The sequence below is a fragment of the Malaya genurostris genome, chromosome 3 (assembly GCF_030247185.1).
Source record: "Malaya genurostris strain Urasoe2022 chromosome 3, Malgen_1.1, whole genome shotgun sequence".
In the NCBI taxonomy this organism is placed as follows: domain Eukaryota; kingdom Metazoa; phylum Arthropoda; class Insecta; order Diptera; family Culicidae; genus Malaya; species Malaya genurostris.
In genome coordinates this window covers 249,018,347-249,262,139 of record NC_080572.1, presented here as the reverse complement: position 1 = coordinate 249,262,139, position 243,793 = coordinate 249,018,347, and the positions used below count along the sequence as shown (strand labels likewise).

At 37.0% G+C, this 243,793-nt stretch overlaps 5 protein-coding genes and 1 long non-coding RNA gene across 11 annotated transcripts; 3 read left to right on the top strand and 3 right to left on the bottom strand.

Moving 5' to 3' along the window:
* Nucleotides 1-1,015: 1,015 nt before the first annotated feature.
* Nucleotides 1,016-65,483, bottom strand: LOC131439095 (uncharacterized). 2 transcript variants are annotated; one of them, XM_058609707.1, is made up of 12 exons: nt 64,850-65,483; nt 25,019-25,505; nt 24,825-24,952; nt 9,462-10,152; nt 9,121-9,387; nt 8,657-8,779; nt 7,776-8,074; nt 5,915-7,582; nt 5,612-5,855; nt 3,417-5,548; nt 3,099-3,358; nt 1,016-3,036 (listed from the first exon to the last, which is right to left on the bottom strand). In XM_058609707.1, the coding sequence occupies exons 2-12, from the start codon at nt 25,244-25,246 to the stop codon at nt 2,810-2,812; spliced, it is 6,267 nt and encodes a 2,088-aa protein (XP_058465690.1). In that variant the 5' UTR covers nt 25,247-25,505; nt 64,850-65,483; the 3' UTR covers nt 1,016-2,809. The 2 variants fall into 2 exon arrangements, with proteins under 2 accessions (XP_058465690.1, XP_058465691.1); XM_058609708.1 differs by lacking the exon at nt 64,850-65,483 and adding an exon at nt 33,629-33,928.
* A 6,780-nt stretch (nt 65,484-72,263) lies between these two features.
* On the top strand, nt 72,264-73,748 carry LOC131438295 (uncharacterized). Of its 2 annotated transcripts, none has more exons than XR_009230900.1 (3): nt 72,264-72,469; nt 72,567-72,795; nt 73,620-73,748. It is a non-coding gene; the product is annotated as an uncharacterized LOC131438295 (long non-coding RNA). The 2 variants fall into 2 exon arrangements; XR_009230901.1 differs by having other exon boundaries at nt 72,567-72,806; nt 73,620-73,713.
* Nucleotides 72,465-75,186, bottom strand: LOC131438294 (tetratricopeptide repeat protein 27). The gene is made up of 3 exons (XM_058608195.1): nt 75,057-75,186; nt 74,017-74,869; nt 72,465-73,959 (listed from the first exon to the last, which is right to left on the bottom strand). Exons 1-3 carry the CDS (start codon nt 75,103-75,105, stop codon nt 72,510-72,512), a joined length of 2,352 nt encoding a protein of 783 aa, XP_058464178.1. The 5' UTR covers nt 75,106-75,186; the 3' UTR covers nt 72,465-72,509.
* A 366-nt stretch (nt 75,187-75,552) lies between these two features.
* LOC131438567 (dynein axonemal assembly factor 10) lies at nt 75,553-76,929 on the top strand. The gene is made up of 2 exons (XM_058608669.1): nt 75,553-76,576; nt 76,646-76,929. The coding sequence occupies exons 1-2, from the start codon at nt 75,675-75,677 to the stop codon at nt 76,851-76,853; spliced, it is 1,110 nt and encodes a 369-aa protein (XP_058464652.1). The 5' UTR covers nt 75,553-75,674; the 3' UTR covers nt 76,854-76,929.
* A 1,461-nt stretch (nt 76,930-78,390) lies between these two features.
* On the top strand, nt 78,391-79,997 carry LOC131437833 (nuclear migration protein nudC). The gene is made up of 4 exons (XM_058607444.1): nt 78,391-78,605; nt 78,683-78,996; nt 79,143-79,685; nt 79,744-79,997. Exons 1-4 carry the CDS (start codon nt 78,531-78,533, stop codon nt 79,793-79,795), a joined length of 984 nt encoding a protein of 327 aa, XP_058463427.1. The 5' UTR covers nt 78,391-78,530; the 3' UTR covers nt 79,796-79,997.
* A 4,836-nt stretch (nt 79,998-84,833) lies between these two features.
* On the bottom strand, nt 84,834-243,051 carry LOC131435868 (uncharacterized). 4 transcript variants are annotated; one of them, XM_058604118.1, is made up of 5 exons: nt 194,784-196,043; nt 143,543-143,629; nt 92,676-93,395; nt 91,939-92,482; nt 84,834-85,336 (listed from the first exon to the last, which is right to left on the bottom strand). In XM_058604118.1, the coding sequence occupies exons 3-5, from the start codon at nt 93,393-93,395 to the stop codon at nt 85,311-85,313; spliced, it is 1,290 nt and encodes a 429-aa protein (XP_058460101.1). In that variant the 5' UTR covers nt 143,543-143,629; nt 194,784-196,043; the 3' UTR covers nt 84,834-85,310. The 4 variants fall into 4 exon arrangements, with proteins under 4 accessions (XP_058460101.1, XP_058460100.1, XP_058460098.1 ...); XM_058604117.1 differs by lacking the exon at nt 143,543-143,629 and having other exon boundaries at nt 194,784-195,287; nt 195,347-196,043; XM_058604115.1 differs by lacking the exons at nt 143,543-143,629; nt 194,784-196,043 and adding an exon at nt 242,833-243,051.
* Nucleotides 243,052-243,793: the final 742 nt, after the last annotated feature.

Here is a 243,793-nt window from a genome sequence, read left to right as displayed (position 1 = left end):
CCTCTCGGGGGTTGGAGGTTTTATTAACAGCAGACTGTTCGGGACCTCGTAGAGGTTCAGAATTTACTTCTGCTTCCACTAAATGTGATCCTCAGCAGATTGTTCGGCATCCCTTAGGGGTGCAGAATTTACTTCTGCTTTTATGTGTTTTTGTGTCGTCAATTTTTCCCATCCTCCTAGTCCAACCCTTACCATTTCCTTTCAATCCTTCCCTCTTATATATCGGGAAAATTATGCTAAAAACAAATTGATGGCAAGGCACAAATCTCCAAATATCAAGGGGAACGTGCCATTTGAGCCAATTTGTTCTGATTCCTGATTCCAGTTCTATTGCGATGAAACTAGGTCCGAAACCGCTAAACAAACGGTTCGACAGCGGTTAGGTTGAAAGCTGAGTTAGGTTCGGCATGAAGTAAAAACTACATAACAGTGCCTTTGACTTTTCTGACAGCTCACTTACAACCACAAATGCACATTCGCCATTTTGAGATTAGTTTGTTTTCATCACGAAACACTTTCTATCAGACAGTTTTAAGTACAACAGTCAACTTCCGTCAACGTTAACTAGACTTTGTCTAAAGTTTAGATTAGTTTAAGGCTTACATTATTGAAACGAATACACGTTTCGGACGAAAAAACGTTCCGTGCGGTTGACATAGCGTCTTAATAAGTGATATGGTGTTTGTTTTCATCACGAAATATCCCAGCGATTTTTAGTTTCTAGACAGAGACTCTTAGTGTCAATTATTTTCCACAAGGGTATGAAAAGTTTTATACTTACGACTTATCGTTACTGAGTTTCAACAAACTAGGATTGTTTAGTGCTTACCATACTTAATGTAGAATAAACTCAATAACAGTTTCAATTGCAATATAATCGCTTAGATTCATTGGAACATTTTTTTTTACTTAGCATACTTACATGCGGTTTCTCATTTGCAGTTGTTTTCATTGAGTTTGAAAGTTGCAACTCGAAAGCAATTAATTGCCAAATTGTTATAGAGAAAGTCAAGCCTAATTGTATATTACATTTATTGAACAACTTTAAGCAGATATTTATATGTTTTGATGTAAACAATATACATGACAATGCTTTTCATTGAAATTCAAATTTGGTGTGAATAAACAGCTTAACGAGTATCACTTTTAACTCCTGGATGACTTCAGAATGCTTCAAACAGTCTTATGACTTTGAGCATATGACCTTTGCGTTTGTTTGTTTTAAACTTTGTGTGTAACACTTGGGAACAGGCATAACGCAATATTTTGCGTGAAACAATTGTGTGTTATTTGCCATTTTGCTATTCGTTATATGCTGATAGTAATTGATACTGTAAATATTTAGTAAGTACATATTTTGCACACTTTAACAGCATCGAACTGTATAGAATATATATTCACTAAAATTCATGCGATAGCCATATTTTCGATAACAGATATTCGTCAAACATTTAACTTAACATGACGTTCGAGTACAGATGAGCTACGGAGGAACTAGTGCGGATTGTTACAATCAACTTACTCTATGTTTTGTTGTTTGAGGGACATTTTCTTTTTACTAGTTCTTTTCTAAAATACTGCAATACCATGCGAGCTACATCTTGGTATAGATTTGTTGTATATATATAATTGTGTGAACTCACAAATATTAGCTTTCTAGTTATTGTCGATACACATAAATAATACAGCCATTGGGTTTTTTGGAACTTATTTTGGTAAAACAAGTCTTGCCATAGTGCATGTCATCGTTTAATTGACTTTCTACTTTCTCTGCTTACATGGTAGGTTTGAACTCAGAGGGATTTTCAAACAGTTGCACTATTTGATGGTTTAGTGAATCTTGACTCGGACATGCTTCCGGTGGTTAAGCACGAGGTATTATTTATGAAGATAGTTGTACTGTTACATCATATTTACGGAGTCGGATGGAATGTTGGTTAGAATGTAGTGTGAAAACGCGTTTTTCACTCATTACGAATTTTCAGATTGTTCGACCACGATGATAATGACCACACGATGACGACGATGAGTCAAAAACGATATGATTTTTAGTTGAAATATGGAACCAACAGGATCAAAAATAAATTAAAATACAAGAAGCAGCAGAAAAGCGAAATTGTATTTCGAACAGAATATCCAAGCTAGCGACTAATCAACATGATTAAAAAAATTTCTTTTGTCTTGTAAAATGACAATAATAACACAGATATGTTGCGTCTTTTGGTTCACGGTAGTCACTTTATAATTGGCAACAAAGTTGTTCTTTTTTTTACAGAAAGTGACAAAACAGTGTAAATAAGTTCTTTGCAAGCTTTCCCGTATTACTAATACAGAAAAATATTTGATTAAATATATGTAAATGATAATTACAAGTATTTAGTGGATGTTTATACAAATAGTGAAATAAACATTTATTCATCATTACTAAGCAGTGTTAGCGTCTAATGATAATACAATGAAGTGTTGAAGTAAAGTAAAACAAATTTTTAAACTAATGATGAGTTGTAGTAAATAATCGTTTATGCTTGATTATATATAATATAATGGTAAAAAAAAGCAACTTCTACCGAACTAACAGAAACGTATGAGAATCACTAGATCTATAGAACTTCCATCTACTTTTGATTCGCATCGAACCACCTGGACGTATCGAACGTTCTGTACCGTATTTATAGTTGTAAACCTGTGATTAGTTTCTTCTGTTGAATGTTGGAGAATCTCATTGGTGAATAACACTAACACAGCTTACCATCTAAGCTAGTTCAGTGTTATCTCATGAGTTAATGTTATGCTGTGCATTTAATAAGATTTATGGAGATCGTGTTGGATCTACAACACCTCCAGGACCCGGGAGTGAGCTTGGTTTACCTATCAAGTAGGAATCAATTTGACGAGCTGCTTGTCGCCCTTCGGTGATCGCCCAAACAACGAGCGATTGCCCTCGGCGACAGTCACCGGCGGCAAATACCTTCGGATTAGCAGTTCCGTATGTGCTCACCGATGTTTTGATGTTACCTCTGCCATCCAATTCAAGCTCTGGGAATGATAAGAAATTATTGAGCATTTTGAACTTAAAGTTGGTATAAATATTTGCTTACTCATTTCTGTAGGAGCAACCCTCTCCGGACCGAGGAATCCCATTGCTAGCAAAATTAGATCAGCCGGGAAATATTTTTCAGTTCCCGGAACTTCTGCCATTTTCCATTGTCCAGTCGCACTTTGAGTCCATTCAACTTGTATCGTATTTACTCCCTTAATATTCCCATTTCCGTCACTAACAAATTCCTTTGTTGTGGTGCTGTATTGGCGTGGATCTTTACCCCACTTTACTCGAACCTCTTCATGACCGTAGTCGACTCTGAAAAGGTTAAATTTCGATTAGTTTGTACTTTCTTTGTTAGGAACAGATTTTTTACCGGAATATCTTCGGCCACTGTGGCCATGGATTATCCTGGGCTCGTTTTTCTGGGGGTGTTGGTAAAATTTCAAACGTAGTAATAGTTTTGGCACCCTGTCGCAATGACGTGGCAATACAATCGCATCCCGTATCTCCTCCACCGATTACAATAACATGCTTCCCTTCCGCAGAAATCCAAGACTGATTTGTTCCAAGGAGTTTTTTCTGACTAGCCTCCAAAAACTCCATTGCAAAATGAATGCCTTTAAGATCCCGATTTGGCAAGTTCAGATCGCGAGGCCAAGTTGCTCCCGTAGTGAACAGAACAGCGTCATAATCCTTTTCCAACTGAGAAGCCATTAAATCTTTTCCAATGTGAACATTGCATTTAAATTCAATTCCTTCGTCAATCATCAAATTAATACGTCGTTTGACGACGTCTTTGGAAAGTTTCATTGTTGGAATGCCATATTGCAGAAGACCTCCCGGGCGATCATTTCGTTCATATACGGTAACCAGATGGCCTGCTTTATTGAGCTGTTCGGCTGCGGCCAGACCAGCTGGACCAGAACCAATAACGGCAACACGTTTACCCGTTCTAACAGCTGGAACTTGGGGGGTAATCCAACCCTGCTCAAATGCATGATCAATGATGGCACACTCTATATTTTTGATCGTGACTGCTGGCTCAGAAATGCCTAAAACACAAGCCCCTTCGCAAGGCGCTGGGCAAACACGTCCTGTAAACTCAGGGAAGTTATTGGTTTGCAGCAACTGATTAATAGCTTCCTTCCAGCTACCGTTGAATACAAGATCGTTCCATTTGGGAATGATGTTGCCCAGGGGACATCCGTGTGAATTGGATTGACAGAATGGAACGCCACACTCCATACAACGAGCAGCCTGCATTTTCAGATTTTTGCGAACGTGAGAGAAATTATACACCTCTTTCCAGTCCTTCTGGCGTTCGCCTGCATTGCGATAGATTGAGGTCTCCCTCTTGTACTTGATGAAACCGCGAGTTTTATCCAGAATTTGATCTAGTTTTTTCTTGGCTAACGTCGCATCTTCAATCGATTCCTCAATATCTTTAACCTTCGGTTCGTGTTTCGGAGTACCGTTAGTAAGAGCATTGAGTTCCTTTTGCAAAACGAGTTCCTCTTTCTGGGCCTTCAATGCTTTTTGATACTCATAGGGGAAAACTTTAACAAATTGTTGGCATGGCTCTGGCCAAATTGACAGTAAGTCTTTAGCAATGACTGAGTCAGTCTTCTCCACAAATTCTTCCAGCAAATTTTTAACAATTAGACGATCATCATCCAAATCCAGCCCCAACAGCTCAACCATTCCCGGGTTAACCTTTGAGCGGAATGTACCATCAACATCCAGAACGTAGGCTATGCCTCCCGACATACCAGCGGCAAAGTTCCGTCCGGTCAACCCCAGGATCAGTACCATACCTCCCGTCATATATTCGCAACCATGGTCTCCAACACCTTCAACTACTGCGACGGCTCCAGAATTACGTACGCAGAATCTTTCTGCAGCAATGCCTCTGAAGTATGCTCGTCCAGAAGTAGCACCATAAAGACATACATTGCCGACAATAACATTGAGGTGAGATTCGAAGGGTGATTCCTCGGGCGGTCGAATAATGATACTGCCACCTGACAAGCTTTTACCAACGTAGTCATTGGCATCTCCTACCAAGTGAAGATTAACTCCTTTGGCCAAGAAGGCACCGAAACTTTGACCCGCCGATCCAGTCAAATTGATATTGATGGTACGACCTTCTGGTAGACCCGAATCGCCATACTTACGAGCGATCTCATAGCTTAGGGTGCTTGTGAAAGCACGTTCCTCATTCCTTATTTTCATGTCCAATGTAATTGAGTCTTCCGTTCCGGCAAGAACACCTTGGGACTTTTCGATCAAGTAATTATCGGCGCGCTCCACCAGAGTGAAGTCTTGCTTAAGTGATCCTCCAATAATGTTGGTTCCAGGACGGAGATCCAATGCGTTTTTCAACAGCATCTGAAGATCCAGCAGATTTGCCTTGTTTGAAAGATCGCTACGAACTTGCAGTAGATCGGTGCGTCCAATCAATTCTTGGAATTTACGCAAGCCCAAACTTGCCATTATTTCACGAATCTGAATTAATATTTGAACGAATTAGAAAAGTATGTGGAAAATATTTGCTATCAGTGCAATTACCTCTTCAGCCAACATAAAGAAATAGTTGACAACATGTTCCGGTTTTCCGGCAAATTTGGCCCGCAGTATTGGGTCTTGGGTAGCAATCCCGACGGGGCAAGTATTCAGATGACACTTGCGCATCATAGTACAACCCATGACAATTAGAGGAGCCGTACTAAATCCGAACTCATCAGCACCCAATATAGCAGCAACTACAACGTCGAAGCCTGTACGCAACTGACCATCGGCTTGAACAACAACTCTGTAGAGAAGAAATAATAGTTTAGAGTTTTAGAACTTAACTTTGTTCATCTTAATCACCTGGATCGCAAATCATTTAGAACCAACACTTGATGTGTCTCGGCAATACCTAGTTCCCAAGGTAAACCAGCCGATTTGATGCCAGTCCATGAGCTAGCTCCAGTACCACCATCATGTCCTGATATTACAATATGTTCCGCTTTGCCTTTGGCCACTCCGGAAGCAACAACTCCGACTCCTACTTCTGATACTAGTTTAACGCTTATACGTGCTCTTGGGTTAGCACACTTCAAGTCGTAAATCAGTTCAGCTAAATCCTCGATCGAATAAATGTCATGATGAGGTGGAGGCGAAATCAGACCTACTCCCGCAACTGAGTGACGTGTCTTGGCAATATCCGTAGTTACCTTATAGCCGGGAAGTTCACCGCCTTCACCAGGTTTGGCACCTTGAGCCATCTTAATTTGCAAATCATCGGCGTTGGCAATGTAAGCAGCTGTAACACCAAACCGACCCGAAGCAACCTGTTTGATAGCCGAACGTTTGTTATGGTTGGGATCTTGATTTAGATACCGATCTGCATTTTCACCGCCCTCACCAGTGTTACTCTTGCCACCAATACGGTTCATAGTTATGGCAAGTGTTGTGTGCGCTTCGAGTGAAATACTTCCGAAACTCATGGCACCGGTAGCAAATCTTTTAACAATCTCACTGGCTGGTTCTACTTCGGAGATGTCCACTTTTGGGCGACCTCTAACGAACTCCAGCTGGCCTCGTAGAGCGCATTTCTCTACACTTTTCATCGTTGTATCTCGAAACTGTGCATAAGCTCCCTTATTCTCATTTACTGCGGCTTCTTGGAGAGCAGCTATGGCGGCAGGTTCGTTGATGTGCCCTTCGCCACCAGCTCTCCAGTGGAATTGACCTGGATTACGCAGAATTTTAATGTCGGCATTGTTAGTCCCGTACACCATATTGTGACGTTGCAGGCCCTCTGCAGCTAATACTTGAAGGTTCACACCTCCAATTCGGGACTGAGTTCCACGGAAGCAACAGTCGATCACATCCGCACCGATTCCAACAGCTTCGAAAATCTGGGCACCTTTATAAGATTGTAGTGTTGAAATACCCATCTTTGCCATAACCTTCAGAATTCCGGTCTCAACAGCTTGGGCGTAGGCTTTGTATATTGCATCATTGGTCAACGTGGGGTCGATAACGGTTTCATCGCGGAGGGCTTCAGCCAATTCGAAAACTAAGTACGGACAAATGGCATCGGCACCGTATCCTAGTAGAACGCAGAAGTGATGCACTTCTCGTGCCTCGGCCGTCTCAACTATCAAGCCGACTTTCATGCGCTGGCGTGCCTCAATCAGATGATGATGTACGGAGCCTAGTGCTAGCAAGGCTGAGATTGGTGCCCTGTTCGGACCTCCAGCTCGATCCGAGAGAACTAGAAGCTGGTAGCCACTTTTGGCGGCGTTCAAAGCTTCGGCGCTTACGCGACGTAATCCTGTGACGTGTCCCTCGGCGCCTTCAGCAGCTGGGAATGTAATGTCAATAACTTTAGTCTTCCATCCACGATGCTGATTCCGTTTGAGGATTTCAACATCTGGAATGCTCAGGATAGGATTATCTAGCCAGATGCGATGTACCTGCGATGGGGATGCTGCCAGCAGGTTAGCCTCTGGACCAACCGGGCATTGCAGTGACATGATAATTTTTTCACTGAAAGAAATAAGTTTATAATCAATATTAAACTAATATCAACAACTACGGCACATTATCAACATTGAAGAATAAAATCACTACACAAATGTGTAGCTGAAGTATAACGCGGCTCCATTGAAGTTATTACTGTGGAGATGCAACATTTTATGATGATGATTATGATGTTAGAAATGATTAATGCCTAACTTACCGGAAAGGATCAATCGGTGGGTTCGTGACCTGTGCAAACAGTTGCTTAAAGTACTCGTACGGCAAGGGTTGGAATGCAGAAAGGCACGCTAGTGGTGCATCGTTGCCCATGGAACCGAGAGCCTCCTTCTTGTTCTTGATCATCGGAAGCAACAGCATGTGGATCGTTTCCGTTGTATAACCATATAATTGCAGCCGAGGATCCATGATACCACGGTGGTTCTCGTCAGGTAGATAGTTGCTCAGATCGGTACAGCCGTTACTCTCAGCAGCCGCTTCTCGAATCGACTCCATTGTGATCTACAATAAACCAGCACGGATATATGTAATTTTTTCCGTGTATCAAATCGAGACATCTTTCGCAACTCAAATCAACGCAATTTTCACACGGAAAATTTAGTAACATGGTGGTCAATGAGGAACATGCAATGGATATAACAAAGCCAAAAACAAATCTACAGGTCAGTGTTTTCTCGGGTGAAACAATACGCAAATTAAGCCACATCAATCTGTCTTACTAGAGAAAGATGTAAAATCACGCGATTCATACAAAGTTTTAAATTTGGGGAACTTACCATCTTTGAGGGTTAGATTGAGCCAAAGAGATTTGCATATATATATTTTTGGATTTTGATGATTGTGAGAAATGAAACAAAGAAAGAATACATAAATGATTAATAAGTTTGCAAGCTCGATGGAACGTGATTGTATTCGAAGGTGTGATATTCGTTAACTGATGATACGTCTGATCGGATCATGAGATGGTGATAGGTGAAGACAGTTGTTAGTTCCGTTTTCAACATAGAGACATACACATTTCCACTAAGAGCAGCTGAAATTTGAGATTACAATTCGTTATTGTCGTAGTAATTTTACACTTACTTGTTCCTGAAGCCACTCGGAGTGCGGGCGTGACCTTGCTATTTGGGACTTGAGCTCAATGTCCTGAATCAGTGACTTTTGTTCGGTGTCCACCAACAGCATACGACCTGGCTTGAGACGGCTCTATTTTTTTTTGTAAATTTCGCAATCAAACCAAAACGATTCGATTCCACCAAAAGAGAATTGAAATGTACATATTAGAATCGTTTTTGCGTTTGTTTTGGTGGGAACAGTACGAAACAGCAAGTGTGTATTAGGGAGATCCTTAACAAAAAAAGAGCAGAAATGAAAATTCACTTAACTCTGCCAGAGTTAAAAATTACCGCTTAATCTTTGACTCTGATCGGCTTAGTTTCACGAAACGCGCCTTTCGGGCCTACCAAATGTGATGATACGAATTGTGTGTATGAGTTTTAAGATCTACAAAAAATAAAACCGTTTAAGTTGAATACTAATAATTCTACCTTGAGCGTAACGTCTTTAGGATCAACGTCATAAACACCAACTTCCGAAGCCATGATCAGTATGTTGTCGCGGGTTACATAAAACCGGGAAGGACGCAAGCCGTTACGATCCAGGATGGCACCGATATAGCGTCCATCGGTGAAGGAGATCAGCGCCGGTCCATCCCAGGGTTCCATTACACATGCCGACCAATGGTAGAAATCACGTTTCTCCTGGGACATGGTACGATCGTTTTGCCACGCCTCTGGAACCATAGTCATAACGGCCTAGGTACAAAATAACACAAGAAATTTAGTAATTTATCAGGCTCTCACACAAAATCGTTCGGATCAAAACTCACCTCTGGCAAAGATCGGTCACCGACTTGCATTAAAAATTCAAGAACACAGTCGCATGATCCTGAATCGGACAAGTTCGGCTCGACTACGGGATACAATTTCTTCAGTTCATCGCCGTAGAGCTCACTCTTCATAACACCCTCGCGAGCCTTCATGAAGTTAACATTGCCCCGAAGTGTATTAATTTCACCATTATGGGCCAAAACGCGCAACGGATGAGCTCGCTCCCAAGATGGGAACGTGTTGGTACTGAAACGGGTGTGAACCAGTGCCAAATAGGTAGTAAACTCGGGATTCTTCAAATCGAGATAGTAGTCCCAAATTTGGTCCGACGTGAACAGACCCTTGTAAACGATAGTTTTCGTCGACAGGGAACAGATGTAAAACCGGCGACCTGGACGCTGCAGCTCGTGGGTGGCACGCTTGCGCAAAACAAACACCTGTCGCTTGAACGTGTCATTGTCGACATCAGCCGTAACGAACACCTGCTGCGACAACGGCTCACTCTTGCGAGCAACGGCACCGACCGCTTCCTGGTTAGTCGGCACATCACGCCAACCAATCACCTGTATTCCGAGGCTTTCGGCCAGCGAATTAAAGTCCTTTTTGGCTTCCAGGTGAGAATGTTTGTCAAGATAAAAGATACCGGTTGCATAACGACCCAATTCGGGTAACTGGATGCCACGAGATGCACTGAAATTGGGAAAGAATAAAAAAAATAGAAATTATTTTCAGCGATGATTCCCGAAGTGAAACGATATTTTTTCCCTTCTGAATAGCGTTGAATTTTTGTTACATATGCTGTCTTTAAGGTTATCACCAGTGAAATTACGGGAATTTTGCTTATCAGTAATTAGATTGACACGATATGATCAAAAGCAGTCAACTGTGCAGTGAAAAAATAATAACACTCTGACCTACAACAAACGAACCAAATCGGCATAGTCACCGCTACCCATGTACCTGATATTCGTTATCTGATAACAGCAAAAAATTTACACGAATCAGTCTGCGTCTTTATTCATGCTCGGCGATAATTGCCTACGACGCGACCTATCAGGATACACACAGATGAACCAAAATAGCGACGACCTACGTAGTATTTTCTTATCTCTTGCCCGCACCGGGGTGCGAAATTCTCATGAATGATGCCCGTCTACGGTTTTGTTTTGAAGTGTCGCGATATGCCAAATTAGCCGTAATCTTTTGCACTTTTGACTTTACAGTCGGAAAAATCCGGTTGCGAATGCCAATCTAATTTGTGGCCCTACTCATGGTTCATCCGTGATAACTGAAAGTAGCACGATGTTCGAACGTGAACATTCAATGTTAATCGACTGGTTTCGGTGTGGGTTGTTTAGTCATAGATTTTCGTGGATGGAAAAATATCAGAAAAAACGTTTTTTTCATGGTACTAAATGATTATGGTTTCTCAAAATCTACTATTGAAAAAACTTGTCATTTCCCCTTGTTGAAAAAAAATTTAATCAATTAACTTTGTTATGCAAACGTACTATCTGATTAAGTGAACAAACTAGTAGTTGTTATTGGAAAAATATACGAAACTGAATTTATCGCAACCCATCCGCCTACAAATATTTTAATCTTAAGATCAACAACTAAACAACATCCATTCATTGCCGTTTCAACCTTCCGAGCGAACAGACGTGATTTGGATTTACTGCGAAAGCATTGAAAACCAGTTGTGTGTGTGATAAAGTGGTCGGACGATATTGCGTGATAGACAATAGTGCTTTTTCCTCTGAGAGGTTTTTTTTCGCGTTATATAATAGAACAGTGCCTTATTGTGAGCGGTCGATCGAAACGGTACCGTTAGCCGGTTATTGTTCCGCCGATCAAGGCCAAGTGTGCGGATTATAAACAAGCGGCCATTGTTCCCTGTGTCGATTGTGATCGAACACCTTCGCACCGAACCGTTAGCTGGTGCTTTGTGCTTTTCCTCGTAGAGGTTTTTTGGCATCAATTGAAGTGGCAATCGACCAAGAGCAGGTCTTGGCGACCGTTCCTTGCATTTGTACAACAAGCTAAGTATTGCCTTTTTCTTTATTCTTATTACTTATTACAGTTTATTGTTGCATCCCTCTTATAATTTACCACTTGCCTAAATATAACCTCGTGCTACAGTAAGCACAATGAGTCCTCCCCCTCCAGACGAAGAAATGAAGACAGATCCTAATCCGCCTGTTGTTGACAGTAATAAAACCCCCCGGATTAAGGAATATTCCGATGAACCCTCGCTATCGACCGGTCCATATGTGGTGTACTTCCGGACCAAATCTAAAGATAAAGCATTGAATTTATTGACATTAAATAAGAACCTGACGTCACATTACCCGACTATCACACAAATAGTAAAAATGCGCTCCGACAAACTCAGGGTCTCGTTGACCAGCTTAAAGCAGGCTAATGAGATCGTTCGAAATGAGCTCTTTACGCGGGATTATCGCGTATATGTACCAGCCCGCGAAGTCGAAATAGACGGCGTGGTCACAGATGCAGGTTTGACTTGCGCAGATATTCTTGAGCACGGGGTTGGCGGTTTCAAAAACCCCTTACTCAAGAATCTGAAGATACTGGATTGCAAACGCTTGCATTCAGTATCGATCGCCGAGGATGGGTCAAAATCTTATCCTCAATCGAACTCGTATCGTGTGACCTTCGCTGGTTCGGCTTTGCCAAATTATGTCCTTCTGGACAGGGTTCGTCTACCCGTACGTCTCTTCGTGCCGCGGGTTATGAACTGTACTAATTGCCAGCAATTAGGACACACAGCCTCCCATTGTGCGAATCGGCCCCGTTGTTCGAAGTGTGGAGAGCGTCATGCGGATGGCTCTTGCGGAAGAGACATTGAAAAGTGTCTCTACTGCAGTGAGGGTCCGCATGATCTCTCAGCATGTCCCACCTACAAATTGCGTGGAGATAAGCTAAAGCACTCTTTGAGGGAACGCTCCAAGCGCACATTTGCAGAAATGCTAAAGAGTGCTACACCACCAAGCCCATCTGCAAATCCCTATGCTTGCTTGTCAACAGACGAGTGCGATTCAGACGACCCTCTCGAAGGTACATCTTCGGCCATCCCTCGTAGCAACAGGAAAAGGAGAAATATTTCCTCTCATAAGCTACCTAGTAAGGGTTCGAAGGTGGCCCTTGAGGGGCCTCCAAAAGTAACAGCTAATGGTAGTGTTAGTAAAACACCGAAGCAAAGAATAGCTCCTGATCTAGAAAAACTGAGATCTGATAAGGAGTTTCCAACACTTCCTAAGACAAACAAAAACTCAATTGCCCCTAAAGACCAGTCAAAGAATCAACCAAATGCTGGATTTATTAAATTCTCTGATATAGTGGACTGGATTTTTAAAACTTTCAATATCTCTGACCCCTTGAAAGGTATTTTGATGACCTTTGTACCCGTAGCTGAGACGTTTTTGAAACAGTTGACTGTAAAATGGCCCCTTCTTTCAGCGATTGTATCCTTCGATGGCTAATTTATCCAATGAGGTCAAGGATTTGATCACTGTTTTACAATGGAATTGCAGAAGTATCATCCCAAAAATTGATTCCTTCAAACATCTATTATATACCACGAATTGCGATGCATTTGCATTGTGCGAAACTTGGTTAACTTCTGAAATATCTCTCAACTTCCACAATTTTAATATTATTCGTTTGGATCGAGAAACCCCCTATGGAGGAGTACTTTTGGGAATCAAAAAGTGCTATTCCTTTTATCGAATTAACCTCCTCTCGATACCAGGTATTGAAGTTGTCGCATGTCATGTTACAATCAAAGGTAAGGACCTTTGTATTGCTTCCATCTACATTCCCCCTAGAGCCTCGGTTGGGCATCAGCGGCTCAGTGATATCATAGAACTCCTTCCCGCACCAACGTTGGTTTTAGGAGACTTTAACTCACACGGTACGGGATGGGGTTGTCTTCATGACGATAACAGATCAGCTATGATCCATGATATTTGTGACAACTTCAATATGACAATATTGAATACGGGAGAAATGACACGGATTCCTGCACCACCAGCAAGACCAAGTGCGCTGGATTTATCCCTTTGCTCAACATCGCTACGGTTGGATTGCAAGTGGAAGGTAATCCCCGATCCTCACGGTAGCGATCATCTACCTATCGTAATTTCAATCGCCAACGGATTAAGACCATCGGAGACAATCAATGTTTCGTATGACCTCACACGAAATATTGATTGGAAATATTACGCAAATGCGATATCTGAGAAACTGGAAACAACACAAGAACTTCCTCCGGAGGAAGAGTACACGCTTTTGGCTGGCTTGATTCTCGACTCCGCGATTCAAGCTCAGACGAAACGTGTACCCGGCGCGAAAACTAACATCCTTCCTCCCAATCCGTGGTGGGACAAAGAGTGCTCATCACTGAACGCGGAAAGATCTTTAGCATTCAAAAAGTTCAGAAAATATGGAACACCTGATAATTATAGAAATTACGCAGCGCTAGATAAGCAAATGAAGAACTTAGTTAAAGCAAAGAAACTAGGTTACTGGCGACGGTTTGTTGACGGATTAACAAAAGAAACATCGATGAGCACTCTTTGGAACACAGCCCGACGAATGCGAAACCAAAACACCACGAACGAAAGCGACGAATATTCCAACCGTTGGATATTCGATTTCGCTAAAAAAGTATGTCCAGACTCTGTTCCGGAACAGAAGATCTCCCGCGCCGCGACATCAAATACAAACGAAACACCGTTTTCGATGGTAGAGTTCTCACTTGCGCTCTTGTCATGTAACAATAAGGCCCCGTGGTTAGACAGAATCAAATTCAACTTGTTGAAGAATCTGCCTGACACCGCCAAAAGACGCTTGCTGAATTTATTCAACAAGTTCCTCGAGGGTAATATTGTCCCACACGACTGGAGACAAGTGAGAGTTATCGCCATTCAAAAACCTGGGAAACCAGCCTCCGATCACAATTCGTATCGGCCGATTGCTATGCTTTCCTGTATCCGGAAGTTGTTCGAAAAAATGATTCTCTTCCGTCTAGACAATTGGGTCGAAACTAATGGCTTTCTTTCAGATACACAATTTGGTTTCCGCAGGGGTAAAGGAACGAACGATTGTCTTGCGTTGCTCTCAACAGAAATTCAAATGGCATTTGCTCGTAAAGAACAAATGGCATCAGTATTTCTAGACATCAAGGGGGCTTTTGATTCAGTTTCTATAAATATCCTATCTAAGAAGCTGCACCAGCATGGTCTTTTGCCGGTTTTGAACACCTTTTTATATAATCTATTGTCCGAGAAACACATGTATTTCGCACATGGTGATTTGTCGACAATAAGATTTAGCTACATGGGTCTTCCTCAGGGCTCATGCTTAAGCCCCCTTTTATACAATTTTTACGTAAAAGATATCGATGAATATATCAACACATCTTGCACGCTAAGACAACTTGCCGACGACAGCGTTGTGTCCATTATAGGATCCAAAACTGCCGATCTGCAAGGACCATTACAAGATACACTCCACAACTTGTCCACGTGGGCTCTTCAACTTGGTATCGACTTCTCTACGGAGAAAACTGAGCTGGTTGTATTTTCAAGGAAGCGAGAACCAGCACAACTACAGCTTCAACTAAGGGGTGAAACCATAGCTCAGGTCTTCACATTCAAATATCTCGGGGTCTGGTTCGACTCCAAAGGCACCTGGGGATGTCATATTAGGTATCTGAAACAAAAATGCCAACAGAGAATTAACTTTCTTCGTACAATAACCGGATCATGGTGGGGTGCCCACCCAGGAGACCTGATCAGGCTGTACCAAACAACGATATTGTCCGTAATGGAATACGGATGCTTCTGCTTCCGATCCGCGGCGAACACCCATTTCATTAAACTGGAAAGAGTTCAGTATCGTTGTTTGCGTATTGCCTTAGGCTGCATGCAGTCGACTCATACGATGAGTCTCGAAGTGCTTGCGGGCGTCTTACCGTTGAAAAATCGATTCTGGGATCTCTCATATCGATTGCTAATCCGATGCGACATCCTGAATCCGATGGTGATTGAAAACTTCGAAAGGCTTGTCGAGCTCAATTCTCAAACCCGTTTTATGTCCTTGTATTTTGATTACCTGGCTCAGAATATTAATCCTTCTTCGTTTGTTTCCAACCGTGCTCATTTGTTGGATACTTCTGATTCTACTGTTGGATATTCTACACATCCATGAGAGAAGAGATTCGTGGAATTCCGGATCACGTGCGCCCTCAAGTGGCCCCAAATATTTTTTATAATAAATTTAGAACAGTCAACTGTGAAAAGATGTTTTACACTGACGGATCAAACATCAACGAGTCCACAGGCTTCGGCATCTTCAATCAGAACATCACCGCTTCGTACAAACTCAGTGATCCGGCTTCAGTTTACGTCGCAGAATTAGCTGCTATTCAGTACACCCTCGAGATCATTGAAACGTTGCCCAAAGACCATTACTTCATTGTCACGGACAGTCTAAGCTCAATAGAAGCTCTCCGGGCAATGAAGCCAGGAAAGTATCCCCCATATTTCCTGGGGAAAATACGGGAACACTTGCAAACTTTATCTGAACGGTCTTATTCAATATCGTTAGTCTGGGTCCCTTCACATTGTTCCATTCCGGGAAATGAAAAGGCAGACTCATTGGCTAAAGTGGGCGCATTAGAAGGTGATATTTATGAAAGACCAATCTGCTTCAATGAATTTTTCAGTATTTCTCGTCGAAGAGCACTTGAAAGTTGGCAAACTTCATGGAGTAATGACGAAAAGGGACGATGGCTACATTCCATTATCCCTAGGGTATCGACGAAACCTTGGTTCAGGAGGATGAACGTGAGTCGCGATTTCATTCGTGTTATGTCTCGGCTCATGTCTAATCACTACACATTCAACGCACATCTTCGGCGTATTGGGGTCATGGAGAGCGGTCTCTGCACCTGTGGCAACGGTTATCAGGACATCGAGCATGTCGTATGGTCATGTGTGGGGTATTGTGACGCCAGGTCTGTTTTAAAGGACTCCCTCAGGGCCCGAGGTAGACCACCTGATGTTCCGGTTCGAGATGTGTTGGCGAGTCGGGATATATCATATATGTTACTCATATATAAATTCCTTAAACACATTAATATACAAGTGTAATCTGCGTTAGTTACCCCTGTTCCTCGACTGATGCGAAGAAGAAACTCCACCCACAGGTTCGACACTAACATCCGCCCGAATCTCCCCATCCCTCGTCTGTCCACCATCTTCATTGGAACTAACAAGATCTTTCTGCTGTCACTAAATTTTCTGCTTCCCCCTCCCACGTTTTTTCACCATCTCGATGTCAACTAATTAGATCTTTGTCGTTCTTAATCATTTTGTTCCCATATCCCCTTTTTACTCTGTTCTCCGTAATATTTACTTCTCTGTATATTTTTTTTTCATTTTCCTCCGTAACATCATCATCATTGCCCACGGACGGCCGCTGTAGTCTATGAGATGAATATGGGCCACCCGCCTGGTATTCGTAGCCTGGGGGTGTCCCCCGCGAACCCACACGGACAGAAAAAAGCGGCTAATACCAAGATACTTACCAACGTGTTACATTCAGTACGCCGGCCGGTGCCGATTGCCAGCTGAAGGCGGGATCTGCCAAAGTCATTACATTATCTTAATATACTATCCTAGTTTTAAGTTATTTGTTAATTAAAATTAGAAAAAGCCCTTGGCATCTTAGAGCTTAAGCAGTGTGCCTTAATAAATTATATGATTGAAAAAAAAAAAAACTAAACAACATTGTTACATGATAAGCATATTTTGGGAACCCAAGCATAATCGTAAATCGTGTCATTGATAGACTCCAGCCATTCTTAGAGACGTTTTTTTTTTTCATTTCCGAATGTTTAGGCTTGCCGACCAACCAACAATAAGCAGCACGTTTTTCGCTTCCTCATTCATCCCCAACGAACGATGATCCGTGACGCCTAATGGTGTTGGGTTACAAATGTGATTGAATTATAATTTGATATTTTTGTTGTGGCTATCGATTGAACATTTGTTGGTGGATTGATCCGGTGGCGTGAAGCAATTTCCGGGGAAATGTTGCACAATGATTTTTTGTCCTCATCGAAAGTTGTATATTGAACAACTTCCTTTCAAATTGGAACATTGAGCTTTGGGTTTTAAATCAATATTCGACAAGTCTCTGGTTTTTAAAAATGGTTTATCTGTTTTGGTTAAAGAAAATTTTTTTGAATTGCTTCATCAAATTCTACATTATGTACACCTAACATTCCAAAATTCTCATGAAATGTTGAGTTGAGTAATTTGTTGTTACTAATGCATTTGAAAGCGCTCCACATTAACAAATTGCTTGCCAGATCATTGCTTTTTCTAACGAATTCTCTCGTAAAAATGGACTTGCCGGCATCACATCGCTGGAATTGGTCACCCAAAAGCGCCTGATATTTCATTTTTCACGTATTCCTCATCATCCATAATAACGCAAGCCGGATTGCCAGCCATAATAACAAACTGTTATTATAAACCGTCTTTTCCTTTCTCAAAGTTCTTAGTCCATTTCGTGTCATTTCTTTGTCTGTATCCTTTGGACAAATGAAATTTTGACAGATTTCGCAATACAGGATCAGTTTTTGGAAGCACTCCATCCTAATCTTAAATCGCGTTACGCAATACTCCCATTCTACAATTTCCTCAACTGATTTAGATCAAAGTTTATCTGATCGTGTCAGACAAGTTCTAGTTTTCATCAAGCTATGGAAAAAGACGGCGCATTAATGCATAAAAGCAACGGTGAAATTGAATGATTTGCGGTACGGATTTGTCCACCATCCCCCGTATTCTCCAGACCAGACCCCCAGGGATTATTATCTATTTCCAAACCTGAAAAGGCTTCTCCAGAGAAAGAAATTTTTGTCGAATACTGAGGTCATTGCGGAAACGGAAGCCTGTTTTGAAGACCTTTGCAAATCTTTTTTTTTAAAGGGTATCAAAATGTTGGAGGACCGCTGGGCCAAGTATATCGCTTTAGATGGAGATTATATTGAAGAATAAGAAAGTTTTCACGGTAAAAAATCGACTTTTTCTTTGTTAGGCCTGGGACTTCTCATTCTATGTAGTAATGACCTGCTATTCAAGTGTGGTTCCAGAAATGAAATTGTAAGATTTTAGGAAGCAAATTTGTGAATGAAATTTAACGGCAATCTGTATTGTTTTGACTCAAGATTCTTAGAACACTAATTCCGGTACTTCTGGATCCGGGTAAAACGAATTGGCTAGCCTATCAACTCTACTCTGAAATTTAAACTTTTCACGAACACAAATAATCTCCTTATCTAATCATCGTTTTTTTCTGTCAGCTCTTGGAAGGTAAATGAACTAAATACCTTCCAAGAATTACAAAGTCAAATTCTCGGATGATGATAAAAGAAAGCTAAGACTGATAATAGTTTCTGATAAATTTTCCATGGAAGGTAATTATTTAAGATTACTTACAAAAACTACAACGATCAGTTATTGATCTGGAACAAGGCGACCAAAATTTCTAATAATCGATATTTTCAATCAAATAGACAATCGGAATACTTTTGAATGAACAATTGCACGAGAGTCTCCTTAGATTGATCTATATTAGGAACCAATATCGAACACACGAACCCAGAACATACACTCTGTTTGCCTGGATTTGTATTTGTCTTGTATCCGACGAAATTATATCAATAGCCCAAATATATGCCCTTACATCTACGTGCTTACTAGTGTAACGGATTTTGATGTTTAAGGACTATTCACACATTTCAGTTCCGTGACGGTTCAGTAAAAGTGCCTTCAGTGCGCTGTCAGTGTTCTTTTTCTGTCTGAACCCTTCCGTTCCGTTTCCGTTCCGGCACAGGAAATACAGTGATATAAAGACTTCAGGGAAATTAAAAAAATATCGGTAACGACCAGAGCTTAAAATTGTCACGCATTCTCAATGAAAGAAACCATTCCAACAGTCTCATTTTCAATGTTTTACTGTTTCATTCGTAAATGACCGACAACAGAAAAAACGAAGAGAGACGAAGCATTTTCGTTTCTCATCGAAAAAATGAGCGAGTATAATTGCCAACATCACTCTTTCCTCTATGACGAAACCAAACTAACGTCTTCAGGGAGCATCAGCAAAATTTCAATTCTCATTCTTTCATCGATGTATTGAAAATCTGTGACGCTTGGCTATAAAAAGTGACTAAAATATGGCAAATCGAAGTAGTTACATCCCAGAACCTCTTTGGAAACCAAAACTACTACAAATTCGAGCACCAACTGGTAAAAGTTATTGTGAAACCTTTTTCTGTCATTTTCAATTCTCACAGCTTCGGTTGAATATCGACACTGCATACTATGGGATTTTCACTGAAAACTGCAAATGACTGAAAGAGCAAATGAAAGAAAAAACACAATTTTGAAACTACTGTCCCGCTTGACTGTACATGGATTTCGTTCTCATAATTTGCAAGCGAATCTGAGAGTGACAGTAATTTCTTGACATCTTCGTCGATTTTTAGTCAATGAAAATGACTTTTATTAGCTCTGATGACGTCGAATTTGAGTTTGCCGGACGAACGCTACACTGACGGCGAGCTGCACTGAAACGGCACGGTGCCGGATAGGTGTAAATGCGCGCATAGAAAACAAATGAAATAATATCAGTATCCGTGCACGGTGTCGTGGCGGCACTGAACCGAACCGGATATGTGTGAATAGTCCTTTAAGATTCTTTTCGGCAAGCTTGTGTTCAAATTTTGCCTGCATGCAGTTAGTTTTATAGCATTAAGTTTCTTTTGTGAATGTGTAACATAGATATTTATGGTCACTCTATGGTACTACCATTCTGCGATTTCTGATGAAACGATAAAGTTTTTCTCATTATTAATCGAGTTAATCTTATTCTAATTCTAAATAATCTTATATAAATTTAATTTAAAATTAATTTTTAACACTCAAAATTTACTATAAGGTAGTTGCCGATTTCTCAGACGAAAACAAAATAACATATGATTTCATTCAAACTCGTATGACACTTGAGATCAAAGAAAACCAGTTAAACGCCCTTATTCTGAATAACGACGTATTGGTTTTTGCTAGCGTTATTAGCAATACGAATGAAATATGATCGAAAAAACGATACGTCGTTATTCAGAATAAGGGTGAAAGCTTCAAAACGTTTTGTAGCTGCCATCTTCCACAGTTTCGCTTTTGCATTGACTGACCAATCAGAGCTATGCTTTCCAGCTGATAAATCGCTTACTCCTTCAAAACCATCGTCTCCGTTAGGGAAATCCAGTAAGCCAGCATAGTGTCTTAGATTTTTAGCAGACAAAATAAAACGCTGCCTGCTATTAATCAAAATTTTAATCGTATATAATGGAAAATACGTGGCTTGATAAATTCAAATTGAAACTATAAAATATTTTCAATCAAAATGTGAAATAATATTAAAAATTGATACAAAATTGACTGATCTGTAAGTGTCAAAGGAAATCAAAGATGTGTTCCACATCAAAAAATTCAACGCCCTCACGAGCGGGCAGTTAACCGGAACATTCGTCATGGCGGACCTAACCATGCGAACAGGCATGTTTATTAGTTATTTCTTCGTTTTTCGTGACAAAATTGTTGGAGTAGATCTTACGTTTCATGGTGGTCCAGAACTTCTCGATAGGACGACTTGGGTACCACATCGATATTTATCCACTCCATCTCCTCCAACGATTGGTTCGAATAGTGGGCCGACACCAGATCCGACCAGAACACCGTATTTTCGCGCTTATGGTATTTCTAGATGAACTTCCGGCAGGCATTTCGTACTATAAATTTCCTCATTCACGGCCAATCCGGGGTGAAAGAACAGCGGCTTTGACCCTTCTCGCTGATTGTCACCAACAGCAGCATCTCCTTGAGGTACTTGGTGTGTAAAATTAACTTCACCTCGAAGCTCACTTCCTTCGTAGGGAAAGTAAAATTCGAAGTGCTCTGTAAGTCGTTGGTATCCAGGGTGAGATACCCGCGATGTAGCCACATTTGGGAGCGGGTCATTTCGCCGAAGGTCGTTTCGCAGAAAGGGTCATTTCACCGAAAGAGTAATTTCGCCGAAAGGGTCATGTCTCCTGTATGTTATGTCTTCTGTATAACTAATGTGGCGCAGCCAATTAACCGAAGCCAAGATGGCTCGGCGGCACAAAGCCGCCGAGCCGACGCCAGCTGAGTCGGCCGCCGACCCGCCGTCGGAAGCGGCGGCCTCTTGCATACAAACTCATACAGCCTTGTTTACTCGGTCTACTCAAAGCTAGGTTTCTTTGTTTCAGTTAGGTCCTAACGAGCGGTAGCGAGGTCGGGCAGCACATGAACCAAAACGATGTGGCGTAGCCGCATTAGAGATTTTCATTTAACAAACGGAAAGTACCACATACATTTGCCTTGTAGTTACACCTATGCAATTGCCTTGATGCTTAGTAGCTAATAGTCAACAAGTTTTCTTGGGAACTCCCTTCTGAGGTTTATGAATAAATTTTTATACAAGAGTACAAGAATCAATCAAGAAGTACAATTGTAGGTCAACAAAACGGGCGTTAACGCAATCATCTTTCATTTGTCTTTATTTTAAATCAATTCTAATAACGATTTTTGTATCCGTCGAAATGACCCTTTCGAAGAAATGGCTTTCGGCGAAATGGCATTCGGCGAAATGACCCCGATCCGCCACATTTCCCTCGGTCTTCCGCTTCAGTTTCCTTTAGAGCTTCTTGTCGCTCAGGGTCGTCTGCCGTCCGGAACCGGGCTTTCTTTCGATGCTCTGATTGTTGTCTAATAGTGCCAAGATGTTGTAGATGCCGGAGCGGGCGTATCCAGAGTCCACAAAGTTTCGCAAGATGTCCGTTTTCGACGCGGCGGGGTGCCGTTCTGCGCGTTCAAGGAACTTCTAAACGGAATTGCTTCACTGTTTTTGCCATCACGGATAGAGTTCGACTAATAGAGCTGTTAAATTTTGTCTGCTGACTCATGGGTTACTATGATTGCTGCTGCATGGGTAGTTTCGTCAGTGCGGGAGAAGGTAAACCCATGAAAAATCGGCAATCCATTGTCCATTTTTACGAATGCAAACGTTATTTGTTCCCATGTAATGATATCCTATCATTATCTTGAAACGGAAGCTTATTCGCGTTCCGGCATGTCTGTTTGCGATAAATGATCGATGAGTAAGACAGAACCGATCGGATAAACTGTACAAGTGCGGCGCTTTGTTTGAGTAAGGTCGTTCTTTGGAACGTGTTTCATTGAAACTCCAGGTTATTTTGATTGACAGAATAAATGTAGAATGAATTTCAGATAGTTTGTAAGCTCGAATGTTTTCTTTTCTTCTGTTGGATATTAACAAATTAATAGATTAAATTGATGACAGATATTTCGTTAAAACAGACAAATTGAACTAAATTACTCAAGATGAATTGACTAGATTTGAAATTTGCTTTGTAGTGTTGCGATTTGTATATATTTCTAACACTCATTTACTAATCTTTTCAAAACCGGATGTTTGTTTGACCATATTTTGTCAAGACCAGGAAACTAACATTATTTGTTGATCTGATTCCAAAATTTCGCACCTTAGTTTGTCATCAATTATCCGGATACGGTTACAGTCGCGGATTATACGCTCAGGAAAAATGTTCTGCGAATGTCATAAAAATCAATTATGACTTTCAGATATTAGGATTATAAATGTATTCCATAAGTTAGATTTCTGGAACATTGTGAAAATTGGTTCAGCCAACTCTGAGAAAAATATGTGCAAATCATAGTCAGAAATAGCACTACGACCAGCATAAGAGACAAGAAAATATAGAACATATACAACATATTACGCAGCCTAACGGAATTCAATTAATTTTTTTCAGGTTGAGTAAAAAAGAGCACATGTGACGTGGATGTATTTTTTAATATATTCCCTTATAGCTAACGGTAAGGTTGCTTTGTAGTTTCTCTACATAACCTGGATGGTAAGGCAATACGACAAGTTATAGAAGGATTGTATTTTTGAGTTTTTCTGCTCGAAAATATTTTTCAAAATCGCTCTTTCATTAATTTATCGTTTCCAATTTCATTCCATAGTTAACTTTCGCGCTTCGTTCGAGCAGACGTATGCTGCTACGGTTCATGCGATAAAAATAAAGAACATTTGCGGTTGTGCGGAGAGGGAAAGATGTGTAAATTCACGTCTTTCGAAATCGATATTTTCGAACGTCGAAAATTACTCATTTTTACAACTGATTTAACCCATGTTTCATGCATTCTGATATGTTTCTAGTGCAAAAATATGAATATCGAGTTACTTTTACAGACTCTGATGATGATTTCATATCGTAATCAGGTTCATAAATCAATTTGTTGAGTCGGTGAATCAATAAAGTACAAGCGTCGCGCACCCACTTCAGCAATGACTGAAGTGTGCCTGTGTGATAGTGTTAGTTCGGTGTGAGAACTGATGGAAAAATTTCCTTATCTTTCGTCACTTTTACCCAACGTGAACAGTTCTCTTTACCGTAAATCGTGCAGTATGTTATATGCGGCGTCTTTGCCAGGATTTAAAAAAAAATCAATTACTTTTGCCAGCACACCACAATGGTCAGCTAATTTTAACACTTTCGGGATGAGCTTATATTGCTCATTAACATAAGCTGAGTGTTCTTGTTACGAAATACCATATGAATTTCGAGTGATTTTCAGTTAGATTTCGACTTAACTGTTCGTAATGAAGTTAAACTATGTCAAAACAAATTGAATAATGGATGAAAATTCTGTTGGGCTCATATTTTTAATGAACTTAGAGATCAAATCACTCAATAGCTTTTATGGACAAATCATCTATCGTAGAGAAGCTTGAATTATTTTCTATTTTAAACCGCAAACGTGAACGCGTGTTGACGATCACGCTTTCGCATCGTGATTAATGGCCAAAAAAATAGCGGTTTGTTCAATACACAAACGTGATTGTAAATTTTTTTTCGGTTCGTACTGTAAATACACATTTGTTGTGACGGATATTTACAATCTGACTAGAACAGGATTCACGTTTTTCACTTTCCACTTTATGGATGGGAATGTATGTGTTAGGTCGACACAGTGGACGATTGTTGACAAAATAAATTCATCCTATTCACAACGGGTTGATTCAGTTAGAGATGAGATTTTTTCGTTTTCATTTTACAGGTATCAAATTTAATTTTTTAATGTCAACGCAAGAATCATTTTAAATATTTCGCCGGTATCATCGAATATACTTACAGATCCTTGGCATACATGTCGTGCGGAATCGACACACAGACACCGGCACCGTCACCGGTATCGTTATCACAGGCACAAGCTCCGCGGTGGTTCATACGGATCGCAAGCGTTTGGGCATCCCGTAAGATCTGAAAACAACAAGAAATAAAATGTATTGCACGGCAAACTCTTGGCGTACCAATTCCCCTTAATACCTTATGGCTGGCTTTTCCCTCGATCGATACGATGAAACCAACGCCGCAGGCCTCGTGCTCGTTTTGTGGATCATAAAGACCTTGTGCTGCTGGTGTTTCCCAATCCATAGCCGGTTTTGTTGATTGTTGCTGTTGAAGAACCTCATCCTGCTGTTCCTGCTGTCGCTGGATCGTTTCACGAAGTGGCACAATCACTTGCGATGTAAGCTCATTGTTAGGTGGAGCCATTCTACTCGCAGTGCGAGACTGTTATTCTCCGGTTCAAACGTAAAGGATGCGTATAGTTTTTCGAAGATTACTCAAACACAGAACTCGACTGCTTTGATGCACTGATACTCGGTTAGCTTGCACTGACAAATGTAAAATCTCACGATCAAATTTTTCACTAGACTTTTCAGTTCTAAGAAACACTCTGTTCTGACTTTTAGCCACTTGTTTACTTATTTGAGGAATACGAACTCAGAGGAAGACAACAGTTGAAGATCACCTGTAACGAAAATGAAAATAGATATTCTATGATATAAATAATTTCTTGGTTGATCATTCAAATCGAGCAATAGCTGGTGTTGGTTCATTGTTCAAACTTGTTCGAGTACACCTTAAACGTTCCATTTTGCAATATATTTGATAAAGAGGCTAATTACTGCCGTTATAACTGAGGACACAAGCCCAACGAACACGTCTATCGGGTAATTTTCATAAATGGATGTTAAAATGACCAATTAAAATTATGTCATTTAACCCATATTATATAACTGATCCAGAATAAATGATCAATAAAACGGATTCAAAGACCGTGAAATAATGCTTTTTTTAAATCACCTCTCGGATTAATTGGACGCGACTTGCATGATTTGTATTTATAAAGCCAATTAATTAAGCTGTCCGACCAGACAGATTTAATGCACTAACTATTATTTACTCAGTTACACTCAGTAGCCGGCCTAGAATAGCACCCAACGAAGTAATTGTTTGAACCTTTCTTTTGATCAATGAGTCCGCGTTCTACCGCAGTCGGAATGGGACAGTGCGCCTCAATCTTCCGTGTGCTATCTGATGATCGAGACTCGGGTTGTTGACCATTCCCGACTAGCGAATGAATCGAGAGGGTTTCGCGTGTTTGTGATACTAGAAAGGTTTAGATCTCATCGCACCCGCTACTCGGTTAGTAAATATACACAGTTACAAATAGCACAACACAGCGGGTGAAGTGTGGTGATAATGTTCCTAATTTGTTATCGAACTTAGAATAAACGGAGCCGAGTATTTGAAAAGAAAATAAAAACAGAATTTGAACTGATGCCGCAACCGTGATAACTGCGACCAATTTCATCGAATGTTTTAAGTAAAATAAAACTCAGGTTGACGAAATACAAGATTCATTTAGTTTACTTCACCAATGTAAAGTCAAGTTGGTTTTAGTATTTACTCAGTCAACAGTTATTACTATAATTCTTATGGAAAACTGTTTACAAGAGGTTTTTTTAGTGATGAAATTATGACGTTGACGTAGTGATGAAATTATGCGTGTTCTGTGCTAGAACAGCAAACGGCCTTACAGACAGCGATCGTCAGCACTGGTGCGGCATACGATTTCTCGCAATAGCCTTTATTGATCGAACCATAAAACAAAAACAAATCATTTTTTAGCGCAAAGAAGCAAACATTCCGGTGCTCGTTTTCACTGTTTCCAATAAATTGATTTTCTGTATGCTCGGTATTTGAATTAGAAGAAATATTGTAAAAGAGGTAGAGACATCAAATTAATTTATGTATATATCGCCAATGATATCGTACCTTATGATCAAAAAAGAACCGGAATTTTCATTTTAAAATTCCCGCACTTGTCCAATCGGTAAACTTTTATTCTCTCAACGTTGGCAACACTTTTATACACATTCCGTCAAATTTTGACGATTAGTTTTTGTTTGGCGTCTATACAAAGAAGTTGAAAAATTTTCGTGTGGCGATTTTTATAATGGATGAAAATTTAGAACAACGTGCGTGCATCAAATTTGGTGTTGCAAATGGATTTAATTGTTTCGAAACGTTGAAAATGTTAGAAAAAGCCTTTGGTGAATCGTGTCTAGGAAAAACACAGGCATACGAGTGGTATAAACGCTTCAAAGGTGGTCGTACAAGCTTCGATCATGATGAGATCCCTGGCCGCCCAACAACATCTGTTACTGAAGAAAACATTGAATTGGCGAAGCAAATCGTGTTGCAAAATCTTTTATGGATCTGCCGAACACATTTTAACTGATGTTTTGGGTTTGAAACGCGTCGCTTCTCGGCTGGTGCCAAAAAAGCTGAATTTCATTAAAAAACAGCGTCGTGTTGATGTGGCCAAAGAGATGATTTCAAACGCAGATAGTGACCCCATATTCATCGAATGCATCATAACTGGTGATGAGGTGTGGATCTATGAATATGACGTCGAAACCGCACAACAATCGACCGAAAGGCGCTTCGAAGGCGAGCCGTTGTTCTAAATTTTCATCCATTATAAAAATCGCCACACGAAAATTTTTCAACTTCTTTGTATAGATGCCAAACAAGAACTAATCGTACGATATGTGTCAAAATTTGACAGAATGTGTATCAAAGTGTTGTCAACGTTGAGAGAATAAAAATTTACCGATTGGACAAGCGCGGGAATTTTAAAATGAAAATTCCGGTTCTTTTTTGATCATAAAGTATTACTACTTTGGAATTTCATTAAAGTGTGCTATTTTAGTACCAACTCCCTAAACCAAGAGTGATTTTATCATGCATATTATTATATCTTATTTGAAAATAGGTACGACCAAATTATGTTGTTTTGAATCAAAGATGGCTTTGTTGGTCAAATGTCTTTTTGTCAAAACATTTATTTTGCGTTAACGTCCAACGTTTCGAAGCTAACACTTTCATCTTCAGGGCAAAACCACTACAAACATTTTTCGGGTACAACATTTGAAATACTTGTTTAATGGTAAACGACTATTCTACAACAAACACTTCACACACATATCGACTTAGATTGAGTATTGCTGTAGAAAAACCGTATACCAGTTACCAATTATTTAAAAAAAATATAAGCCATACTTGACGAAAAAAAACATAGTCGTTTTGTCTTTAATGCAAAATAAATGTCTTGACAAGTTATATCTCGTAAATCGTATTCTAGAATATGTCCTAAAAATTACCGATCCATGGATATGGAGTCATCTCAGATTTAAGATGGTCATTCTAGATATTTGTATTTTTATGCGAAATCGTTTGATTCAACAAATAACATGAAAATCCGAAGCAATCTCAGAGAAAAGCCAGAAAACATTCCTGAAAAGGAGCACTTTAACTCTGCCTAAACACTTTAGGAAATCCATTTTTCAGAAATGTGAAACGAGATTTCTTTCGTAAAAAATTTACTGATTGTACAAAAATAAAACGCGAACACGAAGTTATTGCATCCTTCACAACTGGCGGAAATTTTTGTCCCTCTGAACAAGAATCTTTCAATGACACGTATGAGAATAGTGTCAAAATTATCATTGAAATGTTTCATTTGCCATAGTCCCATAGTATATGACATTTTCATATCTGTAGACACAATGCTGGAATTTATAAAACTGACCGACCGTCTCTTGCCGGTTTTAGTGCATCACAGTAAAAAATCACCATTTTGTTGCTATTTAGCTTCATATCTCTATTCTTCGAGTTCTATCGGAGAATGAATGAGTGCCCATTTAGACATACTCTAAGCTCGATATTTTGATTGTGATTTAATCGTTGTTTGGTAAATGTATTCTACGAATTTATATAATTTATCGCCGTGGGTTTAGAATTAGAGTCGAAATTAGATGACAATTCAAATGAAAATGTTTGATTTAACCTCCATCCATTTAAAAGAATTCAAAGCAGTGTTAGAACTTGAGCTTGATCGAGTATTGGTAGCACATGAATTTGTAGCTCCGTTACTGATCGGGATCAGCTGAAATATATTGATAGTCCAACAATTGTTGCTACTAGAGGTCGTCTATACTACTGCGCAGTCTTTAGTTGCGACATAGTATGTTTCGCGTTGAGGATGCTTATTTATTAGAACTGAATTAACAGGTACTAAATGTAAGCTAAAAGGTAATTGTTTCATGCTATCATAGAATGAGCAAGGACTACTAAAAACTTTTCTAATTGAAAATAGTTTCTTCAGAAGGAACGATTCAATATGATTTATGCAAATTAGAGCCTTGAAAGACGAGAAATAGCATAAGGTGAAAAAAAAAGAATTTTGTAAGATCGAACAATAGATAAGAAAGAATTTTACCTAAAAATTAGGAATAAATATTAAAACGAATATTGTGGGTTGAACAAAGTGTTAGTTTAGTAAAAAGAGTCTCCAGATTTGAAACATTGATTCAATCTGGATACCCTCGGCATCTTGGAGCTAAGGCAGTGTGTCTTATTAAATAAATAAAATAAATGATTGAAACTGGTAATCGAAAGTAGGAAAAAAGAAACTCTCGCCATTGTCATCTTTTACGACATGGAAGAACTATTTCGGCTGGTCCTATCCGGAGTTAGATAATAGGTACTGTCAAGCTCCTAGTGAATCCCAGTCCATAAAAAATTCATTGCAGTGTTAGAGCTTGAGCTGGAGCGACCACCCCTGGTTGCTACTCCATGACTGATCGGGATTAGCTAAAATTGTACAGGTAATTTCTAGATGATCCGACCTGGGACTGGCAAATCATCCTTCAATGTATATCTTCTGGTAACCACAGAATTCATTGATAAGTACCGTCGCCGACCACGCCCGAACGAAGATCGTCTAAGGAATAGGAAGGGATGTTAGTCCAACACTAGTTGTTACTAGAAGCCGTATATACTACAAGTGTAGCGGGATAAGGATATTTGTTAGTTCAAATTTCAGTAATGGTAGTATTTAAACAAGTATCTATGTTATCTTTGTTATTAACTTTGTAATATTAACGGATCTTTGCCATAGTTGATTTTATAATCTTAAAAGACAAGCAATAACATGGAAGAAGAAAAAATATCAAATAAAACTTTTCCCATAATCTAGCCGGAAACTAATAAGTTGAATGATGTTTAATGAAGAGATAATTTAGTAAAATAGAGTAATCAGATATGAAAAGTTGAAAAAATCTGATAATTGAATAGAAAAAGGCACTCCTGCAATTGACGCCTTTTACGACATGGAAGCAGGAACCCTGTGGATTTTTTCTGGATCAATTTTTTTTTCGCCGGATCTAGGCTGGTACTGACCGGAGGAAGACAATAGGTACTCCTCTATCTCCCAGTGGACCCCAGTCCCTCCATAAAAAAATTCGAAGTATTGTTAGAATTCAAAAACGGTGTAAGAGTTACTGCTTTAGTGTTATAAACAGCTAGTTTAAATCGATTTTAATTAATATCGGATTGTTTTTATTAAAAAACAAAACATGCTTCAAGGAAACACTTGGTGTTGTAAATGAAGAAATCATCGAAATCTTTGAAGAAAATAAAACCATTAACAATTTGAAATCTTAAACACAGCCATTTAATATCGGAACCGAAATCCGGATCCAGATAGAATTCAATAGCTACCTATGGGACCATCAGATCTTTCATTTGAATTTAGGTTTGTGACAATGAGCCATCTTTGGAAAATCGAAGTGAGTTTTGTTTTGCAGGTTTCTGGAATACACATTAGAACAGTTTTGGGACTAGTTTCGAATTTTTCTTACGTTTACATGGAGGCATGTAATTATTAATGCTCTTCACCCTGCAATTTCGGAACAGGAATCGGGACTGGGACTTTGACGTTTCATTTGAATTCTAAGACATTTGACATAAAAAAAATTTCCGAAGCCTCAGAGAATCAATTTATCTTAGAAAAATATTTTTTTCGAGATGACACTACACACCTAGAAAAAATCGAGTAAATTTAAGTCTTCTGTGACCGACATATTCGAGCGTTAAAATTAACTCATTTATACAGGTGATCTAACACATATTTAATGCATTCTGATATATTTTTAAGTGCTGAAACATGTAAATTTACACTCCTGCTTTAAAAGCTGGCTGTGTTTGATACATATTTAAATCATTACTGCATAATTCAGTTATTTTACGAATTACGTTATTATGAATTGTGTCATATGTGGATTTCTGTCAGTTGTAAGTTTCATAATTTTTTGCTGTGTAGATCTCGACGTTTTATGACATTTGGTATCAAAATAAAATTTTTGATTTTGGAAATTTTATGTACACACCCCCACCCCGCCACAACCCTAACACTTATCCATATTCGATATATTTTTTTTCACAGGGACGTTTTTTTAGGTGTTCACACTTTTGAGCACTACCGCCTTACGAATTTTTTCTTTGTTTCGATTATAGAGGTTTTAACCTTAAGGTCATTCGCCTCTTCGGGCCAGAAAAACTTTCTGACCCTATGTGCGGGGTTGGGAATCGAACCCAGGCGGGCTGCGTGAAAGGCATCGACTTACCCATCACACTATACTCGTCCCCCGCCTTGCGAAATTGGACATTACCTCAAAATGCTAGCTCTCTAGTATAGAATCATTACATGGCTAATACTACGATCCTATTGTTACTAAGAATCCTTCCAGATCGGGGCTCGAGTGTACGACAATTGGCTTTTAAGACCAGAGCCCTATGCATTGAACCGCCAACCCGAAACTAATTGAAGTCAGTTCCATTTTAGTGCATTTCAATCGTTACTTCGAAGCCGGGTATCAATGAAGACAATGGGGGGTTAATTTGACCATGCATGAGATTTACAAATTTTTAACAATTAAATATTTGATTCCTTTCGCGATTCAAATGATCACATTCCACATTGGTTTGCAAAAATCGGATTAGCTTCGAGGGAACATTTTGCGATCTCGACTATCTGAATCGTATAGTAGATAACAATTGGTCCTCCAAGCCTCGGGTGAAATGTCGGTTTTGAGAAAGGCGAAAAAGGGGGTATATTTGCGGAGACATATATGAAAGGCACAGGGATTATATCGAAAGTGCCCAATTTCTGTCTACGTGGTTTATGAACTGTACCATAATCTGAATCATAATATATCCACTATCTAAAATACAGTTCAACTTGTACGATTAACATAACTAGCAAAAGCTAATTGTATAAAAGCTACTTGTAATTCCGCACTCGATTCTGATTTAATTCATTAGAATTCATTTAACCTGGAATCCATGAATGAACCATTATTTTTTTCAAGCCTTTTCTAAAATTGTTGCACAACAACTGTCAATAACATGAGCGTCTCTGATAAGATTTCAAATCTGTTAGAAATAAATTAAATTGTCATTTTCTTCATGCAATATACTGCCCATACTTGCATATCAGTCCCATATGGAAATTCGGCATGTCGAGAAAAACACGATCGAAATTTTATTTCCAATTTTTTTTATATTTATTTTGCTACCTAATGCTAAATCATGGTATTATTACATGGAATATCAGTAATACACCTTTGCTATTCCAATATGGCAACAAATGAAATTATTGAAATTTGCACTGAATTGGAATGACATGCGGGTACTTTGCTTATGGAATATTTTTTCACATTCAAAACTTTAATTGCAATTTCTGAGAGTATATTGAGCATAGATTTCATTCCTCAGGCTAACTCAAAATTGGCGAAAATCGATATGGGACTGATATGCGAGTATGGGCAGTATAGTTGCGTTAAATAATGAACAGTCTAAGACACAAATCTGCACATAACCAGGGGAACGCCTACTCTCAGCCAGTCTGTACTGAATTCTATAGTTTCTAATTATCAACGTTCTATAGTAATCGGTCCAGGAGCCGGAGTTGTTCAACCGATTTCAAGAGTAGAATTAACTGAATAATTGAGATTCTGGTGCGGGCGGAACTTGATCTCATCGTTCAAAAGCTTAAAAGTCAAGCCCAGTGGCTGAAAAACTTTTCATGCATTTTCGATTTTAAGTTAAACATCACTCTGTACGTATACTTTCTATCATAATACAAACATGATGGAATTCAAACTTCATTTGAAATTCTGAAAAAATATCTTTAAAGCGTTCCGACCTTTCTTTCGATTTACTGACCGACTGAGCACGCACACTTGACATGCCGGTCGATAGCACGTGTTTTTCGGGCCGGTCGCTTAACCGTCGCGAAAAAAAAATTCCATGACTAGCAGGCGATTTCACACATACACTGCGAAAAAGCCAATTTGAGGTAAATCAAACCATCGCTATATGACGAATTCGTCTGTTCAAAGTCCGAATGCTTCGCGGTCCAGTGTGATGAAAAACGTGACGCAGCAGGGAGAATAATTTTTCGACCTGCATGCGTTTATTTGCTTTCCGTTTTAGTGCCTTTGAGAAACGGTTGATCACGGTGTCATCATTCGAAACTGAGGTAGTAGGTTCAATTTTCAACCATTCATGTCCGAATTTCAAACAAAATGTATTTTTGTATTTTATCCCCTCATACTAGCGATACCACACACTAAGATTAAATCAGACTGACTTCTGAATAAGCGATCAAGTTCACCGCATTTATCGTTAACTACGCAGCGATTCGTCTGTTTATTCACATTCTCGTGACATTCTTCTTACCAAGAGTCTAGCCAATGTGTGCGTCAAATGCAAATTTCGCACCGTCGCGTGACCACCGCCACCGAATGTAATTGGTATGCAGTTTGCACTTGCACTTCTCCGTCGGAATGACGTTCTAAGACACGATTTGATTAAGATACGGCGCAGTTTCTTGGTACAAAACCGGTGAGAGATTTCTCCTATGTACTCGTATTTGAACTTCGATACTATTTACTGAATAGAATAAGTTTGCTAAGTGTCAATTGGTTTTAGTTTCACGACTTCAGAGCACAACCACTTTCAACGACAGTCCGGTATAAACTGAAACCACTAGTCGAGATGCGCCGTTTTACAAGAAGCGCGAAGAATTTTGTCGTATCAGTCACAAAAAAATATGTAAATACAGTTGGCTACTCAGCAGTATGGTAACGTGTGTCTTGATCGATTTTGTAGAAAAGTATTGTCAGTGTAACTTCAGAAAAAATAATTCCCTATAAGTCTGATCACGAGCAATTTTGAAATCTTATCTGTTTTCTAATTAAAATTAAAATCGTGAACGTACTACCAAACACTGGACTGTACCTTCATACAATACGCGGAAAGGTACTGAACTGTTGTTCTACCGTTCATTGCAAGGGGGAATTATCTGAAGAGTGCCTTAACTCGTACTCCTCTGCGGACCCTTGCGCCTTTTGGCTCTAGAAGCGCGAATGTACATAAGTATATAGATATAGAACGATAAATGTGCCAACAAATGGAGCACAGTTAGGGGCCTACAGGAACTTGAGCGACGATTCGCAAAACGATGCACTCTGTATGAGAATTGCGAAGAAAATAACAAAAATTGAAATTCGGCTAGAAATTGTCTAATTCCAGCTAATTAAAGTGTAGTAGATAAGCTAATTTACTCGCTTGATTGGAATCGGTTATGAACTATGGATAAATCGTCACCCAATTTTTTTTTAAATTACTTCAGATCGTATCGCATCGTTCTGCAATCATTGTAATTGAGTACGTCAATAACACTGCATGCTCAGCCCATGGTAAACAGGAGCTAAAGTGATACAGTGAATCTAGAACTGTACAGTCGACAGTTTTTCTTCCATTCATTCTTTTCAATTAACCGGCAGGGCTAAAAATAGCATTCTACATTTCTCTGCGGAACGATTTAGACGTACCTTTTAGCACTCGCTTAATATATGTATATATACTTGCTGATAGTGGGGTCGGTTTGTTGTCGCAGTTAGCCGTCACAGTTTACACTTACCGGGTCCACTCATACTATACTAGTTTTATGTAAGATAAACGAAATGATTTACACTCGAACCTTGACAATGATTCTTGATACTGATTGGTATAATAAGGTAAAGGAATGAGTGATGATCGTCGTAGACGTGGACAAGTAATTATCAACATGGTGAGAACTCGTATCCGATGTTCTTTTTATAAAAAACCTAAACCGTACCACAGGGTGTCTGTTAGATAGAGCAACGGAAAGGATGCAAACATTCACTATACATGAAACTAAACGTACCATTCTTTATTCATCATCTAATAACTAGCTATCAATACATTCATCACTCTTCTACTCGTAAGCTGTGTACGACCATCAACGAAAAAGTATTAACAAGTTCCTATCTTGAACTTTTCCATAAGTCTACGATTTGATCAATATCGCGTTATATGTTAGTAGCTAAATGAGAGTGTGCAAACAGGCTTGCACTCAACAGCTCATGGGACGAATTGAATCGATAGAAAGTTCTTCAAGTAGTACCAGTTAGCATTGAAATGTTAAAGAATATTTAACAGTTGTTGCGTTATCGCGATGATTAGCGTTGTTGTTTTATTTTCCAAATTGATTATAATTTTTTGAAACTATTTAACTAAGTTGTTGACCCTGCTTATGTCGGAAATTGATATCTATTAACATTCTTGTTTTAACAAATTTTATCCGATGTAAGGTAATTAAGGTAGTTTCTAAGCCAACTGCAGTTGAAACCATACTTTTCGAATCGGAACTGGGTTGAGTTCAGCTTCAAATTTCGCATATAAAATTATTACATATTCCTGTCTGTGTCAAATATCTATTACTAGAAGCTATAACAGGATCTATTATGAATTACAAGGATTGCTAATTAATACGTTTGAGGTAAATTGGAGTGTCGGTAACAGGTAAACATACATTTAATATATATAATTTAATACATTCAAACGGATACATATAAATTTATGACGAAGGTGGACTGAAAACATGCTCTAGCTGCGGACGCAAATTGTGTTTTGCCTTTCTCTATAAAAAGAATTGCTAGATATTAGAATTGCTGGAAAAAACAACTTTCATACGAAGCCTCGGAGACCCAGAGTATTATTTACCTTTCGATGAGATCGGATCTGCATTTTTAAAAGATTCTAAGAGATGACTGAACTGATTTCAACAAACTTAGGCTCGTTTAAAAGCCACTATTGAATTGTGAATCGAAAATCAAGTGGCTGTGATTTCTGGTTCCGGAGATATAATCTTATACGAGGCGTAACTGACAAAACGCGTTGTTTTTTACCGTTCAAGATGACAGAACCGATTTTAACAAGCTTAGGCTCGTTTGAAAACTATTATAAAATTGTGGATTAAGTTTGAAAATCAAATAGCTGTCACTTCCAGTTACGGAGATATAATGGTATAAGTGACGTACCTTCCTTAAAGGCACAACCGATTACAATCAATGCTTATGTTGATTTAAAAAAAATTTAAAAATTTTCGAAGTATATCATCTAATTAGAAGTAACCATGCAGTATTCCGAAGTTACTTTAATTGTTAATTTTAGATACTCCCCGGCAATGATGTCTAGTAATAAAAAGCAATTCAAATCCTGATTCAAACTTTCTCAAATTATAAGTTACACGAAGAATATTGAACCAAATAATCACAAATAACGCCAATTCACAAACCATCTTTTTAAATCTATTGCAAAGGTTATAAATATTATGAGTTTTTTAAGAACATCGATAAATCGGAAGCCACTATGTCGAAACTTTCAATATTATTTATTAATCTTATTCATTTATTGCAAGCGTGGATTAAAAATAAACTATGGATTTTTTAATGTTATTACTCTTCATCAGATACTGCAACATTGTAAATTTTATGTAAAAATATTCGTCATTTATGTTTTGGTACCACGTGGGTACCGGTTTGTGCAGAAGTGCACATGACTGTTTTGATTGTTTTACGTTTCTCATTCAGCTCATCAGTTCATTAGCAGATTATGTTGACTGCTAATGCCACCTCGCAGATCAACATAATCCGCTAAGCAGACGTAAAGTCATTGCTGTTTACAATGCACTTATTTACACCAAAGTGCTACGTCTATCCTGACGTCTCTGGCGAAAACGAATTTACGACTTTATGGCCACAAACATATTTTAGTCATTTAGGTTTTGGTACCTCGTGGGTTGTTGATCCGCGATGTGGCATTAGCAGTCAACATAATCGGCTAATGCACTGATGAGCTGAATGCGAAACGTAAAACAATAAAAAAAAATCCGGTTGTTTCTGAGATACGGTTGCTCTAGGTGAGACATTTTATTTTCGCAGAGGTAAACGGTGTGCATTGTAAGTTGTTCTTGAACAAAAAATATTATAGATTTTTTGTTTGTTATTTTGAGTTCTCTATGGGACGTCGTTGTTGTTTTTTAAAGATTTTTACAAAAACTAATTTGTTTAAAAAGTGGGATAATTTTTTTTTGTTACAGTTTTCGAAACGGTGTTCTATTCAAAATTTAACACGCTTAATTTCATATAAAGGGTTATTGTACAAACAGTCATCTCATTGGTGGATCTTTGTTTCGGCTCTAAGAAGCAATTGCACTGAAAAGAGTAGATCGAAAATTATTCAATACCTTATGATAAAAAAGAACCGGAATTTTCATTTTCTCTCAACGTTGGCAACACTTTTATACACATTCTGTCAAATTTTGACGCATATCGTACGATTAGTTTTTGTTTGGCGTCTATACAAAGAAGTTGAAAAATTTTCGTGTTACGATTTTTATAATGGATGAAAATTTAGAACAACGGCTCGCCTTCGAAGCGCCATTCGGTCGATTGTTGTGCGGTTTCGACGTCATATTCATAGATCCACACCTCATCACCAGTTATGATGCATTCGATGAATGTGGGATCACTATCTGCGTTGGAAATCACCTCTTTGGCCACATCAACACGACGCTGTTTTTGAATGAAATACAGCTTTTTTGGCACCAGCCGAGAAGCGACGCATTTCAAACCCAAAACATCAGTTTAAATGTGTTCGGCTGACCCATAAGAGATGTCCAATAACACAGCAATCTCTCTAATCGGTACAGAACGATTTTGCAACACGATTTGCTTCGTTGATTCAATGTTTTCTTCAGTAACAGATGTTGTTGGGCGGCCAGGGATCTCATCATGATCCAAGCTTGTACGACCACCTTTGAAGCGTTTATACCACTCGTATGCCTGTGTTTTTCCTAGACACGATTCACCAAAGGCCTTCAACATTTTCAACGTTAACGGAACACTTAAATTCATTTGCAACACAAAATTTGATACACGCACGTTGTTCTAAATTTTCATCCATTATAAAAATCGTAACACGAAAATTTTTCAACTTCTTTGTATAGACGCCAAACAAAAACTAATCGTACGATATGCGTCAAAATTTGACAGAATGTGTATAAAAGTGTTGCCAACGTTGAGAGAAGAAAAGTTTACCGATTGGACAAGCGCGAGAATTTTAAAATGAAAATTCCGGTTCTTTTTTTATCATAAGTTACATATTCAAACTAAACGTTCAGGAATCAAACTAATCGTTTCGTTTTTGACTCATCAGTGCATTACCGAATTGTGTTGAACTGTTAATGCAACCTCTGCATTCAACATAAACCGCTAAATAGACGCGAAGTAAATGCTTTATGCATCTCGCTTATTCTGCACCAAAGCGCTACGTCTAATAATGTTTATGTTGAACCGTGAAGTGACATAAGATGTGCACCATAAACTGCTCATGCACTGATGAGTCGATGACTAATAAAATTTGTCGTGTGCACTCTGCCCAAACCGGCTCCCGTACTTCGTAAAGTATTTTATTTCTTTATAATTATGTGAGTAATGAATAGCAAATAGTAAACTAGTGAGCTTCGGCTTTTTTAGAAAGAACATTTTCAAAATTCATAGTTTTTCATACTCAACTTGACGTCAACGAGACTATTACTGAGTACGATCGGTTAGAGATTTCTGCTAAACTACAGGAAAATGTTTTATCTATGTAGATCAATCTAATTGAAAACAAACCCTTTATAATTGATGCAATTTCAGGTTTGTTTTTTTTTCTTTACAAAAGTATTGTAGACATTTTTCAATTATATTGGCTGTTGATCACTATCACCGCATTACACGGTACCGAAATATTTATAGCTTCCATTCATGCCTGTCGATAGAAAGTTCGAATCAACAACACATTTGCGTGCTAAGTACAAATTAAACAGAGTTTTTAATCTATTTGTTTTCTAAATCGATTTACTCGCGAGTCTCAGGCCTAAATCTGAAATTCATGAGGTTGTAGCAATGGATACCGAAGTGATCCGTATCGCCAATAAGAGGGCGGAAGAGAGACTTGAAACTCATCCCTTCGCTACTGTTTTCTGCCAGAAACGTTTGGGAACTGACATATCATAATAGTTATGTTATCATCATATCATAACAAGTTCAAAATTCGTTAATTGATCGACAAAAAATTTTTTAACACTGCAATCCGGTATATATAACTTCCACGGTATCAGTGGGCGTGAAAAGCAAAACAGTAAAACCGCACGCAATACTGTGAATTTATAGCACGAGGCGATATCGTGCAAGTGAAAGTGTCACGCTCGTGGTTCCACTGTGAACTTTTTGGGATGGGAAGAAATAATTTGATTTACGTTCGTTTGGTACGTTTGTTGACCTACTTCAAGAAAAAAGAATCGGGTAACAGAAAATTGACAGCGTTCAATCTACAGTCTGGGCTGAATATTGTGAATCTTGTTATGAGCTTTTTAAGATATTTGGGGTTAGAGCGAATGCTTTTTTGAATTATACCAAAAAATGTGTAATGTAATTTACAAACATAAGAAGACTTATTGACTTTCATTGCGCACGTAAAGCGAAATTTAAGAATCGTATGAAAACATAGAATTTTTCCTAGCTGAAGTGATAGTTAAATGAAATAATGCAAAAAATTCAAAAAATATATTTAAAAAATCTCATAATGCAACTATAAATAACCTCTAGCTGGGAGAAGAGATGTGTCTGAAGAAATTGGCGTCAAATCCAAATAATTGTTGAATCAATAACATTATTTCCCATTCTTTATCCGGTCGGTGTCTCCAACATTCGTTATGATCAATCTATTCGATCACTTCCATCATCTGTGAGTTCAGGGCACGCGTGTACCTGTTTTGAGCTTGCAAAAATTGAAACTGCCAGGAGCACACATTTGCTGTTGAGTTAACAACGATGAATGGAAGTTTCCATCCAGTGTTGTTTCGTATTCCAATTATGCCGCTGATTATAGGGTGGATGTATCAGTCTTTTCGGTTTAGTTTAGAATTTCGAAAGATATTGAATTCCTTTTTCATAAAAATTTTGATACCTAATTTAAGTAAAGCTTGACGTCTGTTTAGCAGTTCAAGTTGAAATGACGAATTAGTTTAATTAATCAATACTATTTAACAAATTTTTAATCACTGAAAATTTTAATTCACTGATGGTTCAGTTCACCCGCATACATTCTGGTGTGATTGATTCTAAGCATTAAATAAAACGGATCGATTAAATACGTTTCGATTTCGAATCATACTTATATTTAACAAGACATTGGTTTTAAATGAAGAGCTTAGAAGCAGCAATTGCAAAAAATGCAGTTATTGGCTCGAGTTCCATTTTGTTTAAATTTGCATCCATATAAAGTTCAGGAGATGCATTGGATAGAATGATATCTGTGAATAAAATTCTCTGATTATACCTGGTTTTCTAGATTGATTGAAAATAATTCCAAAGATCTGATTCTAAGAAAAACAAACTGAAAGGATCAGCCATATTAGATTGCTCGAGCTCTTGATTTGGAACAATATTACCAAAAATTTGAATGACTGATCATTTCTATAAGTCAGTTCAATCAGTCGTCATAATACTCAATTATCGATAAATGTATACTTATGTAATTTGGTTTATTAAAGTAAAGTTCGTCCATAACTGTATATCGATTCGTACGAGCGTCACAACGAAAATCTTTCAGTTTTTGTGTAAAATTTCGAAAAACACTAGACACGCGGATCAAGAAAATACACTGTTGGTCATTATTTGTATTTGTTTTGTATACGACGAACTAAGCAGCCAAAATTTATGCATTCAGCAGCCAAAATTTATGCATTTATATTTATATATAGTGCTTGCAATCCCGTGCACTTAGATTTGGGTATTTAACCGTGTTCCTTCAATAAAAATTTGAAATTAATCTTGAGCATTCACGAGCTATTTTTAATTCTTCCAATTCCCAAGCTTATCAAACACAGTTCGACAAAATCTTGGGATTTCACATCTTATAAGATGCACACAAATGGAGCGTTGTATTTCATACAAATTTATATTCAAAAACATGAAAAATTGTGTTATTTGAAAATTAACATGTCTTGAATTCGAATGAAATAAAAAACAAAAGATCGATAGCAGCAGCGTGACTTGAGCCGAGAAACACCAGATCACAAGCACTTCGGTTACTCGACTGGACCGCTGAGCTCATACCTGTTCATTGAATCATTGATAAATATAAATCCATACAGCGGCACTTGGTAGCCGGGTGCAAATTACACTCGGAGCATGTAAAATTCTGTGCGAATGGAACATTGCGTCATTTTAAAAATTTAGTAGCTGTGAATTGTATCGTTTGTAGAATTCTGTCACCCGTAAAATCCATTATTTTTTTCTGTGAAGGCACACAGTTCCAAAAACATAACATATAAGATGCACTTAAATGGAGCGTTGTGTTTCACACAAATTTATATGCAAGAACATGTAAAATTGTGTGATTTAAAAATTACACGACTTGAAAACGAATGGAATAAAAACCAAACGTCAACAGCAACTGCGCGACTTGAACAAAGAACCATCAGATCACTAAGCACTCCAGTCAATCGACTGAGCCACAGAAGCACATAGCTGCTTAATGAATAATTGATACATATAAACGCAAACAGCGTCACTTCGTAGCCAACACACCTAGAAAATATCGTGTAAATTTACCTCTTCTAAGACCGATATATATGAGCGTCAAAAATGACTCATTTTTACAGTAGATCTAACACATATTTAATGCATTCTGACATATCTTTAAGTGTTAAGGCATGTAAATTTACTCGTCTGCTTTGAAAGTAGTGTATGTTCGACACATACGTAAATCATTCTTGTAAAATTCAGCGAGTTTTCGAATTACGTTCTTATGATTTGAGTCATATGCGGATTTACGTAACCGGTAAATTTCACTATTTTTTTATTGTGAAGTGCAAATTACACTAGGAGCCAGTAAATTTCTGCACGAATGGAATATTGCGTTATTTGACAAGTTAAGTTATTATGAATCGTATCGTTTGTAGGATTTTGTCACCTGTAAAACTCACCATTTTTTTCTGTGAAACAAACGAATGTTTCGCGTGAGTGAAGCATTAGCAATAAATTCGCTGATATTGATATTGATATTTAGCTGGCAAAATAAGACACTGTTCGTTATTGTTAAAAATTCATCCAAATGTACAAGAAAATAAGTGGTTTTATCCATTCAAATCGATGCGTAGAACTATTTCCAAACAGTTGGTGAAATAATATTACAAATCGAAATAAAATTGACTGAGCTATAAATGTTCGAAGCCTGACCATTTTTCTGTACGTTTACTTCCTTGAGTTTCTAATCTGCACAACAATTCATTAATTCTCTGTTCAATTACAATCTGTTCAACGAAATCATGTTTTCTCCCAACATTATCGTTTCTGTTTTGGTATCCCGCAACGAAAGTTTGTATGCCCTCGGCATCTTAGAGCTAAGGTTGTGTACCTTAGTAAATATATTGTTAAATAAAAAAAAATCAATGTCGAATGGTGGCCAATGCCTGCAATGCCATAAATTTTATCTGTGTAGTTTTACTCGCTTTTTCGATTTACCCATAACTAGTTTCTATGATTTTGTAAAATCCGAAGAAATTGTTCAGTTAATCAAATTTCTGCAATGATCTATGATTTGATAAAAAAGCTTTGGTGGAACGGCTTTTGGTGGAATGAGCTTGACTTTCCTCCTACACTTTTTATCGTTTGCGTTACAATTCTCTTATCTCAGCTTTTCGCTTGAGGTTTGATACCGATTGTAAATAGACAAGGTCTGTGCCTTTCTTATGGCAATCTTAGTGAAGGAGAGTAAAGACATTTCTTGGACCCATTAGACATTTCGGAACAACGCTCGACGGTTACGTTCCTATGCTATTGACAATATATTAGTTTTATTACTAGAGATTTAGGCCTGCTGTGATGATTGGAGTCGTATTTTTTTTTCAAAAGTAATGCATAGTTTTTGCGTAAAAAGAATATATCTTTGTTTTTCAGGTAGAATAAAATTCCCTGCAATTTATTGATTTTTCAGGGTTTTTTTTAATCATCGAGACTCTGATCATAGCAGATTGGATCAGAATGATTCTGACTGTGCTTGAGTAGTTTTTTATTCGATCATAACTCGAACAGTTAGGGACAGGCGACGCGGAATTAGTCGCAAGTGAAGGTAGTGGATATGTCCTATGTACAAATTACGAACTATCTACTATGGATGTTGTTTGCATTTGTAATATTTGACTTAAGTAAATATTTTTCACATTCCGTTTCTAACATTCAATTATTTCATTGAATATTTTGATATATGTATTCTGGTTATATAATGATTCCTCTAAAACTTTTCTATAAAAGCCGCCAGGTCACGCTAGCAGTTCAACATAAACTGCTACGCACTGAAGAGTCAAAGACAAAAAATAAAATCAATTACTTCTATAAATTTAAGTTAAAGCCGGGTAGAAATAAACGATATAAATAAATAAATATAAAGTTAGTTCCGGCAGTTGGCATTTGTGCTACAGGCAAAAACTGCCATTTATATAGAATTGTATAACCTATTTACGGAGTAATTAAGATGTAATACAGCTCAAATATTGATCCGAAACAGCACGTATAAAAAGGATATAAAAATGTTGTGCATTGGCTTATGCAGATTCATCTACGACTTTCGTTAGGTGGAAACAAAACGTTCGTGCATGAGCTTTTATATTTTGGGATCGTGAGTCAGTGACCCGCTTTAAAGCATTACAAAAAAAAACTTAAATTGAGCGCATTAAGCCCATTTTTAGTCACTTTCTGGTGTAGAGATTATATCTTTTAAACGATGTGAATTGATAAAATTCCGATTTACGTAATAAAATTCTACGCAACTGATACTGTAGCAGTCTGATTAAAGGGTTTACTCTGAAATAAACCTGACTAATCAACCTAATACAATCCGAATACGTGAAACACAAAAATGCTGGAATAGTAGACATGCGAGAAGCGCATGTTCTGACATGGGTGCAAGAAACCAGTAAATCCAATTGACCCATAGTAAGATAATGATATTATCTGCAAGCAGCATACATCTGCTATTTCAGTCATAGGATTGGGTTAGTTAAGTGACGAAAGAAAGCTATAGTTGGCGACGGTACCAATTAGTGAAAATTGATTAAATTACCCTTGGTAATTATATTGTTATAGACTGTTTTTGATATTGTGATACTAGAACGTGTTTGGTTGAAATGAATATTTTTCAATATAGAAATATAGAAATGAATGATTAGCCAACGTGTAATGACATTGTAATATTTTTGTTATATACAAACGACTATTTCTTTATATTTCTTGAGTTTCTATTCGAATGAAAACAAAGATTAAATTTCCGCTGGTTTCAGAATGTCCATAAAAATAACTAAACTATATGACTAACCCAGTGAAATGATCACTGTGTTCAGTTCAAAATAAGAGAAATAAATATAAAATATCGTTTTTATATAGGCGAAAGTAAAATTCTAATTCTGAACTATTTATTTCCATCTGCATGCACGATCAATTAATATTTTCCTGCTGGTAGTTATCGCTTTCACATGCCACAATTCGCAGTATATGCGTGATCTCACTACTCAATTGATATTTGACAGTTTTAACCTAATTTATTCCAACGACTTGCTAAAACTGCTCTAGCGTGCAGAACAACCAAATTACACGACAGACCAATTTCAATTATTTCGTAATAAAGCCTATCAAGATACCGAACCCTCTAATTTGCTGCTCGTGGATGCGATATCTCATCTAAACCAGAAAATATCTGGTGCAAATCATCCACCAGTCGTACGCTAACTGTCATCATCACTATTGCCGAAAATTGCATGTCAAAAACTTGGCCGTTCACGATGGTAGCGGTTGTTGATTGCATTGATCAAGCGCTCGCTACACGCTCGTACAACAAGGGGACAAACTCTGAATGGCAAAGTAATAATTCTAATAAAATTTCCAGATAGGGTAGAGTGAGAAAAAAACTCGTTCGGCATACCTGATGCCCTTGATTACCCTTGGCAGTGGCAAACGGATTGGAACGTCCTCAACTCAGTGCTGTGTTATGTATCGCAGTTCAACAGTTACATGTCAATGTCAGTGAAAAATTCGGCTTGCGAGAATTTTATCAAATTTAACTTATCGCTTAAAGGTTCATGCTTTCAGAACAGCTGAATTAAGGAAGAGCTTTCAAATAATATTTTTTTAATGAATTCATTCATAAAAGTATAATTACGCGAAATACGAAAATACACTGATGTCGTATATTGCGCGTAATCGAATTTTTTTTGGCATACACTAAGGACAATGGAATTCACATTGACATTGAATTTTGAACAAAAGAGAAATGTAGATCAATATTACTATTTTAAAAATTGTCACGTTCACGGAAAATGTAAATCACCCTTTCTGAACAAACAAAGTTGAGTCTCGCATCAATGAACATGTAAATATCTTAGCACGCCCGTTTTCCTGTGGAATGAAGCGTTGTGTATATAACTTTGTCAGAAGCTACTTGAAATAAGTCGCAAAACATGGCGTCGTATTACATCCGTTACGTAAACAAAATGCAAGATTCACGATCTGCCATGTAGGAATGTATTATAACTGGAATAGTTCGGTTTATTGTGTTGTTCTTACAGCACTACCTACAATAATTTTATCAAATTAATTATATATCATAATTATCATTCAGGTTTCAGCAAATAAGCCTAACTTGCTGGTAAACTATGACGAATAGAGTATAAATTTTCACACCGAAAGTGCTATTTTTCCTTTTATCGTTATGAACTAGCATTTACAGTCAGCTCTGCGTTCGTGGGAATTCCACTTTAAGGATCAAATGTAAACCAAGTTGTGTTGGTAATTTGTGTAGTACGCACATTGTATTTGGTACGTATGTCATAGATCTATGGATTTATATATGCAGTGCGACCAGTTTATCAAAGTGGTTTGAACGATTGAGTTTGAAACTATCTTTTATAGCAACAATTTATTCATTAATGAATGTTAAGCCTGACTTTGTGGATGAAATATCAATTTTGATAAATTTTTACTAATGTTTGATGGAAAATTGCTCACATTTTATGAATGTAGATTTCAATTCCCTAATAAAAAAGTTGGCTACACTGCTTCAATGCATTTGTATAAGATCGCGCCACACAAAATAAACAAAACTAAATATTCTCTGTTAAAAAAGTAGTTTTCCGGAAAAATAAGTAGTTATACGCCAACCTTCCATATCCATTGCTTTTCGCGTGTTAAATTGAAGGTTCCTATTCTGCGAGATTACTAATAGAAGGTACGTAAATCTTTATTTCGCAATAATTTCTGCAAGGGAAAATCCGTATAGGAATGTGTTCGTTGCTAATCAAATGTGTTAGTGGTAGTAAATTGAAACTGAAATAATATTTCTCGAGCAGTTTTCAGAAAAACGGAAGAGTTTTACACTCAAATTTTCGCTTTTCTGGAACTTCAATTCTAAGCAGAATGAACTGATTTGTTTTTTTTGCGACCATATGGAAGATTTATTGATTAGAATCAGGAAAATAAGTGCAAGATTGTTTTTACGCACCCATTGTTGACATTACTCATACGCTCTTTAAAGTGAACGTTGACAGTTGGTTTATTGACAGTTTTTTAAAAAAAAACGCGAGATATGCTCATACTTTTAAAGCAGCTGATTTAGGCAAGAGCTTTCAAGCGTGTGCCTAATAATGTTTTAAACTACTTCTTCAACTTCACTTCGTTTTTTAACTCCTTAGAGGTACTGCGAGGTTTTGTCTTCTTCATGGACCTAAAATTTCCGATTGGACCAGGATAAACTCTTGAGGTACGTAAACTACAGGTTGGACGTCTGGCTTCTAAGACATTAAGGATATTATTATTGTTTCTGGAGTCGATTATTATTGTCAATTTGCTCATTGATTAATTTCAGGAGTCGATTATTCATGTCAATTTGCTCATTGATTAATTTCAAATGTAACAAAGATCTGATCAGTTGCAACTCATCAACAGATCGCTGTCCTGAAAAAGAATTTGTCAGCAAATCTGATCAGTGGGAAACCATCCAGACGGTCTCAGAAGTTGCAAATCTGGATTTAGCGAGATAGAACTTCTTCCTCGGCATCTATTTGCTGTTGGCGTCGATGTACAACTCGTCATCTACAACGAACCGTGAACCACTGCCGCAATCAGTTTCTAAGACTCAATACAAGTTAAATACAGTCAGGAATGTTTGAAAACTATGTACGTTTTCGTTTAAGAAAACTAAAACTGACCGAGGGAAGTCTCGTCAAATACTTTTCCCGAAACTGTGTTGGGTTCGCACTTAGCAACGGAAATGTGAGTTAACCCGATATATAAATCAGGTTTGAAACTTACTCGAATTTCACTTCAATGACATTGGAACATTGAAACTGAGTTCAAACAAATGGTTTGACAGCAGTCAGGATGAAAACTGTGTTAGGCTTAACATCAAGCTAAAACGACACATCATAATTTAAGCATGGTATTTTCTTTCTCTTTCTACCAGGAAATAACTCTAAGATATTTTGAAAAATTAACAGATTTAAAAATGTTGAATTTGTTTGAATTCTGTCCATTTACTGTGGTGAAAAAATAATCTTTTACTTTGCTTCAAATTTTAACACGAATTCTAGAACTATTCTTGTTTTCACAAAAACCCAATATTATCATCGACGAAATCGTGCGAAAGTTTGAAGAACACTCTGTTTCGATCCAACTATTGGTGTAATAATTACTCATAAGTAATAAAAACTCAGTTTATTGGCACTTCAACCAACAAAACTAAAAAAATAAAGGGTGATTTTTTTGCTGGTATGTTTTTGGAAACACTGTTTTTGACAGATAACGCGTGAATCGTGTCTTGTGTCATTGTAAAACTTGTGTCATTGTAAAACTTTTTAGTTTGGTATATTATTTAATCATGAATCGACTTACGAACGAATAACGTTGGTGAATGGACGCTGGCAAAGATGAAGGAAGATTCACTTTTTTATCGAAAAATTGTGTTTAACGACGAAGCTCATTTCTGGAAAAAATACGTCAAAAAGCAAAATTATCGCATCTGGAGTGAGGACCAGCTAAAAACATTGCAAGAGCTACTAATAGATCACAAAAAAGTCACTGTTTGGTGTGGATTATGGGCCGGTGGCATCATCGGGCCGTACTTCTTCAAAGGCGACAATGAGTCGAACGTTACTGTGAATGCCGAGCGCTACCGTGTGATGATTGATGATTTCATTCCCAGAATGGAAGAATTGGACATGCCTGACTTGTAGTTTCAACAAGACGGTACCACATCCCACACGCCACGCGAAACAATGACCAAATTGAAAGCCGCCTTCGGTGAACAGTTCATCTCACGTTTTGGGCCCGTTAATTGGCCGCCTAGATCGTGTGATTAATCGCCTTTGGACTATTTCTTGTGAAGCCATGTTAAGGCTCATGTCTACAAGGATAAACTAGCATTCGTGAAATACCGACCGATATGTTGGAGTGAGTGTGCCAAAATTGGACTTGGATTTAATCTAAAGCGTAGCCGTGTGCTTAAAATCGTCTTCAAACATTAAATTGTATAGATCTTTCTATCGATTCCAATAATGATTGAAAATCAAATCCTATACCTCTTAAAAAATCACTGTTTAGAATTTGAAAACCATTTTTGAAGATTTCGTGCGTATTTTTGGTAACAATATACCGATAGACACGACGGATAATTCTGTATAAAATGTTCGAAACGACGAATGTAACAATGAGAGATTATCTTTGTTTACTTTCTCTTTCGATTATTGCGAAATATTCCTGCTTTTTCGGTAATTTCTTCAGTGTAGATTGAAAGATGATAGCTTTAGTTATTATTATCGGTAAGTAATTGGAAAGAAGGATTGCTAAGAGTACCGTAATAATCTAAAGAGATAGTAAACAAAAAGAATCTCTCATTGTTACATTCGTCGTTTTGAAAATTTAATACAGAATTTTGCAGCATGACAATGCTCGCTCACATGTAGCACAGTCGGTAAAATATACTTAAAAACGCACAAATAGGAAATCCTCCCCCACCCGCTGTAAGTCCAGACATTGCTCCTTTCGATTACTAATTGTTTAAGCTTGGCCTGGTTGACCAGCACTCCTCTTATTATGATTACGTCAAAAAATAGATTGATTCGTGGATGGCGGCCAAACCGGTCGAATTTATGAAAAGGGTATTTGTGAGCTACCAGAAAGATGGGAACTACTGGTGGCGATGAACAATACTTTGAATATTGAATTTGAAACCCTATTTGTCAAATTTTAAAATTTCGATAAAAACACTATTTCAAACTTCCACAAAAAAACACCGCACGAGCAAATTCACATCTGTAAAAAATAAACGGAAGAGACTGTAAGTTTGTTATTATTATCACGTTTATCACGTAAACGTGATTCAAACAGTGCAAAACTTTTTATTAATTTTTGGTTGGCTTGATGTAAGGTCGCCATAATTAAGTTTAGTTTTTTGCAATGACTGAGTTAAAACATATATTGGAGAAGCTAAATGAATGAAAAATATTCAGAAAAGATGATTTTTTGGAAAAAGATACCCTCAGAGACAGGACTCGAACCTGCGTTTGAATGAATAAGAATGCAGGTTCGAGACCTGTTTCTCAGCGTATATTTTTCCAAAAAATCATATTTTCTGTTAAGTTTTTCATTTATTTGGCTTCTCCAATATATGTTTCCTCTCAGTCATTGAAAAAACTGAGTGTAAAACTTGTTGCGAGATGACAGTTCAATGCGTAGTGCGCTGATCTTCGTAATTTTGCCTTTCTCTTCAGCAAGGTTAAATAATTGCTGAAAACCCCGACTTTTGAACGGACTCCAGGATACATATCAGTAGTTTCAGCTGTCAAATTGTTGTCATTTCCGGTTATGTTATATTGGTATAAGTGGTGTAACTGACAAAACTTTTTTTTTATGTGGAACACATTTTTTTTCTATATAGGGGTGTAAATAAGAGCCTCAAGGAAAAATACTTCTGACGATCTTTGTAATATTGCCTTTCTCTTTAGCAAGGTTAAAGAATTGCTGAAAAACCCGACTTTTGATCGGACCCCAGGATACATATCAGTAGTTTCAGCTGTCAAATTGTTGTTATTTTCGGCTCCGGAGATATATTGATATAAGTGGTGTAACTGACAAAACGTTTGTTTGATGTGGAACACATCTTTATTTTCTATATAGAGGTGCAAATCAGAAACTCAAGGAAAAATACAAGTAGAAATGTGATCAGGTTTTAAACAATTACAGTTCAGTCTATTTTGTATCAATTATTAATATTATTTCATCATTTAAATATTTCTAAGTTTCGATTTGAATGTATCAAGCCACGTATTTTCAATTATATATGATTGAAATTTTGATTAGTAGCGAGCAGCGACGGTTTAGCGATATATCAAAGGGAAAGCATCGCTCTGATTGGCCAATCGATGCAAAAGCGAAGCTGTTGGAAGCCTGCGAATCTATAAATATAAACAAAATTATAGCTAACGTTTCAGTCCAACGCGTAGCATGCTAGAGGTAGGTTGTTGCTAGACAGCAAGACAAAAAGTGCCGAATTGAAGATTTGAAGCTTTAATTGGTATGCTCTGATCTTGAGTCATGCAAGATCGGATGAAATTCCATGTTATGTCGTTTTGCCTGAGAAATTGACAATTACCCCAGGGTAAATTTTGAGTGCATAAGATTTATTTCTAATTTATATAAGATAAAGTCGATTGATAATGAGAAAAAATTTATCGCTTCAACCGAAAGCGCAGAATGGTAGAGAAACTTATCGCTATAAAAATAAATGCTTGTATACAAAACTTGAACACAAGCTTGGCGAAGAGAATCTTAAATATCGAAATCCGTATCGCAAGTATGCACAAAGATATAATTGCATACATTTGGGATATTTGTGTAATTTCGTGGGCTATAAAACAAATACAAATCAAGACAAACGATGTTCGGTGTTGGTTCTTAATCAAGATCAATCTAAGTAGATTCTCGTGCAATTGCGGATTCAAAAGTGTGACGGTTGATTGAACTGTTTGATAGTAGATCATTTGAAATTTTGGTTGCCTTGTTCCACATCAATGGCTCGAACAACTCCATGGGGCTAAGTCGCATATAAAGTACGATTCAGACCATTCCGTTACCGTCACCAGAATGCCAGCATCCGACAAATTTAGTTTAAAAATGTCTTCACTGGAACGGCCACATTGACGCTTGGAGAACCGCACAGGCTTGACAGAACGTGTGAATCGCTTTTTAATTTTTTTTTCAATCCTTCTTATATAATCAACAGGAAAATTTTTTCAGGTGTATGCTTCTAAAAGCATCCTACAAAATTATTTCCGTTGTATTGGAAATTTATTTTACAAAAAAAAACTAAATTTTCTTAACTTCACAGTCACAGCACTGTGATCAGTCTATGATCATACTGTCATATGAATGGCACCTAACATTTCCAAGTTCTTAAAATATATGACGTCAACTATTCATTGTTGTCTTTTAAAAAGTACACAACAATATGATGGCCGTTTAGTTTAGTTGTTGACGTTGTTTGCATTCATTGGTGCAAGTAACAGTTTACATACTGATGCTTATCAATTCGCGGTTTACAAAATAATAGCAAGTAGGAGATAATGGATTGTGAAATGCCTATGTAGATGGATGTTATAACAGTGTCTTTAATACGATGGTGAGAAAATCATATATCACGTAAACTCGAAAAATAGCACGAGCATGTTCTGTGAATGCATCGGTATTCCAAATGGTTTGGTAGCAATTAGTACTATCAAATAGATATTTCGCAGCTTTCTTCTAAGCCGTCAATTGCAGTTACACTGTTATTCATTTTCTTGTGTTACTAAATTCCGCCATATTAGCAAACTCAATTAAAAATGGGTACTTGGGAAAAGATAAATTGGCGAATGTACGACAAATTTCATTGATGCTCCTTACTTGTATTTCAGAGAAGTGACAAATCGACACCAGTGTGCTAATTACCGGCTATGCACTGAACTGGAACTAATCGAAGCAAATATAAATAAAGGAGCTAACACGAAAGTGACTGCGATTACCCTGTTCGTGTGAGCGCTAAACCACTAAGCATGCTAACTATACGGTTTACAGTTTCAAACGCTGATGTTGCAGAATTATGACTGATAGATCCTTGTTGACAGTACAAAGGTACTGTTTGTTTTTATTTAACTTCAATGTTTTGTATATGAATGAACGATTGCACATCGTTATTCAGAATCTTTGAAATCAGTTACTTATTCTTCGCTATTCCGTACACGTCAAAACACACATGCAGATTCAAAGGGGACTTTCTTCGATCACGGAAACAAAAGGCTCGTTGGAAAATGTGTAAAAATATTGTTTATAAAATCGTAAACAATAAACTGTCAGAACTTCATAACTTGTAAACTATTTGCTGAGGACGGTACATCGTTAAGGATGATTTTCTTGTGAAATTTGAAAAGAAAGTTAAAAGAAAAATAGAAAGAAATTCGTGGTCAGAGCTATATCAATATTATGGTGAACGTAGGCTAATATAGTTTGTGATTTCATTTTGAAAATTACTATAATTTTCGTCATGTCTTCAATTCAGATAATCGTTATTTACGATGTCATTGCTTTGTATGTCGTGGAAATGCCCTCGTTTTTTATTCTATGTAAAATAATGTCTATTAAACAGCGTACGTTGAGTTTATATTTCGGATGATGTTTAAGGCTTTGTATGATACATTTTTTTCTTAATGTTTATGGATTTTTTTATTCATATCAACGATATTGTAAAATATGATATTCAGATTTTCCAAGCTCGGATTGTTCCTGTGGCAAAGCGTGCGATATTATGTAAGTATTGTTAAATAATGTTTCTTTCGTGACTTACTTTCAATATACTAAAAGGGTGATTTTTTTCTGGTATATCTTTGGGAACACTGTTTCTGACAGATCACACATGAATCGTGTATTGTGTCATTGTAAAACTTGCTCAGTTTGGTCTATAATTCAATCATGAATCGAACAACTTACGAACAAACAACATTGGTGAATGAGCACTGGCAAAATTGGAGGAAGATCCACTTTTTTATCGAAGCAACGAAGCTCATTTCTGGTTGAATAGCTACGTCAACAAGCAAAATTACCGCATTTGAAGTGAACACCGGCCAGAAACATTGCAAGAGCTACCAATGCATCCCAAAAAATCCCATTATTTGGTGTGGATTATGGGCCGGTGGCATTATTCGATATGTTAGAGAGAGTGTACCAAAATTGAACATTAAATTATATTGATCGATATATCGATTCCAATAAAGATTTCATCAATTATCTCAATTTTTTTGTATTTTTTTTTTGAAAATCCCCCACGTCCTTCCGGGTCCATGGTCCGAGGGGCCCTTAACGGGACCCACTAATAAAAAAGGTCATTCTGTTAGTTATGGATACACAAATAAATCTTGCCCTAGTTGGGGAACGAGTATAGCGTGATGGGTAACTCGATGCTTTTCACGCTGCCCACCTGGGTTCGTTTCCCAACCCCGCCCATAGGGTCAGAAAACTTTTCTGGCCCGAAGAGGTGAATAGCCACAATGTTAAAACCTCTGTAATCAAAAAAGAAAGAAATCCTACCCTCGGGCCCATTAATTCGTACAAGCGGTACTGTCACCTAATAACTTAAATTTCATTAAAAGGATTCCAAGTTATACTCAATTCAAATACCGTTAAACGATTAATGGAAGTACTTTTTTCTCCTTGACATTGCTGCTCATCGATGGCAAATCAATATTAATAGTCAAATTAACGGTTGTACAGGGACACAAAGCTTGAACTATATTCATATTGAATGCAAGAAAATTTCAACAGTTTTGGATAATACTAACACTGTAAAATCAGTTCCACTGCAACTATCGGGCTGATCGGACGCAAGTTCGTGTTTCTCCAGTGGTGCGGTAAATTGTTTTATTCCGCTTTCAAGGTCATTTCGTATTCTATTGTCTGAATCAGTGCGGTCGAGTGATAGTTCGAATTAATCCGTCTTCAAGGTCAATTGTGAGTTGTGTAAAGAAGCACTGTGTGGTACCGTTAGCCAGCGCCCAGCTGGGCGCTGCTGCTATATTGTTAACAAATACATTGGACAGTGTATAGTGAAAAAACGTATAAGATTCCATTGTACAGTGCAGAAAGAGACTGCAAAAAAGTGCTTTTTCCTCTAGGAGGTTTTTTGCACTTTATTGATCAGGAATATCCACCGATTGCCTAGGACCGGGCCTTGTCTGCCGTTCACCCTTTGAGAGCTAAAGCTAAGTATTTTTGCCTTTTTTTTTTCCCCCTGTTCTTCAATACCACTACATTTGTCCTCCAATATTTACCCGCACGGACACATTTCCGTGCCATGACAGAAGGCACAGAATTGCCTGACCTCCCTCCAGATGACAAAATGGAATCATCTTATAGCCAAATATCTCGTGTAAAAAATTATCCCGATGGACTTGCACTCCCGGCCGGACCGTATGCGGTTTACATCCGGACCAAAGCCAACGGTAAAAAATTGAATCTTCTAAGACTTTCTGAAGACCTGTCCTCGCGATACAATACCGTACAAAAAAAAGGCGGGTGGGTAATGTCAGAGACATAACTGGATGTCGTGAATACGAAAACAACTGACATGTTCCTTAACACTTCCGAATATCAATTAGTTGATCAATTGTATGAATTATGCAAGCATTCCCCTTTGCACATTTTTCGCAAAAACAAAGAAGGCTTCACTTTTTGTTGAGAGGCTTGTTTCTACCTGATTTCGTTTGTAGCTTTTTCACTAATGGGCGGTCCTAACGGCTATAAAAATAGCCGCATTCAGAATTTTAATGTTGATTATTTCATATCAGATTTGCATAATTTATTGAAACAAACTATCAATATGCTGAAGGGACTCGTTTCTAGCATTCAGAAAGGTCAAATTGCGTAATTATCTACGACATTAAACTCTGGAACATTTTTCGCAAAAACAAAGAAGGCTTCACTTGATCTCGTTTACTGTGAGTTTCACACAGCGAAATGTGCACAAATCTAACCAAACTGTTCTAGATTTGCAGTAAACTGAGGATATTTCCCTACGATTTGCGAACAACAAATCCTAATAGTTCTTTTGAAAACTTTTAGAGCCATTAGAACGGCTGATTTTGTGCAATGCTCTCCACCGTTGTTTTTTCACCAATGCTAATGACTGGCAGCTGTGACGTAATCGCTCTTGTCGAAAGCGAAACTAATTGTCCAGACGACACAAAACACATCTGCTCGCAGTGGCGATACAATCCAAACTAATTCAAGTTTTGTTGAGAGGCTTGTTTCTACCTGTTTTCGTTTGTAGCCTTTTCACTAATGGGCGGTCCTAACGGCTATAAAAATAGCCGCATACAGAATTTTAATGTCGATTATATCATTTCGGATTTGCATAATTTATTGAAAGAAACTATCAATATGCTGTAGGGATTCGTTTCCAGCATTCAGAAGAGTCAAATTGCGTAATTCTCTACGACATTAAACTCTGGAACATTTTTCGCGAAAAAAGGCTTCACTTGATCTCGATTACTGTGAATTTCACACAGCGAAAAGTGCACAAATTTAAGCAAACTGTTCTTGATTTGCAGTAAACTGAGGATATTTCCCTACGATTTGCGAACAACAAATCCTAATAGTTCTTTAGAAAACTTTTAGAGTCATTAGAACGGCTGATTTTATGCAATGCTCTCCACCGGCAGCTGTGACGTAATCGCTCTTGTCGAAAGCGAAACTAGCTGTGCAGACGACACAAAACACATCTGCTCGCAGTGGCGATAGAATCCAAACTGATTGAATTTTTGTTAAGAGATTCCCTTTTATGTGATTTCGTTTGTAGCTTTTTCACTAATGGGCGGTCCTAACGGCTATAAAAATAGCCGCATACAGAATTTTAATGTCGATTATTTCATTTCGGATTTGCATAATTCATTGAAAGAAACTATCAATATGTTGTAGGGATTCGTTTCTAGCATTCACAAGGACCAAATTGAGGAACTCACTGCGATATTCACCACTTTTCGGAACATTTTTCCCGGACGATTTGTTGTACAGCATCAGATATTTTGTTCTCTTCCTTAGAACGCGTTCTGATTGGCTGGTGTTGACATGGATCAAATGAGACAGGTTTTTCAATAGTGTACTATTGAAATACTTCAATGCTTTTGCTATACACGTTTAAATTGAAAAAATTCGATTCTATTGGTAGTTAGATTATATAAATCTTTTCACAGATCACTGAGCTATGAGCTTTAAAAATACGAGAAAGGCAAACGCGCCTTATGAATTATCCTCTTTGATACTCGTTTATACCAAACATTTCAGAAAAGTTTAATTTTGAATTATTTGAGACTATGTCACAAAACTGAAAATTTTATCATAAAATTGTGATCATATTTCCGATGGCATGTCGCAAGAATTATGTTGATTCATTAGATACAACAATAGATATTCACGATCAAAAACTTATCACTCTCTCAGAGGGTAAATTTTGAAAAGGCACCCCATAGTAAAGTAAGTCGTATTCACGACAAAATTGAAAAAGTACGCCCGGACAAGCTTAGGGTCTTGTTAGCCAGTGCAAAACAGGCTAATGAGATCGTTCAAAATGAGCATTTCACGCGGGAGTATCGCGTATACGTACCAGCTCGCGAAGTCGAGATAGACGGCGTGATCACCGATCCGAGTCTGACTTGCGAGGACGTTCTTAAGCATGGGGCAGGCGGTTTTAAAAACCCCTTACTCAAGAACGTTAAGATACTGGACTGCAAGCAATTGCGTTCAGTATCGACCGCTGAGGATGGCACTAAGTCCTATATCCCATCAGACTCGTATCGGGTGACTTTCGTTGGCTCGGCTTTGCCTAACTACGTCCTCCTGGACCGAATTCGTTTACCTGTTCGCCTTTTTGTGCCGCGGGTCATGAACTGCACTAATTGCAAACAATTGGGACATACAGCATCCCATTGTTGCAATAAATCCCGGTGTATAAAGTGTGGAGGGAGTCATGCGGATAACTCCTGCAGTGGAGACAATGAAAAGTGTCTCTACTGTAAGGAGGGGCCGCATGACCTCTCTGATTGTCCCGCGTACAAATTGCGCCAGGATAAGATGAGGCGTTCACTTAAGCAACATTCAAAGCGTTCTTTTGCTGAAATGTTGAAGAGTGCTACGCCTCCAGTAAACCTGTACGCTTGTTTGGCAACTGACGAGAGCGAATATGATGACCCCCTCGAAGGTACATCTTCGGCTGTCCCTCTTAGCTCATCATACAGAAAGAGAAGAAATAAATCTTTTCAAAAGCTCCCTAGTAAGGGTTCGAAGATGTCCTCTGATGGGTCTCGAAAAATTACAACAACTGGTAGTGATGGCAAAAAACCAGAGAGAAAAGCTCCAGGCCTTGGAAAATTAAATTCCGAGCAAGAATTTCCATCACTTCCTGGGACTTCAAAACCCCCGAAAGTCCCTAAAGATCAGTCAGAAAATTTACCAAATACTGGGTTTGTTAAATTCTCTGATATTGTGGACTGGATCATGTCCACTTTCAATATTTCTGAACCTCTTAAAAGCCTGATAATGGCTTTTATTCCTACAGTTAAAACATTCTTGAAGCAGTTGACTGCAAAATGGCCCCTTCTTTCAGCGATCGTATCCTTCGATGGCTAAGACACCCACCGAGGTCACGGATACAATCACTGTTATACAGTGGAATTGTAGAAGTATCATCCCAAAAATAGATCCTTTCAAATTTCTAGTAAATAATCTGAAATGTGACGCATTTGCATTGTGCGAAACTTGGCTAACTTCTGAAATACCCTTAAACCTCCACGATTTTAACATTATTCGTCTGGATCGAGATGATTCCTATGGAGGAGTACTTTTGGGGATCAAAAAGTGCTATTCTTTCTATCGCATTAACCTCCCCTCGATACCAGGTATTGAAGTTGTCGCATGTCATGTTACAATCAAAGGCAAGGACCTTTGCATTGCTTCCATCTACATTCCCCCAAGAGCCTCGGTTGGGCATCGGCGGCTCAATGATATCATAGAGCTTCTTCCCGCACCGACGTTGGTTTTAGGAGACTTTAACTCACACGGTACGGGATGGGGCTGTCTTCACGACGATAACAGATCAACTATGATCCATGATATCTGCGACAACTTCAATATGACAATCTTGAATACGGGAGAAATGACACGAATTCCTGCACCACCAGCAAGACCAAGTGCGCTAGACTTATCCCTTTGCTCGACATCGCTACGGTTGGATTGCACGTGGAAGGTAATCCCTGATCCCCACGGTAGCGATCATCTGCCTATCGTAATTTCAATCGCCACCGGATTAAGACCATCGGAAACAATCAATGTTTCGTATGACCTCACACGAAACATTGATTGGAAATGCTACGCAAATTTGATATCTGAGAATCTAGAAACAACACAAGAACTTCCTCCGGAGGAAGAGTACACGTTTTTGGCTGGCTTGATTCTCGACACCGCGACTCAAGCTCAGACGAAACGTGTACCCGGCGCGAAAACTAACATCCGTCCCCCCAACCCGTGGTGGGACAAAGAGTGCTCAGAATTAAACGCGGAGAGAACTTTATCATTTGTCGAGTTTAGGAAAAACGGAACACCTGATAATTTTAGAAACTACGCGGCATTAGACGCTAAAATGAAAAGCTTGATTAAAGCGAAGAAAAGCGGTTATTGGCGTCGATTCGTAGACGGATTATCGAGAGAAACATCAATGAGCACTCTTTGGAATACAGCCCGACGAATGCGCAACAAAAACACCACAAACGAAAGCGAGGAATATTCTAACCGCTGGATATTCGATTTCGCTAAAAAAGTATGTCCTGACTCTGTTCCGGAACAGGCAATCATGCGCGTCGCTTCATCAAACAGAAACGAAACACCTTTTTCGATGGTCGAGTTCTCACTTGCGCTTTTATCGTGTAACAATAAATCTCCGGGGTTAGACAAAATCAAATTCAACTTGTTGAAAAATTTGCCTGACTCTGCCAAAAGGCGCTTATTGAATTTATTCAATAGGCTTCTTGAGGATAATATTGTCCCACATGACTGGAGACAAGTAAGAGTTATTGCCATTCAAAAACCAGGGAAACCAGCCTCCGATCACAATTCGTATCGGCCGATTGCTATGCTTTCCTGTATCCGGAAATTGTTCGAAAAAATGATTCTGTTTCGTCTAGACAATTGGGTCGAGACTAATGGCTTACTTTCAGATACACAATTCGGCTTCCGCAGGGGCAAAGGAACGAACGATTGTCTTGCGTTGCTCTCAACCGAAATTCAAATGGCATTTGCTCGTAAAGAACAAATGGCGTCAGTTTTCCTAGACATCAAGGGGGCTTTTGATTCAGTTTCCATAAACATCCTATCTGAGAAGTTGCATCAGCATGGTCTTTCACCAATTTTGAATAACTTTTTGTATAATCTGTTGTCCGAGAAATACATGTATTTCGCGCATGGTGATTTGTCGACAATACGATTCAGTTACATGGGTCTTCCTCAGGGCTCATGCTTAAGCCCCCTTTTATACAATTTTTACGTAAGTAATATCGATGAATGTATCAACACATCTTGCACGCTAAGACAACTTGCCGACGACAGCGTTGTGTCTATTATAGGACCCAAAGCTGCCGATCTCCAAGGACCATTGCAAGATACCCTCGACAACTTGTCGACATGGGCTCTTCAAATGGGTATCGAGTTCTCCACGGAGAAAACTGAGCTGGTTGTATTTTCAAGGAAGCGAGAACCAGCACAATTACAGCTTCAACTAGGGGGTGAAACCATAGCTCAGGTCTTCACATTTAAATATCTCGGGGTCTGGTTCGACTCCAAAGGCACCTGGGGATGTCACATTAGGTATCTGAAACAAAAATGCCAACAGAGAATCAATTTTCTTCGTACAATAACCGGATCATGGTGGGGTGCCCACCCAGGAGACCTGATCAGGTTATACCAAACAACGATATTGTCCGTGATGGAATACGGATGCTTTTGCTTCCGATCCGCGGCGAACACTCATTTCATCAAGCTGGAAAGAATTCAGTATCGTTGTTTGCGTATTGCCTTAGGTTGCATGCAGTCGACTCATACGATGAGTCTCGAAGTGCTCGCGGGCGTCTTACCGTTGAAAAACCGATTCTGGGATCTCTCATATCGATTGCTAATCCGATGCGACATCTTGAATCCGATGGTGATTGAAAACTTCGAAAGGCTTGTCGAGCTCAATTCTCAGACCCGTTTTATGTCCTTGTATTTTGATTACCTGGCTCAGAATATTAATCCTTCTTCGTTTGTTTCCAATCGTGCTCATTTCTTGGATACTTCTGATTCTACTGTGTTTTTCGACACATCCATGAGAGAAGAAATTCGTGGAATCCCGGATCACGTGCGCCCTCAAGTGGCCCCAAATATTTTTTATAATAAATTTAGAACAGTCAACTGTGAAAAGGTGTTTTACACTGACGGTTCAAACATCAACAGGTCCACAGGCTTCGGCATCTTCAATCAAAACATCACCGCTTCTCACAAACTCAATGATCCGGCTTCAGTTTACGTCGCAGAATTAGCTGCTATTCAGTACACCCTTGAGATCATTGAAACCTTGCCCAAAGACCATTACTACATTGTCACGGACAGTCTAAGCTCAATAGAAGCTCTCCGGGCAATGAAGCCAGGAAAGTATCCCCCATATTTCCTGGGGAAAATACGGGAACACTTGCGAACTTTATCTGAACGGTCTTATTTAATATCGTTAGTCTGGGTCCCTTCGCATTGTTCCATTCCAGGCAATGAAAAGGCAGACTCATTGGCTAAGGTGGGCGCATTAGAAGGTGATATTTATGAAAGACCAATCTGCTTCAATGAATTTTTCAGTATCTCTCGTCAGAAAACTCTCGAAAGTTGGCAAACTTCATGGAGCAATGGCGAACTGGGACGATGGCTACATTCCATTATCCCTAGGGTATCGACGAAACCTTGGTTCAGGGGGATGAACGTGAGTCGCGATTTCATTCGTGTTATGTCGCGGCTCATGTCAAATCACTACACTTTCAACGCACATCTCCGGCGTGTTGGGTTTGCGGAGAGCGGTCTCTGCACCTGTGGCGACGGTTATCAGGACATCGAGCATGTCGTGTGGTCGTGCGTAGAGTATCGTGACGCCAGGTCGAAGCTACTGGAATCCCTTAGGGCCCGAGGTAGACCGCCTGAGGTTCCGGTTCGGGATGTGTTGGCGAGTCGGGATAGTTTATATATGCTTCTCATATACCAGTACCTTAAACACATTGATATACAAGTGTAATGTGTTATCCCTCGCTCAGAAAGTATAAACTCCACCTACAGGTTCGACACTAACATCCGCCCGATTCTCTCGATCCCCGTCCCTGTCCACCATCTTCATTGGAACTAACAAGATCTTTTTTTGTCACTAACTTTTTCGTTACCCCTTCCCTGTCTCTTCACCATCTCGATGGCAACTAATTAGATCTTTATCGTTTTCAAACATTTTGTTCCCACATCCCCTTTTTACCCCGTTTCCACAATATTTACTTTTTTTTTCATTCTCTTCCGTAACATCACCATCATCGTCCACGGAAGGCCGCCCCAGTCGAAAACCAGCACGCGGGCCACCCGCCGGGCCTTCGTAGCCTGGGGGTGTTTCCCGCAGACCCACACGGACCGAATGATGCGGCCAACATGGATCTTCGCCAACGGCATATGGAAGACCCTCATGCAATATTCAATTCATCGGCCACTACCGATCGCTTCTCGAGAATCCGCTACCGCTACATTACATAATGATACTATTCTAGTTTTAAGTTAGTCGTAATTAAGATTAGTAAATACCCTTGGCATCTTAGAGCTTAAGCAGTGTGCCTTAAAATTATATTATAATATTGAATAAAAAAAAAACACTGTAAAATAATTTAAAAATTCTTTGACGTATGAATTCTCGGTTGTGGATTTAGAAATTTATGATTTTCAATATCAGACAAATCAGACACTTATTTTTTTTTTCGCTGAATCTCGGCGATATAATTACCGAGATTTGCACCGCCGAGTACCCGGTAATCATCTCGACAAAAGATAAAAGCCTCGGTAATCTCAAATTTGACAAATATCAGTTATCACCATAATTGTCTGCAAAAAGTTGACTGACTGTTCGGCAAAATCAAAGTAGTGAAATATATGAATTACTGAGCCTTCAGCAATTAAAGGAAATAAATAATTTGTTTATTTTTATTGCAAAACATTCAATTGGGGATAAAGATATACACTAGAATTCTCATGTTCCGAGGACGTACAATTGTAAAATATGTACTTCGGACTATAGGCCGATTGTCGAAGATGTTGGTTGACATGCTGAAATTCTTCAACATATCTTATAATGACTTCCCGACAGTGAAAGTAGAATTCGAAATTTCCTTTCTATAAATAATCAACAATAATTTGTAGCTATTATACTTACAGGATGACAGTTGTTTAACCGAATTTCGGTAAAAGCTAACACATATTTAGAAATTTCAGTAAACGCATTTACTGATTTCAGGATAATTGTTAGTCACCTTTGAGATCAGTACAACATTTTGCCAAATCTCGATGAAAACAAGCACTTTGCTGAAAAATCAGTAAATCTAAACGAATCTCGGATAACATAATATTGATTACTGAGTAATTAGCAAAATTGTCTGTTGCCGATCTATCTCAGCATTTTACTTGCCGAGCTTGACAACTCGGTTTAAGTGTGTACTGTGCGCATCAAAATGGTATGAACGTAGCTTAACATATTGTTGACAACAACGCGATCACAACAATAAGCGTTGGCTTCAGGAACCACCACTCATGCGAGTTTTCTTTTTTCTTTATTTTAACCAATATGCAAATAAGGTGGTCATTCCCAACTTTTTTGAGTCCTGTGGTATCAGTTTCGCATTGCGACCAATATCTTTGATGTTACTTTTCCGACCACTAGCAGCGCTAGTCTCGTTTGCAAGTATTTATTAAAACAAGTACTGTTCGCCACTAACGCAACTGACATAAGCAAATAAAACTATTTTTATTCTTAAATCGAACGTTATTTTGTAACAACGTCACACTCGTGAAAAAAATGATTGATCCTTAGTAAACTATATCTGGAGATAATTTTTCCAATCGTTATACAGCTTTTTCCTTCGGTACGTCATACATATCACATCGAATGAGCATCACGTGACGAAAATTACTGTTTTCCTACAGGATTTTATTATTTTTCCAAACAAGCATCTTGCTTTGTCAAACGCTATGCTAAGTAAAATCGTGTTAAACCGATATTGCTTTCTCCGTGATTCACTACTTTCGCAACCGAAAATATTAACATAAAACCGAATCCTCGCTGAAGTGAGTAAAATAGCTGAACAATGTATACATTCTCCATGTTCTAATTCCCCTTGCCAGATCGCAGCTCCCGGTCATGCCCTTACACCACCTTTCACCCACGTGATTTTTGCACACACAAACAACGTAAGTATCGATCGGTTGGTTACCAGTACTAAGACGAACCCAAACACTGGGACTGTTGTCGTTGGACAGGACACTATCAGGAAGCGTAGTTTTGTTTTCTATCTATATTTGAGCCGACAGCTGGGAGTGAGAGTGACGGCGTGTACGCAATGGAAGGGAAAACAAATTATCTCGCGTGTCACTAGCAAAATCAGACACCCGTCCTGGGTGGTCAGTGACACAAATCACACGTTGAAGCGATCGAATCAACCGAGAACGGTGAAAACTGAAGCTATATTTTTAAAATATTATGTGTGCAATACGAAACAGTTTCCTAACGTTGAAAATACACACTATTTTCGAACGCATGTGGACACTAACGGAAGATTATATAATAGACGACGTGGGATGCACTGATATTTTTTTACGGTGTACAACATTATAGCCTAGATGATTATGATGATAACCAAGAAGGTGTGGTAATTTTTTAAGCGACTAGTAACTGACCACCGTTTTTTTTTCAAACTGAATTTGGTAATGGATTTTATCTATTTACACTACAAATCACTGAAAACAAAATCGATTTTGACAGATACAAGTAAATTTTTGGTTTTTTTTCTCTGCTATCATATTTTCTATTCCTAAAAATGCAATAAAACATAACATAAGAATGAGAAATTCGTTTCCTCTATTGCAATCTACACGACAAAAATAAGTGATCCAAATTATCGTTTGTCGCATCGAATCAGGTTAGAATCACTAACATCGTAGCTACTACGCTTCATTGACCTTCTCATCCCAACGCACGACTTATGTAACCAAAAGGTCTGTTTCATGAGATGCAATTCACTCGATCTCTCAACACTCAGTAGCTCGTTTAATTGTGTCCTTTCCATTTCTTTTCTCATGAAAACTAGTCTGATTTATCACTTACTTTTGTAAGAAAATGAAAATAATGGTGGTTATCCTTGCCTTTTGTCTGGTTTATAACCTTTCCGTGGATTATGTTTTATGTGCACAATAAGAACTTTCACAGTAAAATATGTAAATCGTTTGTAGAATCAATCGTTACTTTACTGTCTCGAAAATAATAGTCTTTATTAAATAACAGAAACAACTTGAAAACTAATTTATTTCGCAAAACGAAAACTGAACAATCACCGGATAGTTTGCACTCTTTCTTTTCTTCCTCACACCGGTATGATGTTCAAGGATGGTTCTCGAACAACCTAATTAGAATGCAAAAAAATGCTTCTGCAAGAAAGTTTCACAACTGGTGCCTGTTAACTTAACTTCGGAATCGAACAACTTTGGAAACAACCGTTCAACGAGCACACCGCACCGCTACTGGCGGGGATCTATTCCAAATATAACTTTTCCCTTTTTCCTCACAGAGTGAACTAGCGTTAAACGGTACAGATTTTCACTTTGTCTCCCTGTGGATCAGTGTCACTATAAAAACACTTGCACAAAAGCAAATTGGTTCAATAAAGCGCACAAACGGATCGTCCTGGAAACTAGAGGATAAGTCTGAACTCTTCCGATGACCGAATGAAACTGGACGCTCCGACCGGTCGGGAGCTCTCTTTTTCTGTAGATGCCAGGAAGATGAATCGTCATTTCAGCGTCTCTCCCATTCCCACATGGTTTATATTCACTTTGCACAATCGGCGCATGTGTTTTGCGGTCGTAGCAGCAACTTCATGACAAATGCCGAAAAAACTAACTTCGCATCAAGAAATAAACGGATTGTACGGAGAAAATACTAAAAGAAACCGTGTTTGAATGAACTGTGAGAACCTGTGACATCTCAGTTCAGTGACGTAAATGGTCATACTCAAATGTATTCTTAACCAACGCATTGACAAATGAACCATCATTTGAATGTATTGGTGAAAGGCTAGAACTTTTTGTATTAAGAATTTTTTAGGTGTATAGGCTATCTGAGAGAAATATAATTATGTTCATCGTTTGCTTCTTTTCTAATCCTGATTCTTGAATGTTCTACTAACGTTCTGCCATATCAGACTATTTTTGTGATTGTGTAAAGAGAACATTTATCGTTTAGTTTTCATTACAATTATGTCGAAATTGTGGTCTGATTCGTATTGAAATATTTAAATAACTGTCATCTGTCTTGTGTTTCTTGGACAAACACGATTCAAATTTTGTATTTTTCATCGAATGACTTTCCGTGTTTTGAAGCATCGGGCAGTCGGCCAACATTGAGGTTACTGTTTGAATGTAACTCTAATCGTTCTCGACCCTAAGTATATAAACGTTATAAATACTTCTAACAATAAGATGAAAGATGTTTAATGTCGTTTAGTTTTTGAACTTGTTTATTAACTTTAAAGTTCTAAAGTTCTTTACACTTAAGTAGAAAAAACTAAAAATTAAATGTATCATTAATACTATGAAAAAGACATCAGTTGAATCGAAAATTTGATCTAAAACCATAGTCGATATGAAATTAAATTGGAATGCATTGATTTTTCAATGAACAAGACTGCATATTTAAAAAAAACGCTTAGTTTTGTGTGCATGAAAATTGATGTATATTAACCAAAAAATTGTTGATATTGAGTCTACCAATACTTTATATACAGTGTCGTTAATTGCTAATACTTGAGTTATTTTGGTGTAAGTATTTCACTGGAAGTATCACAATGTTAGTTTGCCGATTAATCGACTTTCAATCAACGAAATTGTGATTAAATCGGATACAATATCTTTGCTTCGGCTCTGAGAAGTAATACCACAGAAAAAATAGATCAAAATATGTTCAATACCGCTGTTATAACGAACCTAAAACTCGAATACGTCTATTTCTATCTTACCCTTAAAGCAAAGACATCATATTAACAAGATATCCAGCTCTCACATTTCCCGAACAAATCATTGGCAACATCCTTTTTTGCTAGCATGTCGCCATCAGGTGAGTTTGCATCGAATCTCATACATAGAAGAAGGGGAGAGAAATGTCAAATTCATGCGCGCCAAAATAGCAGGGCTGCGCACCCATACAATTGACATGATATGTTGAATGTGATACCGTGCGATGGCGTTGTTGAACTGAAGATTGATTTCGCTCCAAGCTGACAGGGTCTGCTTAAAGTCAATCTATCGAACAGATACAGCAGATCTCATTCTAACTAATGGTTACCCTAGTTAATAATTCATCGACGGGAGATTGTAAAGTCGATTCTCGAGTTGCTTCTTACTGATCGTTCGAAATCTATTTTTCATTTGAATAATTCGATATTGTAACAGAAAATATACATTTATATATCAATTATTATGTGACCCAATTTGTGTAATCTTTTCGCTCTTTTCAGGAAAGTAAATAACTCTGGAAAAGATTCCAGCATAAAAAGATGATGTGAAAATTGTGGAACGTACAGTAATTCTTCAGGTGACATGCACAGAAACAATTTTATTGCATGATTTTCTAAGGAATAATGTACAATCAAGCGATTCACCGAGAATCCAGCATTTGGTGTGTCGGATGCGGAAAACTTCGATTAAGCAAATTAAGATTATGCAAAATAAAATGCAGTTCCTGACAAATAAAAAAAACTTTTTCGCAGCTTACATAGACGCTTGGAACTTCCGGTTACTTGAATGTACAGAACAAGATACCAAGCGAACTTTCCTAAAAACTGTGTTACAGAAGCTTCTCAGATGTTAGTTTAGTTGTGTCGTATGTACTTTCAACACAGAGAACAGACATCCAAGTAGAGATTTCGGTGTGTGTAAGAAATTTAACGGTTGTTTTAAAAAGCAATAACCAAGTAGCAATTCTCCTGTAGAGGCACTTCGAGCAGCCCAGCAATTGCTTGTGGGCTTTTGCGTTCGAGCTTCCATACAATGGTAAAAAACGCGTGCAAAGTCGTACGCAAAGGTGATTTTTAACGGATTTTCACTTGTATGCTTCAGTTTTTTTGAAAAAATTTCTACTAGCTTGGATGTCTGTTCTATGTGTGGGGGAAGTGGGGGTAAGCCCGTCACTCTAAGCATTTGGATTTTTTTTTATATTAGAGATCTGGAATTACAATTTCCTGCTCCAAATATGTGCATTAAAATAAATGTAAATTCACAAAATATTTTTATCTGTAAAACTTGCTTCAACCAATGTGAGTAAAACCGCCAACCACCTGGTATAAGACCGACATCCTTCAAAGTTAAACTGGCATTCAACCCAACAGCCTCAGAGTTTCTGTAGAATTCAAATTTAAGGCCAAAAAAATGATATTATTAATTTCTGCTTCCTAAAGCTGGTATATTTCGAGTTTTTTGGTTTACAATTAAAAGTAAAACATTTATATGCCTCGGAAACACATTGTACGGACTGCTGCATTATTGTCAACGATTAACATTGTTAATTCCAACTTACACACTTTAATTTTTTTGCTGAATCTGTGTGCTCGGTAATCGTATCGGCAAAATGTATAATTACTGAGAATCACGGCAATCCAAAATTCTTTCTTTGCTATTGTATGAAATTAATATCACAAACGCTAATGTTGGCGATCAGCAATTGATGTTTATTTCAATTCAGCAAACAAAAAAGCGCAAACGAAAAGAAAACATCACGGTTAAAGATAATTGTTTCTAGTACTCCTTAACGCCTCTACCTGGAAATAAGCGGATATTTATAAACATATATGCAAAGTAGATAGTTTTTGATTTCACTTATCTTTTCATAAAATATACAAATCTTTTCCCTTCATCCAATTTACATGTTTTCCAGTTCCACGAGCAATGGCGACGTGATGCTTTGCAAAATCAAAAAGATACATTAGATGATAAGTATCTCACCGAGTTTCAGTGAAAGCTAACTCACTGTTCGAAATCTCGGAAAACGGTTTTGCTGATCTCGGTATATTTGTTGTTTACTGACAAGTTCAGTATAATATAATGCCAAACTTCGGCAAAAAAACGCGCTTTACCGAGATATCAGCATATTACTTTAACGATTTTCGGAAAGAGCCTGTGGATTACTGAATGATCAGTAAAATGTTGTGTTGCCGATCTAATTCGGAATTTCATTATACCGAGCTCGAGAAACGGTTTTAAGTGTGTACACGGCTAGTTTGTCGGCTTTCTTAGTTCCGTGGCATCTGTTGAAAGGCTCCAGTCTTAATCAGAACCATCAAATAAAGAGAGGGGCGGACTAACCCTAATAATGCACGTATTAACCAACCGGGTAACAACCTGAAAGCTCCTATTGTTTTTAAGCGCAACCAAAGTTTTGGTTCTCTCATTCTGTCGAAACGATTCATTTCATTCCAAAAGGGCGTTATTATTATTGAAATGAGAATATATTTTGAGTGTTCAAACACATTCTCAAAATGTATTCATTTAGGAAAAAATCAATTTCACTATGCGTTGAGAAAATTCAGTCAAACTCTACTATTATTGAAGATATGCAGTAAAAACTAATTTTTACGGATGTCGGTAAAATTTTTACTGACTTTTAAACAGCTGAAGCTTCGGCTATCAGTTCAGTAAAAGTTTCATTTGCTGAATTTTAGGTTGAGTTTCACTGAACAACTTCTTGTCATAATTTTACTGACTTGTTCATCATTTATTACCGACGTTCGGCTTACAAATAAACCGTCATCGGTAAACTTCTCTGAAACCCGCGAATTTAAGGGAGCACATATAATATAACTACGACACATATCATTTATCATCGTTGATGGTAGTATGAAGTGCGTGATCACCTGCCATTTGATAAAAGCTAAAACATCAAGTTTAAAATAGAAATTAATAATATGAATAATGAAAAACTTGCTTACCATCAGGAAATGATAGGAATTACAAGAAATTGAGCGTTTCGCGTACAATTTTCTCAACGCAAGACTAAATTTTTACTTAATCCCTTCCGAAAATTAATCAATTTGACAGATATGAATCTCACCGAAGAAGTCAGTAATGCTTACAGAAGTTCTTTATTATAATTAATAGATTCACTTAAAAATTGGCAAATCTTTTTTTGAATTGGGAAATGTCAGTACTTTCAAGTTGCTAAAAGTACCACGTGCACTCTTAAGCAGCGAGAAAGTTCACGCGGAACTTGTTCTGTACTTCGAACTGTCAAAAATTGCCACGTGTTTTCTTAAGCAGCTAGAAAGTTCACGCGGAACTTGATCTGTACTTTCAAGTTCTCAAAAGTTCCGCGTGTACTCTTAAGCAGCAAGGAAGTGGACTTTTTAAGCAATTGTGGAACTTCTGGTTGCTTGGGTACTGTATAGTATGTGAAAACACTTCTTCAGATAGAAAAAGTCGTAAAGACTCTAAGGTTTAGATAATTAAACTGTCGATTATTTGAAAACAAACAAAAATTACTGGGTTGTGTACGCGACACGACCGATCATGATGACATTTAAAATGCAATTTCCAAACTCTCTCACCGACAGATATAAATTTAAAAAATAGGTAAATAATTGTGAAATACTATCTATGACTCTAAAGCTAAGAAGTTAGAACCAAATACAAATAAATAAATATTTGTATTTGCTTCCAACAAATTTATAGCATTGAACTGACAAAAAATTATCATCTTAACAATAAATCTGCATATGCCGTTGAACAATCAGAACCATAGTTGTTAACCATATGTTATTTCTTTGAATGAACATTGTCTTTTCTACGTGTACAATACCGGGTATACAAACCAGATTTAGGGCTCTTTTGTACTTTATTCAGGGTAATTGAAAAAAATGTTTCTTCAAATTCTACAACGTTTCTAATTCAGACGATGGATATATAATATTTGTCTCTGGGGAAATCGTTCCGGATTGGCTATTCAATGCATATGGTACTGGTGTTATAGGCCAGTAGTCGTACGTTCGAGTCCTGATCTGGAAGGATCGTTGAATCGCAACACTAGCCATACAACGATTCTGTTAAAAAAGAATCGTGTGCACAGTCTGTTGAAACAGAAGGTCAAATTCTACAACAGGAATGTGTAACAGCAATGTTTTGCTTTTGCTTTGGGGAAATACAAGAACTGTGGTATCGGATTGTTCAGAAGAAATCCTATATTAGTATTGTCATCTTCTGTCAGCGAGAGTGCCATCCTGTTTTAAGTGTTTTATCCGCAGCTTCAAATTGCTTACAAATAAAAAAAAACTTACAGCGAAGCTAACCGTTTTGTTGTTTCGAACAATTAATCGTGTAATCGAAGAAAAATTTCAATAGGTTTCAAAAACACTGCAGAATTCTGTTGTATAATTTATTAGGGGTTTTCGAAGTAAACCCACAAAAAATTATCACATCCAGTGTAACTCTCAATGTGTTGGTGCGATGAAAATTCGAGTATTTTGTGAGAAACCTCGAGTTAAAAAGTCGGCTTCATCCTAAGTGAGGTATTGCCAACCAGAAGCAAGAAGTACAAAATAATCGATTGTATTTGCGACAATAATTAGAAGATGGCATCTTGGATGACATTGTGAAACGAAAATTTAGCCATAACCGGAGCGGATGCTCAGGCAATCCTAAATTTTCATTTTTACAATATTATACTCCGATTTATTCAGTTTTTGTTCCAGTAAATGTGTTACAAAATTGTCCCATTTTGTCCCAAAACAGAGGCCATTGGAGAGCGATTTATTTTTGGATTTTGTGTATAATTGTATCAAAAGAATGTATATACACCGAACTATTAGCTGTGTTCAATTGGATTACGTCCATTTTCTTTACGTCTAAGTGCATCTGACAGAGTCAATGAATGCCATTTTCAATGACTCAAAATAGACGAAAATGACGAGAAATAAATGTCACTTTCAGCTCCGCTTAAAAATTATGAGAACGAGATCCATGGTCAGTCAACGGTATAAGCTGAACAGTAGTATGAATATTCTGGTCTTTCTTTCATTTAGTCTTTCAGTAATTTTCGGTTGCAAATCGTATTATACTGCGCAGTGTCGATATTAAACCGAAGCTTCGAAAATCGATAATGACAGAAAACGACCCACAATGATTTCTACCTGTTGTTGCTCGTATCTATAGTAGTTATGGTCTCCAAGGTGGTTCTGTGGAGTAATAACTTCGATTTATCATATTTTAAGCGCTCCTTATAGACAAATGTCAGATTTTTATTATATCGATGAAAGAATGAGAAGTGAAAATTGACTGATTCTACAAGCAGACGTTGTTTTGGTTTTGTCTTGTCGTACGGGAACAAGTGACGTTTGCATTGATACTCTCTTTTTTCGCAATGAGAGACAAAAATGCTTCGTCTCTCTTCGAATGAGACGATAAAAGAACGGATATTTTTTGTATCAATGCTCTTTATAGACAAATGTCAGATTTTTATTATATCGATGAAAGAATGAGAAGTGAAAATTGACTGATTCTACAAGCAGACGTTGTTTTGGTTTTGTCTTGTCGTACGGAAACAAGTGACGTTTGAATTGATACTCTCTTTTTTCGCAATGAGAGACAAAAATGCTTCGTCTCTCTTCGAATGAGACGGTAAAAGAACGGATATGAGGCTGTAGGATGGGATTCTTTCATTGAGAATGCGTGACAATTTCAAGTTCTGGTACCTGACCTTTTAGTAAAATTTCAATTTTATTCACCATTTACTGATTCATAACATTCGTTAACTCATCGGTCAATTTTTGTACAATTTCTTTCAGGGAATCTATCAGACCAGCGTTTTGTTCCCAGTTTTCGGTGTTCGCCGCTTTCCAGCATCCCTGTCCAGTTAGTCTAGCAGAAGATAACTGAGATTTAAGAGACGGGAGTTTCCCAGCGTCTTCCTTTCCGTCTAGGAACGCTCGTAAGCTACTTTCGCACAATTGAATACACAATTTTACTATTTTTTCACAACTGTCGGGAGCCTTCGACCATTGACTGTTGGATAAGGTAAATCCCCGGTAGGCGTTTTGAAGTTTTTGTGCCTTCTTCAAGTAATCATCTTTCTCTAACAGAGAGGATAGTTCATACAAATAGCCATTGTTGGAATTTTTTGCGCATGCATGACCTAGTAATTTAACCATTTTCTTTGTTAGGCGACTTGATGAGACTCCATTGGCATCGGGAGCTCCTTCCGAAATAACTTTAACTAGAATCTCCAGCACTTCTGGATCATGAAATTTATCACTTAGTTCAACAAGCCTTTCGTATGCATTTAGAGCATCTTCATAATTTTTTGTATCAATGCTTACGACTAAATAGTTGTCCCACACTTTCCAATTGTTGAAATTACATTTCAATGCTTCTTGGAGAATTTTGTGTGCTCGTTTTTTATCACCTAGTTTGATGTAGGCTTTTGCTAAATTGTTCCATGATTCAAACCCATACGGTTCTAGAGATGTGTACAGCCGATAAGCTTTGGCAGCTTCTTCCCATTGTTCAAGTTGCAGAGCAGCATATCCCAGTCGCAGTAGCGTGTTCTCCTGAAGGCAATTGATTTCGATAGATTTTTGCAAATGTAAAATCGATTCCTGGTATTGTCTTTTAGCGAAATAAAAATTACCCCAGTGACGCTGTGCTCTGGCACTAGTTTCCTTTGACAGCTCCCATGCCTTCTGATAATATTGAATATCATCGGTGGCATCACCAAGTAGACAGTACAGAGTCACCGTAGGTTTTTTACTGATTTCTTGTTGAATGATTTCTGCTGCTTTGTGTTTCAGTTCTAAATGATTGTAACAAGCGATAACCTCTTCCCACTGTTGTAATTGAAGGTACAGATCGAGAGCACTTTTGATCATCCCAAGACTGATCATAAGATCTCCCAGTTTGGATTTGATAGTCCATCGAGGAATTAGCGTAGCAGAGAAAACGTAAGACAATCGATGAGACATCGGTACTGCATTTGAATCTAGTAGATGTATCAGTTCTTCGCATTGCTTCAACGAGCGATCGACCGTTCGTTTATGGTTTGCTTCCTGACATATGTTAAGAAATAAACTGGCTACTCGGGTGGCCCATGGACCGTGATGTTGATACAGTAAAGACTTTATATACGGCTCAAGTTCCTCATCCGCTAGTTTGTCTTTGGGTTGTGAATATTTTAGAAAAACACTGTAAAAAATATACATAATAATTTTGTAAAAAAACACTTATGAAATTAAAGCTTACATCTTTGTTAGTACCATTTGTTGCACTATACTAGGCAGTTGTGCATCCGAATTTTCTTGTTCGTCTGTGAACTTGATCTTATCCAGTCGCACATCGTCATCTAGTTTCAGGATCGTCGGCAACGAAACACGACCATGCGTTTCGAATGATGATGGCAAAGAAAGCGTTTCTAAACCTTTTGCTCTCAACGTTAGTTGCGGCAATGCATTTTGCTGATATTTTGTTCGTACACCGAGAGCACCTTCAACATTCAATTCAATACCAGTTAAATCCTGTAACAAAGCTATCCATCGTTCTGATTTTGTGATTCTTCTGAATAACACAAAGCCTTGAACAATCTCATTGTATGCTTGGAATTTTAAGTTTCGGTCATCTACATTATCAAATTCTTTAGCTATTTGGTCTACATTCCGGTCAAATCTGTAGTATAAACTATGTGTCAAATGTTCTAAGCATCGTTGATAAATCACCAAATAACGCAGATACCAAAATCTTTCAATAAAACTTGCATTCTCTTCAGCTTCGTCAATCAATTTTTCGAATATACATTTACAAATGTACAGTAATTCAGGAGAATGAGTGTTAACATTCAACTCTTCACCATCCAAAGTGATTTGTTCGGCAATAGTGACGTCCTTGGGAAAATTTATTACATCCGTATAGGAAATCTGAGGACCCAAGAAATTGTTCTGAACAAAAGCGAGCAGTGCAGCAATGGCCGTTGAAAGTAACTCAGATCGATCCACTGACGCTACATTGCCTAATATAATCGATTGAATGATTGGCGCTTTGAAATATTCGGCCCAATTGCAATCTTTGATCAAACTTTGTAAGTCTGAAAGCACCGATACATCTGTGGAAAATCGAATTTGATAGTTTTATTAGAATGACTATTACTGTGGGTTTATTGTTTCTAAAAATCATTTTTAAGTCATTTTAAATTTGCTCTCTTAGAAACATTAAAAATAAAAATGTAGTTTTTGTCAATTTGAATTGGTAATTGATAATTTATTTCTAGACATAAACTGAAACATACTTACCTTCGCAATGTACAAAATTAAGTATTTGTGTGAAGTTATACACGTTCATGTTTAATAGTAATGATTAAAAAATAACAGATTTCCAAAACGTTTTACGCTAATTCTGAAAGCATGTGTTTGTTATTGTATTTTGTTTTGATAAATACCGGTTTTGTCGGTTTTGTCAGTTTTTGATCTTACCAGTGATGCCAGAACAAATTATGTGAAATGAAATTGCAAGATTTAAAAAGCCTACTACTTAAAGGAAAAACGAAGGCAGTAATTTCAATTGATTTCGAGTGCAGAATAGGATCCAACTAAATCGTACCAGTTTTAACAAATGTCTGAATATACAATCATCTACTTAAAACTCAAATGTCTACAATAAAATTACGAAAATTACACATGACCTAACAGTTGTGGAAATCTTATATTCACCTTACTTATATTATGTCTTGCCTTAATATGGTTGTCAAACATATCGAAACAGGGACAAATGGAAAAGGAACGACGGTCTCAAAATAGCTGCATGGGTTTGTTTACATTCCCTAGCAACGGTCCGGACGATTCCGGGTTGTTCCCCACGAGTTTTCCAAAGTTAGTAGTAATGCTATATCGGGGAAAAATTGCGCCGCGATTATGGATTCGGTTCAGATGATAGCACACATCGAAAAGTCCCTAGACTATTCGGTATTCGACGTAAAATGGATTCCTTGTTCAGCCAAGTTTGTGGTGATTGGATCGAAACCGAAGGGTACCGGTATTCTACAGATATATCAATTGAATCTCGGTGAGTTAGATAAGCTCGAAGAAGTCGAAAAACCAAAGTCTTTCAAATGCTGTTCATTTGGAGCTTCTCGCTTTCGAGAAACGCAGCTTGCAGTAGGAGATTTTGTTGGGAAGTTGGCTATCTACGACATGGAACGATTAGGAGATCCGGTTTATGAGGCAGAAGCTCATTCTGGCATCATCAATGCAATCGACGCAATTGGTGGTACAACAATTAATTGTGGAGCACCAGAAATTGTTACAGGAGGAAGAGACGGGTCAGTAAAAGTCTGGGATCCACGACAAAAGAACCAGCCGGTTGCTCACATAAGTTCAGCGAAAGATGGTCCCGCCGAAAATCGTGACTGCTGGGCAGTTGGATTCGGTGATTCTCATAATCAAGTTGAACGTTCAGTCGTATCTGGGTATGATAACGGTGATGTCAAATTGATTGATCTACGCATGATGGCAGAACGATGGGGAACCAATGTTAAAAACGGTGTATGCGGACTAGAGTTCGATCGCAAAGATATCAAAATGAATAAATTGGTCGTTAGCACACTCGAAGGTGGATTGCACGTTTTCGATATGAGAACTCAACATGCTGAAAAGGGATTCGCTCAGCTGACTGAAAAGACTGCTGGACAATCCTTAGGAACAAATGGAGTTATAGAAGGAAAAAAGTCCACGGTTTGGACGGTGAAACATTTACCTCAAAATCGAGACATATTTGCATCATGTGGAGGTTCCGGAAATGTGCGCTTGTGGTTGTAGTAAGTATAATTAATGTCGACATTTTAATCTTTCAATGAAGTTCTACAGTTAAAGAGTATTTTTTACAGCCACTATCCTGAAAAACGAGTCAAAACCCTGGCCAGTGGGGAAGATCAGGGTGTCGTCGGAACGTTGGAAATGCTTAATGCTACAACATTATCTTCTCAACCCGTTCATGCTTTTGATTGGAGTCCGGACCGTCAAGGACTTGCTGTTTGTGGCTCTTTTGATCAAACAGTACGTGTCCTTGTGACGACCAATTTGCATATCCATTGAATTGCAATTTGATCAAAGCTATCTTATTGTTTGATTAGTCAATTAAATGAAATAAACAAATAAGTTCAATCTTCAACGATGTATTCAATTATGTTTAATAAATAATCTGCCGTTCCAAGCTCAATTGTCGCGTATATATAGGAAATCCCAGAACGTATTTGTAATTTTTCTCAAAGGATTAATTTGTTTTAATCAATATTTTGATAAAAACAACATATATTTTACTTGTGCGTTATTGTTTATTTATTGACTAATAATTTCACAGTAAATCCAATTTGAAAAATTTGTTTTCAATGAACGAACGCTAGTTAAATGTAATAATTGAAACACTTTAAATTTACAAACTTCTTAGTTGGAATAAATGGACTTAAATTAAGCTTTTTGAACTAACGCTTTTGATTGTTATAACCATACATTTTTGTTGGCTTTAACAAATAAAATGATTACTTTTGAACTAATTAGCAAGGTATTTTTTAATACTATTTTTTCAATTTATATTCATTTTGAAAGTCTTGAAAACCTAGTTTTTGATTGATATTGCCAATTTCCATATGCTATTCAAGAAATGTAGTATTTTCGTCGCGAGACGATCGAACTATTTATATGTTTGAATTGTGAACCATATGCTCTATATCACTGCACATTTACAACTCTATTTTTACATTGTTAATGTATAATTATACTAATCCTACAAACTTTAAAGCACTGTGCATTGAATTGTAACTGAGAGTTATTTTACAACAACCTGCTGCCGTGCTGTATATCGACATTCGATGCTATATTTTGGAGCAACGAAACTTTAAAAATAACTATAAAAGTAATAATCCTATAAGAGTATAATAATCGCCCTTTTCAGCTTTATAATAGCATTGTAAAAACATGTGTAACTCCGCTGCATTTAATCAAATTTTACATGAATTTTTAAACTGAATTAATGTAAAGTTATAATGCGTCGTGGTTACTTGGGTAATTTTGTCAGATATAAGACAAATATAAATTATAACAAACAAAGTATATGTTTTTTCTTCGAGTGCTCGATGATCTTTGAATTTATTTACGAAAACGAAAAGCTGTGCATTATTAATAAGGAACGATCAAATGTGGCGCTCGTATGAACTGGTTGAACTGTTTATTAGGAAATATCGTACTCTTAGCAATCCTTCTCTCTGACTATTCGCAGTTAATAATAACTGTAACTATCATCTTTTAATGTGCATTTTAATATCGAAAAAAACAGCAGTATTACTTAATAATTGAAAGATAAAGTAACAAAGAGCAACTGTCATTTGCACTTAGACACTTAGACACTTAGACATGTTAGTTCCCTTGTTAAACATCAATAGCTACAAGGAACGTCCCCAAGGACTGATCCATTAAGTTTTCTAAGGATTATTAGTTTTTTGATTCAGTCTTCACTTGAAATTGTTTTAATGTGGTATTGTTGAACAAAATTATTCATGCAATATACAGTTACGTTGTTTTCAAAGTTCGCTACAGAAATGTTGGCCAGGAAACTTTTGTCGATATTTTTGACATAATGAGTTTGTTTTTCTAGAAGTATCGAAACAATTCGCGATTCGTAAAACACAAGTCTGAAATCGACTGAAAAAGTTTGTAAAGGAAAATAATCTTTGAATTTTCAAGCGATAAGCCGGTATTTTATCATAAATTGGAAAAATGTCTATCGATGAAGGAAAATTCGATCCGGTTCTGTTTTCGTTAGCTGAACAACATCGGGGTGGTGTTCCAGAGGTAAGATTATTGATTGGATTACTCGCAATCTAACCTCAACTTTTGTGAAATCTGATTCTCATTCTCTGCTTCCATAGTTGTTAGCTACGATTGCTGGATTTTTGAATCGGAAAACGGATTTCTTTGTTGGTGGCGAGGAAGGTGAGTGGGAAAAATTAGTGTTGAAAATTTTTCGCAAAGAAGCAGAGCTCGCGCAAGATGTTGCCCGGAAGAAACGCGAAGAACGTGAAGCTGCTGAGCGAAGACGAGCCGAAGCCCGACGGAAGAAAGAGGAGGAAATTCAACAGGAACAAGTAAAACAGGAATCGGCAGCTATTACGGAGTTGACCGATGCGGAAGCTGAAACCATGATGAAAGAAATTAATGACGAAAAGAAAGACCATGTAGAAAGGTTAGTGACCATTGTTTGTATTGTACAACGTTTCCCTGGATACCTAACTGCTTGTTTCCACTCTTGAAAGGCCCTGCCTTCTGAGTGTCAAGGCAGTATGATACATAATTGCTATAATCTGTAGTCTGATATTCTTTATTTTCCAGAACCGAAGAAAATAATGAACAATCAAACAATACTGAAGAGGTAGATGACGATGACTCGCCCGAAGATAAAGGTAAGCTTAAACCGAATCGAGGTAATGGGTGTGATTTGGAAAATTACAAATGGATCCAAACGCTGAATGAACTCGAACTGCGTGTGCCATTCAATGTTACATTTACGCTAAAGGCGAAAGATGTACTGGTCTCAATTCAGCGTAAATCGTTGAAAGTAGGCCTTAAAGGGCATCCTCCTGTTATTGATGGTGAGCTACATGGCGAGGTTAAGGTTGAAGAATCATTGTGGCATTTGGACAAGAACACCATTGTTGTTACACTTGATAAAGTTAACCAAATGGGATGGTGGGAAAAGCTGGTCAAAACGGATCCTCCGATTAATACCAGAAAGATTAATCCAGAATCGTCAAAGCTCTCGGATCTGGATGATTCAACACGTGGCATGGTGGAGAAGATGATGTTTGATCAGCAACAAAAACAGAGAGGACTACCCACTAGCGATGAGCAGAAGAAGCAAGATATGCTGCAAAAGTAAGTGTGGCTATAAGCAAACTTTCGGAGTATGGATTGTATTTTGTTTGTTTTTCAGGTTTATGCAGCAACATCCAGAAATGGACTTCTCCAAATGTAAATTCACCTAGATTCGTAGGGAGTCAATCGTGTTCTAGTTTTAACATATACGCACTAGTACTAAGATCTGCATGAGTCATTCTGCTAACCTGTTCATTAGAATGAAGTATTTGCAGCGAAGAGATTTGGCGTAGATGTAATATTCCTTTGTCTCTTGCTGAAATTTATTTCGAAGTACGATCAATATGTATCAATAAACCACGGAAAACTTAAGTAACAAGAACATTTATTTATCTGTGAAACTCTTGGTTGCAAAGGAATTCATAGTATTTTCAAACATTGTTTTGTTTAATCGAAGAAAATTCTTGTAAAACTTACTATTCATCAGAATAGTAATTTGAAAAACAGCGTTGTTAACGAATCTACCAGAAAATTATTTTCAGTGTACCTTTTATTAAAAGCTCTATTGGCTATTGATTGTATCCCCGAATCAGAATTGTGGTTTCGTAGTTAAGGATTACTGAATTAAAAGGATAATGAAGTGTGTGTAATTTTGACGAGGGATGACTGAATTTCCATTGGACATTAATTTTTTATACTTGGCGATACTAATTCGTTTGGTTGAAATTTGATACAATCTAATGAGTGTCTAAATAAACAATTTTGTTTTCGAAGCACCCAGGACTGATAGTCAAAACGAAACAATCTAGTTGAATTTTCTATACTGGTAGTGAAACAGGGATATAACCCAAGTAGCAAAATATCAGTCTTGTATTGTATTTCTTATCTCTTCCAGCAAGTTTCTGTTTTATTTGTTTCACAGCAGCAAAATTTGTTTTGAGGAAACTAGGTATGAAGCTGCTTAAATGAACATATTGTACAAACAGTTAAATAAACCGTTTTGGAACATAATCCTTCCAGAAATTTGAGTTGTTTCCATAAGGAGCAATATGATAGATTCTCACATTTGTTACAAAAACTCGTGAAATCATTTGTCAAACATACCTAACAACAAGTAGCAGTAGTTCAGTAGCAATTATGGAACATGCAATTCATCGACTTTTAAATACTCTGTTCCGTATCAAGACATTTATGATTGTCAGTCTCAGGCAGAAATTAATTTTTATAATCATATACTATGCGCATCGAAATGGTATAAACGTAGCTTAACATATTGTTGACATAAACGCCACCACAACAAAAAGCGTCGGATTCAGGAACCACACCACTTTGATACACGCTCGTTCAATTTTACTCTAAAGTGAGTACAATTTCACTCACTTTCGTTAAAAGTGAAAATACTCTATAGTGAGTAAGGCTTGTTTACTCACTTTTGAGTAAATATGGTATTTGTCAAATTCTGAGTAACATTTACTCAGTGCTACAAATGGTAAAATTAGCTCGAGTGAGTAAATATTACTCAATAGTATTCGAATTGAGTAAGGGATTCGAATAAACTGCTCGAATGCTTTAAACAAATACTGACTTACTTCTATTAAACGAATGAAGGAAGCCGCTACCTGTTCATCGGTCATTGGAAAGGATCCGTCTGTCTTCCTCCGTTCCGCCTCCGACAAAGGAAAAAGTTCCGCCTCCGACAAAGGGAAAAGTTCAGTGAACGTAAATTTTCACACAACGTTTTCAAAGCTCTGTGAGTTAAACCTGTCAATTTAGAAACTGAGTCTAAGTTACCCATTTTTCTAAATCAATATTACTCACTTTTTGACATTTGAACTAAATAGGCAAAAGTGAGTACAAATTACTCACTTTAGAGTAACATTGAACGAGCGTGTAATGTGGAGAGAAAATAACTAATATACACTGAAATGAAAATCTTATTTATATTCATTAGATTTGTCATATGAATCATATGCATAATATAATTCATAGAAATTATATGGAAACTTATAATCTTTATTTAATGTGTACGTCAAATCTAAATGGACGTTATCATAATGAAAGTTAAAAAAATATCCCATATAATTTATATGGAAATCCGATGAAAGTCGTGAATAGTTGTGTCCTCGATAGTCATCAACTGCTCCAGATCATTTTTTTCAGGAAGTTTCGCATCTCAATGTAATTTTAAATCGCTGACAAGACAGCTCATCCAACTTCGCTCAAGGATATGCGTTAACGGACCATGAAATATATATCCGGTACATTTCATTACTCTATCTGTCTAGTAAGATTCATTGTTTTATTTTCAGTCTCGGGATCTCACTTCTCTTTCGCAAATATCTTGAGGTGCTCCCTTACCGAATGGAATACTAGTATAGCTTGAATCCTCAAAGAAAAGTAGTAGTTGGCAATTATCTGCTATTCGTATGACCTATATTGAAAGTTATATATATATATATATATATATATATATATATATATATATATATATATATATATATATATATATATATATATATATATATATATATAAATTTTATAAAACTAGTCATATGGTATATATGAACCTATATAAATACATTCGAAGTGAATATAATATGCGCTTCATAAATTGTTCCAATGTATGTTGTGCGGATATCTAGTAATGGTTATAAGACGCGCCAATAAATTTGACTCAGACTGGAAATTTCATTCGTTATATGGAAATCCTGTAAAAATAACGTTAAGAAGAGTTTTATGTTTCATAAGATTATCTCATATATTTGACATGATGTTGAACACATCTTGTAACTATGATTGGAAATGCTAATAGTGCAAAATCATTAGAATATCATATCAGCTGTTTTTCAAAGAACGGCGAATCTAACATTGACAGCAAATGGAGAAAATCATCGATGAATGTTTCGACTTCGGTTTCAAATCGTGTTTAGAAATTATCGTATATTCTCTGATCAATTTATGATTAGTCGATGAATTGTTAGTTTATTTTCAAAAGGCACGCAAATGTTACCACTTTCCTTCTATATCCATTGAATAAATCAACATAAAAAGAGTTTCGCCCTTTTTCGATTTGTTTACTTTCATACTTCCTGTGTGAATTATAAAGATACGCCCTTGCGCATTTTTTACGAAATTGACTGGTTTTCGCTACTAAGACAAATCTGTGAGTAGTTTTATTGTCTCTTTTACTATTTCCAGTAATAAAAGGTTCGGTAACTATCTAAAATAAAGAAAATAAATAGTTTCGCCCTTCCTTACCAGCAATTGAAGTATCGCCCTGTTTGTTGGCATGGAACACGGAGGGCGAAACTTGCGTAAACAAATGGAATGACAGTTTCGCCTTTTATAGTTCTTGGTATTACCAAGATTGAGATTTTTGTAGAATACGAATTTTTAGACAAAATTGTAGGATTTTGAAGCATTTATTGGTAGGAGAGAGAACCTCGATTTGTTTACTTTTGTAAGATACGTCCTTCTTTGAAAAACAGCTGATATAATGTGAAAAAGAAAATTTAGCTCAGTGTAGGGTAACAGAGATATTTTGGTCACTTCATATATTTTGGCCCACCTAACAAACTTTCTGGATTTAATCGATGTTAAGTAACCCATGTTGAATCAATTTGAAGCAAAGTCTTGGCATTACATTCCTTCCGTGGAATTTGGCCTTTCAGTTTCAACAGACTTCGCAACCGATTCTTAGAGTACAGAATCATTGCATGGCTAGTACTATGGATCCTACTGACACTAAGAATCCCTCCAGGTCGGGGCTCGAACATACGACAGCTGGCTTGTAAGACCAGCGTCCTATGCATTGAACTAGTGATGGGCAGAACCGTTCATTTAAAAAAACCGTTCAGCCACTGTAGCACTTCTCCTATGTAGTGACTGAATGCCAAACAGGTCACAACTTGACAGGACCATTGTAAGGATTAATGTAGTGATGGGCAAAACCGTTCATTTTGAAAGAACCGTTCAGAACTAAGCAGTTAAATGAAAAGAACTAGTTCTTTCGTTCTTTCGCTAGTTCTTTTGATTTAACTGTTTAGTTCTGAACGGTTCTTTCAAAATGAACGGCTTTACCCATCACTACATTAATCCTTACAATGGTCCTGTCAAGTTGTGACCTGTTTGGCATTCAGTCACTACATAGGAGAAGTGCTACAGTGGCTGAACGGTTTTTTTAAATGAACGGTTCTGCCCATCACTACATTGAACCGTCAACCAGGGTTGCCACATTTAAATCTGCATTTTTCAGAAGAAAAATCTGTAAATCTGTATCGGGAGCTCAAAAACCTGTATTGAAAATCTGTTTATAGAAGTGATAAGAAATCGAAGCACAACGGAATGAAAAAGTCTTTAGAACCCAAATTTAAAGAAACCAAAACTTTTCTTAGTCTGAATTTTATGATTTTGTAGTTGAAAAAACGCTGGAAGTTGTTTTTGCGTTGGAGCCTTTCCAAATAATGATTTGACGAAAAACTTTCAAAATCCAATCTGAAAGTGAAACTTAATCTGATCTCTTTTTAGAATTAACACACAATCAGGATAATGTTTTCGCTTCGAAATAATAATCAATACCATCATTTAATATATTTTAACTTGATCTTTATTCAATTTTTAATCCACGCTATCAAAAATCTGTATTTTTTGCCAAAAATCTGTAATCTGCATATACAGAATCTTGGTCACAAATTTATCTGAAAAATCTTTAAAATGCAGATTAATCTGTATATGTGGCAACCCTGCCGTCAACCCGGGCATGAATCAATTTGAAGCTAATCACATTAAATTACCTATTGCGGAAGGGTTTTTCAAAGATATTATAACATTTGGTGGATATTTTACAAAGTTGGTCAAAATAAAATAAATCCTGAAGTGGTCCAAAATACTTCTGTTACCCAATTTATATTACAAAGTACATGTCTTGGATTGGCTGTTCTATGCATAAGGCAAGAATCCAGTTTTTGTATGTTCGTGAGTCCCAACCTGGAAGGATTCTTAGTGTCAGTAGAATCGTAGTACCAGCCAGAAACAGAAGGTAAAATTCCACAAGAAGATTGTAACATCAAGAATTTGCTTTATTTTACATGCCTCCGTTGAAATTCATTACCTGTATTATTAAATTAATAAATATAAAATTCAGAGCCACGCTATTCAGGCGAAGTTTCTTTCGTTTTAGTAAAAGGTTTGTATTTATTTCTTCCATAATGTATTTTTTCACATATTGTGTCATAATTTAAATAAGTTAATAAATATCACAGAAAACAATGTGTAGTAGGGTTTGTTTGAGGAAGATTCATGTTTACAGGGTAGAAAATTTATGAATATTTGTATGGAATAGTAAGTGGCATTTTAAATGCTTCTTAACTGACTTATTTCTCTTTTACATGCGGTAGAAAAATGTGTTTCTGAAATCGTTATTGCATTATTAATTTTTCACCAGCTTCCACCAGATTTTGGTAGCTTGTGTATAGAAAGAAGTTATCCTAAATAACGGTAAATCAAGCACGGCCACGTGCTCTCGAAGCTTATGCAGATACAGTTCACTATAGCTATCATGTATGTACTGTGTAACGTTGAATTGGAAAATTGGATATGGCTATGCGTAGTTGTTTGTTATTTGTTCGTTGAGATGGTTGCGTTATGTTCCGGACTCGAATATTCTGTCCTGTGCTAGTTTTTATTTCATCTAGGCATTTCTCTGGCACGCACTGAAATTGAAAAAGAAAGGAATTCAGATGTTATTAATATTTTGTGACATCGATACATATATTTTTGTTAGTCTCAGATCTTCACTCAAACGAGTTTCAAAAATGTATGCAAAACCTAATATTGTAATATTTAAACTGTAACAACAAGACGTTGCCACATACTTCACTACACGTAAGACCATGCCAATTGAGAGGTAAATTTGGAGAGCAATCAATATCACGTTCTGGTACAGTTTCCCGCTTGGAGTAAATTCTGGCAACTGGAAAGATTTCGGTAATTTCTTTAATTTTATCTCTAATATATTTTTAGTCATGGAATTTTCATCACATAAACGAATGACACTTTTGAGAACTTGAAAGTACAGAGCAAGTGAATTTTCTCACTGCTTAAGAAAACATTGACTGTTGGGAAGTTATTTTTGACAGTTGGGAAGTACAGAACAAATTCCGCGTATACTTTCTCGCTGCTTAAGAGTGCGCGTGGAACTTTTGGAAACTTTAACGAACAAAATAATTCCGCGTGAACTTTCTCGCTGCATAGAAGTCGGAAAATCTATTCAAGAAAATGCTTTAAAGTTCATTCGGTTGTGTCGCACGAACTTCCAAGTGTGGATAATTACTCAAAAACGAGCCGCTTAGAATGCCGGTAATTAACTTCGTAAACTGCTTAAGCCTAATCAATCCCTTTAATCCGATATTTTGTTTGGTTGACAATGTAACAGGCTGGATTACATGTTTACAAGGTACTAATGACTGCCCCAGAAAGTATGGACGCAACCAAAAACCGCTGCAATTTCGCAATGGTTCAGAATCTGTCAATTTTTATGGCTGCGTCCTGTTGTTTACACTCTTTTCTAACAACTTGTGCAGTTGTTGATTCTTTTTCATTAGTTTGTCTCGAAATGCGTGGACTTTCAGTAGAACAACGTCGAAAAATTGTGTACAAATCACGCGTTTTTTTTAGAACGGCCAATAAGCCACCTGTCAACTTCCACTTTCGAAAGAAATTGCAGACGAGCTTTGAAAGATAGAGTATTAAATTTAACACCAGAAGAAAGAGAAAACTTTACTCTGCCGTTTACTATTATGACATACTCTCAGCGAGTGCCGAGTCATTCGAAATTACTCTTCAAAGTGAATGTTGATGGATGGCTTATTGGCCGTTCTAAAAAAAGGCGCGAAATGGTTCACAGAACGCGGACTGTCACTGAGAAAGATAGCAAAAATGGAAGGAGTAAGTGAAAAAGCTGTGCGAAATGCAATCAGGAAGTTCAGTGAGGATAACACCTTTGAGGATAAACCGAAAACGGGTCGATTAAAAGGTCCTGCTAACCCTCAGTTGGATAAACGTATACTGAAGGCGTTCGTGCAAAAGAAGGAGGTTTCAGTTCGGGTTGTGGCCAAAAATGTGGGCACTTCGAAGTCAAATGTTCTTCGTGTTAAAGAACGTTTGAATCTTCGAGCCTATAAGAAGCAGAAACAACCAAAACGTAGTCCGAAACAAGAAGCATCGATCAGGCCGAGGGTTCGAAAGCTGTAAAATACGAGCAAGTGTTAAATCAGTCCAAGACATCGATTGAAGTCGAAAAATTTGGTAAGAAAGCTATGGTCTGGCAAGCAATATGTAGCTGCGGTAAGATTTGGAAACCCTTCATCACCACTGCTTCAATGAACAGCGAAATCTACATCAAGGAATGTTTACAAAAACGACTTCTACCCATGATTCGAAGCCACAAGGATCCTGTTGTCTTCTGACCAGATATTGCTTCTTGCCACTACTCGAAATCAACGGTAGAATGGTGTACTACCAAAAATGTCACTTTCGTCCAAAAAGACATGAATCCACCAAATTGACCACAATTTCGGCCAATTGAGAAATTTTGGGCATTAACAAAGGCACATCTTTGGAAACATGTCTCGGCAGCCGAAACCATCCAACAGTTCGAAAAAGATTGGAAAAAATTGTCAAAACTTGTCGTCAAGAAGTCTGTACGGAATTTGATGAGGAACGTTCGCAAGAAGGTGCGCCAGCTAGTCTACAATGCCTAAGTAGCAAATGTTGAGAATAATATTCTGTTGTTGTAGTCTAATATTATCATTATATCGAATAAAATTTGAATATCTAACACTTGTGAATTATTTACAGCGAAATCAAAGTGCGTCCATATTTTCTGGGACAGTCTTTAAAAGGCCAAAGCGGAATGGAGAGCAAAACATCACTGTGGAAACTCTAACCTGAAAATTTTACATTAGTTGTTCACAAAACCATGACGGATGACGAAACTTATATCAAAACTGATATCTGTCAATTTCATGGACAAGTATATTTCATTGCTAAGTCTTTGTTCGATGTTCCGGCGAATGTTCGAAAGAAAAATTTAACGAATTTTAAGATTACTGATTGGGCAGGCGATTTACGGTTGTGGTGAAATAAACACTCCCTTCATCACTTCTGGACGAATCAACGGTGTGATTTACAAGAAAAAATACATTAAGAAGCTATTCATAGGGGAACTCAGTACATCCTAGTTTTGGCCGGAATTAGCATCCTGACACTACGCTCAAAACGAGTGGGAATGGTACCGAGCCAACGGAGTCAACTATATGCCAAAAATATGAACACACTAAATTCACCGGAACCACGCCTAATTGAAAAATGCTGGATAATTATTGAGAGGGAGCTTCTCAAATTTCGTAACACCATTATAATAGCTCGAACTGAATAAAATTTGGGTAAAAGCTACAGAAACATTGGGAAAATCGCTTGTACATTGTAAATGTACAAATTTTGTAAATTTTGTGAATCTTAACTCATTAGTGGTTTTTCATTCCCTGAAAAATTCAAGGAAAACAGCAATCGGCTTAATTTTGATGAGTTAATATTTATGTGTGTACCATTTTTATCGAATGCACCTTTTATCATAATTTAAATTCGTTTCCAATAGTAGGATTCGGATGAAATTCAAAAACGTTCTATGGGGCCGTGGAACCTTTTGTTTAAATCTAATTTTATGGTTGAGATTATTTTTATATTTTATCACATAACTTTGTAACTGTGAAACCGAAAGTAAGATCTGATATATTTCAGGAATCTCGAATGGGATTATGAGGCATTTCAGTTCAATCCAAAATCATGAAACGTGGCTCAGCCGTTCCCAAGAAAAAAAAATGACTTTATTTGTCACATGCACAAAAATCTGATTTGAAATTTCGTTGAAACTCGGCAATAATAATTTAGTGTGTACACCCACATACTGGTTTCAGAGATTGGCATCTCACAGAATAGTCTGTGTTTCACAGATTGCTGCACAAATCTTAAAAATATAACAGATTTTCACTAATTTCAGAAATCGATCCTAGACTGAGAATGTCTTAGAAGTCTTCAAATTGTCAAGGAAAACATAGTGAAAATGTATTTCCTGTTCCGGTATAGTGTTTGAAAGTAGCGAGACCTTTTTTGATTGTGCTCGCCAAAATCATTTCGATCTGTAATGATGTAATGAGAAGTGTGCACAAATTTTGCACAGACTAGTTTTTGGGCCTATCACAGATTTAAAAACAAATGACCAGGCATCATTGACTGCACAGCAAAAAAAAAAAAGAATTGTGACAATCTCAGTGGAATTATTGTTGTGGTTTTCAGCGGGGCATAGAATGCGGCGAAAGCACAGCAGAATAGCGAAATAATGAGCGTTAGAATCACAGGTGTCAGGTTGCAGATTTGCATGAAAATTTACCAATTTCTTTTGTTAGCAAACCCTGCAATTTTGCTGACTATTTACAGGTTTTTAAAACTTTTATATACAATCGGCTTCTTGTTTGATTTTTCTCGTCATACTTATAAAATTCAGCACTTGCATTGAAGGATTCCTAGTTTGCAGAGTTGAAAATTTTACCTGTCATCTCTGCCAGGAGTTGGACAGTTGTTTTAATCCCTTCGCTGTCTGTTGTAGTGAAGTTTGCGTTTTTATATCAACCATTAGAGCGTAGATAAATAAATCGTCTGGTGGATTGAAGGCAACTACAGATTTAAAAGGTAATATTCTCTAACGACAAGAATTATTTGTTTGTACACTAAAAGCATCTGTATCTGTCAAAGACGACTGAATGTTTAGAGAAGACGATTTACATTTTTTTATAGTAGTTCATTTTTATAGTTAATAATGATAATGTTTCGAATAAAGCACGAGGTTTTGAAGACAGAGACGTCGATTAGTACCAAGTATCATTGTATAATTATTATGGTTATAAAAACATTATCATTTAACGGTCAATTAAAAAAAGCGGGTGAGTAATGTCACAGTCATAACTGGAGGACGTGAATACGAATAAAAATGATAATTGTTTGTATTAGTTGATTGCATGAATTTCATAACTTTAACTGCTTCGCTTCCAGAATTGTGACGGAGTATTTAAACTAATGATTGACTTATTGGCGACAAATATTTTCTACCACAATAGCAGCATACAGAATTGTGGAATTATCTACGATATTGAACACTGTTCGGAGCGTTTTTCTCGAACGACAAACAGCACTCGTTTGTGTGCGAATTTCACATTGCGAAAAGTTCAAAAGGCTCTTCAAGTTATTCTGGATTTGCCCTAAATTACAGATCTGTATCTTCGATTTGCAAAGGAGCAATCTTTGAAGTACTTTAGATAATATTTGTAGCCATTAGAAGGGCTGATTTTGCATAATGTTCCCCATCGTTGTTCACTTGGTGTTGTATTTTACTCCAATGCAAACGACCAACAGCAGGATGAACCAACGATCTTCTTTGTAGAGTGATATTGGAACTGAAACTGAGCTCTGGACCTGAACCAACCGGAATTTGCTTTACTTCCTGCTCAGTAAACTGCGCAGGCTAGAATTGATTTAATTTTGAATTTTTTGTGATTATCTCATACAACTGATCTCATACAACTGATCTAACATTTATCATAAATTGATGATCATATTTCCGATGGTATGTATCAAAAATTATATTGATACGTTAGATACAATAAGAGATATTCGCGATCAAAAACTTATCACTCTCTCAGAGAGTAAATTTTGAAAAGCGCCCCATAGTAAAGTACTGAAAATCAAATACAATAATTTTCTGTTTTCGAGAAATATTGCGAAAAAATCACACGTTATTACATCGAAATAACGTATTTAATAGATTAAATCAGCTTGACTGAATACTTAGACGATTCTGATAGGAAATTATGCATCTTTTCGTGTAATATTACAACTTTTAGAACGAAATCAACACATTTGTGATATTACATAAAAATTGCTACAAATCACTACTCACTACTGATGTGCAACGATTGCGATATAATATCACAACAATCTTGGTGTCGTTCCAAAGATTGTCATATTACACGAAAAGATGCATGATTTCATATCAGAATCATATACAGTATTCAGTTGAGGTGATGTAATGTACTCAATACGTTGTTTCGATGTGTGATTTATCTGCAATATTTCTAGAAAACAGAAAATTATTGCATTTGATGTTCAGTACGTCTAAATTTTTTTCACATCAATTGATAATCACATCAGTTCCCAAGCAACCAGAAGTTCCACAATTACTTAAAAAGTCCACTTTCTTGCTGCTTAAAAGTACACGCGGAACTTTTGAGAACTTGAAAGTACAGATCAAGTTCCGCGTGAACTTTCTAGCTGCTTAAGAAAACACGTGGCAATTTTTGACAGTTCGGAGTACAGAACAAGTTCCGCGTGAACTTTCTCGCTGCTTAAGAGTGCATGTGGTACTTTTAGCAACTTGAAAGTACAGAACAAGTTCCGCGTGAACTTTTTCGCTGCATAGAAGCTGAACAATGTATTCTAGAAGCAGCTTAGAAGTTCGTTCCGCTGCGTCGCGCGAACTTTCAAGTGTGGATAATTACTTTAAAAATGGGCTGTTTAGAATGCTATTGATTAACTTTGAGAGCTGCTTAAGCCAAATCAGTCCCTTTTATCCGAACTTCTGGTTAGTTGGGTTGGTTCTTGCAGTGCTTCGATTAAATGAGGTTTCAACCTTTCGTCTTTTGGATAAGAAAAACTTTCCGAACCTATGTGTGAGGTTGGGAATCGAACTCAGGCAGCCTGTCACACTATACCTGCCCGCAGTCTTTCTATTCGAATTCCTATTGAAAACCTCTCAACATTTTTTAATTAAAGTACTTTATTATATTCTATGGCAGCCTTCGATTTTAGTCCGAACCTAGTCCAAGTTTCCAACCAAGCTGCGGTAAAACCGTTAATTTAAAGCTTCAAAGCCAGTGCTGGTTCTGAGTTAAACTACATTGAACTGTAAATCGGTTTGTTTTTTGAACCTGATTCTTATAACAAGTTGGCTCTCATCACTGCATTTTAACGTGAACACAGGTCAATTTAATCAAAACTAATCTTGGATTCGTTCAAGGTTTTTCAAGAAAAACGATATCAATTTTGAGCATTTTGTTCATTTCAGGCAGTCAATTCAAGCTTGTTTCATGGTTTTCACACGAAATAGACCACTGATCATTACACTGTATTACTTCGTTTGGTTTTAAAAATAATATTGTTTTCACACGTGCATTTTTGAAACACTTTTAACATTCATACTCACTTTCTAGAAAGAACACAGCCGCGCAGATCCCGACCATGAAGACTATGCTCATTGTCACGATCAGCACCGTGATCTGGTGCCCTCGGGAACAGATGCCGCCTTTGGGCAGCCGCTGGGGACCGCCCACACCGTTGATCATGGTGAAATGCGTTGAACTGGCCATTGATACCGAATCCGGATCTTTGGTTTTCGTTGTTCTACTCTGTTGGTCCTGCAGCTGTCGCTGCTGCTGCAGGTCCGAGGCGATTTCCTCGATGGAAATGATGGCCGACTCAGTCGGCAGATTGTTGCTGTCACCTTTGTGATAGTCAATTTCGGTTTGATCTGTTGACGAACTTGTGTCCGTTTGTTTGAATGTGATATTGCCGTTGAACTTGGTTCCGATAGCGTCCAATATTGCTGCTGTTGGAACCACTCCGGTTGTCGAGGATAGGTACTCTTCCATCGTCTTGCTGGTGCCGTAACTGGGTTCGTGGTTTTTGTGGATCTTTGCAAAGTTCTCCAAATTCGCTACCGTCAACAGTAACGAGCCGGACGAGGCACTCTGAAAGAATCAGAAAAAGGTAGCGCTAATCGTTTGCTTTGTGTGATCTATGCTAGGTATAAAGTACAATCTACTTTCACGAAAACTCTTGCTAGGGTTGTTAAAGTATTGTAAAAGTTTCCTAACCGAATAGTTTGACGCGGAAAACTCGAACAACCCCAGCTCGTTCCATTCTCCCACACCCCATACTTACATGTGAGCTGTGACTACTGTCTGTGGATCCTTGCGACGACCTTGAGCCACGTTTTGGCGTTTTCGCACTGCTGCCTTTGTGTCCGCCTTCGGCCCGCGTTGCTCGGTGCGGTTTAGGCTCATAAACATCCAAACTTCTGCTACCGCTGTAGCCAAGATTCAGTCTACCACCGTCAGCAGTAAATTGATTGCCGCTACTCTGCCGGCTCGGACGTCGACTTCCGCCTCCACCCCCTAAATGTTGACCTCTGCCAACCGCGACCGATGAGCTGTATTCATCGAACCGATGTTTCAAATCATCCATTTTGGACGCACTCAACTGAGCAATGTGGTGCAGGCTATGGCGGCGACGATCATATTTACGATCGGAATGATCGATTCCATAGTGCGACGATTCAAATGTAAACCCGACAGCCCGATGCGGCACGTACTGGTGCTGTTCATGGTGCATGAAACTGCGATTGGTGTAGGCGGCTCGTTCCATCACCCGGTGGCGATAGTTCCTGACGTCATTGGTGGCACTAAGTTTTCTGTTGTTCGGGTTGTTCCGGCTCGCAACCGGATAGTGCAGATAGTGCTGCTGGTCGGCGCTATCGAAATAGTCATAGGCTGGGATGTGCTGATGGCTGGAATGTGGAGAACTTGCAATGCTGCTGCTGCTGCCGCCACCGGATAGGCAGTTCGATGTTTTACGGGACGGTGTTTCCCATTCGTTGTCCATCTGGCATGAAAAGATACGGAACGGAAGAACAAATTAGTATACAAGGTGGATCAATTTTGACTGAAATTGAAAGTCAATGTCGAGCACGATTTTTACAATCTAGTGCCAAAAGAATGACTAAAATACGATAGCGACCAATTGTTACACTAATCAAAGAATCTTCTTGCCCACTGCTATGAGTCTTCTTATTTGCGAAATGATCTGTTTCGGAATTACTATCGATTAATCTGAAACAACGCAAACGTTATCAAATAACGAAAAAATTTTGGCTATACTTTTATCTCTCTCTTAGAAACGAAATAGTAGCAAATAGTAGCAATCAAATGAAAACTGTTACCGTTTATATTGCCATTGATTACAATTTCATTGAGTTTGATTCGAAATTCTGGTTCCAGAGTTACGAGTTGATAATTTTCTATTTCGTATTGAATTCACATGAAACAGCTGAGCAGAGAGTTGCTCTCTCTCTCTCTCTCTCTCTCTCTCTCTCTCTCTCCCCCTGTGTGTGTGTGTGTTTTTATGTGTGTTTGTTTCATTCTGTATGTTATACTGGTTAATGCACAAGTAATTACATGGTTGTTTTCAAAAATCGAAGAGAAAAATTTTGAATAGAATAGCACAATATTATACATGAGAAAGGCATCATTACACCACTAGGTGGATTAAAACAGGTTTTTTCTTGCAATGCTTCTGGGTGATCTTCACTCCAGATGCGGTAATTTTGATTGTTCACATATCGATTCAGCCAGAAATAAGCTTCGTCGCTGAACAGAAGACACGATTTACGCGTGATTTTTCAAAAACAGTGTTGCCAAAAAGATACCAGCAAAGAAATCACCCTTTAGTACATCGAGCCCTTGTTCACGAAATCTGTATTACTAACGATTCGATTCACGTAACTCTTTTCTCTAATGTCGGTTTCGCTTGATGCCAAACCTAACCCAGTTTTCACCCTAACTGCTGTCAAACCGTTTGTTTGAAGCTGGTTTTGAACCTAGTTTACACGTTGTTGAACTGAAAATCGAGTCAGTTTCGAACCTGGTTTCAATATCAGGTTTGCTGAAACCCCCGTTGTTAAGTGCGAACCCAACACAGGTTCGTGGAAAGTGTTTGTTTAATTAAACTACCCAGGATCAGTTTCAGTTTTCTTAAGCGAAAACGAAATAATCAAATTCCAAACGTACACATCTTTTACAAACCTACAAGGTTGTGAGTAAAACCTTAATATCGTTAAAAACCAAGTACAGCAAAATATCCTTACTATATCCTTACCAAAAGTCAATAATAAAATATTAAATAAAATATGAAAATTAATAATAAAATTATAAATAAAATATAAAATAAAATGAAATGAAATTGTTTAATTTATTATATTCAACAAAAAATAATAAATGGCGAGTCGACGGTTTTGTGACACTTTCAAACTTGCATAACTTTTTCTCATAGTTGACCAACAATTACCAAAGCTGGTTGATTACACTACACTTTTTAAAAGAAAGCGCTATTTAGCATGAATTGGATTTATAGAAGTAACAGGAGCGCAACATTTTAAATGTCGCGAACACACAGTAGGCGCAGCGGCTGAATGATGCGTTTGATTCGGCGTAGTGATAGCCTGCGCTCCTGTTATTTCTGTGTATGATATTCAAGCTAAATTGGGTAATTTTTGTTAATCAGCTGCATAACATGCTTTGTGATTGGTTTTTATTAACTATCAATCACAGCTGCTTTTATTGATGATATCACTTTACTAGATATTGTTGAATAGTATAAAAAATTCAGTATTTTTTTTTTCATTTCAACCATCATACACTCATTGATCATTTTCATAAAGGTTCAATTTTTGTTCATCGGTGAATTTATTCATCCCGCATTCGGCAAAGGGTTGAGGTATAACGACTTTGAAAATTCATTTCCCAAAAAACTTCTGTTCGAAAATCATATCAGATATATTCAACGTGTGAACTGTTTTCTTCAATATCATCGAGGAGAATGTTCGCTTTTCACAACTGATTTATTGCCATGTGAGATCAGTTTCAGTGAGAATCGCGTAGTGAAGTTTTCCTCGGTGAGTATTCTGATTGATGATTTTTTTTTGTCTGAAGATTACTTGCGAAAAATTTCAGTCACGATTTTCGAAATTTTGATTTTTTCCCAACACCGTTATCCCCGTTTGATTTTAAGGTTATAAAAATCGGCGAGGCCATCTTTTAGAAAAGTAAGCATATTATACCTTATTAAACACATATCACCATGCAATTTCGGAACCAAAATTTTGTATGGGATCTTTCATTTGAATTTAAGTTCGTGAAAATCGGTTCAGAAATCTCGGTGAAAATTGAGTACATCTTTTTACACACAAAGATTTTTTGAAATCTAGACGAACTGAAATAAAAGGTATCCATTCTCGACTCAAAAGACGATTTTTGAGGTGATTGTATAGCCTTCTATTTGTGAAAGACAAAACATGATGCTTTACAGCGAATTCAAAATGTATATGATGAAACACAAAAATAAAAATGACCTTTCATTTAACTTCTTCTTACTTCATTTTGAGTTGTTGTTCCTATCGGAAGTAAATATCATTAGGACTTCCTAAATTTGGTCGAATGAAACTATGTAAACGTCTATTAACAGTCATTGCAACTGTATTGCGAATACATTTGCCAAAATATCGGGAATACATTTTCCAATACCAGAAATCAACATTTATTACCCTAATGGTAACTGATAAAACACAAAACGGAAAAAATGGCTTCCGAACAACGTGGTGAATTTGATGTTACATTGATACTTGGTCCAGTTTTATCAACCCATCTAAGCTTAGTTTTACGATCTATATTGGTTCATGTCAAGAGCTGTTTCCGAACTAAAATTGTTTGCCGAATCCTTTCACGTTGTATAGGTTTTATATAGCTACAACTATACTTGTCAATTCACTTTCATCTACGGTTGGACACACTACTGAAGGTCATTTATTTAGCAAAACAAAAAAGCAAAGAAACACGTTAGACTGTGTACGATTCAGTTCGTTCGTACATCAGATCGAAACAAGGTTACAAGGTTATAAGAAATAAGAGAACAAATTTCAAATAACCTAATCGTTCTAACTAAAATAGAATTAAGTTGGTTCAGACCAGGTTTTCGTGCCTACCCATCTATCATGATGTGATTAATATGCGAAAAACTAAATGGCATAAATCATTGTAAAATAAACATGATTAACATTCAGATCGGAATATTATATGCGATATTCAACGCATTTTTATTTATAGCTTAATCAACGCAAAGGCAAGTTTTTTAAATAAATTCACAGCTGTTTTACAAAACCAAACAGTTTTTTGTACACTTGGACTGAGTACTGCTGAAAAGCCATCGAACCATCACGGAGCCAAAGAACTTCTTACACCGAACCATGTAGCTATCTTTAGCCATCCGGTAGCTAATCGGTTGGCAACAAGGATACTGGATAGAAGTGGATTTCGTCTTACCAAAGTACCAGTAGTGGGACAGCAAAAAAAAATCCGCCACATTCAATTGCTATTACGCTTGAAGAGTAACATGTGTTAGATCGCAAAAAAAATGTGACCATCAGTCGGAGGGTGGAGCACTGATTCGACCTTAACTTATCTACAGCAGCAGAGTCCGTCGATTAAGTGACTGGGATTTAAAAGTTTTATCATTCTGTGGTTCCAGAACCAGACAGTTGGATTACGCAATGACATGACTGGAAACAATCAGGTGATTGCTTGATCCGTTCCGGTACGCAGCCTGTGGAGGCTCGTTTCATTTGATCAAGCGAGCAATTTTTTTTTGTTGCAAACAAATTGTAATATTATTGCCGTTCACTTTTATCGGTAGTTTTTGTGGTGTACTTATCTGATGGATTTTTTTTTGTAGGTAAGCAACATATACTTCGGCATAACTGGGAAATAATGCCTGGTGGAAAATTTACCAGTGGTGTTTTCATGGAAAGCAGACCAAAGTATTTAAATAATAATCATAAAATGATTATATAAAAGAATAGCCAACAATTTGAGTATTTCCGAAACAGTTCAAAGTTTGTTTTTTTTATTGCCTAATTGTGAACTTATGAAAAAGACTAGAGCAGCGCTGTTGCTGAAAACATCTTTTACTACAAATATATTTGAAAGTTACCCAGATTTGAACGTTCGTTCTCTGTGTTCTTCATATGTTCTTTTGGCAGTATATCTAATTAGGCAGTCTATGTAATCCGTTTTGAATGTCATTCTTGGGTGGTTTTTGTTTGATATCTAATTTTGCCTGTGGTAATTGAGGACTGGTTTATTTTATGAATGTTGAGCTCTTTGGAATATTGCGTTTTTTCTTCGTCGATTTTCCGTGGAAACAATGTAACTAAAAATAATTACTCGTGTATTTTTTCTTAGTGCACAGCTTGAATTTTGACACATGGTAAAATGAGCACCCTTAGGGCATGTTCTGGTGTGTTCTAGTTATAGATGCATAATTCATGTTCATTTTTTATTTTAATCTGTAATTTATAACAAAAATAATTTGCAGCCCTAGCAGCGTTTTACTTGTGTTTCAAATAGATAAAATATAGAACGGCAGAGAGCTTTACGTTTGACAGTAGAACTGTTCTAATAATACAGATACAGAAATTTAATACAGATACAGAAATTCAATGCAGATTTGTACAGGTTCATAAAAAGTGAGAAGTAAAAATTAGACTTTCCTCTCTGAGTATCTATTAGTATTTGATTTCAGTGATTCTTTAAAAGTTTATTATTCAACGGACAAATCACATGTTAAAGTGGAAATAAAGAACTATCTCTTAACATCATTTTATTAGTGAAAAAAAGTGTAGCAGGTATAGACTTTTTATGCAGTAATACATATTTTCTATGAAAACGCCTGGCATCCCTGTGCACAGCCGATGAAACACACCCACTTAACAGCGTTATGTTGACGTATAGCGGAATGAAACCAGTGCTACTAGATTTGCCACAATGGTTATTTGATTAATATTTAACACGCTCTTTCTGGTGATATTCGCAGCCGAAACAGTTTTATTGAAATATTAATATCAATAATATAATAAAACTAATGTCACGGATAACAAAAACATACTTCTTGATGATAATTTGAAGAAGAAAAACAATTTTTGTTTTGTAACATTATGAGATAAATTGGCAACTTTGCGAAACCAAATGAGATGAAAACAAAGCGCAATCAAGTGAACTAAGTGAAAAACTTTCATCTCATATGTTTGAAGACTTGTCGGGTAATTTTTGAAGTTTTTAATCGGTTATTAAACAAGTGGCAGGTGAACATTACTAATTATGGAGTCATCCAGCATTCAATAGTAGTGTAATTGTGCGAAATCGATTAGTAGATATTTAGAAACATGACGAACTGGCAATCTTACGACGAAAATGTGTCCTAAATTGAAAAGTGAGTTTATTTTAAATAAAAAAAAACGATCACCGAAGAATTTAAAACCATATCTTTCAATGGAAAAGTGTGACAATAGCTTTTATAACCATTTTAAAACATTTCACAGTTTGGTTCAGGTAGGTTGTAGAATATTATTCATGTTCAAAGTAATGAGGTGAAGGGATGAGATGTAAATAGGAGCTCAGATAAAATAGGGAGCCGTTACCCTAGATTTCCTTAATTTAATACACATTTATATAGATTTCACTAAGCTGGAGGCAACAGAATCACTCGACACAGGAAACAGGTATACACGCTGCCAAAAAAAACCCCAACGGTTGACTTAAAATCACCTAACATGAAGTAATCAAGCATGTTTTTTATTGTTGGGTGAAAAGTACTGTATCGATTGAGTAGTTTTCACTCAACAGTGTAGTTTACTTCAATAAGTTGTTGTTGGGTGAAAAAAATTTTGTGTTTTGCATCGCAGAAACTATCGGTCAGATTTAAAGTGAGTGAAATTATTTTGTAAAATTGCCGATTTTGGGAGAATAATTAAATGATTGTCATCAATCGTAGTGTGAGTAGCTTTGTATAATTTCTATTTAAAACAATAATTACACCGCAATATTATTTCAGGCGATGGAAAATATTGAGATGCGTTCGATCGCTCAACGGTGCAGTTCCAGCAGCTCAATAGAGCAGCCTTGACAGTTCAATGATATAGTCTGTAGATTTAATACTGTGGCAGCTCTAATTGTAAAGTACAATGAATATGAATTCCCATAAAGGTGCGAAGAGATTTAATTTTATTACTCATTCTGAATTTTGTAAATGTAACGGTAATAAACCATGTGAACATAATTACATTGTTGAAATATGTAAAAAGATAAATATTAAATAAATAAAGTAATCATAGTTGACTTTATTTTTTGCGTTTTATTTTTCAAACCATCGAACGAAAACTGAAATTAAATTACCCAAATTGATTGTTATATCTCTTGCGTAGTTTCTACCTAATCAGTACTTGTGATGCTTTTACTCAAAAATAAGTAAAACCCATTTTACCCAAAATTGGCTTCCTGCACACAACCCCTCTATTGAGTGAAAAGTACTTAAAATTAGGTAATTTTGTGGCAGCGTGTACGCTTTGCCCAATACCAAGTCATTTTATCAAAAATCTGTTTTTGAACCAAAAATGTGTAAAATTTGTGTACACTTCCTTTAAAAAAAAGTTTCGCCACTCTTATTTCTGTGAGCAAAAAAACATGTTTAACCACTTTCAAACGCTCTGTCGGAAATGGATTTTCATTGTGTATAGATGAATGTTAGTATATATCTGCAATCTTTTAGGATATTTTCTCCTTCAATTATTACTATCAGTAATCCCTTCCTTTAAGCATTTGAACAGTATAATGAGCTTTGCGCAAAATTCTTTGAGTTATTGAGTCGACATGGCATTTCAGTGCCTAATCTGCGAATTCAAGTCAGGTCATAGTTTTTCAGTTTGGTAATGAGGTTTCATTCAATAATTGCATCGATTTGCAGTTCAAATCTAAGTTCCACATCTTCATATGCCAGATGTGTAAGTTCAAAGTGTCGTTTTGTTGTCAACATATAGCGGATAAAATCTGTTCGTTTTTTTGCTTGGACCAAATGCGTGTTTGTTTTACGCGATTTTAAGGAAAAACTTGCTTTTATTTTGTGTTAACCATGTCGAATTTCGAGCAAAATTAAAGCATTTGTGTGACAAGATATGATTGATTGTTCAATTCAGTGAAAAAGTTCTTGTTAAGACTTATGGGGATCTTGTTGCAACTGTCAAAACTTATGAGCTCTGGTTTCAACGTTTCAAAACAGATTATTTTTTATATTATTGACATAGAACTTTAAAATCGACCACAAATATATGTAGATTGACGAGCTACAATTATTATTGGACTAAAATGATACAAAAATTAAAAAAAAATTATGGCCGAGCATTTAAATTTCATCCTGCAAGCTATTTTTGATAGTCTAAGAGCCTTGGGAAAACTTTAAAATGGTTTGTAAATAGGTTCCACACAATCAGAATGAACATGCAATAAACCAGAGCGAAATGCTTCTTTCACGCTTTGAAAGAAAACTGCATCGGATTGTAACTGTCGACGAAAAATAAGTATATTTGGGAAACCGAAACGCAGAAATCATGGATAACGCCAGGGCAATCATTAACTTCGAGTTAACGATCGAAAAGTTTTGAGAAAAAGACAATGTGAAGTGTCTGATGGGTTTAGGAGTAGTGAATTACGAACTTCTTGAACCTAGCGAAACAATTAATACCGTCCGCTACAGGTAAAATGCCAAAACTTCGAATAAAAAAACAATTTGCCATCGTTTTTGAAAAACTCGATTATTTCTTGAAGAAAGAGACATTTTCAATTTCCGCAACTTAGTAATTAAATAAAATTTCGTTCTTTGGTCACGAAACTTTTATCTTATCTGAAAAAATAAAAAAATCATACTCTTTATGAAATCTGTATAAATCTGTATTAAACATACGAAATCTGTACAAAATCTGTATTCTTTATAAAATCTATATGTGTAAGTAAAAATCTGTATAATACAGATAAATCTGTATAAATGGCTTCTTTGAAAATCTGTGAAACACAGGTTAATCTGTGAACCTGACAACTAGAGGGAACAACTTCGTCAATGCAGTGCTTCCAGAATTGTTGACTGCTATTAATACGAGGGGTAACATGATGATGCTTGCATGCTATTATTAATAGATATATTCGACCAGTCAATTGTTTACTGTTTGTACAAATTTAGTTGCAAATAAATTATTTAAATTTTTCTACAATTGTTACTTAAATATTCTCAACATGTTCGGAACAATCCAGTATGGCATAGCATCGATATGGAGCACGATCACCTGCAAGATTGCACTCTTTGAGTCAGATAAGATGGCTGGTATTAACACTCACCGTTGTTTGGGTTATGGAGATATCTAGGAAAAATGTACCGAACTGACATTGCTCTCCCACACAAATAATAAACAATTGTCGGTTGATTTTTCATTAGGGCGTATAAGAATTCTGATGAAAAATTGATCAGCAGACAAGGATAAAGGCAGCTGACAAAAAAGAGAAAAATTGTTGTTACTATCAAGTAAAAAATATTAAATCGCTTTCTTCATTGGTTCTGATCAATAACGGAGTTTTTAGACATTGTGGTTATTCCAAACAACTGCAAAATTATTCCGAAGAACCCTATTACAATAGAAGTAAAAATAGCGATGTTATAGAACTGTTATGCTTTGTTAGGGTTATGTGTTTATTTGTATAACGGGAATCAATAATTCGAACATGAATTTATTGAGTGAACATATTGAAAATAACATTGATCCAAGTATCTCTGTAGCTAGACTATTGTAAACATAATCGCGAAATGATCCCAGTGTCAAATAAACTAATTTAAGCACAAACCTCCGATGCGATTCGTTTCCACTCATTCCTTTTTCAACAATGTATTGTGCCGCCATCGTTCAGTTTGTTTATGTTGCCAATTCGCAAACCGACCGTAAACTGCTAAAGCAAAATGACAACACTGTAAACAAATGTGGCCACTTCTCGCGAATCGAAGGCAGAAAGGAAAAAAAACAGCAACGACCTTCCTCATTCTTGTGGTAGCCAAATTTGCAGCAGGGAAAATAGCTTAATAGTTTCTTGCGCCAACAAACAAAACGATTTCATGATCCGCCAGACAGGTTTCAATAGTTTCAGCTATGTTTTGGTGGGCCGATGTCGTCGATAAGGTGGGAAATGACACGCAGAAAAATCCACGCCATAAAAAGTAGTTACTTAGCATGACTTTTCTTTTGTCAAACCAGGATACTAAAATATCAAGTCGGCATTGGTGAAACAGCCCAATATTGAAAATCCAAGCTATAAACTGGAGTATGATTTTTTCAAACAATCGTTGGTTATATAAAACGCAAGATGCTAAAGTGACTATATAACCAAACAAATCATTGCACCAGAATTTTTTCATAACGACAAAATTATTGTCGGCGTGTGCATAGTTTGTACACTGATGAAAATAGGATCGATTCATATGTAAATAGAACTTTAATTTCACATGTTTTTTCGTTTCAATCCTCAAACAAAGCGATTTGTTTTAAAATTTCATGTGTAAATTCACTAAGATCCAAGTTTAGTTTATTTTTCACTTATTCTATATGTGTTTTTCCTTTTTGTGTCCCTTGCTAATGAATCGAACTAAATGTGTTAAACACTTCATCTTCCAGTAGATATGAGAACAGTACGAATGTATCTGAAAAACATTTGATTCGGTCAAGTAATGTGATATACATATGAAATTCATACAGACTTCGGCGGTAACGATATATCTTATCATTTTGATGTGCCTTTCAAGTAAATTTAGCATGATTTCCACTAAAACAATTAACATATTAACAGTTCTAAATTTAACGTGTAAATTTTTATCGGTGTAGTGTTTTCTTCATTCATTTGTACCCGTTGTATTAGTAACTGGAATGTATCGACGAGCCAAACAAAAAACAAGAACAAAAATAGTCACTGTCCTCTTTCTTTTGTATACAAAAGAATGTATGCAGACCTCAACTGTAGAATTTTGCGTCATACGCCTCCACAACTCAGACAGACAATCAGTTCCATTGAACTTTTTAGCGTCACCTCCAATGATTTTATTTTAGTAATAGGGGAGAATGGAGATTTTCGTTTCTTTGGTACGACAAGAACATTACAGTTTTGAGGTTCAGGGTTGACTAATAATTTTGTTGATGTGGAGTTGGAGAAAATATATACTCAACAAATAGAAGGGTAGTAGGATCTTTCATAATACTGGTTTATTAATCGCCATAAATGAAATAAGCCATAGAAACTTTGAAGGAAGTAGGCCAGGTTTTCCTCCGTATTGTCGATCGTGACTAAACTTGATTTTATTTTAGCATTTATTACACTCTTACCAATCGCTACCTAATTTTGGGTCAAAACCTACCTAAAATCAACTAAAGTGCATCTCCCCAATTTTGGGTAACGAGTGATGACCTCAAAATTTAGGTAAATGTAAGTTTAGTACAAGTGTTATGCCATAACAAAGCACTCTACCCATTTTTACCGATCAACTCAAAGTTTGAGTAGATAACGACCTAATTTTGGGTAGCCTACCCGTAAAAAAATAAACCATTGATTTTACAGCATAAACAATTGATTTGCAATTAGATATATGGGTTACAATACATTTTATTGTATCTTGACAAGATTTTTTTTCATTTCCAACAATTCAATGTATTGTTCCTACGATTCTACAATTGAATTTATTGTACACGTGATGTTTTAAACAATATGCAAAGTGTACATTTTATTGTTTTCCAAGAAAACATGTATGAGAAAACTTCATGATTTGAATTGTTACGATACTTAACAACCTATACATTCTATTGTAAAAAGCATTTCCACAATTGATTGAATAGTGTATAACAATACATTAAAATATTTTTCAATGGTCAAAGCAAAATTGTGGCAGGTTTTGTAACAGCAAATCGTATTGTTTTTCAACAATATTTTTTATTCGGGTATAGAAGAGCTCGACAATGAGTGGTTTCTCCTAAAAAAAAAGTAGAAATGATTTTCAGTGTAGATCATGTTCAGATATATACACTCAAAAAATAATCACATTATAGTTACGTGAGAAGTTATGTGAACATTTGCCACCCTACTTTTCACGTATTTTTCAATAGGACTACCCTTTAGAAGCTAAACAATATATAATCCAATAAGAGTAACGTGTTTCATAGATAAAAAGTAGTGGTTGGTCATATCAAATTCAGCTATTAGATGAACAATTGTTATTTTATATATTGCTAAAAGCTACATGGAATTAAAATATATTTTCCTTAACATTGTGGTAACATTTATCTTTTATGATAATTTGAAGAAATTTGCATGAAAGCTTGTCTCCAACAACCTATAGGACTAATGGAGATTTTCTCTCGTTTTCGTATAAACAAAATAAATCATACCACAAAAAAGAAATATTTCAGAAAACTTGACACATGAAATTATTATGGCGTGTTTATGATCAAGTAACAAGGACTTGAAGCTCTTGAAGACACGTTACTGTGCATCAGATGCCGAATTCGGATAAAATTCAATTGCATTCGTTAAGATGTGTGAGTGGCACTGACAAAATCTGCAAAGTTTAGAAATTTAGTTGAAAGAAAATCACAGTTTCCAAACTACTTACACTGCTTTTCGCTTTGTTGAATTTGGAAGGATATTTTAGAAAATTTATAAACTACTTACACTTTAAGAATTCACTACACATAATTTAAAAAAGAGCTTTTCACATTGGAAATTCACGTAGATTGTTTGACGATTCCTCAGTATGTGAGGATCCTATTAGTTTTAGACGATGTTCGCATAACATTCGTTTTCGTCACGTAAAACATTCACTTTGACGTTTGAAATTATGTCACGTGATTTGTCAAGTAATTTGAACATGAATTTTTATTTGAGTGTGATATAACTGAAGTAATCATACACTCAAGTAAAAATTATAGTGAATTTTATTATGATATCATATGGGTTTTAGCCACTAGAATTCTTCGTTTGCGAATCATAAGGCCGCATTATGAAGTTACGAACTTATTGGAACCTTGTGCGAAATTTCCATGACAAACATAAGATATTCGTAATAAAACTATAATAGTGATAAAAGAAATACATATTTTAAAGTCATAAACTTCATAGTACACTCTTACTCAAAGTTTGAGTAGATAACGACCTAATTTTGGGTAGCTCATAGAAGAGCTCTACAATGAGTGATTTCACCTCAAAAACTAGAAAGAAATGATTTTCAGTGTACATAGAGGTATGTGTTCCATATTAATCTTCTGAAATGGTTTTTGATGATTTTCGATGTTTCACCTTTTATTTTGATGGAGTGAACTCCTTGCATGCCGTTTCAGTTTTTTTCATTCAAGTAGTTGTAAATGTAAAACTGGTCTTTACTGTCGTTCTTTCGTATTTGAATCACGAGTAAAAAGCTGTTGCGATTGCCTGTTTTTTTGTAACTCTTATTAATATATAATTGTTGTAACTCTTATTAATATTTTGTTGTAACTCTTATTAATATACTGCTTGAATGAATAAAACTAAAGCGGCATGCAAGGAGTTCACTCCATCAAAATAAAAATCTTGTAATTTAACATCTTATAAGATGCACGTAATAGGAGGCTCGTATTTCACACAAATTTATATTCACAAACATGTAAAATTGTGTGATTTGAAAATTACATGGCTGGAATTGAAAAAAAAAACAAAAAAATTGATAACAATAGCGCGACTTGAACCGACAAACATTAAATCACAGAGCACGTCAATTGATTGACTGAACCACAGAAGCACAAATCTGCTAATGAATAATTGAATTACACTCGGAGCCTGTAAAATTCTGCACTATTGGAATATTGCGTCATTAGACAAGTTAAGTTGGTATGAATTGTATCGTTTGTAGAATTATGTCACCAGTGAAACTCATAATTTTTCAAAGTAATTATTTGATATTTGTCGAACGGATAGCTGTAGGTGTTGATTTATCGACAAAATATTGTCAAAATGATGCTAAGAATGACTGTTTGTACTTTTATCACCACTAAGCTTAAAAAGAGATAAGTAAGAGATTGATAGAATTGAAAATTTGAGGAAAAAAATGAGAACCCAAAGCCAATTTCACAATCGGGGTTGGCAAAACGATTTTGAACAATCTTTGAATCAATACAAAATTATGATTGTCGCTCTATTAATAACAATGTACCTACAAATGCAGCTTTGTCAGCTTCCACTTTGTGTTCACTTGAAAAAGAGAATAGGCTATCAATAAGGCATAGTAATAAGTGATTGTACTCTGATATTGTTGCGTATTCTGAGAGTACATCTTGTTCGGAATATTGGTTTCATGATATCTCCTTAAGCTGTGTAATACTGGAGAGCCTAAATCTGTTCCACCAAAAGCTATTTCACCGAATTGATTATTTTGTCGAAAGCCCGCGGCGGCCTCTTGGATACAAACTTGTTACCGCTTCGTTTGACTGACGTATTCAAAGTTAGGTCTTTATATATTTTTTTCTTGTTCTGAGGGTTATGAATCAATCTGGGAAGAGAAATCAAGAATGTATCTTTCGGAGAAAAGTATGGGAAATGGGGTCCAAAATCATTATCCGTTATTTCAAAAAAATTCAGATGTAATATTTTGGGTCGACAAATTGGGTTCGAACACCAGTATCTTAAATCTTTTTCAATTTAGAATACATTTAAATTTAATTAAATTAAATTACAATTTAAATTCCATTCGGTGAAATGTCGAGATGTCGCCGAGATGGTATTTGTTCAATTACCCTTTCGACTAAATGGTATTCGACCAAAAACCATTCGGAGAAACGACCCTTTTGGCGAAACGGCATTTGATAAAACAAACCTACTGTATCATATTTATTACATTGTGACATATTTTTAAGTGCTGAAACACCTTATGGGGTTATGGTTTATACACATTTAAATCATTCATCTAATTCTTAAAGATGTGAACAACAACCGAACGAGAAGTCATTCTCTCCTAATGATATCAGAATCAAGATTACAAAAAAAAAAACAAACCCATCAGAAGGCGCCATCATTGTAAAAAAGAGAGCTTACAGAAGAAGTCCCATTCACTACGGAAGAGAAGCGGTTTTCGAAAGCGAGTCGTCTCATACGGGCAACTGGTTGAAGAAAAAAAATTTTTTTCCTGCTTTGCGAAACCTACACGATCTTGCCAAACCGGATCTTACAGGTTGATCTTGCTCCGTTTTAAGATCTACGCTACTCGGGAGGCTATGAACCGTTCTGAGTCGAAAGGTAAATTTAACCCTCGATCGGTCATCCTTATAATTTCAACTATAGCAAATTTTGCAATATTGTAAAAATTCTATCCAATGTTGCAAACAGCCTTGAATCGCGTAGCTCAAGGGAACTCCAAATTAAAAAAAAGGGAATGAAGATCTATAGCATATTTTCAGATGATTTAAAATTCATATAAGAAAGAAACAGTAACCATAATTCAATTCACCTTAATTGGTGATAAAATCAACTTGTTTGTGTCAAATTAAATAAACATACACGTTGGACCAACGTGTTCATGGCTATAAATTATTAGTTGGTGATGGTATTCTAGATTAATAGGATGCTTGTTTTAGTTTTGAACTAGAATCAGTTTTCACGAGCCTTCATCCTCAACGACACGTGCCGTCTAGTCCAGTTGCTCTGTTCTGTGGTGTTCTTTATTTCCATTGCAGAACGGTACATTAATTACTGTGAGAATCCGGGTTCGTCGTTTAATTTTTGCTCGCAGCGCATGCCCGGGGTAGAATCATTGAGGGCTTTTTTTTTCTTCTGTGAATCACACATTAAGGAAGTAAAGGAGACAGAGAAAATGTACTTAATGTGCTTCGCGTGAAGCATTATAAGAACTTATTTCCTGGAGTGTGTCTGAATAATTTGTGCTTAGTACAGAATACGGATAAATTATTCGATTTAACCATAAAAACAAGCAGAAAATATTTGATTTGGCTCCAAATAATTGAATCATGGTTTAAGTAGTTTTCTATATTTGATAATTTAGAACGAATCGAGCTTAATTGTTGAATATATTGCGAAAGTTTTTAGCCTTGCCTATAAGGGATGTTATTTTCGAATGTTTCATATTCACTGTTTCATTCGGGGTAAGGAATATTGGTGTTGTGATAGATCTTTTTTTAGAATATAGTGTTAAATATGATCTAGTTTGTTTTGTGTTAAATTTAATAGAAGAAACTTTAGTTTAGGATTTAGAGTACATAAACCTTTGATGTACTTGCTTTTACTTGTTTATCAGGACGTTGACGAGGGTCATAAGTAGTGGTCAAAATAAACATATGTGTTCATAGATTTTTGCTACTATCGTTGAAATATAGTAAACAGTCCGAGTAATGCAATGAGATTAAAAGGAAGCAAATTGTTAGTAGGTGTATTATAAAATCGGAAGAATTTTCTGGGATATACTTTACATACGTTACATTGATTGTTGTCAGAAATGGGTTTTTGTTGCTATTTGAGAAATTTCCCGCAGCCTATTTTGGTTCATTTCACAACCCCGCACATTGAGTTGGGAAGTTTTCTGAGACGAGTTTAAAATTTCTATAATATAAATAAAAAAAAAGCTTCTTTGTCAGTAAACTGTCTTTCGCGTCGTCTTGAGATTCCGCCTAACGATGGGCTAATATTCATGTATTGGCCTGAAATCTGGCGAGTTGGACGTTGTCTTTCACTCCATGACCTTTTTTCCTTTATGGCAAGATACCAAATCCACTAAAATAGAATGGAACCATTATGTTGCTTAAGGGAAGCTAACATACGTTTCCTTTGTTCTGGTTGATGGTCCCGATCGTGACGAAAATGTGGCTCCCAAAACCACAGTAACAAATGTTCCACCACACAAGATGTTTCTTTGCGAATTACGACAGCTCTGAAAATCGTTGCCACTTTTTCTCTTTCAGTTGCTGTATAATATTCCTGTCTAGCAAGCTGAATAAAGACTGTTTCGAGGTAGGTTTCATCATCTTGAACCACACAAAACTTCGTTTGCATCTTCATGTACATCCTTCGTAATCGACTTGATTTACTGATTGTCTCGATGTAGGGTCACCACTTTCTTGTCTGGTGCGTAGCAAAGAGATTGAGGTGAAATGCAGTCCCAAAAAAAGCGCGCAAAATTTTAACCGCTTGAGTTGAACGAATAATCGCACAAAGCATGACAGGCGAAACTGACACATAGAAACAAGGAATATTTTCAATGATAAAGTGCAGTGGGCCTACCACATGTTCTATTGACTTGTAAGAAAGAGACTCCTATTGATTCGTAATGGATTTGTGAATATTTCACAATTTGAATAAATCCTAACTCAATCTTTATGATTATTAATTACTGTTACACTAGAACTATGAACCATTTGTATTTATAATTGTATAACATGATTTTATATGTATATGTATTTAGTAACAAGTTAACAATGCATATACCGGGGCTTAGTATCAAATAGTAATTCACTGCATGAGAGAGCGCGAACGAATTTCATTATCGGTTAATAAACTGTTGAAAAATGAAATTATTGGACATTCACTAGACAACGAAAACGTACTAAATTAATATATTTTCCATGAAATAATAAATATTAATATAACTAATACTTGACTTGTATTTATTTCATTAGTAGTCTGTCTAGTGTAAATTTTTAGTTTTACTACAATCTGAAGTAATATCTATTATACGATATTACATCACAAAGTAACATCAATGTATTGAGCTAAATAAAGTTGGACATTACTAGCATGAGAACGTCAGCTACCTTAGAAAATGAACGATTTTTTTTATAATATCCACTTCATTGCATTCAACTCGTTGTTTTTTCAACAAGGAACTCAATGTTGCATAAATTCATTTAATTATTTTATTTGTAATTTTTGCCCACCGTGCATTTTTCACATAACCATTATACGGAACAGCAGCGCGAGCATTGTAGAAAATGATGAATTCGCTTAAATCGGCTAAAGTTTTATAACTTGGGTTGCGTATCCAGATTCTTTGTGAAATTTTGCTTCAAATGTTCTTGTTTAGTTCTGAAATCATCCTCGTGGAACGGAACCTTATCTGTTTATACATTTCAAAAATTTGTTTTAATCCACCTAGTGGTGAAATGATATCTTTCTCATATCAATCATACTCTAATATATAATACTGTGGTATTCTTCAAAATAATAAAAGAATAACCGAAATCGATTTGTTCGGCCGTCTACTTATAAAAACCATCAATTGAAGAAGATTTGAGATCGATTTAGAACTTTTTTTACGGTTTTTCGACCTTTCCAGTGATTGTATAAAATTTTTAACACACTTTATTCTATATTTCCGGGTCCGAAAGTCGAATCTGAATAAAATTCAGGAATTACGTATGAGACCTTTCATTTGAACCTAAGTTTGTGAAAATATTTTCATTTTTTGCACATTTTACCATATAACTCCGAAACCGGAAGTCGGTTCCAAATAATATTCAGGAATTTTGTATGGGACCACAAGACCTTTCATTTTAATCTAAATTTATGAAAACCGGTTCAGCCATCTCCGAGAAAAGTTAGTGCAAATAAACGTTACATACACACATACGCACATACACACACAGGTATGTTGCGTACTCGACGAACTGAGTCGAATGGTATATGACACTCGGCCCCCCGGGCCTCGGTTTAAAAGTCGGTTTTCACAGTGATTGCATAGCCTTTCTATATGAGAAAGGCAAAACCAATTACGGCTCGACAAAGCAAAGTTATAAAATTATAAGAAGTATTCTAAGTTGTGATAAATAAGTTTAATTGCAAAAACCTGTGTTTTTGGGGTTTTGAAATTATGTTTAGTTTTTGAATAATTGATCAAAAACTCGACGCCCGCATTCGGCTACACTTCACCTTGAGGCTTTGGTCACTCTATCAGAAGTTTTTACGAACTCAGGTTTTCGATCTCGCCTCCGATCCAGCCTTTCCGGCTGTCGACAAGCATTTTTGAAAAACTTAAATTACTTGGTGACAATTGAACTACATTGAACAATTTCACGTATTGGGTGTGCTAGTAGGTCGGATTTTCATGAAGCGCGAGCAAAATTTTACTAAGTTGCTTCCTTCGCATCGATGATATTTTTATAACTGTCAACTGAAAAGCAAATGTTCAATTCAAATAGTGGACATAATGTCACACACACATACACATCTGTTAAATAAGGGGGTACAAATTTTTCAATACAAGATCAGAGAAAAAAATGAGTCAAGTTTAGGTTGACATTTTTGCATTTCTCATATAGAAAGGTTATGGAATCATTGTAAAAACCGACTTTAGAACCGAGGCCCAGAGGGCATAGTTTCATATACCATTCGACTCAGTTCGTCGAGTACGCAATATGTCTGTCTGTGGGTGTATGTGTATGTATGTATTTATATATGTAATATATTTGTGCACTCAATCTTCTCAGAGATGGGTGGATCGATTGCAACAAACTTAGATCCAAAGTCATGCAATCTCATACAAAGTGAATTTCATTTAATTTATTTATTCACTTTCCTCAGAGATAATGAAACGTTTTTGATCCCATAACAAATTTAAATTTCATCTGGATCCGACTTCCGGCTTTGGAATTAGAGGGTGAAGAGTATGAAAAAGTGTCGCTCACAGCGGTGAAGCAAAATATGTAAAATAAATTCTAATCAAATCTAAAAATTATTTCTATCGATAGTCAATTTCAGTAGAAGGCCAAACAAAGCGAGTCCGACTATCCTGGTTTTCGATTCTAGAAGTACCGGAAATAGTGGTGCTGTTTCATTTTGTAGGTGTACTAGAGGATGCAAAACAAACATTTTTGTTTTCTTTCAAGAAGCGAATTGTTTCGAAGAATACCATATTACTTTGAGGTTATACTTGATTTCGACTGGGGTGATAATCGTTGAAAACAGGAAAATGGAAATCTCGGTCTTATAATACAAACGAATGTTGGGACAGTAAACAACATTCGTTTGTATTATAAGACTAAGACAGCCGTTTTCCTGTTTTCCACAATACCACATTACTATATGTAAGAATGTGAGTTATATGAGAAAGGCATCATCACACCACTAGATGGATTAGAACAGGTTTCTTATCGTAACATCCTATACACAGGTTGCGATGAAAAACAATTCGGTTGCATGAAAGAAACAAAACAGATCTCACATATTATGTTAGTATCCAGTGGGAGATTAAAGATAAATTAGATTGGTGATTGCGTATGTGGAGTTTTATTGTGAAATGATATCTTGAGACTGGAACCACGCTTTGAGTTGCTTGCTGAGTAGAGGGCAGTATGATTTCCCCCGAAAGAAGGGAGTTGCAGATTAAAATCCAGTCACTGGAGTACTTTTTCGCAAATTCTTATTTCTGCTTTCTCATTCTTCAGTCAGTTTCCGGTCTGTTTCTAGTTTGATACTGGCAAAATTGAAACCAGGTTCATGACGACTTTTACGTCATAACGAACATAATAAACAAATCGTTAGTAATGAAAATACTACCCAAATTCCGAAAAGTTTGTCGTTCAAAGCAGTTCGCTTATCCATTAATTGGACAACATTTTTCTTAGATGAAGCACTCTTGCACTTTTGCAACACATCAAGCCAACTTTTTATTTGCGTTTTTAACCAACACAAGGTTTTGTCCTACTCGTAGCTTGATGAGATGCACTGTTCAATTTATCAAAAATCATAATTACCTTGACGCCAAATAATCAAAACACACAAACTAATCAAATGACAGAGGTTTGCTTTTATCAACAAACATCAAATAGTATTGCTTCTACTCTCACTCACTCGTACGGTTGGCTACTGATGTGGACATCGGCGATGGCATCATATTTTATTAAAATTCAGCCAATTCTTTGCATCGGCTGTGAGTAAGAATGTTTGTTTACGTTGGCCGAGAAATTCCAAACCATTGAAGCGCAGCACCATTGGTCAGAACTGATTCATAAACGAGATCACGAGATGAGAATTGGAAAATTCCCACAAGCTAAGATGCACCATCTATCCAACAACCTCGCGACCGTCTGATGCTGAATGAAGACCGTTTCGGGTAAAGAATATTGGATTCGTTTTGGGTATGGCTTGGTAAGAATTGATATGACTTTTATTAGATTCGAAGAAACATTCATTCCACTCAATTGCGTCGGAAGTATTAACCTGGTTTGCACGTCTTTATTTTTCTGTGAGTAAAGAATCAGGCATGTAGGCATTGTTTCGTAAAAAATGTTGAAGTTTAATATGATAAGCTGTGAATAATTTTTATTCCAGGGCTCAGTATCATTCAGATATCGATGTCAGTTATTTCACCACATAGGAATTTCTGGAAAACATATTTGTGATTCAGAATGATGTACCGCTAGTACAGTGAAGAAGGTCATTTGGTGGCATTGCACAGTGGCTCAAAGTTTTAAGGTGAGCTGTCAGGTAAAAATAATTCGATTACAGAGATATTGTGAACCTGATAGTCACTCGTCTCTCGGGTCAAAAAGCTGCGGAATTAGGATTCGAGCCCAGGTTGATTGCGTGAAAGACGATGGTTCTATCCATCATGACACGGCCGTCCTCAGAATCTATTTCCAATGAATTTTGTGTCGCTCAGTTCAGAAAACTATGTAATATAATCTTCGATAAGTTACTGTACGAAAAATATGAAAATACGATATAGAATGATAGCAACACGAAATATATATAATATTTAAATGAATTATTTCGTTTCTGCTAATTCTCTTGATTCTCTTGATGACCAGTGAAGGATCCACTATGCACTGGTTCGTATGCTGCAGCGGAGGAAACGCTAGTATGTCAATTATGTGCGAAATGTCTACCGACTGCAGAGGAATGACCTTAGCTGAACCTGCCGGTGGAGTAGGTGAATAATCAATTTCTATTCAGTACGTGCCTAAGTTACAACGACTGGAGTCAAAGATCAGAATGTTCTGCTATTTTGAAATGGGGATAGACTCGTGGTAAACAATTTATGCAGTGCATAAGATCACGTAATGGTTTTCGTTGATTCTAATCCGATTTATTTTCACGACAGCAGAAATTAATATTGTTTCCATTGTTTCAATATTATTTCCTTTTATTTTAATTCTTTTCTAGTTTCAAAACTGAACAAAAGTCGAAAAGTTATGGATAATATTGTTGTTTCGCTTTACTATGAAATTCCAGCGAAATCAGAATATATCTATACTGCCTTGATAAATTAACGTAGGTCCAATTATCTAAAATAAGCTTCATTTGTCAATTTCGATAGAAGGCAGTTCGTGCTCGCATCTCACCCGACACAGTCGAAAATCGTTTACGGTCGAAACAACAGAAACAAAGACAATACGTCAGTGAACAATAGAGTGTACGAAATGGGCAAATACGATTTAACAAAGCCTGAAACTTGGCCTACAAGAACACTTTCAATTTGTATTGATTTCAAGCGCTGAAAAGTTAGACCAGCAGCAAATGAAATTGAAATCTTACTTAAAGAGCGAATGCATCCAGACGCTAATAATGTAAGTAAGATTCAATTCAACAAGGCGTCTGACTGTGTGTACATTATGTTTAAACGTGAAAGCGATGAACTTTCATTCGCTTCGGTTAACAACGAGGTGCACAGCGTTGAGTGTGACAACATTAAATACAAAATCCCTGTGCACATGGTGGACAATGCCATAGAAGTACGCGTGCATGATCTTTCCCCGCAGGCCACCGATAAGTTCGTTCGGGAGAATGTGGCGCAGTACGGTGAAATCCTTTCCATCGAAAGGGAAGTATGGTGGAGTTTTTCCCCGGCATCCGGAATGGCGTGCGAGTTGTGCGTATGCAACTACGTAAGGCAATTCAATCTTACATCATTTGTGGTCAAGGTGGGGCACGTCCGTGTAAAACGTTGATTACCTATGAAAATCAGCTGATTACATGTCAGTTTTATGAAAAACCTGCACACTATGGTAAACCTTGCACTGAAACTGCGAAAAAGACCTTGTCTTCAACCAAAGACAAGGTCAACCGTTCAACAACGAGAACTAGTAAGCGCAGTAGTCATGTTCCACCATCAAACCAACCAGCAACTGCAACCAATGTACAATAAGGCACATCTAAAGCAACTAGCAACGAGCTCAAGACTACGAACAACAAGGAAAACGAAACGAAGACGGACACCAACAACAATACAACCGATGAGGCAATGGATGACGAAACGAGCCACGAACAAAGTGCCCCTCAACCCTCGCAAGAGGGAAATGGAAGCTCTTCTCCTCCTAGAAAAAGAGTGACAACGAGATCCACTTTAAAAAATTCTTTATTTAAAAAATCGGCTAATTCGGCCACGTAAAGCTTGTACGCAAATAGGCCTGAATAAAAATATCTTTAAAAAAAATACGATAGAAAAAAAAACTTGGAGTAGGTAATGCCGGATACATAACCGTGACATTGACGTAGGACTGCATTCGAGATGTGTATAGATATTAATTGATTTAATATCGTTCGACCGTTTAAGATTTTGTAGTAATGAAAAGAATGATTAGGTTTAAAAGATTGCGTTTGTTTTCTAGGAAGATATTTAAGGAAAGATTTAATATAGTAAGTAGGGAAGTAGGGCGCCATTTAAAGTCATTTGTAAGTTTGAGCCTTGACCTAAAACAAATCATTACATGAATACAATCGTATCATAAGTCGTACAATCGCTCATGTATTACAATGTTTCATACATCTCAATATTTGAGTGAAAGAAACTACCAAAATGCTATACTGGTCTCATTTTCGTTTTTCGGAAGGGCCGAATTGTGGAATTCTATACGATATTAAACACTGTTCGGAACATTTTTCTCGAACGAATTCCGCACAGCTGCGCTAAACTGATGATATTTACCTTGGATTTACAAAGAAGTAATCTTACTAGTTCTTTAAATAACGTTTGGGGACGGGTATAGCGTGATGGGTAAGTCGATGCCTTTCACGCAGCCCGCCTGGGTTCGATTCCCAACCCCGCACATAGGGTCAGAAAGTTTTTCTGGCCCGAAGAGGCGAATGACATTAATGTTAAAGCCTCTATAATTGAAACAAAAAAAAAAAATAAAAAATAACGTTAAGAGTCTTGTCATTTAGAGAATGGCTGATGTTATATAATGTTCCCCATCGTTGCCTACTTTTCGTTTTCCTTTTCGCTCTTGTTTGAAGCGAAACACACACTGCGAATGTCCAACAGCAGATATGCTCACAGAAAGTTATTGTTTTTCTGCGTTTAGGTTTAAGGACCGGAACCTGTTATTCGCCATTCACTGAGCCATTGGCTGGGTGTAATTCCACTGTCTTGACGTTTTGGCGGTCTGTGCACTAATTGTGTCTCCGTTTATGGATTATCATAGACTGTAGCTAGCAACAGGGTCGATGTGCAACAGAGTCTATTGATAAATTCGGTTGATTTGGATGCGTCGTGTTTGGAACTATTTTTTTAATGTTTTCGTAATAAACGGTATTAACAAAAATCGTTTATATCGTTTACATTATTAACAAAAATCTTACACTTCTTCTATTCGTTTCGTGAAAGAATTAGAGAAAATAAGTTATTAAGAAATCCAACCTGGAGTAATTTCGTTACACTTTCGTGTTGTGAAATTTTGTAAAATGCACCCTGGCGAGCATAGCAAAGAAAGACGTAGTCCTACGTCAAAAACCTGTTTTTATCCACCTAGTGATGTAATGATGCCTTTCTCATATTACTTGTATTGTCCTAAATATTACTAAAGGATTAAAAAATCATTGAATCTTGAATGGAAGCAAGAAAGAAACTCAGAATTTAGGTTAATTATTGAGATACTTTTCAACCAGATATGGGTAGAAGAGACTAACAAAAACATTATTTGCTCTTATTTTCTTGTGAACTTCACCAAATTCTAGATAATTTTTCTTTTAATTTTCTAAGTACTACAGAAGTGCTTATTTTTAGGTTCATCTAGATTTCCGTATACTTCCGAGTATTTGGGACGCTTTCGAGTCCCTTCGAATCTCAGAGAGGGCAACGGCAAGGTGATGGACTCTTTTGCCCTTTGTGCAATATTACTTTGGAAGACGTGCTTAAAAGAGCGACGAACGATACGAGTGGGACGATGTTTTGAAGCTTCGTACAGCTTTTTGGCCTCGCTGACGACGTTGATATTGTGACATGTAACCTTTCGAAGATGATGGAAACATACATCAGACTGAAGACCAAGGTAGATGTATTGGACTAGCTATAAATGCATCGAAAACAAAAGACATGAGAGGAAGAAGCTATAAAGAAGAAACACTACGCCTTCCACAACGAACATTGATACCATCGATTATGATACCAGCAGAGAGAGAGGCGTATTTAAGTAGGAAATCGTGCGTCCTTTGGACTCAGAAAAACCCCTTCGATCAAGTAGAGTACGCCACCGCACGAAATTGCCCATCTATAAAACGCTAATCAAACCGGTTGTTCTCGTTGTTACAAGACCTGGACTAAAGTTCTTATTATTCACAGAAAGTGAGCGTTACAAGAATTATTTTACACCGGTTTATTAACCTAGGCGCTCATTTTCCGCGGTATAAATTTCGTGCAGTGAGTCAAAAGTTATTCCAGATAGAAACCGAGAGAAGAGAAAAAAATCTGCACTCCCACTTTGATAATCCAACGTGGTCTAAAATAGCAAAAACGATGAAATCAACCGTATATGATGTGCTCAAACGTTTCAGGGAGGCAAGCCTCAAGGTAAGTGGTGTAGTGGGACATATGACCACTAGTAGAACCAGAAGGTGTTGAGAACCATCAGAGCAAACCCTGAACTATCAGATAATAAAATCGCACAGTACCGTTCGAAGAATTCGTTTGTGAGCAGGATATGGTTCTTATGAATCTAGCAAGCAACCAAACAGAACACTGAAGCAAAGTCTCGTCACCAAACTGGAAAACTGGAAATTGTATCAGCAGGACTAAGTACCAAGCATACCCGCTCATCGACGATGAAACCTACGTCAAAAAAAAACTTGGACAGCTTTTATATGGCGACGGTACGAGGACATGTTCCTGTGAAGTTTAAGATTGCTTTTATGGGCAAATTTGCCGAAAAACTGATGATTTGGCAAGGGATATGCAGCTGCGGAGCAAAGACTGAAGTGTTCGTGACGGATAACACGATGGACTCGAAGCTGCACAAAGAAGAATGCCTCAAAAACCGCACAATACCTTTCATTAAAACCCATACAGGTCCCGTGAAGTTTTGGCTAGATTTTTTTTTTGTTTTCAATTATAGAGGCTTTAACATCTTAGGTCATTCGCCTCTTCGGACCAGAAAATCTTTCTGACCCTATGTGCGGGGTTGGGAATCGAACCCAGGCGGGCTGCAGGCTAGATTTGGTGAGTTACCACTACAACCGGGAAGTCATCCAGTGGTACTGCGGTAATAACGTAGATTTAATCGATTAAAACATAAATTCACCCAACTGCTCACAGTTCAGGCCCATCGAGAGATTGTGGGCAATAATGAAGAGGAAGCTTAAGAAAAGTGGAAAAACGGCTCGGGATGCGACTCAGATGACCAGATGGAACAAATTCGCCAATTTTTCATTTTAGAAACGGGGAGAAATAATTTGTGTTGATTTTTTTCTTTTTTTTTTTGTTTCGATTATAGAGGATTTAACATCTTAGGTCATCCGCCTCTTCGGACCAGAAAATCTTTCTGACCCTATGTGCGGGGTTGGGAATCGAACCCAGGCGGGCTGCGTGAAAGGCATCGACTATCCCATCACGCTATACCCGTCCCCTTTTTTTTCTTAAATTACAGTGAATTACCGTTATTTTGATGCATTATCCTTATAAAAGAACACCACAGGACTAGGCTGATAGGTAAAGTAAGTAACAACTGAAGCCGGCTCGTTTAGTCAGCAATTAACATAACCTCCAAAATGAAACACTTTTGAACCAAATTCAAAAGGCAGTTTCAAATATTTCATTCACTCTTTAATTCCGGAAGCGAAGTCGATTGCGGATGAAATTTAAGTGCAGTTCATAGGAGCATAAGACCTTTAGTTTGAGGCTATGTTTGTTAAAATAGGTTCAGCCATCTTTGAGAGAATTTGGTGAGTTCCGTGAAAATTTTGAACACTATTTCCGGAACATCCGGAGCGGAAAATCGTTTTTGATCATCAAAAACACAAAACATGCTCAATATAAGAATTATATGCCTAGTTCAAAGGATATTGTTCGTGTTTACTTTGCCATGTATAGAAACATGCTCTGAAAATTGATCTTGACGTCAATACGTCTTACTTTACTATGTACAATGAGGTTTTTTAATATGTTTTTTATGCGGTTTTTACGCGGCGTTTTACGCGGATTTCTAAAGTTACACGATTTTTCACGCGGATTTTCGAAGTTCCGCGTGGATTTTTGAAGTTACGCGGATTTTCGAAGTTATCTAATTTTCTTGTTTTGTTTTAGAAATACATGAAACGTCGAGTTATGGTGTTATCCCGAAATTTTAGACATTTAAAGAAAAAATTTCTGGATTACAACAGATCTGAATGTTTCATGCATTTCTAAGATATTTTGCAAAAATAAATATGTTTTCTTTAGGTTTGCGGTTTTACCTATTTTTATATATATAAAAAATAGGTATAGAATTCGCTCAAACTTTCGAAAATTTTTTCGAGGCCCGGAGGGCCGAATGACATATACCAATCGATTCAGCTCGACGAACTGAGCAAATGTCTGTGTGTGTGTGTGTGTGTGTGTGTGTGTGTGTGTGTGTGTGTGTGTGTATGTGTGTGTGTCCGTATGTGTGTTGTCAACTAAGAGGTCGAGATCTCAGAGATGGCTGGACCGATTTTCATCAAACTAGTCGCAAATGAAAGGTCTCCCCGTCACCCAAAACGCTTTTGAATGGTTTTGAGATCGGATGTTTACTTTTTGAGTTATACAAAGTTTTATGTCAAAATTTTCAGTTTTTTGACAGTATCTGTCACAATTGACCTTGAAAACCGAATATGTTTTCAGACTTAGATTCTGCACGGCAATACCTATCCAACAAGCCATAGATTGTTAAAATCCGTCCATTTTTAACGGAGATATCGAAATTTTTCTGTAAGCGACTTTTCCCCCTATTCCAGCAGTAGGAGTTTTGAGCGCTGTATGACAAAGAAATGCTTGGGAGCAACGGAAAACACGATTTTTTATACTGTTACATACAATTGTTTCTAAGAACCAAAAGGATTGTGTACAGCATTCTTTTTCATGACATTTAGCCTCGGACCGATTTTGGCACGGCTCGTTTTTGGCAACATAATCGTTCGAATATGACATATATAAACCAGATGATGGCAGAATTTTTTTTAATTATTTTGTTTTAAACTACTTACAGCAATAAATGCTGGAACAACATAACATCCATATACCATTCGAATCAGTTCGTCGAGATCAGCAAATGCGTGTGTGACAAATAACTTCAATTAATTTTCTCGGAAAATTTCTTTCCTACAAATTCAGATTCATACGAAAAGTCGTATGCTCCCAAACAAAGTTCCTGCATTATGTTTGGTTCCGACCTCTGGTTTCGGAACTACAGGATGATATGTGAAACGAAATCAAAATTGTGTAACTCATTTTTCTTGAAGATGGCTGAACCGATCTAAGATGCAAATGAAATCTAAGAATCATCTAAGATTCAAATGAAAAGTTTCAAAGTTCTATAAAACATCTTGCTTTTCAGTCAGATCCAACTTCCGGTTTCGGGGATTGTATAAAAATGTCTATTCCACATAATTTAATCAGGTTTATCGGGTTAGCAGATTTGGATAGTCGATAAAAAAATTAACTTTTTTCAGTTTTAGTGGTATTCAGTTGTCGATCAGAAGGCACCTAAAAATTTAATTCGTGCTATGATCTCTCAAAGATGTCTTAACTGATTTTCAAATGTTTTGAAACAAATGTAAAGTGTACAGCTACTCAGGTGAATTTATCTGACTTCGGCCATACCGCTTTTAGAATTCCGGTTCCAGTATAAAATCGTTTCTCAAAGCTCAATCGTTTTCTCAAAAAAAGCCTAATCAAATTTCAGAAACAAAAATTTTAATTAAAACAAACTTATATACAAAAATTAATTATTTTATCCAATTATGACTTCCGGTTCTCGAATTACATGATGATGAATTTTTAAAATTCAAACCGATATAGAAGATGATGGTTCCTGAATACCGGCTCTGGAAGTACCTTAAATTACCGTAAACTCTAGAGTGGAACTTACATATCATGGCATGTTTAATCGATTATCACACTTCTAGATTCAAATTCGATCCGATTTGCAGTTTCGACATTACAGAGTAATGAGTGATTAAAATCTCAAATTGTCGCTTAAAACGAGGGTCATTAAAATAATGTCATGAAAACTTAAACACCGAAGAATATTCATGCAAAAAACACATGCGGATTGATAAAAATAGGTATCATCTCACTGCTAGGTGGATTAAACACGTTTTTTACTCGGATTTACGGAGCGAGTTACGTAGTTTTTCACGCGAATTTCCGAACTAATGCGTTTTTTACACAGATTTCCGAAGTTACGCATTTTTTTCATCTCCCGCGTTAAAAGAGACCTCAGTGTAGCACCTTCTTGAAATCCGCCATGCGAAAGAATGGGTAGAACTTAATCGTGAATATCTCGAGTTGTACTAAATGCAACAACGTAATTTTTTCTCCATGCCGGCAGAAATATGATCAGCAATTTTTAATGAAATTTTCAACAGTGTAAACAGTGTAACTTTTGGAAACAACTGGAAACTCGCATCTGAATTCTGAGCTTGTCCCAGTTTTTGAGTTTAGTTCTTGAATTCCGTTCTAGAATTCAATTCTGGCCCAAAATTTTAGTTTTTGTGTAGATAAATAAATGATGGCACAAAAAACTCAGCAGTAGTAAACATATTGGATAAATTCCGCAAATATGTTCTTTTCAGAACCATTAAAATATACTCAATGGATTATGAAAGCTTACACCTAGTGAATAGCTAATTCTACAGCAAAAAAAAAACTGTAATTGTTCCGTGTTATTTAATTGAATGGTAGAATATGTTTTTCGTCAATAAATTGTACTTTAGTATAGATGCACCGTTACAATTTTGGGAGCGAAGCAATAAATTTTTTTCTGCTTATCACTCTGTAATTCCGGAAACGGAAGTCATATCTAGATAACATTTAGAAACGTTCTATAGAACTGAAAGACCTTTCATTTGAATTCAAGTTTGTGAACATCAGTTTAGGCATCTTTGAGGAAATTATATGGATAATTAAAAAATTTGGCTCACATCACCCTGTAACTCCGGAACCGAAGGTCGCATTCGGGAAAAATTCAATATCGTTCTATGGGAAAGTAAGGCCTTCCAATTGGTTCAGCCATATCTGAGAACATCGAGTACAGTTTTCACAGTGACTACATATTCTTTGTATATTGGAAAGGTAAAAATATATTAACGAAACTCAAATAGTGCACGTATGCATATAATAAACATTTTAATATTGCATAGTAGAGAGGATGGTGACGTTTGGGATACCGAAGCGCCACACGTCGGTTGTTTGCTTTGCTTGTTTGGTGGTGCGAATCTTGGTTATATGTTTTTTTCCATAACGGGGTTGTTTAAGATATGCAAGTCATAGTTTCATTTTGCATTTTTATTTTCGAAGAAACTGGCATGGACAGAACTCGACTGCTTGATTCTTTGAATAAACAAGCCGTCTGCAAAACCGGAGGAACCTTCAATGCCGTTCGATAACTTCATGATTCAGAGTTATCGCCAGAAAGTGAAACTTCGTTATCGAACACGTTGGTGGTTGAAGGATACATGAAAAAAAATGTTTCGATAAATTTGGGTATCCAAAAATAGTTACCCTGTCACGTATGCCATTCTTAGCTTTGTGAATCGTATCGCTTATTTATGTAAATCAGACCATCATCAATCATTGGTTCTCAATAAGTTGTTCCTTTACTTTCTATATACATCGAAAAACGGATGGATTGTTTTGGTAATTAAGGTAGCTACCGGTTTCCGAAGGTAGATTAAAACCTCAAGTTCACGGTGAAACCCTTTTCCTAAGCATTCTCAATTAACTTATGCAACATCTTCGTTTGAATCGCGTTTGTTACTATTAATACTGCTAACCTAGCCCTTGAAATGGATCCGAACGGTCAGTTCTACGAGTGTGGGTTTGACCAGATCAACACTTCAACTCGGCTCAACGTTGACAATCGTATGCATATCATGTTCACGCGAGTGATCAATTTGCATATTAAATGTGTGCAGATCGATAAATGGGTTTCCGTTGGTACCGAGGCGGACCTGCTGCGGTGGTCAATGGATTGCTTGGAATGTCGGTTCCTAGAGCTAGCCGGCAGTGATAGAGGTTTGATTCGTGCAGATAGTTTGATTCAATCGGCGCCTCATTAACCGTAACTATACCATAAAATATTGTGCACTTGACATTGAATGCCTCTCGGTAATCGTGTTTCGGTATGTTGTTTGCCACCCCGTGTGCTGGCCATGACCGCGGACTTGTGTGCTAGGGGAGGGCATTGCACGAGACAACTCCGGTTGACTGTTTCGTCGCTTGGGTAAAACATTTAAAAGTGTCAGTAGTTTAGCATGTTATTAGTTTTCCATTCAATGAGTCGTGTTAAGGTGCCACTAGGTAGTGACACTATTGCAAATATGAAAAACTTGCAACTATTTCAAATATGAAAAACTACTTTTTCCTATCAATCGCTTGCAATATTTGTGCGATATGCTCAACTATTCCAAACATTTCAATCCACAATTTTAATGTTTGGACTTTTGCGATATATATTCTCTCAAGGTTTATATGAATTATATTTTTGAATGTACTGTAATCTCTTTAACAGTTCAATGATACTGTTTTTTTTACAATTAGGTGAACATGACATAACCTAACAAAATGAACTGAATGACAGTGATCAGTAGTTTGTGAACATGCTAATTCTCGTTTAAAAAGCAATTTACATTTTTAGAAAACAGTCATTATTGAAAAACGCGAAATCAGTTGTTTTTTCAAACCACTAAAAAATTTCGTGACGAAAACAGTGTTGTTCTAAACCACTCTACGAGTAAAGATGTTTTCTGGCCTATCTTTCTCTCGGTAGAGACGTTTCAGATGGCAAGATACTGAAAGTCCCTAGAGTTAAATCAGATTTTAGAATGCAAAACGCAGTCCGAACCAAGAAGCATCGATCAGTCCAAGAATTCGGATATTGTACGTTGTGATGCTTACTAAGAATTCGAACTGTATAACCATGGATGACGAAACCTACGTGAAGCTCAATTACAAATCCTTGACGGGCCACAATACATTGCGGTGCAAGAAGAGCAAGTATTCAATCAGTTCGAGATATTGATTGGATAAAATTTGGTAAGAAAGCAATGGTTTTGAAAGCAACTGCTTCGATGGACAGTAAAGTATACATCAAGAAATGTTTACAAAAATGAGTTCTACCCATGTTTCGAAGTCACAAGGATCCGACTGACTTCTGGACAGATCTTGCGTCTTGCTATCACGCGAAATCAATGGTGCCAAATCACGCGAAATCAATGGTGCCAAAAATGTAACTTTCGTTGCAAAAGACATGGACCCACCAAATTGCTAGCAAACTTGACCATTGACGACATTCAACAGTTTGAAAAGTGTCGACACTTGTTGCCAATAACTTCCTTCCGAATCCAGTGAAGAACGTTCGTAAGAAGATTCATTAGCTGCACTACAAACGCTAGATAGCAAATGCTGATAATAGCAATCAGTATATCTAGTCTAATATTAATTGTATATCTAATGAAAATTAAATATTACTTTCAAAACTTTTCATTTATTTCTAGTAAAATTACGTACTTCCATACATTCCGAGGTAGTCCTCACATCGAATCAGAATTACGGCTCGATTAGACTGTGGCATCTAAGCTACAGTTCATGTACCAAAGCTCTAAGATGTATCTTTGCCTTGAGATGTGAGCATATATGTCTGGTTTTATTGATTAAACCAATGTCATGGCGGCTTCATATGTTATAACGAACCAAATTAAAAATTAATCGTTCTTAACCAAGCTTTCGGCATTTCTAATAGGTCAATATATAGGTGAATGACCAGACGTTGTCCTGATGGAATACGACACATCTTCTGTTGACGCAATTTTGAAAGATTATGAACAATCGCTAGCTTTGATAGTTTCAGTTATTGACAATGGAAATAATTCATAATAAACTGTATTTATTCGGATTCAACAAACCCATAGCAGCACGTATCATGAATTTCATATGAGCCATAGGTGCACGTATCATAAATTCTACGAAACACATAAATTAATATCAATGTTGTACGAAGTTTCTGAAACCATTTAGTGGGTTTCTGAGATTCCAAGTGTTTTGATTTTCTTAAAACTAGCAAGTAAATTTTATCTAAAACAAGTAGGTAAATATTAGCAAATCATTGTATGTGAATACCATTTACACTTTGCGCGGAATTTTCAAACAATTTAATTTTTTTCGGTAATTTATCGTCGAATCGACGCATTACGTTGTAAAACATTATTGATTGGAAACTGCGCCTATATTAACACACATGAATTCTAAGAATTTTGCTAAGACTTGTTCGCGACAAAATCTGCACAGATTAAATTTGGAATAAAACAAATTCTACATTATTTGTCATCTTAAAAGTAATATCAGTTACTTAATTGTTAACCACTGCTGCATATTGTCTGCCAAACCAAATATTTTTAGGAGATGGATTTTTTCGTTTTGAAATGCTTCTCTTTGCTGTCCCGTTACATGGCAGCATACAAAGACCCGGTCACTTATGCAATATTTGAATTTTAGATCTGGTCACTTCTGCAATATTTGCTTCATCTTCGCGTCCTTCTGGTGGTTCCTGAGATCCATTTTTGTTCCGTTTCTTGCTTTCCTGGCTGTTGTCAAAAGTGTATCGAAAGATTTAGGAATGTTTTGAACAGTGCTGGAAATGGAAACCAAGCCTTTTTTGATGTTTTCTTACTAACAGATCCGGATTTTCATTGCGACCGCACCGCTCTTCTTTGGACGCCTTCTACGATCTAAAAGTTTGTAGTATCACCAAAAAATGATTTTGCACAATGAACAGACATACGTTCTTCAGTCTGTGAGTTGCTCACTGTAGCATGATATGCTATCTATCGCGTAGAACGCAAATTCTAAAATAGCGTCTTGAATATATTAGAAATACCTATTGCTCTTCTTCAAAGAAGAAAACATTGCTTGTGCAGGTTCGAGAACGCCACAAGAGAGTAGCCGAAGTCAATCAAACGACAACAAGAGAGGCAAGAGAAGAAAAAAATAGAATGATTCGAAAGAAACATAATGTCATTTTGCTTAAATCCATTTCACTGTACCCATTTCCAGTGTTGGTGATTGTCGATAATTTGACAGAAGCTGCGCGATATTTTTCTATATTGTATACAACATTTTCTCATACTTCTCATAGTAGGTTTCTCATACTAGGTTGCAATATTTCAAAATATTTTTTGTGTGGAGCATTCACATACATTTTCAAAGACACAACTTATACAAACGTTATATGCACATAGTTAGAATAAGCGGCAATAGTAAAATGATTCTATCGCAATTATCAACTGCCCGTATAGAATCGGATCGCGAAACGAGAATAAGCGAGCGTTTGTTGCTTCAGAGAAAATCCCCTCAGCAGCGTGCTAACTCGTGATTCTCAGACAGGTCATCGAGAGAAATTCGCTCTCGCACTGGTTTATTTGTTTATTTTGTTTATTTTGGGAGAAGAGAAAAGCCCGATGGAGATGAAATTCAGTAATCTCTCTCCAGCAGGCATAAAACCTTCTCATCTTTCGTATCAACAGATTACAATGATCCAAAAGATACAATAAGGCTTAACACTAACAATAAAAACTAATAATTAAAACTAAACATATAACCCTATATGGATAGGTAAATGGATGATGAAGGTAGGTGGAGGGGGTGGAAAGTAAGCGTGGGCAAACAACGGGGTTAGAATCGGAATGTAGATCTAATTAGTGATCGAAAAGATGGTGGAAGACGGAGAAAAGAAAGAAGTGCGAGCTGGTGTCTATTATATGTTAAATGAACCATGCCGGCTTTTTGTTACTACGATGATATCCGCCTCTCTTTGATGGCACTGATTGAATCGTGTGAAGATTTGCTAGTGAGCGTTCTTTGATACGATAAAAGCCATCCTTGTTTATTTCACTGAATCGTGCATGAGTCTTAAATTTTGTTTTGGTTGCTAATCCAAGAATTTTTGGCATTCAAAATGTCTTACTCTTCACTGTACGTTGCCGCGTTAGATTTTGTGTCATAATTTTGAACGCTGATAACTCAGTAATTCGTGAATGGATTTATAAAATTTAACTACCAATCTATTCGGCAACATTTAACTTAAACATTTATGGCAACGTCGTTTATGTATTTCAATAGCATACCATTGGAAAACTGGTTAGAATCGACCTATGTTTTCGCTAACCAATCACAGCGGGGCAAATGATGTCATCCTATTGATTATTCGTGCACGGCCGACGGTTCCGATTGTCGGTCTGCATTTAGAATTGTTGAATGCCATTAGATTAGGTTGCGGTTGCGATGGTTGTGAACAGATATCTTTGTTTACGAACGAAAGCCGAAGTTCGCAAAAAAACAAAAAAACATTTATAAAATTATTTCTTGAACGCAGTTGACGATGATTTATTAGTAATATTAGTTAGTGTGTCACAATTATTTGTCTATTTTTTTCAAATTTAACTCTGTTGATGAGAGAGTTTCAAAATTGCATTTTTAATGTAATTATGATCGGTCGTGTCTCGTACGCAACCTTGTAATTTTCTCCGTATCTCATCTTGCTGTCACTTGTTCGAATTTCACAAAGTTACCAAATCTAGCTGTTGGAAATCCAATCCAGAATCAAGCCAATCTATTAGTTGTAAGAACGATGTAATTATTTAATCATTGAAATAGTTTAAATGTTTCATTAGAAATTCAAATCATGTCTTTTTTTTCACCCCCCTGCTATGGAAGCTGGTTCCTGAAACCGAAGCATTTTGTTTTGGTGGCGTTGTTGTCAACAATATTTTAAGCTACGTTCATATCATACAATCCAACCACACTGGTGTCAAAAGTTAATTTCTTCAAACCCAATATAAATATAACTCTTGTCTAGTATTCTCTGCAAAACAAGTAATTTGACCCCTTTTAGAATAAGAAACAAGTGGTTTGCTATAGTTTGATTATATTCCATCGAAATCATTTCCTTATGTTGGTGCAACCGCATGAAGAAAGATGTGAACACTGTTTAAACACAGCATTTGACAGCGAACTAGAACCAGAAGAACCAAAAATTTCGGCTTCAAGCCAATTGTATGCAGATGACAATCGCACAACCGGGGTGTTTTTTTTAAATTTAATCCATACAAAATACAGAAAGGAAATTTAAGTACAGGTTCAGAATTCAGAATTACAATCCAGGTTCACATTTAAGATTAACTTGTAAGCCTCGGATCTCTGTTGAATTTTCAGAATTCGAGCCTAAAATCTTGTTCAAATCCAGAATTAGGGTCAAGAACTCTGCTTCCCGGATCAGAATTTAGGTTAGATCATAAATTTCTCCAGGAAATCAGATCCAGAATCCAAATCTGAGATAATAATTAATTTTCAAAACTGAAGTCCAGGTCCACGTTTAGAATTCAGGTCACGGAAATCTATGAATCCCTGTCAGGAGTTCAAGTTTAGAACCCAGGTATAAAAGTCAGGCCCAGAATTCGGATCCTGATTTCCGCTCAGGAATCGAGGTCCATGTTCTGAAACTAGGTCCAGAATTCAGGTGAAGAGTCAAGGTTCAGGTTCAGGATCTAGTTTAAGGTTCGAAAACTTTGTCGGGAGTTCCGGTCCTGAATCCAAATCCGGGATCAAGATTCTGGCCCAGAAACAAAGTCCAAGCCCAGGTTGAGAGTTAAATTTTAGAATCCAGGTTCAGGTAAATACTCCATCAAGAACTTCGGTCCAGAATCTGGGGCTAAGTTCAGAATTCATATCCATAGGTCAAAAGTTGACGTCCAGCATCTCGTTCCAGAATCCAGGTCCAGACTAAGAATTTTGGTCCAGAATCTAAGTCCCGAATTTAGGTTCAGAATTCAGATTCGGCACTCAGATCTCAAATTCATATTCAGAGGTGGTCATGTTACTCCATTCAGGTCCAGGTTCTGAATCCAAGCAGAAAATACTGGTCCAGGGCCAGAATACAGATTTAGAGCCAGAATCTTTATCCCGAACGCAGGTACAGAACTCCGGTCCAGAATTAAGGTTCTTAATCAGGCTACAAAGTTTGGACCTAGAATCCAAGCCTAGAGTTCTGTTCCTGAATCCAGGTTCAGGTTTGGAATCCAAAATCAGGATCAAGTTAGGATTCTGGTACATGCCAAATTATCAGAGTAAAAAATCTTGCTTAGAATCCTGAATCCAGGGCTAAAACCCTGCTCAAAATATACGTCAGTAGTCAAGAAACTAGGTCCAGGTTTTCAATCCGAATCCGTGTTTAGAATCCAAGTGCAGATTTCTGCATCAGCTTCGGAATTTTTCGATCAAAATCTATGTTCAGGTTCAGTATTAAGATCCAGACAACTCGTCGGGCCCAGGGGTTCAGAATCCTGTTCTAAGTTTAGAATCTCTGTCAATAAGTCAGGTTCAAGTGTAGAATCAAAGAATCGTAGAGAACACAGGTCCAGAATCCAGTTCAAATTCACAGTCCAAGGGCGAAATACTGGTCAAGAATCCAGGCACAGAATTCACGTCCACAGTCTAGGTTCAAAGTTTGGTTTCAGAAACTCTGTCAAAAGTTCCAAGATCCAAGTCCAAGCTCGTGTTTCGAATTTAGGTTCAGGTTCAGCATCTAGGTTAAGGTCTCTGTCAGGAGTTCAGGTTCACAATCTCGGTCCAGGTTTTGAGACCACTGCAATAAACAGAGAACAACAAAGGTGTTTGTTTATTGTGAAATGACACATTGACAATGAGCATCAATCTGAAATCTTAGATCACTACTTTACGAAATATTGATCCTTCGTAAGTAGGAGAAGTGTAGGAAGACTGCAGAACCGTCTAAGGTCGCTTGATCCGAATATCTCCGATTCGTTCGGTCTTGCACCGAAGGTGGGTTTTCACCAAAGGAAATCTTTTAAATATGTCACCTCGGAATACCGTAGATGTCAGATTAATCAAAAGAAATTGCATACACCCACATCTCGTCCATGTGCCGTTAAACGTATGCCTTATTAGTATTCTACCACGAAGACTGTTCTGCTGAATGATGTGGAAATTACACATCTCACGTGCGCACGCCATTCTAGATGTCCATTTGAAGCGATACCCGTGCCAATGTTGTCAATGAGTGTTGCAAAACAACGCTCCTATTTGGCTTTGTCCTTTGCCGTCACTGTCGTGCTTGCTATACTCGGGCGGCATTGAAATCTTTCCCCACGTTACATCATCGCAGCTCGGTAGGCAAAAGTTGCCAGCCGGGGCCAATAAACTGTCTGTAAATATAGGTGGTCGCCGAACGGCACAAATATGTGTCAATGCACCCTGCGTGACAGGCCAAAACAAGCACAGCCGCCAGAGCCGCCGGCTACGATGACCATCGAAAATCGAATCCCAGCCGAGGTAAAAGTGTTACAGTTTGTAGATTTGCAATTTACATAACCAACGGGTTTGACTCTCCTCGAAATCGCAACTTACCTTCGAGTGGTCATTGCTTGCTTAGTCCTGTCGTCATCATCATCATCATCATCGCCGCCATAGTAGGCTTCTCGAGTCGATTGACCGCGGCCAAAATGGTCATGAGAAAATAAAAATAAAAAATACGATGTCAGGTTTTATCGTTCCGACGATACGCAGGCAATTGGCATGCAAGAACGACTTTCCGACCGATTGCAACGATGTTTCTCGACTGGGAAAGAAATGACATTGAAAGATGATTAACGCTACTGCACCAATTGACAGCGGAGTTTGTGGAATGATCAAGGGGTTTTCAGGGCGCTTGCAGTTCAGCCGGCCTCCGGTTATGGTAAAGTGTTCTGTTTAACTGCACGCTCATTGCACAAACGGTGCAGTGGAAATCCTAAGGATAACGTGAGCGAGTTTGTTCACCCAATGTGTGCTAATGGGTGGCTCACGTTCTGATATAGGTGCAACATTCGATATTAAGCGTTTATGAATATTTTGAGAACTTGTGAAATTGTTTGCTCAGAATATCTGTGCAATGGAGATTTGAAAAAAAACAGGGGTAGAATTAAACAACAATAATTTTGAACTCGATCAGCAATTAAAACCTGTAAAATGATGTCTCTGGCAGAAACTTCACGGGTTTTTACCAGGTATGTTAATCAGATTTCGGAATTGTATATAAACTTAATTGCATCGAATTTATATCCTCAAGTGCACTTCATTCATTCTGCTAGCAAATGTTTACTCAACCGATATTCAGAACGAACGAAGAACTTTGATCGCCGATAGTGCCACAGTGCCACCCCCACCTGACGGCTGCAAGGTGCACGAATATATAGCGCGATTACAGTCCGCTGACGCCCCCAATGGCTGCTGCTGCCGCTTCTGGAAAGCTACTATTTTATTATTGCCTACTCCTCTCTTAACATTGAATAATTATTACTATTATTACGAGCGAAGGCTGCTGCTGCTGACGACGACGACTACCACAGGCAGTAACTGTTCGCTATGGACGTTTGCCACTTGTACCCGCTTCTTGGCAGACTGTGGCTGATGCCAGTGATCATAGCCAGTAACTTGTCGGCCTATCAATGTAGATACATAAAATAATAGGGGTTAATGGTGGCTCGGTAGCCGAACCTGTAACCAAACCCACCCGGAGCCGGGCTGTTCTACCCCGACGGTGGTGGTAGTAGTATTTGTTACCTAGGTATGCAACGCTCGTGCTCCGTTTCACGTGCGCTCTGCGCGCTCGCAAAGCTTCAAGCGTTATTATCGACGGAAGGAAGAACTTGAAATCGCTGTGATGACGGCATAAATTTGGCATCCATGTTTGGCGGACTTCTTCGTTAATGGATTTATTGTTGGTCGCCGGTCATCGTGACTCAATGTTGCAAAATTTTGAGTGGTGAACTTGATCGAGCTCGTTAATTAGTGTGTTGTCACGCGAAAAATCGAACATCACTCTGACGACACATTTATTTTTAGTAAAGGAATTCTGAGCATTTTTAATATAATTCAAGGATAACCATCGATCTACCATCGAACAGAAACGTGCGTGTAGTTCATGAAAAGATTCGTTTCTGTTAAATTCTGATAATTGAACGACGTAGATTTTTAATTACTACATGCGCATAGCTACATTAAAATTATACAACAAGAACAAATTTTTGATCCCAAATTTCTTAATTCGAACAATTTGGTAACTCTATTCTGTGTATTTTGTATTTTTGTTGAATCACAGTGTTTTAAGCGGGGTTCTACGCTCCATAACTGCTAGCGGAGATTAAAAATAGCAATGGGTGAGTTTTACAAAAACGACCAAATAATTTGCAAATTTATAGGAGCAAACAAAAAATAGGTTACATTGTTTGTTCCAGAATCAACTCTACAATGCATGCCATTTACCTCTGCAAAAATACAGGGTGCTCCATCTTTTATGTCGGTATGTAAACATTGAATAACTTTGAGAAAAAACAATCAATTTCTATAAGTGATGTATTTTAATTCAGCTTGGCTCCTTTAAATCTTTTTATACAATATCAATTATTAGCAATTCAAAATGAGTCCTTTTTTTCTGCGTTTGCCATTACCTTTTAGAGTATCTTGGGTGCTATAGCGTCGATTTCAGCACGAAAATGTTTGCCTTGAGCTCGTCAATAGTTTGAGGCTGGTTGGTGCAAACCTTGCTTTTCAGTTAACCTCACGAAAAGAAGTCCGGGGGGTTACCTCAGGTGATCTGGGTTATATGCACGTTGTGTTAACACAATGGAACGACTATTTTTAATGTATAGTGTCACTATATCAGTGTGTTGTTTCGGTGTGAAGCGATCCATGGCAAAAATTGTACTGAATTGACGTTTCCAAAAAATATCCGATGCAATCGTTTGATTGGTAAATGTGAAAATTATTCAGCGTTTACATACCGACATAAAAGATGGAACACCCTGTCTCTGGAATTACTCGATATTTCAACTATAACTTTAACATTGTGGCAGTCTCCAAAAAAGGATTATAACTACATAGAGTTCCAAGATTAGGCAATTCCTAGTTTTTTTTATTTCACGCTCGAAATTAAGGAGCTAAACCACGTTTACAGAAAAAGATCCCCTCAAGATGAAATATAGAGGAATGCGCGCGTGGCGGTTTTGATCAATTATTCAGAAACTAGACCGATTTTCGAAAAACCAAAAACACTGAATTTTTTACAATTAAATTTATCACATTCCTAGAGGTTTGAAATTTTGCTATGTCGAACCGTAATTGATTTTTAAAAATAGTGTTTGTTGTAAAACTTTACAAAGAATTTTAAAATGTAACTCAAAATTATAAAACTTTGTCCAAACTAACCGAAATTTGATGAAATTTACATAAACTTTTCAGCATTGTCTGTATTTCTTGCGCGTTTCAATGAAGTCGTAATCAATAACAATACAGATTGGAATGGGATTGTGTATTCAAAGTGTGAAATATATCATTTACGAATCAACAGAGTCTGTTTTACAAGCCAACAAAACTTGTGGTAATCCCACTGCGCTTAATCGCTGAAAATATTTCTGGTTTCTATGTGTCGGTTTTGCTTCTTATGCTTTGTGCGACGATTCGTCTAATTCCAGCGGTTGAAATTTTGAGCGTATTTTTTGGAACTACATTTTACCTTCAAGCGCGAGAAACAACAAACATCGAATAGTACATACTTTGTTATGTTTGGGGAAAAATGTCATTATGATATTTGGAAAACACTAGATTGTACGGTCCACGCCAATGATTTCACAAAAACCAATTCTGCATAAAATGCTCATTACGACCTAAGTAACAAAAGTAAAAAAATGAGTTTTTTATTGCAATTTGTTAGGACTGTTCTAATACAAGCACTACCCGAACACCGTTTCTCAATTTAATATAAATTCTCTAAAAAATCTGACAACAAATTTGACGTATTTCGAAAATCAATGAAAAATAGTCATCAATGTTTTGACCAATGTACCAAAGCATAAACAAAAGTGTATGCGCGGACTTACGACAAAATAGTTTTTGATGAAAAAGCAGATCTATTGTGATATTTTGAAAGTGGGACTAGCTGTAAGGTTGGAGATATTTAATGGACTCGGCGAAAGCAAAAGTTTTTATACCACATTTAAAACGAATCGACTGTCAAGTTTTGCCACTTGATATGCAAAACTAGCTTTCACTAATGTTTTCGAGTAAAACTGGATTTCGCAAAAGTGCGAGAAACAAAACGACGAATGTAACTGCGACTTTCGCAAAACGACTTAGCGAACAGAAGAAAAACGACTTATGTTTCAAGTCAATCATAAAAAAACGACCTATCACACTGTCCAATGTACACGATCAAATTAAAAAACGATGTAAGTGTCGTTTTTGTCTAAAAGTTATTTTTGTGGTTAAAAATCGTGAATAAGTCACTATTATACGTTGCGCGCATACAAAATGGAAAATTTGGTGAAGAGATGAAGTTGTTTCAACTACTCATTTTTAAAAAGGATTTGAAATTGTGCGATAATATTGCAACAACGCTTTTCTTGGTTAAACCGAAATGTTATATTTGTCGTTTTGAAAATTGTATGCAGCATTGATCGAAGAATTCAAAATATTAGGGCGAGATTCATCACGGTATTAAGGTGAGATTGGAATGAGTTTGTTTAGCCATGAAATAAGAATTTTTTCGGAGATGGTTGAACCTATTTTCAAAAACTTATATTCAAATAAAAAGTGTTATGACCCCATACAAAGTTCCTGAATCTGAATTCTGGAATTACAGGTTGATATGCACCATAGAAGTGTGATGTAATGTGACTAACTTATAAGTAATGTGACTGAATCGATGTTCACAAACTTAAATTCAAATGGATGCTATTATAGCCTCAGACAAAGTTCTCGAATTTCATCTGCATCCGGATTCCAGTTCTGGAATTACGCAATTACGGGGTGATGTGTGCAAAAAAAAATTAAAACAATGTCACTCACTTTTCACGACTGAACGGTCTTAAGATGCCACAAGAATATTCCGATTTTTATTGTGGATCTAACTTTCGGTCCCGGAGGTAGGGTACTTAGAGTACAAATGATAATTTTAGGCGTATTTTTAATAAGTAACCATGTAATGAGTAGCGAATTCTTACATTATACTAATAAATCTCTCTAGTTTGCCTATAAAAAACTCATATAAGATTTTCAAAAATTCAAATTTAAACACAAAGTCCGGCGACCAATTCTAAAATTATAAGGTGAAAAGTTTTTCCAATTTCAAATCATCATAGAAAATCGTAAATACTCTTCTTAGTTGGTCTCAAAATTGTTCCAATTTCTAGATCATGTTAGTTTATGTACATACGAATTGTTTTTGTTCTACTAGCTACGTCATTTTTTTCAAACCACCATTTAAGGTGGAATGTAGCGTCATAATTTCATCCGCTTCAGTTGAACGAGCTGTCGCACAAAGCATAACAAGAAAAACCGAAACATAGAAACCAGAACTTTTTTCAGTGATTGAGCGCAGTGGGCTTACCGATATGTTGGCTTGTAAAAAAGACTCTCATAATGGATTTTTGAATCCTTCACCCTTTGAATATCTGCTAATTCAATCGTTATTGTTAGTGATTACTCTTACACTAGAGCTAGAGTGAATCATGAGTAATTATGAATGTCTAACATGAGGCTATATGTATTGACTAACTTGCTAACCATGTATATGCCTGAGTCTAAAAGCAAGCATGGATTTTTCTCCAAAAGAACGATTGAAGACAAAAGAATATTCAAGTATTTTCGATATATTTGCCAGTAGTTCACTAGGACACATTGTTTGTATCACAGGTTATATAAAAGTTATATTTTCGAATATTCTACATGAACGATAATACTTGGCTTGTATAATTTTAATCAGTAGTCTGTCAAGGGTGAAGTTTTATTTTTGCTATAAAAATTGCTACAATCTAAAATTATACCTATTATATGATATTACACAGCCAAGCATTATTGCTTCAGAAACATCAATGCATTAAGCTCAAAAGAGTTGGACATTTTTAGCATTATGAATGACAGTTACTATGAAAATAAACGATTTCTTACAATACCCATTTTATTGTATTCAACTCGTTATAATGCCACAGAGTCAACCTGCATTTCTCACACCACCTTAGTACGAAACAGCAGCGCGCAAGCGGAAGTTTATGTAAACTTTTCTAAATTTCGGATGTTTTGGCGAAAATTTTATAATTTTAAGTTGCATTTTCAGATTCTTTGTGAAATTCTGCTACAAACACTACTTTTCAGTTCTAAAACCATCCCCGTGGAACGGAACAGTAACCGTTTAAACATTTCAAAAACCAATTACGGCTCGGCAAAGCATTTTGTGATGAATTTGATTTCGGAAACTTAAGTGTTTTTAGTTTTTCGAAAATCGGTCTAGTTTTTGAATAATTGATCAAAAACGCGATTCGCGCATTCCGCTACATTTCACCTTAAATCCAAGGCGCAGAAAATGGTGCTGATCAATGAATTCTGGGATTACCAGAAGAAGTACATTGAAGGATGATTTACAAGTCCCAGGATGGATCATCTAGAAGCTCCCTGTACAATTTCAGCTAATCCCGATCAGTAACGGAGTAGCAACCAGGGGTGGTCGCTTAAGCTCATATTAGTTGATGATTACCTATACCGGTATTCAGTCTTCGGTTCCGGAAGTACGGGAAATAGTAGTAAAAATCTTTAAAAAGAGGTAGCTTTGTTTTCTCATAAATGATTTTCTCTCTCCATTTTCACTAACAAAAATTCAAATGTAGTAATAATATTCAGTATAAATCCTCAAAACTGTTTTCTAAAGCATTTTAATTTGTAGTATTTTGACGAATGCTGCTGCAATATAGAGGAGACAATGAATAATATGATAAACGCATCATTACACCACGAGGTGGCTTAGAACAGATTTCATTACCCAATTCTGATGTATCCGATTCATTTAGCATGATCGTTTATAAAAAAAACCTGTTTTTATCCACCTAGTGGAGTAATGGTACCATTTCACGAGAAATCGATCCAAGTTTCATATTGGACCTTTCGAAAAACTGTTTCTGGAACTGGAATCGGGAGATTGTCGAAGTTTTTAGGGTCATTAAATAGCCAGGTCTACAGATTCGAAAATTTTTACAATCTGTTTCGAAACTTTTCGTACTTTTTTGTGTCGTCAACTCAATTTCCTCGGAAACTTCTTAGCCGATTTCCACAAACTAAGATGCAAACAAAAATTCTTGAAATTCTTTTAAAAGTCTCTGAGAAGTCTATCCGGATCCGATTTCCGGTTTCGGAAATGGCGAAATGAGGCGCAAATTTGTATAAAACTTACTTATAAATTCATCTAGTTGGCAGATCTTGTTAGTTAGTGGATATATAAACCTGCTTTGGGACTACTACTCCCCGGTTTCTGGTTCCGAGTGCACCGATAACAGTGAGAAAAAATCTCAAAAAACGGAACTCACTTCGATTTCATCGGTTAGATCGATTATTACCAATCTTGATTCAAATTGAAGCTCCCGTTGTCTTAAAGCAGGGGTTCCCAAAGTGGTCGATATAGACCCCTTGGGGTGGATATCTCTTTTGCGGGGGTCGACGTAAACGAAAACTGACTATGGGGGTCGACGAGGTCTAGAGACCCCCCCTTGTTTGATACGATGTATTATTTGAAATATTTACTCTAAAAAAGTTGTGTTTATTTAACAATCCGCAGAAATTCGTAAGTATTTCACATTAATATTAAAAAAGCAAACAATTGAATTTTCAAAGGAATTTGTTGATGGCGGTCTGAGGCCTAAGTTAATTTTAGTAAAGGGGTCCATGACCCAAAATAGTTTGGGAACCCCTGTCTTAAAGGATACTGTGCAATTTAATCCAGATCTGGTTCCGAAATTATGGGACGCAACCGGTCCGCATCGGTACGTGCTGGTACGGAAAAAGAAAACACCACTGCCTTTGCGAACGGAGCACACCGCATGCTTTGTTCAATTTCGTATAGCGTGCAGCGTTGCTACATTTAAATCTAAATTTTTCAGGAGAAAAATCTGTATCGGGAGATCGAAATGCTGTATTGAAAATCTGTAGATGGAAATGGTAAGAATTAAAGCGTAACGAAATGAAAAAGTCATTAAATCGAATCTGAAAATGACGGCTACTTTTTGTTTAGAGGTAACGTTTATTGTAATGTAATTGGCAAACTTTTCTTTTTAGTATTAAAAAAGATTCTTTTATGCGAATCTCGCAAGTTGTGCAGATTTTTTATGCAGTTTTTCGATGTTTGATTCAGTGTTGGTGATTGCCGAAAATTTGACAGAAGCTGCTATATTGCTATCTTTATTGTATACAACATTTTCAATGCTATCTTTATTGTATACAACATTTTCAATTTGCTACAAGAACTCGAGTCTCTCAATGCATGGACCGCGAGAGAATTTTTCTACATTCCTTCGCTCCACTTCATACTCTGAGTATTTCACGGCCCTTAAAAAAATTACAGTCTGATAATGATCGTTGCTGTGTGGAATTTCCCAAGAGAGAATCGCAAGTTGACAATTATCGCAGAAAATCGAGTCGATGATTCAACTTGATGATTCTCATACTAGGTTGCAATATTTCAAAACCCTTGTGTGGAGCATTCACATACATTTTCATAGACACAACTTATACAAAGATTATATGCACAGAGTTAGAATAAGCGGTAATAGTAAAATGATTCTATCGCAATTATCAACTGCCTGTATAGAATCGGATCGCGAAACGAGAATAATCGACCGTTTGTTGCTTCAGAGAAGATCTCCACAGCAGCGTGCTAACCTTTGATTCTCAGAAATGTCATCGAGAGAAATTTGCTCTCGCACTGGTGTCGATTCTATGTTAAATGAGCCATGCCGGGTTTTTGTTGCGATGATTTCCAACTCTCTTTGATGGCACTGATTCAATCGTTGAAGAGTTGCCAGTGAACGTTCTTTGATACGATAAAAGCCATCCTTGGTTTGATTTGCTTCGTTTTAGAAATGCACGAAATGTCGGGATCTAGCGATATTCAAAAAAAAAAGTCGACTTGCGACATATAAAAATGGAAAAATGGACATCATTGAAGAGACCAAAATGGACCCAAACTTTGGTAGCACGTATTCGTCGTATTCGGCCGGAATATCGTACCGCAGTTCAACAATTACATTAGTGATTCTCGGATCATTCAAAGCAAAAGTGTTGCTTGATGGTGTAGTTGTTTTATTACACTTATTTCATGGTTTGATGGATCTACTTTAAACGCAACAATGATTACATCATCAGATATGGCTACTAGACAAATCGACCTTTAAGATCATCTTTATGCCACAAACTATATTTAAATTTTTATTTCAAACTCGTTAAGTTCTAACAACAAAAAATACAAATATTTTTTTTCTAGCGAGACAAAAACAGCATTTCAATTGATGTGATGCGATGAGTGACCTTTCAAATTCTCCAGCATCCATCCGTTAAGCTTCAGCGTTTACTGCGGACTACGGTGCCATTCTGTTGTAGGAATTCAGAACTATTCTGACATATTGACATATGGTGATGTATTTACATTGGCGTCTAAACCTACTGCTGAAGATTTTTGTCATTCTAATTGCGGTACTGAATGCCAACTTGAAGTATCGGTAAATATCGGCCGAGCAAATATTTACTACAAAGCATACAGTTACTCACAAAGAACGGGGCGGTTTTCGGACAAGAATGTCCAAGGTGCTCCCGGCGCAATGTAGTTCAAGTCACCTTACATTCCACAGCGCCACTCAGCACATGCTTCCTAGTTACACCTTCCGTGAACGCCTTCTCGTTATCAAGTTTCCGCCATCTACCGGCTCACCTCATCGAAGGGTCGTGATATATTACGGTATGCACCTTTATACAACTGAGCAATGCACGACTTATGCTTGTTTGCATTGCACAGAAGACCACCGTCGCCGCATGAAACGTCATCAATGCCGCGACAGTCGCCGGTGGTGGCCGACACCAGTTCCAAGCAATCGTCACAGTCAGTAAACTGGCTGCTGTCGGCTTTGATGGACTACGACGACGATCCCGCGTTGACTGATGGGGATGCACATGACATTCGACAGACAGCGGTGCTGCGGACACGGCTAATAAGACAGTCGACAGAGCAGTACAGCACTAGTTCGGGGCAGACTGCACGATCAGGTGACATTGGCATTGGCCTTCATGGTTCTGATTGTGCTTTATTGGTTGGCTTTTTGTCGCGATACGGATTTGCATAGCTATGGATAAATGTATGTCTAGCAGTGGGCACTGGAAGAGCGGAAGAGACGCAAATGGCATATCAATTCTGAATGCTATTATTAATCTGGAAGTAGGGTAAATGTGCCCATTCAAATATTCTCTTCCGAAGATTACTGTCTTCAGTAGTGAGAAAGAATGAATCTGAGCATTACGATTTCTGTTCTCATTAAATTTTTGCAACAATTTAATTTTGATAATGTTTTCTCCATTGAAACCAAAGCATTTTGTATTTATCTACAGTGTTATCCAACTGTTGTCAACATAAGATCATGATTCTTGAATAATAGGATGAATATTGGCACAATTGCCCTAAATAGACCACACGGATATCCTTGCGAAATTGGAATCGAATGTGGGTTTTAATGCATTGCAAATATTTCTATTTTGATTCATGGAAATGTACACCAAAATAGCGAACCGAGTATAGATTGGACATCATCAGTAGAGTCGAAAGTTCTGAAAAATCGAAGTCTGCTGCTTTTTCTTTGTCCTAAACAATGATTTATTTATTCATCTATTTCTTCATACATATTTATTCACAATATGACTGCATACCATAGTTTCAAATATGTGCTAAATCATATTTCGACAGTGTATGCTCTATTGCCTCACAACTTTGATTATAGAAACACGTCAATGACCCTTTTAAAAACCATAATCTTACCATCCTGGCGTTTTTTTCAGAGTTTGAATATCGATAAGCAAAACACGTGTCTCGATGAAGGTGAGCTCAATTCGACCGCGTCCCATATCGCCTCTTTTAAAGTGGCAATTCATCGGTAACGCAATCATCGATAATGTGGCACTAAATTAATGTTTGCAGATTCTTTCATCGCATACGCTTTTCTAGCTAACCAAAATAGAATTATTATTTTGGTTTTCTGATACATATTAGAAGTCACTTGCAAAAAAAACAATGATAACATTCTAAAAGAACACGTATGTAACGGGTGACGGTAATCGACTCTACAAAACTTCTGACAAAAAAAAACAGTTTTGATTCTTTGCTTAGTGTGTGTATGATCATCTAAGGACTTGGAAATCGAAATGCTGCGGGAAAATACAAATTATTTTGTCTGAGTGAATCTATACATAACGTCGTGAAATGAATTCTCTACCCAGAGTTATTACTCATGCGATTATTATCGCATGCTTATGGGAATGTAGGGGATTCATCGGATTTTTGTAGCACCATGTATCGAACAATTAATTCTTCCCTTTCCAAGTAGATCTTGATTAGCGTCCCTTACACGAGACAATGCTATTGTGAATACAAGGAACATTGACAATACTTTTGATCGTGTAGTGGAAACTTTATCGGATTGACGGAATTATTGTCCAAAAATAAAAACCGCTCATCAATCCAACAATACTTTTTCTCCAGAGATAAAACTGTTTCACATGTGCAATGAACTCTTCTCACAATGTTTCAAAAATCAGTTGTAATATTAGTAGCTCTAAACACGAGATTTTTAGGAAAAAAAAAGCGGAAACAAAGTTACCAAGCCGATTAGATTGACGATATTGGCAATACTTTGGATTGACAATAATATTGTCACATCTGACAGCCGCTGTTCGGGCGTACCCGGCGTCGGTATTGATCAACATGCATGGATTTTTCACAATGTGATTCAACGTGTTATTCACAGCAATTTCAAAAATTTGGTAACAAGTCATCCTATTTCACGTATTTTGATTAGGGTGAAACTTTGCACATGTCTGCCATAAAGCAAACCATCTGTTATGCATGGATTAAAACTTGCAAATGCCTCCAAATTATTTTAATTGACTCAAGATTGATTTGAAGAAAGTGCGTGAAAAACAATATTCATAGCAAGCAACTATCTTCACGAGGCTGGATAGTGCTGAAGAGTAAATATTCAGTTTTCGAAAATAGACTGATAACTCGCTCTTAATCGTCGAATGTTTCCGATCGCTAACTGCTGTTAATGATGACTTTATACCACGAAAATTGCATATCACTTATTGAATTCGGGCCAAGTTAATGGAAGGTAAGAATTCTTAGTTTTACTTGCATATTAAAAACAGAAATAGCAGGAGCGCATGATTAGCAATGGTGATCTAACGATATCAACATTAACTGCGAAGAAACTAGCTCTTCGTCTGCTGGCTGCTAGAGAGAAACTAACTCCTGCTCTCCTGTTACTTGTATTTATCAATTCCTGCTAAATACTTTTAATTGGGTTTAATCTATATAGTGCATGAGAGTGAATGAACCAACAAAATTGCGAAAACTGAATATTTAATCTTCAGCTTTATCTAGTCCAGTGAAGATAGTTGCTAACAAAATAACAAAATCTAACAAATCTAAATCTAACAAAATCAGTAATTTAAAGATGAATGTCAAATCGTGCTCCAACAATACGTATGAAAATAGATGTAAAATTACAACATATTTTTACCTGGGAATATAATTAGAGAAGAATGTTGATTATATGAATATGCACATACAATACCGTTTCACTTTTCACTTCAGAGTGTAGCCATACCTGAAAATAAAAAACATAAAGAATGTTAAAGCATTGCCAAAAAGTAAATCATAGGTACAAAACAATACAATTTATTTCATTTAATTCGTCATAATTGCTACGGCACGTCACTGCTAACCTCAATCGGACGAACACATTTTGACAATTCAGCGGTACTGTTTGTAAACATATTTTTTTGTTCGTTTGTCTGTTGACAAACGGATGGGAACGTTCACAGTCCATATCGCCTAAATAGAGTTTCGAAACATTTGTTAACGATTCGTTTCAGAGATTTATTGAATAAAAGTGGCTAGTTGTGAAGTGTAAAGATGATCGTTTGAGATGTGTTTCTCGATTTTGTTTAAACTTGTTTGTAAACAGTACCACTGAACCATCGAGGATGAATTCTTGTTCATTTATGACGTCACGATAAAAAATCTAATATTTTGCTACAGTAAATACTCCGAAGTGAATGGTCTTTACTGACGTGCCGAACGAAAGCATCTTTCGGTTCACTAGTCAACTCGGTTTATGTTGAACTGCTAAGTGGCAAAGTAGTTCAGTATAAGCTGTTATCCACTGACCAGCCGAAAACAAAATAAAAAAGAAACTTGAAAACAGATATATCAATTAAAAAATAATGGTGAAACTTGTGATAAAACATCCTGGACAAATATGTCTCAAATCTGCGAATCTTTTATAATCCATGAAACTGTTTTGTAAATTTAATGATCTTGAAGATGTGGTGAAACCACATCTCAGTAGCAACCCGAAATGTCTACGGAAATTAGTTCCTGATTCTAAGGTTAAAAATAGCCACAAACTTTATTTTCCATATTTTTACGTTAATTGCTCTAGTATAGGGTGTCTTGTGACCGAATTGGTAAAATTTTGTCGTGAATACCGCATGCTGTAATGAAGGTAACAACATAATTATTCCGATTTCTTGAAGTATCACATAAATTGTGTGAGCTTTGTGTCTGCTTTGCGGTTCAAATTGAACTGTTAGGCGAAGATGCCGGTTTAATTTGAACTGTTGTAAGTACTAATGAGCCGAAGGCGAAACGTAGAGAAATCGAAATGAAATATGTACTTTTTGTAAAAACCAAAAACTTCTAAATGTTCAAATTCTACGGCGACCAGTAGTCGGTCGTCACACGTTTTCGCCCGAGACGTCAGATAGGATATGGCACCTAGTGAAATATCCTTAAAGTGTCACATAAATAGGGCTGTCGGATTTTCCGAATTACTTCCGAATTACACTGCCCATACTAGCATATCAGTCCATTATGGAAAATCGGCACGTCGAGAAATAGACGATTAAAATTTTATTTCCGATTTTTTTGATTTATTGTGCTACCTAATGTTAAATCATGGTATTATTACTTGAAATATCGATAATACATTTTTACTATTCCAATATTGTCCAGTGTAATTCAATTTGTGTGTAGATTTGTAGGGTTTACTAACTGCTAGTTTCCTGATAGATTCAAAAAGTATCAGTAATGAATAGTAACATTACTCATATTCTTATTTTGTAACAAAATTTCATCAAAAATGGGATTATTTTGCAAATCGACCTTAAATTTTCAAAATAGATTTTTTTCAGCGTAGGAATTGATTTGGATTTTTTTCAATATTTTTATTCAAATAGTTTGCTTATTTTGTCAAACGTTTTTGTAGGATTTGTCATTTTTCGACTACAGCCATTTGAAGAAAATTGGTAAAAATGTTTCGCCCTTTCCAAAAGACAGTCTAGATAATGTTTGGAAAAACAAGGTATGCAAAGTGATTTTTTGTGACAAAGTCTTCATGTACAGCAGTTTCATTAAAATCTGAGGAAGTGCTGCTAACTATGAATACGATTTAGCGAGAAATTCGTCAAAATAGTCTCATTCAAACATTTGTAAGATTTTATCTTTGTCCAATAATATTGTGAGCTTTTAAATAACCTAAGCTTCCAAATGAGTCTTAGTCTTTCGAAATTCTTTCTCGAACCGGAAATGTTCGCCATAGCCCTTACAAATACTATTGACACTCTTAACGTTCAAATAAGCTTATGTTTATCGAAATTCTATGAGTAAGAAAATTCAACCGATGAAAAAAGGCGGGTGGGTAATGTCAGATCCATAACTGGAGGACGTGAATACAAATAAAATTTACATGCTTTTTGCCTTTCTCTATCGAAACGTATTAGAATTGCTGGAAAAACCGACTTTCGAACGGAGCCTCGGAGACCCATAGTGTTATATACCATTCGACTCAGTTCGTCGAGATCGGAAAATGTCTGTGTGTGTATGTGTGTGTATGTATGTGTGTGCACTTTTCGAAGATATTTGAACGCGCTCAATTTTCTCAGAGATGGCTGAGCCGATTTTAACAAACTTGGGCTCGTTTGAAAGCTACTGTCGGGCCATTGATCAAGTTCGAAGATCAAATGGCTGTGACTTTTGGTTCCGGAGATATGATTGTATAAGTGACGTAACCGACAAAAAGCGTTGTATTTGAACGCGCTCAATTTTCTCAGAGATGGCTGAACCGATTTTAACAAACTTGGGCTCGTTTGAAAGCTACTGTCGGACCATTGATCAAGTTCGAAGATCAAATGGTTGTGACTTTTGGTTCCGGAGATATGATTGTATAAGTGACGTAACCGACAAAAAGCGTTGTATTTGAACGCGCTCAATTTTCTCAGAGATGGCTGAACCGATTTTAACAAACTTGGGCTCGTTTGAAAGCTACTGTCGGACCATTAATCAAGTTCGAAGATCAAATGGTTGTGACTTTTGGTTCCGGAGATATGATTGTATAAGTGACGTAACCGACAAAAAGCGTTGTATTTGAACGCGCTCAATTTTCTCAGAGATGGCTGAACCGATTTTAACAAACTTGGGCTCGTTTGAAAGCTACTGTCGGACCATTGATCAAGTTCGAAGATCAAATGGTTGTGACTTTTGGTTCCAGATATATGATGGTATAAGTGACGTAACCGACAAAACACGTTGATTTTTACCGCTCTTATATATATAAGGGTGCCAAAATTTTGGGATCAACTCTATTTTCGTAAAGTTCTAGTGCTCAAAAGTTTAAGCACCTCGAAAAAAGCCTTCATGCAAAATTTGACCTAAATCGGACATGCGTAAGGGGTGCTGCCCGGTGGTAAAGGTTTGACAATTTTCGATCTTGAAAAAGCACCATAGGGGGGAGTACATGAAATTTCCAAAATCGAAAATTTTTTTTTGATGCCAAAACTCTTAAAACTGCATAAAACATCGAAATTTAGTGTCATCTCAAAAAAAAATTTTTTTGAAAAAAGTCCCAAAAAGTCGATTTTTTCAAAAAAATTTTTTTTCGAGATGACACTAAATCTCGACGTTTCATGCAATTCTAAGCCTTTTGGCATCAAAAATTTATTTTCGATTTCGAAAATTTCATGTACTCCCCCCTATGGTGATTTTTCAAGATATATGAAAATTTCACTAAGTGGACTAAGAAGGCTTTTTTTTTTAGATTAGCATCACTGTTCTCATACAAATAGGCAACGCAAATGTCAAGCACTAGTTTGGAAAAATGATGCTGACTGTGTGACATAAACACTGAAGCATGCTTTTGTGAACTACTCGAATCAATCTGAATCAATTGGCGTCTAAAATTATTTAATAAATGTATGAAACATATTTTAATGAGACTGTTATGAAAGAAGAGAAAGGCATTATCACACCACTAGGTGGATTAAGAAGGGTTTTTAAGATTAGCATCACTGATTACAAATAGGCAACGCAAATGTCAAGCACTAGTTTGGAAAAATGATGCTGACTGTGTGACATAAACACTGAAGCATGCTTTTGTGAACTACTTGAATCAATCTGAATGAATTTGTGTAAAAATTGGTATCCGAAATTATTTAATAAAAGTATGAAATATATTTTCATGAGACTGTTATGAAAGAAGAGAAAGGCATTATAACACCACTAGGTGGATTAATCGTTCGAATTCGTTTCTAGAACTCCAATGATGAGTACGACTTATTGGTGACAAAAATATTCTACCATACAAATAAATAGTACGGAACAAATGAGAGTACAAAAACAACAACAACAATGTTATACTAATTTTGTAATGCATTCACTTACTCAATAGAGGAAAACTTCACATAATCTATTGGGATATCGGGACATGAGCATGATGAGTTTTCCTCTTTGTTTCCAAAAATTTGAGAAAACCTAATTTTTGGGTTGTTTATGGTAATCCCGAACTGTTATAAATTTATTCATACATTGCTAGTCATATTTCTGATGGCATGCAGAAAGAATTACGTTGTTGCGTTTAGTACAACTCGAGCTATTAACGATTAAGTTCTACCCATTCTTGCACAGGGCGAATTTCGTAAAGACGTAAGTAAGACGTATTCACGTCAAAATGTGTCGTTAGTCGACTACGTCACTAACACTGTTATATCTTCAGAAGCGAAAGTGACAAACATTTGCTTTTCGAGCTTCAATAGTAGCTTCTAAACGAGCCTGAACATGTAGAACTCGGCTAAGCCATTTCTGAAAAAATGAGCGGTTTAAAACAACACCATTTGTCGCTTACATTGTCGATCAACTGTTATTCAAACACTAGTGGATAGATTGTCATGAAATTTGGTATTGTGCCATCTAGAGTCAGGGGTTCCCGAAGTGGTCGATATAGACCCCTGGGGTCGATATCCTTTTTGCGGGGGTCGACGTAAACGAAAACGAAAAGCAATGAAATGAAATTTGTTTAGCTCTCTCTGAGAAAATGGAGCGGTAAATTTTTTTTTACGAAGTGCCCACAAGTTTCTGATCTCATCGAGCTTAGTCGAATTATATATAACTTTAAAGGGTCTCCAAGGTTCCGTTCAAAAGTCGGGGTTTTCAGCAATTCTATTACCTTTCATTAGACAAAAGCAAAAGGGTTCGTTAATCAAGGTACCTAAAAATTGTCATCAACTGAAAAAGAGAAAGCTACATTCAGATTTGTTCAACAGTTCAGTTTCGAATCAACTAAACGATTTTGGGGATTGTCTATAAGGAAAATGTACTCGACATCGAATAAATTCAACCATTAAGTCCTTTTAAGGGGTCAAAAACGACCCCTAAGCTCTATTTGATATATTATTCAATTAAAATAACCGAATCGCATCAGAATGATAATAATCAACGAAGTAATTCTACTTGGTGCATTTTTGCTCTTGTTAGCTTCGCCTTTTTTATATGAACATATAATGAAGCGAATATTTAAAAAGACTTCTTTAACGCGGGCAGTTTTACTGTCGTGCGTTCGTTTATCGATATTCAGCAGCACACACTTATTTTCGGATTTTCAGTTCGGTAATGTTTTTGCGGAAAAAATTATCACTTTGATTTAAATAACCGAATTGTCCGCTATTCTTATAAAAATTGACGAATTCCGCATAATTTTGTACCGAACAGTTTGCATTTTAAAATTATTCGGTAAATACGACAGAAATAGTACGGAACGATCAGCAGTTTATCAACTTTTAACGATTCGTTCGGTAAAAATTGCCGAATCCAATTGTTAGACGCAAACACCTAGCACGCCATTTTGTATTTTAGTTGAATTTAAGCAAAGCGAGTAAATTAGAGTCAATTTTGAACAAAGTTCAATGTCTGGATGCTTCGTTATTCGAACTATTCAGTATGTAATATAATTCTTTCTACAACATTTCATCTTATAAATAGATGGATGCAATCACTTGTTTTTTTTTGTCGGAAGTTTTAATTTAATTTTATAGAAAAATATTTACCTATATATTAAATAAATAACAAATTGCATTTGAATTTCAATTGTTTTGGTGTGTGTTTTCCGAAATTTCAAACATTAAAGTAAATATTTAATATTGATTTCATGCTATACTGAACTGTACGAATAACTGAACTAATTGGTTGTTTTTTTTTGAGAATACGTTCGGTTATCTTCCCATGCTGACTAAACAGTATAATATCACCGAACCCTCATCACGAATTACTGATCAGTATAGTGAAAATTGACAGCTCGAACAAACTTCAGTTTTACGGAACGTTCGTCAAAAAATAAATTACTGAACTGATTGCGGTACGTTCAGATGAGTGAAAGTCGGTCAAAATATTACTGAGTTCGGTAAAAAAAATTAAGTGTGCAGGCGCTTCGCATTCGAGGAAAATGCACTCAATAGTGTTTCTTATGGAGGAAATTCAGTAAATAGTCTCTTCTTAAGGCCAACGAATCGATTTCAAAGAACTGTTCACTATATTTTATTCCAATGAAATTTTGAAATAAACTAATCAACAATTCTTATTAATGTTAATCCTCTGGTGTTCCTGACACTAGCCACCCTCCTTTTTCAATCAGATTCTCTCAATCAGATTCTCTTTGAGTATTGATCATATAGACGAAACTTTTGGATATTAATTAAATTAAACTGCTCCCCGAGTACTTCTTTCTCTTTACCTACTGCGTACTCAGCTACGTTTACAGCTTTCAGGCTGATAGTGTGGTAGCAGAGATGAAGTCGACGATGACGGTGTAAATTTACTGCCCCGTCGAGTCGAGAGGGAAAGTACCGAGTCATTAGACGGAGAGAGAGAGAGAGTTTGTTTGACTACCGGCGCAGTGGTGTTGCGGTGCATCAGAGAGAGTCCCCGCTTCGGAGGGGCTTTAGCAGGCTGCACACAGCAAACGAAAAAATAAATAATATAAACGAAACCATGTTAGGCTGTTTGCTACGACGACGACGACGACCGCCCGACCGCCCGACCGACGACGGTAGCTGACTTCGATTGCATAATGGTGCCAAGGTCATGGAACATGATCATCGTGAATGCTGTGTACTGAGACGGGGTGGCGCGCGAGCGCCGGCAGAAGGTTGTTTTACTTTACGGTTTCGTACGGTTTGTGTGCGGAAATTGTTTTTTATGGTCGCCGTGGAAGCCCCAAGTGTTGGGGCATGGTAATAATCGCCAACCCACACACCGTTGGTCGGTTGGTCTGCGGTTGCTACTGCTTAAATCTGTGTGTACACATAGACAAACACAATTAACTTAATCGACCCCAAATCACTGCGGCGATGCCTGTGCAAACATGCACAGAAATTTACATCTAAATTGAATTCTTAAAGCGATTCATCTCCAACTAATCAACCCATAAAACGGACAGACTTGTCCAGCAAGCTAGCTAGCCAGTGATGTGTGATGACTCGATGGCGGTAAAATGAACATCATTCACATTGCCGGCTTCGAGTAAGTGGCCTGTCCATAAATGAGAAAATAACATAATCGTTATTATTCAGTTGTACGTTTGAATTTATTTTAGGCCATTGGCACTTGACCGCAGGATAGTTGTTCGGTGAAGATGATTATGGTGCATCTTGATTCGAGAGTAGTTCGCGTCACACTAGAATGAAGAGTTTTTTTTCTTCTGATTTTTGCTTTGTCCGTTGGTTGCACAATATAATATGGAATGGTGGGCGGACAACGAATGCAACACAGCTGAGTGTTGTTGATTCACCATAATTTAGTCTCATCTTCTATACCTATGATTTTATTACCTTAAAATTCCACATCCCTTTTAAAAGTCATGGCTTCAAATCTTTACAACGTCATAAAAGACTTGCATAATTGACATCGATTTGCGTTGCCCAATCGCTAGTATCGCAATGAAACAATAACAGTATCATACAGAGCTCAGTGACGAGCATCAACTACTCCGGTCGTAGCTGCAATTGCATTGTACTTTCTGTTTTTAAATGTGACTGCTACAAAACAGTACAAACGCCGTCGATTGTTGCTGCTGCTGCTGCTGCCCGTGGCTACAGATTTCGAAAGCTTCCACATAAATCTCCGGTATAGGTTAGCTGAACGACACAAACGAGCTTCACGTTCTCAGCAAGTTGATTCACCTCCGGCATCATGGCGTGTGTAGTTTGTGCATGTGCGTGTACGTGGACGCGGCAAGAGATTGTAGATCATTGATAACAGATCCGAAATCATCCCATGACCATGTCGAACTAGATGCTCTCAGTGAGCATACTTTACCAACAACCGTATTTTCTGTGTACGTGTGACAAATCGCGGTTGTCCGGAGCAAAGATTTTCATCTCACAACAAAGTTTTTTTTGCGGGTATTGAATTTCATCAAACACTCGGCATTTCTCTTCGTGCCATATAATTGGCATGCTCTAGTTTTATGGCGTCAGTTCCAAGAGAGAAACAACAGTAAACATTTTATTGGTCGTAAATAAAACAGCAAACAGGATGATGAATCGTAAATGTGTTCATATAAATCTCGGAATTAGGGATGATTCAGTTATAACAAACTGATGTAACCTTAGGATATGTTACTGGCTTTGAGTTAGACTAACCAATTGTCATGGGTAGAATAGGCATTTTTCGTAGGTTCGAAAATATGCTTTGTAACATCTTCGTCGTTGAATAATTCAGGAAGGTTTTAAGTTCGATTGTCGGAGATTTTGATTGCTTCACGCGCATCGATTTCCCTTGCTATCAAATACTATCAAGGAACATATTACTATTTTAGAAAATCAGTCATTGATGAAAAATGTAAACGAAATTGTCTCCTCTGCCGAAATTACGTTCATGTTAGGTGACATCAATGCGTGTAAGACAATGAACTCGATGTGCGACTGTCGCATCCGTAATTACTTGGTTTACAGTTTAAGTTTAAAAGATTTATTTAGACCCGGTTTTAATCTAATTGTGGTCTTAGCGCCGGGTTTTGACTTGGTTTACAATTAACGGGTAGTGCTGTAATCGATGTGCAGCCTAAACTTAAATATCATAACCAAATTCGTATGCATGAAATTCAGGAATTCTGTATGGGACCATGAGACTTTTCATTTGAATTTAAGTATGTGGAAATCGGTCAAACCATCGCTGAGAGAAGTGAGTGAGATCCATTCTGGAATATATGACCACTATTTCCGGTACTTCCGGAACTGGAGACCGGGAACCAGGATAGCCGAAATCGGTTTGTTTAGTTGCCTACTGATAATATCTCTGAGAAAAGTAAGGAAGTAGTTAAAAATAGGTTTTTTTTGTGCTAATCACCCTGTTATTCCGGAACCAGAAATCATATCAAAATAAAATTCTCCTGAATTGTATACTTTGTATGGGACGCTTATAGCTTTCATTTGAGTCTAAGTTTGTGAGAATCGATTCAGCCGTCTCTGATAAAAGTTAGTGTACTTATTTTCATTTTTTTTCACATACCACCCCGTGATTCCGAAACCGGAAGTAAAATTCAGGAACTTTATGTGGGGTTACAAGACCTTTCATTTGAATCTAAATTTATGAAAATCGGTTCAGCCATCTCCGAGAAAAGTGAGTAAACAAAATGTTACCTACATACCTAACACACACACACACACACACACACGCACACACACACACATATATATATATATATATATATATATATATATATATATATATATATATATATATATATATATATATATATATATATATATATATATATATATATATATATATATATATATATATATATATATATATATATATATATATATATATATATATATATATATATATATATATATATATATATATATATATATATATATATATATATATATATATATATATATATATATATATATATATATATATATATATATATATATATATATACAGACATTTTGCGTACTCGACGATCTGAGTCGAATGGTATATGCCACTCGACCATCCGGGTCTCGATTTAATATGAGAAAGGCATATATAAGAAAGGCAAAAACGTTTATTAGTGAAAAAAGTTAGCATGCATCATTTTGTATCATGTGGGTGCTTGAAAAACTGCCCTCCTCATATTTTAGTCTTAATTATTTTAGACTTAGATTCGGGAAAATTAGTGTACTTTTTTCAATCCTCACTTCTAGCTTTTCCTCCTTTAGCGTACGCTTACGTTTGGTTACATTTTCCGCCTCCTCCAACGTTGCTTTTATTGGGGAATCGGTCGAAATTTGAATCAATTTGCAATTAACGACCTTGAAGCTCCTCCGAATCAGTTTGCACACTCGTCTTGGGGGGAGGTCTGACGTTTTCAGAATGCCCAACATTTGCGACAGATTCTATACTTATGGACGAGTTTTGTTCGGGGTTGGGTCAATCTGCGACAAATTATGCCAGGAATACTAAATGCTAAAAGTTATGATGGCATTTAATTCGAAAATTATTGGAATCATATTTATATCGATAATTTCCAACCTTTAATGATTCTAATCTTTTATTTATATTTGTTTATAAATTTCATTATTTACATTACTTATTACTCAAGTATGTTTTTTATTATAATCATCATCAATATTAGCATAATATCCAATTCCAAAAATTACAACTTGCCTGCAAATCGCATCGAATTTGAATCTAAACGTGTGACAATCGATTGAACATTTCATAAGTTTTTCGTAATTATTTACGGTACTTCCAGAGCCAGTATTCAGGAACCAACATAATCTAAAACGGTTCGTATGGCAATAAAGTAATATGAAAAATTAATTGCAATCATCTTATGTATCGGTTTGAATTTTTAAAACTCATCACCCTGTAATTTCAGAATCGGAAGTCGGATTCGGATAAATTCCACCAATTTTGGACGGGATCATAAGTTTTGCCTTTCTCTATATAAAGGTATTAGAATTACTGGAAAGCTCGACTATTGAACGGAGCCTCGGAGACCCATAGTGTTGTATACCAATCGACTCAGCTCGACAAGATAGGAAAATGTCTGGGTGTGTATGTATGTGCACCTTTAAACGATTTTTTGTCGTGAATACGACTTACTTTACTATGGGGTGCCTTTTCAAAATTTACCCTCTGAGAGAGTGATAAGTTTTTGATCGTGAATATCTATTGTTGTATCTAATGAATCAACATAATTCTTGCGACATGCCATCGGAAATACGATCACAATTTTATGATAAAATTTTCAGATGTGTGACATAATCTCAAATAGTTCAAAATTAAACTTTTCTGAAATGTTTGGTATAAACGAGTATCAAAGAGGATAATTCATATGGCGCGTTTGCCTTTCTCGTATTTTGAAAGCTCATAGCTCAGTGATCTGTGGAAGGATTTATATAATCTAACTACCAATAGAATCGAAATTTTACAATTTGAACGTGTATAGCAAAAGCATTGAAGTATTTCAATAGTACACTATTGAATAGCCTGTCTCATTTGCTCCATGTCAACACCAGCCAATCAGAACGCGTTCTAAGGAAGAGAACAAAATATCTGCTGCTGTACAACAAATCGTCCGGGAAAAATGTTCCGAAAAGTGGTGAATATCGCAGTGAGTTCCTCAATTTGGTTCTTGTGAATGCTAGAAACGAATCCCTACAGCATATTGATAGTTTCTTTCAATAAATTATGCAAATCCGAAATGAAATAATCGACAATAAAATTCTGTATGCGGCTATTTTTATAGCCGTTAGGACCGCCCATTAGTGAAAAAGCTACAAACGAAATCACATAAAAGGAAATCTCTTAACAAAAATTCAATCAATTTGGATTCAATCGCCACTGCGAGCAGATGTGTTTTGTGTCGTCTGCAAAGCTAGTTTCGCTTTCGACAAGAGCGATTACGTCATAGCTGCCAGTCATTTCGATGGATGAAAAAGCAACGTTGGAGAGCATTATAAAAAATCAGCCGTTCTAATGGCTCTAAAAGTTTTCTGAAGAACTATTAGGATGTGTTGTTCGCAAATCGAAAGAAAATATCCTCAGTTTAGTGCAAATGTAGAACAGTTTGATTAGATTTGTGCACTTTTCGCCGTGTGAAATTCACAGTAATCGAGATGAAGTGAGCCTTCTTTGTTTTTGCGAAAAATGGTAAAAAGGGGAATGCTTGCATAATTCATACAATTGATCAACTAATTGATATTCGGAAGTGTTAAGGAACATGTCATTTGTTTTCGTATTCACGACATCCAGTTATGTCTCTGACATTACCCACCCGCCTTTTTTAAGGCAAAATTTTCTCAGAGATGGCTTAACCGATTTCAACAAGCTTAGACTCGTTTGAAAGACAGTATTGGACCATTGATCAAGTTCAAAGATTAAATGACTGCGACGTGTTGTTTTTTTTTACCGCGCAAGTTTCTCGGAGATGGCTAAACCGATTTTAACAAGTTTAGGCAAATTTGAAGATTAAATGGCTGTAAATTCTGGTTCCGGAGGTATGATAATATAAATGACGTAACCAACATTACGCGTGGTTTTTTATCGCGCGTTTTTTTAAAGGCAAACTTAGGCTCGTTTAAAAATTACTATTGGATCATTTTTCAAGTTCAAAGATCAAAAGGCTGGCACTTTTGGTTCCGGAGATATGATCATATAGGTGACGTAACCGACAAAACATGTTCTTTTTTACCATTCTAATATACATAAGAGTGCCAATATTTGGGATAACCCTTATTTCGTAAAGCGATAGTGTCTAAAAGTTTATGTACCTCGAAAAAAGTCCCCAGGCAAAATTTGAACTTAATCGGATATGGGTAAGGGGTGCTGCTCGGCGGTTAAGGTTTGAAAATTTTCGATCTTGAAAATCACCATTCAAAGTTTTTTATCAAGATGACACTAAATCTCTACGTTTCATGCACTTCTAAGACTTTTGGCATGAAAAAAACCTGTTTTAATCCACCTAGTGGTGTAATGATGCCTTTCTCATTTTCATTTTCTCCTGTATATTACAGCAGAAATTCTTCGAAATACTACAATTTAAAAAAGTTTAGAAAATAGTTCTGAAAGATTATGTTGCATAATACTACTACGTTGATATAAAAGCAAAGTCCTGGCATTACATTCCTTTTGTGGATTTTGGCCTTTCTGTTTCAACAGACTTCGCAGCCGATTTTTAGCGTACAGTCATTGCATGGCTAGTACTACGATCCTATTGACACTAAGAATCCTTCCAGGTCGGGACTCGAACATACGACAACTGGTTTGTAAGAGCAGCGCCCTATTCCCTGAACTGCCAACCCAGGTTAATTTGCTACATTGATATACTACATTTGAATTTAAGTTGGTGAAAATGTATGCAATCATACGCCCCGGTGAACGACCAAAAGGTTAAAGCCGGAGTAAAATAAATGATATTAATAATAATAATTGTTGAATTTACCTAAGGGGCTATTCATAAAAGATGTCACGCCGCAACGGTTTAACTTAAGTTATGCACTGACAATTTTTTCAGTAATTTGATTTTCTAGCATTGATAATAGTATATCATAAGAATTTCTCTTATCCGATTCTGATGCAGTTTATTCAATTGTACTCCATTTGAAAAAGGGCGGGAGATCAACAATTTCAGACGTAGATCATGTCATGTCTTATCTTGATCATATGTGATTTTCCTCCACCAACATCAAAGCTTATCGAATCATCCAATGATTGAGCTTACATAAATCAAGAATCATTTTAGCTCAACATCACTACCCATTGTGTGACAGAAGATCAATACCGATATTGATCGATGTGATTTAAAATTCAATGATCAACTGATCATGAAAAGATTCTCCGGCAGTGATCACGTTTTGATGAGGTTTTGGTCTTTATTTTCTCAGCCCTGTATGCTACACTAAGGAAATATTATTCTTTACCTAAACCAGTAATATATCTGTGTACCCCTAGGAGGAATAAAACAGATGATTTAAATGTTTCATCAATTCCAACCAAATACTTTTGTTAATTTATATAATTGATAATAATAAAATAATTCCGATGACTTGTAGTTTTAGGGATATCTAATGGCAGCATGTAATAAATCGATTCTCCCTCATATTCGTATGGTTTGTCATACATATTGAGAATGTATTGAGATGAATTTTATTTATTTTGAATTCGTGACATGTGACATAGGGGGGGGGGGGGGTGAGGGGTCTTTGCTTCTGTGACAATTTGTGACAAAGGGGGGATGGGGAGTCAAAAATCGTCAAAAAAGCGTGACGTCTTTTATGGACAGCCCCTAAGGAGTTGTTTAGTTTACATTTGATTAAAAATTTTTGAAAATCCGTGTTGACATCTTTGAGAAATCGTGATGCGAATTGAATTTTTGGGTAACTTTCGAATCGAAAGCTGAATACCGCTGAAATTGAATTAAGTTTACTAGGTTATCGACAATCCAAATCTGCAAACCCGATAAACCTGATTAATGTATCCCCTAAACCGAAAGTTGAATCCGACTAAAAAGCAAGATGTTTTAAAGGATCTTAAGACCTTTCATTCGAATCTTAGATGGTTCTTAGATTTCATTTGAATCTTAGATCGGTTCAGCCGTCTACGAGAAAAATGAGTTACACTATTTGAATTTCGTTTCACATACCATCCTGTAGTTCCGGAACCAGAAGTCGGATTCAAACGTAATTCAGGAACTTTGTTTGGGAGCATACGACTTTTCATATGAATGTGAGTTTTTAAAAAACGGTTGAGTCATCTTCGAGTAAATTGAGCAAAATTATTTGTCTGCGAGTGTGACAATTTGCTGATCTCGACAAACTGATTCGAATGGTATATGAGTGTTGTGTTCTTCCAGCATTTATTGCTGTAAGTTATTTAAATCAATATATCTGCCATCATCTGGTTTACATATCTCGGTTAATTTTTCAAAAGGACGTATAAGCAAGTGACAGTTTCTCTTTGTTTACTTTCTCTTCTATTAATTACCAAGCGGTTTGCACGTTTATCACTCAACTCTTTGCATGAAATGATACCCGAAACATTCGACTTTCAAACAGAATAGTGATATCAAAGAAAATCTTTTTAATCGCATCACAATAATCGAAAGAGAGAGTGATCAAAGAGAAACTGTCACTTGCTTATACGCCCTAATGAAAAATCAACCGAGATATGTCATATTCGAACGATTATGTTGTCAAAATCGAATCGTACTAAATTCGGTCCGAGGCAAAATGTCATGAAAAAGGATGCTGTTCACAGTCTTTTTGCTATTTAGAAACAATTGTATGTAACAGAATAAAAAATCGTGTTTCACGTTGCTCCCAAGCATTGCTTTGTCATACAATGCTCAAACCCAAGCAGCACACGTTATTACACTTGAATGACAGTAACTTATTTGACAAAAATTCATGGAACAAGTAGAAGACTTTGCAACATGCATTATAACTGCTATGTAACCTGAAAAGCGTAAGAGGCGGAGCTTGTGCGACTTACCAAAGGTTTCCAAACAACTTCACAGTAACGAATATTTGATTAGATTCAGCGCGCACATCAGTCACAATGAAACAGAAAATATAAGCTCATGTCAAGTTACAATTTGTTGATGTTTTTCCCATTCAACATTTACGACCAAAAATTGGCATCCGATAATCAGAGTTAAAATATAGTATTCAATCCTTTTCAAACTCACTATACCTACTCAAAATCTATTCGAAATTTATGGTGAAGTTGATCATTTTACTTATTGAAAACGTGCGCGCCTTCGATATTTTGGGTTTCGGAACATCGACATACGAAATAATATTCATATTTTCATGCCCGTCATATTTACATCTTTACAGCTAAAAAGTCGAAATTTGTTCAGATAGAACTTTTTTGTAATTAGTATTTTCAAATTTTTTATATTATTGCTTTTTTTTAAATTTAATGAATATTTCATTCCCTGGTCATAATGGTAGCCAATTGCAGAAGTTTTTCCATGCATACACTGCCGTGACAAAGTGTAGAAATATTCTCTCTGGTAGAGAGAATGTACTTCCCAAAACGAAACAAGTTTGCTTCGCACATGTACCGGCAAAAAATTTGCGTATAAGCGCAGATTTAACTATAGCCAAAATTTATAAACTGAAGAAATTTTCTACTTAATCTACTTATTGATTCAATATTATTGTTTGGGGTAATGTACGGAAGCTTTCAACCGACACCGTAATTGTATTTCTTTGTTGCATCACAACGAATACGGTAACCGATATGAAATCATTACTTAACTTTGTCTTGTAGAGTGTCACTTTTCTATTGTCACATTTTGTTACGGTGACCAGTTAACGACTAAAAACAGTCAATGCGAACACGTCGTAAGAGTTAGATTACCGAAAAGTTACGTTGAAACTTATTGTAACTGAGTGTGATGAGATGTCAATTCGTAACATTATTTTGACTCCATTATAACCATCATAATGCGACTTGTTTCGTCGTGTTTGTCATGCGACCATTATGCAGCATCTGTATTATTTTATTTTTTCATGAACAAGTTACATGTGCTACTTGGGAAACTCCTACTGCTGGAATAGGGTAAAAAACGCTTACACAAAATAGCGATATCTCTTTTGAAAAAAAAAACGGATTTCAACAAACTATGGCTTGTAGGAAAGCTATTACTGTATAAAATCTAAGTCTAAGAGAATTGTGACAGATGATGTCAAAAAACTGGAAACTTTGACATAAAACTTCGTTCAAAAACCATTCAATAGCGTTCAGGGCGATGGAGTTTCAGTTGCGACTAGTTTTATCAAAATCGGTCCAGTCATCTCTGAAATCTCGACCTCTTTGTTGACATCACACATATAGACACACAAATACACGGACTGCTCAGTTCTTTGAGCTGAATCGATTGGTATATTGATAATGAAGGTAAAAATTGGTAACTGCTTAGAAAAGTTATGGTCGATTAATGCCGTTTTGCCTCTCTCATATGGAAAGGTTATGCAATCACTGTGAAAACCAACTTTTGAACTAGTGTCATATACCATTCGACTCAGTTCGACGAGTACGCAAAATGCCTGTGTGTGTATGTGTGTATGTAACGTTTTTTTGCACTAACTTTTCTCGGAGATGGCTGAACCGATTTTCACAAACTTAGATTCAAATGAATTCAAAATTCCTGAATATTATTTAGATCCGACTTCCGGTTCCGGAATTATGGGGTTAAATGTTCAAAAAATTGTGAAATTAAATGCACCAACTTTTTTCGGAGAAGGCTGAACCGATTTTTAGAAACTTAGATTCGAATGAAAGGTCTTGAGGTTCCATACAAAATTCCTGAATATAATTTCGATCTGACTTCCGGTTCCGGAGTAATGGTGTAAAATGTCCAAAAATATATGTTTTCTAACTTTTCTCATAGATGGCGCGACCGATCTTTACACACTTAGTTTCAAATGAAAGGTCCTGCGGTCCCATACGTAATTCCTAAATTTCATTCGGATTCGACTTCCGGATCCGAAAATATACCGTACAGTGTGTTAGAAAATTTATACAATCACTGCATCGACCTCAAATAGCAATGTCTAGTCAATTGAAGGTTTGGTCAGGTCAGGATCTGCTACATGCTTGAACAGGTTTGGTCGTTATGATTGACGGGTTAACAATACTGTTATTTTTTTCAGATCTTATCGCTATTGAGTAACTGGTTCAAAACTGTAATCAAAATCAAAACGAGGTCGGTTAGATTTAGAAAACAGAAAATCAAAATCCGGTTTCGGCATTCTTCTACTCGCACCCGCTATAGAAACAACCTCGAATACCGTTTTGCTTTACGCTTGAATCCTGGCTTGACAGTCATTGTAACAGATGACAGACAACCACTGCAAAACAAACGTTCTAAAAATAACCTCGAATCGGAGAGCTATACTGAAACTGCCATCGAACAAAGTGAGTAAGCGTGAGGTGCCGACAGGTACCGGACCAGGCGGAGGTGATTAACTTCAAGGAAATTCTTTACCACCAGTCAAGTGACGAGCTAGCCGGATGGTAAATGGAATTAAAGTACACACCATTTGGAAAAAAGAACTATAAACTGATATAACAGCTCAGGTTTGGTCTTTCGCGGAGTGGTCGCTGAAACGCGATTTGTTCCGCATTTGCCCACGAACTCTGTTGGTATGGAATGCAGTTTTTGTGTTAGAATTTTGAACTAATAGAGAGCAGATTATTGACCTATGAGTAGAGGTAAGAATTATTCCGCTCACTAGAACAGGATCGCTTAGCATGAAAGCAGTACTAGTGCTGAGTAAACGCCGCGGGGGAATCGAGTTCGCTCGAGAGGGTGACGGTTATTAGTCACTTCGATTCAGTGAACGAGTACCGGTTCCGTCTTTGTGTACACGTAACCTAAAGTACGTGATCAATCTTCTATTGTGTGGGGAGTTCTACAGGTTTCATAGGTTAAGTTTCTTGTGTCTAGGAAACATGTGCCACATTTTCTGCATAGTTCTGGAGATTGCATCATGACTGCCGGATATTGACAATTGAGATATTGTGTGGTTTTCAAATGACGGTTTTCTGTTTGTTCAGAATTTCGGACTTGCCTAATTAAAAGTTTTTGAGGAACATTACTGTAAATCGCGATCTCCCAGAAACACCATCCGCCTTCTCCAGACTCTCTAGGTCACATCACTGTCTACTGATCTACAATTTGCACTATGGCATGGGAAACGAAACCCGTGAAATTATTTCCCGGCATCTGCCTCCCTGCTGCACGAGACCTTTGAATAAATTTCCTTGGATTTATGCTTAAATCCCAACACTAGATTAGCATACAATGCTCAGCCAGTCGGTATTCAGGCAAACCGACGTCTGTGAGGCATTCGGAGATTTTCGCCCGCATCATCATCATCATCGCTGAACTCGTTGTAGCACTCGAGTATCGGTGCTTCAACGGATAATCTCTGACACTTTTAGTCATAGATGGTCACAATTCGATACGAAGTTGGTTGGTTCTTCTTGCAGCCGGCAGATTTCAACAGACGTGGAAAAGCGGTGTGCAATATTCTGATGCAAACACTAAAGGGCAGACATGATTATTGTTGCTAGTAGTATTGACAGTTGCGCCGGCGGATTTTATGACTTTTATGAAGTAAATCACCGGGAGTTAATTTTTCGAATTTATTAGGCGATAATACTTTTTGTCCTCAATTTGTCTCTTTTTATAACAGGTCTCGACATTTTCAAAAGGCCAAATTTGATTAAAATATCGTGCAGATATAATTTTTTCAGATAAAAAAAAACTTCTTCACAGAACGTGCATTACCAACCATTGATATCGAAGTAGAAATTTGAAAGATTTTAAATACTCGACTGTACAAATCAGGATGTTATTCATTGAGTTGCTAAGTAACGCACTTCGACTTGGAACTCGATTTTTTGTTTCAACTGGAGCATTTTTGTTTTGCAGTCGATTCATAAGTGTTGCATGTCTAGTGTTACGATCCTACTGACAATAAGCGAATCCTTACCAGTCAGAGCTCGAACATTACAACAACATAATTATGTCAACGAGATTAATTTTTTCGGTTACAAACATTAAAACTATTTTTTAAAGACCCTTAAATCTTGAGCTGTCATTACTATTTCTTTCTTTGTTCCAGCTCTAATTATTTTGAGTTGACAATTATATGCACAATCATCTTATAATTGAAGATGCTGTATCTAATATGCTTTAGATTCATCGATTAACGACACGTGCAACAATAAATTCTGAAGGCGGCACTCGTCGTGTGGAAATAATTACTACCTCAACCTCAATCCAAATCAATTAGTGCCTTAATGGAATGTTGACATCCAATTCAACGATTGAGGCGCTAATCTGCTAATCACTGTGAGAAAAATTAGGAAATCGTGCCCGATGGTCGAGCTAGTGTAAATTAATGTAAAATGATCGAATGGAGTATGTTGAAGTTTCTACATTCAATTATTTCATATAGTGGGGTTTTCGATATTCTATTCTAGTTTAATACACCGAAACCTCCATTTGCGAACTAAACGGGGGTTCGTAAATGGCGGTAGTTTGTGAAAAACCCCTTTTTAATCCACCTAGTGTTGTTATAATGTCTTTCTCATATTACTTATATTTCCAAAAATATCACTAGAAGATTCTGTCAAGAATTTCTTTCTTTTCAATATTGAATAAAATAAGAAACTTTCTTTGGATATGAACTAACATAACCTTTTCAATTTGTAAACAGTTATGTCAAGTAAATAAGAATTTTTCTTTATTTTGCTTCGTCTGACTGAATGTTTAAACACACTTCATCCTATAGTTCCGGTACCGGAAGTCAGACCCGGATGAAATTAAACAGCAACCTATGAGAGTCTAGGAACTTTTATTTGAGCCTATGTTTGAGGAAATCGGTCAAATCATCTTTTAGAAAATTGAGTAAGTCTCGTTTAAAAGTTTTTGACCACTATTTCCGGTACTTTTGGAACCGGGAACTTGGAACAAGTATATCCGAAGTCGGTTCGTTTAGTAAGTAACTAATATAGCCTACAAATTAAACCAGTTTTGAGACAAATCTAAAAGAATTTTACCCTTTCTTTTGCATCTTCGTTCTAAATGACGGTGTGCAATTTTAAACGCACTTTATCCTATGAAAACATGATGAAATTTAATAGCAACCTATGAGAATTTTTATTTTATGAGTGACATTATTTGACACATACTCACACACATACATTGCTCAGCTCGATGAACTGTGTCGAATGAAACAGAACACTTAGCCCTCCGGGTCAATTTTCACTAGTCAATTTTTCAAGTGATTGCATAAACTTTCTATATGAGAAAGGCAATAAGTGTACTTTTATAGAAAAGCATCGGTATCATAATTTTTAAATAACACTAATAAGTAGGTACAAATTGAATAAAAGATTTACAAATTTACATAGTTTTAACTTGAAATATATAGATTTTAATGTGGCTACCCAGTACGCTATACGAAATTGAACAAAGCACGCTGCGAACGGAGCAAAGCTGCACGTGTCGACGCTCACCAGTTTTGCATCGTTATATTGAATGACGATTTAAATGTTTTGACACACATCGACCTATAATTTCGGAACCGGAAGTCGGATCTAGATGAAATTGCCCAGTATCTTTTAAGACAATGAGAGCTTTAATTTGAATCATAAGTGCTGCAGTGCTTTCAGAAGCGGAAACTGGGGACTAGTTTTATATATTCACTGATTAACAAAATCTGCCAACTAGATGAATTTGGCAGTAAGTTTTATGAAAATGTGCATCTCGTTTCGCTATCGCTTGTGAAAAAATAGTCATAAAAATTGAAAATTTTCACTAATCGCTCTGTAATACCGGAATCGGAAATCGAACCTGGGTCAACTTTTCGGTGATTTTTTTGTAGAATTTCAAGACCTGTTATTTGCTTCTTAGTTTGTGAAAATCGGCTCAGAAATTTTCGACACATTTTTTTTCGCATTTTTTCATAAATTTGCACATATTTCCTTGTAATTCTGGAACCAGAAGTCGGATCCAAATGAAATTCAGGAAAATTGTATGAGAATATAAGACCTTTTATTTGAATCTAAGTTTGTGAAAATCGGTTCAGCCATATCTGAGAAACACGTGTAACTATTTTTATCCTTTTTTTGTGCATATCACCCTGTAATTCCGGAACCGGAAGTCGGATCGGAATAAAATTTAACAGCAGTGCATGGGACCATAAGAACTTTCAATTGAATCTAAGTTTGTGAAAATCGGTTATGCCATCTCTGAGAAAATCGAGTGGCATTATTTGTCACATACACACACTCGATACACATGATCTCGACGAACTGAGTCGAATGGTATATGACACTCGGCCCTCCGGGCCTCGGTTGTAAAGTCGGTTTTCACAGCGATTGCATAACCTTTTTTTTCGTAAAAAAATGTTTATGTTATCCAGAATTGGTTCGTAAAAAGAGTTAACGTTATTTGGAATTTACTTTGTAAATGAATGTAGAAGTCCCCAATTATTTGGACATTTTTGGAAACGGAAGTGATAAATGGGTGCAAGAAAATGATGTTTGGGGTCGTTTCAAAGTCCAAGATGGCGACTTCCGGTTTATTCATATTCCTTAAAACCCCTACGATATGGGTATTTTCGGAACGGGTTTGATGAGTAGCAAATTGTGTTTCGGATCGGATTTGTTAATTAGATCCCGGAAACTGATGTTGAGGCGCGTTTCAAAAATCATCGTTTTCATTAGTTTGTTTCGAAATGCGTGGACTTTCAGCAGAACAACGTCGATTGTGTACAAATGGTGCTCAGAACGCGGACTGACACTAAAAAAAAGGAAAAATGGAAGGAGTAAGTGAAAAAGCCGTGCGAAATACAATCAGGAAGTTCGGTGAGGATAAACCGAAAACGGATCGAAAAAAGGTCCTGCTAACCCTCAGTTGGATAAACGTATACCGAAGGCGTTCGAGCAAAAGAAGGAGGTTTCAGTTCGGGATGTGGCCAAAAAAGTGGGCACTTCGAACTCAAATGTTCTTCATGCTAAAGAACGTTTGAATCTTCATTGAAGCAGAAACAACTAAAACGTAGTTCGAAACAAGAAGCATCGATTAGGTCGAGGATTCGAAAGCTGTACAATGCGATTCTTGCTGGAAATTTGAACTGCATAATCATGGACGACGAAACCTACGTTAAACTCGATTATAAATCCTTGCCGGGACCACAATATTATACGGTGCGAGAAGGGCAAGCTGTCAATCAATCCGAGACATCGATTGAAGTCGAAAAATTTGATAAGAAAGCTATGGTCTGGCAAGCAATATGTAGCTGCGGTAAGATTTGGAAACCATTCATCACCACTGCTTCAATGAACAGCGAAATATACATCAAGGAGTGTTTACAAAAACGACTTCTATCCATGATTCGAAGCCACAAGCATCCTGTTGTCGTCTGGCCAGATCTTGCTTCTTGCCACTACTCGAAATCAACGGTAGAATGGTATACTACCAAAAATGTCACTTTCGTCCCAAAAGACATGAATCCACCAAATTGCCCACAACTTCGACCAATTGAGGAATTTTGGGTACATTTTAGAAAACATGTCTCGGCAGCCGAAACCATTCGAAAAAGACTGGAAAAAAGTGTCAAAATTTGTCGCCAAGAGATCTGTACGGAATTTAATGTGGAACGTTCGCAAGAAAGTGCGCCTGCTAGTCTACAATGGCTAAGTAGCAAATGTTGAGAATAATATTCTGTTGTTGTAGTCTAATATTATCAGTGTATCGAATTAAATTTGAATATCTAAAACACTTGTGAATTATTTACAGCGAAATCAAAGTGCGTCCATACTTTCTGGGACAGTCTTTATTTTTGTTTTATTCCTATCAAAATCTCGTGTGATTCATGTGACATGGAAATAAATTTGTCTTAGACACTTAGGAAAATCGTGTGATAAGTGTTAAAATCGTTGAAGTTGGAATGTTTATATAACAGGCAAAGGGAATTTTGTTATCGTTCTGGAACGTAGCGGAATATGTTGAAAGATCGCGGCGAATAGTCGGGTAGGTGGTTGTAGTGTTTGTAGTGTTATCTGTGATTTTAGATACTCTTTATGATCAAACTATATTTAAGAAAGATTGAGAATTGAAATTCGACTGAATAATTATATTCGACATTTGTATTACAAATTAGCAGGTTTGATGTGAAAAATTTGCACCTATTGTTGAGAAGTTAAGGAGAATTTTCTTTTCTGAAATTCATAACTATTGGGCATCAAAAATTAGTAAACCTGAACCTATTCCTTCCTACTAAGGAGTGTATCGAAAATAAGCTATCCACAATTTTTTCTTTCAAATTATAATAAAAGACGATATTTTATTCAAACTAAAAATTGATCCTTTATCGTGCGAGGTTAAACTTGAGCATAAAGAAAACCGGATGAAATTTAAGTAATTCCTTCACGAATTTTCGAACTTTTGATCGAACGTTCTTCATCAAGTTCTGGTCAAGTGTTGCATCGCATTTTTGGACGCTTGGGTCCAAGTTTTTTTTAACTCCTGCATGTTTCCTTACCAGTCTTCTTGAAGACCCTTTTCACGATTGCCCAGTAACGTTCGATGGGTCGAAGCTGAGGGCAATTTGGTTATGCTTCTTATATAAAGGCAGCAATCTCTTCTGGAGACACTCAGATCTATAGGTTTCTGCATTTATCGTTCCGGTAGTGTAAAAAATGGCTGACTTTAAACCACAGGAACATATTGCTTGCCATACCAGTACCTTTAGACCGAATTTATCCACTTGAATCGACCTGTCCGCATCGCTCACATCCTCCTCAACGACGACAGTAAAGTATTGTGGACCTAGAAGGGTTTTTGAATCCTCTTTTACATAAGTCTCATCGTCCATCAAAACGCATGCATCCGAGCACTGCAAAAGACGCGAATACAATTTCCGGGTCCTTGTTGCTGCTCGATTCTTCTGTTCTACACTTTGTTTCGAGATTTTCTGCTTCTTGTAGGTCTTCAGGTGATTTCGCCTCTTGATACGCTGGATCATTCCGACACTCGTTCCTGCTTTTTTGACCAAATCACGTATTGACATTGATTTGTTCTTCATGATTAGAGATACCACTTTCTGGTCCAGTTTCGGGTTGGAAGAACCGGGTTTTCTGCCTCTTCTTTCCTTTTAACACTGTAATGATGAATTCCAAACCGCTTCGCCAATTTTCGCATAGTAATACCCTTCTAACTTGGCCATGTGTCCGGAACCTTAATTTTCACTTCCTTTCCATTACGCGACATTTTGAAAACGCAGAATTTCAACCGCACAAACAAGTAACCTAACGAAAGCTGACAGCCAAACGCACAGAATTCTGTGATCTGAATATAAAAAACCATCACAAATACATGCGTAGGGTAAAGTGTTATAATATGCCCCCCTTAAGAAAACATTGAGATATTTTTAAGTGTATTGATATATTTTCCTCGAGAATGTAAGTATTTCATTGCAATACGGATGAGGAACATAATTTTCAATGACTCCAATAGAAAAGATGAGAATTGATCGATATAAACACATTTTCCAAAACGGCCACATTCTTAGTTTTTTTCGCTCGCCTCAGACATAATGCCAGCAGCCGTAAAATATGTCTCACAACAAATCAGTGGCATGACACACAACAAAAGACATTTTATCCCACAACAATGATGCATTATGCTTCTTGAAATGTCCATAAAGTTACTGTTTTGAAATAATCAGTATGTCAAAGAAATGGCGGATAAAACATCGAATTTAGTCGAAGCAAAACTTTACATCGAAAAGCAGCCAAATGAAATTTTTAGTTTTTTCATACTTTCCTGCAAACGACAACCACCAAACTTGCATAGCAGAAAGATCCTACGAAAAGATAGTGTTAGTGATAAAACTTTGGTTCAGAAAAGTCTTCAATGCTTAAGAAAGGAAAGGGGGCATTTTGGCTAGCAGGGGCGCTTTATAAGACTTTCCCCTACAACACAAATGTATGTGGATAGTTTATTTTCGATACACTCCTTAAGTATTGGGACAAAGCTGTCCGTAGACTACAAAATATATTGATAACCTATGAAAAACCAAATGATTGGTGTTGACACAAAGTAACCTATTTCGAACGCTCTCGTGAAAGCGGTATCGATGACCCTTCAGTGACATTAGAAGACATGCAACAAAATATTCCCAGACGAAAAAGGATATCTGTACACATGAAAAGATCACGTTTACCTAATTGAAAGAAAACAACGAGACGTTTCAAACAGAGAGATTGAAAACAAAATCTAAGTTTAATGAAGTTAGCGAAGCGTAAGATTACTCCATAGTTATTTATATTTTCTTTTAACCGTAAAACGATTTAGTTGGTGCCCACAGTTGTGCTGCCATCAACATTCTCCACACCATGAAGCGCGCTTTTACAGTTTGAAAAGAATTCCATTAGTGTAAAACTGTCATCACGAACAACGTCAACGTGCCAAAGGGTTTTAACCTATCCCGATGTGATTCTCATAAAATGAATATGTTCGCGGGTAGCAATTAATTGTTGATGCTTAGATAAAAACCGAATGACCTGTGAAGTTCTGTAAGCGATAAATTTGTGTCAAGCAAAGTTATGCTTTGAACTTTGTGAAATGTTGCAATCAATCTTTTTTGTAGACTCATCTTCAGCTTAGTTGTTTGAAATGTGGTACTAATTCATTGAATTGAGAATATTACTGTTTATATTTCTTGCTCATGGACCAACACATTTTTTTCACGAAAGAGTGTTCAATTAAATGTTTTAATTGACTATAATAATCGAAAGTAATTTCGTTTTTATATCACTCTTTCATAATCAGCTCGCAGTTCTACACGACTCCGTCGTTCCTGCAAGCGCGTTTTCGACTCAAAAAAAAAAAACAGACATAATCTTCTGGGCGAGCCAATTATAACCATATACTCAGCGGTAACAAACTTGCCTGCGTTGCGCTTTTATCTTACTGGACTGATAGTTTCAATTTTTTACGACAATAGTGTCGAAATATGGTCCCCAGTAGGAGATCGATGTAGCGCGACGGATAAAAAGTGCCAATGTCGAATATAGAGAGCATGAAAATCACGATTCTGTCATGTTTGCTAGTGGCGTATCGCGAACCCTCATCGCCGGAGACTGCGGAGCTGGACCGATTGACTGACTGACTGAGGGACACACCGGGTTGGTGTGCGAACACGCAATCAACCGTGGACGAAGTGACAATCAACTGGCACCTCCAGTCGTAGTAAGGCACAGCGTGACCTATAAAACAAAAACAAAAACTAGCCGCCAAACCTCGTTACAAGATTAGCAGAGAAATTTAACCGAAGCCCTGATGCTAGTGATCTTTCGATCGTGGGAATATTGCCACGTCGATGAACTAGAAAGGTTCAGTTTGGAATCACAGTCTACTGCAACACGAAAGGTTTCAATTGGAATCACGGATTGTTTCAGCCACCTGTCCGAAATTGACGAAAATCCCATCAGAAGCCGCTACGAGGAGATAATTATTATTAAAACGATTAGTGCAGCTCAATTACCAATTCATCATCGGTTTTCTTGCTTTCGCCCACACTCGCGCTACATATGTTGTGATATTTGCAGTGTCTCAATCTGTTCAATGTTGCTAACCGGTTTCAAACTTCAAACCCGCTGGAGGGGTTGATCGCCTTTTATTTTCGGATTGTGGTGCTTTCGACTATGCGGCAGCGGTATTTCACCAAACCGGCGCGGGAGATGTAATGTTTACTTCGCCCACAAACGGTTGGGTTTGGCTGTTTGCACGATTTCTGTGACAATCTAATTAACCGATCAAATTGTACGTACATACGTGAACACACACACACACACACACACACACACACACACACACACACACACACACACACACACACACACACACACACACACACACACACACACACACACACACACACACACACACACACACACACACACACACATTTTGCTCGGTATTTATCGGTAGCGGTAGCGTATCAAGTTCGCCTCTTGCCACCCAAGCAACGTTTATCCGTTGAACTCTACCGATTGGGAGTGGATTTTTATCGCTGAGGGAATTCAGGTCAAACCATGCTTGGTGTTGCTTGACCATGCTCACTAGATATCTCGGTGATTTCGAGAACGGCATTTTTCGGGCTGACGACACACCCGAACATATGGAGAACACCGAGTGGTGCAGCGGGTGCAACATCGCCAATGTAGGACTGATTGCACGATTCGTGATATGGTTGTAATAATTGATGGGATGTGCAACCGGTGCTCTCGTTGATTAGGTTCGGTTAGGAAAAACATTATGAGCATATGTTTGAGCAAGAATGATCATACTTTTGCCAGTGGGTATGTTGTATGGTGGTTTAGATTATTCATTCTGAATTGTATTAGCAATTATTGGTTCGTTTTCAATATCATGTTTTTTTGAACACTATAGACAGCCCAAGAAAATCATTTTGACTGCTTTTCGATTAAAATTAGAAAAACGATATGTACACAATGGCATGAACATAACTTGTCGTATAACTATAAATAATATAAAAATTGTGGAGAATTTTGTTCACATAAATTTCTTTACGAATTAGTTATTCTATCACAGTGTTCTTCACTTCCTTTCTTCGAATCATTTTGACTGCTTTCGGGCAATATTGATATATACTAAATTCTTTCTAGTGTTAAATTACTTCAACTAATATAAAACAAACTTGCTTCAAAAATATAAAACAACTTGTTTTAATCTACCTCGTGGTGTAATGTTGCTCTTCTTATACACCTCATACATCATAAATATTACTGCAGAGTTCATTGAATAGAAACAGAAAGGGAAAGGTCGAAAGTAATCTAGTAAAATCTACGAATCAAAACACTCTTCAGTTCCGGAATCGAAAGTATTACCCACAATGAATCCATGGTAAGACCTTCTCCTTTGAATCTATAAGTTTGTGACAATCGATTTGGCCATCTTGAAGAAAAATGAGTGGGATCCTTTCAGCAGTTTTTGACCACTATTTCCAATAGTTCCGAAATCTAATTTCTAGGACCGGAAAAACCGAAGTTGGTTCGTATGACCAGAAACAAATATTTGAACTTTGCTAAAAGGAATTTTCCCCCTTTCACTTTGCCGCTTTAGATGGCGATATAAAATTTTTAACTCTAAACCATCTCTGAGAAAATAGTCTGAACCAACCCGCGGACCCACATGGACCGAAGGATGCGATGCGACCAACATCGATCGTACCAATGTCATCTAGATGACTCTCATGTAACACATGGATCAATAAGTCCCGAGACTAAAGCAGAGATAACGCTCGTAGTAAACCAGTAACCACGTCTTTCTAGAGTACTAACCTTTGCTTGAAACGGGTCAAAATTTTAAGTCGATCCGACCAGAAACAGTTGAGTTATCGAGGTTGGAGTAAAGTCGATTTGTAGTTTGTTTAAAAAATGGAAAAAACCGAGTTTCGTGTTTTGATAAAACATTGTTTTTTAATGGGTAAAAACACCGTGCAAGCGAAACAATGGATTGAAAAATGTTATCCGGACTCTTGTCCATCAAAAGCAACGATTTGTCGGTGGTTCGCCGAGTTTAAACGTGGTCGTACCGACACAAATGACGCGAAACGCTCGGGTAGACCTGTGGAAGCCGTTACACCGGAAAATGTGAGTGAAGTGACGAAAATTATAATGAAAGATCGTAAAGTGAAGCTCCGTGAGATTGCTGAGATGACACAGATATCATATGGAAGTGTATTTACTATCCTTCATGAAAAATTGAGCATGAAAAAAGTTTTTTCCAAGTGGGTGCCGCGATTGCTGCAATGCACCCTACTACAAGTCGATGAAAACAATGGCGAAATTGAACGAATTGGGCTTTGATCTGCTTCCCCACACTCGCCAGATTTAGCCCCCAGTGACTACTGGCTCTTTGCTGATCTTAAAAAAATGCTCCAGGGAAAAATGAGCTCAAATGAGGAGGTCATCGCTGAAACTGAAGCTTATTTTGAAGCGAAAGATAATTTTTTTATAAACATGGTATTGAAAAATTGAAAAAACGTTGGAACCATTGTATCACCCTAAAAGGTGATTATGTTGATGAATAAAAAAAATTTTGCAAATGTTGTTTCCATTGTTAGTCTCGGGACTTATTGATCCATGTGTTATTAACAATGACTAACGGATGGAATAGTTTCGAGTAGAGTTTAGAAATCTTTTTACGGTTTTTGCCTCGCCGCTTGAAGTAGCGATATACAATTTTTAACATTCTTCACCCTGTAATTCCGGAACCAAAAGTTGTATCCGGATGAAGTTCTGAAGCTTTGTATGGGACCATAAGACCTTTGACTTGAACCTAAATTTGTGACAATCGTAATCTGTAAGTAATCTGCTATGGTATTGGTTTTCGCTTCTTTTATGGCGTGTACGAAATTGAACAAAGCACGCTATGTGCATCGTTTGTAAAGCCGTGTTATGTTTTTTGCCTCCGTGCCAGCACGTACAGGTGCGTATCGGTTTTGTATCGTTATTTTATATGGCGGTTCGAAAGCATTGGTGCTCTGTAATTTCGTAACCGGAAGTCGGATCCGGATGAAATTTCACAGTAGCTTTTGAAACAATGTGAGCTTTAATTTAAATCAAGATTTGGGAAAATCGGTTCAAGCATCGCTCAGAAATCGAAGTGAGTTCTAATTTTAGGGTTGTTCTTTACTACTTTCCATGCTTCCGTAACATGAAACGTTCTGCCAACTAGAAGAATTTATCAGTCAGTTGTATGGGATTTGTACCTGTTTTTGTCACCGTTTATGAAAAAATTACTCATAAAATTGAAGATTTTCCACTTATCGTGCTCTATGTTAATTCCATCCAAAACCATCCGAAAGTCGAATTTGAATGAAATGTTTTAGGAATTTTCAAATAACTTCAATACCTTTAGTTTGAGTCTTAGTTTGTGGAAATTGGTAAAGCCATTTCCGAGAAAATGGAGTGCCTATTTTCTCCTTGATTTTCACGTATTACCCTATAACTCCGGAAATGGAAGTCGGATCCAAATGAAATTCAATAGCGGACTATTGGACCTTTAGACCTTTCATTTTTTTATTCAATAATTTAATATAATTTTCGGCACACTGCTTAAGCTCAAAGATGCCAAGGGTTTTTTCTAATCTTAATTAACTACTAACTTAAAACTAGAATAGTATCATTAGACTATGTCATCTCGGATTCTCGTAAATCCAGCTTTCAGCTGGCGATCAGCAGTGGTCGACGAACTGAGTATTGCACGAGTCTTCCAGATGGCGTTGGTAAATATCTATGCTGGCCGCATCCTTCGGTCCGTGTGGGTCCGCGGGAAACAAACCTTTCATTTGAATCTAAGTTTGTGAAATCGGTTGACCCATCTCCGAGAACAATTGCTTAGTTTGTCGAGTTGAATCGAATGGTATATGACATTTGGCCTTCCAGGCCTCGAATAAAAAATCGGTTTTCATAGTGATTGCACAGTCTTTCTATATGAGAAAGGCAGAAATGTTTCAACTTATATAAAAAAAACTGGCTAAAATAACTAAATTTTAGCCAGCCGTACAAAGTATCATGTGCGTGTTCCGCTCTATTGAATCAGGTTGCTTTCTGGAATGTTTTCCTACGTATAACAAGCTTGCTTAGTTGATAGAGCATTTCTTGTAGCCTCATACATATGTCTTGTAGCCTCATACAAAGTAACTGAATGTTATTCGAATGTGACGTCCTATTTCAAATTACTTCCTCCCTTTTCTCAAAGATGGCGCGATCGATTTCAACAAACTTAGATTCAAATAAAAGGTCTTATAATTCCATAAATATAAAAAAAATATAAAATTCATCCAAATCCGACTTCTTGTTCCGGAATTATAGGGTAAAGAGTGTTAAAAATTTGATTCCGTCACTTAAAGTGGCGGTACAAAACACGTAAAAAAATTCTAAACTGGTCTCAAAACTACTTCAATCGGTAGCCATTATCTATAGACAACCAAGCAAACTGATTTCGGCTATCCTGTTTCCCGGTTTCCGATTCTGGATACACCGGAAATAGTGGTCATATATTCGTAAATGGATCTCACTCACTTTTCTCAGCGATGGTTTAACCGATTTCCACAAATGTAGGTTCAAATGAAAGGTCTCATATTGAGATTCTGAATTTCAACTGGATCCGACAGCTGGTTTCGGAGTTATAGGGTGAAGATTGTTCAAATATTCATACTGTCACTAAATATGGCGAAGTGAAAAGCGTAAAATATTTTCTTAACTTGCCTCAAAACTATTCCAATCGGTAGCCATTGTCAGTAGACCTATTGACGACCAAACAAATTAATTTCGGCGGTCCTGGTTCCCGGTTTTCGATTACCGGCCGGAGATTGTAGCCATAGACTCAAAAATGGATTAACTCAGTAACTTTTCTCGATCCGACTTCGATTATACCGGTTCCGGAAGTACCTTTTATCTTGGCTTTACATTCTTTTTGTGGAATTTGGCCTTTCTGTTCCAACAGACTTCGTAGCCGATTCTTAGCGTACAGAATCATTGCATAGCTAGTACTACGATCCTATTGACACGATGAATCCTTCCAGATCGGGGCTCGAACATATGACAACTGGCTTGTGAGACCAGCGCCGCCCGGGCCAACGGAAGTAACTGCAATAGTGGAGCTCACTCCGTTTCCTTATAGATGGTCTAACCGATCTGAGTGCTGTTGTACTCTGTAGGTTATACTAGTTTATAGATAAATCTTTTTGTTTTCCAAGAATCAAAGAAAATTATTTTAAATAATACCACACATTTATTTATGAGAATATGAGACATATGAGAAAGGCATCATTACATCACTAGGATGATTAAAACAGGTTTTTCATTTTTCTTTTTCTCTCGATCAATTTCTCGTAGGTAGTGATAAAAAGGATACACTTTTGTTTTGTTCGACCCAACCTTACTGAGCATCTGCAATCCTTTAAACATAAAAAAACCTTCGCGTAAAAAAAATCACGCTACTTCGGAAATCCGCGTCAAAAAGCTACCTGAAAAGACCGCATAAAAACCGCGTAAAAATATCTCGGCGTACTTTTCATTTATGAGTCGCCAAACTCGAAGGTACTCGTGAAAAAGTACGTATCATTGAAGAGACTGATTCGTGATATCCATAACTTGTCCGAAGAAACCTCGTTGATAATAACGATACATCGCGAGTTCTTTAAGTGGCTTGAAGGTCCAAACGGGATAGCAGTTCAGGTGCATCAATTCCACCATTCAGCATTTTCGCTACTGTTAAGGCTTGTTGAATACGACGACGATGTTCCGATGATTCAAGATTTAGTAGCTGACTACGTTCTCGATATGGCGGTAGGTTCTGCGGGTCACGCCATGGTAGATTCCTGAGAGCCAGTTTCAGGCACCAAGTTAACTGATACGGATTCCAAACTGGCGATGAAAACTTAAGAATTGGTCGAACTAAGAAGCAATAAACAGATTTTATGAAATATGGATCAGTAAAGTTTCGAGATATTTTAGATATGAATCTCAGCTGTTGATTCGTTTTTTGCCTTTCTCATATAGAAAGGCTATGCAATCACTGTGAAAATCGACTTTTTAACCGAGGCCCGGAGGGCCGAATGTCATATACCATTCGACTCAGCTCGACGAACCGAGCAAATGTCTGTGTGTGTGTGTGTGTGTGTGTGTGTGTGTGTGTGTGTGTGTGTGTGTGTGTGTGTGTGTGTGTGTGTGTGTGTGTGTGTGTGTGTGAGTGTGTGTGTGTGTGCGCGTATGTGTGTGTGTGTATGTAACAAAAATATGCACTCACTTTTCTCGGAGATGGCTAAACCGATTTTCACAAACTTGGAGATTTTCTTGGAGATGGTCAAATCAATTTTCACAAACTCATAGGTTCAAATGAAAAGTCTTACAGTTTCATACGGAATTCCTTAATTTGTTGTGGATACAACTTTCGGTTCCGGAACTACAGGGTAAACAGGTTTTATAAAGTTTGTGAGAACCGAACAAATTATCCTATTTCTATTCCATAAACAGTTGTTTTTGCGAATTTCACGATTATATTTATGATGTAATGAGTAATATGAGAAAGGCATCATTACACCACTAGGTGGATTAAAATAGGTTTTTAGTTATATGAGCCATGTGGGAGCGAAAGCTCAATTTGTTTTCCAATATAATGCCGAGATCACTGATTTCATTGACTCTACGTAACGGTATACCATCAATGCTGTAACTGAAGAAGAAACGGATCGCTCTTTCTGTGAAATGTCATTACAGCGCATTCAACGATGCTAATGGTCAACTGATTCGTTCGACATCGAACCCCGAAGCTATTCAATAGAGTTTGTAATCGTCAGCAAATATCAGTTTACATCCAGTACCCAAAACCGAAGCTACATTATAAAAAAAAAGAGTATGAATAGCAAAGGACCCAGATTACTACCCTATGGTACTTCTGATTCATTGATAAATGCGGATGATTTGCAAGAACCCAGCTTTACACGAATGATTAGCTTGTGGATGGCTCCGAGCAGACTGAATTTTCGAAGAAGAACTTCTTGGTCGATACGATCGAAGGCTGCTTTCAGGTCAGTGTAAATGACATCCACCTGTGATCTATCCTCTATATGGTCGATACATGTTGACGTAAAATGCAGTAAATCCATTAAAACAGAACGTCCGGGTATGAATCCATGCTGTTAAGTTAAAATATAGCTACACGGAACCACCCGCGATCCCATTTCAACCAGAATATTAGTTGATTTTCTGAATTCGATAGGCTAAAATTTGGTACAACTAATCGATTGTTGTTTTAACTAAACTGTCATTTCTGTTTTTCGATTAGCAGAAACGATGGTTGAAACAACTAATTTAATCGGTTGAAAAAAATGCTGTCAATTAGTGGGGACACATACCTTTCAATTTCAACAAATATTTTAGTTGAAATAACTGTTGTTATTGAAACAAAATTCTGTTAGTTGAAAAATAAATCGGTTTTATTTGTTTTAGACATTGCAAATAGTTGAATCAACTCGAACAATGTTATTGGCTTGCGAAAATAATCAAAATATACTTACTGATATACGTCATGATCTATTTGAAATAAGTTCGGTATGTTGAGATTCATGAAGTAAATATCGTTGTGAAAATATAAACAGTATTTTATATTTAAATGTAATATCATTAGGGCTGGGAAAACCACCGATCACTGCTGATTTCAAGTGATGTTAACCAGGGAATAAATTATCATTACGAAATCAGAACTGATCTGATCTCTAAGTGATTTTGATTTTTGTATGAGCATGATCATGTCAAGTCGAGATCAGTAAAGAACTAAATTCTAAAAAAATACTTCTGATTCTATCGGAAATGATTAATGTAGAAAAACGTTTTTAATTAGCAAAAGTGCCCGGAGGGCGAAATTATTAAATTTACCTAAAATGAGTATTGTAAGATGATGTTTTCAAACGGTTGAACTAAAGTTATACACTGATAATTTCAGTCAATTTATATGAGCTTGGTTGCATCAACCGTTGGGAATTGAAATTTTGCGACGACAATTCAAACGCGCCATCCAATCGCAACGCGTTCTGAGTGTTTGAAATCCTTCGCTCCTGTTACTTTTATAAATTGAATTCATGTCAAAAAGCGTTTTATTGCTAATGCATTACAGCATCATCGGTATCAAACAGCTGGAAGTCAAACAGTCTGCTGGAAATAAATCAATGATCGAATTTGAAGCATAAAATTTTTGCGCATACCTGAAAGATTACGAGATGATCATTTATTAACATTTTCTAATTTGTCACCAAATCTTTTTAATCTTAAACAAGATTAACTTTATCACAACACCGCTGTTAGATAAACACTTGTTATGTAATCATAAATTTCTCTAATCAAATGAACACAATTTCACCAAACGATGATGTTTTCATTGACATTTTGAAGCGACGCGAACAGATTTCAACTAGAAAAGTTGTTGATTTTGCATTGCGATTATTGTTTTGCTTTCAACTGTCTCCGGTATTTGACAGCCTTCAAAACAACATATTTTTCAACTACTTGAATATATGCAAATCAAAAACCATTTCGGTTGAATCAAAAAGAAATTAGTTAAATCAACTATCGCAAAAATCAAAAACTGCGATATCGCAATTTTATGATCGAAGGGTTCTCCGTGTAGTGATTCGATTCGAGAAAAAATTGATTGACAATGATTTCAAATATTTTACTTCCTGCCAAATGATTCGTAATTTCACGATACTGCTGGACATTGCGTCTATCTCCATTTTCAAACACTGAAAGCATGTAGGATTGCTTCCAAATTGCAGGAAACTTTGTCTCAATAAATGATTGATTAAAATGCCGATATAATGGTACAGCTAAAGCGGCAGTAAATAACAGCAGGAATTTCATCTGAACCAGGAGCGCTAAGCACCATATCAGGTGACACAAGAAAAAGTAAAGTCTTGGCACGACATTCCTTTTGTGGAATTTGACCTTTCTGTTCAACAGACTTCGCAGTCGTTCTTAGCGTTCAGAATCATTGCATGGCTTGTACTACGATCCTACTGACACTAAGAATCCTTCCAGATCGGGACTTGAACATACGACAACTGGCTTGTAAGACCAGCGCCCTATGCATTGAACCGCCAACGCCCGGGACAACAGGTGACACATGAATGGTGTTTAAATCGACTACGTTGTGCGGAATATTGGATAATGCTGAGGTCAACTCAGTGTCTGGTGCAGAGCAGGAAGTAAACACAGAGGCAAAGTGTTTTGCAAACAGTTCACAAGCAGTTGCTGTAGAAGATGCTGTCACTTTTTCAAGGTAGACATTAGGAGGTACCCTTGCAGAATTAACGAAATTCCAAAATCCTTTGGGGTTACATCGCAATCCAGATAGAACTCGAAGAACATAAGGCAGCGGCATGGAAATCGTGAGCAGTGACAGTCGAACGTCTACGGCAAAGTCACGCTGGCAAACATTTCGTTTTCGGCACAAATAACGCAGTAGTGGCGTACTCCAAGGTGGGAATATGAATTTCGAGAAAGACTTTAAACGATAACAACATGAAAGAAAACGAAGGAAAAAGTTGAGGATGTGAAAATATGAAAAAAAATGTTGTAGCTGTCACAGTTTTCACGATCCATAAAAAAACCGAAAGGGTAATGCATTACCCTTTCAGCGATTTATCTTAGAATATTTTAACCTAGGTTGTTATTAGTATCAATCACGTGTGAAATTCGAATAGAATTTGTACAAAAGTAGAATTTACAATAGTACTGACTCTCTAAATGCTGAGAATTTAGCACTTCAGCTAATCGTCAGGGACTCATTATTGATTTATTGGCCCATGGAGCAATGACAAAAAAATACAAAAGTATTCTTTAAAAAGTCGCACAAAACAACAATAGTAAACATGAGAAGTCAATCGAACCATTAAAGCATTAAAATCAATCATCAACAATTGGCAACAATTCATCCGATCACGCTGCACCAATGTCACCGGGTACGAACAGTTGAATGAATCTGAGCAACTTCTGGCGGCCCAAGTAGGAAACATCGTTGAATCCCATATCTGGGTAGAAATCACGGAAAGAAGTCACGCTTGCGTTGGCTCTGTATTAACTTGACTCCAACGAAGCCACCGGCTGAGCTTGACACAGACACCGTGACAGAATCTAGAATCTAGACCATGGAACGCCTGAGGAAGCACGTTCCTTCCGAACAGATTCAGTATGATAATCATTTGAATCGTAGAATCTAGCAGCCTGCGAGGTAGCAACCCGCCAAATGCAAATTGGGATTGATGCATCGCTGAACAGATTGACGATCATGACCGAACGAACTTGTACGACGGGTCGGGTAGGAAGATCTGATGTACATTTGCATGGATTCAGCATGGCGTTGCCGTCGTCGGTGTTGCTTGTGTACCGAAAATGGAACTCGTGAACTGTGCCGACCACCGACTGGGACCGCATGCGGTAATGATGGCTACTCCGCAAGAGAGGAAGGTCACTTGAACCATGGTGGAAGTGATTTTCCACCTGATTCAACACACAGGAAATCTTCCAGTCTCGAACGCTACAGCTCTGACAGAAATAAAACATCATTGTTCTGTTGTGCTGAAGAAAGGATCTGATGAACAAAGATGAAAAAATGATGATGTATCTGGTTGTTGCAATAGCTGATGAACTCAATTACCGCATTTTCTAATTAACAGAGATGCCACATAACCCGACGAGAAAGGGCGCGGCGTGAATACAAAAAACATCAATTTTTCCAACGTTGTAATGATCTTGCAGTTCAATGAGTAGAATAATAAACAATCCATCTTCGAACTAAGAACTTATTAGTTAGGAAATATTAGTTTATTGCTTCGAATCGTGACCGATATGATAGATTACTAGTTGAGTAATCATATTGTTTCTAATGTGTTAATTGCCCTATCCAGTTAGGTGCTGGGCACTTGGACACGTGCAATCAATGTTTACTATCACGTTGATCAAACCAACACAAGAGTAGTTGCTGGCGTTGGCACAGACTCGAACTGCTTTCTATTGAAGGCAAATCAATTTCTGTATTACCTCAACTAAAACATATGTGGTGGGCAGAATAGCTCACGTAATTTACTTGGGGCTCCGACACAGCGCTTCAGTCAATCAGCTTTATTAGGCTTGCTTGAGTTTTGAGCGATCATTAGCGGGTGATTTACAGCTTGATTTAAAAAAAATGTTAAGAGTTCAATGTTTCTGTCAAGGTGTCGTACTACAAACCACGATTATGTTAATCAACAAACTTATGCTCTGGAGAGCAACAACAAACAGTGAAGCTGTGCGCCCCTGAAACGAAGAACCTTGAAGAGATAGACAAGTGCTCGATGCCTTCGAGCGTAAAATTAATGGAGTAGAGACATGCATTGAGTTATGTCAAATCTAATGAAGATGCTGACCTTGAGCAGTTAATAAACGCTGTACTAACCGGTCATTGTGGGTAAAAGCAACGCCAATGTCGGGGTAATTGCATATGAAAAATCAAAAATAATGTGGTTATTTTTTTCTGTATAGTAAAGGAACCAAATTAAAGGACATTATTTGATACCGCATTTTTTTAATTGAACAAAACACTAATTTAAGCAAAAAAAAAGAAAATGTATTTGAAGCATGATCGGTTGTGATTTAGTTAAATTATGGTGTAGATTGCATCCCAAATTTTTGTTACTTACAATTTACTTCTGGATTGAATCCATGTGCTAACATTTAATATAGAGGAATATTTTGTACGACCGAGTACACGTAGTTTATTTATTTATTTGGAGCAAAAAAAAGCCCAATGGAGCTGAAATATTAATCTCTCTCTCCAGCAGGTATAAATCCTCCTCATTGTTTATATCAACAGATTACAACAATCCAACAGATACATGTGTGTACTTAATACTATCAATTATAACTAACCCTAGCTAACTAACTCTATAGTAATTAGATGACTCTAAATGAAATCCAATTTGTGATCGAGAATAACACCTAAGTCCTTAACCGAGGATTCACGTTTGAGGACATTTTGCAAGAGATGATAGTCATACGTAATTATTGAGCGTTTTCGGGAAAAAGATATAATGGAGCATTTGGAAGCGTTTAGTACCATCCTGTTATTGTGGCACAATTTGGCGAATGTGTCAAACTGAACTTGCAGAAAACGTGCATCTTCTAGGTCCTTTATAGGATGATATAGTTTGAAGTCATCAGCAAATGATAGTAAAAATAGAAACGGTCCTAAGTGGCTTCCTTGAGGTACTCCAGAACTAACAGTAAACGGAACTTTTGTGAAGTTTCCTATTTTCACCATACATCTCGCGACCAGTAAGATATGAACGCATCCAATCCAGTAAAGCGCGACTAAAGCCCAGTCTGTCGAGTTTAGCGATTGTTATTTGATGATTTATTTTATCGAATGCCGCTGGAAAATCTGTGTAGATAGCATCAACCTGTAGATGCGATTGTAGAGATCGGATGATAAAAGATGTGTAACCTCTTAGGCATGAAACCGTGTTGAGTGTCAGATATGTAGTCCTTGCATTTGTGAGTTATGAAATCGAGAATAATTATTTCAAATAACTTGGACACAACACATAGTGAAGCTATACCACGGTAGTTAGTAATATCTGATTTGTTACCTTTCTTAAAAACCGGAAAAATATATGATTTCTTCCAGGGGTCTGGGAAAGTCCCCGCATTAAGGGAATCGTTGAACAATATAGTCAGTGGTGTTAGGAGTGAATTCAAGCATTTTTTTAGGACTATCGAAGGAATGGCATCGGGTCCTGCGTTAGTAGAGCTTTTTAGTTTCGAGCACGCCGTAATTGTCATGGTCGAGGTAATAGGAGGATGAGCTCCAACAGGAGAACGGAGAGGGACGTTCACGATTGCCTCTGATACTTCGTCGCTACTAAGAACTTCATTGGAGAAAACGCTACTGAAGTGCCTTCGAAATAGATAGCAGGTTTCAAGTATGGTGGAAGGTATTATTGAAAAAACTAAAGATTTATTAATTTTAATCTTCTCTGGCGCACTCAATTGAAGGAAACTATTGAAGATGCATCTTCGTAAAAAAGATGTGGACGTTGAAGAATAAATAACGTTAAATGATTTTAGCATACGCTATAATACGTTATTTTTATACTTGACTTCAATCAAAGCATCAGTAAATCAAAACTTTGTCATCAATTTGAATCAATCATGAAAACCCGCAGATCACAAAATTACAATATTGCAATTGTTGTTTTCCGATTGTCTCTACTAAAATGTTATGGATTTAACTAACATATCTGTTGTTTTGTCATAACCATACAGGTAAACGAAATTGCTGTATTGAAATGCTGTCACTTAGCGGAGAACGAAGACAGTAAAATGCAGAACAAAAATTCTCTTCATTTCACCACACTGAAAATCGAGTTTACTTATTTGTTGAGAAAACATCGCTCAATGTCTTCTATGAGCTACCCAAAATTAGGTCATTATCTACTCAAACTTTGCAAAAGTTGTCAAGACAACACTTTGGGCGAACTCGTTACTTAAAAATGCGGAGATGCACTTTATTTGATTTTGGGTAGGTTTCGACCCAAAATTATGTAGCGACTGGTAAGAATGCAGAAACGTTTCGTATTGAAAATTGTCAATGGCAAATGGACGTCATTTCAGCTCTTTTTCAAAGAAGGGTGAATCTTGCCAAAGTAATCAAATCAAGTTACTCTCTCCTATCATTAAATGCTTCAAAATCCTACAATTTTGCCTAAAAATTCGGATTGTACAAAAATCACAATCTTAGTAATACAAATAACTATAAAGGGCGAAACTTTCATTGCATTTGGTTACGTAAGTTTCGTCCTCCATGTTCCATGCAAACAAACAGGGCGATACTTCAATTGCTAGTAAGGAACGGCGGAACTATATATTTTCTTTATTTTAGATGGTTTCCGAACCTTTCACTACTGGAAATAGTAAGTGAGACGATAAAATTACCGACAGATTTGGCTTAGTAGCAGAAATCAACCGATTTCACGAAAAATACGCAAGGGCGTAACTTCACAATTGAAGAAAAATACTTGAAAAAATTCGAAGTGCAAATGATACTTTCTCTTTGTTTACTCTCTTTTTCGATTATTACGGTCCTATCGACAATACCTCTCGCTAACACTTTACTAGAATAATGACTGAAACCATCAACTTTTTGATCTGCACTTAGGATTTTTTTCAGAAAATACAAGAATATGCCGTAATAAATGAAAGAGAAAGTAAACAAAGAGAAACTGCCATTTGCACCTTTTCTAATGTTTATCGAGAATTTACAAAGGAAGCATAAAAGTAAACGAATCGGAAAAGGGCGAAACTCTTTTTTTTTTTTATTTATTCTGTGGATATAGAAGGAAAATGGTAAACTTTGCATGGCTTTTTAAGATAAACTAACAATTCTTCGACTAATCAAAAATTGATCTCAGAATATACGATATATATATAATTTCTAAATTTAAGTTAAAACCAAAGTCGAAACATTCATCGATGTTTTTCTTTATATGCTGTCAATGTTAGATTCGCCCTTCTTTGATAAACAGCTGATTTATGTCAGTTATGTAGTGGCCGTTTCATGTAGAAGAATATAATTTTTTTTTAAACAACATATTTTTATTTGTATTAAATAGATATTCCTACAGCATAAATGTTTTAATTTCATCTGCGAATAATGCATTTGCATGTAATTAAAAACGCTAAACTCTTAATAATTACTGCTAGAGTAAAGTGATAGTATTTGTATCTTCTTAAAAGGCATCTGTAGCATTAGGCAACATACTTGAATTCAGCCAAAAAAGCTTTTCCAGCAAGTAATTCTGCAAGTGGAAAATGCCTTGTGAACATTTTGCTGGTCAATTTTCTCTTGGGAATTTCATTCTTTTGTTGCATTTCTATATTATCTGTGAGTTTACTGATAAAGCTATAAGCAGCTGTTTAGTTAAAATTTCGTTGTTCAAGCGGTGAATGATTAGCTGCCCTCCGAAAAGATTAGCAGTGAAAATTATGTATTGAAATAGGCGTCTTAAATTCAAATAACTGAATAATTGTTTTAAAAAAACGGAGACATTTTGTTTGCTTTCATGCATACAGGTAACTTTGCTGGGATTGTGTCATTGCTCAGTTGCACGAGTGACACCTCATTGAAATGTTTCATTTTCCCCTTAGGGTGTATGTCATTGCTCAACTGTTACGTTTCATTACTTGTTTGTGGTGCGTGTCTTTCCTGGGTGTCATTGCTAAACTGCCAGCATGATAAATCAAAAATAACAGTTTAGTTAAAACAATAATCGATTTTAGTTGTTTTGCGATCGCAGGCTTATCTGTGAACTACTTTCATGTATGAGGCAAAATGCTTATGAAAAGAGTAATGATCACATATTTAGTAATAATCTCGTCTTTAAATATTTAAAGTTTTAAATATACGAAGTTGAAAACATGTAGCACGTTGGTTCAAAATGTTCCCGGTGTAAAAGAGAAAACAGCCCGTTTTTCCAAATGTAGATTTCACTCATCAGTGTATTCTTCTTGAAAAGCCATTTTATATCACTACATCTCCTTAGCCTCAGAAAACGCTTGAGTCTCAGCGATAACCTCATCATTCATGGCAAATATCGTTCCAGCAAGCTTCTTTTTAAAATCTAAACACTGAAAACAGACACTGAGGGCTGAATCTGACGAATGTGGTGGATGCGGTAGCGATTCGAAGTTCGATTCTTGAAAAATTTTTTGATCAGCTGCGAGAAAACGCGGCACCTACTTTGAAATATTTTTTTCATATTCAAGTGCTCATGCAAAATTGTGAATACACTTCTTTAGAAAATTTTCACGATGTCAGCTATCTCCAAAAACTTTACTTTTGAATTTTCCATAAAGATGTAATAAACTTTTGAGACGATTTTCGGAACAACAGCCTCATTTGGACGACCTGAGCGTGGAGCATCATTGGCGTTTGCACACTATCTGTCTGTCAGACCGAGAACATGCTGACCGACGTGTTAGTTGTCATCAGTGATTGTTTTTAAAAGTATTTTTCCTGAAGATCAATACGCAACAGTGTAAAACTAATTTCTGTAAAACTTCTGTTTTCCGAAGAAACAGGCGATTACTTGCCTTGCAGTGCTCCGTGTGTGAATTTGTCACTCGTCACGATATTATCGTCGTCTCACCGATATTTTGACCATTTATGAAATTAACGCAAACAAAACTTTTTGACGACCAGATGATCATGCAGTATTTAATGGAACGGATGTTGAAGTAATGCCCTGGTATGTCTGAATATCACAGTAAGTAAAAGGTCGATCTTTCGAAAACCCTGCACGGCATCAAAGTTTTCTGTCGTGATTTTGGACGTCTCGAAATTCGTTCTGTAGCGCACGACTACCCCGATTGAGCTCGAATTACCATCGAAACGCGGTGACCCGCGATGGTGCTTCACCATCATCAAAGTGATGTAAGAATTGACGTATGGAAATAAGGGTTGCCATATCTCAAAACTTGAGGAGCAGCCTGAGGTTGGTAAAAAATTGGCGTTGAATTACGTTATCTTTGAATATTTATTTCTAAAACTATGTTCGCTTTGGTATTTTGACCACCTTATGATTCTTGTGATTGTTTAAAAACAACGGAAATGTCATGTCGAACCAAATACTGTTTGTTCCACAAGAAAGAAAGCATGATTATTTGATACGCTATGTAAGTTTATATTTATTAAGTTTAAATATTTATTGCAGTGAAAAAACACTGAAAAAGTTGAGAAGGGCCTTGAAAGTGAACGCTCTGTTCTTTATGATAGTCAAATTATTTTGATTGGGTATAAGGTGGCGATACTATTTTTTTTTCCTTTTATGTGCGACAGCAGCGAATTCGCTTATTAGGCTATTTGTTCTCCTGAAGAAACAAATTTCTGCAACCAGATCTAAACAAAGTAATTTTGGTCGCCTTCACAAGGCTTCGTTTAACATTTTGTCGGATTTTTTTCTCAATTTTTATTGGAACCAATTCTTTGTTCTGATTTGGTACTATTGGTAATGTTTCTCAACCAGACACGCTCCACTCGAACTCACTCCCAAAGCATCGTTTCCGACCAATCGCGATCTTTGTAGTTCTACTATACGCTTTGCTCATGATTTTTTCCATATGGGCTGTGCTAAACGCTTCCATGTTGAGGCAGAAAAATGAGTGTTTTTCCTTTTGAATTAAACTGTTTTCCAAACATACTTCCGTTGCGAACTGATAAAAGGTGTCTTATATTGTAGAATGGTATAAATTTGAACATAGTTGTGGGGGTTTGTTCACTTTTCCCGTGTTTTTCCTTTGAGATAATAATTGCAGAAAATTAGTTGTTCATAACTAGGTAGGGTTTTTTTACTAATTAGTTCACGTTCATTTAGCTTGGATCAAAAAATCTGACAAATATCAGAAGTAATTTTGAATTGTTTTTCATCAACCATTGTAACCATACATCCAGTGTTACACCATTTTAATTAACCCGGATTGTTTTACAAAATACTCGGAATAACCGTTTACAGAAGGTTAACCTACAACCTACTGAACGAAGCTTCACAACATCAGGATTCTCTTCCATCAGAATCGCTTCGTCCATCCAAGCCGTCTATCATCTATATTGTGTTGCGATCCATCGGCAGCACAGTTAGATGAGTAGCACGGAACCAGTCAACAATAGATTGTGATCTCAAGAATCTTCGCTAGTAGCGAGTGCTACTGTATGCGACCTATTTAGAGCTAGCATAGTAATGCGAATCCAAACTTGTTCCTAATACTTTGTCGATCTTGTGTAGACTTGTTGCGTTCATCGTACCACTGCTGTATTTTTTTTGTTTAAACTTTTCTTAAATTGACAAATGCAAAGTGGGTGCATTGGGACTCGAAAATGTTTCAATTGCCTTGAAACACTATACAAGGATATGTGGAACAAAATAACACTCCACCGACCGAAAGGTGTTTACTGTCTTTTTTTTGCTCATTTCAGCATCGAAGCTAGTATGCAAATTTCCGACTTCTTTCATCCTTCGTCGCATCGCCCGCAAATCATTTCCAAGTCCACTGATCATAGTTTTTGTTACTTCTTGACTTCATACAGCTGCTGTTGCAGTGTGCCACTAAGTTATGACCCAAAACGGGAATTCGGATAGTTTATTGCCATTCTTGTGACAAACATTTTATTTTTCTATTCACTAAAACGCGCTTGAGATTTGATTTGAGGATGTTTTGAATTTGATTGTTGATTGGAAGGAGAAAACCATCGGATGAATTTGATTAATGCTTCAATTGATCATTTATTTGATAAATAAGTAATTTATGTGAAAATTACTAAGGCCCTTTATGAAACTCTTGAACAATTTACCAATACGATACGGTAGTTGAAGCGTGGGAATGGGTAATTATAAAACTATTTATTATCATTACGTCTGATTGTTCTGAACAACAAATATTAGTTCGGACTGTTTTTTTCGTCTCATAGATTTTGTATGCTTTTCTTGTTTTTGATTAATTCTAGTTGGTGACTTTCCGATGAGTGAGTAGCACTACAATATTTTTATCCGGTTTTGCCATTCAAAGATTTCTTGCCGTGCTGCACTACGAACGAAGCATGGTTTCTTTTTTACAGGCGCTCAGATCCATGCTGTGTTCCGTAGCGACAGTCGGCAGGAAAATTTGGAAGAACCGATTACACTTATGCCCGGTTTTAGCGTTTGAATTGTTTCATCTGGTTCTTGCAAAAACGATATTTTCAAACAATTTTTTCATTGCGAAATCCGGATCCGGTTTTTGCACTCAATGTTTTTATTTTGTTTCTGCGTTCAAAAATACTTAAACGGAGATTTTGTTGCTTAGTGCATTTCAAGCAAAGTTTGAATGCACAAAAAAAGCTCAAAATCTTCTACCGAAGCCTTGCGCAATTAACCGAAAGGATGTTTGGACATGATAACAGAAATTGCATCTTACAAAAGGTCTGTGACTCATAGCATCGCGGACGCCTTTGTCGTAGCTGGAAGGACGAAAATTGCATCACTATATTGGATTGTCCACACATATATCTAGGCAACCTTTGTCGAAAGCATACCTCAAAGGTTGAAGGCTACACATTAGCTGTTTGTAGAACGCAGGAGTGAATCCTGCTAAAAAACATATCTTAATATCAATTTCGTCTATTTCGTCTAGAAATGGTTCCCACTCGTGTTTTTAATGTTTCAGAAAATAGAAAAAGATTCACTTGCTATACAGTCACAAAGAAATGATAATATAGTAATTTTAGATTATTATTTATTCAAAAGATATTTTTTATTCAGACCTATTTGCGTACAAGCTTTACGTGGCCGATTGAGCCGATTTTTTAAATAATTTTTTTTTTGAGTTGGATTTCGTTGTCACCCTTTTTCTAGGGGGAGAGGAGCTTCCATTTCCCTCCCGCGAGGATTGAGGGGCACTTCGTTCGTGGTTCGTCTCGTCATCCATTGTCTCATCGATGGTATTGTTGTTGATTTCCGTCTTCTTTTCGTTGCTACTTGCTGTAGATGCACCTTGTTGTACATTGGTTGCAATTGCTGGTTGGTTGGAGGGTAAGTTGTTAACTGCAGACGGTGTACTTTGTTCTATAGAGGATAATGATGGTTCCGTTGAAGGGGATGCTTCATTGTTGTTGGTGGCTGTCATAGGTGTACTGGGGTTGCTTGGGGTTTGTGTGAAGGAAGCACCGTTGTCCTTTGGTGTAGTTGTCTCCTTGTCCAGTTTATCACATGGCTTACCGTAGTGAACAGCTTTTTGGCAACATTGACACGTGGCCATCTGATTGTCATAGATAACAAGTGATTTGCACGGAATTCTTGTATCTTGACCAAAAATCACATAAGAAGGTATAGGCCTCTTCAAGTGTATGCGTAATAAACGTACGCCATTTAGAATACCGGGGAAAAAATCTTCCACTTTTCTTCTTCGATAGAGAGAATCTCTCCGTATTGGGACATAGTTTTGCGAATATAAGAATCGGTGACGCTTGAGTGAAGATCATGCACACGCACTTCAATAGCACTATCATCCATATATACTGGAATGTTGTACTTGATGTTTTCGTCCTCCACATAGTGCACATTGTTATTGTCTTTTGCGAATTGAATTGCATCCAACTCTTCAAACAACATTATTTGTCTTATTGCATTGAAGTAAATGCACACGTTTAATGCCAAGATGCACTTGCTCCTTAAGCAAACCTTCAAGTTCTCGTATTGAAGATCGAATTTTGCACTGCCTGAAGTCAACAATAATTTGTATTCTTTCGTACCGCCGGTAGCTTTTGTTCGTTTGGTTCACTAATTTCGAGGTTGTTCTATTGTTCACTACACAATACTGTACTTGATTTCTTCTGTTCCGAACGTAAGCGGTTTTGTTTTATCGACTGACTTGGATGAGATGTAAAACCGAACTGATTTTAGATTATGTTGTCTTTAGGAATGTAATCAATAAAATTGTTAAGTTGATCTAGAATCAACTCTATAAGCTTAGAATCTCAAAAATAATAATATTTATGATCGTCATTCTTGTCATCTATAGTCTGTTAAATCACTCAAACCGATTAAATTTATTGATCCTAGGATTTTTCTAACGGATTTAAATTTAATAAAACAGATAAAATTTATTTTTTTTATATTATTCATTTTCTCATATTATTCATTTTTTCCTATATATTACAGCAGAAATTCCCCAAAATACTACAATTTAAAAAAGTTTAGAAAAGTTTTTAAGATTTCTACTGCATAGTACTACAACATTGATATACTACACTTGAATTTAAGTTAATGAAAATCTATTTAATCATATGCGAGAAAGTGAACTGAGCTCCACATTGAATTACTATTATCGGTACTTCCGGAACCGAAAGATTGATGTCGGCATAGTGACATTCGGTTCATTCAACCATTTGGTGATTTGAATTTTGAAAAAAAAATGTACCGGTAGTCGGACTGGGATAAAATTCAGCAAATCATTTATGGGACTATCAATAGTTTATTTGGTTACAGACTAGCCAATATAAAGAGGAAAGAAATATTCTTGAAATTGACATTTGTAAAACTAAGCACTCTACCTCCGGAACCAGGGGTTTGATCCGAATGAAAATTGGAATATTCTTATGGCATCTTAAGACCTTTCAGTAAAATCTAATATGGTGAAAATCGGTTCAGCCATCTTCGAGTAAAGTGAGTGATATTATTTTTTCTTTTTTGGTGCATGCCACCCAGTCATTCCGGAACCGGAAGTCGAACCTGATTGATATTCAGAAACTTTGTAGAGGACTATAAGACAATTCATTTGAATCTAGGTTTGTGAAAATCGGTTTAGCCATCTCTGAGAAAAATGAGTGACATTGTTTTCACATTTTTGGTGCATATCACCGTGTAATTCCGGGACCAGAAGTCGTAAACATATTAAATTTTGGAACTTTGTATGGCACTATAAGACCTTTTATTTGAATCTAAGTTTGTGGAAATCGGTTTAGCCATCTCCGAGAAAAGTGAGTGACACACACATACACACACAAACATTTGCTCAGTTCGTCTAGCTAAGTCGAATGGTATATGGCATTCGGCCTTCCGGGCCTCGGTTCGAAAATCGGCTTTCACAGTGATTGTACACGGAAATTAAAAACCACCTATTATTTGGCTTCTTTTTATTTAATTTTGAGTTCTTTTGAATCTTTTATTCCGTTTTTCCAAAAATTTTGTGGAATGTACTTTAAATTAGGTTGTTTTGCGGTTACGTGTATAGCCTTTCCATATGGGAATGGCAAAACGGCTGTTTTACTGCCCGACGATTAGACTGCTGATTTAGTTGTTAATGATTTTCGGACGAGAAACGCAAAATATTGCTTCTGCTAAAGATCAAAACTAGTAATCGAAAACGCAGTCGAAAAAAAAAAACAAATGAGCGGTGGCGACGTCGGACAGCGCACGGACAAAAATGTGGCGATGAAGCTACGTTGGACGTTTCTTCATTTGCGTACAGTTAACGGGAAAGTGCCAGAGCCATCCTTATTTTTCCTTTATTTGGAATCAATTCCAATACGATATTGAGACATTTGTTAGATTCGGCGACTATTGGAAACATAATTAATCTTGAGACAAAATGTTATCGAAATCAAAATTAGTGTTAACCCTTTCCTAATAGAAAGGTAAGAGAATTGTTGGAAAACCGACTTTTGATTGGAGCTCCGGAGACCCTTAGTGTTACATTCCATTCCCGGGTTGGCGGTTCAATGCATAGGGCACTGGTCTTACAAACCAGTTGTCGTATGTTCGAGCCCCGACCTGGTAGAATTCGTAGTGTCAATAGAATCGTAGCACGAACCATGCATGCAATGGTTCTGTACACTCTGAATCGGCTGCGAAGTCTGTTGAAACAGAAGTTCAAATTCCACTATAGGAATGTAATACCAAGGCTTTGAACCGCCAAACGCGCCTAATTATTGCTAATATTTTTAGTTTCGGAAATGTTGTCGAATATGCTACGTAATTGCTTAAGCCCGCTTTTGTGTATACAGGGTCCGGCACTCGAAGTGTAACCAATTAAAAAGGCCACAAATTCAGTTTGGAAAATTACTTTTACCTAATTCAAAGTACAAAATGTGTAAAAATAATACAAAATTCAGAATCAATTCACTTTTGCTCGATATGACCACCTTTTGCCTTGACTTGATGACTTGAGAGAGCGAAGGAGTTGCTTTGTTTGGCCGAAAGCGGTCAATTTCCGAACATTGTATTTTCTGACGAGAAAATTTTTCCAATTGAGTAATTCGTAAACTCTCAAAACGATAGGGTTTCCTTGACCGACCGTTCATACGAGAATTTGAGTCATCGATTGGCCACCAGGAGGCAGCACCCGCAACAGATAATGGTTTGGGCCGCTGTAACCGCAGATGGGCGCTCTCCAATCGTTTTCATCGAGCCTGGCGTCAAGGTAAATGCGACATATTATCGGGAAAGTATTCTGGAGGTTGCTTTGAAGCCGTGGGCAGACAAACATTTTGGTGGCAGACCATGGACGTTTCAGCAGGACTCGGCACCGTCTCACAAAGCTCGAGTGAACCAAGAATGGCTGAAAAACAACGTTCCGAACTTCATCACGTCCACACAATGGCTCTCGAATTCACCAGATGCGAATCCAATGGATTATACTCTTTGGGCCTTTTTGGAGAGCAAAGTCCGAACTTAAAAATACACCAGTCTCGAGGCGCTGAAAAAAGTTATTGTCCGCGAGTGGGCCAAAATATCTGCAAGTCACATTCGGCCAAACGAAGCAACTCCTTCGCTCTCTCAAGTCATCAAGTCAAGGCATAAGGTGGTCATATCGAGCAAAAGTGAATTGATTCTGAATTTTGTATTATTTTTACACATTTTGTACTTTGAATTAAGTAAAAGTAATTTTCCAAACTGAATTTATGGCCTTTTTAATTGGTTACACTTCGAGTGCCGGACCCTGTACACCTAATGAATCTGAATAAATTTTTGTCAGAAATTATCAGCCCAAATTCGTCTCAGAAATTGTATTAAGATGACTATTTGAATTATATGAGAAAGGCATTATCAAACAACTAGAAGCACTATGAAGAAGTTTTTGCTTATAAATCGTCTTTAAATTTTGATTTTTTTGCTTATGTTCAAAAATCTAATGAATTTCGCTAAAAAATGGCTTGGAAAACTTTTTAGTAGGATTTGTTATTTTTAATATCGGTGGAAAAAATTGGCCCTTTTCAAAACCATCTAGATCAATCAGATCATTTTTTGAAACAAAAAGTATTCAACGTGGCTTTTGCGAGAAAGTCTACATATTCAGAAGTTTTAATTTCAATCTAGTAGCGAAAAAATCCGGAAACGATTCAGCGCGAAATGTGACAATGTAACTCACTTGTAACTAGTTTTCACAGTTTATTGGTTTATCAGATGCACCAATCAGCGATCTGTGACAAAATCGAGAACTCTTACTGCCCTCAAATTTTAATAAATTTCAATATGCTACACGCGACAGAATAACCCCGTTTCGGCTTGCAACGGATCCTAAATAACGCATTGACCTAAAGCGAGAAAACACAAATCGGACTTTTATCTGATTGGAGCATCGCCGGTCTGAAATCAGTTTGTCAACCAACGAACGAAACAAAATGCTACCGGCGCGGGCGGGCATGCGTCAGTTCATTTAACGCACCCAACCTCCCTCGCAGTGCACTCAGCTAGAAAGGGGTACGCTTAATTGAGCTTACATCATATGGCAGTTGTTATTATTGTTACCTGCATAACCGTCGTGGTGCTAAAGCTTCGTACTTGAGGATCGTTTTTTTTTCTCTTGAGCCTTGCTACTTTGCGGGCTACTCCTGCCAATCAGCCGGTCTTTTCTTCACTGTCTCCGTCGAAGTTTCGTCTCTATTTTGACCTCTTTCTTTGTCTCCGCGCACTAGCTTTTGGATTTATTTTTCGCCAAGGGGTAGCTGCGCTTCTGCTTTCCTTGGCAGGCTTAACGGTACGCGTTGTTCTCTTCAAAGTTTTTCTGCTGTTTCGATTTTCCTCACGTAGTGCGATTTTTCACACATGAGTAAGTAAACGTGCTTATTTCTTTTCTCCTGGCCGTTTGCCGGTGTTGCTCAGGCGCACCTAATGAATTATGAACTTTGGCTACGTTCAATATCAATCAAGTTGCTGCAATTGATTATTTAACAGAGAGCGTGTTTGGGGGCTGAAAACTACTTCGACATCTGCTAACGAGGTGCGTGATCAATGGCTTTAAGAGTTGTTTTTCTGCGGGAACGAAACCATTAGGCCAAACTAAAAACTTCAATTTCCACCGTTTGCCTTACAACACAGTTCGTGCAAAATATTTCACCTTTCAGAGGGCACTCCTTCATGGGTTTCCCTGGTTTTTGCAAGAGCACATACCACCGACCAGTCGTTGGAAGGAAAAAATGTGTCAAAGCGTTCAACCTTGTGCTGGCTGTTTAAATTTCACTTTCAAGCCCTAGTTGAACACAGCTTCACACTAGCGGGTGTCTCCCCAGCATGAGGGAGGATTTTCTGTCAGTTCGAATACGACGCGTTACTCAATTACGATGCGATATAGTTGTTGCTGGTGTTTTCCTTCATTCCATCGCGATCCGGTTGCGCGCCCGCGAAATGTCACTGAAAGCGATGCGCTTCCACCAGAAATGGAGTTGAAGCCCACTACACTTGCACTTCACTTGTTTCGCCTTGTGCGCAACAATCCGCACTCGAAATGCCACCAATTTTTCGCTATTGGTGCTTCCTATGTTTCTAGCACCCCCCCGAGCACTAAACACAACCCTAAAACACTAATAAAATCCACTAAAAAGAGGCGCACTTCGGTGCTCTTCTCTTATGAGGCAAATGCAAAACCAAAAGTCGTCTCACTGTGCAGTAGAAAGAAATGGTAGCTCGCCGGTGTAGTGAGCGGCGAAATTACTCACGAGACACACGGGCACACTCCGTAAAGGCTGTGCATAAACTGACGGTCAGATCTCCGGTACCCGGCTGAAATATACATCAGGATCCATGTTAACTCAGCCTGCCAATGAGTCGATTGGCGGTTTTCTGAAAGGTGGTCGCATTGTAGTAACAACTGGCTGTGGCTGGAAGATTTTCGTGCTCAGCTGTGATTTTCTCTCAGGATTGAGACGGGCTAGCCATGAGAACACGTGAGTCGTTTGAAGTCTCCGATGCTTACACAGGGAGAGGAGATCAATTGGCGTTCGACGTCATACTTCACCTGGTGAGCAGCGCATATGATGTCGAAAGCATTTTGGCGAGATAAGATGTGCACAGCTGTTGTGAGTAACGACGATAGACGCAGGTGGGCTACGTGACGGGCACGGCCAATGCCGGTTCGGACCAGTTAATGACGTCGTTGGGCAGCGTGGTCGTTCTCTCGATCTCGTGGAGGTCTCACAGAAACAGAGATCGAAGTTTGATCTTGGAGAGAAGCTGCCTGCTCTTTGTTGCCCTGTCGGAACTGGTGTTTCGTGCTTCCAAAGAAATACATGTTTAAATTTGAAGTTTGTTCGGATCAGTGTTCATATAATTAGCATATAATCTGCTATCGAACAAATAATTAAAAAAATGAAATCCATAGGTTGTGTTAATTAAGAAGAATACACAGTTGTTTTTATATAAGTATATCGTCCTTTCAAGAATCCTTACACAAAGTATTCGTATTGAAGCAATTCCCGAGTATAACACATGGGCTGAAAAGTCCCGGTCCTAACAAAGAGAACAGAACAACGATTTTTTTGGGTTAAAAGTTAACTTCATTCATCAAAGTGATCTCCATCAAGAGAAACGCAATCATTCATCATTCTAACATTTCAATACAACTTTTGCGGATCGATTTATCTTTTGCCTCAAAATAGGCCTCAGTTTCAGCGATTCATTCGTGCGAAATTTCCTTACCGGCGAGCATTTTTTTTTCAAGTCTGCACGGAGAACCCGCAGATCACAAAATAACAATATTGCAATTGTTGTTTCACGCCCTGGTTGTTTCAACTAAAATGTTGTTGATTTAATTAACATATCTGTTGATTTTGACATAACCATTCAGGTAACCAAAATTGTTGTACTCAAATGCTGTCACTTGGCGGAGAACGAAAACAGCAAAAGGCAGAACAAAAAACCTCTTCATTTCACCAGAAGCGTTTCATATTGAAATTTTTTAATGGTAAATGAACGTCATTTATGTTAGTTACGTAGTGGTCGTTTTATGTAAGTGAAAGTATTCAGAAGAATATAACAGTTAATTGTAAAACAAGTTTTCCATGTGTTAAATAGATATTCCTACAGTATACATGTTTCAATTTCATCTGAGAGTAATGTATTCTAGGATAGTTCATGTCAATGTTATTAAACCGCTTAGCGCTCAAAATTTGCTGCTAAAGTGAAGTGGTACTATTTGTATTTTCTTGAAAGTGTATCTGTAGCATTAGATTTACCAGCGAGCCATTCTGCAAGTGATGAAAAAATTTCCTAATTCCCTGTGACCATTTTTCTGGTGAGTTCCCTTTTGAGAATTATAATCTTTTGGTTCATTTCCATATCCTTTGTGAGTTTAGTGATAAAGATATAAGCAGTTAATTAGGTAAAATTTCGTTGTTCAAGCAGTGAACGATTAGCTGCCCCCCGAAGAGGGTAACAGTAAAAAATATTTATTGCAATTGGCGTTTTAAGTTCAAATAACTGAACAACAGGTTGAAACAACTGAGACATTTTTTTGCTTTCATGCATACAAGTAACTTTGCTGGGATTGTGTCTTTGCTCAATTGCACGAGTGACATCTCATTGAAACGTTTCATTGTTCGCTCAGGGTGTTTGGCATTGCTCAACTGAAACGTTTCATTACTTGTTGGGTGTCGTTGCTAAGCTGCCAGCACGATAAACCAAAAATGACACTAATATTTTAGTTGTTTTGCGATCGCTGGCTTTTCCGTGTGTGAACAGCCAGTAGTCACTGGGAGCCAAATCTGGTGAATACGGTGTATGTGGGAGCAATTCGAAGTTCAATCCATGTAATTTTGCCATTGTTTTGATTGACTTGTGACACGGTGCGTTGTCCTGATGAAACAATTTTTTTTTCTTTGCCATATGCGGTCGTTTCTTTGCAATTTCAGACTTCAAACGCTCCAATAAAGCTATATACACGGAAAGAAATCCGTTACTGCTGTTATGATTAGAAAATCATGAAACCAATAACTTTAACTTATCATGAAATCATGAGCAATAGCTTTTCCCCCACGAAATTTAATCATGATTCGAAAATGCGTTACTTGAAGAATGCATTTCTTTCAAAGCTCGTAACTCTAATTTTCTACCCGGATATCACTTTGAACCCTCTGCCTCAAGTGATGTGATAGATTAATAGATTAATGGTAAATCAAAAAGCAGACTTTGAAAAGCAAGACCTACTGAAAATGTTTACTTGATCCTGAAGCATGTTATTTAATAATCGTGTTGTTTTACCAACATAATATAAAAATAAAGATAATCAACCGAAAATTGACATCATAAGAGACACTTTCCATTTGACAAACATCAATTTTACATTTTGTTCGAATGTATTCTTACATATTTGATGTGATCGTTGTTGCTAGAATAATATTCCGAGAGCTAACGTTTAATTCGATTGTGAATTTGGAACACCATCTAACGAAAATCAGAAAAATATTTTGTTCAACCACTTTCATTAATTTGTTTCATAGATATGAGAACACCTTGATGCACTTAAATATTATGAATAACACGAATTTTGTGCAAGAATTCGACATAGAGTTTCTTTTTAAGAGGTTTGATTCACTCGTGTTTTTTCATACAGTTCGTTTAAATGTTTAAATTCTGAGACACAAAATCAAAACTGAAGTAATGAACGCAAGTAAACACGATAGCTCTTGCGTCGTCATTTTTCAAAAAACAGAATATTTTCATTTTAAAAGAAGTTCGTCGTGCTTTTCACTGAGTTTATATTGCAAAAATGACCATCGTTGCAAAAATCATACATAACGTCTGAATTTATGTTGCAAAAATTGCCATCGTTGCAGAAATACGCCTGAAGTTATACCCAACAACTTCAAGTGCGTTACGTTTAAATTTCATCGAAATCAGTCCGAATGGATCATGATCCGAGAAATTTCAATCATGGAGTATTATCATAATATGAAAATATATTATTTTCCCTAAATCATGACTCGTTTCGTTCATTTCTAGAATCGGAATTTTGCCCGTGTAATATTGACGGTTAATGGTATTTTCTTTCTCAAGATAATCGATAAATATTATACCACGCACATCGCAAAATACCGAGGCCATAACTTTTCCAGCCGATTATTGTGCATTCGGGCGCTTTGGAAGAGGTTTATCAGTTGCTGTCCACTCAGATGACGATCGTTTTGATTTCGCAGTGAAGGGATGAATCCATGTTTCATCCATTGTCACATATCGATGCAAAAATTCCGGTTTGTTATGTTTGAACATGGCCAAACACTACTCAGAATCATCAACACGCATTCGTTTTATGGTAAACAGTGAGCAAACGCGGCACCCACATTGAACAGAGCTTTCTCGTAGTCAAATGCTCATGGAATATAAAACCAACACGTTCTTTTGATATCTTTACGAAGTCAGCTAACTTACGCAACTTCACTTTTCGATCAATCAAATCGATTTTGTGGATTTTCTTTATGTTTTCTGGTGTTACCGCCTCTGGTGTTTCTACGAACACGTTTGAAGTCAGTAAACTATCGTTTTATTGTTGTTTCTGATGGAGCACTTTTCAATCCATTGTTTCGCTTGAATGTTATTTTTTCCATTGGGAAGTAGAGTAAAATTAAAACACGAAATTGATTTTGATTCATTGTTCTGAGAATAACAAAAGTAGCGTTACTCTTTAGCACTAAAACTCACAAACTAATGAAAACAATATCATGAAACTTTGACAGCTGTCTTTTAAAGGTTAGTATTAACTGAAAAAAGATTACTGCAATAAAACTAGCTCCATCTATGTGTTAGGCCCGGTACTTTTCAGCCCTTGTGTTACACAACATTGAGGCTAAAAATGTCGAGAATTTTTCAATCTGAGAGAGCAACTTTTCATTTAATGTTCATTATTATTTTTAAACTGCTCGTATTCATCAATTTGTTTACTTAAGCGAAAGAAGCGCTATGCAATCACTGTGAAAACAGACTATAGAACCGACGTCTGGAGTGCCGAGTTTCAAACACCATTAAACTCAGTTCGCCGAGTACGATTTTCTCAGATACCGTTTTAACAATTTTCACAAACTTAAGTTCTTGCTATCCCAAAAATTACATGTTGATAAGAATTTTAAAAAAACATCATGAGCGTGCTTTTTTCGAGCAAAATATTTTCAATTAGCCGTATATGAAATTGAAAGTGAGTCATTTCGCCGAAATCCATGTGGTCGAAAGTCGTTTCGCCAAATATCATTTCGCTGGAAGTCGTTGCGCCGAAAGGGTCATTTCGCCGAAGGAGTAATTTCGAATACATAACATTATCATTAGAATACTACAAATTCTTGGTACTCATAAAAATATAAAGCCTCTTAGATAATCAATGAGGTGCAACCGAAGCCAAGATGGCCGCCGACCCGCCGTCGGAAACGGCGGCTTCTCACAAACAAACCCCCTCGTTTGCCCGGTCTACTCAAAGTTAGGTTTCTTTGCTTTAGTGAGGTCTTAATGAGCGGAAAACAAGGTCGGATAGTACGCGAACAAAAACGATGTGGTGAAGCGCCATTAGATATTTTTTTCATTTGCACTCAGGTAACAGAAAATACCGTACATTTGTCTAGTAAGGAGTGTATCGAAAAGTAGTTAGCAACATTGATTATTGAATTAAAATGCGAAAAAAAAACATGTTTTGACATCAGTTTTCGATATATTGTTGAAAAATTACATTTTTATGCATTTCACTGATTATGTTGAAGAAAATCCAAGCTTCTGTGAAACGCTCGCACTTCGGACTTGACATTCTTCATTGAATTCTGCACAGTTACATTTGTGACTTTCCTGGTGGCAGCTGTCCAGTTTTTTTTAACTCCTTCATGTTTTGGGACACTGTACCTTCCTTCCGAAAGTGCCGCTTGACAATTGTTCAATACCTTTCAATTGGCCGAAGATCCGGGCAGTTCGGTGGGCTGATGTCCTTTTCCGCGAATTGTACATTATTTTTTGACAACCACTGTAGAACGGAGTTGACGTAGTATGCTGGAGCCAAATCCGGCCAGAAGAGAGGAGGAGCCTTATGCTTTCTGTACAGTAGCAGCATTCTCTTCTTCAAAGATTCTTCCTCGTGCACCTTGGCGTTAATTGTGCCCTTCGTGAAGAAAATCGACGACCGCAAACCACAGGTACAAATCCCGCGTCGATGCCGATGGGTTTTTCCTGATGTACTCAACCACTTTTAAGTCCCGACCGGGCTGGCGTTTTCCTACCGGATCGGGGCAAATCCTTCATGAAAAGGGTCTTACCGAACTTCTCGATAATATTTTTGACACTGGTGTGGTGCACTTTCACCCGTTTTGCAATTTCGTTGTACGTGACACCACTTTCTGAGCACCAAGTGTGCAGAATTCTCTTTCGTGTTTCCTGATCAATTCGACTAATCATTGAAACGATAAACCGTACCGAAACCAATCGATTGCGCAGCTGTTATTGACATGTAAACAAATATGTCATCCCAAAACACGCTGCAAAAAATTAAGCCATTTAGAGTAATAACTGTTTGAATGTTGCTAACTACTTATCGATACACTCCTTAGATATACCAAAGGAAGTGTTTTGATGATTAGTAGCTAATAAAGTCAGCACGTTTCCTTGGGAATTCCGTTCTGGGGACCATGAATCAATCTAAAATATTATTTAAGACATTGTGGATTTAACGCGGGGAAATGAATTTTTCCGTTACTCTAAACATGAGATATTTCGGAAGTACCATTGTAGGTCAACAAAACGGGCATAAACACTATCAGCTTTCATTTGTCTTTATTTTAAATGGATTCCAATTACGACAAGTAAAGATTTCGGAGAAATGATCATTTCGGCGAGATGTCATTCGGCATAATGACCCTGGCCCCTTCAGGTGGGCAGTCTAGTAAGTTAGTGTCTCTGTTATGTCTGGTCTCGTGCAAACAAATCTGCAATTCCATCGTTTGTCCGGTCTAGTGAAAGTTAGATTCCTCTGCCTCAGTCTATTTTGCTCTGAAAATAAAATAGTAGCAAGAAGTGTACTTGTAATCAGCGAAAGGAAGAAGAACTTCGAGATAAACTTACTTCATTTTCACAAAGTATTTAAACATTTTTTTGGTGTGTTTTCTTTGAGTGGAAGTATAAAAAGAAATTACACAGAAGCAATTTTTACTAACGGTCTGAAATTAGAATTTTGTTGCCAGATTTTTTTCAGTGTTTCAAGTCCAGTCGATTAGAAAATCATGTAATGTGCTGAGAATATGGTGATAATAGAGTATGTTTGAGAGAATATGATCAATATTATACACAAACTCAACTGCAATGACGGAAAATGACGTGGCCGTATTTAGATACAGAACGAAGAATTCGACTCAAAATTTAATAGCCATGAGCTGATGTTGAACAATCGTTCGCACCGCACGCAAATAGTTTCTGGCTCCGGAAAAAAATACGCTAAGAAAATACGCTTGAAAGTATTTTCAAAGTCAGATTACAAGTTTTGCTATGGTTGGATTATTTTTTCCATTCGCCGCCGACCCACTTAACCACGCCCTCGTGCACGTCCCTATACAAAAGACAATCGCGCCTGCAAAATTCTTTTCGGTAGTAGACTACAGCCATCTAGTAGCTAGTGGTCATTACAGTTTTAACGTTTTTTCGTCGTCAGTACGCTGCAAGTCGCAGAAGTCTATTCAACCATTCATGTTGGTTGAAATCAACATTTTATTATTAAAAAAATAACTAACTAAAATCAGAAAATCAACTAATTTTTTCACCAAAAAGGCTGATTTCGGTCCTTCCGTGCAGTTTAGTGATTTTTTTAAGAGCTATCGTTCAAAAGCATAAATTCAAGTAGTTTGCATAATAAAAAAGGTAAAAGCATAATTCGAACAACATTTTGTATTTTTTTCGTGGAATAGTTTTAGGATATAAGTTGGTTATGAGTATTTTCAAGCACGCTTCTTAGAAATCATGATTTGCGGTGTCTACTGTATCTCAGCACAGATTTATCAGAAGTTAACAAATCAAACCCCGGCGAACGACCACAATTAGATTGAAGCCGGGTATAAATAAACGATAAAAAATCAAAGCAGCATAGTTATAGCAGATTTTTTTTTCTAGATTTTAGCTTTCAAGGCGTTTTAGAATCGCATAAGTTATCTCTGAAAAAATTGAGTGGCAAGAAAACAACATTTGATCCTCTAACCTGATCAATGGTCCAGTGAAAGTCTTCGAATGAGCCTAAGCTTGTTGAAATCGGTTCAGCCATCTCCGAGAAAAATTGAGCGGTAAAAAAATCACATTGCCACACACACAGACATTTTCCGATTTCGTCGAACTGAGTCGAATGATATATAACACTATGGGTCCCAGAGGTTTCGTTCGATAGTTGGTTTTTGCAACACTTCTTTACTTTTCTATAGAGAAAGGTAAAAAGGCTTTACAATTAATTGTAGAATCGATCAAAATTTTCTTATTCCATATTATTCGCTCTTGAACTCCTCCGTGTTTTACAATTCCGAGAAAGAACTTTTCAAATCATGTCACTTTGTAAGTTCCAATTGCAGACGCCTTAAGAAATGAAATAAATTACATCCTAATTAGTCCATGATATTATGCTTTTCAATAGATATGGCTAGGTTTTTTTTTGCGAATGTGTCCGACTCGGCATGATGTAAGTCTTATCCAAGCAAGCGTCAGAAAAATTGTTGCTGGCCATGAAGACTTTATTCCCTGATCGAGAACAGTTGAGCCGGATCTTCAGCTCAGAACTGTGTAATTGTTGACTATATATAAATCGGTGAGCTGATCCGTATATGTGCACCGAAAAGATGCCCAAGCCCTACTCCAAGTCCGATTAATTTCGGTGAAGCTAGTCAGGAAGCATAGTTTGACAACAGGTTTTACTAATGGAATGTGGTACTTCCTGGAAACTATTTCATTAGTTCAAGTTTGGTAATTTTCCTGAGGTGAATTCGGTTCAGCAATGTATGCTCCACGGTAAATTGACAAGCAATTAAAGAACCGAAAGCTATCCATCAGAGCAGTAGGACAAATATTAGCTTGCCAATGAAGGGGTCACAAGCGGTTAGTCAGCACGTTTGGCTCATTGAGTATAAAGATTTTGAGTTTTTGATTGCGATCATGTCATGACAACTGAACAGGATTACAGCGGTAACGGTGAAACCGAATTCTGTGTGGAATTGAACACGACGAACCGCTTACTGTTTGTTCCTGTTGGCATTTCCTGGTTTCAAGAAATGCTGCCGTTCTTAGTTTCATTAGTAAATATGTTTGAGTGGCAAGAGCTAATGAGTAGTGATTTGTTATATGAGTCTTTGTATCACGTGAAAGAGATTGATTATTCATTCCATTGGATATCGTTTTAAGAATTTGGATTTGTCGTAGTTTCTGTACTGGAACTGGATTTCCGCATATCCCACAACACTTGTTAGCCCCTTTTCAATCAATTATCCGTCGCTTAGACATCTGGATAATTTTTCCATGATACCGCAAATCGATTGACACTTACACGAAACCTGCAATGTGATCACCATTACGAAATCAGCTAACCGTGAAATTGGAATACCCAGTCAGGGATCAACTGTAGTAATCATTGCGGTAAAAGTGCCATAACTATAGCTAGACACGATTTCAGTGAGACACGTGCGGAGCTTCGGTTTACGTTAATTTACGGCATGCGAATCCTACCGGTTTTTCGGTGACAGCGATAATTTGCATGTCACGAATCGTGTTCCAAGAGCGTGACAATCAAGGTCATGTAGAAGTTCGAAATAAGCGCATGGTCTGACAAATATTTGTTCAACCGCAAGAGACGCTGTGTTGATACTACATGGCCAAAACTGTTTTGGTTAGCCAATCTGGCTCGGTACAAGTATTTTGTTGTATGTATATGCAACATGATGTTGATGGCAGTGCGACTGGTAAATGTTAAATATTTTATTAGCTCGATTACATATTCAGATGATTTTTTGCTAAATTATTCTGAAAATTTATCAATATCAAGTTGCATAGTTAGAGATTTAAAATTGATTTCTGATTTGTTTTCTAACTGAGCAAATCAAAGTAATGAGAGAACATGGTATATGGAATTGATCAGCAATTTGAACGAATTACCGAAAAACGTACCTCCTCGATGGCAACGAAAACTTAAGTTTATGATTTATTTTAATAAGCTGTTCTACTAAACAATCTAGTTCATGGTTAATATAGCATCCATTAATCAATTTTCCTTTCCGTATGTCGGCAAAAGAACGATACTTAATGACGCCCGCAAGATTTTTTTTTTTGAATTCTGTTCCGTAATTATTGCATTTGCTAAGATTTTCGCGTCAGCTTATCGAAGTCAGAGCTAAGTATTATTGTTATCAAATATTCAACGAGAAAACCATTCAGATTTAAGCAGTAGTTTAAGTGAAAAAGTTTAAAACTATTTAAATTGAATTTGGTTTAATTTTTGACTAAATTACATTTTAATTCCTTTCTCATATAGTATAGTTATTTGGACTAGTAAAAATTGGTCTGGAGGGCTAAGTGTCATATACCATTCGACTCCGTTCATCGAGCTGAGCAATGTCTGTGTGTATGTGTCAAATAATCTCACTAAGTTATCCCGGAGACAGCTAAACCGATTTTGATAAACTTAAGTTCAAATGAATTGTCTTGTGGTTCCATATAGAATTCCTGGATCAGACTTTCAGTACTGGAATTATAGGGTAAAGTACATTCAACATTGTCAAAGCCACATTTTCCCAAACTTTTTTTTCATGAAGAATACTACAGTATCATATATGAGAGTATGAGAGTATGATTGATATGACAAATAGTCTTCTAAAGTGAAACAAATTTTCTGATGTTTTACTAGTCACAAATTTGCTGTACGCTGTACTGTACATGTGCCTTTTTTATGCGAATTTCCGAAGTTACGCGGGTCTTCAAAGCGAATTTTCAAAGTTTTCTGGTTTTAGAAATGCATGAAATGTCGAGATTTGGTGTTATATATCGTTTTATTTTTGAAGTCAGCTCTCTGACACTTGGAAACATTTTTTTCAGATTACACTAGATTTTGACGTTTAACGCATTTCCAAGACATTTCTCAAAATTTTTCTAAATCCCAAAGCCTACAATAAAAAAAAATCTCAGATTACACCAGATATGGACGTTTCATGCATTGCTAAGACATTTGGCATTACATATAATTTTTTGTCAGTTTTGCGTTTTTTTAAGCGGATTTCCGAGTGTCCTTAACATAAGGCTGTTCTTCAAATGTAGGAAACTCCTGTTATATATCCAAAATTGTTCACTGTGAGCGTTCATTTTCATACATTGAGTGCTGGTTTTACAAGTCAGTTATCATATGTTCGATATCCGACTTGAGAATAACTGAGAACTGATAACGAAAATTAGACACTTCAAGCCACTATCCGAAATATCGAAACCGCTTCTTTGGCACCTGAGAGGAGGAAAAGGACATCGCCATCTTGATAACGTTATAAGCTGTTTAGGGATTATCCCCTAATTTGAACTGCTCTGCTCTGACGAGTCTAAAACGAAATGTGAATAAAGTAAAGACGTTATAAAGTTATAAGATTATGCGATTTATTTATCTGAACAAAGCTTCGAACTCCGCAACTCAGTTCTGATGCAGCTAAGTCCAAACTAACACATGGGCTGAAAAGTCCCGGGCGTAACAAATTGAAATTTTTGCGTCGATATGTGACAATGGATGAAACATGGATTCATCCCTTCACTCCGGAATCAAAACGATCGTCATCTGAGTGGACAGTAACTGGTGAACCTCTTCCAAAGCACCAGAAAGCACAACAATCGGCTAGAAAGATTGTGGCCTCGGTATTTTTGGATGTGCGTGGTGTAATATTTATCGACTATCTTGAGAAAAAATACCATTAGCAGTAAATATTATTAGAGAGTTAGAAGGCTGAAATTGCAAAGAAACGACCGCATTTGGCAAAGAAAAAAATATTTTGTTTCATCAAGACAACGCAGCATATCAAAAGTCAATCAAAACAATGGCAAAACTACATGAATTGAACTTCGAATTGCACCCACATCCACCGTATTCGCCAGATTGGGCTCTCAGCGACTACCAAAATTGGTTATAGCTGAAACTAAGGCCTATTTTGAGGCAAATATGAATATGTTTTGTATGTGACACTGGTTGAAATAAGCTGACAGCAGTGTTTCTTCTTAACATAATTAGTTATCAAATAGTTATTTAGGTTTTGGGTTACTTATTTTAAACATATCATTAATTACAGCTAAAGACTGTCCCAGAAAGGGCGAAATGCAATCAGGAAGTTTGGTGAGGATAACACCTTTGAGGATAAACCGAAAACGGGTCGAAAAAAAGGTCCTGCTAACCCTCAGTTGGATAAACGTCTACTGAAGGCGTTCGAGGAGGTTTCAGTTCGGGATGTGGGCACTTCGAAGTCAAATGTTCTTTGTGCTAAAGAACGTTTGAATCTTCGAACCTTTAAGAAGCAGAAACAACCAAAACGCAGTCCGAAACAAGAAGCATCGATCAGGCCGAGGGTTCGAAAGCTGTACAATACGATTCTTGCTGGAAATTTGAACTGCATAATCATGGACGACGAAACCTACGAGAAACTCGATTACAAATCCTTGCCGGGACCACAATATTATACGGTGCGAGAAGGGCAAGTGTTGAATCAGTACGAGATATCGATTAAAGTCGAAAAAATTGCTAAGAAAGCTATGGTCTGGCAAGCAATTTGTAGCTGCGGTAAGATTTGGAAACCCTTCATCACCACTGCTTCAATGAACAGCGAAATATACATCAAGCAATGTTTGCAAAAACGACTTCCACCCATGATTCGAAGCCACAAGGATCCTGTTGCCTTCTGGCCAGATCTTGCTTATTGCCACTACTCGAAATCAACGGTAGAATGGTATACTACCAAAAATGTCACTTTCGTCCCAAAAGACATGAAACCACCAAATTGACCACAACTTCGACCAATTTTGGGTATTGACGAAGGCACATCTTAGGAAACATGCTTCGGCAGCCGAAACCATTCAACAGTTCGAAAAAGATTGGTAAAAAGTGTCAAAACTTGTCGCCAGGAAATCTGTACGAAATTAAATGAGGAACTTTCGCAAGAAGGTGCGCCAGCTAGTCTACAATGCTAAGCCTTGGTATTACATTCCTGTAGTGGAATTTGACCTTCCGTTTCAACAGACTTCGCAGCCGATTCAGAGTGTACAGAACCATTGCATGGCTAGTGCTACGATTCTACTGACACTACGAATCCTTCCAGGTCGGGGCTCGAACATACGACAACTGGTTTGTAAGACCAGCGCCCTATGCATTGAACCGCCAACCCGAGCTTAGTCTACAATGGCTAAGTAGCAAATGTTGAGAATAATATTCTGTTGTTGTAGTCTAATATTATCAGTATATCGAATAAAAATTGAATATATAACACTTGTGAATTATTTACAGCGAAATCAAAGTGCGTCTCTACTTTCTGGGACAGTCTTTATGCATTTTGCTACTAGTTGAAAATAAAGTTATTTGACGTTGCAAAACTATTGCGTGCAGGTAAGGGCAGGGCGTTTTTTGTACCTTCTTCCCATTTTTTTTTACTTTCCACCATGTTTTACGAAGAAAATAATAAATTCATTTCTTGTTTCAGTTGTGAAAAACATAATATTTTATTAAAAAATAATGTATGCTTATTATACTTTTCAATAAACTTTTGTTTACTACCTAATAAACTTTAAGGCAGCATTCAATTTTTAATCAAATTGTAGCTGCTGTGAAATGCGACGACTTATAAAAGTAACGAAATTTCCAATATGATCTTGAATCTTTTTCGAAATTCTAGTTTTGTGAGTTGTAGGATGATGGGCGTAAAATCCCACGGTTAATGACGCAAAAACACGGTTTTATCAAGATTGGTATCCGCATTATCCCGATTTGTTGGTCTGGTTAGTTGATTATCAAAGACATTCACGGATTAATAAGTATGATAAGCCTAAAAATGCCCAGATGAGTCACGATGAGATTTTCGAGATTTTCTGCCCCAACAAAAAAGGCCCTGCGTTAGTGTATGTGCAAATCGTTATTGTGAAATGATATAGCAATAACATACATATTACAAGATTATAACATAAAATTTCTGCATTGACTCAGATAGCTGTAATATTTTTTCGTAACGTAATGATAAATAAAATACAACGTAGAAAACTTTTTGTTGGCGTAAACATTTCAAATACATTATGGAGTCGCAAGGAGTGTATGAAACATGTATGAAACAAATATATTACTATTTTCAAAGCTACTTTATCGACAAAAACAATAAGTGACTGAATAGACCATTTTCATCTATGCACTGCCATAATCACGAGGAAAAAAATATATGGATTAAGCATCGAAAATATTTTAATTATCATCGTACAAGAATTTAAAACAATAACCAATAAGAATTTAGTGTATTTGTATTACTTTTGAAGATTTATAAAAATAGGACGATTTCATAGCTTGGGTTATATATTTTTATAAACAGATTTTGATCGAAAGCGCATCAAAAATCTCTTAACTGAAATAAGGTTTTGTTCGACAGTTTCAAAATCGTAGACTGCAAAAGAGACAAAAACAAAGACTCAAATCAGTGTCGGCGGCAAAGTAGAATACCGATTGTGATGCGGTTTATGTTTGTTTGCTGTTGGATTTGTTTCCATAGATATAGAACTATAAGTGAATGCTGTGGTGGTCATGTATAGTGAAGCATGCTTGGTTCTTCTAGTTAATTAGGCTTTTTCTTCATGTGTTTTCATATGTTGGGTAGTTTAATTGGTAAAACAGGAGCCCCGGTTAGGAGCTAGCTACGGATTCGAGTCTCATCTCTGCGGTAACATTTTCGCGGTTTCCATTACATTGTTCAATTCGCATGTCATTTTTCTAATCGATTTTCCCCGTTAGATGCTGACCAAATTAAAAAATAGCTCAAGACAGATCGTACCGATGTCCGATTTAGCTCAAATTTTGCATGAGGACTTTTTTCGAGATGCTTAAAATTCTGAACAATAGCGCTTTACGAAATTAGAGGTGATTCCAAAATATTGGCACCCTTATATACATTAGAGCGGTAAAAAACAACGTGTTTTGTCGGTTACGTCACTTATACCATTATATTTTTGGAACCAAAAGTCACAGCCATTTGTTCTTCGAACGTTACAACCATTTGGAGCTTTCAAACGAGCATAAGTTTGTTAAAGTCGGTTCAGCCATCTCTGAGAAAATTGAGCGCGTAAAAATACAACGCGTTTTGTCGGTTAGGTCACTAATACAATCATATCTCCGGAACCAAAAGTCACAGCCATTTGATCTTTGAACTTGATCAATTCAGTAGCTTTCAAACGAGCATAAGTTTGTTAAATGATGATATCATAAATCAAATAAACATAGATTTCTCACTGTACGATGACACTAACAGCATCTCTAGTGACAAACGGGTGTACTTTTTTCCATTAGCTACTGTGGTTGTGTTAAATGCGCAGGCAACTTTATGCATGCATTTTAGGAGCATTTACGCACCCATTCTCCACCAGACGGTGCTTTTGCTGTCACGGGTTGCTCAACTACATTAGTATTACACTGGGAAATCTATGTTTATTTGATTTATGATGATATGCTATGTTGAAGATGTGTGCCAAGTTTCATTCTAATCGAAGTATGCGAAGTTTGATAACTTGCTATCCATTTATGGAATTTCTCCATAAATGTCATTTTCGCTTGAGAAAACTGAAACTGATACTGAGTAGTTTCATCAAACAAACATTTTTCACGAAACCAGGTTCGAAACTGGCTCGATTTTCAGTCTAACAACGTTGATACTAGGTTCGAAACTAGCTTCAAACAAACGGTTTGGCAGCAGTTAGGGTGGAAGCTGGGTTAGGTTTGGCATTAAGCGAAAACGACATTAGTAAGTACATAAGAAAAAACAACTTCCAACTTTGGGTGATCACCGAAAGAAGCAACTCACCATTATCATCTGCCATCAATTTGTACACATCAGCATAATTAGAGCGGTAAATTTGTTCCTTAATGTAAAAGCTAGACCGGATCTATAAATAGAATAATTTATAATACGAAAATATTTCATATGATTCATATGAGAAGATCGCAAAGATTATATGGCGCCCACAAACCGAAACATCTCAGCACATACGATTCAACAAATCATTGTACTTAACCAGTTCAATCCGGACCCACCCATCATTACCTATGGACACGTGTAAGCGATTAGACTTTGAAAAGATTATCGTTCTTCCAATTTAAAATTTAATAGCTCTTAACACCCCCTAAATCAACCTGTTGCGGCATTCGGACGCGATTACGTAATCGGGGTTGTCGGCGGTTTGGCATGAAGTCGAAATGGAATTATGTGCTCTAGATTTTTGCAACTCATTGCACCTCTTCTCCCAAAAAATTCTCAGACTTCCCCGGTCGATTATGCACGTTCGCAAATTGGATGGGACTCACTTGGAGCCATTCCGTGAAGACTAGACCAGATTCGAATCAGAAGATACATATTTCGACAGTCATTTTTGCTCCGACCGACCAGCTGCTCCTCTTTTCAGTTCATTGATTCTTCAGTAATATCCGGGAGTAGCGGCTGTCTGCTGCACCCGTGTTGGAGTGTACCACGAGCAGGGAAGGGGCTCACCTTTGTCGAATCGCCCGTACTGGGAACCGACATGAAATCATTCGTTTATTTTTGTTTAACATGTACTTCAATCGAACTCCATTGTAAGCTCAGCATAGTTTCGTGCTGCCAAGCACCGGCGATGATTGATCTATTTTTTGCGTTGTTTGAGCAGGGTTTCGGTGATTTTGTGTGATGGTGTTCTCATGGATCCGGAGAATTTTGTAAATTTTCTGACATTTTTATTCAAATCAATTCATCGGAATCATTTGACTCTCATGACTTGATGGGAGTCATTTTCTTAGATGGTGTTAAAATATAATTGGCAGTTGACTTTCACCGCTGTTCGTGATCAAACCGATAATTGTCTCTATCTGGATCTTACACTCATTCTCAGCTCAGGATACAACTCAACCACAGGGAACCTGATCGCGATGAAATAAGCTAGCAAACGAATTTTGCTTTTGTTTTCTTATAGCATAACAGCAATGATATTATGTTCAAATAAAATAAGAAATGCAATTTGAACGCACAATCAAGAATCCCAAGAACTATTACTAGAAGACCATTCTGAAGTCCTTGGTATTGAAATAAACTTGAACTTTAAAAAAAAAGTTTTAAGGCATCTTTTTAGTCTTATTTTCGTTCGTTATTTCATCTAACTCAGAAATTTTTCTGACCACTGCTGGGTGGACTTTAGTCGTGGAATGTGTGCCATTAATCATTTTATTTTGTAGTAACTTCATCAGTACGGTGAATTCAACATGATTGACAAAGAATGGGTATCCATCGATGTATTCTGTGTAGGTGAATGAAAGAGGGATAATTAATTGAACCAATTTTCGATTTAAGTAGTAAAACATTGGCGCGGAAATGTAGAGTAGTAAGATAAAATCCGGCTTCGAGGTTTGTAGCGTAGGTTCATTGTACTACAAAAAAAATGCCAAGCCTTGATACAATACTACGATTTGAAGCGTAACTTCCATTTTTGGCATTCAACCTCCGGCGTACAAAACTTGCAGACGTGGAACATTTATTCTACAGGTTTCATTGACAAAAATATCAACATCAGCTTGTCATATCTCAATGTTAGTAAATAAACGTTACAAATTGAAATGATTCTTTGCACTCAAAGTTTCATGTATCCATGTTGATCTATTCGCATCCAACGTTTATTTTTTCAATTGAGGATTGAATATTAAAAGCTTGTTACATCTTGTTTATTCAAAGTATTGTTCATTGGAACCTGCCACTTTTCCCCATCATTGAATGCCGGATTTTCTCGAGTTTTTGTGTTAAAATAAAAAAAAATCACATATCCTGTAATTATAAAACCAAAATTAGGAGCTGGATAAAATTCAACAGTCTGCTCCATTCGGCACTAAATTAGAATCTACAATTGTTAAATTGGGTTCAGTCATATCCGACAAAATTGAGTTTTGTTAAACACGAAACCGGAGATCATTCCTGGATAAAATTCAACAGAAGGCTGTGGGACTATGAGAACCAAATTTGAGTTCAAATTTGTTAAAATATCTCTTATCATCTTCCAGAATACTAAACCAATGGCGTTTTTCTTCACAGTTTCAAAAATTCTTGTGATTTTACATCTTATTAGATGCACATAAATGGAGCGTCATATTTTACACAAATTTATATTCAAGAACATATAAAATTGTGTGATTTGTAAATTACAAAATTAAAATTTTTAATTTTGTAATTTTCTAAGCTTTAAATCGATTCAATCTAAGCTTTAAATCGAATGAAATAAAAATTAAAAGATCGACAGCAACAGCGCGACTTGAACCGAAACACATTAGATCACAAAGCACGCCAGTTAATCGACTGAGTCACAGAAGCACATATCAGCTTAATGAATAATTGATACATATAAATCCATATAGCGGCAATTGCAAATAACTCTCGGATCCTGTAATATTCTGTACGAATGGAAAATTGCGCCATTTGACACATTAAGTAGTTATGAATTGTATCGTTTGTAGAATTATGTCACCTGTAAAATTCATAATTTCTTTCTGTATGGTTTTACACTTTCGAGCAGAAATGACAATGGAACATCGTCGAAAAATTACACTTCTGATCGAAAGTGCAATGCCAGAGCAATCCACACCACCAGTGCTTTCAATAACATGTTTTAATCCATCTAGTGGTGCAAGGATGCCTTTCTCATATTACTGTGGAGTTTGAAAAACAACTGTTCATTGAATAGAAACATGAAAGTTTGTTCGAACGTAATCTAGGGAAATCTACGAATCAAAACACTCTATAGTTCCGGTGCTGGAAGTATTATCTACAACGAACTCAGGGATTCTGTATGAAACCGTAAGCCTTTTTCTTCTATAAGTTTGTGAAAATTGATTTGGTCATGTAGAAGAAAAGTAATATAGATCATTTTTTTCTGCTCTGGGCCACTATTTCCAATACTTCCAAAAACTGATTTGAATCTCCTTCAAATTGTAACAGTTTTGAACCTAATTGAAAACAAATTTTCCCTCTTTTGAATCGTCGCTTTAGGTAGCGGTATACACTTTTTAACGCTTAATTTAGTAGTTCCGGAACCGAAAGTAAAATCCAGATGAAATTCACGAATTTTATTTGGGATTATAACACCTTCTACTTAAACCTAAGTTCATGAAAATCGGCCAAACAATCTCTGAGGAAACAGTCTGAGTTTCATTTGGGAGTATTGAAATACAATTTTCGATGCTTCCGAAATCGAAACGTTTCACGTTTCTGGCTTCGCCGCTTAAAGTGCCTTTATACATTTTTTAATACTCTTCACCCCGTAATTCCGGAACCGAAAGTTGTATTTGCAGTCACGTATCCAGAGTGGGGGGCTTAAATTGGATGGGAATCATAAGACCTTTTATTTGAATCTAACACATGGATCAATAAGTCCCAAGACTAAAGCAGAGATGGCGCTCGTAGTAAACCAGTAACCACGTTTTTCTAGAGTACTAACCTTTGCTTGAAACGGGTCAAAATTTTAAGTCGATCCGACCAGAAACAGCTGAGTTATCGAGGTTGGAGTGAAGTCGTTTTGTATTTTGTTTTAAAAAAGGAAAAACCGAGTTTCGTGTTTTGATAAAACATTGTTTTTAATGGGTAAAAACACCGTGCAAGCGAAACAATGGATTGAAAAATGTTATCCGGACTCTTGTCCATTAAAAGCAACGATTTGTCGGTGGTTCGGCGAGTTTAAACGTGGTCGTACCGATACAAATGACGCGGAACGCTCGGGTAGACCTGTGGAAGCCGTTACACCGGAAAATGTGAGTGCAGTGACAAAAATTATAATGAAAGATCGTAAAGTGAAGCTTCGTGAGATTGCTGAGATCACACAGATATCATATGGAAGTGTATTTACTATCCTTCATGAAAAATTGAGCATGAAAAAGATTTTTTCCAAGTGGGTGCCGCGATTGAGACAATGCACCCTGCCACAAGTCGATGAAAACAATGGCTAAATTGAACGAATTGGGCTTTGATCTGCTTCCCCACACCCCATACTCGCCAGATTTAGCCCCCAGTGACTACTGGCTCTTTGCTGATCTTAAAAAAATGCTCCAGGGAAAAAGATTTGACTCAAATGAGGAGCTCATCGCTGAAACTGAAGCTTATTTTGAAGCAAAAGATAAATTTTTTTAAAAACATAGTATTGAAAAATTGGAAAAACGCTGGAACCATTGTATCACCCTAAAAGGTAATTATGTTGATGAATAAAAAATAAATTTGCAAAAAAAATGTTGTTTCCATTGTTAGTCTCGGGACTTATTGATCCATGTGTTAAGTTTGTGCAAATCGGCCACGCTCTATCTGAGGAACGTGAGTAAGTAATCAGCTTAGGTGGTGGTTTTCGTTTTCTCTATAGAGTGTACGAAATTGGACAACGCCCGTTGTGTGCGTTGTTTGTAAAGGCGAATTGTGTTTTCTTATTCCGTGCCAACTCCTACCGGCGCGTACTGGTTCTGTATCGTCGTTTTATATGGCGGATTAAAAGCTTTGACACTCATCGCTCCGTAATAATGTGTTTCTCTAGATACATTTCAAGTTTATAGACTTAGTAGGATATCCAGAACGCTTCATTTGTGCCTCAAAAGTTTAGTGCATAAATGTAATGTGTGTCATCAAATGGCTCAATCATATGTCATCACGTTTTAATCTTAAGTGTGGACATGTTGATACCGAATGTTTTGAACATAAGATTACAGTGTGTAGCTTTATGACATATATCAATGTCATAACATGTCAGCTTGAAGTGTCGCTGATGTATACATGTTTTTCCAATAATCCTTATATTCCCTTACACTTGCGGCAATTCTAAGTGTCAGACATATATTAAAAAAAAGTTTTGGACAAAATGGCTGCAAGTATCTTCGTGAAAGTTATTGAATCAGGTTTCCTATCACCTATCTTAGAAAGTCTACACAGTAAGTATATTCATTCAATTGTCGGTGATGCGTCTTTCAAAAAAATACCAGAAATTATTTCAATTTTTATTTGAATGACTCCTAAAATGTTTGTGTTTTCAACTAATGGAATCATGGATTGCTAAACCGAATCATTCCATTCTTTCAAGGTGAGGTGGTGGAAAATAAAAAGTAAACAATTTAATCATACATTTTTTTAACTTAACATGTATAAATTAGCTATATTCAACAAATTAAAATAGAAATCTGTTAAAATTTAAACTTTTTCATCAGTTCATTTGCACTTGTTTGACAATTCGACTGTAAGTGTCAAGCGAATTCAATACTAAGTGTCATTCGTTTAGAATTTATCTGTTGTTTGGCGGGTAGAATTTAAGTGTATTACCTAACAGAAAAATTTGTCAAGCCATTTCCGAGAAAATCGAGTGCACGCGATTTTAAACTTAATTTTCACATCCATCGGATCCAAATTGAATTCAATAGCAGGTTATGGGTCTAAAATACCTTTCATTTGAATCTAAGTTTGTGATAATCGGTTCACCCATCTTCGAGAAAAGTGATTGCTCAAAGACATTATTTTACTCAGTTCGTTGAACTGAATCGAATGGTATATAACATTCGGCAATCCGGGCCTTATAAAAGAGAAGAGTGCCACTGAACGATTCGAGTACTAAAGATTTACAAAAAAAATATGATTCATATCGTATTTAAAAAAAATTAAAATTTTGTTTTTGAATTGTTTAGTTTACAGAAAATGATGTTAGATTTTGATCGGATGAAGTTCAGAACAGTTCTGGGGGTTAATATTTTCGGTGCAAAATCGAAACAAAATTTTTCGCGTGAGTCTCTTGCACGGTTTGGAAAAGTGCTATAATATCAAATTGAGTAAAAATAAAAGCTTCTGATCGTTTTTGGATGTACTCAGTGAATTAAGTCTTATCGTTTATGGTCACAAATGAATCTCTATGTTTGCCACAAGTGCAGGTACTCTGACACGAATTTCGGCAGTATATTCCGTTTGGAACCATTGTCCACAGCAAAGTAACCTATGAAATATTCCTATTACGCCAACTGCTTCAAATCCGCCTTGATGTTGTCCTTATCATAAATGACGCAGCACCGGTATTTTATAAATATCTTCGTGTAGAGTTTCTCGTTGCACATTTTTTTCTCTAGAAGATGTAAAGAGAGATATTTCTTAATTTTGAAATCAAATTAGGATCTCAAGGTCCTATAGCCTTCAATTGAATTTCATCCAGGTATGATCTCCGGTTCCGATATGACAATAGTGATGAAATGATTTGCCTTCTAACGACAGTTCGACATGTAGATGGTGCTGTTGTACAAACGATGATGTTTTCGAATGAAGCTGTCAAAATACATAGGAATGTTTATTCTCCAGTGAATTTTTATTTATTTGTAGTTGAAATCCGAATAATCAAAGAATATTCTGTTGTAATTAAGGAAAAATCATTGATTTCAATCAATTAGAATTTCAACCAATATTTTTAATATTCCACTTGAGAATAAATCTAAGTTTTCTGCTTTCAGAATGACCTACAGATTGATAATATTGACTTTACATGTTGACACCACTCTGAAATAATTGGTCTGTCCGTTTATTACACCCAGTAGTTCTTTAAAGCATTAATTTCGATTACGAAAATTGATGACATAACCTCACCTAGCTACAATATCTAAATATAGTTTAGTATTGAAGAAATTAAAGGTTTACTTTTTATCCAAAAGTTAAATGAATGCAAAAGATTTACCCATTCCGTTGGTTTGTTTAAGGAAAAATTACTATGTTAGTAACTATTTCCGCATTTAATACTCGATTCCTATATTGCTCTATGTGATAATTTACTAACATCATCGATTTCAGTGAAACATAGAAGGCGCGGAGTTGATTTGAGTTTTGCGTTTGAAATCATTTCCTTATAACGTCACTTCTGACAGCAACAACTACAGTGATGATAATGCTACGAACGTACACTGATAAAATTTTGCACGATCGGTTCATATGTAAATAGCACTTTAGTTTAGTACGTTTTTTCATTTCGATACATAACCAAATCGATTTGTTTAAGGTTTCATGTGCAAATTAACTAAGATGCAAAATTAGATAATTTTTTACTTAGCTTTGATGTAGAATCGAACTACATGTGTTAAACACTTCATTTTCTAGTGGAAATGAGTGCAGCACAAATGTATGTGCAAAACACTTGATTCGGTCAACTGTGTTTCAATTGAAATATATCGTATCGTTTTGATATACATTTCAGATAAATGTAGCATGATTTTCATTAAATATCTACAGTTTTTACACTTATTTTATGAGTTCATTCAGGAATTTCATGTATTCTACAAGTAGTGAAAGTTTAAAAGCTCAAATTCAAATGCTAGCGTGCAAATTATTTTCAGTGTAAATGGGATCTGCGAAACAATTGTCCCATAATACTGAATAGAAGTTAAAACTTCTCTAACTCAAGAAAAAAGACAACAAAATTCAGTAATGAAAGATGATTATCGATTTTATACACAAAACAAGTATAAGGTTAACCCAATTGATCCTGAATAAATAATGCATCCACAGAAAACAGATCTACAGGCTCACATATGAACTGTGTGTAAAATTTGCTCAATCTGCATGGCAAATACTTGCAAATGTCACCACGATCGACACGAGGTGCACCACGATTTGGGTGCCGCTTTCACATGAGACATAATTTTGGGTGCAACATTCACTTCACACTAGATTTTTGTTTTGCTGTTAGTTAAAATGGTAAGTTTATTTTTCACTATTTTTACCTGGAGCTGTTAGCTGAATATATTCAATAGTTGCACTATTTTGTACCATTTTATTCCACTATTTCACTGTCACGTTATTACACTTTCACAAAGTCACTACACTTTAATGAAGCATAACAAACGTTACAATACAGATACGCGTATTTCGGAATGTTATTTACATCCTTATTCAGTGTATCGGTTTATAAAACCGATACCGATACACTGAAGAAGGATGTAAATAACATTCCGAAATACGCGTATCTGTATTGTAACGTTTGTTATGCTTCATTAAAGTGTAGTGACTTTGTGAAAGTGTAATAACGTGTCAATGAAATAGTGGAATTAAAGGGGGCATAAATAGTGCCACTGTTGAAGTTTATTTTTGTTTTATTCCGATAGAATTCTCGTGTGATTTAAGCGACATGGACAAAAAGTTGCCTTTAACACTCAGGGAGATCGTGTGACAAGTGTTGAAATTTTTGTAATTGGCATATTTCTACAACAGACAGGAGGATTTGGTTATCGTTCCGGAACGTAGTGGAATGTTTTGAAAGAATAGTCGAGTAGGTGGCAGTAGTGTTTCCAACGTATAGTAAATTTGTAATTAACACATGGTTTTGAAAAATTTAGTTCAAGTTTGTATATCTGTTATCTTTGATTCATCTGAACTTAAAAAAATGATGAAACTTGCTTGTAGCTTTGCGAAACTCTTATCAGAAAAAAGCTTGAAATGCATGGATCGTTTGCAAATCAAAGAACAGATAACAGAAATATTGTTTATTTTTCAGGGAAAATGAAAATAATTTCTGCCTTCAAGCAACAACTTTCTTTAACTAGAAGTAAGACATCATCTAAGAACAGAATTGTCATCATCAATTCTAAAAATTAGAGTCCCGTCATAAACCGCGTATCCAATCACAGGCTATTGATTGCTTAGTTTCTGGGAATGTATAAGCATTAATGCAGTGCAACGATTCTCCGGGTTCTTTTTTTCTGTTCCACTCAAACGCAGTCTCATTACCGGTCATAAATAAACGTCCCCTAGAGTGACAAATTACCGACTAACGAGTGTAGTACCTGTTACTGGAGGTACAATGTATTGTAGATGGTTACACAGTAACACTGGTACGAACGCTGATGAACATTACGCGCAAAGTGATGTTCGAGGCCTTTGGAATTTTCACAACTGTCAACCGGATTCTTCCTGTGTAGGTGAGTCGTCTTGCATTCACTCGAGAACGATGATACAACACGATTTTTTGTTGTCGAAAGCACGTGTCATAAATCAATGGATTGTCATTACCGTGTAAGTTGAAAGGATTGTCATTTGTTTCGCGCAGCCTGCACAACCAACAACGACAACCGGAACGGCCGTTTGTAATTAAGAATGCGACAATTTTGTTCCATATGTCGATTAAATAACACCCACTTGTGCTACTTGTACGGAAGGTACAGTGAATCTATTTATCATATATTTGTAATAATTACGCAGTAATCAGGAATCTCTCAAGTGAGACAGATGCTGAAACCGGTAGATGACCAGTGCTGTCAAATGATGTTTGTTCGGCATCATGTTCAGGACACCAGTCTGTTGGAATATTTGTACAGAAACATAACAGTCGGGATCAAAGCAACTATGATAGCGATCGTGGAGTAATATGCAGTTGGCCTTGAAAATTGTTCTTCGCCAGTGAGCTCTTGATTGCATTCTGGATGGCAGTGAGAATCAAATGTGAAATTTAACGAACCAATAATCAGTTGTGATTTTTTTTCTAGACAGAAACTGCATTAGTTCTAACTAGAGATGATCGGATTTGTCTGATTTTTTTTTGCTCTAGCCGTTCACAGTTGGGCTTCACAAGACAAAATGTTTAAACAATGTTTCAGAGGTCTAGTAATTTTTAGTTTTAAAAACCCTGAACTAGAGCACCTCTAGTTCAAACCGCAAGGTGGAATAAAATTCCACTTGACGCTCATGATATCCAAACACCGTGACTCATCATCTCCATCCCCGCATCCCTCGATGCTGAATGAACTCGCTAATGGAACCAGCATGAATTTCAATAAGCAGTTACCATTAACATTGTCCGGTTGGAATAAAATAATTCGATAGGTTTCAACAGCCCCCAAAAAGGATCGCATCGGTGCGGCTCGATGGATGATGATTTTTTTTTCTTCTGAGGCACGTAAATACATACGTGCTGATCCAAGCGGTGACCTTAAGAATGGTTTCTGATCCGTGCCGTAAGCAGAAAAGGGGTGGGGATCAATCGTCGCGCCAACGTGTATGAAGCTTTACTGACGTCAGCCGACAGGTGTAATGTTTTAGATAGACTATCTCGTTTAAATTAAAGCCAAAATATTTCTAATAACTGTGATAATGGTTTGTGCATAAATACCCTATGATATAGCAGATCCAATTTTCAACTACAAGTATTTATTTACATATTTTATGTTTTCATACAAAGAACAAAAACTCAACTGTTTGAACAATGTTTATATTGCTTTTCAGCATGAATAGCACCACCGTCTTCTGTGATTCTAGTCTCATTGTTCGGTAGAACTCCCTCGTATCGATGCGATATATGTTATGATGCTGACAAGCATATCGTTTGTTGTAACCTCCAAGAAGCCACTCAATGTCTGATTGCCGCCGAAAGGTACGCATCAATTACAAGTAAGGCCGCTTAACTGAACAGGTCATGATCCTCGCCGATTATTGAATCCGGTCAAGAGAGCCAATGAGTGGTTGCTGTGCGAAGTATCCATAGCTTGAACATGACGTTTGACATCTGAAATTGTTGTCTGACCCGAAAATAGATATCCGATACGATTGCCTTAGTGATGATTATACCGTTTTCGGAAACACTATAACGGTTTGTATGAATGCGGAAATTATTCTGGAATTACAATGTATTCATAATGGGGCAAGTCCATATATCTATTCGACTTTGTGTTTTTTTCACTAGACTTATTCAATGAAGAAAAATGTCTCGACCTGAAAAACAAATTACTGACTTTTAAACAGCTTGACATCAAATTTCTCTTTTGTTGTTCGATAATTATTTTTGCGAGTGAAATTTTTTAAGTTTTACTCACTGAAACCCCGAACAAAAGTTTATCTAATTTACTATCATTTGTCAAAGAACTACCGGATATCGGTAAGTTCTATGTGAATATTACGGACCATTCACTGATGTGGCCTGCAAACTTTGATGTGACATTTCTCATACCGGACTGGGTGATTTTTTCTAAATCATTTATTAATAATTAAGAATTTCAGTAACCAACGCTGAACGTTTCGTTGAAGTTCATATTTGACGAAAGGAATCATTTTCGGAAATTAGAAGTGAAAATCTCGACAGGCAAACTACATGTCAGTAAATTGCTTACTTTGAAATCAAAAATAGAGAATACTGATCCCTAATGATATTCGAAATGCCTCTTAGAGTTTTGTATTTTGTATTTGTATTTTGAACTATACTGATAATGTTAATTAGTTATTTGAACTCGAATTTTTGGTTTTTACCGTTTGAAGACGAAATATGAAATGGTTATGCATCCTATAAGTACAAGATGTCCCACGAAAAACTTAGAATTTAAAAATTCAATAATAAATAACGGCTTGAAAGATTTCAACGATTATACATTTATTTGAAAGGTTGATTTATGAAATTTGTATGAAAAATCATTTCGTTCAAATGATCTCAACGGTTGGCTTGGCAGTAGCCAATCCAATCCACCCAATTTTTGAGTACATTTTCAACGGTTTCTGGTCTTATGCCATCAATAGCAACTTGAATTTCGTGCTTGAGATCTTCAATTATTTCTGGATGGTTGGTGTAACATTTATCTTTGACCGCTCCTCAAAGAAAATAATCCAGTGCACAGTGGTTTGAATCGGCAAAAACGTGAACTTAATTCTCTAGCTGCTAAACCGTTGATCCGATATACATAGTTCCTTTGGAAAACTCATTCACAAAAAAATTCTTCGTGATTTGATCACAATAAAAAATGTGCAAAGCCTACTACGATAAAAGTTGATGCCTAAAGGTAACTTGTCGATCGATATCACAAAAAACGCGTGATATGAAGATAAACAATTTTATTAATGTACGTTTTTCCTAAAAAAATGGTCAAAAAAGCACTCTAAATTTTGTTGTCTCATTCACACAATTTTAAAGGGCTACGCTACACACTTCGTAACTTTATATTACTTGATTTAAGCTTTCCAAAATGTATATGTATGTGCCTTTTGGTCTGCGACCCTGCTTCCTATTGGTAGTTAAAGTTAGTGCATATACAAGTTTGCATGTTAAAAAACTTTTTAAGGAAAAGGCCAAACCATGCTTCAACAAAAATGTGTAATTTTACGTTTTTAGTAATTGTCTCGAACATAGTAGACACTGAAAATAATTGTGAAAAAAGTTATGTACAAAAAATTGATTTTAAGTGATTTCAAACTAAATTGCTTCATACATCCGAAACTTTTTGCGTCAGACCTATAGCTTCTTCGGCAAAGTTTTTTCTCGTTAGAAGTTCTAAAACTTTGTAGAAAACATCGTTTTTCTATCTCTTAAGCGAAAAAAATTGTTGAAATGAACTTTTATCGTAGTAGGCTATGCACATTTTTTATTGTGATCAAATCACGAGGTATATTTTTGTGAATGAGTTTTCCAAAGGAACTATGTATATCGGATCAACGGTTTAGCAGCTAGAAAATTAAGTTCACGTTTTTGTCGATTCAAACCACTGTGCAGTGGCGTCAAATCGCACCATTTCTGCTGATTATACGATTTTCAAAGATTGTTCGCAGAACATCGCTTGTTTTGTTGTCAGTTTGGCACGTAGCGCCGTCCTGTTGAAATCAAATATTTTTCATAAATAAACTTCATGAAGCAACATTTCGAATAAATGTATAATCATTAAAATCTATCAAACCGTTTTTTTTATTGCATTTTTAAATTCGAAATTTTTCGTGGGACACCCTGTACAAAAAGTCGAAAAGTAGATTAATCTGCACACTAAAAAAAACCTTAAACGATTCATAATTCATAATAATCACACCAAAAAAATCTAAATTTTACAGGTGACTTAATCCCTCATACGATGTAATTAATAAAGACCTAATTTGTCATATGACGGAAAATTTCATTTTTAATGACTTAATGTTAGATTAGCTTGAATTTTACTGGTTTCAACTGTAACTTGCATTCTGTTTGCAGGTGCGACTGTATGAATTTAAATGTGCATGTAATAAAATGTAAAATCAAAGGGTTTTTTCGAAGTGTGTGTGTAAAAGGGATGCAAATTTGAAATTCAAGGGTAAATACACGTAGAAATGTGGTCAGGTTTTACTTCAATGAATTTCATATTACGGAATTTAAGACACAATATTGAATGTTCTTCTACGTACATTTACGTGAGCTGCGACGCTCCATTTATGTGCATCTAATAAGATGTAAAATCACAATTTTTTTCGAAGTGTGTGGATTTCCCTAACTGAGACGATGGCTTTTAAGGAGTAAGCGATTCATCAACTGGGATGCATCGTTCTGATTGGTCAGTCAAAGCAAAAGCGAAACTGTGGAAGCATGTGAATGTATCAATATAAGAAAAAATGTTTATATAGCTTCAGTCTCACAAGAAACATGTCAAGTTGCTGCTAGACAGCAAGTACCACACAAAGTGCTATAAATCGATTTGAAGCTTTAACTTTAATCTCAAATGTCATGAAGAATTTATGCAGAGTCATGCAGTGATGTCATGCAGGGTCTATGTTCTGGGTTTAGCGTGTTCAATATTGATTAATAAAATAAATCAATCTAAAGAGACTCTCGTTCAATTGCGCATGTAAAAATATGCCGATTGATTGAATTGTTTGATTGAATATCGATTGTTAAAAATTTTGGTTGCCTTGTTTTACATCAATAGCTCTACCAACTCTATAGCCTTGTAGTTTTTTGTGTGAGAAATTTTGTAAAGTTAAAACTGGCTGATTCCGTTAATTTAAATTTTATTTAAAATAGATCAACGGACGACGCTTGTCTAGGGGCTGGGGTCTACTGGGGTCTACTAGGGTCTTGATAGTCCTTATTATCTTTATTCGGACAGAACAAGTCTAGAGGTGGTGTAGAATCCGACCACAGAAAAAAATAGTGTTAGTCTTATCCTTATTTCAGCTACCAGATTTGTTCAATGTTTCAAATTAGATTGTTAATTTTTAACTCAACTATCTTCATTCAACGCATAATTCTTAGAAAAATATTTACTTTTAATTTCTCGAGAGAGTTCTTTATCATTTCTTATGAATCTGGCAAAACTCTATTCTTTTTTCGCTAGACTATGATTTGAATCATAAAAATCACGACCAAAATCACCAATTAAATCGCGAAAATCCATTAAAATTTTTAATGTGATATTGTAGATGAATCTACCAACTGCTTTTGCAATGTGACTCTTGAGCCTTCAGTCTTGAGTCTTGAGTCTTGAGTCTTGAGTCTTGAGTCTTGAGTCTTGAGTCCTGAGTCTTGAGTCTTGAGTCTTAAGTCTTGAGTCTTGAGTCTTGAGTCTTAAGTCTTGAGTCTTGAGTCTTGAGTCTTGAGTCTTGAGTCTTGAGTCTTGAGTCGTGAGTCTTGAGTCTTGAGTTTTGAGTCTTGAGTCTTGAGTCTTGAGTCTTGAGTCTTGAGTCTTGAGTCTTGAGTCTTGAGTCTTGAGTCTTGAGTCTTGAGTCTTGAGTCTTGAGTCTTGAGTCTTGAGTCTTGAGTCTTGAGTCTTGAGTCTTGAGTCTTGAGTCTTGAGTCTTGAGTCTTGAGTCTTGAGTCTTGAGTCTTGAGTCTTGAGTCTTGAGTCTTGAGTCTTGAGTCTTGAGTCTTGAGTCTTGAGTCTTGAGTCTTGAGTCTTGAGTCTTGAGTCTTGAGTCTTGAGTCTTGAGTCTTGAGTCTTGAGTCTTGAGTCTTGAGTCTTGAGTCATGAGTCTTGAGTCTTGAGTCTTGAGTCTTGAGTCTTGAGTCTTGAGTCTTGAGTCTTGAGTCTTGAGTCTTGAGTCTTGAGTCTTGAGTCTTGAGTCTTGAGTCTTGAGTCTTGAGTCTTGAGTCTTGAGTCTTGAGTCTTGAGTCTTGAGTCTTGAGTCTTGAGTCTTGAGTCTTGAGTCTTGAGTCTTGAGTCTTGAGTCTTAAGTCTGGAGTCTTGAAACTTTTTCGACTTCATCCCATAAGGTTTGGGTTTTTGTTTTCAGTAAGTCATCGGACCTCTGCTCTTTGTACTTTTTATCAACGATCTTTGTGACAGACTTACATCTTATAAAGTCGTATATGCGGATGATTATTTTCGCATCATTACAACTCTGGTGGACTGTTGCCACTTGCCACTTGTTTAATTAACGAAATTACCTGTCAAACAATAAAAGTCTCCAAAAATATGAGATGAAAATTTTTCACTTAATTTACGTGACGGATGGATTCACATTTACAATATTTAAAATCATCGTATCGAAAGAGTACAAAAGAGTTTTATCAGGTTTGCTCTTCGGCAACTTCCGATTTTAACAATAGGAAGGACACTTTCAAAAGACGAAAGGAAGTAGATTTTAGTTAGAATTTGACCTAGTCTGTGCGATACTTTCAATCGAAGACGATAAACAATAAACAAACGCGAGTCTTGGGACTTGACTCTCGATTCTCTAATCTTGAAAATTATACTTAGTTTTGAATCTGGAGTCGCGAGTTGTGAGTTTTAGTTCTTCTTTTTTTTATCTTGAGGAGAATTGATTTGATTAAGTGTTCCACGTCCGGCAGGCGATTTGGGGAAGTGGCAAAAACAGTCCTGCAAATCATTTATTACTATGTAACGAAATATTCACGCTAAAAGATAACCATAACGACGAACAATCCTGATTCCCTAGAAATTTGAAGAGGATAAAAAATAAACACTTTTGGCGAACGATTTTGCGTGTTTTATTTTCTTCGCGTACAGTCTTTAATCAAGGTTAAGAAACTTGTAATGACTGCTCACGCTTTCCGAAAGGTCAAACAAAGCAGACGGACAATCTGCAAGCTCATATGGCACGTGATGACTGGTAAGCTATTTTATATCCACTTTATCGGGAGTTCCCTCTGGTTCAAACTTCCTCTCCGTTCGATTGTCTGACAGCCGTTCCCAAATTAAGAATTCTAAGTTTTTTTTCTGGGAACATCGTGCCATGTTGGATCGTGCCATGTCTGAACATGTTTAAAATGTGTTGACGTCAAAGGAGAATCGTATGATATTGGAAAAGTCAATCCATCTCTAGTAAGGGTTGAAAACCATTTTTCGTATGAATATTGAGCACACTAAACTAAAATGTTCAATAGAGTTAAGTGATGACATTTAGAAATAATACTGGCTCTGAATTAGCTGTGCTAAGGCAAGAATAAACTTTTTAAAATTCCTTTGTACTATTTTCGGTACGTGCATGTGATTAGAATAGACAAAAGGAAATTTTGTCGATTCATCGGAACGTGTTTCAATGGAGCAGACATTACGAAGACCGTTCTATTTATTGTCTATCAATAGCTGTCGAAAGATGGAGAATAAGAAAAGCAAGTATCGTCTATGAAAACGGATCAATGAATAAGAATTTGCTGAATATGGTTACGGTGTACAACAATAGAAAGAAAATTTAATCTTGAGTCGGGTTCTTGAACTCACGATATTAAAATAAATTTACTGGAGGAAGAGAATCTTTAGTCTTCAGTTCTCACAGTCGAAGTGACTAGTTTTTACTTGAAGTCATTGTTCATGAACAACAGCTGTGAAATTTTTTACTGATTCGTTAATAATTTGACGGCAGTACCACTCATCATTTGTTGGGGTTGACAAGATACAATTAATGAAGATATAAAAAATTGAAAATTAAGTGACGTTATCAGTCGATTATCCACAAACTGATAAAGTGAAACAACAAAGTTGTCGACAACTTGCAATGAATCAGTTCACCTGCTGAGAATATCAATAAGCTGAAACTGAACAAAATGTTTGCCGGTACCAATTTGCGATCAACATTTACAATCGCGAAATCATTCCCGTTTATTATACGGGTGATTTGAAATGTGCAATTCAATTGGGCGGGAACCAAGCTCTTTAATATATTCTGCAACAGGTGTTCATTCCCTAACACGGTGGTGCAAAAGTTCCACTGCAATCATGACATATGAGCAATACAGGAATCGATTAAATCTATAAATTTACAATCAGGGCAGGTAATTGAATCACGCTCCTGTTAATCGCTCCGAATGACACACACAATTAAACTGGACTGATCTCCTATGTGCATTGAACTTCATTCCCGATTATTCAGTGGTTGCCAAACTTGTTGAAATCTTCGTTTCTAAATAGTCATTTGAGATGTTCAAACTAGATTAAATTCTGAAAAAATTTTAGTAGTTCGGAATATTGTCAATAGTCTGTAAAAATCTTTGTCACAGTTGTGCAACAGAACACACTTTGAATATGGCAACCCTGTTTTTAATGCATCGCGTTAGCCATGACATTGAAACTTGTTCCGAGACACGTGTCTTTTCAATTTAAGTGTCTTACAAACATCTGTTTGCTATTTCTTCGAAAGATTAGAATACCTAGTTCTTATCTAGTGGTGCACTTGAGATTTCCACTTCCTTGGCATATTATATTACGTATGTCTTCCATAACCAGCTGGAGAATGTAGCAAATTGTTCCCATGTTTGCAAGTCCAGTAGTTTAACATTCACATCCGCTGCTAATAGAATAATTGACTTATTAGTTATTATAAGCACTTAATAGTTTGCGATAAAGTGCACAACTCGTGAAAGTGGTTCGGGATCGAGCCAATCCTAACATTCTGTAACCGGTTCCACGTTCAACATTGTTCTACATTCGGTTGCTGATCCCGAAACAATTACTTTCAATGTCGATTGCGAAATATTAGTCCAACCAAAGCCAAAAGCTATTCTCACGTCTACGATCATTACCGGATCGGCCGGTGAATCTATTGTCCAAAGGATTTGTGCAAACCCGGATGGATTGCTGCAGTGCAGTTACGTGCCTCACAGATCGATCATTCGGTTTTACGACGATGACCTAGACATTGAAATTCACGGCGGACCAATGCAGTCGAATCGGACAATCAGATGTGCAAAATGACGGCATTCCTCGGTGCCGGAGAAATAAAAGCGCTCGTGTCAAGAAAATTAATTGGAAACTAAGAAACATTATCATAAACAGATGGTTTGTTGCAATCGAAAATTACCGAAAACTAATAACAATTTAGAGGTTCTCTAGTGTGTCAGATAAAAAAAATCGATTTCTTAAAATTTGTCTTAAATCACGTTTAAAACATTTTAACAAGGCAATTGAAAAGCACCCCAGTGCACAGTGGTTCAAAAGCCCAATTACACGTTCTTAATTGATAAATCATTAAAAACGTGGTTTTTGAGGTACAGTATCTACAGCAAAGTTGCTTAGAATGATAGACGTCATTTCTTGGAAATTTTATTTATGTGATTAATCCCCCTAAAAGTGAGATAAATATATCATTTTAGCTCAGGGCCAACTACTACGACAAAGTTGTGCAGAAAGTTATTTCAAACAAATTTGCAGAAGGTACTATTCCCGCAACTTGAGTGTAATTCATGATATAATGTATTTTCTGAAAAATGTATCCTAAAACCATTTTTTGTAAGACAACATATATATTTTCCACTTATATGAGATTTTCATGTTACACAAAGTTTTTCATCAATCAAAACTACACAACTTTCTCAAACATACTATGCTGCTATCATTTCAGTTTAATGAAATTTTTCAGGTTTTACCTTTTTTTATATACAGGGTGATTTTTTAAGAGCTTGAGAACTTTTTTAAACAATAAAACGCATAAAATTTGCAAAATCTCATCGGTTCTTTATTTTAAACGTTAGATTGGTACATGACATTTACTTTTTGAAGATAATTTCATTTAAATGTTGACCGCGGCTGCGTCTTAGGTGGTCCATTCGGAAAGTCCAATTTTGGGCAACTTTTTCGAGCATTTCGGCCGGAATAGCCCGAATTTCTTCGGAAATGTTGTCTTCCAAAGCTGGAATAGTTACTGGCTTATTTCTGTAGACTTTAGACTTGACGTAGCCCCACAAAAAATAGTCTAAAGGCGTCAAATCGCATGATCTTGGTGGCCAACTTACCGGTCCATTTCTTGAGATGAATTGTTCTCCGAAGTTTTCCCTCAAAATGGCCATAGAATCGCGAGCTGTGTGGCATGTAGCGCCATCTTGTTGAAACCACATGTCAACCAAGTTCAGTTCTTCCATTTTTGGCAACAAAAAGTTTGTTAGCATCGAACGATAGCGATCGCCATTCACTGTAACGTTGCGTCCAACAGCATCTTTGAAAAAATACGGTCCAATGATTCCACCAGCGTACAAACCACACCAAACAGTGCATTTTTCGGGATGCATGGGCAGTTCTTGAACGGCTTCTGGTTGCTCTTCACTCCAAATGCGGCAATTTTGCTTATTTACGTAGCCATTCAACCAGAAATGAGCCTCATCGCTGAACAAAATTTGTCGATAAAAAAGCGGATTTTCTGCCAACTTTTCTAGGGCCCATTCACTGATTTGCAAGCGTTGCTCGTTAGTAAGTCTATTCATGATGAAATGTCAGAGCATACTGAGCAAATAATAATGCATGAAAATCATAACCTCAAAAAATCTGAGCAAATACTAATGCATGAAAATCCTAACCTCAAAAAAATCACCTTTTATATAAAAAATAGGTATAGAATTCGCTCAAACTTTCGAAAAATTTTCCGAGGCCCGGAGGCCCGAATGTCATATACCAATCGATTCAGCTCGACGAACTGAGCAAATGTCTGTGTGTGTGTGTGTATGTGTGTGTGTCTGTATGTGTGTTGTCAACTAAGAGGTCGAGATCTCAGAGATGGCTGGACCGATTTTGATCAAACTAGTCGCAAATGAAAGGTCTCCCCGTCACCCAGAACGCTATTGAATGGTTTTGAGATCGGATGTTTACTTTTTGAGTTATACGAAGTTTTATGTCAAAATTTTCAGTTTTTTGACAGTATCTGTCACATTTGACCTTGAAAGCAGAATATGTTTCCAGACTTAGATTTCGCTCGGTAATACCTATCCAACAAGCCATAGATTGTTAAAATCCGTCCATTTTTAACGGAGATATCGATATTTTTGTGTAAGCCTTATTCCAGTAGAAGGAATTTTGAGCGCTGTATGAAAAAGCAATGCTTGGGAGCAACATGAAACACGATTTTTTATACTGTTACATATAATTGTTTCTAAGTACCAAAAAGACTGTGTACAGCATCCTTTTTTATGACAATTTGCCTCGGACCAATTTTAGCACGGTTCATTTTTGGCAACATAATCTTTCGAATATAGCATATGTAAACCAGATGATACCAGCATTATCGAGTTGGAAGTAATTCCATAATTATATTGATTTAAACTATTTACAGCAATAAATGCTGGAAGAACATGACTTCCATATACCATACGACTCAGTTCGTCGAGATCAGCAAATGCGTGTGTGACAAATAATTTCTCTCAATTTTCTCGGAGATGGTTAAACCGTTTTCTACAAACTCAGATTCATATGAAAAGTAGTATACTCCCAAACAAGGTTCCTGAATTACGTTTGGATCCGACTTCTGATTGCGGAACCACAGGATGATATATGAAACGAAATTAAAATAATGCAATTAATTTTTCTCGTAGATGGCTGAACCGATCTAAGATTCAATTGAAATCTAAGAATCATCTATGATTCAAATGAGAGGTCTTAAAATCCTATAAAACCTCTTACTTTTTAGTCAGATCCGACTTCTGGTTTAGAAAATGCAGGGTGATTAGTATAAAAATGTCCATTTCACATAAATTAATCAGGTTTATCGGGTTTGCAGATTTGGATAGTCGATTACCAAATAAATTTATTTCAGTTTGAGCGGTATTCGTTTTTGGATTCGGAATGTACCCCCAAATTTTAATTCGCACTACAATTTCTCAAAGATGTCTACACACTGCTCAGGTGAATTTAACTGATTTCGGCTACACCGATTTTAGAATTCCGGTTCCAGTATCGAATCGATTCTCAAAGCTCAATCATTTTCTCAAAAAAGACCAAATCGAACTTCAAAAACAAATATTACAGAACTTAAGGTCCATACAAAATTGGTGAATTTTATCCGATTCTGGAATTACAGATGATGAGTTTATAAATTTCATGTAAATTGTTTGGCGTAATAATTTATGGCCATTCGAATCATTTTGGGCTATGCTAATTCCTGAATACCGGCTCTGGAAGTACCATAAATAATGACGAAAAACTCTAAAGTGGAACTTACTTCGACATCTCATGGAATGTTCAATCGATTGTCGCACGCTAAGATTGAAATTCGATATGTTTTGCAGTTTCGGCATTACAGAGTAATGAGTAATTAAAATCTCAATTTGCCGTTTAAAACGACGATAATTAAAATAATGTCATGAAAACTAAAACACCTAAGAATATCCATGCAAACACACATGCGTATTGATAAAAAAAGGTATCATCTCACTGCTAGGTGGATTAATCACGTTTTTTTTACAAAATTCCATCAAAAGGCGCAGAAAGGTGCAGATGAGACTACTTACATATAAAACTACTTCAAAAGAGCTTTCATACCGTCGTTGAATAACTCGTCTTGCGATCGTCTGCAGGCGAGATATGTTCTTTTCAAATTTACTTGTCCTTGACATTCGCAGTGATAAGGTTCATTGTATATCAGATCAGATTTCAGTATATATTCGTTACCATGGTAACTCTAACAATAAATGATTTTATGAACATCAAAGTCTATAAATATAAAAGTTTAGTAATCGTTACAGAAGTTTTTCGAAAGTGAGATAAGAAGTCACGACTTTGAAGGCCATCTTCATGTCAAATTACGTTATGTCATTTTCTGGTAAGTTTTTCTATAGAAAAGCTCTGCGGATAAATATCCTCCATTCCTCAATTAAAGTGGAGATCGATAAACGCTTGCTATATTGTACTGTTCATAACGATTAAGAAGTTTCTTTTATACAGATGTTGGGAGTACTGTACACGCAAGCAGACCAGATCACTTACGAATCGTGATCCAATGAGTTGGTTATTAGTTTCATCGGATCCTTTGGTTACAAATATTCGTGGATGGCCAAAACAGTCCAAGAAGAATTTGTCGGAAGATGCTAAGAGTCTTTTAGCTAATTAAGAACATTGTCAGCTATCATAAAATAAATACAAATAACTATGTTAAACATGTGTTTCGATAATACTTTTCTCTACCAGAAGATGACATAACTTAATTCGATTTGATGATTGCTTTTTTTTAAGTCGTGACAAAACAGTTACTAAATTATTCAATTTCTAGACTTCAATGTGCAGAAAAATAATATTTTGTGGTAATGAATATATACTTAAATCTGATCTGAAATACAATGAACCTTATCATTGCAAATGTCAGGGAAAAGGATATTTGGAAAGAACATATCTCGCCTGCAGACGATCGCGGACGAGTAATTCTACCACGGTATGAAAGCTCCTTTGAAGTAGTTTTATATGTAAGCAGTCTCATCTGCACTTTTCTGCGCCTTTTGATGATAGACAAGTTGGAATTTTATGAAAAAAAAACAATGGAAAATTTCATTAAACTGAAATGATAGCAGCATAGTATGTTTGAGAAAGTTGTATAGTTTTTCTTGATGAAAGACTTTGTAAAACATGAAAACCTCATATAAATTGAAAATATATATGATTTCTTACAAAAACATAATTGTGTCCCATCTCAGATCGTATTCTTTTACGGTATTGTCGAAGTATCGGTGCAAATTTGATAGCAATCCGTTCAGTAGTTCCGGAGTGATGCCGTTACAAACATTACACCCCCCTTTTTAGAGGTATTTGCTACATCCCAAGTAGTAAATGTAACTTATTGAAATTTCAAGAGGTAGAACCTTGTTTTAGAATTGTCTTTTATGTTAGATATGTTCAGATAATAATCTAATAATAGAATGATAAGTCGTTGAAAACCTCGCAGTGAAAACTATTTTGCTGCCGAGTCCGCATTGTCTTGAATGCCTCATGAAATTTTACGTCAATGTGTGCAGTTATCTTCTTTTTTTGAAAAAACAATTCGAAACTTGCAAATAAGTTGTACCAGAGTTATCTGCTTAAAATGAACGCAAAACTTGCCAACATAAGAATATTATCATACAAGTTTCAGAAATACAGCCTTACATACGCAATGAAAACAAAAATCAATAAGATAATTAGTATTCGGTTTTCATCTCGCGAAAAAAAGAGCAGACCTGACATCACTTCTTAAAGATATTGAACGAAAAGTTGAGTTCATCATAGTAACTCTCATAGTTATATATTACCGCTTGAGCAACTTGTTCTTGAAACTACAGCACATGGGCTCACCAAAATAATACCTACAGTGCGTATCACAAATGTCGGGTTCACTAAGATGAATGACTAAACTGTATTATTGTTTAAGTCAACTAGTTTGATAAAAATAAAAACAAAAAATTTCTCTTTTCAATATTTACATGTTTATATTTCCTTTCATTTAGGTAAAATAAATCATTACGTTGGGTGAACCATTTTCTTTTCAACACACTGTTACCCTCGATGTCATATTGGAAAATATTGAAGAAAAATTTATTTCAATATTTTTTAGATTAATTGAAACATCAATATGGTTAAAATCGTCTGAAAAGGTGTATGAATGTTTGATAACTTTCTTATACACATTTTAAACACTCTCCCGATCATATTCATTGAAAAGAATAGATAGTTATTTTAATAGAAATTGATGTGCAATCATCAAAACACGTACATTAAAAGGCGTTTGAAATTTTCAGGCGTACGAAGCTTCACCATAAAATGCAGTTCGTTGTTGATTTCCTATTTACTAAAACATAAAAGATCAATTCTACAATATGTAGTCCTACCATTTATTTATGTGCTGAATATTTTTAAATTTCCATGTTTGTGTTACGAGCAGTTGTATTGAAAATCAAATGTGAAACTTATTCATTAGAAACTATGTTTGCTATGTTTTTGTAAACATCAATTCAATTCTTGTTTGCATTACGTTGTAGTTCCAATGAGTTTCACAATTTTGTTTTCGCTGATTTAATTGCTGCATTTGTAATTGGATCGAGTTTTTGTATCAGTTGCACAATAATTGTGAATAAATGTTCGTAACTACGGAGGAACTTAAAGATATGTTGCACAACACAGAAAAATTGCGATTTTTCCATAACACAACAGTTACTACAATAGTAATATGAACTAATTTGATGAATTGCACAATCAGTTGAAAAATACAGGACTTAACGTGCTACTTGGGATCTACCCTCATATAGTTCTATCTAAGGTATGCAAAATGTTTCTATGATATTTAAAAAGTATCGATTCTCGTCAAATTATATGAATTTTTACATTAGCCCCTCTGTTATTGACAGTTACTGCGATCCCTCTTCTATAAAAATACCCTTATGACCATCTCTGAACAGCAAGAAGTATCTGTGCCAAATTTGATAGCAATTCGTTTAGTAGTTTCGGAGTTATGCAATTACAAATATTACACCCCCCTTTTTTAAGGCACTTGTTACATCCTCCCCTATGAAGTTATATCTAAGGTATGCAAAAAGTATCTATGGTCTTAAAAACGAATCGATTCTCTTCAAATTATGTGGATTTTTTCATAACCCCCCATGTTAATGACACTTGCTACGCTCCCTTCCCTATACAAATACGCTCATGACCAACTCTGAAGAGCTAGAGGTACCTGTACCAATCAGCTCAGTAGTTCCGGAGTTATGCCGGCACAAACACACAAACTTATATCCTTCTTTAAACATATAGATAGATATAATTTGAGGTTATGTATGGTGGTTGTAACGACTGGAAGATGAGTTTATATAAGTATTGACGACTTTGTCAGTCCCAAAAAACTAAGCAAACGATTTAATTCTTAAATTGCCCGACATTTCGGCCATTTTTGATGGCCTTTTTCAAGGTAAATTTAGTCAATTGGTTTTTGTCGAGCACGTTGATTGCCAACGGTAAGAAGTTCAACTATTTTGAACGGCTTTAATTGCTTGGCGGATTTTTGCATTTGGCAGTCGATAACAGTCGCAGACTCATCGGGTGTATACTTGCTTTACAATGGTCAGTAGAAATTTAGTAGATAAATCGATATAATTTGAATTTGAAGAGTTACGAATTTGGATAGTTTTGAAACCAATTTTGCTACCCCTTGTTTGACGTCACTCATGACTGTTTAAAATTCCAATTTAGAAATTCAATTGATATTGAATAGTAATTGAAGAGAGTATCTTGCACTTGAATCTGATTTTGTGAAAATCGGTCAAGTCTTCTTCGAGAAATCGATATGGGATCCGATTAGTAGCTGAGTACAACTATTTTCGTGGTACTCAGTGGCGTTTCTAAGGGTTTTTTTGCTCACCAAACCAACGATCATATTTTGCCCCAAATTTCCTCGGTACTGTCTCCGGTTCTTCTTTCAAAAACCGGGGACGCTTTTTGACGAAGTTGAAAAAATTTGCGACTATAACTAACTCAGCTGTAATTAAAAATTTTCACACTCATCAGCTTGTTACTCTCCTTGTCGGATCCAGACAACATTCAGCAGCAGTGCACAAGACCAGAAGACCTTTCATTTCAATCTAAGCTTTGTGAGAATTGGTTTCTTTATTTAGGAGAGTATCTTATTGAACCACGGAAATTAAGTTTCCTAAAACTCGAAGTGCTACATTTTTGGGTACATTACTCAGTGTTTCCGAAATTTGGATTCGTGTTAAATTCAAAAAATCTAAGTCGTGCAAATTTCATTTTTTTCGGTGTACAGGAATAACCACGAAAACTCGATTTATATTCAATCAGTGCATGTTACATCCGTACCCGCACGTTTACAGACCACGTTCGTGATAACAACCGGCGACGCTTCATTATAGAATGAAGGAAGGCAGGAACCTTCCGGTTGGGCCATTGACACATATTTGGTCACACGTCGTTAACCTAGGCTGCATTCCATTGCAAGCTTATAAACCCGGTACTAGACGTTTTTCAATTACTAGTTAGTTCCACAATCGCGAACTAACTTAGAAGTGTACCGGTAATAAAAATGTTCTATTCGTGTCAAGTACATGGTGTGTGAATATTTGAAAAATGTTTGCTGTGAAATTTATCGACAATGAGTTAAAGGAACACAATAGCTTAGGATCACTTTACATTGTGTTCAATACAAGTATGAGTACCAGAAATCACAGGTTATAGGTATTCCATCTGAAGCACAAAATTCAAGCTTTAAAACATTTTTCTCAAACATCAAATTTGGTTATCTAGGTCAAAAACTATGAACATAAAACTTAACCAATTATAACTACATCCATTCTTTTACCTTAACAGATTAGCATGAAAGATCGTTCAAGGAACTGTGCGACTGATCTTCACGATCGCTAGATGTAATCGCAGAAAATTGCTAGAATCTGTGTTCTTAAGTATACCTTATGGGTTGATAATGTATCAAATGATAGAAGAAATGTGATTATCTGTTATTACAGGAAGGTATAAAAAAGCCCGGGGACAATCAACCAAATTATAGCTCATCAAATTTCGCTTCCGGACACTTTGAACCGTCCCTTGCGGTATAATTTTCGAGATTATCTACGGGGTGCCTCCTACACCCATTAAACGGTGATTCGAAACGCAAGTACGTACGTACCCGACAACGAGGGGTTTCTGATGGGCCCCCAAGGCGATTTAATTAAGTCGCCAGTCAATTGGTCTGACCCGCGTGGAAGCGGCCTTTGCATTCCCTCGCGCTCACCGATACCAAACGGAAAACAATAACTATAATCTGACGCTGGTTGACGCCACGGAGCCTCAGAAGCGCGCAGAACAATTAGTTAATGCTCTTCCGAAGAGGAAACCACATTTCATCGAGATTAAGGAAATGGAGGACAATCGTGGGCGTTTGATTTGAGTGCCCTTCAAAATGTTAAGGCATAGCCACCGAGCTGCGTATCGGGAGGAAGAACCTTCCTCTGCTTGGAATGTGTCAAAAGGCTTTGTCAGCACCACGCAAAGCTGACACGAATCAAAATGGGTATAATTTATTGAAATTATTATGCTTTGTAAGTTTTGTACTGATTTTATGAAATGATTTCAGACTGGCTGTAGATGCTCTTGTTTGCTTTACCTTAAGCCTTTAGGAAAGAACACAAACTCAATTGCGTAAATAATAAAGGATTGCACTGTGATTGTGAATCATTGACACTTTTTGTCCCTCCACAAATATTACCCCCAATATTTCAATAACTAGAATAAATATTTTGAATTTGGATTATTCTACGATTTTAATTTTTTTTCTATAATTCACATAAATCATCGCCTTAACTTTGCATATTTTTACTACGACATTGGAGCTCCCGGTGAGCACAAGTAGGGATGAAAAGTTGTTCTGCCCCCAATATTTTTAAAACTGCATGTCGGTTAAATTTTGTCTCCAAAGTCTGATTTATAGGACAATCAAAATGATAGAGCTTATTAAAATGATTAGTGCAATGAATTCACGGATTGATTGAAAGCAAATAGAAACAAACTGGACGCCGCGAGCTATTATTTCATTACGACAATAAATTATTTCATTAAGATGTTGTAGTTGAGTTGAAGCAATGAAATGAACTCCTTGATCACACGACAAATGATGATTTCCTTGAAAGCGGAAATATAGAAGAGACACTCTTGTTCTTTTGGTAAGAAAAGTTCTACTAACTAAAGGGTGATTTTTTTAAGAGGTATAGGATTTGATTTTCAACAAAAAACAAAAAAAAGAGAAAATTTTTGAAATCTGTAATGGAATCGATTAACGATAAATGTAATTTAATGTTTGAAGATGATTTCATGTAAATGTTCAATTTTGGAACACTCTCTCCAACATGTCGGTCGGTATTTCACGAAGAATGCCACAGGACCATATTCGACAACTAGTGACTTTTTTGGGATGCATTGGAACGCCTTCACTCCATGTGCGTTAATTTTGCTTACTGGCGTATCCATTTAATCAGAAATGAGCTTCGTCGCTGAACATTCGATTTTTTCGATAAAAAAGGTTATCTTTCTTCAACTTTGCCAGTGACCATTCATGATTGAATTATAGACCAAACTAAACGAGTTTGACAATGACACAGGGCACTATTCACGCGCGATCTGTCAAACAGTGTTACCAAAACATCCTTTATTATGGTTGGGATAAACATTTGAACAAATTTGGTTGGTAAACGACTGGACAATGCGCAATTCAGGCCCCAATGTGATTCTTAGCCTCTTGTCCAGTAACTCCTATCTCTACCTCCCCGCGGTGCTGGCTGGGGTACGAGTAACCATAGAAAAGATCGGGTAACCAACCCCGGTGGAACCTTGGTCGTATGATGATAGGAAAAAGAGGGGGCTTGCCTACCCGAGCGTCTGTTCTCCATGTTAGGGCGGCTCGAAACAGCGTCTGTTCTCCATGTTAGGGGCGGCTGATTACCGTCCCTGTATCAGTGTGGGACTCTAAACAGTGCTGACACGATGGCCCTCCGGCGAGACAGGAGTTTGGTGCAGGCCTAACAAGCCGCCCGGATAAAGGAAGTTACGAACAATCAAGAAAGAAATACGACTCGGAATAATCGGCAAAGACCTACGCAACGAACAAAGGACTACGATTGGAAACTTGGCACATGGAACTGCAAATCGCTTGGCTTCCCAGGATACGACCGAATGCTGCATGATGAGCTTCAAATCCGCGGCTTCGATGTCGTAGCACTGTAGGAACTTTGTTGGACGGGACAGAAGGTGTGGAAAAGTGGACATCAAGCGGCTACCTTCTACCAGATCTGTGGCACAACCAGCGTTCTAGGAACGGGATTTGTAGTGTTGGACAATATGCGCCAGCGCGTGATTGGATGACAGCCAATCAGTGATAGGATGTGCGTATTGAAGATCAAGGGCTGTTTCTTCAATTGCAGCATCATCAACGTGCACTGCCCACGTGATACGAGACCTGATGAAGAGAAGGAAGCATTTTACGCGCAGCTGGAACGAACCTACGACAGCTGTCCACGGCGGGATGTAAAACTCGTCATCGGCGACATGAATGCTCAGGTAGGGCGGGAGGCAATGTACAGGCCCGTGATCGGGCTGGAGAGCCTGCACGTGGTAACAAACGACAACGGCCAACGATGCGTAAACTTTGCAGCCTCCCGAGGAATGGTAGTTCGAAGCACCTTCTTCCCTCACAAAGCTACCTGGAGATCACCTGATCAACATACGGAAAATCAAATCGACCACGTTCTCATCGACAGGCGATTCTTCTCCGACGTCATCAATGTCCGCACTTACCGCTGTGTCAACAATGATTCTGACCACTACCTTGTCGCGGTTTGTATGCGCTAAAAACTATCGACGGTGTTCCGACAAAAATCGATGCAATCTTCAATTGAATAATATATAATAGGGCTGAAAAGTCACCACTTATGGCTGAACACCCAATTTAAATCCTAATAATTTAATTTTAACTCATATTCCAATAAATAGTTATTAAAAAAAAAACTATCGACGGTGCACAATACTCGTCGCACAGGAACGCCGGGACTCAATCTCAAGCTGCTACGTAGCGTTCGTACTGCAGAGGAATACACGTAACAACTGGAGCTAGTGCTACCAACGGAAGAGCTGTTTGGCGTGGCGGCTCTTGAGGACGGCTGGAGGAACATAAGGTCCGCCGTGAGTGGCACTGCTTCAACCGTACTAGGTACGAGGTTATCGAATCGAGGAAATGACTGGTTTGACGGCGAATGTCAGCAGTTGGTCGAAGAGAAGATTGCAGCAAGGGCGAGGATGCTGCAACACCGCACTAGAGCGAACGAGGAACGATACAGACAGGCGCGGAACAGACAGAACACGGTTTTCCGGAGGAAAAAGCGCCATCAGGAAGACCAAAATCGCGTAGCGATGGAATAGCTGTACCGCGCAAATGACACATGGAAGTTTTTTGAGAAGGTGAACCGCTCACGTAGAAGCTACATGCCACAGGCCGAAATGTGCAGAGATACCAGTGGTAACCTTCTCACGAACGAACGTGAGGTGATCGATAGGTGGAAGCCGTACTATGACGAGCATCTGAATAGCGAAGCACAAACGGCACAGGAATCAATCTGGGTGCACGTTCAGCCGACGACAGATTCCCAGCACCTGATCTTTCGGAGATAAGTGAGGAGATCGCAAGCTAAGGAACAACAAAGCCGCGGGCAATGACCAGTTACCAGGCGAGCTGCTCAAACATGGAGGAGAGGCACTGGCTAGAGCGCTGCACTGGATGATTTCTAAAATTTGGGAGGAGGAGATTCTACCGCAGGAATGGATGGATGGAGTGGTATGTCCCGTCTACAAAAAGGGCGATAAGCTAAATTGTTGCAATTACCGCGCAATCACATTGCTCAACGCCGCCTACAAGGTACTCTTCCAAATCCTTTGCCGTCGTCTATCACCAAGAGCTAAGGAATTCGTAGGGCCGTACCAAGCGGGATTTACTGGAGCCCGCGCCACTACGGATCACATATTCGGGATAAGACAAGTACTCCAGAAGTGTCGTGAATACAACGTACCCACGCATCACCTATTCATTGACTTCAAAGCGGCATACGACACAATCGATCGAGAACATGGCAGATCATGCACGAATACGGTTTCCCGGATAAACTGACGCGATTGGTCAAAGTAACGATGGATAGAGTGATGTGCTACGTCCGAGTATTTGGGACGCTCTCGAGTTCCTTCGAATCTCGGAGAGGGCTACGGCAAGGTGATGGACTCTCTTGTATCTTGTTAGACATTGCCTTGGAAGCTGTGATTCGAAGAGCGAGAATCGACACAAGTGGCACGATTTTTCGAAAGTCCGTACGACTTTTTGGCTTCGCTGACGATATTGATATTGTGACACGCAACCTTGAGAAGATGACGGAAACCTACATCGGACCGAAAGCTGAAGCTAGGCGTATCGGACTGGCCATTAAATGCGTCAAAAACAAAATACATGAGGCGACGAGCAGCCATGGACCGAGTTATGTGGAGACGTATGCTTGATACAGTAAAGGACACCCCAGGACTATAGCTGTTAGGTAAGGTAAGGTAAGACAAACATTTGGTTACAATTTTCTTTTTACTTTCTATTTTACAGCTTTAGTTACTGTCCAAAGCATTTGTTGAATTGATATATTTTTGCACCTGCCATTTGCTTGGGTTTACTGTTATATTGAGTATTCCCTTCAACAATATTGAATTGAATTACTGAGTTGAATTTGGTTTAAAAAGCTTGTTACAGCGGCAGCTTTATAGGGCTGTAGAAATTTTAATGGCTTACGTTAATTTTTTTGTATAATCTTGTTCGATCATGAAACATTTAAATTTGATGATATTAATTTTGAATGATAAACCACTGATAAAGCTAACTGGCTAAGGTTGATACGGAAAACAAAAACTACTTACCTTGAACTGAAGATTCGCTTCAAGTACAATCATGATCCTTTAACCTGTTGCTGTTTAAATTGCTTGCAGACTAAATCTACTATAACTTGTATACACAAATGTATGATTTTCAATACAATCATCGATGTTACACAAGGTCTCATCAAGTCAAATAAACTTTTTAACATATTATTTCTAGATTGATATATCAGATTTTGAAAGGATCATTTCTCCGAAAATAGTTTTGCTGGATGATTAATTTGATCGAATATCACATTACCCACTTTCGAAATAATTTCACCGAATCCTATACATCTTGAACTAAAAATAAAATTCAATGCCAATTATGTGTTTCTCAGTACACACAGAAGGTGCATGATTTGGAAGCGGGAGAATTATGATTTGGTATTGAATTCTGAATCTGAATCCAAGCACTAAGCTTTAGATTTGGATTCTGTTCAGCAGCTGAATTTTAGTTACAGAACTCCGATCCAGGATTCAGTTTTTAAACCGAATCCAGAATTCGGCTTCGAAATTCAGTTCTAGAATCCAGATACGGAGTTTAGTTAAAAATTCTTTAGAATATAATTCAGTTGCACTACTAGAATTGTGGATTTGGATTTTAGAACCAAATTCTAGACCTGCATTCTGGACCTGAGTTCTAAATTCTAGAACTCAATTCTGAACGAGGAACTGAAATTTAGATCTGAATTCTGGAAATCCACCTAGTAGTGAGATGATACCGTTTTCCATCGATCGTGCATAGATATTTTCTGCATCAATATTCGTTTGTCTCTCAAAAAAAAAACGAGTTGTAATCGATTGCTATATTGAAATAAACAGGACAAAACACATTTCAAAAACATAATTGAATGAATTGAAGTTTCATTATATATACGAATTTTCTGGAACATATTTGAGTAAAATGATACTACGATTTTCCGGTGATTGTAGCTGAAGACACTTATAATCGACTTAGTTA

Excerpts from the sequence above, each read along its gene's own strand:
- LOC131439095 (XM_058609707.1), bottom strand. The coding sequence starts at position 25,246 with ATGGCTCCACCTAACAATGAGCTTACATCGCAAGTGATTGTGCCACTT. Across the intron at positions 5,856-5,914 it reads CTAAATGATTTGCGATCCAG|AGTTGTTGTTCAAGCCGATG; the intron begins GTGATTAAGATG and ends TCTTCTCTACAG. Across the intron at positions 5,549-5,611 it reads TCTTTATGTTGGCTGAAGAG|ATTCGTGAAATAATGGCAAG; the intron begins GTAATTGCACTG and ends ATATTAATTCAG.
- LOC131438294 (XM_058608195.1), bottom strand. The coding sequence starts at position 75,105 with ATGAACGTGTATAACTTCACACAAATACTTAATTTTGTACATTGCGAA. Across the intron at positions 74,870-75,056 it reads TAATTTTGTACATTGCGAAG|ATGTATCGGTGCTTTCAGAC; the intron begins GTAAGTATGTTT and ends GATTTTCCACAG. Across the intron at positions 73,960-74,016 it reads CAAATGGTACTAACAAAGAT|TGTTTTTCTAAAATATTCAC; the intron begins GTAAGCTTTAAT and ends TATTTTTTACAG.
- LOC131438567 (XM_058608669.1), top strand. The coding sequence starts at position 75,675 with ATGGATTCGGTTCAGATGATAGCACACATCGAAAAGTCCCTAGACTAT. Across the intron at positions 76,577-76,645 it reads AATGTGCGCTTGTGGTTGTA|CCACTATCCTGAAAAACGAG; the intron begins GTAAGTATAATT and ends TATTTTTTACAG.
- LOC131437833 (XM_058607444.1), top strand. The coding sequence starts at position 78,531 with ATGTCTATCGATGAAGGAAAATTCGATCCGGTTCTGTTTTCGTTAGCT. Across the intron at positions 78,997-79,142 it reads AAGAAAGACCATGTAGAAAG|AACCGAAGAAAATAATGAAC; the intron begins GTTAGTGACCAT and ends TTTATTTTCCAG. Across the intron at positions 79,686-79,743 it reads AAGCAAGATATGCTGCAAAA|GTTTATGCAGCAACATCCAG; the intron begins GTAAGTGTGGCT and ends TTTGTTTTTCAG.
- LOC131435868 (XM_058604115.1), bottom strand. The coding sequence starts at position 242,865 with ATGATTGTACTTGAAGCGAATCTTCAGTTCAAG. Across the intron at positions 92,483-92,675 it reads ACAGTAGTCACAGCTCACAT|AGTGCCTCGTCCGGCTCGTT; the intron begins GTAAGTATGGGG and ends TGATTCTTTCAG. Across the intron at positions 85,337-91,938 it reads GGCTGTGTTCTTTCTAGAAA|TGCGTGCCAGAGAAATGCCT; the intron begins GTGAGTATGAAT and ends TTTCAATTTCAG.